Source organism: Saccoglossus kowalevskii, chromosome 1, assembly GCF_978046115.1.
Source record: "Saccoglossus kowalevskii chromosome 1, keSacKowa6.1, whole genome shotgun sequence".
In the NCBI taxonomy this organism is placed as follows: Eukaryota; Metazoa; Hemichordata; class Enteropneusta; family Harrimaniidae; genus Saccoglossus; species Saccoglossus kowalevskii.
Genome location: NC_140641.1, coordinates 21,037,565 through 21,325,922, shown reverse-complemented (window position 1 = coordinate 21,325,922; position 288,358 = coordinate 21,037,565). Strand labels below are relative to the sequence as shown.

Below are 288,358 nucleotides of genomic sequence, written 5' to 3'. Positions count from 1 at the left end.
GTGACGTCACTCAGAGCGTGTGTTTGGCCTCTTAACCGTCTGTGTCAGGTAAACAGTAGGTAACTTTGAACCATTGAAGCATCGCTCTGAATTGAGCCTTGCTGATAAGGTATGACGACAGACCTAAATATAAATATAACTTGAGTGGTCTACTGGCATTGAAATTCTGAATATTTCAATATGTGACATTTTACGACAAGAAATTTGTTTACAATAATGGACAAATTGGAGTTGAAGGATATGGTCACAGAGGGCGCTGTCTATCATAATGATAGAAACAAATCAAATTCTTTTCTGTTGTTACCATGATCAAAACACCAAAATCTGTTATCATGAAAATAAAACGTATAATTTATAATTATATTTGGAATGAGAAGGATAAGGTTGAGATGAATACTATGCTTTCAGGAATTGAAAATAGGGGGGCACATTATGTTAGAAATTGTTTCATTTGCAAAACCACATAAGGCCACACTGATTTAATTTTATGGATGACATCCTCTGGAGACCCCAAAACAAATGCGAGAGGGCGAAGAAAAAAAAAATCCTGCCAAAAAAAAAAAAATCCTACTGAAGCCACAGGACTACGGAGCTGGTATTACGAATTGAACCACAGAACACAGTGTATCAAAAAAACAACAAGAAGTCTTCATTTGTAGGAGGCACATGTTGATGTACACATCTCGTATAGCTGTGTAAACGTCACATCTCCCTGGCCGATGTCAATTGCGTACCAGTCTACAACAATCCTTACGTTTTTCCTCTGAACTTTTATGGTCACGTATTTTGGTGGCGTGGTTGCCATGTTGGAATTCCCGGCAACGCAATACGCATGTGCAGAGGATCATTTATGACAAAATTGGCACGTTTTGAGGTAGTCCAAAACGAGTTTCACGACAAGCCGGCACTTTGCGACAATATGAGTCGGAAAGTTCTGGACAGAAAACCCATCTGTGGAGACTCGTCATTTTTTGAGAACAGGCGAAAACTAATGCGCGCGCGGATGTCATCCATAAACTTTAGTCGGTGTGGATCAAGAGTTGTACCTCAGAAGATCGGGCAGGTTGGCATGTTATTGTGGAAGGACCTTTTGGCTAGCTATGATGGAAATAGCTTCTGTTTATGTAATCCATAATGCCATGGAATTTTAAAACATAGTTTCACCCCTTTTCCTCGAAATCCTGAGAGAATGCTCAATATTAATCGGACCCTCATACACTACACCAACTAAATTGGCTTTGGATTAATGAACATATAAAAATTGGTAATCACTCGATTTATTATAAATCTTGGGCAGCTAAAAATAGTAATAGAATTATTGACTTAATTTATACTCGAGGAAACTTTCATAATTGGTTTTATTGTTAAAATGAGAACCTATCATATCTGGATTTTTTCCCACATTCAATGTATCATTGCCACCATCCCTAAAAACTAGAAAACAGTTATGCGGAACAATGCACATAAACGGTTCGAGTCGGGTACCTCTATTTGTTGCCATTCCATTTATATACTAGTAGGTCTCAATACATTGTCTTAAAAACAAGTATAGAATTATTCAATGTAAAAGCATTATAGTGTACCCAACAATACATTTTAATCAAACCTATGTGAGCTTCGTGATGTGATGTCTTCGTGAGAAGCGATGGTGCATTTATTTGTACAATGTTATTGTACGCAAAGATTTTGAAAATAAACTCCAGGAAAGCTGTTAATTTAATCACCCTTAATGACTGTAATGAAAAAAAAACGTAATTAAATTACGCTGTTAACAATTTTATTGGCTTCAAAGCACTCGTCCTTGAAGATTAAAAGGATTACATAGGAATAAGATAAAAATAAAGTACAGACTTTCACCTTCAAAAGTTTGTATTTAATGACCATGAGAATGAAATTACCTTACCATACCATACCATACCATACCATACCATACCATACCATACCACGGCATACCATACCATACCATACCACACTTTTTTGTTTGATTTTATCTTTCTTTTTTATATATTTTTGTTTTGGTTGTGATGCCTATTAGCAATGTTTTGTATGTTGTATTTTGCAGAAAAGTAATAAAATATGGGGGGGGGGAAGAAAAACAAGTAAAAGAAATATTGAATAACATTTCTTGAAGGTTATTTGGAAATTTTCCGTTTATCACACATACAGATACAAAACAAAAACATCTTATTATCCATTTCCCTGGACATTTCTTTGCTTTAATGGAGCTAAAAAATCAAGTGTTCTATGATTATGCGTTTCTATTATAAATGCAATGGCAAATCCGCCGTAAGTTTTACGTATTTTGCCAACGTTCTTGAGTTGATCGTATGTTAATTGAATCAGTCGCATGTTGTTGATTGTATCATATTAGTGACTGTGAAAGTAACTGAAATTGAATGTCTTAATTACAAATAGTCACAACTGAAAGTCTTTTAATAGTAAAAACGAATACACGGCTAGGTGAATACTATGTTAAATCAAAGTATGCATGTACTCTTTGAATGACCCGAACGGGCGCTGTTCACTTTTATTTACCTTGCCGTGTATTCGTTCTTATTTTCTTGTTCTACTCCTTATTTCAGCAGCTACTATATGAGTTTGAAATAATAATCAACATCTGTCTGCAGCTAATTTTAGTTGTAGTGTAAATAGTGTAAAGAAATTCTTCCGCTTAATATCTTTGAAGTTAAATGTTCAAGAATGTTTTAATAAAACGCCACTGGAAATTGAACAACCCCAATAACCTGAAAAGTATAAACTGCATAAACTGAGAACTGAAAGTATGTTCACATTGATAAAACCTTATTTGAACGAAGTCGTTTACGACGTATTGGAACGAGGTCATGAAATAGTTATGTGTATCGTAAACATATTATTTTGGACTCAGTTTCCGAGGAAAGTGTGTCTGGCACCATACACAATGGTATGTTGCAATTGTACATGGTTAGACAGCCATCGGGAAATGTATCAATATCACTGGAAAATGTAGATAATTGGATAAATTCACTGAAACGTTAATGTAATTAACAATTGTTTTTAATGTTATTAAAAACGACAACAAAATACACACATGGTAGAACGAACTCTGTCGGAGTATTAGTAATTACGATCACGATCTTGGCGCTAATAATGTTGTATGTTAGTCATCGATTTAGGGATTTTCTTCTCTTTGCGAGTTGTCGACTTTGTTTTAGAAAACCTTCTTTTAACTTTTTTGAACCAACTGTCACTTTTGTTGGGTGTATTGTCACTCAGTAGTTGATCTCCTAACTCTGTCACTTTTATCTTCTCATTGTCCACGGTCAATTCTTCACATGCGCCCTCTGTGGCGACGTTTTTCAAAGCATCGACGTGTTTCCCATCCCCAGCATTTTGCTCCTTAGACTTCCTTCTGAATAATTTCAAGAAGGACCTGACCCTAGACTTGGAAACCGTCTTCTTCTTCTTTCTCTGTTCGATATCGGAGTGCAACACCTCGATATCCCCATTTTTGTTACCACCACGTATTTGCTGAGTAGAAAGTGTTACGTCTTTCAGACGACCATCCTCTTCGTCAATTTCACGGATAATGTTGGCAATAGATGTGGCCTCACAATATTCCAGGGACTCTTCATTATTACCATGATCTGCCATATCATCCACATTTGACGAGGTTATTGATTGTACTTGACATTGAGCGTCACTCACAATGTGTCTTGTTACATCAACTGTCTCAGAGTGCGGTATACTTCGAGGCAAAGTCGACATGTGAAGTGGACTATTGTTTATTTCATACCTGTCTTCTTTTTCAACACTCTTATTAACACAGTCTACTCCAAAATAAACCAATGTAGCCCCTGTAATTATTTCCTGAACATAGTCTTTAACAAGCAGGTCAGTATTTAGGTTGTTTTTGTCATTCTTTGTGGGATTCGCCGCGAGTTCTTCTCTGGCGAATTGTTGTTTTGCACATGATACGGACATATTGACAACAGCAAGGCTGACAATCGCTTCTCCTTCTGTCATCTCTATATTCTGGTTATTTCGTCTTTCTAATCTTACAGATGAAGTCACGAATTCAGTAAATTCCTCTGTTTCTGATGGCCGACAGCTAATGAACATATCGTTTTCGTCCTGGGGGAAACCACTCACATTTACAAGAGAATTGTCGACTGCGCCGACGCCATTGCTACCTCTCTGGACTTCTTCCAGAAATTGCAGTTGCGCGTTACTCGTGACTTTTTGCACAATAACACCACTCCAAAACAACTCGTTTTCTGTGGCTTCATCACTAAAAGAAGATGGGAGAAAAGAGATGATTAGAAAAAACAGACAGGATGAAAACAATATCGATTAAAAAATATATCAACATAACACAACGTGTCGGTAAATACGAGACATATATGTCATCGTGCATCGAATGAAATGTAGTTAATGGTGTAAAGCGAAATTATTTAGAGGGAGTATTGTATAATACAGTGATGTAATTCGTTTGCTACAATTTCGAGAAAATTTAATTTGAATAAGACGGGCTTATGGTATAAATGTACACAGTATCACGAGACCAGATTGAAAAAAGCCGTTCTGCTGTAGTTCAAGAAATCGCCTTCTAAACGATGTTTACGCGATGACCCCCCCCCCCTCCAGAAAAATACAATACACAAGTTAAAAATACATTGAACATCCATGCCGTCTGTAATTCTAGCTAGTACTTGACGAATAAGATTTACTCACAGTGTTACTATGGTGACTGGTGTCTCTGTAGCAGAGTTACGGCATGGTCTGTAATAATCTACGATAACAAAGAAAAGTGTTCAATTACTATAGGTAATAATGATGAACTAAGACAAACTGATCTATTTGTCAATTTATTTCACAATATAGTGTGAATCATTCGCGAAAATTATCTTAATATTGTGGCGGACATCTTCTCTTCGGTGTTTTTTGACTAACTATACCAGTGTAAACATGTACGTATTATTCAACAACAGGTGACGTGTGCATAACTTACCTGCCATTTTCAAATCTGTTCCTCGATTTTACGCAATGAATATAATGAATATTTACTATAACACTGAAACGTGTATGCTTGCTGTGTGCTGTGTCGGCGTGAAATGACGGTGATTGAGCATCTGCATTGTCGTCAACATGAGACGCGTTCTATTCGTTCCAACGTGGCGCGTCACTGTCGTAACCTGGTTATACAGAATCGCCAGAGAGGGCGCCCGACATCAGATTTCTCGGTGAAATTTAACCAATTTAGTATACAGAGCTCCAAAACTTGTTTTTCATCTCACTTTTTTGCTTGCTTGTAATATATACTAGTATACTAATATAACACATTCAATTACTATGCACTGCAGGAGGTGAAGTCGATCTACTCGTTTGTATCGAAATCCAAATAACCAATTGTAATCCTGGACGTGGCTGTAAGATTTGTTTAATTTTTTTTATATTTGTTAAACTTGATCAATGTTCATAACAAAGATATTCGAATTCAAAATATACTCCTTTATTTGGAATGGGCATGACAGAATAGCACGCAACACCATGATAGGGTGACATGGGGCAAGGAGGGTTGGGTATGTTAGATATTTGTATAATGCAAAATGCCTTTAAAGTAATGTGGGTCAAGTATTATCTCTGATACTTTTCACCCTTGACCATTCAAAACAGCGAGGGCACCCTTATCTTCAAGTGTGATTTTTCTGTGGAGTCACTCAACATTAATATGCCCAAAATTTATGCAGATTTATTAAAAGTGTGGAGTGGTTTGGGTCAAAGTAAGGTAAAGTGGCTAATAATTTTCAAGTGTAACAGTAGGGGCAGTGACATCTTCAGGGGCGGATCTAGGATTCTGGAATGGGGGGGGGGGGGGCGATAAGTTGGCCTAAGGCCAAGTTCGCGAGCGCCGATGCCGCGAAGCCATGTTGGTTGTTAAAAAATAGGGGGGCCGCGGCCCCCATCTAAATCGGCAATCCTTTTTTTTAGCTTTTATTGTAACTTATTGAATTGTAGTGTATTATATTATTTGGCAATTTCAACATTTATTTTTATTATTACTATAACTTGTTTATTAATTCTTTGTTGGAGATGCGAAAAAATTAGAAAAAACAAAATTGCTTGCAGGATTAAAATGTCACTCAAAAAATTAAAAATTCAATGGTCGTGATTTCAAACGTTTGACCCTTAAAAGAAAGTATACAAAACAATACATACAGTACGAGCATAGACGAAAACAACTTGCGCACTGAAATTCACGAACATAAACAAGATTGAATACGGTAGTTCTCTTTCTGGAGGATGTGGTGGCCCTGAAAAGGGCCGTTTGGTTTATGTGTGCCGGGGCACACGGGTTTACTTTTTACCGCTCTTCTTGGGCAAAAGTACCGCCTGAATATTTGGCAGTACACCACCCTGTGCGATGGTGACACCAGCCATCAGTCTGTTCAGTTCTTCGTCATTTCGTACGGCAAGTTGAACATGGCGAGGATTGATTCTCGTCTTCTTGTTGTCACGGGCGGCATTTCCAGCTAACTCGAGGATTTCAGCAGCTAAATATTCGAGTACAGCTGCCATGTAGACAGGGGCACCAGCGCCAATACGATTGGCGTAGTTACCTTTACGCAAGTAGCGATGACAACGGCCGACAGGGAACTGCAAACCAGCACGGGCGGAACGAGTCTTAGCCTTGCCGCCCTTCTTGCCTTTTCCACCTTTACCACGACCAGACATTGTAGAATTATTCTAATACAACGAATATGAAAAATCAAGCACAACAATGATAATAGCGCGGAAAATGCACTATTTATAGGTGCTGTGCGGATTCGGAAGTAGAATATTATTCACCAATCAGAACAAGTACATTACTTTACCCAATAATATGGCACTGTTTTGCATATTTGCGTAGTGGAAATTGACATGCGGTGTTTTCTTTCACGTTCGCAATTATCGAAACATCTCAGCAGAATCCGTCATTTGCAACAAAGTGTCATATTAAATTATCGGCGAAAAATGTGTTACCATTGGTTGATGTTCTCCGCGCTCAGAATCCCTCATTTGCATGTTCGCTGATATAAATACTGCCTCGTTGCCTTTCAATCGGTATTCGTTATTGAGTATTTTATTCGTAATGCCACCAAAAACTCCAGGTAAAGGCGCGAAGAAAGGCGGCAAGGCCAAGAAGGCCCGTGGTGGTCCGAAGAACAGAAGACGACGTAGAAGAGAATCCTATGGTATTTATATATACAAGGTCTTGAAACAAGTGCACCCAGATACTGGTATTTCTTCAAAAGCCATGTCTATCATGAACAGCTTCGTCAACGACGTCTTTGAACGTATTGCCTCCGAGGCTTCCCGACTGGCCCTATACAACAAGCGTAGTACAATCTCCAGTAGAGAGGTTCAGACCGCTGTTCGTCTCTTGTTGCCCGGTGAGCTTGCCAAGCATGCTGTCAGCGAAGGCACCAAGGCAGTCACTAAATATACAAGCTCTAGATAAAAAAAAATCTGTGTAGCGTAAGCCACACGCAAACCAAACGGCCCTTTTCAGGGCCACCACATCCTCCCAAAAGAGAACTGCCGTACCCGTACCATACAATGTGAGGTTTATAGTCTGTAAAACGACACTTCTATATTTCCAATGTTATGTTCACCTTTTCTCCGACATTATTTCGATCTTATGCGGGGGGGGGGGTGTATTCACATATGCCAGTCATTAATTAGCTATTTTTTAGTGGTTCCATGACTGTTCCACTGATATCTAAACAACCACTCATTGGATTTTGATGAAACTTGGTACATAGATGCTCTGAACTAATGCTAGGTTTTGATTAGTTTTTGGTAATAATCCGTGGATACTAATTACCTAATTTGCATAATGATTAGTCAATTTTCGGTTTTTCCACTGATATCTCAAGTACTAATCATCACATTTCAATGAAACTTGGTACATAGATGTCATACGACACTGCACAGACCTGATAGTTTTTATGGTAATATCAGTACATATTAATTACCTAATTTGCATAATTAATTAATTTTCAGCATTTGATATAAGTAGTTAGCATTACATTTCAATGAAACTTGGTACTTACATACTCAAGGACTATGCAGAGATTGATTGTTTTCGATAAATATTTGTGCATATTAATCACCTAATTTGCATAATTAGTTAATTTTCAGCTTTTCCACGGGTATCTCAAGTACTAATCATCGCATTTCAATGAAACTTGGTACATAGATCCTTTAGGACTATGCAGAGACCTGATTAGTTTTAGGGTAAATAATTGTGCATATTAATTACCTAATTTGCATAATTAATTTTCAGCTTTTCTACTGATATCTAAAGTACTAATCATCACATTTCAATGAATCTAGAATTATGCAGACCCAATTAGTTTCCGGTAAATATTTGTGCATATTAATCACCTAATTTGCATAATTAACCAACTTTCACACTGATATCTCAGGTACTATACATCACATATCAATGAATGTACATGGATGCTGTAGGACAATAGACAGACCTGAATAATTGTGGGTTAAAATCTGTACATATTAATTACCTAATTTGCATAATTAACCAATTTTAAGCTTTCACACTGATATCTAAAGTACCGTAAAAACTCCAAAATTTCGACCGGTTTTAAATAATTGGTGTTAGAAATGTGACGTGTTTTTAGAGTCAAAATTAAGGTGCATTTTCGGACGGTCGAATTTTTCAGAATAGAAATCAGCAAATGAAAAAATGGGGATGATAGACAGTGTGCTTCATTAGTTTTTAAAAAATGCAATGTCCGTCAATTAACGTAAACTTCCTCATGTTTCACGGTAAAAGCAAAGGTCGTGGCCGAGTTGTAACTCAAAATCTAAACAAAGTCATCAATCAGTGAGTATTATGACAAGCAAAACAAAACATCAAGACGCGGAGAAGAGGTCAGCACAAAACTAATAGGTCAAAAGACAAAGCTGTCTCGCACTACCTAGGAAAACTTGCGAATGTTCGAAGTACAGGTACCCATTGGACAAAAGATACATGGAAGTTTAGCAAACTATCTCCCCGACCCAGTGCAATGTATCCGGTTAGAATCAAAGCTCACGTGTCCCTTATTTGAGGGACCAAATTCTGCCGTAAATTCGCCCTTGGATTAAAAAATAAAATGGGATTTAAGAAAATAAAATGGGACTTTTAAGGTGTATTTTGGCGTCATTTTTCGGACATTTCAATCAATCCTGCCGGCTAAAATAGAGTCTAAGTTTTACCGTAGTCATTGACGTCTGTCTATTCAAGAGTACACGTGTATGATTTTTATCGTGACTAGCGTGAGCGGGTAAGCTTCCTTTCGAGAATGAGCTGTTATCACTGTGAACAATGTTAAATTATTCTTCAGATGACCAGTTTATTTTTTAAAAACAACTAATTTTTTTATTTAAAAAAAATCATGCCATTTTCGCATCAAAATCCAAGCCAAAATATCGTACTACAACATCAATCTCTTCCGCATTGCGTTCAATAACATTAACATATTTAAATAAGCTATGGTAATTTGAACACGTTGGCATCATCCAGCTTTTTGATTGGTTAATTAGCGATTTGACCTATTTGACCTAAGAGAACATGGCGGATATCCTACAGCATCAAACGTTTATACGAGACCGGAATCATTCGCTTACGATGAAACTAAGTTGACTTTTATTTGTATTTCATAACCATTCAACAAATTTATTTTGTGTACATTATTATAATCACTACTGAGTACAGTAATAATCAACAATTCAGAAACGCAGCATGCCGAGATTTTTGTGTTCGTTTTTATTTGAAACTTCGTTTATTTAGAATATATTTTCGTTACCAATAAAATAAAAATCTCTCAGTCAATCAGAAACCCGGATTCATGCCTTCGAGGAAGGTCCCGTTTGAACGCTCACATCGTTTTTTTTTTTCGTTTGGGGGAAAACTAAAACTGGTCGCAATTTTCGAATAAGAATGAGTCGGCAATTTTTAGTGGAGTCGAAAATTTGGAGGTAAATAAAACACCGAAACCCGGCAAATAAATAGGCGGCCGAATTTTTAGAGGGGTCGAAATTTTGGGGTTTTCATGGTACTAATTATTCCATTTCAATGAAACTTAGTACAAAGATGCTCTAGGACAATTAGTTTGGGGTAAAAATCTGTTAATATTAATTCCCTAATAAGCATAATAATTCATAATTTTTTGGTTCTAATCACATTTCAATTAAACTTGGAGACATAGATTTTCTGTTACATTGCGCAGACCTCATTAGTTTTACACTCAAATCTGGTCATATTAATTTCCTGATTTGCATAATTAGTTTTCAGCTAAGTAATTTCGAATTATATTTAATGTGTCTCCAATACTCTCAGCACATGGGAGTTCTTTCTAAGCTTTCTTTGATTATTCGAGTTTCTGAAATTGTTATCCTTTTTGCTGCTTACGCAAATCTTCGAGCCCCAATGACAGCTTTTTAGAGCTTGTGCAACTTTTTAAAAAAATTGGGTGCATACTTTTCAGATAACTTTCGAGGGATTTTACAGCCAAAACAAAGTCAGCTTGGACGTTCAGTCATTTGTGAGACATGACAAAATAAACGGTGCCAGCGATAGATTTCGAGTATGAAAGAACAAAATAAACGCAATAAAAGGCGCCGACCACGCACGTTGGAAATAAATAGAACACGTTGCGTCGTGAAATCTCACCACAGGGAGCCCAGGAACTATCCTCAGGGGCGGAGCTACGTCACAAGACGTTCCACGTTGCTACGACGCGCACCACTGTACATGCATTTCTATGGGCTCTGTGCGCGCTGCTGTGGAACGCCGGTCGAGCCGGTGAAAATTCGAGAAAACAACACAAACTCGACTTTGAAGTAATCCCGAACAACCAAATTTATATATGTTACACACGTAGGGCTAATCTTGTTCCACTGTTCAGAGGAGTCTCAACAATCATCCCAAAATACCGTTTTCTGCGAGTTTTGGGCCATTGTTTTCACCGCCTCCGGTTGCCAGGCGGTGAAAATGCCCGGATATCCCCCCCCCCCCCCCGTAATACGCAGGCAGTCTCTATGAGCGGGGGGGGGGGTATCGGCTGGTATCTAGTGTAAGAAATAGACAAGGGATGAAGGCTCCAGCCAGCTCACATTTTTTAAACTGGAAAAAACAGACGAAAAGAATGAAAAATAAAATATAAAAAAAATACCAGGTTGTAGAATATTAGTTGCTTCTTCAAATTTCGCCAAAGCCCTACCTCCATTTTACCGATATCTACAGAATAAATCAAGAATATAATTCCCTTTAACATAGTTTGTTTCAATATAAATATACATTGTCATAATTAATTTTGAATACAAAAAAAGTTTTGCGGTTGAACTAACAGTGGGGAATCAGTCTACCGAATGTCCTTTAAAGATGTAAATATCTTACAAAAACATTTGTGCCTTATTTGTTTAATTATTTTAAGGGACATAATTTCCAGCTTTATTCAAAGTAATTCAGATATTTTAGTATAAAAACAAATGCCTCATTGCAAAAAAAAAGTGCTGCATTTAGACGTGAATATATTCATAAAACATGCAAGATAACAGAAAATCTTAGCTGGCTTTTGTCCAAGTATTTTGTACAGGTGTCTGTCAAAAATTAATGATTCACTGAGACAAATATGAACTGCCTCATTGTGTGACTACTGTATTATATGAAAAGTAAAAAAAAAAAAACCCTTTATGAATAGCTATCATGTTGCAAGCTCTGCTTTGTATGCAAATCAACTTAAATAGTTAGTTGGTGTCCAGTGGAGGGAGAAGTCAACAGTACTGTTGCCTCCTGAGAACCTACATCTTCAAACACTGCAATCTTTGTTTGAAGTGAGTTTTTAAACTAGTATTATAAAAACTCTATCATTCTGTTCTAATAGCTGAAACATATTCCTGTGAGTTTTCATTTGTCGAATGAACTGTTTGTCAAATACAGAATACATATATTTTAGAACAATTTTCTTTTTAAAATGTGGATGAAATGTTTTGCTTTTTATGTATTTTTTATGTATTGTTTTTGATTTGATAACTTTGAACTAAACAGATTTTCTATTAGCTTCAGATCTTGATCAAAGTTTGGCACCCAGTTCATAGGAGTGCTTATATTGATTTTCTGACATCTTGTTTTCTGTAAAGATTTATTGGTAGGTTTGCAAATGTGTATCAGACTGTGCAATCTCTCCATGAGTTGGTTTCGAAACCCAGTAAGGGATTCTGAGATACATTACCAAGGATATTATTACAAGATAAATCATTTGCTTCATTGAACACATACAACAATGCATATTTCCACTGAGATCAGTGACCTTTGATGTGTATCACCAGTGATCAGTCAAGTAGAAACAGTCAAACTATTTTATCAGTTTTTCTCAATTTTTGCATGATATTTTCATACAGGACATCTGTTGTTCAAACTCAGGGAAGACTTTATACTGATGAACAAGGTGACCAAGTTTGATGAAGTTTGGAATAGAATTAGTAAAGTTATCATGCACACAATAACAATTATTAACGACGACGACGACAACAACAACAACGACGACGACGACGACGACGACATCGCCGGACAAAATTTATCCCTTAATATACCTTTCCCTTCCATCTTTGATGGTACGGGCAAGGTAAAAACTACACAAATTTACTCCATTTAGGAATTCCTAACGGTTTGCCCGAACGCATGGCACAGTTGGAGGCGTGGCCTGTTCAGCATTTGTCAACAACCAATCACAAGACTGGTTACGAACCACATCGAGGTCACGACTCGGTTAGCCTTGCTCAACTGGTTCGTAACCAGTCTTGTGATTGGTTGTTGACAAATGCTGAACAGGCCACGCCTCCAACGGTGTCGTGCGTTCGGACTAACCGTTTGGAATTCCTAAATGGAGTCAATTTGTGTAGTTTTCTTGATTTATTCTTCAGATATCGGTAAAATGTAGGTAAGGCTTTCGCGAAATTCGAAGGAGAACCTAATATTCTTCAACCTGGTATTTTTTTTAGATTTTATTTTTTATTTTTTTCGTCTGTTTTTTCGAGTTTAAAAAATGTGAGCTGGCTGGAGCCTTCATCCCTTGTCTATTTCTTACACTAGATACCAGCCGATACCCCCCCCCCCCCGCTCATAGAGACTGCGTATTACAGTTGATTATAGTTCCTGGGCTCCCTGTGATCTCACCTGCATCTTTCACTCACGCAAATGCACACATGCATGCTATTTCCGTATATTGAATACGTAACTACGTTGGCAACGGAAGGGACAAGTTTAAATCATCTTTGTATTAACACAACTTGAAAGCAACAGTCTCACACTGAATATATGTTTATAAATTATCAAACTAAACATTCAATGAAGCGGACTGCGACGGTTAAGACGAAAAGACAAGGCTAAGACGAAAAACATGTGACAGTACGATTATTCTCGTCTACTACATGCCCCGGGACTACACGTTCAAGTATCCAACTTCCCAATACAAATTGTTTTTAGTATCAGCAATAATTTCTAGTACTGCCTGGATAATTGCGTATTATTAGTTTACATCAGACATAACCCTGTACAGGATTTTTTAACAATGACTCAAATTTCCGAAAGAATATTCAAATAAGTTGGGATGAATATGAATTGAATGTCCATCTTATAAAAATCAGCTAAACAGTTCACCACCACGATTATGGTGAATTGGCGAGTTATCAACGAAGACGACGGAACGTCTCCGATCATGAGCTGGCTGGTTCGAATTTATCCACTTTTACAGTGATGAATATTGCGTTCGAGTTGAGTTACTTGTAATTACAAGCTTGATTTACATCTTTCTTGTGGTGTTTTTTGTCAATGTATTAAATATAAGTGCGTTGGGAAATAGCATAATTATATTGCGTCAGTGAAAGAGGCTGGTGAAACTGTGTCACAATGCGTTCTATTTATTACCAACGCGCGTGGTCGGCGCCTGATTGCGTTTATTTTGTATTTTTATTTTCAAAATGTATCACTGGCTGCGTTTTTTTTTTGTTATGTCTCGCAACTGAACGTCCAAGCTGACTTTGTTTTGGCTGTATTACACATTGACCAATCACATGGTCTATCCATCCATCCATGACTTGCATTTTGGGGATTTCCATATTAGGAGTCGTTTACAACATGTTCAATAGAATGCTTTTTTTTTCTCTTTTTGACTCCCATTAGACTGACTCACTGGTCTACCCAGTGCCTATGTGGAGATAATATTATCTCATTGACTCACTGGTCTACCCAGTGCCTATGTGGAGATAATATTACCTCATCGACTCACTGGTCTACCCAGTGCCTATGTGGAGATAATATTATCTCATTGACTCACTGGTCTACTCAGTGCCTATGTGGAGATAATATTATCTCATTGACTCACTGGACTACCCAGTGCCTATGTGGAGATAATATTATCTCATTGACTCACTGGTCTACCCAGTGTTCCTGTGGAGATAATATTATTTCATTGACTCACTGGTCTACCCAGTGCCTATGTGGAGATAATATTATCTCATTGACACACTGGTCTCCCTAGTGTCCCTGTGGAGATAATATTATCTCATCGACTCACTGGTCTACCCAGTGCCTATGTGGAGATAATATTATCTCATTGACTCACTGGTCTATCCCACAGTGCCCCTGTGGAGGTAATATTATCTCATTGACTCACTGGTCTACCCAGTGTCCCTGTGGAGGTAATATTATCTCATTGACTCACTGGTCTATCCCGCAGTTCCCCTGTGGAGGTAATATTATCTCATTGACTCACTGGTCTACCCCGGTGTCTCTGTGAAGATAATACATCGAATCGCTGGTCTACCCAGTGCCACTGGTGACTCACTAGTAAATAATCTTACCTCTCTCTCTCTATCTGACTCAATCTGTCCCGTGAATATTGATTCATTGTAAAATCCTTTTCGTGAAGGGTAAAGCCCACCGCGCCGCTTGTCTTTTCACGCCATTCTCCAAATGTCACCGTAGGTGGCGTCTTGTTTTTGACTTCAGAAGGCGTATCCCACGATAATAAGTTTGTCTGCTGTATTTTCAACACAATACTATATTATCATGCATTTCGTGCATAAATGAAATAAACATGGACAAAATAATTCCATTTTGAAAGAATAAAGTGTTTCAACCAGAAAAAGCACAACAAGATATTTTTGGAAGAAATTGAATAATTTTCTAGTGTAACAGTAGAGGCTCCATGCATGCATGGGTAGAGGCACTGAATTGAGGTACTCCCTGTTTCAGCAGCTACGTACTATATGAGTTTGAAATAATCATAAACATCTGTCTGCAACTAATTTTAAGTTGTAATGTAAATAATTGTTATTTTGTTTTATATTGTTTTAGCGCGATAGTCGCCGCGCTGCGCTTGTGCGAGATACAATGTATATGGGTCTCATATAAACCTCAGACTAGTAATACAACAGACTCGCAACGCGGCGTTTTCTTTTGAAGTAATGCGTGCCACGTTTGTTTAGGTTATCAGTTCTTATCGTACCGAGTAAACGTTGCTGAGCAACAACATTTTCATTATATTTCACAAAATAACGCGAGATCTATTCATATTACAATCAACTATCGCGATGCATCGCGAGACATAAAGACAGGAAGTGGCATAGACGACAGTAGTTGACAGTGAACTTCGAAAATGGCATTTACGGAACAATTTGGCGAATCTGAGGACGATAATTACGAGTGGGAAGCTATTTTAGGAGAACATTTTGACGAAGATAATGACAATTTTTCTGTAGAACTTTGCAACCCTTGATCGATCTCGTGTTTTTTATTTCCTGAAATTAAGAATAAGAAGAAATATACTGGGCTATTTTTATACAAAACTATGACGGAAGTCAAACAAAATCAGTGAAACTCGAAATAGCAACAATACTGACACACAATAGAAAATTGAAACAGTCACTGAACAACGCGTAGATCGCGTACTATGAAGTCGAACGCGACAAAAATAACACACCTCCAGTTTTTACCGTTACCGGATCACGCTGATACGCTGAGAGAATTAGTATGTACATGACACTAGCTATCTGATGTTTCGGCATCCCGGAACACGAAAACAAAACGGGTAACACACAAAGAAGTATGATCGTTCAAAACGCAGCGATATGCTCTCTCCGAAAAAATATTGGAAACCTTCCGCAAAATCCGCAACAGCGAGAAATATCGTTTCAAAGTTGCTCATTATATATTCAAAAACTATTTGAGGTAAACACTAACACAATCAGTTACTTGTAACTCCCCTGATTCTTGGTCGATTCTTAAAATTCTTACACAGCTGCAAAGGTCAAAATGTCAAGAACGCATCTCCCGTTTTTTAAAAAATATCCGGATCCGTTTTACAAAGAAATACAGTACGCAATTTCCGAAGAAGCGCGAAGTGTGCAGAATATCCAGTGTTCGGTAAACTTCGATGGTGTCTATGCCAATGCTACAGAGCGTGGCACGCATAGCATATACAATTAAGCCGATTAACACCTTAAACAATAGCCGTTGCGAGTCTGTTGTATTACTAGTCTGAGTATAAACAAAGATAGCGACTTTAACTGTTGCGCAGATCAACGAGTACGAACTGAGACGTTTCCAAGCTTTAATTAGGCAATTTTCATGTGATTGGAAGGTATCGAAGGAGTCACCGTCGGTAATCAGCGCAAGTCGCGCCCAGGTCAAACCTCATACTTGTGATTTCCATTTGAAGAACGCATTGGATTGTGGGAAAATCAATGTTTATCAACACAAATGTCGCACATGCGCAGCGCGACGACTACCGCGCTTTTTGAACTCAATTTCCGAGGAAAGCTGAGTGTGTCGGGACGGAGCCAGGCACCATTACGCAATGGTATGTTGAAATTGTACATGGTTAGACAGCCATCAGGAAATGTATCAATATCACTGGAAAGTGTAGATAATTGAATAAATTCACTGAAACGATATCATTTAAAGAAATTAACAATTGTGTTTAATGTTTTTGAAAACGACAACAAAATGCACACATAGTACAACGAACTTTGTCGGAGTATTGGTAATTACGATCACGATCTTGGCGCTAATAATGTTACATGCTAGTCACCAATTTAGGAATTTTCTTCTCTTTGCGAGTGGTTGACTTTGTTTTAGAAAACCTTCTTTTAACTTTCTTGAACCAACTGTCACTTTTATTGGGCGTTTTGTCACTCAGTTCTTTATCCCCTAGCTCTGTCACTTTTATCTTCTTATTGTCCACGGTTAATCCTTCACAGGCGCCCTCTGTGTCGACGTTTTCCAAAGCATCGATGTGTTTCCCATCCCCAGCATTTTGCTTCTTAGATTTTCTTCTGAATAATTTCAAGAGGGATCTGACCCTAGACTTGGAAACCGTCTTCTTCTTCTTTCTCTGTTCGATATCGGAGTGCAAAACCTCGATATCCTCCATATCGTTACCACCACGTATTTTCTGAGTAGAGTGTGGTACGTCTTTCAGACGACTATCCTCTTCGTCAATTTCCCGGGAAATGTTGGCAATAGATAAGGCCTCACAATATTCCAGGGACTCTTCATTATTACCATGATCTGCCATATTATCCACATTTGACGAGGTTATTGATTGTACTTGACATTGGGCGTCACTCACAATGTGTCTTGTTACATCAACTGACTCAGAGAGCGGTATACTTCGAGGCAAAGTCGACATGTGAAGTGGACTATTGTTTATTTCATACCTGTCTTCTTTTTCAACACTTTTATTAACACAGTCTACTCCAAAATAAACCAATGTAGCCCCTGCAATTATTTCCTGAACATAATCATTAACAAGCAGGTCAGTATTTAGGTTGTTTTTGTCATTCTTTGTGGGATTCGTCTTTCTAATCATACAGATGAAGTCACGAATTCAGTAAATTCATCTGTTTCTGATGACCGACAGCTAACGAATATATCGTTTTCGTCTTGGGGTAAACTACTCACATTTACCGGAGAATTGTCGACTGCGCCGACCCTATTGCTACCTCTCTGGACTTCTTCCAGAAATTGCAGTTGCGCGTCACTCGTGACTTTTTGCACAATAACACTACTCCAAAATAACTCGTTTTCGGTGGCTTCATCACTAAAAGAAGATGGAAGAAACGAGATGATTAAAAAAACAAACAGACAGAATGAAAACAATATCGATTGAAAAATATACAACATAACACATCGTGTCAGTAAATACGAGACATATATGCCATCGTGCATCGAATGAATGTAGTTAATGGTGTAAGGCGAAATTATTTAGAGGGAGTATTGTATAATACAGTGATGTAATTCGTTTGCTACAATTTCGAGAAAATTTAATTTGAATAAGGCGGGCTTATGGTATAAATGTACACAGTATCACGAGACCAGATTGAAAAAAAGCAATTCTGCTGTAGTTCAAGAAATCATCTTTTAAGTGGTGTTTACGCAATGACCCCCTCCCACCTCCAAATAAATTACAGAAGTTAAAAATAGATTGAACATCCATGCAGCCTGTAATTCTAGCTAGTACTTGACGAATAAGATTTACTCACAGTGTTACTATGGTGACCGGTGTCTCTGTAGCAGGGTTACAACATGGTCTGAAATTATCTACGATAACAAAGAAAAGCGTTGTTCAATTACTACAGGTAGTATTGATGAACTAAGACAAACTGCAGTAGTTTTCTATCAAATTATTTTACAATACAGCGTGAATGAATTTTTGGCGGAAATTATCATAATGTGGCGGACATCTTCTCTTCGTCGTCTTTTTGACAAAGTACACCAATTTCTGCTTGTATCGCAGCCATTATTATTCAACACCAAGACAACAGGTGACATGTACATGACTTACCTGCCATTTTTCAAATCTGTTCTTCGATTTTACGCAATATAATAGTATTTACAATAACACTGAAACGTATGCTTGCTGTGTGCTGTGTCGGCGTGGAATGACAGTGATCGAGCATCTGCATTGTCCGTCAACATTAGACGCGTTCTATTCGTTCCAATCTGGTGTGTCGCTGTCGTAACTTGGTTATACAGAATCGCCAGAGAGGGCGCCCGACATTAACTCAACCTCGGGGCGGACATCCGGGCATTTTCACCGCCTGGCAACCATCGCAGTGAAAACAAAGGCCAACAACTCACAGAAAACGGTACTTTGGGATTGTTGTTGAGACTCCCCTAAACAGTGTTACAAGATTAGCCCTGGGTGTGTAACATATGTACATTTGGTTGTTTAGGATTACTTCAAAGTTGAGTTTATGTTGTTTTCTCGAATTTTCACCGGCTCGACCGGCGTTCCACAGCAGCGCGCACAGAGCCCATAGAAATGCATGTACAGTGGTGCGCGTCTTAGCAACGTGAAACGTCTTGTGACGTAGCTCCGCCCCGAGAATACAGCGCTCTCTTTCTACCTCCATGGGGCCATGGGGTAGACCAGTGAGTCGATGAGATAATATTATCTCCACAGTGGGACTGGGCGGACCAGCGAGTTTATAATAATAATAATATGTAGATAAACCCCCTAAGTTAAAGCGGGGAGTCGCCACCTGCACAAGCGTCATAATTGTTTACAAACAAGCGTCTACCCATGAGCCTTCGCGTTTGTGGCGTGTGTTGTCATCGTCGTGTGTGCAGGTGACGACCCTTTCGCTTTAATAGTAGTTTGTTCACAGGGAGCCCTAGCCCTGAGTACAGTCCTGTAGGTTGGCCTCCTTCCGCTGATCATTCGGCCCCCACAGTCCTGAGAAGTCGCATAGACCGGGGATTCGACACCCGCCTACAAATTTATGGCGGAGAACCGTTCTGCAGTTTACATGATTGTAACCAGCTAAAACATCTATCGATCAAATCCAGCGATCACAAATACCCTTTTTGTGGCCGAAAAACGAACCTACAGCACTGGAACATTGGCAAAAACTAGTTTTACGCAACGAAACAACGTTTTGTTTATAAATACGTCAAGAACAAGATGGCGGCGTATACTTTCGGTTGACGTTGGAAAATGTCGATTTGATCGACTAGAGTGGGAAATCTTATGTAATTTCACTTCCAGTTAAGGCATTCAGAATAGTTAGACGTGACGACCTGCTTATTTTTTAACTGCAAAGCTGAATGCCTCTTAAATCGCCCAATACATTCCTTCACAATAGTGTCGAATCCCTGCTCTATGCGACTTCTCAGGACTGTGGGGGCCGAATGATCAGCGGAAGGAGGCCAACCTACAGGACTGTACTCAGGGCCAAGGGAGCCCAGGAACTATGATCAACTGTACGCACTCCCTATGAGCGGGGGGGGGGGGTATCGGCTAGTATCTAGTGTAAGAAATAGACAAGGGATGAAGGCTCCAGTCAGCTCACATTTTTTAAACTCGAAAAAATAGACGAAAAACATAAAAAAATAAAATCTAAAAAAAATACCAGGTTGAAGAATATTAGTTGCTCCTTCGTATTTCGCCAAAGCCTTACCTACATTTTACCCATATCTGCAGAAAAAATCAAGAAAACTACACAAATTGGCTCCATTTAGGAATTCCTAACGGTTAGTCCGACCGCACGACACCGTTGGAGGCGTGGCCTGTTCAGCATTTGTCAACAACCAATCACAAGACTGGTTACGAACCAGTTGAGCAAGGCTAACCGAGTCGTGACCTCGATGTGGTTCGTAACCATCTTGTGATTGGTTGTTGACAAATGCTGAACAGGCCACGCCTCCAACTGTGCCATGCGTTCGGGCAAACCGTTAGGAATTCCTAAATGGAGTAAATTTGTGTAGTTTTCTTGATTTATTCTGCAGATATCGGTAAAATGTAGGTAGGGCTTTGGCGAAATTTGAAGAAGCAACTAATATTCTTCAACCTGGTATTTTTTTTATATTTTATTTTTCATTCTTTTCGTCTGTTTTTTCGAGTTTAAAAAATGTGAGCTGGCTGGAGCCTTCATCCCTTGTCTATTTCTTACACTAGATACCAGCCGATACCCCCCCCCCCCCGCTCATAGAGGACTGCGTATTACAGTTGATTATAGTTCCTGGGCTCCCTGTGGTTTGTTACTGGGCATGCTTTTAGTCGCCATGTTTGTCACAATCTTTAGTGTGAGAGACCCCGGGTGAAAGAGCAGCATCCACATCCGTCTGATCCGTGTGTTTTTTAAACCACAAAAGTATTAATTTCATTGAAATAAGGTTAGTAAACCAACATTTATTAACTCATATTTATTGTCCGTGTTTTGAATGTTTGATAGATATCATTTGAACAGGTCACATCCACAGTATGTCTTCATAGTTTGACTTCATTAGGGTTGTTGGACCATTTGATTTTTGAGGGGAGGGGAGGTCAGCTCAGTGAAAGGCAATTCTTTTTTTTTTTTTTTTTATGTGTTTGGAAATTTTTTTTTATCAGTAGGTCTGCTTGCAAATTTTTTTTTTAGAAGTTCATCATATCCAACATTTTTTTTCATTATCTTCAACGGAGGTAGAAAAGACTTGATATTTTACTGCTATTTTACGTTTTTTGACAAAGTGGCCTCCATTTCGACTAATTTGATCAAATCTCAAGACAAAACAGTCGGCCATTTTGGTCCAAATTTTGAAAAAAAAATATGACGTGCACGTGTAATCCAATATACATGATCATCATATAAAGTTTGATTGAAATCGCCCTATTCAGCTTCGGGAAATAGTTCCAGACACGTTACAAACTGTGAATTTAAGATATTAAACAAAATGGCCGCCATTTCGACAAATTTGATCAAATCTCTAAACAAAACATGGTGTTGTATTGTCTTGAAGTATAGTACCTATGTAAAAACTTTCAAGTGAATCAGGCGATATCTTTCAGAGGAATCAGCACAAAAATTAAAAAAAAAAATGAAATGGCCGTGAGTCGGCCATTTTGGTCCGAATCTTGAAAAAAAGTGACGTGCACCAATAACCCAATATGCATGATCACCATACAAAGTTTGATTGAAATCGCCCTGTTCACGTTTACATATCAGAATTTAGCAAATTTGAGGGACAAAATGGCTGCCAGTCAGCCATATTTAATTGAATCGTAACGAAAATTGGCTTATGTAGGTCATCATAGATTGTCTGTATACCAAGTTTGAACGAGATCGGTCAAAGGCTGTCCGATAAATGGATCCAGAAGGACGGACGGAACCCAAATTAATAATCCCCGTTTTCGAACCTCATCCGAACTGGGATTAAAAAGGTTCGTCGGCAGTCCGAAAACAAAAAGAAAAAAAAGAAGAGAAAGTGAGCATCGTCTCCACATCCTGTTACAAAGCAAAAGATCACTGACATTGTAACAAAAAGGGCTAAAATGCAGGTGACTGCTACATGTACTAAAGTGGCTCATGACAGTGGAATGGTTGGTGAGAGTGAGGTGGGTGGTGAGAGTGGAATGGTTGGTGAATGTGGGTTGGGTGGTGAGAACGAGATGGTAGATGTGAGTGAGGTGGGTGGTGAGAATGAGATGGTAGGTGTGAGTGAGGTGGGTGGTGAGATTGAGATGGTAGGTGTGAGTGAGGTGGGTGGTGATTGTGGAATGGTTGGTGAAAGTGAGGTGGGTGGTGAGAATGGAATGGTTGGTGAATGTGGGTTGGGTGGTGAGAATGAGATAGTAGGTGTGAGTAAGGTTGGTGGTGATAGTGGAATGGTTGGTGAAAGTGAGGAGGGTGGTGAAAGTGGAATGGTTGGTGAATGTGGGTTGGGTGGTGAGAATGAGATAGTAGGTGTGAGTGAGGAGGGTGGTGAGAGTGGAATGGTTGGTGAATGTGGGTCGGGTGGTGAGAACAGATAGTAGGTGTGAGTGAGATGGGTGGTGAAAGTGAGGTGGGTGGTGAGAGTCAGATTGTAGGTCGGAACGAGATTGCTCTGTAAGAGTGTGATGTAAAACATTTGCTGACAACAAAAAATTTTCTCATTTGTTTTAATATTTATTTTATTACATTTTATTTATTTTTGACTCCCGTGTGCGAAGCACACAATGGGAGTCTTTGCAGTTACCCTGTCTGTATGTGTGATCTGATATCTCAAGAACCGTATGTTGGTTTTTAATGAAACTTGGTGAATAGGTGCTCTGGGCTAATACGCAGATTTGATTAGGTTTTGATTAGTCAATTTTCAGCTTTTCCACTGATATCTCAGGTACTAATCATCACATTTCAATGAAACTTGCATAGATACATAGGACGATGCACAGACAAATATGAGAAATATTAATTACCTAATTTGCTTAATTAATCAATTTTCAGCTTTTGATATTTTAAGTACTATGACTTCATTACTTTTCAATGAATCTTGGTACATAGATGTTCTAGGACAATACACAGAGCTGATTAGTTTTGGGTTAAAATCAGATCATATTAATTACTTAATTTGCATAATAAATCATATTTTTTGGTTATAATCACATTTCAATGAAACTTCGTACATAGATGGTCTGTGACAGTACTTATCTTCATTTAATGAATCTTGATACATGTATACTCTAACACAATGTGATGATCAAGTTAGTTTTAGGTTTATATACATCTATAATAATTATATAATATCTATAATAATATAAATCTATAATAATTTACTTTTCAGCTTTCAACTAATTTAGTTATGACTAATCATCACATTATAATGAAACTTTGTACATGTGCACCCTGGAACAATATACAGACCTAAATCTATACATAATAATTTCTCAATTTTTGACTCCCATGTGCGAAGCACAAAATGGGAGTCTTTGCAGTTAGTGTGTGTGTGTGTATGTGTGTATGTGTGTGTGTATGTGTGTATGTGTGTCCGACTGTTCCACTGCTATCTCAAGAACCATACATCGGTTTTTGATGAAACTTGGTGCATAGATGCTCTGGGCCAATGCGCAGATTTGATTAGGTTTTGGTAAAAATCCATGCTCGTTAATTACCTAATTTGCATGATAATTAGCTAATTTATAGCTGTTCTATGACTGTTCCACTGATATCTAAAGAACCGCTCATTGGATTTTGATGAAACTTGGTACATAGATGCTCTGAACATATGCGCAGATTTGATTAATTTTTGGTAAAAATCCGTGCATATTAATTACCTAATTTGCATGATAATTAGCTATTTTTTAGTGGTTCCATGACTGTTCCACTGATATCTAAACAACCACTCATTGGATTTTGATGAAACTTGGTACATAGATGCTCTGAACTAATGCTAGGTTTTGATTAGTTTTTGGTAATAATCCGTGGATACTAATTACCTAATTTGCATAATGATTAGTCAATTTTCGGTTTTTCCACTGATATCTCAAGTACTAATCATCACATTTCAATGAAACTTGGTACATAGATGTCATACGACACTGCACAGACCTGATAGTTTTTATGGTAATATCAGTACATATTAATTACCTAATTTGCATAATTAATTAATTTTCAGCATTTGATATAAGTAGTTAGCATTACATTTCAATGAAACTTGGTACTTACATACTCAAGGACTATGCAGAGATTGATTGTTTTCGATAAATATTTGTGCATATTAATCACCTAATTTGCATAATTAGTTAATTTTCAGCTTTTCCACGGATATCTCAAGTACTAATCATCGCATTTCAATGAAACTTGGTACATAGATCCTTTAGGACTATGCAGAGACCTGATTAGTTTTAGGGTATTAAAATAATTGTGCATATTAATTACCTAATTTGCATAATTAATTTTCAGCTTTTCTACTGATATCTAAAGTACTAATCATCACATTTCAATGAATCTAGAATTATGCAGACCCAATTAGTTTCCGGTAAATATTTGTGCATATTAATCACCTAATTTGCATAATTAACCAACTTTCACACTGATATCTCAGGTACTATACATCACATATCAATGAATGTACATGGATGCTGTAGGACAATAGACAGACCTGAATAATTGTGGGTTAAAATCTGTACATATTAATTACCTAATTTGCATAATTAACCAATTTTAAGCTTTCACACTGATATCTAAAGTACTGTAAAAACTCCAAAATTTCGACCGGTTTTAAATAATTGGTGTTAGAAATGTGACGTGTTTTTAGAGTCAAAATTAAGGTGCATTTTCGGACGGTCGAATTTTTCAGAATAGAAATCAGCAAAAAAAAATGGGGATGATAGACAGTGTGCTTCATTAGTTTTTAAAAAATGCAATGTCCGTCAATTGACGTAAACTTCCTCAGGTTTCACGGTAAAAGCAAAGGTCGTGGCCGAGTTGTAACTCAAAATCTAAACAAAGTCATCAATCAGTGAGTATTATGACAAGCAAAACAAAACATCAAGACGCGGAGAAGAGGTCAGCACAAAACTAATAGGTCAAAAGACAAAGCTGTCTCGCACTACCTAGGAAAACTTGCGAATGTTCGAAGTACAGGTACCCATTGGACAAAAGATACATGGAAGTTTAGCAAACGATCTCCCCGACCCAGTGCAATGTATCCGGTTAGAATCAAAGCTCACGTGTCCCTTATTTGAGGGACCAAATTCTGCCGTAAATTCGCCCTTGGATTAAAAAATAAAATGGGATTTAAGAAAATAAAATGGGACTTTTAAGGTGTATTTTGGCGTCATTTTTCGGACATTTCAATCAATCCTGCCGGCTAAAATAGAGTCTAAGTTTTACCGTAGTCATTGACGTCTGTCTATTCAAGAGTACCCGTGTATGATTTTTAACGTGACTAGCGTGAGCGGGTAAGCTTCCTTTCGAGAATGAGCTGTTATCACTGTGAACAATGTTAAATTATTCTTCAGATGACCAGTTTATTTTTTAAAAACAACTAATTTTTTTATTTAAAAAAAATCATGCCGTTTTCGCATCAAAATCCAAGCCAAAATATCGTACTACAACATCAATCTCTTCCGCATTGCGTTCAATAACATTAACATATTTAAATAAGCTATGGTAATTTGAACACGTTGGCATCATCCAGCTTTTTGATTGGTTAATTAGCGATTTGACCTATTTGACCTAAGAGAACATGGCGGATATCCTACAGCATCAAACGTTTATGCGAGACCGGAATCATTCGCTTACGATGAAACTAAGTTGACTTTTATTTGTATTTCATAACCATTCAACAAATTTATTTTGTGTACATTATTATAATCACTACTGAGTACAGTAATAATCAACAATTCAGAAACGCAGCATGCCGAGATTTTTGTGTTCGTTTTTATTTGAAACTTCGTTTATTTAGAATATATTTTCGTTACCAATAAAATAAAAATCTTTCAGTCAATCAGAAACCCGAATTCATGCCTTTGAGGAAGGTCCCGTTTGAACGCTCACATCGTTTTTTTTTTCGTTTGGGGGAAAACTAAAACTGGTCGCAATTTTCGAATAAGAATGAGTCGGCAATTTTTAGTGGAGTCGAAAATTTGGAGGTAAATAAAACACCGAAACCCGGCAAATAAATAGGCGGTCGAATTTTTAGAGGGGTCGAAATTTTGGAGTTTTCACGGTACTAATTATTCCATTTCAATGAAACTTAGTACAATGATGCTCTAGGACAATGTACAAACCTAATTAGTTTGGGGTAAAAATCTGTTCATATTAATTCCCTAATAAGCATAATAATTCATAATTTTTTGGTTCTAATCACATTTCAATTAAACTTGGAGACATAGATTTTCTGTTACATTGCGCAGACCTCATTAGTTTTACACTCAAATCTGGTCATATTAATTTTCTGATTTGCATAATTAGTTTTCAGCTAAGTAATTTCGAATTATATTTAATGTGTCTCCAATACTCTCAGCACATGGGAGTTCTTTCTAAGCTTTCTTTGATTATAATAATTCATTTGGTTCATTGAGGTAATCCACATACATGATTAGTTTAATGCATATTGATTATCTATGATTAGCCCATTTCTGATATTAAACAAAAATCAGATTTAAATTGAATTCATCGCAGAGGCGCTCTGGAACTAATTAGAATAAAAACCATGGATGAAAAATCAAATGTATTTTCTGTATGTATTATAAATTGTGATAATGTGAATCACATTTTTTCATGTTGTGCATCTCAAATAGCAGACAAAAATTAGTTGCCAAGCTTCTTGTTTGAAAAGCAAATCTTAAATTTTGATTAATTTTAATGTGTCTCCAATACTCTCAGCACTCAAGAGTTCTTTCTAAGCTTCCTTTGATATTTATTTTATTTTTTACTTGTTTAATAAGACATGGTTCCACACAATCATGAATGTATCTTGTCTATTATTGTGGTCACATAACATAGGGTGGAATGCTTTATTTGCACTGGCATTTTATTTTCCCTGTTTTACCTGTAGTCAAATTTCTGCAAAATAAATTCCAGTGAAAATGCAGCTTTCTCTATACGTTGCATTGAGTCTTAATACAACATAGTGAAAATTAGATCCACACAATGCCAGAAAGCTGTTTTCAGCGAAAATAAATTCCAGAGAAAATAAAGTATTTTACAGTAGTCAGCAATATTGCAAGCAACTTTTCTAACAATGTTTCTGTTTTAGTCTGTACATGTAAATGTATTTAAACTAAAACAGCTAAATTGTTAGAGATATTGCATGCACTACCGTATTTGCTCTATTAGTAGCGCATGCTCTTATGTAAATAACAGAGGTGTTTCTATGGTCAAAATACATCATATTTTAATAAATCAGTATACAATCAATGCAATTGTTGCTGTACATGTGCTTCTATTAGAGATGCTCTTCTAATAGAGCATATGGTATACAATCTAAATGCAACTAGAGTGAAATTGTTTTTGAAATTAATATTGAAATGCAGATATTAATTTTCCCTCTGCTATTAATTAATCCACAAACCAGAATTATTGACATCCATTGATATATGACCTAGTTTCTTCTTGTACTCGGTGTCCTCTTATCTTGGAAGGAAGAATTGCCATATTTTCCCCTAAGTCATATAGTGACAAATAATTTTTTTTACACTGGTGAAGCTGCCAGTTTGCCAGTTGGATTCAACTGCCATCGAATATATAAATATTTATAAAGATGGAGAGAACAGTGGCGAATCTGGGGGGGGGGGGGTCCTGGTAAACTGATGATTATCCTAATTTAAATATTGAGAATTATATAAATGAAGCAGCTGAAGAAAACAATATAAAAAAACTAACTAAACTGAAAAATTCAATTCCGAAATTATTAGTAATTTTAAAAGAATGAGTGATTCAAGTCAAAGTGAACATTAGTCAGCATTAAAGAAGTTCCGCAATCCAAAATGAAACCAAGCCAAATTATCCATTACTCAATAGAATAGAATAGATAGAAAGACAATTGTACAGAAACTTTATCTGAATAAATATTAAATATATATATTTCTACTGGTGGGGACCAGGGAGGTAGTTCTAGCAGAACTAATCTAGTCCCTGGCTCCAAGTCCCTGGCTCGTAACAAATACCGATAGTTTAAACAATTATACAATGACAACAGCCTTGAAACAGCAAAATATCAATTAAAAACTAGGGAAATCTGTAGAAAAGAACATAACAAATGAGATTCACAATCAAAGTATATAATGAAATTATTAACCCATTTCAAGCCATTGGTCTGCTGAATCGCTAAGTAAATACATAGCCAGCCCAGAGTTCTGTGTCATCACTTATGACTTAAGTACATGACTATGGTAACTCACATGTGCAGACTGAGCCATACATTAGGCCCACCTAAAGCCTTCCAGTCTCACAATATAGACTACATCTCGTCTAATTTTTGTTTCATTGACTTTATTGGGTGAATAAATCATCGCTGTCATGATAGAAATAGTATATTTCACTTTTTTTCTTCTCTCACTGTTTTGTTAGCTTCTGTCTCTGTCACACTGGCTTCTGTCTCTGTCACACTGGCTTCTGTCTCTGACACACTGGCTTCTGTCTCTGTCACATTGGCTTCTGTCTCTGACACACTGGCTTCTGTCTCTGACACACTGGCTTCTGTCTCTGACACTGACTTCTGTCTCTGTCACACTGGCTTCTGTCTCTGTCACACTGGCTTCTTTCTCTGACACTGGCTTCTGTCTCTGTCACATTGGCTTAGCTGTTTCTGTCACACTGGCTATTGTCTCTGTCACACTGGCTTCTGTCTCTGTCACACTGGCTTCTGTCTCTGACACTGGCTTTTGTCTCTGTCACACTGGCTTCTGTCTCTGACACTGGCTTTTGTCTCTGTCACACCTGCTTCTGTCTCTGTCACACTGGCTTCTGTCTCTGTCACACTGGCTTCTGTCTCTGTCACACTGGCTTCTGTCTCTGTCACACTGGCTTCTGTCTCTGTCACACTGGCTACTGTCTCTGTCACACTGGCTACTGTCTCTGTCATACTGGCTTCTGTCTCTGCCACACTGGCTTCTGGCTCCGTCACACTGGCTTCTGGCTCCGTCACACTGGCTTCTGTCTCTGTCACACTGGCTTCTGTCTCTGTCACACTGGCTTCTGTCTCTGTCACACTGGCTACTGTCTCTGTCACACTGGCTACTGTCTCTGTCATACTGGCTTCTGTCTCTGCCACACTGGCTTCTGGCTCCGTCACACTGGCTTCTGGCTCTGTCACACTGGCTTCTGTCTCTGTCACACTGGCTTCTGTCTCTGCCACACTGGCTTCTGGCTCCGTCACACTGGCTTCTGGCTCTGTCACACAGGCTTCTGTCTCTGTCACACTGGCTTCTGTCTCTGTCACACTGGCTTCTGTCTCTGTCACACTGGCTTCTGGCTCTGTCACACTGGCTTCTGTCTCTGTCACGCTGGCTACTGTCTCCGTCACACTGGCTACTGTCTCTGTCACACTGGCTTCTGGCTCTGTCACACTGGCTTCTGTCTCTGTCACACTAGCTACTGTCTCCGTCACACAGGCTACTATCTCTGTCACACTGGCTTCTGGCTCTGTCACTTTGAAGTTTGTACATAGGAAGTTTACTGCAAGGTAACACAACAACATGTTTTGTCTTGAGATTTGATCAAATTTGTCGAAAATTTCTCAAAAAAACCTGTAAAATATCAGTCTGTAACTGTTTCTTGGGATTTCAATCCAAACTTGTATGGTCATCATGCATATTGGGTTACAAGTGCACGCCATAGTTTTTTCAAAATTTGGACCAAAATCGCCGACTGGCGGCTATTTTTTTTTTTTCTTTTTTCGTTTTCGTGCTAATTCTACTGTAAGATATGGCCTGACTCAGTTCAAAGTTTGTACACAGGTACTATACTTCAAGATAACACAACAACATGTTTTGATTTGAGATTTGATCACATTTGTCAAACTGGTGGTCATTTTGTCAAAGAAACGTAAAATATCATTCTGTAACATGTCCGGAACTATTTCTTGAAGATGAACAAGGCGATATGGCCTGATTCAGTTCAAAGTTTAATAGGGCATTTTCAATCGGACTTTGTATGATGACCTTACATATTAAGTTACGATGCAAGCCATATTTCTTTTGGAGATACATGAACGACATTACCCGACTGGCTGTGTTTTTCTTTCATGCTATTTCTTCTGTAAGATATAGTCCAATTCAGTTCAAAGTTTCCATGTAGGTACTATACTGACAGTAACACAATCAGTAATCTGTGTAAGGCCAGACTTTTATTATCCCTTGTTTCGCGAACCCGCCGAATGAACAGGAGCCGAAAATGAAATAAAAATAAAATTTTATTTCAGCGTATTTCTCGTGCCCGCCAACTCGTGAGTGCAAAAAATTGCCAACAAAAAATATTTTTATCTACATTTTTTTTTCGCATGCCGCCTAACAAATCAAAGTTGCATGTTCATGGGAGTATCATGATGAAAGTAACGATAGTCTCGCACAGATAGATCTAAACTTTATGCACGTTGGTTGACAGTGAATCTTGGGTATTGACCTCTCTGCGTGCTGCTTGAGACTACTAGGCGACACGCCGTGAAACTCTGTCGTCAAACACGGAGAAATCCCTCATTAATGCTGAAAATTGTGCCACCATTATTTCAATTCTTCTCTCCGATCAATGATCTCACTTATAATTCTTTGAGAATCACACAAATTTAATGGAAAAAAAGAATTAATGTTATTTTTTATCCCGCCCTCCTCAAAAAAATTGACTTATAAAAACTCGAGAAACAAGGAATACAAAAAGTCTGGCTTATGTGTTAAAAAAACATTGATCCTTCATTTCTACTTGTCACTTGTACTAAACATTTACGTCGACTTAAGGGGGACTATGCATTATCAATGCTTGTTTTCAATGCAATTGACTCCTTAGCAGCCTCCTTCATAGTGATTTCTACTTGTACTGAACATTTACGTTGACTTAAGGGGGACTATGCATTATCAATGCTTGTTTTCAATGCAATTGCCTCCTTAGCAGCCTCCTTCATAGTGATTTCTACTTGTACTGAACATTTACGTCGACTTAAGGGGGACTATGCATTATCAATGCTTGTTTTCAATGCAATTGCCTCCTTAGCAGCCTCCTTCATAGTGATTTCTACTTGTACTGAACATTTACGTTGACTTAAGGGGGACTATGCATTATCAATGCTTGTTTTCAATGCAATTGCCTCTTTAGCAGCCTCCTTCATAGTGATTTCTACTTGTACTGAACATTTACGTCGACTTAAGGGGGGACTATGCATTATCAATGCTTGTTTTCAATGCAATTGCCTCCTTAGCAGCCTCCTTCATAGTGATTTCTAGTTTTACTGAACATTTACGTTGACTTAAGGGGGACTATGCATTATCAATGCTTGTTTTCAATGCAATTGTCTCCTTAGCAGCCTCCTTCATAGTGATTTCTAGTTTTACTACTCTATTCAACTGTTTTTGTATCTCATCAAGCCCTTGAAGACTAAAGAAAGGCTGAAAGAAATGAAATGTATATTGTATATTGCTTTGAACTATTTATAATTATGTAAATTTATTAGGTTCAATGAATTTAGTTTAGTCAAAATACAGATAAACTATGAGCAAATGTTGGTTATAAAGACATGATTCAAACAATATATATCTGCCATCTTGAGAAAGATATATTTTTAATTATATTTGTATCTTTTTAGTCTCATTGGCTTCAATTTTGGCTGCTTTGTCAGTCAGTCGATTAGTTGTTTGTTAGCTGGTGGATTGGTGTACGTATTTGTCCATCTGTGTGTGAGGTATCAACATAATGACTGTATAGTTTCAGATTAATTAATTTCTTTTAATTTTCATTAATTCCGAGCCTGTAACACTATTACACTGCTTTTAATCTGAATTGCTATGATATATGGGATTGATTATGGTAACTCACAGTTTGCTTCAATTCTTTTTCAGAGACTCTAAATATTGTGATTTGTGATACTGTATAATGCCACCTGGAATGTTAGTTCTAGTGATTTTATTATCTGAAATATAAGCAAGCAAAAACATAATTTGATATGCTTGTAGGAGGAGAAGCATTTGAAAAGACAGAAGTAAGACTATCGTTTCTCGTCACTTTCTTTTATTTTAATAATTTTCAGCTATGTGAATGATTAAATATTGCACACTTGTGTCTGACATTTTTAGTGCTGAAGAGTTCAAGTATTACAAACATATTCAAAAAGACAAGAATCATCCAGACAAATATGTCTCAATTATTATTATTATGGATGGAATGGATTCTGATAAAACAAATATGCCACATTTCACAAGTATTTCCAAAACAACATCAACAATGTGGAAATTAAAGACCCACTTGACAGGAGTATATAATTGCACATGGACACTGGCTACTTGGATATTTTGACTTATTCCAGTGGCCCCATAAGAGTAACCTAACATGCAATACTGTAAAATAATTCATTTTCGCTATTTCCGCCGAAGGAATGATTAAGTGAAAATAAAATCCAACGAATATACGTTTTTCATATATTTTACATTCAACTTGCCAAAAATCAGTGAAAATAAATTCCACACAGAACACCTTAAAAGGTTTTTCAGCGAAAATTAATTCCAGCGAAAATAAAGTATTTCGATGTTAGCACTGAAGCAGTTGGGTAGTAATTTACCAAAAACGTTATACCTGCAGTTAGACAACACTTCCAGGGAAAATAAAAATAGGTGGTTGTTGGCTCTTTGCTGTCTTCTTGTGGAATTGTACGTGTTTGATAAGGTATGTGCACCATTATATTACTAATATAATTCAGTGTAACATTTATTTCCTATTTATTGTTTCTTTGGTATAGAAGAAATGCAGATGTACCTAGTTTTTGTGAAAATTACAATTACATAACCAAATGTATATGTAGGGACAGCCCAAACTGCACCAATGTAAAATCGCATAGCAATGTGTATCATGCCAGGGACCGGAGCTGTTTATTCGCTTTGATCGTAGGTTTTCGTCAGTTATTTCTCACTGTTATCATAGCTTTATTCAATAGTTCACAATTACCCATTTACAAAAAGTAAAACATATCTCATACCTAGCTGATGTTAGTAAGATAATTTTAAGTAACAGAATATTTTTTTTTTTTCAGATATCATTTCTTATGGTAGGACACACACACGAAGACATAGACCAAGTATTCAGCAGATATTCTACTTGGTTAAATCATAATTATGTCTTCACCTTAGACTCTCTGATTGATGGATTGCCCAAATCATTTAAGAAATATCCAGTGACCACACATCTGTTCGATAAAATATACGATGTTAAAAGTTATTTGGTGACTCAATTAATGATATTCTCATTTGTTGCTCAACCATTCTGATTTGATTGATGCAAATTTCACAGAAATGAAAATTCCTATTTTGGAAAATGATCTCAAGACGTCGTCAAGAGTGATGCGATCGTTTTATAAAGGAATTGAAAGATAAAGCAAGCAAAAAAGGTAATTATTGAAGGTGTATTATTACCGGTAGATACATTTTGTTTGTAGCATTTGACATATAAAAGTAGTGTGAGATAAATCAAATTATAACAATTATGGAATTAGCCAATCACTGAACAGAATTTAAAATAGGTGACTTTCATTGCGCGCACTTGTATGACAATTGTGGAAGACATAATTTACTTGAAGTCTTCGAACATATGTAATAATAACAGAAGCCTATGGTTGTGCACTGACATTAGTGAGTTATGTTATCATACACACAACTCATGAAAATAAGTTCTATACCAGTCACAAACGTCAGGACAAGGCCACAGCATTCTATCATACACCAATTAAATACAACAATTATTACAGTATGTCAAAAATATCTGGGTAAAAAATGCAGGTTTATCTCTCCGATCAAGTTTACAGATCCTTAGTGTCAATTGAATCGCTTGCGAAACTGATGGTAGTAATGGTATTTAATTAAATAATATAATAATAGTAACTATATTACACAAGTAAATAATCAGAGGATTTAGTAAGGTAAAGAGATTAACAAATGTAATAAACACAAACAGTAAAACTGAAAAAATAAAAATTAAAGAAATATCAAAATAAGACATAATTCCAAGAAATGAGGGTCATGAAATTTGTACTGATCTGTTCTGTTCTTTCTGACTTAATATCACCTATGAATATTCACTACAGCAATTGTAACCGTGTCCAAGCAAATGTTTTGAATCATTTTGTATTTGTGCAGTGATGTTGAGCGTATTTTTAAGCAAGATTTAAAACTATGATGGATGTCACGATTTTAGGTATTCCAAATAAAAAATGAGTCAGGTGCCATGAATACTGAATAAAATTTATGGCTCATTTTACTACTGTATGTTTAAATAAGTTTAACAGGTAATACAACTGTGATGTAGACCTTATGAGAGGGCGCCATCCCATCTGAATAGAACGTTTCGACATTAATCGTTCCTAGTCCATCATCAAAGCAGCAATGTCCCGTTTGCGAACAGATGAAATAATTTCAGGCATTTCTTTACAGAATAATCCTCAACAAAACTTAGATACATTTCACCGAAAAATACAGGCTCCAAAACTATGTCTATTGCAAAAGAATTCAACCGACAACCAGTTTGACGGCACAATTAATTGCTGGAGCCTGTGTTCTACGCGTGATTTTATTGCATTCAAAACTGTTCCATTTCAAACTGCGCATGCACACACACTGTGGTTTCTCGAAATGCATACTAATTTGGTAAATTGTCACTGATAAAAGTCACAGAAAACATTTTGAGCAATTTCGAGCAAAAGTACTAGAGAAAAATATAAATGCATTCTCCATGAATTTCGTAACTTGCTATGACCAGGGTAAAAAGAAAACCTGTGCTTATTTTCAACAGTTTGCTGGAGTCTGATCGAAAACGTGTCTCAAAAAATACCTTTACATCATTTTTTACTCCCATGTGCGAAGCAAACAATGGGAGTCTTTGAAGTTAGTGTGTCTGTGTGTGTTTCTGTGTGTGTGTGTGTGCGTGTGTATGTGTGTCCGTCTGTTCCACTGATTTTTCAAGAACCATACATCGGTTTTTGATGAAACTTGATGCATAGATGCTCTGGGCCAATGCGCAGATTTTATTAGTTTTTAGTAAAAATCTGTGCATATTAATTACCCCCCCCCCCCCCGGTACCTAATTTGTCTAATAATTAGCCAATTTTTAGCTGTTCCATGATTTTTCCATTGATATCTAAACAACCAATCATTAGATTTTGATGAAACTTGGTACATAGATGCTCTGAACTAATGTGCAGATGTGATAAGTTTTTGATAAAAATCTGTGCCTATTAATTACCTCATCTGATATCTCAAGTACTAAACATCACATTTCAATGAAAGTTGGTACATAGATGTCATAGGACACTGCACAGACCTGATAGTTTTTAGGGTAATATCTAAACATAATAAATTACCTAATTTGCATAATTAATAAATTTTCAGCTTTTGATATTTTGAGTAGTAAGCATTACATTTCAATGAAACTTGGTACATAGATACTCAAAAACTATGAAGAGATTGATTGTTTTGAGATAAATATTTGTACATATTAATCACCTAGTTTGCATAATTAACCAATTTTCAACTTTCACACTGATATCTCAAGTACTAATCATCACATTCAAATGAGACATTGTACATGGATGTTGTAGGACAACAGACAGACCTAATTAATTGTGGGTTAAAATCTGTACATACTAATTACCTAACCAATTTTAGGCTATCACACTGATATCTAAAGTACAAATTATTCCACTTCAATGAAACTTAGTACAAAAGATGCTCTAGGACAATGTACAAACCTGATTAGTTTGGGGTTAAAATCTGTTGATATTAATTACCTAATTAGCATTATAATTCATAATTTTGTGGTTCTAATCACATTTCAATAAAACTTGGCACATAGATGATTTGTTACATTGCGCAGACCTCATTAGTTTTCTGATTTGCATATTTAGTTTTCAGCTTTTCCATCAATATCTCAAGTACAAGTAATTGAATCCCGTGTGCAAAGCACACAATGAAAGTCTTTGCAGTTAGTGTGTCTGTATGTGTGTGTGATGTGTGTCCGTCTGTTCCACCGCTATCTCAAAAACCATACATCGGTTTTTGATGAAACTTGATGCATAGATGCTCTGGGCCAATGCGCAGATTTGATTAGGTTTTGGTAAAAATCCATGCATATTCATAACCTAATTTGCATGATAATTAGCTGATTTTTAGCTGTTCCATGGCTGTTCCACTGATATCTAAAGAACTACTCATTGGATTTTGATGAAACTTGACACATAGATGCTCTGAACTCATACGCAGATTTGATTATTTTTGGGTAAAAATCTGTGCAATATTAATTACCTAATGTTCATAATGATTAATCAATTTTTGGCTTTTCCACTGATATTTCAAGTAGGAATCATCACATTTCAATGAAACTTGGTACATAGATGTCATAGGACACTGCACAGACCTGATAATTTTTAGGGTAATATCAGTACATATTAATTACCTAATTTGCATAATTAATTAATTTTCAGCTTTTCGATATTTCAAGTAGTAATCAGCACATTTCAATGAAACTTGGTACATAGTCACTTGAGGACTGTGCAGAGACCTGATTAGTTTTGGGGTATATACTTGTGCATATTAATCACCTTATTAGCATAATTAGTTATTTTTTTCAATGAATTTTCCACTGATATAGAAAGAACCACTAATTGGATTTTAATGAAACTTTTAAAGAGTATTCATCATTACATTTCAATGAACCTAGGACTATGCAGAGACCCAATTAGTTTTTGGTAAATATTTATGCTTATTAATCATCTAATTAAATAGTTAATTAACACTGATATCTCAATTACTGATCATCACATTTGAATAAAATTTGGTACATGAATGCTCTAGGACAATAGACAGGCCCGATTAATTTTGAATTTGGAATTTGTTCATATTAATTCTCTAATAATAATTCATAGTTTTGTTCTAATCACATTTCAATGAAACTTGGTACATAGATATTACATTATGCAGGCCTTATTAGTTTTACACTCAAATCTGTTCATATCAGTTACCTGATTTACATAATTAGTTTTCAGCTATTCTATCAATATCTCAAGTACAAGTAATTTTGAATTAATTTTTAATGTGTCTTCAATACTCTCAGCACATGGGAGTTCTTTCTAAGCTTTCTTTGATTCCAATTATTTTTTCAGCTCATAACGATAAAATTAGTCAATTTAGAACTATCATGTATGCTATCGAAAAGCATTTTGGCACAATTTTACTGAAAAGACAAGTTTTTCATTGCTCATGAATATTAATTTATGCAAATGAGACGATTATTTCAACAAATCATCAACTCAATATCCAGTTCAATTACATATCAATTTTAGGTTAATTATAGGAAATCAACATACCAATGAAGGCAGATGGTATCTGTATGAATTAATGTATGTTAATGTGTAGGTAGAGCTGACAATGACATAACTGAAGATATTGTGATTATGATGATAAGAATGATCCACTATAAGGAGTAAGTATAAATCAAGCAGTCATTTAGCTGACATATTTATGCTTGTTCAGATGCATTACGAGAAAACAATATATCAATCAATCTGTCAAGCTATTTTAAGATAATAGAATATTTTAAATGAATTACCGTAGTCTGATAGAGAAAGGAATCAATTCAATTTGACAATTGTTCATCCAATGGTCTAATGGTTTTCAAAAAAGATGCGAGAAAGTCTTTTTATTACTATTCTACCGGTATATGATTTGAAACTTTAAAAAAACATATAATTTAGGTGACTTGACAACACAACACACTGCGCAGGTTTTTATATGACATATATTCCCAGTGAGTGGTTGTATTTATTTTTACGTAGCATGTTTCATTTTAAATAACTACCCCCCGGTATTCTGAACTTTATTTTATTATCAGATAAACCTTGGAAAACCTATTACAAAACGAATGAAATCAGCAATCAAGAAATAGAGCATTGGTGTTGAGGTTTGGAGATATGGTCGCCACAAGTTTATCAACATATCAGGGATAATGCGTTCAATCTGAGAATGGTCATATGATCCGAATACACTGGTATAAAAGTAGAACATATACCGGTACATCAAAGATAAAGCCTTGGTATATTGGAAAAGGTAAAACTAAAAAACCATGGTTAGAAGATGTAGATTTGAAAGATATCATTGACTTTGGATTTAAACTAACAGCAGGATCGCAGTTAAGATAGGACACATTGAACAAAATTAAGCAAATTAATGAAAATGTGTAACCCAAAATGTTGTTATCCTTTTCTGCTTGACATATAGTGTCAACTGCTATTATTAAAAAAATGTTAAAGCTGGATTGAATTTTTTACATAATTGTTCATTTAAACAAATCATGACAACTTCATTGTTTTTACTTTCCTGCTTTCTTTTTATTGTTTTTGTATATTCAATTGTATCACTGTTGTTCAAATAATTTATCCTTGGGAATATTGGGAGTTTTGTAATGAAATTTATTTGTTTTCAATACTATTTAACAGTTTTTCAACTGGCCATTGTTGGGATGATATAATAAAGTTGGAACTGAATACAAGTTTTAATTGTATGTGTAAACTGTCTGAGGTTAAATCAATCTGATTAAAATCTGATCTAACTAAGGTAATAATTTCATTGCAATGAGATTAGCTTTAAATGTTAGGAAATCAACAGGTACATATTAAATGAGATCTTCATTGTAAATTAAATTTAACCTCAATCTGATTAAAATCTGATGTAGTGTACGGGCTTTAATTATTTTGGCTATGAACTTATTATAATTTTATTTTGTATTACTTTTGTTATTAATGCCTTTTTATTTTACTTTGATTTTTTAATTACGCCCTACATACGTCAGATGTATGTAGGGCAGAGTTAAAAAAAAAATCACAAAATTAAAATCAAAGTAAAATAATAAAATAAAAAGTCATTAATAACAAAAGTAATAAAAAATAAAATTAAAATAAGTTTATAGCCAAAATAATTAAAGCCTGTACACTACATCAGATTTTAATCAGATTGAGATTAAATTTAATTTACAATGAAGACCTCATTCAATATGTACCTGTTGATTTCCTAATATTTGGAGCTAATCCCTTAGCAATGAAATTATTACCTTAGTTAGATGTAGATGCTATTCTTTGCACATACACTCACTGCCCAACATAATTGAACATGGCGAATAAAAGCATATCCTGCAACAAACTACTATAAACTTAGGGGGTTTATTAACATACTGAGCTCCTTACCTTTATTACAGTAATGCACTACGAGTCAAATACTAGTATTTGAAATCATTGGGGGGGGGGCTGTAAGAATTTGACCAGTGTATTTTATTTTATTTTTGATTAATTTTTAATTAATTTTTTTTAATTCATTAATTTTTAACAATTATTCTTGCAACACCATGCAATTTATAGCTTGCAATTTGTTTCAACAAATCTTCTAGCCAACTCAATGATACCAAATGGTCGATCCCTTATGCCGGCATTTCATTGACTCACTGGTCTACCCAGTGTCCCTGTGGAGATAATATTATGTCACCGACTCACTGGTCTACCCAGTACCTATGTGGAGATAATATTATCTCATTGACTCACTGGTCTACCCAGTGTCCCTGTGGGGATAATAATATCTCATCGACTCACTGGTCTACCCAGTACCTATGTGGAGATAATATTATCTCATTGACTCACTGGTCTACCCAGTGTCCCTGTGGGGATAATAATATCTCATCGACTCACTGGTCTACCCAGTACCTATGTGGAGATAATATTATCTCATCGACTCACTGGTCTACCCAGTGTCCCTGTGGGGATAATATTATCTCATCGACTCACTGGTCTACTCAGTACCTATGTGGAGATAATATTATCTCATTGACTCACTGGTCTACCCAGTGTCCCTGTGGGGATAATAATATCTCATCGACTCACTGGTCTACCCAGTACCTATGTGGAGATAATATTATCTCATCGACTCACTGGTCCACCCAGTGTCCCTGTGGAGATAATATTATCTCATTGACTCACTGGTCTACCCAGTGCCTATGTGGAGATAATATTATCTCATCGACTCACTGGCCTACCCAGTGTCCCTGTGGGGATAATATTATCTCATCGACTCACTGGTCCGCCCAGTGTCCCTGTGGGGATAATATTATCTCATTGACTCACTGGTCCGCCCAGTGTTCCTGTGGGGATAATATTATCTCATCGACTCACTGGTCTACCCAGTGTTCCTGTGGGGATAATATTATCTCATCGACTCACTGGCCCGCCCAGTGTCCTTTTAGGGATAATATTATCTCATCGACTCACTGGTCTACCCAGTGTTCCTGTGGAGATAATATTATCTCATCGACTCACTGGCCCGCCCAGTGTCCTTTTGGGGATAATATTATCTCATCGACTCACTGGTCTACCCAGTGTCCTTTTAGGGATAATATTATCTCATCGACTCACTGGTCCGCCCAGTGTTCCTGTGGAGATAATATTATCTCATCGACTCACTGGTCTACCCAGTGTCCTTTTGAGGATAATATTATCTCATCGACTCACTGGTCTACCCAGTGTTCCTGTGGAGATAATATTATCTCATTGACTCACTGGTCCGCCCAGTGTTATCTCATTGACTCACTGGTCTACCCAGTGTCCCTGTGGAGTTAATATTATCTCATCGACTCACTGGTCTACCCAGTGCCTATGTGGAGATAATTATATCTCATCGACTCACTGGTCTACCCAGTACCTATGTGGAGATAATATTAACTCATGGACTCACTGGTCCGCCGAGTGTCCCTGTGGAGATAATATTATCTCATCGACTCACTGGTCTACCCCGCAGTGCCTATGTGGAGATAATATTATCTCTTCGACTCACTGATCTACCCAGTACCTATGTGGAGATAATATTATCTCTTCGACTCACTGGTCTACCCAGTGCCTATGTGGAGATAATATTATCTCATTGACTCACTGGTCTACCCAGTGCCTATGTGGAGATAATATTATCTCATCGACTCACTGGTCTACCCAGTGCCTATGTGGAGATAATATTATCTCATTGACTCACTGGTCTACCCAGTGCCTATGTGGAGATAATATTATGTCATTGACTCACTGGTCTACCCAGTGCCCCTGTGGAGATAATATTATCTCTTCGACTCACTGGTCTACCCAGTGCCTATGTGGAGATATTATCTCATTGACTCACTAGTCTACCCAGTGCCTATGTAGAGATAATATTATCTCATTGACTCACTGGTCTACCCAGTGCTTATGTGGAGATAATGTTATCTCATTGACTCACTGGTCTACCCAGTGCCTATGTGGAGATAATATTATGTCATTGACTCACTGGTCTACCCAGTGCCCCTGTGGAGATAATGTTATCTCATTGACTCACTGGTCCACCCAGTGCCTATGTGGAGATAATATTATCTCATTGACTCACTGGTCTACCCAGTGTTCCTGTGGAGATAATAGTATCTCATTGACTCACTGGTCTACCCAGTGCCTATGTGGAGATAATATTATCTCATTGACTCACTGGTCTACCCAGTACCTATGTGGAGATAATATTATCTCATTGACTCACTGGTCTACCCAGTGTCCCTGTGGGGATAATAATATCTCATCGACTCACTGGTCTACCCAGTACCTATGTGGAGATAATATTATCTCATTGACTCACTGGTCTACCCAGTGTCCCTGTGGGGATAATAATATCTCATCGACTCACTGGTCTACCCAGTACCTATGTGGAGATAATATTATCTCATCGACTCACTGGTCTACCCAGTGTCCCTGTGGGGATAATATTATCTCATCGACTCACTGGTCTACTCAGTACCTATGTGGAGATAATATTATCTCATTGACTCACTGGTCTACCCAGTGTCCCTGTGGGGATAATAATATCTCATCGACTCACTGGTCTACCCAGTACCTATGTGGAGATAATATTATCTCATCGACTCACTGGTCCACCCAGTGTCCCTGTGGAGATAATATTATCTCATTGACTCACTGGTCTACCCAGTGCCTATGTGGAGATAATATTATCTCATCGACTCACTGGCCTACCCAGTGTCCCTGTGGGGATAATATTATCTCATCGACTCACTGGTCCGCCCAGTGTCCCTGTGGGGATAATATTATCTCATTGACTCACTGGTCCGCCCAGTGTTCCTGTGGGGATAATATTATCTCATCGACTCACTGGTCTACCCAGTGTTCCTGTGGGGATAATATTATCTCATCGACTCACTGGCCCGCCCAGTGTCCTTTTAGGGATAATATTATCTCATCGACTCACTGGTCTACCCAGTGTTCCTGTGGAGATAATATTATCTCATCGACTCACTGGCCCGCCCAGTGTCCTTTTGGGGATAATATTATCTCATCGACTCACTGGTCTACCCAGTGTCCTTTTAGGGATAATATTATCTCATCGACTCACTGGTCCGCCCAGTGTTCCTGTGGAGATAATATTATCTCATCGACTCACTGGTCTACCCAGTGTCCTTTTGAGGATAATATTATCTCATCGACTCACTGGTCTACCCAGTGTTCCTGTGGAGATAATATTATCTCATCGACTCACTGGTCCGCCCAGTGTTATCTCATTGACTCACTGGTCTACCCAGTGTCCCTGTGGAGATAATGTTATCTCATCGACTCACTGGTCTACCCAGTGCCCCTGTGGAGTTAATATTATCTCATCGACTCACTGGTCTACCCAGTGCCTATGTGGAGATAATTATATCTCATCGACTCACTGGTCTACCCAGTACCTATGTGGAGATAATATTAACTCATGGACTCACTGGTCCGCCGAGTGTCCCTGTGGAGATAATATTATCTCATCGACTCACTGGTCTACCCCGCAGTGCCTATGTGGAGATAATATTATCTCTTCGACTCACTGATCTACCCAGTGCCTATGTGGAGATAATATTATCTCTTCGACTCACTGGTCTACCCAGTGCCTATGTGGAGATAATATTATCTCATTGACTCACTGGTCTACCCAGTGCCTATGTGGAGATAATATTATCTCATCGACTCACTGGTCTACCCAGTGCCTATGTGGAGATAATATTATGTCATTGACTCACTGGTCTACCCAGTGCCTATGTGGAGATAATATTATGTCATTGACTCACTGGTCTACCCAGTGCCCCTGTGGAGATAATATTATCTCTTCGACTCACTGGTCTACCCAGTGCCTATGTGGAGATATTATCTCATTGACTCACTGGTCTACCCAGTGCCTATGTAGAGATAATATTATCTCATTGACTCACTGGTCTACCCAGTGCTTATGTGGAGATAATGTTATCTCATTGACTCACTGGTCCACCCAGTGCCTATGTGGAGATAATATTATCTCATTGACTCACTGGTCTACCCAGTGTTCCTGTGGAGATAATAGTATCTCATTGACTCACTGGTCTACCCAGTGCCTATGTGGAGATAATATTATCTCATTGACTCACTGGTCTACCCAGTGTCTATGTGGAGATAATATTATCTCTTCGACTCACTGGTCTACCCAGTGCCTATGTGGAGATAATATTATCTCATTGACTCACTGGTCTTCGCAGTGTCTATGTGGAGATAATATTATCTCTTCGACTCACTGGTCTACCCAGTGCCTATGTGGAGATAATATTATCTCATTGACTCACTGGTCTACCCAGTGCCTATGTGGAGATAATATTATCTCATTGACTCACTGGTCTACCCCGGTGTCCCTGTGTAGATAATACATCGAATCGCTGGTCTACCCAGTGCCACTGGTGACTCACTAGTAAATAATCTTACCTCTTTCTCTCTCTCTGACTCAATTTGTCCCGTGAATATTGATTCATTGTAAAATCTATTTCGTGAAGGGTAAAGCCCACGGCGGCGCTTGTCTTTTCACGCCATTCTCCAAATGTCGCCGTAGGTGCGTCTTGTTTTTTGACTTCAGAAGGCGTATCCCACGATAATACGTTTTTCTGCTGTATTTTCAACACAATACTATATTATCATACATTTCGTGCATAAATGAAATAAACATGGATAAAATAATTCCATTTTGAAAAAATAAAGTGTTTCAATCAGAAAAAAGCACAACAAGATTTTTTTGGAAGAAATCGAATAATTTTCTAGTTTAACAGTAGAAGCACTGAAACTGAGGTGTTTTATATTGTTTTGAACTCAATTTCCGAGGAAAGCTGAGTGTGTGGGGACGGAGCCAGGCACCATACGCAATGGTATGTTGAAATTCTACATGGTTAGACAGCCATCGGGAAATGTATCAATGTCACAGGAAAGTGTAGATAATTGAATAAATTCACTGAAACGATATCATTCAAAGAAATTAACAATTGTGTTTAATGTTATTTGAAACGACAACAAAATACACACATGGTAGAACGAACTCTGTCTGAGTATTAGGAATTACGATCACGATCTTGGCGCTAATATTATTACATGTTAGTCACCGATTTAGGACTTTTCTTCTCTTTGCGAGTTGTCGACTTTGTTTTAGAAAACCTTCTTTTAACTTTCTTGAACCAACTGTCACTTTTATTGGGTGTTTTGTCACTCAGTTCTTGATCTCCTAACCCTGTCACTTTTATCTTCGCATTGTCCACGGTTAATCCTTCACAGGTGCCCTCTGTGTCGACGTTTTTCAAAGTATCGACGTGTTTCCCATCCCCAGCATTTTGCTTCTTAGATTTTCTTCTGAATAAATTCAAGAAGGACCTGACCCTAGACTTGGAAACCGTCTTCTTCTTCTTTCTCTGTTCGATATCGGAGTGCAACACCTCGATATCCTCCATATCGTTACCACCACGTATTTGCTGAGTAGAGTGTGGTACGTCTTTCAGACGACTATCCTCTTCGTCAATTTCCCGGATAATGTTGACAATAGATGTGGCCTCACAATATTCCAGAGACTCTTCATTATTACCATGATCTGCCATATTATCCACATTTGACGAGGTTATTGACTGTACTTGACATTGAGCGTCACTCACAATGTGTCTTGTTACATCAACTGTCTCAGAGTGCGGTATACTTCGAGGCAAAGTCGACATGTGAAGTGGACTATTGTTTATTTCATACCTGTCTTCTTTTTCAACACTCTTATTAACACAGTCTACTCCAAAATAAACCAATGTAGCCCCTGCAATTATTTCCTGAACATAGTCTTTAACAAGCAGGTCAGTATTTAGGTTGTATTTGTCATTTTTTGTGGGATTCGTCGCGAGTTCTTCTCTGGCGAATTGTTGTTTTGCTCGTGATACGGACATATTGACAACAGCAAGGCTGACAATCGCTTCTTCTTCTGTCATCTCCAATTTCTCGTTATTTCTACTCTCTAATCTCACAGATGAAGTAACGAATTCAGTAAATTCCTCTGTTTCTGATGGCCGACAGTTAATGAACATATCGTTTTCGTCCTGGGGTAAACTACTCACATTCACAGGAGAGTTGTCGACTGCGCCAACGCCATTGCTACCTCTCTGGACTTCTTCCAGAAATTGCAGTTGCGCGTCACTCGTGACTTTTTGCACAATAACACCACTCCAAAACAACTCGTTTTCTGTGGCTTCATCACTAAAAGAAGATGGGAGAAAAGAGATGATTAGAAAAAACAGACAGGATGAAAACAATATCGATTAAAAATATACATCAACATAACACAACGTGTCGGTAAATACGAGACGTGTATGTCATCGTGCATCGAATGAAATGTAGTTTATGGTATATATCGTAATTATTTAGAGGGAGTATTGTATAATACAGCGATGTATTTCGTTTGCTACAATTTCGAGAAAATGTTAGAATATCAGGAGGGTTTAATTTTAATTAGGTGGGCATATGGTATAAATGTACACGAGACCAGATTGAAAGAATCCGTTCTACTGTAGTTCAAGAAATCGTCTTCTAAATGGTGTTTACGCGATGACCCCCCCCCTCCAAAAAAATACAATACACAAGTTAAAAATAGATTGAACATCCATGCCGTCTGTAATTCTAGCTAGTACTTGACGAATAAGATTCACTCACAGTGTTACTATGGCGACTGGTGTCTCTGTAGCAGAGTTACGGCATGGTCTGTAATTATCTACGATAACAAAGAAAAGTGTTCAATTACTATAGGTAATATTGATGAACTAAGACAAACTGATCTATTTGTCAATTTATTTCACAATACAGTGTGAATCATTCGCGAAAATTATCTTAATATTGTGGCGGACATCTTCTCTTCGGTGTGTTTTGACTAACTATATCAGTGTAAACATGTACGTATTATTCAACAACAGGTGACGTGTGCATAACTTACCTGCCATTTTCAAATCTGTTCCTCGATTTTACGCAATACAATGTATATCGAATATTTACTATAACACTGAAACGTGTATGCTTGTTATGTGCTGTGTCGGCGTGGAATGACGGTGATTGAGCATCTGCATTGTCGTCAACATGAGACGCGTTCTATTCGTTCCAACGTGGCGCGTCACTGTCGTAACCTGGTTATACAGAATCGCCAGAGAGGGCGCCCGACATCAGATTTCTCGGTGAAATTTAACCAATTTAGTATACAGAGCTCCAAAACTTGTTTTTCATCTCACTTTTTTGCTTGCTTGTAATATATACTAGTATACTAATATAACGCATTCAATTACTATGCACTGCAGGACGGGAAGTCGATCTACTCGTTTGTATCGAAATCCAAATAACCATTTGTAATCCTGGACGTGGCTGTAAGATTTGTTTAATTTTTTTTATTTGTTAAACTTGATCAATGTTCATAACAAAGATATTGGAATTCTAAAATATACTCCCCTATTTGGAATGGGCATGACTATGATAGGGTGACATGGGGCAAGGAGGATTGGGTATGTTAGATATTTGTACAATGCAAAATGCCTTTAAAGTAATGTGGGTCAAGCATTATCTCCGATACTTTTCACCCTTGACCATTCAAAACAGTCACTCAACATTAATATGCCCAAATTTTATGTAGATTTATTAAAAGTGTGGAGTGGTTTGGGTCAAAGTGGCTAATAATTTTCCAGTCTAACAGTAGAGGCAGTGACATCTATTCTTTTTTTTTTTTTTTGCTTTTATTGTAACTTATTGAATTGTAGTGTGTTATATTATTCGCTATTTCAAGATGTATTATTATTATAACTTGTTTATTAATCATTAAACTCGTTATTGGAGATGCGAAAAAAATAGAGTAAACAAAATTGATTGCAGGATTAAAATGTCACTCAAAAAATTAAAAATGCAATGATCCTGACTTCAAAGGTTTGACCCCTAAAAGAAAGTATACAAAACAAAACATACAGTACGAGCATAAACGAAAACAACTTGCGCACTGAAATTCACGACCATAAAACAAGATTTAATACGGCAGTTCTCTTTCTGGAGGATGTGGTGGCCCTGAAAAGGGCCGTTTGGTTTATGTGTGCCGTGCACACGGGTTTACTTTTTACCGCTCTTCTTGGGCAAAAGTACCGCCTGAATATTTGGCAGTACACCACCCTGTGCGATGGTGACACCAGCCATCAGTCTGTTCAGTTCTTCGTCATTTCGTACGGCAAGTTGAACATGGCGAGGATTGATTCTCGTCTTCTTGTTGTCACGGGCGGCATTTCCAGCTAACTCGAGGATTTCAGCAGCTAAATATTCGAGCACAGCTGCCATGTAGACAGGGGCACCAGCGCCAATACGATTGGCGTAGTTACCTTTACGCAAGTAGCGATGACAACGACCGACAGGGAACTGCAAACCAGCACGGGCGGAACGAGTCTTAGCCTTGCCGCCCTTCTTGCCTTTTCCACCTTTACCACGACCAGACATTGCAGAATTTTTCTAATACAACAGATATGAAGAATCAAGCACAACAATGTAATGGCGCGGAAAATGCACTATTTATAGGTGTTGTGCGGATTCAGAAGCAGAATATTATTCACCAATCAGAGCAAGTACATTACTTTACCCAATAATATGGCACTGTTTTGCATATTTGCGCAGTGGAAATTGACATGCGGTGTTTTCTTTCACGTTCGCAATTATCGAAACATCTCAGCAGAATCCGTCATTTGCAACAAAGTGTCATATTAAATTATCGGCGAAAATGTGTTACCATTGGTTGATGTTCTTCGCGCTCAGAATCCCTCATTTGCATGTTCGCTGATATAAATACTGCCTCGTTGCCTTTCAATCAGTATTCGTTATTGAGTATTTTATTCGTAATGCCACCGAAAACTCCAGGTAAAGGTGCGAAGAAAGGCGGCAAGGCCAAGAAGGCCCGTGGTGGTCCGAAGAACAGAAGACGACGTAGAAGAGAATCCTATGGTATTTATATATACAAGGTCTTGAAACAAGTTCACCCAGATACTGGTATTTCTTCAAAAGCAATGTCTATCATGAACAGTTTCGTCAACGACGTCTTTGAACGTATTGCCTCCGAAGCTTCCCGACTGGCCCTATACAACAAGCGTAGTACAATCTCCAGTAGAGAGGTTCAGACCGCTGTTCGTCTCTTGTTGCCCGGTGAGCTTGCCAAGCATGCTGTCAGCGAAGGCACCAAGGCAGTCACCAAATATACAAGCTCTAGATAAAAAAAAAAAAAAAAATCTGTGTAGCGTAAGGCACACGCAAACCAAACGGCCCTTTTCAGGGCCACCACATCCTCCCAAAAGAGAACTGCCGTACCATACAGTGTGAGGTTTATAGAATCTGTAAAACGACACTTCTATATTTCCAATGTTAATAGGTTTACCTTTTCTTCGACATTATTTCAATCTTATGCGGGGGGGGGGGGCTATTCACATATGCCAGTCATTTTTATTCGAGTTTCTGGAATTGTTATCCTTTTTGCTGTTTACGCAAATCCTCAAGCCCCAATCATGAAAGCTTTTTAAAGCTTGTGGAAAATTTCCCACAATTGCCGCGTTCGCGAAGCCCGCCGCAAACACACAGGGGCGTCGATCCAATCTGAAAGGTGGGGGGACACTTTTGTGGCCGCGTAAGCGAACAGTGGGGTGTCTGAAGCGTAAAGCACACACAAACCTACGGTGGCCCATATATACAATCGGCGAAGAATGACCAAATTTCGGCGATCAATGACGCATTGCGACGATCAATAACCAATTACGACGATCAATAACGCATTGCGGCGAACAATGACGCATTGCGACGATCAATAACGCATTGCGACGATCAATAAAGCATTGCGACGATCAGTAACGCATTGCGACGATCAATAACCAATTTCAGCGATCAATAACGCATTGCGACGATCAATGACGAACTACAGCTTGTGTAAGTAATGTTAGTAAAGAGCGCCGTCTATGGTGACATTGACGCGACGAACAGTGATCACGTGGTGAGGGCGTTTATGCGCCAATTGTACTCTCCGTGCCATTTCGTCGACTTTACTTTGACGATTGATCCATGCTTGATTCTGGTCTATTTATCGCCAGGATAATCGAAGATTGTTGTAGGTAAGTGCAGTCATACCATATTCTTTATTATGATTTATCTTCTAATAGTAATTCATATGTTATCGTAAGCACTGAAACAGCGTCTTTATGATGTGACCTTAATTCGCGAATGACTATGTGTGAGGTTATTTGAACTAAAAATCGCCCCTGACAGTGGAAGAGATTATGCTTTGCTTCTACTGTTATCAGATGATGATGAGAATCTATATTTTTCATATGTAATTTGGAATTATTTTGAGTGATGACTCAAGGAAGACAGTGATATTAGGGTCTCATACTTTGTGACAGATTTGGTGTCATTCCCGGTGATTTATAAGTGTATTGACTTATTCAACGTTAAACCTGTGTATTATATCGTGGTGAGTATGCTGCATGATGCATGTCTGAAGAACAGAGAGGCGAGTGGCTGCCTATCGGTATATTTAATTTATTTTTTGATGCATTTAAACAATAATTATGAAAATTAGCATCTTCTTATCATTTTACTGTTATTTGGCAGACATGGTATTTTTATATAAAGTGAGACACCAATATCAGCGAAGAGCAGATGATAAGCTGGCATTGGAAGTTGGTGACATTGTGAAGGTTCAAGGGCTTCCATGGAAGTTTAGGGGGATGCCAGAGAATCCAAGAGGATGGTTAACTGGGGTTAACCAAACTTCTAAAGAAGAGGGTTCATTCCCTAGTAATTTTGTGGACTTTATGGGCCAAAATACTTCCCCTAGGCCCCCAACACCCCCCTTACCAGTGAAGGAAGGACAGAAACGTAAGTACAAAGTATAAGTGCAGGCATGTCATAATTTTCTTTTGCTTCAAATTAGTTACCGCATCAATTGTGTTTTAGTCCAGGAATTGGCTGTGTGGTCAGTTCTGTAAATTGTCAATTGCAACCTGAAGTGCTGCACCTAAATTTTAGAATTTCTTTTTGTAAAATAATTTTGCAGCAATTAACATATCAAGCAAAAACAGGGATGGCAATTTGTACCCCTCGCTATGTCTGTATACATGTCCTACTGATCACATTCTATATATATATGAAATACGAAAGAATTGACACTCAACCCTGGTTGGTCATGGTAGTTGATTGTCATTGTTGTTAGAATTGACAATAAACAGTACAACACTTTCGACTAAACTAATTGCACACAATCTGCCATTATGTGACATCTGACAATTAACATTATGTGAGTTGTCTGTGATCATAATTCATTTTAGCTTATCTTGTGTATCCTTATTTTTAAACATTAGTTACCTTTGATGCATTCAGGAATATTGCCAAACAGAATAGAGCAAAATCAATAGCAAAACACAAGAAAAAAAAAAGTAGTTCAAAGGTTGCGGTAAGTATTTTCCAACATTTAAGACAGTATTTGCTCTACTAACAATGACGACACCTAACTGTCAAATAGTATGGGACAAATGCTAGATCTGATTGGGAGTTGGTACCAATCTGTGCATAATTAATTAGCTTAATTTGCATATTAATTAAAAAATTTCTGTGTTTTTGATATCTCAAGAACCAATTGTCTGGAGTAAAGATGATTTCAGCTTTGACTTGCGTATGGCCAATCAACCAGGGTAATGATGTACAGCACTCTTGAAAAAGACTGTGTCTGTAGGATTTGGGCACTATATAAAATGAGCAATTAGAATTATGTGTGGTTAAATTTACTGAAAATGGTACTTTGACAGGAGAAAAAGTGTTGCTAAACATAATAATAATTTATGCTAATTACATCCAGTCCAATGTGTGTGTATTTTGGATGTGTTGAAATTGCGGGTGCGTTTCGACTGCATTTAGGTCTTGATGGTGCTATAACCATCGTTTTTGTTTTGAAAGACAATGACAAATTCATCTGCAATTTTTTGTATTAACTTAACCAATTAACAATTGCATTGTGAAACTGCACTGACAACCAGCGTTTATGCGTGAGTTTATGCCTCACATTGAACTTTTCTGTCATTGTGACACTGTAATTGTTAAAACTATTATGTCCTTTAAAAGTAGCTTTTTATTTATGTACATTGCTATTATGGGGCAGGCTAATTACTTATTTTATTCAATTTAGATACATATCTTTCTCATATTTTAGATTCAATCAAATTTCTTCACCCTGAATAGTGATAATATATTAATGCCTTCCAGGCAGAACCACACTGGATTTAAGTTGACTGTCGAAGTCAAAGCAACAGGTTTGTATTGCTTAAAACGTTGAATGTTCAACTTTGTCTTGATTTGACCCTTTGAAGTTCGATGTTAACAGCTTACCATATTACTATTGCAAATAATTTGTCTATTTTAGCTAATTTGGCTAATGTTTTATGCAATACCTGATTATTTTCAAGAAATAATCATGAACCTGTACCATGAACTACAGTTGCGTTCATGTAACTCTGAACATATTTATTGATGACATATCATTTTTTAAGATTTTAACCTTTGTTTTCAAAACATGGGAACCCTTTCTAAGTTTGTTAGTTCCTGTTATGATGAATCAGCCGTCTGTCCATCCTCTAGGTGGACAAATGCACACACAGATAGACATATGTGTGTTTATATGTCCTGACCTGTATCTCTGAAATCTCTGGACCGATTCTTCTTAAATTTTACACATATCTAATATTTGGGACTTATGTACATGCAATGATTTCATGAGTAGATCAAAGATGGTTAACTGGGGTCATTATCAGTGTAAAAATGCCCTCAATTTAGTCATTTTGACATGTCTGGAATAAGATCTTGAATAAATGTTCTCTGACCTCTTCAAACTTTGTGGAGGGATTAACCAGAATTGAAAGTTTGATCTGATCTGATCGGTTTATGCACATCATCTTTAATTACAAATCTTACCCAAGATGGTCGACTAACAGCCATTTTGATTTTGACAAACGTATATATATCTTGGACATGCCTGCAGCAATCCACTTCTATACATGTGCATATATATTAATACTGTATTGTATTAGCTAACTATATGGTACTAAGGATTGTTAAGTTGTTTGATTTTAATGTATGTTTACTTTTAGCTACTGCTGAAGAACTTAAAAAAACTATTCTGGATAAACATTTGACAAACAACAACTTGTTAGACAAAGATGCAGAATGCCTACTACTGTTCAGGGACACTACACCTGTGGAATTCATACCTGGCACAACTGAACCTTTTCGACTTGATTTGTATAGTGAAAGTTTACATGCATCATTTAGCCGCCTATATTTTTATTTGTGTTACATTGATGACTATCAAGGTGTGTATTCTTCTGTGAGGTTGATTACTTGTGTATTCTACTTATATTTAGACCAATAATTTGTACAAATTGTTGTTCCATTGCATTGGTAGTGGGGATGACAAACTACATGTGTAACTAATAATATATTATTTAAACAAAAAAGAATGACCTGGACGCCCATAATAATTGATTCTTTCAGAAAATTTCCTCTTTTTGATCATTTGGCTTGACCGTAATGAAGTGGAGGGCAAAGTTATAGTTGTGGCAAAATGTCCATCGTAGTTGTTGTACATAGATAACCTGTATAGTTTTTTGAGTTGATCTGGCTAAAATCTTTATTAGTCCCCGTTCGGACGCAGTCCGAAAACGGGGACTTATGTTTTGCCCTGTGTGCGTCCGTCCGTCCGTCCGTGCGTCCGTGATCACCTGTATCTCGAACATGCATGGACCGATTAAGTTCAAACTTCACTCATACATCACACATTATATGGGACATATGCACATGCATTTTTTTCATGATCCGATTAACGATAGCCGAATAGCGGCCATTTTAATGCCGAAAATGCATCAAAATCGCACATTTTCACCATTCCGGACCCGGATCTCAGTTATGCATGGACGGATTTTGTTCAAATTTGGTACATACATTAAACATAATAGGACCTTGATGCACGTCATTTTTTTTTTTTGGATCGGGTTCGAAATGGCCGACTGGCGGCCATTTTGTTTTAAAAAATTCAGTTCTGGATCCGTATTTGAGACATGCTTGGATTGATCGAGTTCAAACTTCACACACACAAGGTACATCATGTCACAAATATGTATGTGCATTTGTTTCATGATCTGCTTAACAATAGCGGAATGATGGCCATTTTAAGGCCGAAAGTGCATCAAATTTCGACCGTAATCTTTTGCTTAGGCCAGACTTTTATTATCCCTTGTTTCGCGAACCCACCGAATGAACAGGAGCCTAAAATGAAATAAAAATTAAATTTTATTTCTGCATAATTTCTCGCGCTCGCCGACATGTGAGTGCAAAAAATTGCTAAAAAAAATTATTTTTATCTTAATTTTTTAGGCCCGCCGCCTAACAAATCCAAGTTGCATTTTCATGGGAGTATCATGATCAAAGTACCGAAGTCTCGCGCAGATCTATACTTTATGCGCGTTGGTTGACAGTGACCTCTCTGCGTACTGCCTGCTTGAGACTACTAGGTGAACATGGCATGGCGTGGCGTGGTGACACGCCTTGAAACTCTGTCGCCAAAAAACCAAGAAATCTCTCATTAAATGCTGAAAATTGTGCCACCATTGGCGACATTGCCAACCACGTTATACATGGAATAAAATTTTATTTCATTTCTTCTCTCCGATCAATGATCTCACTTACAATTCTTTGAGAATCACACAAATCTAATGAAAAAAAAAGAGTTAATTTTATTTTTTTTCCGCCCTCCTCAAAAAAATTGATTTATAAAAACTCGAGAAACAAGGAATAAAAAAGTCTGGCCTTACGATGAAATAAGTTGAAATTTATTTGCATTTCATAACAATTCAACGAATTTTTTGCACGTTATTATAATCATTACTAGGTAATAATCAACAATTGTGAAACGCAGCATAACCGGATTGCACTACCGCGATCATTTGCTACTAAGGAATGCAGATGTGTTCGTTTTTATTTGAAACTCCTTTTAAAATATACTTTCATTACTAATAAATAATCGTATTTGGCGCACAAAGTTTGTTAATTTGATTTTTTTTGAGAAAAATGTTCTGATTGACATTGTAATGAAATTTTAGGCGGTCTATTTTTTAATCCAGCAAGAAAAAAATGTATACAATTTTAAATTAGCTTCTGCAATAGTTTTTGTTTTTGTTTTGGGTGGTCCACTTTCATGACAGCAGACAATTGCAGTAGTATATTCTGAATTGGCATAATTGAACGCACTACACGCACTGACTCCACTGGCAAATTTTGAGCATTCGTTTGCACTCTAGCCACATGCAGTTGTACTGTAACAAAATCTTCAGAAAATAGTACTGCTTGTAGTAGCCATCCACTTTGGAGAGATGCGATCAACTTTGAAAATCAAAGGTTGGGATGCTGCAAAGGGTCTGTATTGCCACTCTTACGGGCTAATTGTTCACCACTGTCCAAATATATACAACAGTGAGGTGTTTGCAAAGTTCTAATATCAGTACAGTAACGTTCTTAGTGTCAGTAATCCTGACCATTACGCCCTGCCACCATGTCTCATTTCATCGAAACAGCTGACTGTGGCGGGCAGTGCAAAAGCAGCGTTTGATATTCAAATGAGCAAACGCAACTTAAGATCTCTCTGTTGTGTTTTATTTTTGTTTTGGCCACATGAAAGGTATATGATAATAAGGTTATTCACAAAATACCATATTTTACATTTTGTATGCTATGGTATTGTCCTTGGTGCTTCACGTCTTGAACAATACAGTCATGAATATTGTTTGGCTCAATTTCAATGGAATCAATTTGTTGCTTCATTTCTGTACAGCATGTTCAATTTAAATTAGTTCATGTGCTTGTATGCTACTTATTTTTCCTTCAACTATGTTTAAGATTCTTCTTTCTTTTTTTCAGAATCATCTGAAGAAACATCATCAGAAGCATCACTTACAGATATATTAATATTTGCAACTGGAGCTGATAAAGTTCCTCCTTTGGGATTCTTCCCCAAACCTAGTGTAGATTTCATTCATGATGGGGATATAGGGAAGCAAAAGTTGCCATTGGGAAACATGTGTGCAAATCTCCTTTATATTCCAGTTGTTAATAGTTATGAACTATTTAAATCATCCATGGACTTTGGAATCCTTAACAGTCCTGGTTTTGGACAGGTCTAGGTGTTCGGCGGTACATCAGGTTACATCATCAATTTATACCCCAACTTTAATACTCAACAAACTAAATTAATTTTGCTCTTGTGCTCTTAAATGACCTACAATATTAACACAGTGTATCTCAGTTCATCAACTTACTGGCGTATTGTTTAACTCACTCACATTTTTAATTAATTTTAAACATTTCTATTTTTTTCATTTGATATTTATATCCAATTTTGATATGTAGTTTATTCTCTTTTATTTTTATGAGCAAGTACTAGGCTACAATTTAAATTTGTACGCATCATGGTGTGCGTTATTTAGGTAGTTCACAGGAAATAAAACTGTGAATTGCAGCTAGTTTCCTTATTAAGATAAGAATGGTTGATAAGATAGGAATGCATAAGAAATAGTTTTACATACACCCAAATAGTTTCTTACAACGGTTCTAGGAACTATTCTGACAGTTAGCAAGGTTGCTTAAAACTTTGCAAAACACCGTTTTTTCGTTGAGTTTAGATTGTTCCATACCCTCGTTCAGATGAAGGTAATATGATACACGTTCGAGTACATGAATAGCACAGTCTAGAAAAATATTGTGCAACAATGACATCTATCTTGCTACCCGACAGTCTGAATAATTCTTAGAACTGCTGTATAAGTACAGAATAAAACTTGATTTCTAAGATGCATTATTCTCTTGACAGTAATTAACATTATAGTCAGCGTTACCACACCGTACATTATGTTGAATCAACCTTCTATGCTCGGCACTGTAACTACCATATGATAGTAAATACATATGAACAGCATACTGTATAACACAGTGATAGCTATATTTGTAGGTTCTCTCTATAATTTTTTTCCATTTTGTGACATTCTAAATTCTTTAATTTTGATGAATATTTTGGTACTTTTTAGTAAAAACATACTTTTAACAATTTCTCAAAAACTGTTTTGCTGATTGTGTTAATGTGTGTATGTACATTCATTGGGATGACCATTATTAGATTTGTTCATTTTGTAACATCTTCAGTCTGCTTCCAAATATGGATCAGATTATTTTTATAATATGCAGTACATACAGCAAAGCTATGGCAGCTGACAGGCGGCTAGTCTTATATGTACACGTATTACTAACATATACATCTCAGCTAAGATCTATGTATGTAGAGTGTCATTTTTTTTAACCAGTACAGAAAGATTGTCTGCAGTAATTGTAGTAATAGTACAGATAGTTTAAAGTTACATTGTTGGCAAAATTAAACTCGCTATGTCATATTATCACAATTTGTGACTTCTTTATCAGCATTTTAGGGTGGCCATGCGCATTCCAAGCCAATCTATATTGCAGTAGGTACATTAATTGCTTTTGTGTAGCATGTCCACTGTCTGTGATACCACGTTACAGGACAGTCAAGCTACACAATGTATGTCCCTATCGCAACATAGATTCATCCAAAGTAGGCATGGCCACAAGTCGACACAAGCAATATTAGAAATAAGTTATGTTTGTCAAATCCAAAGTAGTAAGCCAATTCACAATCAAGTTTGCAAATTGGCTGCCCAATACTGCCAGACTATTTATATTGTGTTAATTGCACAGTGACCCGAGCAAACTTTCATTAATACATATTTCCTAGGTTAGTTATGTCAAGTAAGCACAGAATTTGAAAGCAATGCATGATGTGGTTTATTGTAGTCAATGAAAGGTGCATTGTACCAGGTTCTGATCAGTATAATTTGAGAATGATGTAACTTTAGAGTTACTCATTGAAAGGGCTTTCATCAATGAAGTATATTACCTATTTTTCTAACCAGTCTTATGTTTAAATTTGTCTGTGGTGGTAAATAGGTGTCTGTGACATCAAATCAACGCTAATATTATTTTGATCTGTGCAAATAGTGAATTGCTATAAAATACTGTAGTGTTTTCTTTTTTTAACATGGGCAAGACTCATGAAAACAGCTTGCATATTGTTAAACTGAATCCATAGTGAATGTATCACACTATTGCAACATACAGAAATGTAGTTGATTTTTCAGAATAATTAAAAAAATAATGTGTTCAATACAGAACTTGGGTGTTATGTGGTATCATAGAATTTGTACCCACAAGTAAATAGTGCAGTTTGAATCACTGAAATATACCATATTTGTCCTATTGGTTGCACAAGTGAATGAAATGACAACTGATCATGACTATTAAATGTGGCATGCATTTTTCATACTACCGGTAATATAAGCAACAGCAATGTAGTAGTCCCCCATCAATATACACTGTATCAAACCAATTTAATGCATTTTTCAGAAAATTCTCGGCCAATAACATCTACAACTGTAATCTTTCAAATAGAGCAGTTCAACACACATAATGAAATTTGTAATATTTGAATATTTATTGTACATTTTCCATAATTACCACTAAACAATATATAATATGAGATATCTACGCTGTTAGCAATGCACATTTCAAGAATTGAAGATATCATTAGAAAATGAACAATGTGTATAGTATCAAAGCAATCGGGCTTGCTGTTTTCAACAATAATTCAAAAATGTCACTTTTTACCAAAAATGACAAAAATATTCATTAAAATTAGAGAATTAAGATATCACGAAATAAACAAATCTGAAAAAGGTCTACCTGAGGTACATATATGTATAGTATCAAAGCAATCAGACTTGCGGTTTTTAACAAGAAGTTGAAAATATTACTTTTTACCAAAAATGACAACAGCGCCACCACCGCCACGGCATACAATTGTAGGCCCCCTAAGTTTGTTACGGTTTATGAATCAAAATAGAAAATTGTCGAACGAAAAAAAACCAACAGAATTCTGCATGTAAAATATATTTCACGAGTGAAATAATTTTGATTCAGAACTGAAACATAAATTTACCCTAAACACAGAAGTAAAATGAATGACACAAAATAACCTTTATTTAAACATAAATTTGTGTACTGAATGGAATATAAATTGTACACAACAAAATGGCGTCTGAATAATTAAATAGGAATTCTTTGAACAAAAATACGTTTGATGCAATCAAATACGAATTTTAGAAAACGAAATAATATTTTATGAAATGTAAAATAGAATTTACAAACATAAATTGCGTTTTGTGGAATAAAATATGGATTTAAAAAAAAAATTGTTTTTAATAATATTGCAACACTTGACTTGCCATAGCAATGGATTCTAGTATTTTGGATTTATTCATATAACGAATACTTACACAACCTGTAGTTCGTGGACGAACGAAGTTAACTCTATGGCGGACGCCATTGAAGTGTGCAAAGCATTGTGGGTCCATCCTTTAAACTAAATCGCTGAAGTTGGTCATTGGTCGTTGCAATGCGTTATTGGTCGTCGCAATGCGTTATTGATCGTCGCAATGCGTTATTGATCGCTGGAATTGGTTATTGATCGTCGCAATGCGTTACTGATCGTCGCAATGCTTTATTGATCGTCGCAATGCGTTATTGATCGCCGCAAGCGTTATTGATCGTCGCAATGCGTTATTGATCGTCGCAATGCGTTATTGATCGTCGCAATGCGTCATTGATCGCCGCAATTTGGTTATTGTTCGCCGCAATGCGTCATTGATCGTCGTAATTGGTTATTGATCGTCGCAATGCATCATTGATCGCCGAAATTTGGTCATTCTTCGCCGATTGTATATATGGGCCACCGTACAAACCAAACGGCCCTTTTCGCCACCACATCTTCCCAAAAAAGAACTGCCGTACCCGTACCATACAATGTTAGGTTTATAGAGTCTGTAAAACGACACATATATTTCCAGTGTTAGGTTCACTTTTTCTCCTACATTATTTCGATCTTATGCGGGGGGGGGGGGGTATTCACATATGCCAGCCATTTTTAGCCTTCGCAGACCATGGAAGGTACTAACGTTAGTACCTTCCATGCGCAGACGAAGTCTGCTGAAGGCATTGACGCTGCAGTTCGGCGTCTTCTACACCGATCTGACGCATATCGCGCAAGGTGTGCCGGGAGTTTGTTCGAAATTTCGAACGTTTCGAAGTCAATCGTCGATTGCCACGTATTTTACGGATATATTAAATCGTTTCAGAAACCTGTTTACTAAATAATGATAAATGAAACTTAGAAAACTTGTAAGAACAAACTGGGCCCAAATTGCGCAAATTGCAATAAGTTTACGCTACTAGAGTCTGGTTCGAATGGAGTTCTACGCGTGATTTTATTGCACTCAAGGACGTTCTTTTTTCGAACTAGTTGAAACCGGAAATAACGCAACTACTTTCGAACTTCAAACACAAATTTGATTATCGTTATTATGTGTTAGTTTCTGTTGTTTCAAAAATTGAATTATGTATGACAATAATATTTCACTCAATAAACAATATTTCACTAAAATATGTGATTAAAAGGCAACCCAAATTGTAAAAAGCAATATCAAGTTCCGCGTATAAACACTGTTGTGAAAAGGCGGCGGAGCGGAATTTTAGCCAAAATCGGCTAGTAAGGCGTCATATGACACAGGTTTGTGCTGGGACAGCGCTTCCGGTGACGACACAACGCTGCTGAAGGCTTATAGATTGGGTTCTGTCCGTCCGTTAGTTCGTCCGTCTTTTACCTCTTATAACTTTGATATGCTCTGTCCAATTTTTTTCTAAATTGGTGCTAATGTAATTCTCAATGCCATACATATGCACGCCAAGTATTTTTTTGATTCGCCAAAGTTTCATTGTGTTTTTCTGTGATTTTCAACATTTTACTAGTACAAATGCCGAAATGTGCCGGAAAAATCCGAGTTTTAACGACATCTCACAAGAGAACTGGCATACCGTATTGCGCATGCACCAGTCCAACCGCAGAGGAAATCTGCGGCGATTTCGGGACTGTATCTTTTTTTGCGCAAGGCTTATATAGATTAAATTCTATCTCACAGTTTCTTACCTTTGAGATAGAATTTAATCGATCGCACAGTGTCACACTTTGCCAGAAAAACAGTCCTGCTATTAGTTCAAGAACTGGTTATGAAACGTGTAAATCGAAAGAAGTTTATCTCGTCATTTAGGAGGCTTGGGAATAACGTTTGGCATATCAAAAAATACTGGAATAATAAAAACGTAAAAGTTTAGAACACGCTGATCGTGATTCTGTTATGTACGATTGCTATTTCCGTTGTTCATTGGCAACTGCTAGCAGATTGAAACTTGGTTTCGTGACGACATATTAGACTAGAATTATCGAGAAAACACAAGTCAAGTTCGGCCAACCGTGACTGCTTGAAAGCAATGATGAAATTGAAAAGTACAACTTGTATCAATGAATCTATCATCACTTTTAAATTACCTTTGAAGTAAATATGATACCCGTGTGCGTTATTGCACTCGGGACCTCCATGCTCCATGCGGTGTTGAAGTTTATCGGTAAATCGAACCTCTGTCAACAGAGACACATTTTCCCAATCAGCTATTTATTTCGATACTGAAGTCAGGGTGGCAATTTCAATGTTTAGCTACCATAATTTATCTCCATTATGAGCAGGAAAATAAATTATGATGGATTTAACGGCGGCCATGTTTTTAAGGGATATGTGAAATAATATTAGGGGTCAAATTCACGTAATCCTCAATTTTAATGATGTTACTTAATAGTCATAATTTTTTTTTTCAAAACTCCGGATATTATTTTATATAATATTTTAATACAACTACAATATGTTAATTAGTATGCAAATTAGCAGCCAATCTGAAACAATGCAATCCAGTTCAAAGGAAATTTGACTTACACTTAGGTTACATGATCACTATCTCTGCTGATTAGTTTTTTATGCACTTCTATCTGCTTTTTACCTTGCCCGTACCATCAAAGATGGAAGGGAAAGGTATATTAAGGGAAAAATGTTGTCCGGCGTTGTCGTTGTTGTCGACGTCGTCGTTGTCGTCGTTAATAATTGTTATTGTGTGCACAATAACTTTACTAATTCTATTCCAAACTTCATCAAACTTGGTCACCTTATTCATCAGTATAAAGTCTTCTTTGAGTTTGAACAACAGATGTCCTGTATGAAAATATCATGCAAAAATTGAGAAACTCTGATAAAATATTTTGACTGTTTCTACTTGACTGATCACTGGTGATACACATCAAAAGTCACTGATCTCAGTGGAAATATGAATTGTTGTATGTGTTCAATGAAGCAAATGATTTATCTTGTAATAATATCCTTGGTAATGTATCTCAGAATCCCATACTGCGTTTCAAAACCAACTCATGGAGAGATTGCACAGTCTGATACACATTTGCAAACCTACCAATAAAATCTTTACAGAAAACAAAATGTCAGAAAATCAATATAAGTACTCCTATGAACTGGGTGCCAAACTTTGATCAAGATCTGAAGCTAATAGAAAATCTGTTTAGTTCAAAGTTATCAAATCAAAAACAATACATAAAAAATACATAAAAAGCAAAACATTTCATTCACATTTTAAAAAGAGAATTGTTCTAAAATATATGTATTCTGTATTTGACAAATAGTTCATTCGACAAATGAAAACTCACAGGAATATGTTTCAGCTATTAGAACAGAATGATAGAGTTTTTATAATACTGGTTTAAAAACGCACTTCAAAGATTGCAGTGTTTGAAGATGTAGATTTTCAGGAGGCAACAGTACTGTTGACTTCTTCTTCCACTGGACACCAACTAACTATTTAAGTTGATTTGCATACAAAGCAGAGCTTGCAACATGATAGCTATTCATAAAGGGTGTTTTTTTTTTTACTTTTCATATAATACAGTAGTCACACAATGAGGCAGTTCATATTTGTCTCAGTGAATTATTAATAATTGACAGACACCTGTACAAAATACTTGTATAAAAGCCAGCTAAGATTTTCTATTATCTTGCATGTTTTATGAATCTATTCACGTCTAAATGCAGCACTTTTTTTTGCGATGAGGCATTTGTTTTTATACTAAAATATCTGAATTATTTTGAATAAAGCTGGAAAGTATGTCCCTTAAAATAATTAAACAAATAAGGCACCAATGTTTTTGTAAGATATTTACATCTTTATAGGGTATTCGGTAGACTGAGACCCCACTGTTGGTTCAACACCAAAACTTGTTTGTATTCAAAATTAATTATGACAATGCATATTTATATTGAAACAAACTATGTTAAAAGGAATTATATTACATAACAAAGGGCAAGGTCACCAGAGTTCAACTATGTTATATTAAATGTATTTTGTATAAAGTTTCGCAGGTCCTCTTTTTTTTTACTTTGAGAAGTTCTGTCAACCAAAGCATAAATGTATTTTCTCTGTACATAAAATTTCACACGATTTGTTAATATTAATGTATGATAATAAAAACTTGATAATATTCTTCTGGATTTTTGCACTTTATTTGTATCATTGTCGTATGAGAAGTAATCTTGTCCTTATTAGAGATATTGAAACTAATCCAGGGCCACAAACTAGTTTATCCAAACAGACACAACACTGACTCTACATATTTGCAGATCTGATTTGTATACTTCCTTGTCATTTTACCTGTTGTACTGGTTTGGTGCTATCTGGTTTCCTTGCTGAGAATAATGCTGACCTGGATGGAGAGTGCTATAAACTTGAAAATGCCATAGAAATCACGTTTGCCAATTTATGTCCATGCAACTTTAGAATGACAACTAGCGAAGGTAGTGTCATTCATGACTTGGTATTCGAGTTTCTGGAATTGTTATCCTTTTTGCTGTTTACGCAAATCCTCAAGCCCCAATCATGAAAGCTTTTTAAAGCTTGTGGAAAATTTCCCACAATTGCCGCGTTCGCGAAGCCCGCCGCAAACACACAGGGGCGTCGATCCAATCTGAAAGGTGGGGGGGGGGACACTTTTGTGGCCGCGTAAGCGGCCAATGTCCGCGGACAGGGGGTGTGTGTGTCTGTGCCCCCCACAGAAGGTAGAAATTTTTTTTAAATGCAACCAAAATGAAGTCATTGGGTGCATACTTTTCAGATAACTTTCGATGGATTTGATTCCACATTGACCAATCACATGGTCTATCCATCCATCCATGACTTCCATTTTGGGGATTTCCATATTAGGACTCGTTTACAACATGTTCAATAGAATGTTCCGGAATGCTCTGTTTTCCCATATTGACTCCCATGTGCGAAGCACAAAATGGGAGTCTTTGCAGTTAGTGTGTCTGTGTGTGTATGTATGTGTATGTATGTGTGCCCGTCTGTCCCACTGATATCTCAAGAACCATACATCAGTTTTTGATGAAACTTGGTGCATAGATGCTCTGGGCCAATGCGCAGATTTGATTAGGTTTTGGTAAAATTCCATACATATTAATTACCTAAATTGCATGATAATAAACTAATTTTTAGCTGTTCCATGACTGTTCCACTGATATCTAAACAACCACTCATTGGATTTTGATGAAACTTATTACATAGATGCTCGGAATTAATGCTAGGTTTTGATTAGTTTTTTTTACCTAATTACCTAATTTGCATAATAATTAATCAATTTTCGGTTTTTCCACTGATATCTCAAGTACTAATCATCACCTTTCAATGAAACTTGGTACATAGATGCCATAGGACACTGCACAGACCTGATAGTTTTTAGGGTTATATCAGTGCTTATTAATTACCTAATTTGTATAATTAATTAATTTTTAGCTTTTGATGTTTCAAGTAGTAAGCATTACATTTCAATGAAACTTGGTACATAGATACTCAAGGACTATGCAGAGATTGATTGTTTGGGGATAAATATTTGTGCATATTAATCACCTAATTTGCATAATTAGTTATTCGTGACGATTTTGTGAAACAAGCGTCATAGCTAGAAATACTAGTAATATTGTATGCTATTATATCTAAATATTCACAGGCCTATTGAAACTATAAACGGCATTTGCAGCAAAGCAATAGCCCTATTATATGAAGAGTACCCCTCCACCCCCTAGTTAGAGTTTATACCTATAGCTTTTTCGGCTCAGCCTAATATAATGTATTTACCTCAGAACTAACTCAATTTTGGCCCTATGTATAGTCACAGCGCACACGTAAGTATAAAATAATTATGATATTTACTATATGGGGACCACCATTTTGAATGCTATATAAAAGCGACAAGTTGTGAAACGCGTTTTTCAGATTCCTACAAATATGAGAAAAAATACAAATCTTTCACAGCCAAACGATCCGTTGGGGTTATATTAAGCCAACCGCTAACAAAATTCGACCAAATTCATAGTTTTCGTGTGGAAAAATCCCTTGCACACAAACACCTGATTACATTAAAAACATAGAACACTTTTCCGGGGTATTTGAAACCGAAATTTCATCCAACTGTAAGCCGGTTGCTGATTGGCCGCTGAGTTGAAATGACAATTTTTGATTTCAAATACCCCATGAAAGTGTTCTATGTTCTACGTATAATTAGGTATGCAAGGAATTTTTCCACACAAAAACGCCTATTTTACGTTAGCAGAAAGTACTGAATTGAAGTTATATACTCACTGTGAGTATATAATTCCCCAGGTAAACTCAGATTGAATGGGGGACTGAATTTACTTTTCGCGGGGTTAACGTAGACAGCTCGTATCCATAACTTGCTACAATTCGCCTACTCGGTCTTGCGACTCCCGCATTACACTCCTTAAAGACTGGGGAAAGACTAGCAGTAATATTGCGGGATGCGGGCTATTTTTATTCGATGAAGTGCAGGAAAGTTTTGCACACCATCGTGCGATGCTGCGAAGAAACTACCATTATCGTAAAGGAAGACTTTAATAGGCCTATTGTTAATCAATTTTCACCTGGGGATTTTCATTCTTGATCATTAAGAATACAGTAAATGTACACAGAACCAAAGGCCTTACACAAACGCAGGCTATGGTATAAGCCTATTATTGATACTTGGGTAAGTCTGGAAAGTGAGGGGGCAGTTGATATTGTGTTCCCCACCCCTCAGGAAGTTGGGGGACGTGTCCTCCCCCCCCCCCATGATCGACAACCCTGCGCACACCCCAGGAATGAACTCGCCCGAACAACTCTCAACTTAGCCTAGTTATCATCAACCCTAAGGGCCCACAAAATAAAGTGTAAAGGTATCAGGCCCCTCAAAACGTCCAGTCATGGCCGGTCAAAGCACATTCAATGTTTTTTACCATGGTAGCATACCTTGGCTTACTCGAATAGACTGCAACCACACACGTTTTGTTAAAGAATGGGGGCTTTGGGAAAACCTCTCACTTTTAAAATAAAAATGCATACGTGAAGTGGAATTGGTGAAGTTTGTACAGCCGGAACGCAACCCCGCAACCCACTGTCATAGAGGGCGCTTATTAGACATACTAGTAGGTAATTTTCTGTCATACATGATGTCGATATATATATATATATATATATATATATATATATATATATATATATATATATATATATATATGCGTTTATATGTAACATAATAGGTCAGTAAAGTGCTCATAAAACCAAACATTTTGGAAACTATTATACCAAAAACTGAAATCACAAATCATCAGTCAATGCGAATAGTCTGTAAATGTGTCTGAAGTGAAAGTAAAGCTGCAGGAATTAATTTAATTAATTAAGCATTATAAGTGAGCCATTATGCAAGCATATTGATACACATATAATCTGCAATATAATCACAATTTTGTCACTAGCAACGACATGTTTCCTGGGTGCTTCCATGAGATTGGTGCTAAGAATATGTAGCAGGCCATGAATAATACACAAGATTATTAATATTATGAACAGTAATACGATTGGAAAAACAGAGAGTAATAGAGAGCTACGAACTTGATAATAGAACGAATGTAATAAATTCAAATCAAGGATTAGGATAAATGTCATTTAAACAATGTATTCAAATTATGTGCACAACTGCAGTTATCAGGAATTAGGAACAAAAATTAATCACGTTCAAATTTTCTACTCTTTCATTCTAACAACCTTTTAGGGTGAACATTGTGAGAGACGGATTTGTTTTCTCCAAAAAAACAATTTTTCAAATACTAACCCTGGGAGGCATAGCTTTTGTTTTACTGGATTTTGGAAATGGGGCTAAGCTTGTGGTTAGGAATCCCATTTTTTGTGTGATACACTTTCCATTTTCATTCCATGGTTCAAAAGTCATTGTAATAACCGTCTGACAGATAAAATTACTAATTCATTATATTTTACTTACTAATTCATTTTATGACTCTAAACACGTAACGTTTGTCACTTTATATTAGTGTAACACCCTGTCCACTTGTTTTACATAACCTCAGAATGCTTACCCCGTTGAATTAATTTGTCATCTTTTCCATTTTATCTTTGACTTCCCCAAAATTTAAATCACTTTATTTTGATTGGGAAATACGCCCATAACGTGCTCACGTGCCAATTGTAAGTTTATTAAGCGAATGAATTTCGACCTTTGAGTCGGGTCAACTTGATGTATGAATATTTTGCTTTAAAAACCCAATAATGTGCCTCCACAGATTGAACAACTTAAGAATTCTCTTGTCTGGCATCAAGTGCTTTCAAGTTCGCTATCAAATGAAATCGTCTGCCAGAAAAGAAAACTAACTACTTATAATTTTGATAAACAAAAAAAAAAATGATTGAGTAAAATGAATTAGAAAATCTTTTGCCGTTAAATAAACATTCCAAAAATGATTCATTTATGTATATCCGCCTGGGATCTGTCATCATTGATGAGTCAGTGCGAATGATAAACAAGCCAGCACACATTTTTTTAATTTGTTTCTCAATATTTCTCAACAACGTCGTACAGAATCGCATGAGGTCCGCCCTCTTGTGGCGGATACCCACTCAACGCGAGTTTTAATTCCTCGGTAGAGGGCACACCTCGCATAACTTCGTCAGGTATGTGTGTGTTTGTTTACGGATAATTATACCTAGAGTACTGACCCCTTGCTTTCAATGAACATAACAAAAATCGACCATGCGTTTTGATTAACGTGTGTCTCTAAATTGCCTCCATAGCATATATTGGAACGAAAACGGCTGACTGGGCTCCGCTCATTCAGTCATACGCCCTCTATAATGAAGTTACTACTTGAAGTGAGCCTATAAAAGCAAAAAAAAAAACTCATGAACACATCACTGTCCTTCATATGTATTCAGTCAACACGAGTACGCATTTAGTACATGGGCGTATCTGTCTGAAATGAGTTGTAGACCAGCGGTCTTATATTGTAAATGAAGCCAATGCGTTGATATTATTATTCATATACATACACATATAAAAACTGATGAACAAAAAATACAACCACGGTGAGAGAATACATTACTAGCACATCGGTAACTGTCGTGATAGGTTAGAACATAAAACACGCCCTCTATAGTATTAAAATCACCAAGTCACCATGAGTACTTGTAGTAAGTTTTCACATTGGCTGGTCCCCGCCTCTACGCGCAAGCTCAAAGAGGCAGTCAATCACGCCCAGCCGGGTCACGTGATCTGACGCACAGTTCAGCGAAGTTTTCACAATACTAGTATAGTGACATGCGTAGACAATAGCTTCTTACCAATTTAGGCAATCGCAGAAAGAGTTGAGCTCTTGCACTTCACTTCACTCCACTTAATTTAATTCAGTCTTGGTTATGAAAAAAGTGTTTGCAGTATGGCATGATTCTCAGTGCAGGTATGTGTGTGATGAGAACGAACAATGATACTTGACAATAACATTGTACCTTTGTCTTTTTTCGTCAGGTACACCATCTCTTTGTCGGGGGCGATCTTGGCGTCGGGTTACTTTTCCGAGTTACCTTTATGATATGAGATATTAATTTATATTATTTCCAGAACACAAAGCCGTAAAACCATTCGTAACGTTGGTCTGGGTAGGACTTTCTGCGTCGCAAATAAGCAGTAAATGGCATATCGGATGTTCCTATCCATCTAAGTTGTCTTTCGAAGCTCCTTTCCAGACACGAACCAGGGCGCGTCTTGCAGAAATTCAAATAGTACCAATGGATCGTGACATGTGCTGTGAGACAGAATTTTAATTTGCACATGTATAGATATTGGTGCCTGGACGCACAAGTTCCTCCTCCACAGCGCCACTCGCGGTCACCCTCTACCACGTGACTGAGGATAGGAGGTCATTCAGGTCACGTTGCATACTTTCGTGTTATAACCGAAAAAAAAGCGGATCGGAAACGCTTTTATATACGGGGTGTGCTTGTTTTATATTGGAGTGTAGTCTTACCAATGAGTTTATTTTAACGTCGCATGTCACTGAATACTGTGACGACAATTCAGCCTATTTCCATGGCGTTGGCATACGTTAAACCCCCCATGCTTACACAACTTAGTTACTTTTGTTAAGTTTCCGATGAAAAGGTGTCTGTGTGTGCGCGTATATATATATATGTGTGTGTGTGTAAAGCCCTTTCTCGATTTCTCCATTGTAAGGGGCAGTATGAGTATAGACCGCCTCGGTTCAGATCAAATGCAAAGAATACACAGCATGTTCCGCGGTTCTATATATACACACTATTTGTCATGTTTCGACGTAGTCGCCTTTCTTTCTTAATACGAGTATGAATTACCTGAGCACTGTACGTCTCACAAAGCGACAAGAATGCAACAACGCTGTGTGAATTTCCTCCATTCTACGCGCAAGAATAGGGAGAATAAAAGCGACCACGTACCCCTAATGGTTTAAGTCCTTTTAGATCTTAAAGAATTCATCCAGATCACGCGCCTATCTCTAGCATATATGAAGATCGTGACTAGTCGAGAAGAAATGTACAACTGGGAAGAAATGTGTGTGTTTTATCATGAATAAAAATGTTGTATGTTGCCAATTTAAAGTAACATGATTGTTGACGACTAACCCGTGATTTTTTTGGTAATCATAATTTGAACAGAGTCAAATATAAGAAAGCGAAAACATTTTGGGTGTATTGTGGGAGGTGACAGGGTGGGGTACCATAAAATCAATCATTATAACGTAAAATGCTCCATGGTTGAAGAGGTCACCAAGCGTGGCGGCCCGAAATCTTCCAACAATACACATTTCCCGATAGTGCTTTTCTTGTCTGAAGAAGCATGACTCTCTTTTTTTGTAATGACTTCGGTAAAACGCCTATTAAAAACGAAGAGGGTCTCTTGTCCGAGAAGAATGCAGAGAATCCTGGAACTAAAGGAGGTTGGGCTGTCACCTGTGTTAAGAACTCCGACAACTTGTTTACTAACTCTCTTTCAACACCTAAAACAATACGTGTGTCTCGGCATTCAATTCACAAGTTATTTGGCTTCCTAAGCAGCTTAACTGAAAAACAACGATTAAGTCATTATCACCGGTGTGTTAAATTCACACCAATAATAAATCAACACTCTTGCTCTTATTCTTACTGTTATTGGTAGTATTTTGTTCGCTTTCAAAGTGTTTATGCTCCGTATCATGTATTCGCGTATGTGAAGACGAATTTTCCCAGTTTATTTATTTTATCTATTATTTATATTGACATTACTCTGACTGTCATAGAAATACTGTATAACTGCGAAGATACGATAAATCGGGTCTGTAACACGTGACGAACCCCATCGAGTCATGGAGTAACGAATTATGTTTTCATCGGCAAAAGTTTCAAAGGTTGGTGGCGTACTGTAGCTGAGAGGGGATTTATGAGGTAAGTTGAAAACAAACAAACCACGGCGACTAAATGATTGCCACGAGTGGGCGAATAAAAGGGGCTTTATGATAAACGTGAAAGGATGCTTTCTCTCCCCGTATTGTCCGACGAAGTCATTAAAAGGAGTGAGATTGGCAGATAACAAAAGGGGATGGAATTATGAAGAACGCGGGAACATACGGTAAAGGTGACTAAGTGGCAAATCTACCTAATCGATGTAGCACTGACGCAACGGGTAGCCATTAAATTCGGTCCATTTTCCCACTTTTTCCCCGAGTTCTCCCGCCGTGTTTCCAAGTCAAATTTAATACATTTCGCAGGCAATTGTAGTAGCTTTCTATTCATCCAAGGAAGGTAGTTTCCCTTTCAATCCGCCTTTCAGCCATTGTTGTATTGTTTTTTGGCTTTTATGCTCTTTCACCGTCACCTACCAGTGCTTGCTTTGTTCGTTCCTCATACTAGCTAACAAAATGGGCCTTCGGACAATGGTATCAGTACAGGATGATAATTGCATTGTATTGGAACTAAAGACGATTGCTGCGCCCGAATTGTTCGCCGCGTCGTCGCCAACAATGGGTATTCGTTAAATAGTTTTCGTCCTTTGTGCGTCTTTGTTCCAGCGGAATTGTTGAATTGTATGGCGGCGACGCAGTATGACACACACTATGAATACAGTATGGCCAAACTAGACGCCTGTAACGGTCAAAACTCGTAAAATAACCCAAAACAAGCGATCAGCGTGAAATCGAATAACAAATAACCCCGGCTTGCAATTTGTTTTGGGATTAGACAATCACATTTTTTTACACACTTTGCCACGGCGACGGAAGCCGAATCGCCGAGTGTTTTGTTCGCTGCCTGTTCTGGCGAGAGAAACGACTCGTATCCACGAAACTTATTTCATATCGGATAGAGAGCGAGGGTGAGATACAGTGCAAATTATAAGTTACCAATAACCCATGTGACTATATTTTCCCCCTTTGTCTCACCCCTTGAATGTAAGCTTTTACGGTCGTGATTCATTTCAGTATGAAAAAAAACACGATTACGAGTAATAATGTGAATTATCCATCGAGCCTGTTTATTTTTATTTTGTTTTGTTTTTGTTTTCATTCTCGAAAAAAATGGGTTAACACTCTGATTTAACGGATACAAATTATATTTCCTCCATCGCGCGGCCATCTACTGAAAAGACTATGGCCACTCGCAGTGACCGCCTGTCATCGAAAAAAGTTCGCAAAAACTTGAGACTCAAAGCGAACAATCCCGCTCGACGCTATAAGATGACATCATCGATGCGAAGAAGTCAACCATTGTAACAAAACAAACTCATTTGACCCGCTAAATCTATACGCCGCCCGCTGTGACACTGTATTTGCATCCCAATTTTTGTTACCCCTTTCATATTTATTATTAATAATTCCCAAGGCCCATGTCTCATTTCACATATGAATAAAACATGAATCGCCCACAGACACTTAATACCCCGGGTTACAAACACGGCGGGCCGATGACTCAATGACGCGTTCACAAGTGCGTTCATAACATCCTGAACTTGTGTACTTACATTTGAACTTTCGCTTTTCCCCTGTAAATCGTGCGTGCTTAATCAGTGTGTGTTATTATTATTATTATAGAGTACATATTGCACATACCCGCTGCTGACGGCGCTTGGTACGTGTGAAGGGGTGGGTGATGGGTAATAAGTTTGGTAGCACTTCTGTTTTTTGTAATTAGCGAGATGGATTGATACGCACTTGAAACATCTGCCCGTCTTTTTGGGAACTGTCAAAAGCTGAACAGAAACAAACGTGTTTTTGTTAGTGTTCAATTGTTAACTGTTACGGACCGCGAACAATATTTAACTGTATTGTTTCCGGTGGTATCGTTTGGTCGGCGCCCCGACTGCACTATGCATTCAAATCAATCTAATGACCAACAAATTAGAAAAAGTTTCTAGGTAAGTTGTTTTCAAAATCGAAGCGCTGCTCATTTTTCATTTTAAAATCATCATAAAATATGTATTTTCTTTTACCATGAACAATTCATGTTTCTTTCGTTGTTTTTTTTCATAAAAAAAATTAAAAAAAATATTTTTTCTAGGCCTAAACACGATTTGTTTTCTTTTTGTAAGTTAATGGCAATAGAGTATAACGCCAAAATACTTTCAAAAACTCTATTTGAAATCGAAATTTTGATTACGGTTTTAGGCAGCAACAATCTGTTATGTACTCAACTGCAATACAATTTAAAATACGTTCGTTTTGTTTGTTGAAATGTTTTTTGTGTTTTTTGTGTTTTTTTTTTTTGGCGAAATATTCCTTGAAACAAATAAAAGGCAAAAACCTGTACGTCTTTGATACAAATCTGTACAGAGAAAACAAAAACACTCCCGGGCACTGGGAGCGGAGCGACATACTCCTGAATTCATCGCATGTAGATGACGTTGCCATGTATTCGCATTGACAGTCTGCTGGTGCAAACTGGCTATTAGCCACACTTAGTTAGAGTAGAGTATTGAATTACGGGCAAACTTTGATGATGATTATCGTTTCCTTGTTAGTCTAATCACAACAAACGACATGATGATACAGTCGACAAATTCAATTGTATGTAAAACCCTTTGATCCGCTGACGACGGAATTGCGTCGAGGGTTGTATGTTTCTACTATATTATCCGTTACAATTGCCTATTTGTCTTCCTCAATTACTTACAGTGGTTATCAAAAAACCTATTAGATTTTTGATTTAAAAGACACTTGGCATGAAATAGCTGAACTTAATCAAATTTGCATATTAAAGCGAGATTTGCGACGTACGCGTGAATTTATCCCTACAGCGTTTTTAATGGATACCACGTCCGAAATCGACACGGGAAACAAAGCAATGCACCGTTACATTTCAAAACAGAAAAGATGGGGAACAAATAAGTGAATGAAAACACGACAGAGGTGGGATGTGGATGCAAGTGAGCGTAGATACAAATAATAATTACACGAATTCAAATTCGAGATAATGTTATTGTACGAGCGATAAATTAAATTGCTCTGATCACTCTGGGACTGGGCGCGTACGGCTATCTGGCAGATGAACTCAGGCATGAAGAGAAGCGATCATTCCCTGCATCATATTAACCGATCGGAGAGCGAGTTGACAGAGCCTATTAAGCCAACAAATTATACAACAGATTTCAGCGAGAATCACCACCCCAGAAGTTAGTTTTAGCTCCAGGCGACCACCGATCCCATGGGCTGATCACTGAACATAGTGGCGGACTATGCTATAGTTTGTTCGTTATAATTAATTGTATTAATCTCGGTTGAGAATGGTTGGTTTTGATTTTTCTTCTATTCTGCATACGGAATCAGATATTACACCCGACAATTTCATTGATGTTATGATTACTATATAAGTAGTTGCCAAAAAGACCATTTAACTTAACAGCCATGATGAAATGGTATAATTTATTTTTCAAGGAGAGAAAAAAACTCAATTTAAGATGACTGGGGTGATGGGGACGATTGGCACAAACTAGAATAAAGTAAAGTCGGAAAATAATTTCCCTCAACATCAAGGTAATCTATATGGGATTCGCAAGTTGTACGGTCTGTGCCAGCACTTGTTTGTCATACCATATAATAAACACAAATTTTGTTTGAATTTTTGAATAGAGAATCAGATTGACAGTAAACCAGATGGCTTTTATAGAATTCATGTCACGCACACGGCATCATGATTATATATATGTTGATGATGTAAGGTGCGTCCCCGAAAATATGTACACCTACGCTACATTAGACTACACTACACTGCACTACACTGCACTGCACTGCACTGCACTGCACTGCACTACACTACACTACACTGCTCTACACTACACGACACTACACTACACTGCACTACACTACACTACACTACACTACACTACACTACACTACACTACACTACACTACACTACACTACACTGCACTACACTGCACTACACTACACTACACTGCACTACACTACACTACACTGCACTGCTCTACACTACACTACACTACACTACACTACACTACACTACACTACACTACACTACACTACACTACACTGCACTGCACTGCACTGCACTGCACTGCACTGATACACGGTATGGCATGTCACCCACAAGGCACTGCGTGTCATTGTGAAAACAAGCCAAATAAACATGTAAACGCTATTATAGCATAAAAACAAATGTCTTTAAAATTATATGAAACACATTTAAGTGATTCCAGCACACTGCACACGTCACATAAAACATATAAAAAATCGTTATCCATATTTGGACATTACATTACGTCATATTGCCTAAACCCCATCACATGAAATAGTACAAATGTGTGTTCTTGCATCAGCCCGGAATCTGCACGACATTTTTTACGCATGTAGATGGTATAACATATTGGCAATAATGAACTCAAACTCTCGGTCGACACGTGAGATAACGCATACTCGGTAAACCGTGAACATCATGCAAAATCATGTAAAAAAGTGTAAAAGTTAACAAGTGTAATGCTATTTACGGAGACTGGGGTAGATGAATACATTTCTGAGAAAGTTACCAGCTTTAAACACCTTGAATCTACCTTCTCAAATGACACGAATGGCGGAACAGAAGTTGCAAAGTGAATTGCAGCTTTTGAGACTAAATCGTAAAGAAGATTGCTTAACATCTCGTGGAAGGAGAGACAACCCAAATCAGAGTGTGTGTAGACAAACGTAAGGAGAGCGAACACAATGCAGACCACCACGAGAAGTTTCTTCAATGGGCACCATATCAGAGCGAAGACCTTAATCTAAGTCAAAGTTGAAGATGTAAAACCACGAGGAAGGCCTCATCTTGATTTCCTTGAAAGAAGGTGTTTCCCGCACGGAGTTGAGGAAAAGTGTGAAATTATACACCAGCGGTCAAATGACTATGGTTAATGATGATTATGAATGCTATTTCCCTTTTTCTGTGACTTATATATTGCATAGCCTGTTTCTGTATCTCTAGGCTGTTGTTTTAACTATACCCTTATCTGAAACCATTGTTTAATTTAATAATTGCAATTGTTTATTTTAAAGCGTCACTCTATAAAAAAAAACACTCTAAGTTGTTTTCATTCATATCGAAACACTACTTGCGTCACGGTTGTCGCGCTAAACTGGTCTTTTGGGGAATAAGATAGAAACTTATATATCTAATAAATATATGATAAAGAAGAACAAAAGATTCCCGTCAAAACTAGAGAATGTTAAATTTGTGGATGACTAGCGACAAACAATGGCCACATAAATTATACATTGAATATACGATATATGATCACATAATGGGGCAACGATGATTGTTTATTGAGAAATGGTTTTTGTGACATTTATTAACGATCCACGCAGTTCGGGATATATAATTTATTTTTTTATAAGCACGCATGCATATATATATTACATATATATGCGGTATACTTCGAGATGGGTTGAACAACCAGTGAAGAATTCAAATTTTGCAATAGTGCGCGTTATAATCCCAAAAATACTATTAGTAATGCATTATGGGAGAAGGATTTACATTGAATATAATGGGAACATAGTATCGTACTCGCAACTAAATAAAATTTCATTTAAAAAAAACAACTTCATACCAAAAAGAATATATAATAATTTTAGCCCATGTTCTAAAGCAAGATCCCAAAGAAACCAACCATTTTCTATGAAATTTCGGAGTTGTTTCTCAAAACAATTTCGGTGAAGCCCTTTATTATTATTATTATTATTATTATTATTATCTGGTATGACGCAAACGACATAAAATGCTCTTCAACTCGATCTCGCTCTGAAGCTCAGGATCCCTGAAAGTCCCAGGGGGTGTAGATGACTTGGCACCTATTATCATAAAATTTCGTCTGTCCACTTTCATATAAACGATGAAAACATACAATTTGGCGTCACGTGTTTGTTAAATCTTCAACGGATGGTTCTCAACAAAATGACATTCAAGAACTGAACTGTATCATAATATTATTCTCTAGTTCAAGTCTGAAGGGACAGACACCATCCACGGCAATTCAATATGAGGTGTTTTTACACACAGTAAATATTGCGTTTCGATTTTCGAGTACAATGTCAGTTGGGTGAAAAAAATGACAGACTATGTTAGGATGAGTCAATTTATAAAGCAAGTTGATGCAGGACAATTGTACATACATAATGTTCTTACATTGTATATTTATCGTGTCAGTAGCAATCGAAACGCAATATTTATCAGTTGCAGTGTCACTGTTTTGCAAGCTAAATAGTAATATTGTTAGATCAAATGTAACAGTTCGCAATGGCAAGCTAATATCAATATTGCTACTTTGTTAGCAAAACAGTGAGCGGTATTGTAATACTGCTAGTGGGGTTGTTTTTCATACACAGTAAAACCACTGTGTATATATCTGTATACACGTGATACCAAATCGTGCTATGAACTACGAATACAAAGTTCATTAATGGTCGTTCGCTCCATCAGTAAGGCATTTAGTAAAGTTTAGATTTCATGGTATTTTAACTTGAATATAGGGGTGTTTTTTGCACATTCGACACGTCGAGTGCAGCATCAAAAATAAGAACTCCGGCGTGCAGTGTTCGGGCGCTTGCTCTCGGTCGCTCGAGTGCAATGATGGTAAAAGGTCAAGAGAAAATCAGCGAGATGTTATAGACAAAACTGCTATCCCAACGCACGGTGTTACCATGGCTACCATCACGTTTTCTCCATCTTGCATCCCACAAACCAACCACGGGATCAGCGTTGTTAATATTAGGGGAGGGGTCTGAAGAGACAAACGGGTGAGCATAAAATGCCCGCCGTGAACTAATAATAAAAGAGAGAAACAAGTTTTTTTCGGGGGGGGGGAAGGTCCCGCGATGGATTCACCTCCTATACCTCCAATTTGGTGGTACGGACTCGCCGTAGTGGCAACGACAAATGGGACAATGGACTGGGTTGGTAAAGTACGAGAGGTTGCATTCATCTCCGTGAAAGGACGTGAAAAGAAACGAACACAAGGCATAGAAATCAACATCGACATATATTATGTGTTGGTGTAATGAAATCACCATACACCTATTCAGAGGCAGTCAACTATTGTCCCAGGGAAAATTGAAAATAATTCTAATAATGCCCATGCTGACAATAGTGAACACGGCTGAATGGCAGTGAACACTCTGTTTTCTATACGATCTTTTCACCAATGAATAGCCGTAAATATAGGGCTATTGAGTGCCGACATACAACTAGCCATCGCCTTTTATTTCTTTGGTTTCCGCAACAGAATGGTTTGAAATGAAATCAACAGCGTACTTGTGTGAAGATTAAGAAAATGCTGAAAAGCAATTAACATACCAAATGCGTTCACTCAAAGGGTATGTGTAAGTCCTTTATATGAGCGGACAATACGTACACGATTATACATCGAGACTTCGGGAGAAAAAGCTGGAAATCAGGAAAGACCCACCGATGCCCGATCTCCAACCACCACGTGTGATAGTCTTCGCTCTCAGCCATGCGACTATAATGAATTAAAACTGCATTTTGTGTGTGTCCCCTCTTCAGAGTCAATAGCGATCGGGTTAAACCAACATTAGGGCAAAAAGAAGTGACTGGGAACGTTTGTGGTCTGGGTACACAAACCATTTACCGGCATCTTGGTTGTACTACTACTACTGCTCCTGTCTTCGGGCTACTGTTAATCTGTGTATGCCGGTAATCGGGGGAACTCTGATAAATTGAGGTTTGCACCTGACTTGGGGATGGAGGCACTATTTCAGACGCTCCACTAACCCAGTGGGACCCAATACTTGTAAAAACACTTCTTTGTTTATCCATAGAATTAACGGGACTTAATCAAATTGCCCGCGATTAACTTAAACCCACAATATAAAGGGCTACTTTAACTTATTTTTGTTTTTAGTCAAAGTGAAAATTAAACCCTATCACAGGTCATAAAAACAATAGTACCAAACCAATACATCATTTTCTTCCCATGTGACAGTTAAAGACGTGTGCTTCGGTGAGAGCCGGATAAAAGAGCGGTTTTATCGCTTTTAGGGTTACCATAGCTACGTATTCTCCAAGTTCTAGCGCAACTCGGGGGAAGTCGGAGCGTAGAAATTGGTGGAAGAAAGAACAACTGCTCAGCATATAAAAAGGTCACGGGTATTTGTGTGTGTGTTTTTTTGCTCAAATTGCCATATTGTACGGAACCAACGGACTGTCGCATGCCATTACGTACATACTCGGTGGGGTTATTCAATGAGCCGCACACATTCTTTCCTGTCCATTGGGTCGACTACACCAACATCACACTATTTTACAACGTATCAACTCTACGACAATGAGTGTGAGAAAAAAAATACATACACACACACACTGCTAAGGGGCGATCAATTGTATATAGTATCGGTTATTGGCGAAGACCGCGGCGCTAAACACCTTAAAGAAAACCGCGAATTGAGTGAGAAAACCATTATTGAAAAATGTGTGTTGTCCTCTCGATCTAATTTTACGACATCCGTATAATGCATTTACGACCTCGCATTGTTGTTACAAGTGATTTGTTTGCCTGTTGTTTACATACAATATTATTGAAATCAATGGCGGTCGTTGAATTTCAACATCTAAAACGTGGAATCCACCGCGTGCCCACAGGTGTGAATGCAGTGGGGAAATGATTTGAAATCGGAGAACGCCCATTAAACGATACTTACGACGAGCAAGCATACAAACGCGCGAATACAAACAACCAAGTGAACGTAGATTTCCTATTAACGAAGCCCAAGTTGAAGCAAGCTATAATATTACAATGCACAACAAGTAGAAGTCTGTGATAACGATCTACATGGTATGATCGTTTATCGGACAATTGCAAAACTGCGATAGCGGAATTAAGCGCATTATGTGGTTCTCGTGATTTAGATAGTATCGAGCGTTTGTCATATCAGCAGAATAAAAAAAAAACACTAAATGAATTGAAGATAACACGACATCATCAAAAATCGCCATTCTTACGGTGTGTTACGGTCGTCGCGAAGCTAGCAACATATCAATATATCTCCTGGACCGAGTGAATCAATAATGAATCGCAACTCACTATTTTAACAACTGAATCATATCCCCGTTTTGTCCCATCGACTTAGAGAAATGGCACTCGTGTGATGAACAAATAGTGACCAGTTGTTTATTGACTATCGTGCAATGTTTTAAAATGTAGCATAAACCCGTTTCAAGACCATGGGTTCTAGCGCTCCACCATAAATCTGCCTGCGCGGTTTTTCGCGCAATTTGAAAGTAACGCCGTAAATTGCAACAGAGTTTTAATATGTTGTGAATTTTGGAATATTCCAAAAAAAAAAAAAATGATTGAAAACTAAAAATTCAACATAAACTACTAATTTGTGGAAATATTAAACAAAGTCATTGTTGTATTCGTATATGAAATTAACCTGTTGTTGCACCAATATGGCGAGACAGGGACACGTTCACATATATCGTTTCAACTCAGAAACATACCAGTAAACACATTTATCCCTTGAAATAATTTGATACGGGGCAACTTGGAGAATTGTTTTTACAAAAAAAACATTTATCGGCAAAACGCGCCACATAATTCGAGTCAAGTACGAGTGCATCTGTTATACGTAGAAAAAAAAACACAGGAAATTATTGAAAAGACCTGTTTTCAAACGTTCCAGTTACATTTATACGGAGATTCCATAAACAGTTTGATGCGGCATTAATCAAAATACATTTTTTAGTGTATATAAATATTTGGGGAGGCTTCTCGCATTTATTCAAATAAATATTTGGTTTGTTGACTGCGGCAGTTGTTCATTCACTGGCACATCTCTTCCCAAGTCTATAATGGCAAGCAATTCAACATGGCCACACCTCTCTATTCAAAGCCACCAATTCAATGCTGTTTGCCTCTATTTATTTACTCTCCCCCTCGATCCCTTCACGCCTTTGTACTAAGTTGTATGCCCTATTGTCATGCAAATTAGCAGCGTTACACCTATTGTATGTCATTCAAACTAGTCTATTCAACACCCTTTGTGTGAATTGCTCATTTATTTATTTATGTCATATCAGCTATTCACAGGCCCATGTATTTTTTATTATGTTGTTATTTTTGCCTCTTGTGCCACAGCAAACTCTTTTATAACATTAATGCCCGAACAAGGCGGAACAATGGCCGCATAGAGTAACCGGTCCATTCACTACGCCCAGCTGCATTAGCAAGAAAGGACACAAGCACACAATCGAGAAAACACTTCAGTGGCACTGTAAAAAGACAAGTTCGCAGTTGTAGTCATAAACGTTCTCGAACCTGTCAATGACTACCGAATTGCGCACCCCACGCCGGCGTTTTTGCCGAGCTAAGAATCTAAAACGCGTACGTACGAGTCGCTCCAGCCTCGCCACTGGCACAGATTAAACGAGTTATTGGCAGTTGACGCTGCTAATAAGGAAGTCTCAAAATACACAATAATCGGGCTTTTCAAGTAACTTCGGGCAACGAGGGAAAACTGGAAGCATGACCGATCGGCACAGCGATACATACATGGGCAACCAATTCCACAGGAAGGACTGGGTAGATGGGCGCTCCCCTAAAGGAGAGGTTACTTGTAAAACAACTAAAATACTGACATTGTTTGTGAATTACACCTGTCCACGTATAAAGCTGACGCTGGTCCGCCCCTGTCAACACAATAGATCGTTTGTAAACTTAGTGATAAATAAGGGGCATCCACAAAAGACAAGACCGAGTGCCAACACTAAACATTAGATTGCTGTATGTCGTTAGTATAAGGTAACATAAAAATAAAACATTGTCAATGGTCTTTCGTCTCATTTTGCATTAGTTTTACTTCACTGTGTTCAAGAACTGAACAGTATCATAAACATTTGACATAAAACGGAAATAATAGCCTTTTTTCTTAAATAGAACTAAAATACAAACAAAAACAGTTCTCGTTTTTGAACACTAGTTCACGTCAATTACATTATATTTTTTTTAACAAAAATAAGTCTTAATTTTACAATTAATTATTGAAACACATAAATGTTAGAATTTATTTCAATATTTGTCGTTTCAACACAAGGCAGCATTATAGTCAATGTTGCGTTATTATAAACACAGCGAAAAAAAATCTTATTAAATCGATCGACTTTACCCCTCAGCCTGTCTGGTCAAATGAAACGCAACAAAAAATACACAATATGCCAACATATTGGACAAAAGGTGTCTCAGTTCCTCGGTGAAGGGCAGGGTTACACAATTCAACAATAACATTATCTTTAAGATATATAGAAGTATTTCAACGCTACCTTAATGTACAACTAACATCAGCCAACGAATTGTTGACGGGTTTTCTGCAATAAACAACATTTTTGGGGGATCTCGCAACGAGTCTGTCCCACGTCTATATATACAAACGCTAGAAGTGACGAAAATGCCCAGCCGATAGAAATATCAGAATGGCAAAATAGCAAAAAGTTGAAAAGAAATATTGTTTTAAAGTCTTTGGAGAAAGTTTTTCGTTTTAATAACACGCACATTTTACATGTGTGCCGTCGGCGGTGGAGGTGGTGGATGCGTTGGGTGACTTGGGTGTGTCGCCGCGTAGTGTTCCTCGGGTTTAACCAAAATATATGCAACAGGGCGTCGGAGTGGGTCCTGAGCTGGTTGCCAACAATTGCAAGGCACCATATACTGTTGTCCATGCATACCAGGCGCGGTATGTGTATGTGTATGCGTGTGGGGATTTGGTATCGACGCCGCTCCGAAAGCACTTCCAGGTAACGTTGGGTATAACGATGAGTAAAGTTGGTGGTGGTTCGCCGCTGATAGTGAATTGCCCGCGTCCAATTTACTGTTGGCAACAACGCTTTCTAACATAGAATACGGCGACGAGGTTGGTAAGAACGATCGGGCTTTCTCCACCGCATGAAACATGTCACTGGCGGTGGACGTGACGGCAAGATGGTTTGTCGTCGGCAAACATGGTATAGGAAACGCATACCTATCCTTTTTCATGATCGACTTCGGTTTGCGTCTTGGTCTGTATTTGTAATCGGGGTGTTCTTTCATGTGTAAAGCGCGGAGTCGCTTGGCCTCGTCAATAAATGGTCGCTTCTCGGCCTCTGACAGCAACTTCCACTCACCGCCGAGTCGTTTACTAATCTCAGAGTTATGCATTTTGGGGTTCTCCTGTGCCATCTTACGTCGCTGTCCACGGGACCACACCATGAACGCGTTCATCGGACGTTTGACGTGATCTGCTGGTTTGGCCATCTTGTAGATCTGTGTTTATGACACCTCGGGTGAAAAAATGTTCACTGTATGACGCAGAACAGTTTGTCCAAGCACACGTGTCAAGTCAGCAAGGATGACTTCCGTAGGTATACAGTCTTGTCAAGAGTCCGTACATAGAATATATACACTATTCCGGTATACAGCGAATAACCGTCGTCATCAGCGTGTTTCCGTAATGAAGCGATTCGATACAACACTAAGTTTTACTTGAACAAGCGGCAAGCAATATGACTACGTTGTCCAATCGGTGGGCGTGGGAGTGATCTCCCGCTCAAAAGGAGCTAAGGCTCTCCGTGTCGACGGTTTGGATTGGGTTAAATTTGTGAATGAAAGTTGATTTCATATGCAAATTTTGTAAGGCTGTTAGGGTCATTGTAGACACGTGACGTGATAATCATCAGTGATTGGCTTGAACAATTGATTAATATTTATCAGATAAAGATGGCGGTATTTTGACATGTTTTGATGAGTAACTTTTGGACGTGAAATATCACTCAAAGTACAATGAGTTTTTTTACCATCGTTTATTTCACAGACCAGATTGGTAAGCACATTTGTATAATCCAGCCTCTTGGCACAGTGTAACGATTGTGTTTTTAGTGGTCTGCTGCGGTATATTTTAACCGATCGAATGATGGCGCTGGGCATAATCCAAAGGGTCACATCTTACCGGTTCACGGTTATCAGGCGCGATAACGAATGCTAGTAGATTTCGCCGCATCTTTTTGTCAGTGATTCCCGTAAATATCTCTCGTCTTTGTGTGCTCATTGTTCCACTCCAAGGTGCATGTTTACTTAACAGATTGCATGAATAGACAAATATCAACGGGTTATCAGTGCACAACAAAAGAACAATGGCCAAATTAAGGTTCAACCCATCCCGTGTCATATATCGCTGCGATAACGTTGTTTGGATGCGATCATTAACCCACGTCAGTCACATGTGAACAAAATACGATATAATACACCGTTGCTAAGTTTTGAAGGTAGCTCGGTCTTTCAGACCGACAACTTTACCCTTTGTTTTGTATCAGTTAGCCTGTCGGCGTTATTATCTGATGTTGATATGGGGAACCGTACTAGGCTTCCTGCCTTTCACCGTGTGACCCGTGTCAATAGTAAAACGCGACATTGTTGGAGGTGTCAAATAGGACATACAACACGCACGAGGAACACACGCACAAACACACCGTGGTCTATTATATTACTGATGAATTTTTCACTGTTCGCTATTCTCTGTAACGTTTTTCAATTTGCAAATTCATTTTGTCCGTCAGTGCACTGGCTATTCATCAACGAGATATGGCTTTGAATAGCATTGTCGGAAAGCATATTGAAAGAATGGTCTCTTTTCTATAGAAATCCCGAATGTACCAACAAATACAGCCTATTTTCATTTATCAAGCGTATTTGCCGAGATTACTGGCAACAAAAGCTTTTACCCGCACAGTAAACAGTGATGAAAAGTCAGGCTTTTATGAAAAGACGCATAATCTATTACGGACTATTGTTTAGCAACTCTTTAATTTGCTTTCAATAGGCTCTATAGACATTTTGTATTAATAATAATTTCCCCATCTTTTGTTAGTGATGTGATAATCTGACAGCATCATTATATTGGCAGGGTTTTATCTTCCCATGTTTTCTCTTGTATTTCATTTTATTTTTTAACCCCCCCCTTTTTTTTTGCTTCATTTTAATATAATCGTCAGATTTAGCTTCTTCTTTTTTTAATATTAAATCCAGATGCACAATTGGACACAAACAATCTAATTGAAGCCAGAAAGTTTACGTCGTGATAAAACACAAAAGTATATGTATACAATGTATCGTTGTGATTCGGCTGCTATTATCAAGTTATTGTGGTTGGACGCCTTAGAACGATGTTTTCAAAAGAACCGAGATGAAAATATTACTAGGTTATAATACATTAATATAGTTTGGTCAGAGTGAAGTTTTACAAGTTTTCATTATGTTCATATATACATATATGTATTTTTTTTTTAATATGACAAGGGTTCCTGCGGATTCCATACTAATTTGTCAATTTGGAAATAAATGAAAGCCCTTCACCCTGCTAAGAAATCACAACTCGGCTGAAGGCATTGCCATTAGAAATGGAATCAAAATTAAAGATGCTTTGTGTTAGAGGACATAGCCGAGGGTGGAGCTTAGAATATTAGACCCAGTATTAGTATATTTTACATTAAATTTCAAAAGTATACTAATTATTTACAGGGATGGACTGAAAGAGAAATAATCAAGCCCCGAATATGCTTGAAGACAAATATGACAAATCTGTACAATCTTTAGAAGTTTGCGTCATTGTCCTGGATTTTCATCTCAACAGCAAGAGTTGTACTATTCTCCGACGACGAGAACCCACAAGGGTGTTTTCTCTTCTTCTCTCGTTGATAAAGCGTTTTTTTGTGAAATCTCCCCAACGCATTTAGGTGGGACAGATCACCTGAATAGAAGTAAATCCTGCATTAACAAAACAAACTGTTTAAAGGCAGATATAAATCAGTATAATCCAAAACGATACCAGAGGGAAAAAAGATTAAAACATGTGTGCCAACAACTACTAATATTCAAACATACGTTTTTCAGAAATCAATTATTTACATTAACAGGAAGCAGAAAGAAGATGAAATCATTCTTCGCCTCGCTTTTGTCGAGACTGTACGCCGAGATAAAATTGTGTCTAAACCTTCGATGTAACTTCATTGTGTGTGAAAAACTATATTGGTTTAATAAGTACTGTATATAGATATATCAACTCTTCAGTCAATCCATATAATATAGTAGAAATATTGGCATAGTGGGGAGGATAATTGAAATCATCGGTTCTAAGCTCTGAATAAAAAGGGCCCAATGTCACAATCGCTAAACATAATTATTCAGATTTATTATGATACATTTGAATATTCAGTGTTTTATCTTGTCAATCCACATTCCATCAACAATTTTGCTGAAAAAAAAAAAAAAATCATCACATTCAATATTTGAAATGCAATCATGTTTTTTTTATGTCAGTTTGAAAAAAGACGTAAATTTACTATCACATGTATTAATTATTTAAAGATTAAAAGAATAACTATAAAAAATATATATATTTTTTTATTGTTATCTGATCATGTTTTTTTTTTTATTTAGATAATAATGTCGTGGGTTTTACAAAGACAAGGTATATTTAACACGACTCCGTCACTATATACTTTGTAGTTTGACAATGAAGGAGGCTGAAGTACTTATTCCCTTGTCAAGCATGATGCTATTGAGTGCCTACATTGATTTCCAGATATGTGATAGTTTGGATGTTAATTTTTTTCAACTAAATCCACTGGGGGGAGGGGTGCCATAGATTTGCAGAATTTCTTAATGCACTACAATCATTACGCTCAATATTTAAAAAAAAAAATTAGTTTTTTCTTTTTTAAGAAGTGAATTCCAGTTTTCTACCATTGATATTATAACAAATAGAGACCCCGCCCCCACCCAAGCTGCATCTAATGAAGCCCTCTCCTGTGATCCTATCATGCAGTTTTTTCACTAGTTTGCTGCTGTTTGTTATTTGCTATGTTCATGGTATAAAAAAAAAAATATATGTACCAATTTAATATTTTTTTTTTTTTTTTTATCTCAACAGACTCATTTTTATGTACTTAGCTAGCTAGGCTTTGTTGACATTAATTTAAAATTATACCAACATTTAAATAGTTAGTTTATTTATGGTTGGGTCCTAAAATTACTCGTAAACACACTGTTAACATGGCATATTTAAGTTGATGGCTAATCTTATGTGTATGTTTAGTGAGGATAAATAGACTGTGACTGACCAGGGCCAAAACTGACCCTGTGTAACTTATTAATCTAAGAACCAAGGCCATGTGTACCTAGATAGGGCTTCATTTTCTGTCCTTTGAAACCTTAATTGTTCTAAAAAACAGTCTCTGCTTTAATTTTTGTTCTCATGAAATTATAAATTACGTACATTTCTAGCGGTGACAATATAATGACTGAAATGACTTAATTTGCAAAAGGTTGATTCATCCAGCTACATTTCCAACCAAATAATCTTCCTTCTTTTCTGTCTTGTTGGAAATATTCCATTGCATTCATCGGAGGAAAATCCAAAAAAAAAACAATTAAGAAATAAAATAATTTTAAAAGAAATAGCCACCAATATTTTTTTCATCTTGCCTGCTGAAGTCGCCAGGCTTAAATTGGACAAATTTAATTCAGTTTGTTCATAGAAAATTGGCGGGAAACATTAGTGGAGCTTTACATGATTTATGATGAAAAGAGATGATGCTGATTTTGATGACATTTTTGCGGAATTTGAAAATATAGGGCTGAAAATTATTAATTTTTATAAAACTAGTCTTTGAAATTGCAATTGCCTCGGCCAAAATAAACCTATATAAATTTTAACAGCCCCCCCAATAAATTGTAGCCCCCCCCCCCCCATGAAAATTAACAATTTTCGAAATGATGACGGTCGCAATATTTTTTATTTTGTCCCAATATTTGTCATTTCATGCACACCTTTTGTCCCAGTCAATCTTTTATGCATTTCCTTTTATCGAGTCATTTTGTTTGTAGTTCCATTTCAGTTGTCAAACAAACGCAAATGTGTTTCTCTGTCGACAAAGGCCACGCACTGTGATTTCACCAGTAACCCAGGCTGTGACTAAATACTGTTTTCATTTCTCAAATAAATGAGAGAAATACCTTGTAATGTGTCAGATGAAAGGACCATTGAAATTATTGTAGGCTATGAATGCAGAGAATGAAGGTGTAAATGAGCTGACCTTTCACTTCCAAAATTACTCGATGAATGTTACGAAAATTGAAATTGTAGCTACATTCAGCCCATCGCGCTTACTACTTTGTTCTTCCTGACTGGTCTCCATTCTGCTTTCTCAGTTTACCGTTACCCTAAACCAGCGTATTATCTTCAATTCATTCTTGCTTCTTTCTCGATCCCACCTCTTTATTTTTCATTATTTACAATATTTTTCTTACCGTGAAATTGTTCGGCGGGTGATAATCAGCTGCCTAGTTCTCCCGCTAAATTTACACAGACTCTTTTTCCATATGCCTCATTAAGTCTCAGACATTTTTTTTTTTCTTCCCCTTCCAGACGTTTACCCTCTCTTCCTTTATTGCTATATTTCCCGCGTTTTTTTCTTCTTCTTTTTTTTTGCTTCACTGTCAAATTTGTTGTTGTGTCTTCAACGATAATATTGTTCCTCGTTTTTTCGGTTGATTTGACTGCCCACAGCTCTTCATCGTTAGTCAGCATGCATTCTTAATGTAACGAAAAATACTGGTAATGTCTTCTTTGAATACAGCTAGAAGTCAATCTCAATATTTATATGTACTAGTATTGATAAGGTGGTTTTAGGGGGAAAACTCCCCCTTCCAATTACTTGTCAATTGTGCCTCCAGAAGTATGCTCATTATTTTGACATGTATATTAGCATATCCGTGCTGGCAGTTGTTCCATACTGCTCGTTGCACTGTACACAAGCTATAAGAATTGTTAGTGCATTCGTACTCGATGTTCTTTTGTTTCTTTTGTGAATTATTTTCCTTTTTTTTCTTGAAGGAAAACGCCCAGAAGCTACTAGTTAATTAAAATCTCTGGCTTTGAAAAGTTTGCAATTTTATAACCGGCGTATATCGATGGCATATATTTCAGCTTTCAAACATGTCATGTGACTTTATGTTGGAAACATACTCTGGAATGATATTGTTAGTTGTTACTGTTTCATGAAAAGAAACTGATTCTAAGTCAACAACAGTTGCTGCTTGTGTAAATTTGCATGGTGGAAAAAATGTTTATATGAATTTGTTATTTATGTATATATATTTTTATAAAATAATATATTGATTGAATAGGGAGAGGGTTATATAATATTTCAGTAAACCTACAGAAAAGCAGGTGGTACGAGCTGTTGAGAATTGTGAAGTTGCTCTTATGGGAAAAATTTTCTTGAGTTGTCTTTGTTTTTTACATTCAATAATAATTTAATAAATGTATTTGCATTTAATTCCATAATGATTTAATAGTGCACTAAATGGTCGGTTTTAATAGTATGTGGACTAAGAACGACTCAGTGATCGGGTGTGAGATGAGGAGTGTTCGGCTCACATAAGCGGGCAGTTATGGAGCAGAGGATGCTGGGATGTGGAGTCAAAATGAAATATAACAAGATTTTAAGTGAAGCTATAAAACTACTGTATTTGTTATATTACAAGTATTCTCTTATATACACCCTATCAGAAATCTTATATAACTAATGGTGATCACATTGATATGTTTTCAAGACGACAGGAAAATGCATTTTCATCTACTGTGGAATACTTTCATATATTTTCTAATATTTTCGCTGGAATTAATTTTCACTGAAAAGGCTTTTTGGGCGTTTTGCTTGGAATTTATTTTCACTGATTTTTGATGAGTTTAATGTGAAATATAGAAAAAAAACTACATTGGCTGGATTTTATTTTCACGGAATCACCCCTTCAGCGAAAATAGCGAAAATAAATTCCAAGCAAAAATAAAGTATTCTACAGTACCTTAATTTGTATGGTGTTGTGTCTTTGGGGAGTTCATCAATGAGGCGGGGGCAGGGTGATTTTTGTTATAGATAATATAACACATGTATGGATCAGTATTCCCATTTGTCATCTTATTTGTGGAACCATTTTTGACTCATGTGTGCGAAGCACAAAAGGGAGTCTTTGCAGTTACCCTGTCTCTATATCTGTATGTATGTATGTATGTCTGTCACTTTTTTTGTTCCACCGTTATCACAAGAACCATTAATCAAATTTTGGTGAAACTTGGTACATAGATGCTCTGGGATAATTCGCAGAGTTGATTAGGTTTTGGTAAAAATCTATGAATATTAATTACCTAATTTGCATGATAATTAGCTGTTCCATGACTGTTCCATTGATATATGAAGAACCACTCATTGGATTTTGATGAAACTTGGCACATGGATGCTCTGAACTAATGCGCAGATTAGATTTGTTTTGGGTAAAAATCTATGAATATTAAATACCTAATTTGCATGATAATTAACTGATTTTAAGCTGTTCCATGACTGTTCCACTGATATTTGAAGAACCACTCATTGGATTTTGATGAAACTTGGCACATGGATGCTCTGATCTAATGCGCAGATTTCATTAGTTTTGGGTAAAAATCTGTTTATATTAATTACCTAATTTGCATAATGATTAATCAATTTTCGGCTTTTCCACTGATATCTCAAGTACTAATCATAACATTTCAATAAAACTTGGTACATAGATGTCATATGAGACTGCACAGACTTGATAGTTTTTAGGGTAATATCAGTACATATTAATTACCTAATTTGCATAATTAATTAATTTTGAGCTATTGATATTTCAAGTAGTAATGAACACATTTCAATGAAACTGGTACATAGTTACTTGAGGACTGTGCAGAGACCTAATTAGTTTTTGGAGAAATATTTGTGCATATTAATCACCTTATTAGCATAATTAGTTAATTTTCAGCCCTTCACCTGATATCTCAAGTACTAATAATCACATTTCAATGAGACTTGCGACATAGATCTTCTAGGACTATGCAGAGACCTGATTAATTTTAGGATAAATTATTGTGCATATTAACTACTAATTTGCTTAATTAGTTAATTTGTCCTAAGAACCACTCATTGAATTTTAATGAAACTTTTAAAGAGTACTCATCACATTTCAATGAACCTACATGTGTAGGACTATACACCATATTAGTTTTGGTAAATATTTATGCTTCTTAATCACCTAATTAACATAATTAATTAATTAATACTGATATCTCAAGTATTGATCATCACATTTGAATAAAACTTGGTACATAAATGCTCTAGGACAATAGACAGCCTGATTAATTTTGGGTTAAAATCTGTTCATATTAATTCTCTTAATTAGCACAATAATTAATAATTTTTTGGTTCTAATCACATTTCAATGAAACTTGGTACATAGATATTACATTACGCAGATCTTATTACTTTTACATTGCGCAGACCTTATTAGTTTTACACTTAAATGTGTTCATATTAGTTACCTTATTTGCATAATTAGTTTTCTGCATTCCATCAATATCTCAAGTTCAAGTAATTTCAAATTATATTTAATGTGTCTCCAATACTCTCAGCACATGGGAGTTCTTTCTAAGCTTTCTTTGATTTTATTTTTATATTACCCAGTCGTGGTAATTAAATAAGATAAACAAAACACTCTGAAAATATCAAATCCCAGCTCTCCACACAAGCTTTATTGAAGGCGCATTGCCATCTAAATGTACTGCTTTCCACTGCCTGCTTTTCGTTTCTCACACAGAGGTCTGCAACAGATTGGGTTCAGTCTGTCCATCTATCCATATTCTCTCCCTAGGAACCTTGACATTTTGTACTCCAATCTGATCAAAGGTGGCCGCTTGATGGCCATTTTTTTTACAATAATACTGAGCTGAACTGGAAATGCAATATAACTTGAATTCCTCCCTAACCTACCACATTGTTTTGTTTTATGCCGACTTGCAACCATATTGGTAATAAAAAATATAAATATTATACTTGTATAAAACGTGGTCACATGTCTTCATTCTGTTCCATCCCATTCGATTTTAGTTTAAGCAAAGGGGGTCGTTGCCTGTGCATGTGCAGGAGACCTAAGCGCTGATAACAACACACCCTAAAAATACAAAGGTAGACACTTGTTTGTAAGCAACAACAATTTTAATTGCTCAATTTAAATTTCGCAGCATGTTAAAAATAATATCTAAATAAAATGTGATATGTTTGTTGTGATCTGAATTATGCTAAATAGCTATAATCAGTCTGTCATTGTATCAGTTTTGATGCAAGTAATTTGAATCATGAACATTAGCTATGAATCAGTCTGTCATTGTTTTTGATGCAAATGTGATCTGAATCATGCAAATCAGTTATGATCACTTTGTCAGTGTATCAGTTTTGATGCAAGTGTGATCTGAATCATGCAAATTAGCTATAATCAGTGTCAATGTATCAGTTTTGGTGCAAGTATGATCTGAATCATGCAAATTAGCTATAATCAGTGTCAATGTATCAGTTTTGGTGCAAGTATGATCTGAATCATGCAAATCAGTTATAATCAGTGTCAATGTATCAGTTTTGGTGCAAGTCTGATCTGAATCATGTAAATTAGCTATAAATCAATCGGTCAATGTATCAGTTTTGGTGCAAGTGTGATTTGAATCATGCAAATTAGCTATGATCAGTTTTTCAGTGTATCAGTTTTGATGCAAGTGTGATCTGAATCATGCAAATCAGTTATGATCACTTTGTCAATGTATCAGTTTTGATGCAAGTGTGATCTGAATCATGCAAATCAGTTATGATCACTTTGTCAATGTGTCAGTTTTGATGCAAGTGTGATCTGAATCATGCAAATTAGCTATAATCAGTGTCAATGTATCAGTTTTGGTGCAAGTGTGATCTGAATCATGTAAATTAGCTATGATCAGTTTTTCAGTGTATCAGTTTTGATGCAAGTATGATCTGAATCATGCAAATCAGTTATAATCAGTGTCAATGTATCAGTTTTGATGCAAGTGTGATCTGAATCATGTAAATTAGCTATAAATCAATCGGTCAATGTATCAGTTTTGGTGCAAGTGTGATTTGAATCATGCAAATTAGCTATGATCAGTTTTTCAGTGTATCAGTTTTGATGCAAGTGTGATCTGAATCATGTAAATTATCTATAAATCATTCTATCAAATTGCATATTTCATTTTTTTACAATGTTAATTAAGGTTGATAAAGGCATCAACACAATATTCATGTGAAAGTAAGGTTAGGTCACAAAATTATGGGTTTCTTCACAAAATTTAAAGTCATTCGATAGTCTGTGGCTAATGTATCCCAAAATACCAGGTGTTAAAAATAAGGGCTAAAAAGTTCACTAGTTTCCACAGAAACTGTATCTCTAATAATGTATAAATTTGCGAAAAACCTGAAATATGATGATCGCTAGTGTTGTTCATTTCCCGTGCTAAAAGAAATGCCGCATGGTAGAAGCGATTCGTGCTCTATGTTGCACGTTTTTGAAAAGAAAACATTTTTAACACATGATCGAACAAATTTATTCTACTAGATAATGGCGAAAGAAATGTTGGATGGCGGGAGCACACGATATCTGGACAATAAAAGGTATTAAAGGTATTGATACCAATATGGGGGTGCAACCTTTGGGTCCTTATGGTACGAGAACAAAAATGCGTTATGGAAATGATGGTCATTTCAAAAGAATTTTTATAGTGTTTCTCTTTTCCTTAATGCCGACAGAGTAGCACGCATGAAAGAAGGATTATCCCCCCCCCCCCAAAAAAAATCACTTTTGTAGTTTTCATTTTGTTATGAAACACATTCCTTTATATCAAGAATACACATACACAAAAATCAATGTGTTTTTTTTTGTTTTTTTTTAAAAGTACTAAATTTGAATCCAACCTAATCCATCCCTACCACCTCTTTGCGCACATTCACCCTATCTGTTTACTGTCGTAATTGTACACCATTTGTCCATCATATAACATGCATGTTTCGGCATTATAATGTGGATTATTGCTTACGACAATGAGATACTTTTCTCTCATTTTTTACGTCCACCCCCTACCATTCACAATCAAAGAACGGGTCATAAAAAAACAGTCGGCTGGTCATATGTCGTCCGCATGCCGCAGAGAGATTTCTTTTTACTTTTTTTGCATTTCCATTGTTCCGGACGGGGTCTCTTTGAATGACGTTTGTTAATTCGCACATTATGTTCTCATCTCCTAATTTAATAAGGATAAAAAACAGAATATGAAAAACTGGAATTTAATGGCAGTGAATGGCCTAAGTCGGAATAATAGGCTCATTTGGGGGAACAGGTGGTGGTAAAATAATGCCGTTCAGCTCATAAGGGACAATGCGTGATGCACTCCTGTAACATATGGAATCCTGTTAACAATACTAGATGGATGGCGACAGCTTTGTCATCGCTTCAGATTTGTTTATTTATTTATTCATTCATTCATTCGTTTTTTACTGATGCAACAAAAGCTCTTTGTGACCACTCTGGAAGTATGTTTTTTTTTATTGTACCTCTTTGTAGAACTATATGGTGTGCGATCTAAAATGTTTAATGTTTGCACTCATAGCATCCCGAAACATTTGTAAGTGTTTATGACAAAATTGTTTCACGTACTTATAATTATAATCACCGCTCGGATATATATTCGTGTAAAGTATTACCGGTATAGGTTGTTTGATGTTATGTCTAATGACGTAATGATGCTGTGCGTCAACGCATATGTGTAATTTGAGCTGGAACTCATCAAAAAATCTGAAACACATTGCACTTCTTGTGAACGGATGGGGAATGACAATGCATTGTGGGATTGCTCCCCATTTGTCTGTGATGGTTTCATCAGAATATTGTGATAACCTACTATTGAATCTTCACTTTTTTGATCGCCATAATTCACTTTTGTTTTTAAGGATACTTTACAATCTTTAAGGAAGAACTCGTACAAATTTCTTGTTTATTATTCATTTCTGGAAAAGATTAATGTTAATTGATTTCATCAAATATGTCTTCTGGGTGAGCTCGCCTTAGTTCGCTGTGATGTGACTTTTGGGAATCATCTAGTTGTCTTATAGTTGTCTCTACATTTCATTCAACAGTCAGTCAATCGGTTTGAATAAATAAAAAGAAAACATACAGCTAAACTAACAAATAATTAAATAAATAAAAATTATCCTAAAAGTAGAACATCGTCTCTCAGTACAAGTATTAGAATTTGAATCAAAACATCTCGGTTCTGATTTTGAGTATGAATTGTCAAACAAAAAATTCTATTAAATCAATTTCAGCAAAATTGATTGTAAATATGCTTTTGTTAACAACCCTCCAATGAATCGATAGAACACAACAATGGTTTTAGTATATTGTCCTAAACTAATCTCCCTGTTTTGTCACCCCAGTTTGTTTTTTATGAAATTTTCATCAAAATGAATCGGTGGACAATGGGTGGATTAGTGAGCACCAGGTGATCTCGGGGAAATATGTGTATTAATTCCATATCGTTTTGTCAAGCATATTTTAATGAATAGATTCTGCAGTTGGGTATCGGTCCTTCTGCTGTTCTGACGTTAAATGTGTTTATTCTGTAACCTAGCTCGATTATTAGAAATTATACAAACCAGGAAATTCAGTTTTATTTATTAATTTTTTTTTAACAGCATTAGAAAAATAATAAATATTCATCATTGATATTGTTATCTAATTTAAGTTTAAGTTAGAATAATTATATTTAAATATGGAATAATTTTTAGATGTGTTGCGTTTGTCTAACTGTCTGCGTCTGTGTATTTATATGCGCTAGTCACGGAATAATTCGTAACTATGAAAACATTGCTGGTGTTTAAATAGTGTTGCTGCTTTAACGTTGATGCCGAGTCAATGATGATCTGTTGTCCATCGTGCGCCTGTGTTGGAATGGGGGAATGGCGGTCTGACAATAAAGTTTAAATCAGTTATTCCGTGTGCCATATGTTCTCTGTAAGATGCACATCTAATATATATGTGTGTGGACTACTGAATGCCCTTTTTTTTCTTCTATATTCAGGAGCATATCAATTTTGTATGTTCTAACCTACAAAGGGAATACATTTATGTCTAACAGAAAATATCATACTTGGTTTTTTCAACTATTTTGGATATTATTTTGCATTCAAAATACCGTCAAATAACGTCATTCCTAGTGTAGATACCTCTCGATTGAGTGTAGATCCGAGATATTGAATAGGAAGAAATGGAATTGTCTGATTTTAAAGTAGGCAAAATGCCTGAGAAGGGAAGAAATGAAAAGCCAAGTGTCAGAGTGAGAATGACATCGTGTCGTCAATTTCGATACGATTGCCTTTTAACGTTGAATGTAATCAACACTGATGCGTCAGCCGATATCCACTTGTGCTGTGGATGAAAAGACGGGGCCTTTGTGTTCAATCAGTTCGCATTATCCAGTTAAGCAGGGGGAGAATTTTATCTGGCAAAAGTAATAAACTCTTCTTCCACTTCTGACATCCCCTTGTGTTGTACGCCCGGTATGAGAAGACTGTTGTATAATGGGAAAGTGCGAGCGCAGTGTTGTACACGGAGTTATAATGAGTGTGAGAATGGAACCCTTATAAGGAACTGCTATCATATGTGTACCTAGTCTGAAATTATAATAAACATCGCTGACTCTCCACGTTTCTAATATCGACTGAAGTCCAACAAGTGAGATTAGATTCATAATACTACTTTATTTAATCTATGCTTATAGGACTGCTACTAGCCTGTCTCTGTAACTATGATGGCCACGTTCGAGCTTATCTGTTGAGGTGTCGCATCATGAATCATTATCTGAAAGTTCGCTGAAAACTGTTGTGATTGTAGTTTTATTGTTGTGATATTTAAACCATGTTCTGCTGCCACCTTTTCAGACTCTGTGTCTAAATCGTCTCTGTGTTTTTAAGATTTTTAATACAAAAAAGCCGATAATTTCAGAAAATCTCATTTTCAAAATTTGTCTTTTTTTATATTTGTCCGTATTGTTCGTATATTTGCGTTGTTTGTGTGTGTGTGTGTTTGTTCGTATGTAATGTTCTATTATCTCCACTGTAACGTGCAGATACTATGCCGCCTCTCATGTTTGATTGAGAGAAGTATTTGATTAAATGTTTTATAATAAAAGCGATAAGAGTGGTGTGAAATATGACAGGGATCATCTTTTTTTTCTCACTCTACGACTGTACGCTTTTATCTATGAATGAATAGAGGGAAAGCCACGGGGAAACCAAAGCACCATAGAATAAAGAAATAAAACACGTACGTCGAACAATCATTTTTTTCGAACAAATGTCTTGGATAGCAAAAAAAAAAAAAATAAATATCCACATTGTGCATGTTCAAAATGTTGGCTGCAGGGATGCTGATAAAAACGGTTGGTTTCCATACAGATGTCAGAACAAGAAAAGAAGATTAGAAAAAAAAAATGAATACTGTCATTATAATAGTTTACGCCGCAAGTTCTGGGAATGGAAATTTTATTAACTTTACTGCTTGAGAAAATAACTATATTATGCACATATTGTAATTCCCGTGGCGATTGTTAGTAAATAAAGAAAAAAAATTTCTTATCAATGTCGTGGCCATTGAGGTATTTTCTAAGATGGGAAAGAGTGGGAAGAATGACGACATTGTGTGGTTTTCTTATCTCGGTTCTACTTCTCTCTGTAGTCCACTTTCTCTTATCTGTGTACTTTCGAAGCATACGTTTTGTAATTGCGGCTTGATAGAAACGTAAGACGATACCTGGCTGTCAGGTTTCTTGATAAAAGTTGAAATATGTCGAGTTGTGTATAGTGTTCGGTATTGTTACATTTCTTATAACAATTACAGCATATATATATATATATATATATATATATACTGTATTTGTTCTATTAGCAGCACATGTGCTTATGTAAATAAGAGGTATTTCTATATCCAAAATAAGTCGTGTTTTAATTATCAATTTATTGTAATGAATATATATTTTTTGGTTTATGTGCACTTATTTTTTAAAAATACTTCTAAGCGGGCAGTGTATGAAGGTTAATCTTGGAAACATAATGGCGGATATAATTAAATGGAGGAAGTGTGTGTGTGTGTGTGTGTGTGTGTGTGTGTGTGTGTGTGAGTGAGAGTGTGTAAGCACACATCTTAGTGTTTTTTCAAAAACTGTTTTTATGAGGCATAGTAATCTGTGTGTATACACAACACCATTGGTTTCAGAGAGGTGTTCAGGTTATCGGAGGCGTGGCACGATAGATGTGGAAGCTGGAATTTATTTTGGAAAAGTTCTACTTTTATATATAACTATTTTACATTTGGACTGTTATTGGGTGAACTGGTATGAGAAGTACCGTAAAATTTGTATTAGAAGCTGCATCCCTAATAGAAGTCGCATCACCCATTCTTTTTGAACAATTGAGAACCAAAAATTCACCATTTCTCATATGTGTAGATGTTTTAATAGAAGCCGCATCCCCTCTGTTGTGTTGTACCATTTTAATAGAAGCCGCGGTTTCTAATAGAGGTTTTACTGTACTTGTGTATGCTGACTTTGTTGTATGCTGACTGCCTTTGTTGAAGATTGTTTTTGAAACTCATTTCCAGACAAAGAAAAAATCAGACACGCTTCAGAATGTAAATAAAAAACCCACCTTACCCCACCTTACACTTGAAGACCCCACCCCATACTTAAACATCCCTGCCCCACACTTAAATTCCCCCCCCCCCACGTGAACTTACCTCCCCCCACATAAACTTCCCCACCCCACACATAAACGCTCAGCCACAACTCAAATTCCTGCTTTTAGAAATGTTTATCTGTATATTTAAACAAATAAATTATAGTATAGTTTGTATTTAGGGCCAAACAAAAAAAATAGAATGCAACTTTATAAGTGAATACATAAGGCTTAATTATAGATAAAAAACATGAGAAATTGAAATCCAAATAGAACATCAGTATATTGAGAAAATTGAAGTGGCTTTTTTTTTCCTCCCCTATGAACACAATGACATGATGTAAAGCAGAAGAGAGTCAGTATGTTTCAATTAGTATAAATCGTTGTATGTTGTACTACAATAAAAACAAATCGAAGAACATTGATTTTAATGTCTTGTAAGCTGAGAATGGAAATCAATTGGCCCCCATGTATTTGATGAATTCATGAGCGTGGAGTGTTGATTTTTTTTTTTTATATAGATTGACAGAGTGGCGCTTTCTCTTGCTCTGAACACGGAACAGAAATCTCAGCGGTGATTCACCGATCTATAGCTGCGTTATTTTACGTATTGATCTAAGTCCGCAATTCAGATGCAAGATTGAATCCTGACAAAGTTAGCTCACTCCAGTTAGTGTTTGTCGTTTTCATTTTCTGCCACTTTCCTGGTTTTTGTTGCGGATATAATACATTGGCAACCGAGTGTATTTGGTTTGCCATTCACACTCAGGTCTATGTATAATACATGAACGACAAAGAGTGTTTGGTTTTGCTATTCAGCACTTCTTTCGTAATGATCATTATTTCCAATTTTCCCTGTTGTTTGCAAGACGTGTCACAAATACGAGCCTATCGCAGCGATTCAATACGGCCTTTGTTGCCTTTCTTTCCTGCCTTGATTTGTCTTTGTGCACTATGTCTTAAGCAGAATACAGCACCCATCCGTGCTATCATACAAGAATAATGCAGGTAATTTATTTTCAAAACAGCTCTCACTCTGTGGGCACGAATTAATGTTCCTGCACAAAGGCGAGATAATTCCAAGTCATCAAAGACTATGCATTGAAGAGCAGTAGAGTGTGCAAGTCGTATTGTTTGCTTCAGCTTCCTGCATTCTAGCCAGGCGAATGGTCGGGTGACTATGTTTTGTTAAGTTAGCTTATCCGTATCTCGCTTTGTTTCCTCGCTCACTTGAGGTGTCGTATAGCCATTGAGGCCGCGCTCATTGTCTGACTTATAAGGAGTATACCAATGCACCCGCCTTGATTTTGTATTTACGAAAGTGTCATCGACAGACATTACGCTAGGCAAAAGAAATGAATCCTACTATGATGTCTGGGTGTTTGATTTCACCCCCACTTATCATGTACACGATGGCACAATTGTGCGGAACAAAGGGTGGAATCTGCAAGCGAAGTGGGCTTAATTTAATTCAAGCTCTCAGAATGAAGTCGGGAGTTTTTCGCCACACAATCAGCGGCTCGTTGCTTACACAATTACCGTACTGAAGAGCAACACACATGCACACCACGCTTTTGACAGGTCACAAGCTTTCATGACAGTCTCAAAAGAAGAGCACAAAACATCTCAAAAGAGGTGATTCAGGCAAGGAGTTGTTAGCGAACAAAAAAAAAATTGTATGGAAGGCCCACAATGAGGAATTCATTCGTTTCATTCGTCTTATCCGGGAATATTGTTCAATCTGGCATTCACAATTACTTGGATACTCATCAGATGTGACACATTGAAAGAGAAGAAAGACTTGAAGAGGAGAGCAAATTCCTTCAAAATACGACTCATCAAAAAGTCATCTGTGGTGTACATTTCCACAAAAGACACTTTTCAGCACTTGAAATTCCTTTTATTTCATCTTTCACCAAAAACGGGTCAGTTATGAATGGATCGCTCATTTGGCTTACATGTCAGACAATTTAAACTAACAAGATATTTCCATGTCAAAACAATCTTGTTGCATTTTTCTCCCCCCCCCCCCCCCCCCCACTTTTTTTTTTGTATATTTCTGATGAGGATGATTTCATGACAATTTTCAGGAAAAAGAAATATGATTCAAATATAGAGAGGCCGACAGACCATCTTGATTTGTATAGTATTTTTTTCAAAATGCAGTGAAACGTTGTCAAAATCAGCGATGGAGAAGAAAAAAATATTGTCATCAGAGGACTCCGGGGATGGAGCGAGTTCACTCATTGTGAAAGTTTAAGTATGAATTCATCCGAAAGTAAGCGCTCTAAAGAGAAATCATTAGGGACAACGTATTGGTAATGGCGTGAATAAATATCTGAACCCGCTCATCAATCGTTGATTTTCATACCGGCTAACTAGTGTTGAATTTCCAACCTTCTAATTACATTTGACGTTTCTGAATGCATGGCGCACGCTGTAAACTAACTTTGCAAATGCGATTTTCGCATCTTTCTATAACCTCTGTTCTTTTTTTATTTCCTAGAATAGTGAATAAGTTAAAGAGGCCTACATGTAGGGAAATTCTTTCTTTCTTTCTTTTCCCTTTTTTTGTGATTTTTATATTTAGTTTTCTTTGCGTTCTTCTTTTGTTGTCCGTTGGGGAAGGTTTGTTTCAAGATGGAGGTTTTGATTATATATATTTATTTTTCAAAAGATTGTCAAATAAAAATAATGTTTTGTATTGAAGTCAATTAATATAGGTATGTCGCTATCAACAAAAGGCTAAAAAAAAAAATTAATTCTGGTCCGAAGATGTTCCAAAAAAATTGTTTTTAGGGCCTAAGCACACATAAAAGTCACAAAAATTTGGTCAAAAATTATGAAATTATGTCCTTATTGGTCTAAAAATAATGAAATTATGGAAAAATACAAAACAGTATGCAAAATTTTGTTGGCAACAATTTAAGGTATTAATCGCCCCCTCAACTGTAACACTGACAACTACAAATCCACACACCACTGATTATACACCTGTATGGTATACTGAGTAGTCCTCATTGAATTGAGTGACAAGAAATAATTTGTAGAACATCATGTTTGGAGATTTGATTTCTATTATCTATGATTTTTTTTTTATTCGTGACTTTAGAAGTTGCTGTCGTATCCACATATCGGTAATACAGAGAGGGTATAAATAAAACAAGCAGCCTCTCGGCTGAGACAGCTCCGCTGTTAGCAATGCACATTTCAATTAAAGAACAGAAGATATCATTAGAAAATGAACAATATGTATAGTATCAAAACAATCAGACTTGCGGTTTTCAACAAGAAGTGGAAAATATCACTTTTTTACCAAAAATTACAAAAATATTCATCAAAATTAGAGAATTGAAGATATCATCATGAAATGAACAAATCTGAGTTAGAACCACATGTAGTACCTATATATGTAATATCAAAGCAATTGCACTTGCGGTTTTTAACAAGAAGTCGAAAATATCACTTTTTTCCAAAAATGTTAAAAATATTCACCAAAATTAGAAAATTAAAGATATCATTACAAAATGAACAAATCTGAGAGAGGTCCACATGTAGTACCTATATATGTAATACATGTATATGTAATATCAATGCAATTGGACTTGCGGTTTTTAACAAGAAGTCGAAAATATCACTTTTTTCCAAAAATGTTAAAAATATTCACCAAAATTAGAAAATTAAAGATATCATTACAAAATGAACAAATCTGAGAGAGGTCCACATGTAGTACCTATATATGTAATATCAAAACAATTGGACTTGCGGTTTTCAACAAGAAGTGGAAAATATCACTTTTTACCAAAAATGACAAAAATATTCACCAAAATTAGAGAATTAAAGATATCATTACAAAACGAACAAATCTGAGAGAGGTCCACATGTATTACCTATATATGTAATATCAAAGCAATTGGACTTGCGGTTTTCAACAAGAAGTTGAAAATATCACTTTTTACCCAAAATGACAAAAATATTCACCAAAATTAGAGAATTAAAGATATCATTACAAAATGAACAAATCTGGGAGAGGTCCACATGTAGTACCTATATATGTAATATCAAAGCAATTGGACTTGTGGTTTTTAACAAGAAGTCGAAAATATCACTTTTTTCCAAAAATGTTAAAAATATTCACCAAAATTAGAAAATTAAAGATATCATTACAAAATGAACAAATCTGAGAGAGGTCCACATGTAGTACCTATATATGTAATATCAAAGCAATTGGACTTGCGGTTTTCAACAAGAAGTCGAAAATATCACTTTTTACCAAAATTGACAAAAATATTCACCAAAATTAGAGAATTAAAGATATCATTACAAAATGAACAAATCTGAGAGAGGTCCACATGTAGTACCTATATATTTAATATCAATGCAATTGCACTTGCGGTTTTTAACAAGAAGTCGAAAATATCACTTTTTTCTAAAAATTTTAAAAATATTCACCAAAATTAGAAAATTAAAGATATCATTACAAAATGAACAAATCTGAGAGAGGTCCACATGTAGTACCTATACATGTAATATCAAAACAATTGGACTTGCGGTTTTCAACAAGAAGTCGAAAATATCACTTTTTACCAAAAATTACAAAAATATTCATCAAAATTAGAGAATTGAAGATATCATCATGAAATGAACAAATCTGAGTTAGAACCACATGTAGTACCTATATATGTAATATCAAAGCAATTGCACTTGCGGTTTTTAACAAGAAGTCGAAAATATCACTTTTTTCCAAAAATGTTAAAAATATTCACCAAAATTAGAAAATTAAAGATATCATTACAAAATGAACAAATCTGAGAGAGGTCCACATGTAGTACCTATATATGTAATACATGTATATGTAATATCAATGCAATTGGACTTGCGGTTTTTAACAAGAAGTCGAAAATATCACTTTTTTCCAAAAATGTTAAAAATATTCACCAAAATTAGAAAATTAAAGATATCATTACAAAATGAACAAATCTGAGAGAGGTCCACATGTAGTACCTATATATGTAATATCAAAACAATTGGACTTGCGGTTTTCAACAAGAAGTGGAAAATATCACTTTTTACCAAAAATGACAAAAATATTCACCAAAATTAGAGAATTAAAGATATCATTACAAAACGAACAAATCTGAGAGAGGTCCACATGTATTACCTATATATGTAATATCAAAGCAATTGGACTTGCGGTTTTCAACAAGAAGTTGAAAATATCACTTTTTACCCAAAATGACAAAAATATTCACCAAAATTAGAGAATTAAAGATATCATTACAAAATGAACAAATCTGGGAGAGGTCCACATGTAGTACCTATATATGTAATATCAAAGCAATTGGACTTGTGGTTTTTAACAAGAAGTCGAAAATATCACTTTTTTCCAAAAATGTTAAAAATATTCACCAAAATTAGAAAATTAAAGATATCATTACAAAATGAACAAATCTGAGAGAGGTCCACATGTAGTACCTATATATGTAATATCAAAGCAATTGGACTTGCGGTTTTCAACAAGAAGTCGAAAATATCACTTTTTACCAAAAATTACAAAAATATTCATCAAAATTAGAGAATTGAAGATATCATCATGAAATGAACAAATCTGAGTTAGAACCACATGTAGTACCTATATATGTAATATCAAAGCAATTGCACTTGCGGTTTTTAACAAGAAGTCGAAAATATCACTTTTTTCCAAAAATGTTAAAAATATTCACCAAAATTAGAAAATTAAAGATATCATTACAAAATGAACAAATCTGAGAGAGGTCCACATGTAGTACCTATATATGTAATACATGTATATGTAATATCAATGCAATTGGACTTGCGGTTTTTAACAAGAAGTCGAAAATATCACTTTTTTCCAAAAATGTTAAAAATATTCACCAAAATTAGAAAATTAAAGATATCATTACAAAATGAACAAATCTGAGAGAGGTCCACATGTAGTACCTATATATGTAATATCAAAACAATTGGACTTGCGGTTTTCAACAAGAAGTGGAAAATATCACTTTTTACCAAAAATGACAAAAATATTCACTAAAATTAGAGAATTAAAGATATCATTACAAAACGAACAAATCTGAGAGAGGTCCACATGTATTACCTATATATGTAATATCAAAGCAATTGGACTTGCGGTTTTCAACAAGAAGTTGAAAATATCACTTTTTACCCAAAATGACAAAAATATTCACCAAAATTAGAGAATTAAAGATATCATTACAAAATGAACAAATCTGGGAGAGGTCCACATGTAGTACCTATATATGTAATATCAAAGCAATTGGACTTGCGGTTTTTAACAAGAAGTCGAAAATATCACTTTTTTCCAAAAATGTTAAAAATATTCACCAAAATTAGAAAATTAAAGATATCATTACAAAATGAACAAATCTGAGAGAGGTCCACATGTAGTACCTATATATGTAATATCAAAGCAATTGGACTTGCGGTTTTCAACAAGAAGTCGAAAATATCACTTTTTACCAAAATTGACAAAAATATTCATCAAAATTAGAGAATTAAAGATATCATTACAAAATGAACAAATCTGAGAGAGGTCCACATGTAGTACCTATATATTTAATATCAATGCAATTGCACTTGCGGTTTTTAACAAGAAGTCGAAAATATCACTTTTTTCTAAAAATTTTAAAAATATTCACCAAAATTAGAAAATTAAAGATATCATTACAAAATGAACAAATCTGAGAGAGGTCCACATGTAGTACCTATACATGTAATATCAAAACAATTGGACTTGCGGTTTTCAACAAGAAGTCGAAAATATCACTTTTTACCAAAAATTACAAAAATATTCATCAAAATTAGAGAATTGAAGATATCATCATGAAATGAACAAATCTGAGTTAGAACCACATGTAGTACCTATATATGTAATATCAAAGCAATTGCACTTGCGGTTTTTAACAAGAAGTCGAAAATATCACTTTTTTCCAAAAATGTTAAAAATATTCACCAAAATTAGAAAATTAAAGATATCATTACAAAATGAACAAATCTGAGAGAGGTCCACATGTAGTACCTATATATGTAATACATGTATATGTAATATCAATGCAATTGGACTTGCGGTTTTTAACAAGAAGTCGAAAATATCACTTTTTTCCAAAAATGTTAAAAATATTCACCAAAATTAGAAAATTAAAGATATCATTACAAAATGAACAAATCTGAGAGAGGTCCACATGTAGTACCTATATATGTAATATCAAAACAATTGGACTTGCGGTTTTCAACAAGAAGTGGAAAATATCACTTTTTACCAAAAATGACAAAAATATTCACCAAAATTAGAGAATTAAAGATATCATTACAAAACGAACAAATCTGAGAGAGGTCCACATGTATTACCTATATATGTAATATCAAAGCAATTGGACTTGCGGTTTTCAACAAGAAGTTGAAAATATCACTTTTTACCCAAAATGACAAAAATATTCACCAAAATTAGAGAATTAAAGATATCATTACAAAATGAACAAATCTGAGAGAGGTCCACATGTAGTACCTATACATGTAATATCAAAACAATTGGACTTGCGGTTTTCAACAAGAAGTGGAAAATATCACTTTTTACCAAAAATGACAAAAATATTCACCAAAATTAGAGAATTAAAGATATCATTACAAAACGAACAAATCTGAGAGAGGTCCACATGTATTACCTTATATATGTAATATCAAAGCAATTGGACTTGCGGTTTTCAACAAGAAATTGAAAATATCACTTTTTACCCAAAATGACAAAAATATTCACCAAAATTAGAGAATTAAAGATATCATTACAAAATGAACAAATCTGGGAGAGGTCCACATGTAGTACCTATATATGTAATATCAAAGCAATTGGACTTGTGGTTTTTAACAAGAAGTCGAAAATATCACTTTTTTCCAAAAATGTTAAAAATATTCACCAAAATTAGAAAATTAAAGATATCATTACAAAATGAACAAATCTGAGAGAGGTCCACATGTAGTACCTATATATGTAATATCAAAGCAATTGGACTTGCGGTTTTCAACAAGAAGTCGAAAATATCACTTTTTACCAAAATTGACAAAAATATTCACCAAAATTAGAGAATTAAAGATATCATTACAAAATGAACAAATCTGAGAGAGGTCCACATGTAGTACCTATATATTTAATATCAATGCAATTGCACTTGCGGTTTTTAACAAGAAGTCGAAAATATCACTTTTTTCTAAAAATGTTAAAAATATTCACCAAAATTAGAAAATTAAAGATATCATTACAAAATGAACAAATCTGAGAGAGGTCCACATGTAGTACCTATACATGTAATATCAAAACAATTGGACTTGCGGTTTTCAACAAGAAGTCGAAAATATCACTTTTTACCAAAAATGACAAAAATATTCACCAAAATTAGAGAATTAAAGATATCATTACAAAACGAACAAATCTGAGAGAGGTCCACATGTATTAGCTATATATGTAATATCAAAGCAATTGGACAAGAAGTTGAAAATATCACTTTTTATCAAAATGACAAAAATATTCACCAAAATTAGAGAATTGAAGATATCATCATGAAATGAACAAATCTAAGAGAGGTCTACCCAAGGTACATATACACCAAGTATCAAAGCATTCAGGCTTGTAGTTTTCAAGAAGAAGTCGAAAAAGTAAAACATTGACACGGACGACGGACGACGACGGGCAATCACTCATATGATAAGCTCCGCTCGACAAAGTCGACAGCGGAGCTAAAAAGTTGGTCAGTAATAGATTCTCACCAAAGGGCCTTGAACTTGGAACAATTAGAGGCAAATGATAAAAAAGCCACCAAAAAGGGGCAGATTTTGGTAACTATTATAGTATAATTATAGTAAACATTTATGCTGGTTGAAGAAGTTTAAAATATTGGTTTTAACTACTGTAAAACACTTTTCGCTTTTTTATGATTCAGTGAAAATAAAATCCAGTGAATATACTTTTTTTCCCTAGATTTTAAATGTAATTTGTCAAAAATCAGCGAAAATAAATTCCATACAAAACACCCAAAAAGTTTTTTTTGTGAAAATTAATTCCAGTTAAAGTATTTTACGATACTGGTAAAACACTTTTTAACTTTGCAATGGTAATCTCTGTGACAGAATACTGTGAATTTTGTAGTTGTGACAATGTTTCTTGGGTCTTACAACTGTCAGTGACTTTTGCAAAAAATTTTTTTTAGTCCCCGATCGGACACAGTCCGAAAACGGGGACTTATGTTTTGACCTCCGTGTGTCCGTGTGTGCGTCTGTGCGTGCGTCCGGACCTGTATCTTAGACATGCATGTACCAATCACAATCAAACTTCACACATACATCATACATGATATTATACATATGCACATCAATTTGTTTCACGATCTGATTCAAGATGGCCGAATGGTGGCCATTTTTGTGCTAAAAATCATCAAAATCAAGCATTTCTCGGCTGTTTACAGATGGATTTTGTTCAAACTTGGTATATACATTAGACATTATAGGACCTTGATGCACTTCATTTTGTTGCACGATCTGATTCAAGATGGCCGAATGGCGGCCATTTTTGTGCTAAAAAATCCTAAAAATCAAGCATTTCTCGGCTGTTTACAGATAGATTTTGTTCAAACTTGGTATATACATTCGACGTTATGGGACCTTGATGCAAATAATTTTGTTTTTCAGATAACAGTCAGTCGGCCATTTTGTTTTAATGAATGTGGCTCTTGTGTCATATCTCTGACTTGCTTTCACTGATTATATTCAAATTTTAAATATTCATTATACATGATGTCATAGGTAAACAGATATATTGGTTTGACGATCCTATTCAAAATGGCCAAATGGTGGCCATTTTTGTGCTAAAAAATCATCAAATATCAAGCAATTCTGGCATTTATGAATGGATTTCGTTCAAACTTGGTACATATTAGACATTACAGGTTCCTGATGCACATCATTTATTTTTCAGATCGGATTCAAAATGGCTATCTGGTGGCCATTTTGTTTTAATGAATGGGCTTCTAGACCCATATCTCCGACTTGTTTTGACTGATTATATTCAAATATTAAATATTCATTATACATCATGTCATAGATAAACAGATATATTGGTTTGACGATCCTATTCAAAATGCCTGAATGGTGGTCATTTTTGTGCTAACAAATCATCATATATCAAGCATTTATGGATGGATTTCGTTCAAACTTGGTACATACATTAGACGGGTTCCTGATGCACGTCATTTTATTTTTCAGATTGGATTCAAAATGGCTGACTGGCAGCCATTTTGTTTTAATGATTGGGGTTCTAGAGCCATATCCCATAAATGTTTGGACTAATTATATTCAAATTTTATATATTCGTTATACATCATGTTATATTTAAACATGTATTCAAAATGGCTGATTTTGAATGCTGTTCCAGAGCAATATCTCTCAATATGGACAAGTACTTGTTTGACAATCAGATACAAATGTGAATCATTTTAATGTTAAAAAATTATATTCCAGCTATATTACTATAAACAAAACTATACATCTTAAATTTGATAACTAACGGGGACTGTGCCATGCATGGCTTGTCATTAGTGCCTTTAATTCCTGGAATCGCAAAAAAAAAATTTAACAGTGAAAATTAAACTGTTTTGGAACGTCTCAAGAAAAATCTTGGGGTAGAAAAAAAAATGTTTTTTTTTTTTAAATTATTAACCACATGCAGTTGTGACCAATATGCGATTCAAAATGGCCTGCTTATTAGGGAAATAGCAAAGTATTTGTTTCCATGGAAATAAAAAGTACTGCCTCTTTTTATGATATTTTCCCTTCTTTCACGAATAAACCGCTATGTTAATTGACAGTCAGTTGGTTAAAGGTACATTACCTACCACTAAGTTAACTGTCATTTAGTTAAAGGCCCAAGTAGAGTTTATAAATACTTCTAAACAGTAGGGATTATTTCCTTGTGAGTCTTTCTGTAGTTAAACGGATGCAGCCGAGCTCCAGTAAAATCATGTTTTCAGTAATTTATAGATCGATAATGTTATAACCAAAGTGGATGTATGTAACTATGAATATCAAAGCAGTGATTGTATGTTTCATTTATGACAAAAAATTGCGTATGAGTTGAGATTTTGACGACGAAAAAGTAAAAAAAATGAACCGGTAGACAGACGCCCTACTAAGCTTGAATAATTAACTGCTGTCAATCAATATCACGTGACATAAATACGCTGAAACAGTACGGTCAGCCTAATCGTCATTTACACAGTTCCTAATGTGTTGCTCATTATCACGTAGGGGATTCAACGAAGACAGTGAAAACATGTTCGTCAATTTAAAATGTAACTTAATTCAGAGGGTATAAGCCACAAATAAATAAAAAATTGTTTTAAATGAAATTTAATAATAGTGCTGTGTTTAATAGTTTTGTTCATTTAATAGTATTGTTCAGTGCATGTGATATTGAGCGTATTCTGAAAAAAGTTCAGCATTTGATGCTAATTTTTTGTTATGTTTTCTCTGAAATCAACATTTTTAGCATGACTTCAAAATCTAGCCTTCACTGTCATGCTAAATGTAGGTAAACAAATAACAAAAAATATTTATTTTAAATAAAACAAGGTGCGACTTTTCCTGTTTCTTGTTCTGGTTTTGTGTCACAGTGTATATATACGCATAGTATATGGTCTGTCACAGAAACATGAAGCATATACGGTAGTTAATAGACACCCAACAACCATAGATCGGAAAGAATCTATCTCATAGCCATACGCAGAAAACAATCCATCGAAAAATAAAACTATGCAACTTATCAACTGGGCTTGGGTTCTCACTATAAATTTATCCAATCACAGACGTGAATTCACATAGCAGGCGATGAACACAGCACCAGAAGCGTGTGTGCATATACTTGTCGTAGTACGTAAACATGATTTAATTCTATCACATTGTAACACAGAATGTCTATGCAGCGTAGGTCAACGGACTACGGAAGCAAGCCTGACTGGGCCGCTCGATTGCTATATGACGCATTGATGCTTTCAGGGATTAGTGTTATCAGCTGGTAAATAAACGACAAGGGGTTCTGTAAACAAACGATGCCCGGGGCGACTGAATTGGACCTTTAAAGGTACACTACCTACCGCTATGTTGACAGTCAGTTGGTTAAAGGCCCAAGTAGATTATATATATACTTTTAAACATCAGGAATTATTTCCTTCCAAGTCTTGCTGTAGTAAACAGCTCCAAGCCTAACTACAGTAAAATCCAGTTTTTCAAAATTTAGCAACATATTATTATTATTTATTATTATCAATAAATTATTTTTAATTGTTGTAGTTGAAACCTTAGACTGTACTATTTATAGTCAATTTAATTGACTTAAAATAATGTGAAAAATTTTATTTCTTCTTTCTTTTCAGATTATAGATAGCTGTCACCCCCACATACAGTAAATAGAAGCACCATGTCCGCAGACAAAAGGAGTGGCTTTTCAAAAACAAAGATGGGGTGAGCTACCGGTATGTTTTCTTTTGGAAAATAATTTTTACATGATCCCCCTGAAAGATGCACATGGTACTTTCTGGCAATACAAATTCACTATCTGTAAAAATCTCTCAATTATTTCCCCCCATAATTACACACAGTTGCCATTCAAATTCAAACACAGTTTTATTTGGCAAAAATTGATGTATAATGTTGGAAATTACTGGTTATAAGAAAATAACACACCCCTAGAAAGGCCCAGGATGTGTGACCTTTAGGGGTCATGCATATTATGCCTAGTAACCAGAAAATTGTATCCATCCTGCAGACTATGTTAAGATCATATACCGGTACCCTTTCCAAATTAATGTGGTTTCGTTATTTTCAGACTGCTGGAACAGCATTTTTTCCCAGTTTACTTCTGTCCATTAATTACAGTTCATAATTGGATTTTTTCCCTGAAAAAATATATTTTCAAAATCAATTTTCCAAACTTGTTTTATATTGCTTTCCCTATGTAAAAAAAAAAACCCGAAAAGAAAAAAAAAATGTGTGCATTTTTGTGTTTTAAATTTACCCATTCCTTGTATGGTTTTTACTTAGTTACATTCAGCTAGCGTTGACGATAGAAATATGCCAATCTCAACATGCCCGCAAGCTAGATTTATTTTTGTTTTCACTATTACCTTTGTTCTGATTGTGTCGTTATTAGGTAATAATGTGTCAGGCAAAAACTCTAACAGTGGCAAGTGGTTTGCCTTTAAACGACTGCGGTAAATGTAATAGTTTTGTAGTGAAAAACGATAACTTCATCTACAAACATATCTCCCCTCGGTTAGACTTAATCACTATGCCAATATGCCTGCTTTATTAGATTTTCCCTGAATATTGGCGATAAAAAGGAAAACGTTATGATGGCATCAAATGGAATGGGTAAAGCGCAATAACGATGGAAATGACTTGGGATAATTTTGTTAGCACTATGATAGAATTAAAGACGAATCGCAACACCCAGTGGATGTCAAGCTCCCGGGGAGATCTCGGTTCATTGTGTTCAAGTTGTTTCAAAGAGCACCGAGTTTTTTTTTTTTTTTGCTTTTAGCCATCATTGCTTCATCACTTTAAATCTTGCAAATGAGGATGAAAGGGTTTCTATGAATAATTAGTGTAATCATGAACAAAATATTGACATCATCATTGTTGCTTGTAAATTAGGGCTATGACATCATTGTTGCATGCAAATTAGGGCTATGAAATCATTGTTGCATGCAAATTAGGGCTATGAAATCATTGTTGCATGCAAATCAGGGCTATGACATCATTGTTGCATGCAAATCAGGGCTATGACATCATTGTTGCATGCAAATTAGGGCTATGCAATGATTGTTGCATGCAAATTAGGGCTATGAAATCATCGTTGCATGTAAATTAGGGCTATGACATCATTGTTGCATGCAATTTAGGGCTATGAAATCATTGTTGCATGCAAATTAGGGCTATGAAATTATTGTTGCATGTAAATTAGGGCTATGACATCATTGTTGCATGTAAATTAGAAGTATGATGCAATTATTGCTTGTAAATTAGAGTTATGACATAATTTGGTTCTATGACATCGATATTTCTTTAAATGGTTGCTATAATTCTTACAAATTAGTTCATCTTCACTGCATGTTTGTTGAATACCAGTAGTTTGCTTATAACCAATAAAATCATCCTCTGAGTGCAAACCAGTTTTCATTCACATTTGGTCGTACCCAAAAAACATATGACCAGGACGTATTTGTATGATGATTTAGTTTTGAATTTGTGTAAATAAAAAAAATTAGTTTTCTTTTTTAAACTATCAACAAAAAAATAATGAATATCATAATGGGGAAGTTGTTTACACTATTAATCTATTGTCTTATTTTCTATTGTATTTTAAATCCAGGGTAGTAAAAGTGAGGTTAGCCTCGACTAATTTACCTCTTTAAGTATCTTTAAGTTTAATATTGTTCGTGTTGTATGTTGATATTTACAGATGATTCAGATGTTGACAAGGCTTTTACAGCATTGTAACGATAAGATTAACCAGCTGTATGCATAGTTTTATCACAATGCACACTTTGACTGAATGTACAGAGACATATAGATAGAGTTACTGTTAACCATTTCAAGTTCACAATGAAAAGACTTCCCACAAGACAAACTGTTCAATTTTGTGGAATTCTCTTGACAGGGAGTCACAGCAACTTTCATGAAATTTTCATTGTAACTGCCTGAAGCATGTGAATAAAAAAAATGTGTAAATATGAGAATTAAAAAAAATCGAGTGAAGTAAAGAATAACGTGTACACTTTTTTTTTCTGGAGAGAGACAAAAGTTTGCTAATTATGCCATTCAATGAAAATCTTAAAATTTTGTAGTAGATAACATTTTACTGGGGTCTTAAAGACCACTAAAGAATCACGATAACTTTCGAAAGAGTTTTGTCCTCTCGAATAATATTTAATCATCAAATCTTTGAAAATTTCGTGCAGCGACAATTAAATGGTTACACTGTAAATCATAAAGGCTTTGCAGGTAAAATGATTTTCTGTCTTTTTTTTTTTCCTCGAGGAGTGATTCATTTAATCAGTGTTCATTAACACTAGAGATGCAGCAAGGATAAATTGGCAAGGTGGAAATGATGAAGATCTCCTTTTTCGGAAACTAGCGAGGCATAAATCTAAAACTTTACAAAGACTTTTATGCGCTGTATGGTTTGATGACAGGTTTGTTATATTAGCGGAGTAGTGTGAATTGTAACATCCCACTGGGACCCCTGATCAAGTCTGATAAACGAGCTCGTTGATAGCGAGTGAATATTTACAGATTGTATCCATTGGACGGGAAAAATTAATTGGTCACGGCTTTTTCACTCCTTGTGAACATGTGTGAAAGGATAGATGATATTTCTCCTGAACATGAAAGCCAATTAAAAGTTTCATCTTTGTGATGACTGCTGATGCGTTACCGTAGGAGCAATGGAAACGGAGGTGATACAGTAGTGACTATTATCAGTGACATTGTGTAAGTCTTCTAAAGACTTCGAACTGAGTGAATGTTGGTTGTTGCGAGTCAGTTGTCTAATTTTTTTTAATGAATTACAAATCACATTCAATTATAATTCCAATGTCAAAAAAAAAAAATTACCGGTAGTTTTACCTTAGCGTATTTCTCTTTGAGATAGGAGAGGGGGGTTCAGAATAGGATGTTCGCAGGTTTAACTCTGAGAAGCAACATTGTCTCAGTTCTAACTTTTAGAATAGAAGTTGAATTCCTGGGATTTCATTGCGCCATCAAAGAATCATACTTTATTTCATTTTTCTGAGCCAATTTCAAAGCCACAGACTGATTGAAATTGTACATATACAATTTTTTGACTGGCACCAAGTCATTCCAGTAGGGCACCTAGGCAATTGCCTCTGAGAATCTTAAACCCTGTCTGATAATCTTAAATGGCGTTTTCACCTTTAGTTTGTTCTGTGATTAAAATTTACAATTTTATTCCAGTTACTATTTTAAGGTAAACAAGATGTCCTTTAATGAAAAATTATTGATGATTTAAAAAAAAAACAACGTAAATATGATTACACCATAAAATTGATGACATATGCAAACAAATCGAGTGCTGCAAAGTGAATGATAATAAAAAAAATATGAAATTCTATTTGGTTTATCTGGGTTCACTTTGAGTCGCTTAGTGAAAGAAAATCAATTTTTCTGGCCAATCTGAAACCAAGTATATCTTTTTTTTCTTACTTTTAAATCTGGATGAATCAGTTTCCCCCTGTTTATTTCATAAACCGATGAAATTTGAAAGTGTGAAAATGAAGGACAGCCATGTGTAATTGAAATTGACAATTTATAGTAGCAATATCAATACCTCACAGTATAGATCCTCTTAATCACACAAGGAGACATCAGGGACTGTTTCTCATTACTCATTTTTTTTCATCTCTTGGAATCAGACACTAACTGTTTATTGTACTTCATAAATTTGTGTTAATTAATGATTTTTTTCCCCTCGGACAAAATATTGTCACAATATAAATTTTCTGAGAAATTATCCAAACTGTTATTAATAATTTTCCTTTTCTTTCATTTTTTAAATAATATTTCTCATTTCTAGCAAGCTAAAAAAAAAAATACCATCGTTTTTATTTTGGCCATTTTTTTTTGAAAAATATTCAGTTGGTTATCTGTGTGCCAGTGGAGTAAGGGTAGTTTTGGTTTTGGAGGATGGGGGGTTACAATACTATGAATAATATTGAGAATGTGATTGGAGTGTGGGTTGTGGTAGGGTTAATATCCAGATGTCATTACTGGTTTACACTGGTTGTGATTCACACACAGCATGTTTTCTTCAATTACCGGTATGTCAAGTAGCAATTATTTTAATGGTAACCATTATCCGAAATTTAATATTAATAAAACATGTACAAAACATTAAAATGGATAAACCTGTATTTTCAATCCTTTGGTTCAAAGTTTTATCTGATCCAAAAAATGTCAAAACACAAAAATGAGTTGCTAAAATATAAAATTACCACCTTGAAATGAACGAATTTCTGAGAGATATTGATAAAAGATGAACCAAATAATTCATTTCCATACAATTTTAGGATTGCATTAACGCTCAGTAACATACATGATAAAAAGTATTTACGAAAAAGAATGAACAACGAGCAACAACAACCTCAGACAGTATTAAATATGAATCTTTGTGCCCCGTCTTCTTCTATGCCCGTGCAATATGAAACTGACAAATTAAAAAAACGACAGAACAAAAAACGTGTGACCAAAGCTATGAAAGACTACGGGAATCTATTATCCAAACCATAAACTGGTAGATATCAAATTTAAGTTTTAAATTACTTCTAATATATTTCAATGAATAGTGTGTATATAGTAACAAAATAAGTTCTGTATGGCACTATAAGCCGAGGTCACAACTATTAATTGATAAAGACAAACTTGGTGAGTTTATCGTTTTCGTCTAGGGACTGATAGAAATTGTTTAAAATTGAATGTGTCTTATCATGTGCAGTCTGTGGTGGTACTGTAATTTAGACGTGACGCCAATCTGGTCTCTTGACGATTATTAAGCAAAGCACTCTTTGGGGACACGATTGTGTTAATATGCAACTTTATAAAATACTCAGAGACAGTAATCAGATAGTTTACAGTTGTTATACAGAGACAAGGCGCGCAATGGCGAATAACAATAGCGCTACTCAATGATCAACAGCACAATCAGCTCGCAAGAAGGAGCGGTAAAAAAAAAAGTTTTTTTTTTCATTTTGCAAATTTGATTTTTGTAGACTAAATTCCTGGGCTTATTATTATGTAAATTGGGGATGATTAAGTGCTTCAACAAGATTTACTACCCCTTGCTAGCTAATCAAGATATTTGCATAAAATGATGTCCAAATGTTCTGTGTTAATTGGGCGCAATTGTTAACACGGACAGGGAGAAGCTGATGGCGGCTAAATTTAATGCATATAAACGATGCAAATCAATTGATATTAACTGAAGAGTGATTTTATTTGTCAATTTTTCTCATCGGCTAAGTTGGTTAGATAAAGACCTGTCAATGCATACTGCAATTAAACCGAAATAAGAAGAAAAAAAGCTTGTCTCTGTTGCGATAAGGGGGATATTGCGAAAAAAGGCCGCCGCTCAATGGTCTCAAATTGGCTCACCGTTTATGATTCGTATTAACATCGTGACACCTAGAATTTACAATTGCAATTGATTGAAAGTTTATCTAATTTTACCCAAACATCCAAATTTGTCATAACCATATCATGATGAAATATATGACTATTTTTTATTGCACTGTCCGCCACAAATTGAGAAATATTCTTCATTTTGCGGTGTCGAAAATTAATGGTCATAAGTTCTGGCAAATTCTCTTCCTCTCCAATTTTAAATTCATTTGTGGATGAAAAGATTTCGCTCTTTTCTGTAGTCGGAAATGACATTTTTGATCATTGAATTCATGATGAAATGAAACTTTTTTTCCTCGTGAATGCAACTCACGACAAAACTCCCAAATAAGAAATTAATGAAGTCTTTCCATCTTTTGATTCCTCGCACAGTATCCCGGGAAGTTGGAAAATGAGCTCATTTCAAATGGGCGAAAAAAATTATCTATTTCTTATGATAAAAAAATAATATTGACATTCTTGTTTGATGGATATTTGTTGCCACATAGACATGGGATGTAAAAAAGGATTTCTTTATGTGCCTTTGTCATCGTCTAATAAGAGTTTTTTTTTTTTAGCTGAAAATATCATTCCTTTGGTTTTCCTTTAAATTACATTGGTGTGTTATTTACCTGATAACGCAGAATATTGATAGCTTGTATTGCACTGAAAAACGTTTTAGTGAAAATAACCGATTTTTTTTCCCCGTCTTTTATTGCGTTTTAGTGTCTGTAGTATTGATGGTGAGCGATTGACAGGCACTGTATTGAAGTTCATAATGTATCTTTAGTGTTGGACCACAGTTGCAAGTGTCCAACTCAACTATGATCACGAAGTATATGAATACAGTGTATCAATATCGAACGAACATCTGTAGTTCTCCAATATTGGCTGTTATGATTTACGACAACCGCCCACTAATAGCACCCCACCGATTTTCGTCATAGTAGCTTCATCTCAATTTGCCTCGATTGATGTGGAATAGTAAGCAAAGTAGGTTGCTGGATATTCTCTTCCAAATGCAGCGTGATGCGATCACAGAAGTGGGATGTGCCTGATTTCTCAGAACAGCCTCCAAACTGAGAGCGCTTGCTGGAAATTTGCCTAATTACTTTCCTCCAACTGGGTGGGGGTATCTTTACTAAATTTCTCCAGCTGAGACTGATCAATAGACCCGCTGTTTTTCACGATTTCTAGGCAGTTCAGCTCACGTCGATAATTTCAGTTCTCAGTACATTTGTGTGGAACCAATATTAAATGATGTGATCCTATTGTAGAGAAACAACCCCTGTCAAGCCACCCAATAAAAAAGAGTATTTTCAAAACATAATAGATGCTACTCAACTGTCCTCTCATTGCAGACTGCTTTCCACTCTGCTGCTGTTTAAACGTTTGTCACCTATTTCACAATGTCGCCGTCTATTAAAGCTATTCAGAACATCTTCTAGTTCTGTTATTCTGCAGACAACTGTCTATTCTACTTTCTAAACTGGCCTGTAAATTTGTTTCCATACACCCTGGCGGTGTTTTTGGAAGGAAGACAGCAATTTTGCTGACAAAATTGAACTGCCTTGCTGTACTTTTAAAATAAGTTGTTATTATTAAACTATTGACAGTTGGCTTCGGATAAGAAAGCCCCCAAACCCTCCACTCCCTATTAGTGAAAAAAAAAAACGTTACATACCATATTTTATGGTCAAATTATTTCTTGATAACTTAAAATTTGACTCTGTGACATGGGAGGGAAAAGTCATATATTATTCTTGAAACATTACAAAAAAAAACGAAATTTAATGATTTTGTCATCTCCATCCCATAGTGCATTGCATACATCTCATTCTAATTTTGCTCAAACTGCCAAGCCTCGTGATTTAAAAAAAAAAGTAACCATTTTCAAAATTATTAAATTTTAGAATTTTACAGACGATAGTTTCTGTTTTCCCCAAAACATCTTTGGATTAATGTTCGTAACTTTGTGGATGTCAACTCGTTGATATCTTTGAGGATGTCATCTCGTCAATATCTTTGTGGATGTCATCTCGTCGATATCTCCTTGTCATGTAATAGACTGACTATGATAAATTTTAACCCACCATGTCTTTCAATCTTCAAATCAACCAATCTGCATATTGAATTCTTGTGTGTGTGTGGGGGGGGGGGGGGGGGGTGAGTGGTAACTGGGTCTGATGTTGCTTAAGAATTCTATAAGTTACAAATTCACTCATTTTTTAAATGAAACATCCTGTTTTATGGTTGAGGGTGAATGTAAACTGTAAAGATAAAATTAAGTCCTGATGAATAATTAAATATTTTACAGTATTTAAGGAGTTTCATGCCAAATTGAACAAATGTCATGTTCATCTTTGGGGTTTCTATAGTGAGATTTTTCACTCATATCTCAAAATTTTCCTTGATGACTGGGTTGAACCACAGTCCGGTTGATCAAGTCATTTATTGAGAAAAATCTAACGTTGTGAAATCATTAAAAAAAATTTAACATATAATTTGTTGAGTTTCCAGAGGGAGGTTATCTCCCATAATGCATTTCATATATGTGCAGTAACATGCTCAGTAGTGTAAAATTTGAATTTGCTCCAGACTGTCTTAATGTATTAATTACATCAGATTAAGCTCCGGCGTTACATGTAACTGTTACTATTGCCTCGGAACTTGGCTTGACAAGTTTTCTCATGAATCTGACCTCTTTTAGCATTGTTTTTATGATTTCCTTCAGAATTAGCCATATTTTATTAAAAATTTTGTTTTTCAGTGGACTAAAAAACGATGTTTACCTGTCTTATTAAACTACAATCTATATGACAAGTGTCAACGAGATTAACCTTGCTCTTGGTCAGTCATTCATTCGAAGGTTTGAAAATTTAAATGGCATTACCATAGCGATTGGTCTCTATCGTTGCTGTCAAATTGCATCGCTCTGGAGGAGAGAATTCAGCAACAGGTGAGTAAATCGGGAGGTTTGTAACACTTGACTTTGATGTCATCTGTTTTCAGTGTCAGTGCTTGCGGTTTCATATTCAGTTTGATACTGTATTCTCAATGCTTGAGTCAACACCAGCAGGGCTTGAAACGTACAGTGGCATCAGAGCTTTGGATGTCTTCCCCGAATACCTTTTAACAAAGTCTTCACTCTTCATATTCTCCTGAGACAATTTTGAATTTTTGGTTCTGGACTATAAACTGATTTCATGCTTGTAACTTTTAGGTGATTTCACTGATTTACAGGATTCGTGGAGACAACATTATGAAAAAGTCACCGTGACTCCAGTAAAAATTTTACTGCTACAAAAAAAAAAATGATTGCAAATTCACAGACATTTGTCTTACACAAAATTGACCCATTTGAGCTCCAAAGTCAACTTTTGTCACCATTCACAAAATAGTTGTATATACCGTATGTGCATATTAATTAGGTAATTTGCATATCATTATCCATTTGAGTGCAAAAGTCAACTTTTGTCACCATTCACAATATAGTTCTATATACAGTATGTGCATATTAATTAGGCACTTTGCATATCATTAACCCTTTGAGCTCCAAAGTCAACTTTTGTCACCTGTCACAAAATAGTTCTATATACCGTCTGTGCATATTAATTAGGTACTTTGCATATCATTAACCATTTGAGCACCAAAGTCAACTTTTGTCACCATTCACAAATAGTTCTATACCGTCTGTGCATATTAATCAGGTACTTTGCATATCATTAACCCATTTGAGCGCCAAAGTAAATTTTCATCACCATTCACAAAATAAAATATGCTGAATTTGTCACAGATTTTTTCATTAATTTTGATCAAGCCATGTAGCCAATGGAAAACCATGTCAGTTTGGTTCAAAATTACCCCAAAAATAAGAACAATTTGTTTCTGAAATTTTGATTTAGACCAGTAGCTATGTCTATATCTATGTCTATTCCAAAATAGTAACAAATATTATGGGATATTACATTCGTTGCAAAAATGACGGCGCTTAAAAGGTTGAATCAGTTTTTAGTTTTTCAGTGGTACACAAGTTATTCAGAATTTATTTATTCGAACGTTGAATGTTGGAGTAGCACAAATTTACTTACGAAATTACGAATGAATTTTTCATTTAATATTTTCAACAGTTTTTTACTAGTTTAATACTTTATATGGTCTGCACGTATTATTGTCATCATCGACACCTCACTTGTCGGGCTTTGCATGGGATCTAAAAATTGCTTAATTTGTGTCCAAAAGTAGCTGAAAACTTTGAAATGCAATATTGGGAGATATACATAGCGGTGTACATAGATTCCATGGCCAGAGTTCTCAATTGATGGTCACCTTGTGCTCAGTGTTTTGAGGCTTCATCCGATGACTTGAAAAACCGACTAATTATCGCACCTTTGTCCACTTGCGCTTTCTAGATTAAAAAGATAATTTGTGAAGATTACTTTTTTTTTTCTACCAAATGGCGGGAGAGGGGGGGGTGGGTGGGGGGTTCAACAGAAAGTTTATAATAAAATCAGATCATCCCGTCTCATTACCTTAGTAGTGTGCTAGTCTGACTATAATTATTTGTTCGGTGCCGACACTTCCCAGGAGGATTAATTGCTGGAGAATTGAGTTACGTCCAAACTGTGACATATATCTATCCTTTCAGTCTTCTATGGCTCCACAGACTCATTATTTTGCTCAAAAATATTCGACAGTTTTCTTGTTTTTTTCACGGCATATTAATAGCTAATAATTTGTACACACAAGTTCAACTACTTGATAAAACTTTGTATATTTGAAATGAAGTTTTTTGGGTTTTTTATGTGAAAACTCGTATGAATATTTTTCATATTTTTCTAGTTGTGATCAGACTTTTTCATTCACAGACTTTATTTGCCATCTATTTATTTCTCGTAACTTATATTTCTTTCAATTTTTTTTATTTTTTATTATTTATTATGCCTGCATGGGGCTTTTAGTTTTGTTTTGTTTAGTTTTGTTTTGTTTGATTTTTTAGACCAATTACTTCTTTTGCTTGAAGTATGTTGGAATGAAAGCGATAATTGTTCTTGTGAATCCAAGCATAAACTGCTAAATACTGTAATAAAGAATTGAGGACTAACACATCATTGGCATGGCTGAATTGTTTTTACATGCATCAAAACACCGACATTGTATTCCAGTTTATACTAAACAAAGGCCGACCAATCTCCCTTCCAGCAGTCATTCGTCTCCTTTCTTTCGTTTTCAATACAAATTGTTCAGATTTATCACTGTATGTGAGTGAAGTAGGGACCCCTAGACCTTGCTCTTTGTCTTGGTCAAATAACTTCTATAATAGCTTGGTTTTTCTTTTCTTTATTTTGTTGTTGCCACGGTTTTGTTTGCTGTTTGCAACTGACAATACCGTCAATAGCGCACATTCAATGGTTCCGTAATCCTTGACTGCACTCTTTCACGGTCTCAACTCGTGTCTCTGAGCGTTTTGCCACGTCGTAAAAACTGCCTGAAAAGCTGGGATCAGCTTGGCTGAAAACAATTGCTCAACCTCCCTGTAAGCGGCGTTCTATTGCTACTATGCAGTTATCAATTGCTGTCAACAGAATCGGTAACAAGGGCTGCTTCGTGTCCTTTTACGATGTTGGCCTATTAAAACCCTTCCCCCCAGCTATGTTCATATTGTGTAAATCGCTATAAAGAGTACTTTTGGATCATTTGGAATGTTGCGGCCTTTTGTTCCGTCGGCTAGCAAAATTAATCCTTGTCATCCAAATGCCTCCACTTGAGCTATGTGACAGCGGTGACCTATGTCCAGCCAACGTCTGTGCCCGTACCATTTCTCATCACGCATTGTTGTCCACCATTAGTTTCAAGCACGGCAAAAAATAACTGGCGTTGTATTCCACGTCTTTCATCCACAGTTAGCCTAAAGAGAGGGAGAAATAAAATTCCTTTGAGTTTCATTTCCATGGCAACTTATTATCTGCATAAATTCTGAAAGATTTAGTTCCAAAATCTCCCAATAACATATTAAAAGTATTTGAGATTTTATTTGAGAGTGGGTAGACTAGAGAGACAAAAAAAAGAACTCAAAATCTTTTCCATTAAAATTGGGCTTTGATTTACCACTAAAAAGAAGTAGGAAACTGGAATTGTGAATGAGAATTAAATTTTTAAGAGACCTAATCCTATAATCCATAGAGTGTTAGCCGTGGATACATTGAATGTTCCCGCTATGTTACATTACTGCTATTACAGATGTCTGTAACGGACACGATTCCCACATTAGGATCAACCACAAATTATCTGTGGAAAGCGTGAGGAAGACATCTTTTAATTTTACGGTAATTCGCAAATTGCTGTAAAGATGATGGTATTGGCAAACAAACCATAAGAATGTGCTTATCCTCATCCACTCTTTTTACTTTAATGGCAATTTGTCAGATTTACGAGGGGAAAAAGTTACATTTTTTTTGTGGAGAATAGGGACAAGTGGATAATCTTTTGAAACTGTCTTGTACATTTCTTTCTTTTTTTTCTTTTTCTTTTTTTTTTGAGTGATGCAATTGAATTATGGAGATTTGTGAATCATTTTCAGGAAAGCTGTACAAAAAAAAAAAATGGATTCTTTTTATATTGAAGTAGAGAAGATTTTAGTTGAGTAAATTGGTGGGAAGAGCTAATACACAAGCATTCAAATATATTTCTCCGTGCCATATGATTCCCAATATATTGTAAACCATTTAATTTTCACTGCTAGGAAATGTCATGATTTTATGGCATTCATGAATACAAAACTTGGAAAAGTCATTGACACTTGGTGCTGTAATGACCACAGTGCTCCGAAATTTTGCGGTTTTACTGCTCAGAAATTTTGCGGTTTTCATTCACTCTGAAAATTTGAGCCGTTCACAGTATGTTTTCATGGTACCAGGTTGTATGCAAAATTTCATTTTACAAACAAAAATAATTAAAAAGTTAAACAATATTATGAGTGGTTACAAGAAGCTATTGTCTTGTTGTCGAAAATTACCACTTTGATTTATTTAGGCTGTCGCACTTGTTTACATGCACTTGTTGTTGTTTACTGATGTTTTTTATAAATATACATGTATGTTTCATGTTAACGAAACAACAAATGGGCAACATCTAATAATTCAGACTATGAACTCTCCTCGGCTTTGACCTAATGGGTCAATTGTGTTATTAACCAATCAGAATGCTGTGTTGTACCAATGCAATTCTTCGGAGATTCCCGAAGTCTTTCCGGTAACGCAATGCAGAAGTGAATTGTCCCTGTTGAAGTATGATTTTTTGGAATTGATTTCGGCGAATAAAAAACAAGGTTTTTTTTTAAAAACTGGTAATATGGCATGAAATGTTTAGCGCCTTTTACTTTTATTAACAGGTCATTGTCAAAGCATAGTTTATGCACGGTTATCGTGGTCTACGCATTCACAACATATTCTCGGCGGTCGATATCCACGCTGTATCATATAAAAACTATTACCAGTATTCATTAAGCAATTTTTAAATTAGTTGCATTTTGAAGGGGTGGGCGCTTTGCCAAATGTGACCTTGAATATAAAAATTGTGCAAAAGTGGGGGGTGGGTGCTTGACCGGCCATGGGCGCTAATGCGGTCCAGTATGGTATTTGCATAAAATGAAAATGAGGCTCTGCTCATTTGCATAATATGAAAGTGAGGCTCTTCGCTCATTAGCATATAATAAATATGCCCTGCTTGATGATGATTCACATAAAATGATAATGAGGCTCTCTGGTTGCATGAAATAAAGTTCAGACGAGACTGTCTTCTCATTTGCATATAATGAAAATCATGCTGTCAGTCATTCGTTTAAAATAAAAAATGATGCTGTTTTCTCATCTCATTCTCATAAAATGAAAATGAGGCTCTGCTCATTTGCATAATATGAAAGTGAGGCTCTTTGCTCATTAGCATATAATAAATATGCCCTGCTTGATGATGATTCACATAAAATGATAATGAGGCTCTCTGGTTGCATGAAATAAAGTTCAGACGAGACTGTCTTCTCATTTGCATATAATGAAAATCATGCTGTCAGTCATTCGTTTAAAATAAAAAATGATGCTGTTTTCTCATCTCATTCTTATAAAATGAAAATTAAGCTGTCTGCTTAAAATGTCAAAGCTACCAAATGGTCAGCCGTGTCGTAATACAGTAACTAAGGTTGCAGACACTGTGATTTGATGCGCAAATAATTTGTTAAATCAGAAAAGATTGTTGAAAATTCACTGTAAAAATAAACGTGTCATACATGTTTCATGGTAAAAAAAAAATTCTATAAATTATGTCAACATTTGGTTAAAAGTACTAGTACTAGAAAAATGAATTCAATGATGAGTATTCCAAACAAAAAGTCATTCAAAAAATTCATCAGTGTTTCATAAGCATTTTTAATATTGATAAAATTAGGGGAATTTCTTGGTTATATTTTTCAAGATATCAATACATTTGTGAAATTTTAAATGTATCCAACAGTATTCATTTCAAACCATTATTTATTTGTTTGTTATTTATGTATATTTTAAATGTTTGTAGTTAAATTAAATGTTCATTGAATTCTGACAACCATAAATCAAGAGAAATCCATTGTGTAGTGAAAATGTGCAATTCATACGAGAATAAAAAAATAAATGTTAATTAAAAATTAAAACATGTTTTAACTCAATTCTGCCTGTTGTTCGGAAAAAAAAAAAAAAAAGCGATGTGCATTTTAAACTGAATATAAGCTTTATTATGTGATTTTTTCACCAATGGGCTAAAAGACGAACGAATAGCCGTAATTGAAAAGCACATTCATACAATTTGATTTCGTCATTCTTAATTTAGGAGGCAGTTGTAAAACTAACAAAAAACACATTTTGGAAAAAAAAACCTCTTTTATTTTTTTGATTATTCTCTTTGACAGAGAATGAATAACGATCCTGTCAGAACATGTATCATTTCCTGTGGCATTGTCCCGACAGATTGTCAGAAACAATGCCGCTCCATTGCTCATACTATAAATCGCAATTTGCGGCTATTCACGGTGCGCTTATCTTTATTCGTTTTATAATGAGGTTAAGTGGGGGGGAAAAGAAAAAAAAGGAACAAAGGCAGGTTACTAAATCAACATTGTTGAAAGAGACGCACGAAAGTAAATGTTAAATTAACATTAGTGAAAAGTGCACCAGATTACGAGTGATTTGACTGTTTGTTTGTTTGTTGGCACATTGCATTACATGCCGTAACGTGACATTTCCGCTTTGCCGAGGTGATTATTTATTGTTTTGTAAGTTGTGGTATATTTTCGGTTGTCAGAAATTCACTACTGTCTGCCTACTACCCACAACCAGCGTGATTCAACCATGTGTACATTTCCTGATCATTCTTCATCTTTTTTGAGTGGTCATTTCGCACTTTTTCCTGAAAAACAGGAATAAAAAAATTTCCTTTCAACTAGACCGATAATGGATAAAGAAGAGAATTTTTTTTTGGCTCAGAATTCAAATGTGAATGTGGAACATATGCTAATTACCGTAGATGGGTTTCTGGTTGACGGTGTTCGTTTCAGATGGGTTTCTATTTTACATAGTGTTAAGTTTATATTTGATGTTTTCTTTTTTATGCAGGGTTTAGTTTACATAGGTTCAGGTGTCCCGTTTTACACAACGTTTGGGTTTTATGGGTTTCCGATTTACACAGGGTTCTGTTCAGATGGATTTGCTTTGAGATTCAGATTGGTTCTTGGTTGACACAGGTTTTCAAGTCAGATAAATTTTGAAATTTGCACAGGTTTCTGGTTTACACAGGGGTTAGTGCTGTTTTATTTCCGGGTTACACAGATTCATGCATTTGAGTTGGGTGTGTTGCTTACATATGGTTTGTTTTAGACCCCAGTCTACCATACAATTCAGAAATATAAATATTCAATTTTTAAAAAGAATTCTGTTGTGTTATATGTTGTTGAATAGAATTTTTATTTTACCATATACACATTTATAAATAAACGATGAGTTAGATTTTTGATAAGCAAAAAATACTTTTGCCGAGTGGATGTCTTGATTGATCAATTGTTGAAAATGATAGAAATTATTACTGGGTTACAGCATGTGTTCCCTAAATATGAGTGGAATATCTAGTTTGCTTCTTTCAGAGACACTAAATTTATTTTGACCATTTTTTTTTTTAGCATTGCCATCTGAATGTCTCTTGATAAAAATAGATTTAGTGATATCATCCGCTAAAATATGAAATGAGGAGGATGGTAACATAATTTTGTAAAGGATAATATTATTATCGACTACAATCTGCAATCTGCAATCTATATATTGTATAAAATTGAAAGATAATCCGGGAAAGAATCGGGGATCGAGAATAATCAAAAAACGTATCTTGAATTGTCTTGCGTTATCAACGGACAACAACGTTTTCCTGTTCATTGACTACGCTCAGAAGGTAGATATGAGCTCATCAAATTATCGCCCATTTTCCTTTGTGCTCTGCGAGGGAGATTTCAATATAAATATAATGAATTTCAGGATGATACAGAACCGCGTCTTCAATATATTATGGCAGAGTTTCGCCAATTATCTCGCTAAAAATCGTGTCCATTGATGGCCTTTGATGACGCAGTGCTTTTTATCGTAAGTAAAACACTCGGCGAGTGGTGGCTTTGTTTGCATCATGTTTATATTAGTTCAGAGTTATTAGTGGCTTACCAATAGAGTACTGTGCTTTGTAGCGGGCACAATGAATTGAGAGAATGCATGACTGTACATGAGGGGATCTAGTCGGTTGAATAAGAGAGGGGAGGGAAGGGTGGCTGCCGTGTAGATGATGAAAGTGGTGGGAGGCTCATGGTAGGGAAATATTGTCTTGTACATTGAGCTGTGGGTCGGGGAAGAGATTTTCAATGGGCAGGGGTTTAAAATAGTATTGTATATCCGTATGTGTATTCTGACAAAAACAAAGACAAACACTATTTTGAAAAAGATGGAATATATTTCATTTACTGTAAAAGAAATTTCTCAAATTTTTTCTATTATCCACTTAATTTATAATTTCAAGAGCATTTTTTATCTGAGTGAGTTTATTTCTGCAGAGAGTCATAGTAGTATTCCATCTCCGACAAATATATCAGTTGATTGTAATCTTAAATGGCGCCATTGCTTGGACAAATATTGGTAACAACCTGTTTTTTATATGATTTGCAAATGGAGTTAAAATTTGGAAACCTGACAATTTGAAATATTGACAATTCATTCTAAAGGATTCTATCAGTATAAAAACTGAGCAAATTCAGTTCCTGGATTTTATATTTTCAATAATTTTTTCTCAAATTGCTTTTGTGTCAGGCATGTGAATATATCATAAGATAATGAAAATGAGGGTGGAATTATCACGTTGACACTTTAAACATAAAAGTAAGAGAGAGAGAAACAGACAGACAGAAAATGCATTTTTTTCAGCAATGAGAAACGATGAAGAAAAGACTTATTAAAGTGTTACCACGGCAATAACCGATGGAAGATTGGTTATCAGTGTGAAACTAGAGATGATTTGAAGATATGAATGATATTCAAAAAAACTCCTTTATTTCGTCTTGTGAAGCACATTGTCATTCACACATTTCGTACACACATATCTATTAAAATGAACGACAAATACAGTAGCAGGACTCTGTGAGACGCCATCGATAGCTATCACTGGCAGTGTCAATACACGCGTAACAGCGCTACTCCAATTAAACCGATGGCTAACGAAAAAAAATAAATATCTGACGAACAAAAGTTGTGAAGAAGAGCGACTTAATACCATATTTAGCCGCTTTGCAAAGCTTTTTCCACCTCGTCCTAATGCATGCTTCAATTAGCGGGAATCATTCGGCGACGCTAAATGCGTCTACCTGTCACATTGACAATGGCATCAGTACGAGTGTCCCTCCTAGTCGTAGTAATATAGCATTTAATAGAGTGTTGGATAATAGGACACACAGTGGGAAGTCGTAGACAAACAGCTCTCCTGTGCAGCGTTATTGAGAAACTGACAATAATGGTTGGATGGCCCCCATAGTTCGGTATAAATACAAGATAGTATGAATATGAGCTGCCAGGGTGTTGGAAAATAATACTAAATGATGCGAAGCATTGACGATAAAATGACCTCGAAAGATAATAAATGGGTACAAAGATTACCTGCCTCCTACCAGGTGCTCGGTTCTTTCCTATTGTTCAATCGCACAGCGGAGCGAAAATTGGAATGGAAAAGAAAAAAGTTGTCTTTTTGTCCCGCTGTGTTTATGATTGTGTGGCATGCTTTTGTTAGCGTTGTAGTCATGAATGTTGCCAATGCTTTGAAAACATTGTTACCAAAATGAATGGCTGACCATAGGGCTTTAATAAGGAATGTGGGAAAGCCGGCTGATTACTGTGGTTTTCAGTGTGCACACAAAAAAGACACACACACAAGTGCTGTTTCTGTGCGAGTGAGTCGCAGACTTTGCGGGGGTGTTTACATAGATATATATAACGAGCGTTTTTCACTTGAAAAGTTGTCGTCACAATGGTGACACAGATAGGGCTTATTTAAGGTTGTTTCTTTGTCCAAAAGTCTTTTTTCACCTCATCATTGAAATTTATAGTGAATGTCAACATTTAGTTTGCAACTCTAATTTGAATAGCCATTTTTTTGTTGTTGTTGTTGAATGATGTCTATAATGACAAAATATATTCATCTGCCAGAATGTTCCGAATCACCTAGTTAAAAACTTTCTCGACACATAGATTCATTTCTCAATATTTACATGAAGGAGTGCGCCAAATTTAATTCTACAAAAGCATCATTTGCGGCACCACAACGTGTTCAATATGGGATTTATTCGGTGTATGCAACACATGAAAAATAATTTTTTTTTTTCCCTTGAAATTTGAACACAAGCTATGTGCCAACTGGGACACTTAAGGAAGCTCCAATTGTCAGAAATTTGATAAAATTGTAACGTAATGAGCAATTCCTTTAAAGTACTATACATTAAAGTAATGAGAACATTTCTTGACTTGTTTGTAACCTGGTGAAAACATTTCCTAACAGTAACACGTACTATAAAGAGAAACTTTCTTGAACGTAACTGGTAATAACATTTTTAACTAACTTGTAACATGAAGAAAACATTTCTTGACTATAACTTGTTATACGATAAGAGCATTTATTGACTAACTTGTTACCTAATGAGAACATTTCTAGTACAGTAACATGTTACTTGATAATAACATTTTTTGACTAGCCTGTAACATAAATAAAAACATTTCTTGACTAACTTATAACAATATTTTGGCAGAAATCATCGTAATTTGTAAGTGGCCTGGTTGTATCATGTTTTGGCCTAAAATGTCATTGACAATCAGCAGCAAATATGAAAACAAGATGAATATTTTATACCTGCATTTAGTAGGGTTTTTTTTCGAGTTGGGTTGATTTAACCAATTTAAGCAGTGTTTAGTAATTTTGAGAAATTTCAAATACTTATTCTAGCTGTACAATTGAATGACTTGTAATGAACTACATGAATGTGATGCTTTTGTTAGGTGAGTACAATAGTTAGGCTTGTTTTATGTTTAAGCTGTGCATAGTAATGATCTAATTTGCATACTAGCTAGGTAAACTGAGTGATAAATACCGCTATGTAATGAACTAAGTGAGTTAGGTTATTTAATAGATTTTATATATGCATAGTAATGAGATAATTTGCATGCTTACTAAACTTAATATGTAATGAACTGAGTTAACCAGCTTTAATATGCATATTATAGGTTATTTAATAGATTTTATCTATGTATAGTAATGAGATAATTTGCATACTAGCTAGCTAATCTTATTAATATGTAATGAACTGAGTGAACCTGCTTTATTATGCATATTATAGGTTTTTTCATAGATTCTATCTATGTATAGTGATGAGATAATTTGCATACTAGCTAGCTAAACTTATTAATATGTAATGAACTGAGCGAACCTGCTTTAATATGCATAATATACAAGAGTTGGGTTCTTTGATAGATTTTATCGATGCATAGTAATGAGATAATTTGCATATTGGCTGCCTAATTGTATGATAAATATGTAATGGCAGAGTGAATCTGCTTTTAGTTCATTCAATCTATTTTATCTGTGCATAGTAATGATCTAATTTGCATACTGGATGGCCAACTTTGTGGAACAGACTGGTTCAACGTTAGGTTTGTTTTGATTTAAGCTGTGAATACTAATTAGTTATTTTTGATACTAGCTTGTCAGTTGTATGAATAATATGTATTTTGACAATATCTTAAATTCTCATTTTTGGTAAAAAAAAAATTAATTTAAATTTTGACTTTTTCATGAAAACTACCAGCTCAATTACTTTGGTACTTGGTATGTATGTACCTTGGGTGAACCTCTATGAGATTTGTAACAAGTTGATAACAATGGTAATTGCTATGGCAACAACCAAATAAACTACCATGGTTGTGTTATAGCAAGAATTTTGTGGGAGCACTAATAACTATGGCAAATAATTAATCTCAATTTACATTACATTATTAACTTTGTTTTGTGGAAGAAACTCTACGAAGACAGTGGAGTTATTTTATTCACTAGTTCACTTATTTGATACCAATACTAATTTGAATGTCTTTGATATTTTTTATATTGTTTGATATCATTTTAATGCTGACTACTATCACCGCTAGCTTACCACGTTCCGAAGAACATTAATCAGCGCCATTTTGTTTTATTTAAATTTATTAGTTATATAAATACAATTTAAAAAAAAAAAAGAAAAAAAATATCCGGAAATGTGTAATTAACCAAAGAATTAGTTTGGGCCAGCTGTTGCATCTTTAAAACAGACTATAAAATAACACTCAATAAGCAGTGTTAAATAAGAAATGACATTCACTAACTATATCAGTCAGACTCATTAGATTCGTCTTTTAAAAAAACCACAAGTTTTTCTACTAATATTTTGAGTGTTTATATACTTTGTTATTATGCCAGCAACACTTCATTTCCCATTGGCTACTGGTGTTACTGGTAATCAAAACTTATAGTAAAAAACTCCTATATGTTTATTTGCTGTTAGGTGATATAAATTGTCGTTCAAAGAGTCAAAGGGATAATCTATAACATCAATATTTGTATACAAATTCAGGAAGCTCAAATTGAGGCAAAATAGAAAAACGATTAAATACAAAAAAAAACCAACAAACAGTAGATTAGTCACTCTCACTGACTTAAATGTTATAGATTGTGGATGGCCTCTGTATATTCTCTCTTCTGACTGTCACTTTTAGTTTTATTTATGTTGCCATGGATATGGTATCTATTTAAAATTTCCGTTTATAACTCTACATCACATATCATCCTTACTTGGCAGGAAGAATCGTGTAGGGCTAGGAACTGATAACTGCATCTTGTTTTCACCACACATGATCCCAAACCTGAGTGAAAACAATACTATATTCCAGCTTGCTGACAAAAACATTTTGAAGAGCAAAAAAAAAAAAAAAATGAAATTTACTCTATAAAAGCAAGAAAATGTTGGCAGCTGTCATGAAAAGGAAGCTCCTTTTGAATTTCTAGAATATGATGAGGGATAATTTGCCACTTGACCATAGCAAGATAAATCTTATTATTTTTAAATGAATTCAAAGCAGAAAGGAAAGAAAAGGACCTTTCATGGGAAAACATGTTCTAGTCTGTCAGTGTCTGCTCAAGCAGCGAACGATATTACGCCGGGTTATGAGAGACTTCATTCAGTGCACAAAAGTTGTCAGTGACACATGTTAGCCAAGTGACAAACACACAACAAAGTGACCATTTTGGTTGATTGAAGTACCTGCCAATCACAATTTCTCCTTTTCATATTTCTCTATTATTCCGACGAGTAGAAATAAGAGTAGCATATTGTGGTAAGCAGAAAGGTGGGATTGTGAGCGGATTCCTAATCTGCTGTGTCCATTGTGCAAGGAGTAGCGCGTTAATTCATCTCGGTGTATTCATGCACCGAAGCTGACGCCTGTACGCTGACCTGTCGTATATGTTCTAATGAGCTCAAATACTAGGTAGATGACTGCGTGAACTTCGTATTCACGATTCCGCATCCTATTGTCGGGCCCATGAATTGAACCATCTTGTCTTTTATACATGTTCTGCTTGTCTGTCAATGCCGTATATATGTAGTCTTTTCTCCCTGTGAGCATTGTCGCCATTCACGCTTTGATCAACACGAAAGCCCTCTATGCTTTGATTTCATGACCGACAGATTCAGCAAGCATTTCGACCAGATGCACCCAATCAGTTTCAATCGCCGGGCACACAAAAGAACGAGCTGTGCTAATAGACGTAAATAAGCACTAACTATCTATTAAAGTTTCCAACTTGCAGACACCGACAATAGAATGCAATTGATGCAAATATGGTCAGACGTTCTGAAAAATATCACGATGAATACCACTGAAAGTGATAGCTTTAGCGTGAAATATGTTACATACGTCCGCCAAAATGAGATGGTCACATGACCCTTGTTGTTGCTTTCCTGGTATAATTGGAAATGTCTCATCCCATTGAGCTGTGGGTGTGGAGAATGTCTGTTACATTAACAAAAATATGACTAGTGTTAACGAAAATCCGGGTGGACTCGTGCGTCATTATCAGTCATGTCAATTTCCCAAATAGATGATGTCTTCTACAAGTAGCCTGGTAAATTGATTTTGAAAAGATTAGCTTCACTACGTTGTATTGAAAATTTTCAAGACTGTACCTTCATTAGTTAATGACTCATTCATTGTAGCTGCCAATCAACACAGAGAGATCACATTTAAGACTTAGAGTTATGACTTGAGTGGGGAGAAGGGAGGGGGGGGGGCGATATCATCCCCCCATTACATTGACTAATCATTTCACTGCCACTGTCCTCTCTCATCCTTGCAAGCTCACATCCATGACTTTACTTGGTATTTAGGACTCTTTTGGCACTGACAGTGATTTTCCACTTTAATGTGGTGTCAATTGCCAAATCTGTTGATTCAACCATAATTTCATTACTCTGAGACTTTAATGACAAATATTCCATTTCCCGCTTGTAAAAAAAAATATTTATTCTTTATTTATGGTTATTTCATCTATTTATTCATTCATTCATTCATTCATTCATTCATTCATTCATTCATTCATTCATTCATTCATTCATTCATTCATTCATTCATTCATTCATTCATTCATTCATTCATTCATTCATTCATTCATTCATTCATTCATTCATTCATTCATTCATTCATTCATTCATTCATTCATTCATTCATTCATTCATTTTATAATCATCTGAGTCAACCCCTCTATCCCCTTTCCATCCATCCATCCAAGCATACTCGAGAGATCCTCAATATTATGGCACTAGTATTTCCAAAATGTTTAGCTTATTATTTTTTATTTTTGACGAGCTTCCCCATCCCCAAGATAAGATGGGATATAGACCCATAATAACCATGCCTGCAAGGATAACACATTATTGAGGCTGAATGGGCCATCCCCTTGCTGGGGGACATGCTATTGTAAAAAAGTACACAAAGGAGTTAGCCACAGTGGTTATAGTAGACGCAACAAAACACGAGGAAATCTCTAAGAAAAATTGATGAAAGGGAAAAGGAGCGCGAAAAGAACTAAATGACAAGGAAGGCTTGCGATGAATAGCCCGAAAGTCTTTTATTCGTTCTTATGCGTATTCTTCATTCCTCACGGGTAGAAAATAATTGGGGAGCACAACAATAGCTCGCTGGTATGGGAGGTGAATTGTAACAGAGGAGAGGATTCAGCGACAACTTAGGAGTTTACAATATTATTAGGGAAGTCTTTACCGCAGTCGGGTGTGGTGGTTAATAGGATGGTAGGTGTGTGGTAATAACTAGGGTAAATAATACTTAGGGTTTTTCACGCAGCCAGTGATGAGGAGGACGTGTGTTTACTTTGCGCTGCCATGTGAGATTCAGTCGCCATGATGCTGCAATGTTTTGTTTTTTTTTGTGGCAAAACAAATGTTATAATCATTTTATTTTTGCGTTACCCATTTTTAGAGGAGTAATTATAAATATTGATAACAAAGTGTCATTCTTATTTCAAAAACCCTGCTAAACAGTGATGTTTCCCCCCCCCCCGAGGGCCATGTTGTGATGTATTTTGGCATTTTTTGATGTGGCTTTCTTATTATGAATAGTTATCCAGCAATTATATTTCTGTCAGCCTGGAGTACCTGGGGCATTTCATTTTTTTTTGAGCTTTTAATAGTTGGTTAAATAACGGGAAGCAGTGACAGATATATTCAATGCTTTATATATATATATATAGTTCCATGAAAAAAGAAGACTGCCTTTTAATAATTAAAAATAATAATCATAATAACACAAATACTAGTATGGTAATAGTTTCTCTATCCAATTCCATTTGTTACCTTTTTAACCCTAGAAAAAGAAAATATTTTTTGTTCAATTTGTTTTCAAATATTTTTTTTTTTTAATTTTAAATAATAGTTTAATATAGGTGCTTTTAGATTTTGAATTTTTTAACTGATGTACATACTATTATGTAACTACTGTTTTTTAAAAAAATAAAAATAAATAAAGATTACAATTACATAATGCACTCGCATAACAATAGAGAACAGCTGCTGAATTTAACGAGATAATGAAAGTTGTTATTTGTTCACTCATCATTGCAGATGTAACAGCTTATTGGCACTATACTTGACCTTTGGGTCATACATCCTGGTACTCTCTGATGGTACATATTCACTGTCAATAATATTAATTTTTGAAGTTTGAATTTATTGAAGTTCAACAGTTAAACATGACAAATATTGAATAATAATAATGGAAATTTCTGCTGTTATAGGGGACCCCCCCCCCTCCCGAAAGTATCAGGATGAGTGACATTTAGGGGCCTTAAGTAAACCTTTTTATTGTTTTGTTTTTTAATTGTAGTTTTCACAGTTTTTTCTAACAGGAAATAAACACGATAATAGTGCAATGACGCAATGCAAAAAGATGTAATCATTTTTAACAAATCATATTTACGTTATCGTTGGTATTGAGAAAACCCCCGAAAATTTGTACTGATCCCATCCTCATGTTATTAATAGATGATACCATTGTACGAAAATGGCGTAAAAATTGTCTAAACCTGTCAGGTTACAAATCATATACTTATGATAGATGATACCATTGTACGAAAATGCCGTAAAAGTGACCAAACCTGTCAGGTTACAAATCATATATTAACGACAGATGATACCCTTGTACGAAATGCCGTAAAAGTGACCAAACCAGTCAAGTGGATGAAAACAATCGTGTAAAAGAGTATTTGGATTTATCAAAACTTAATATTCCCATTTTTTTTTTTACTGTCAATTGCTTCAGATACCTAGCACATTTATCAATACGACAACAGTGGTGTGGCAGTATAACATACAAAACAAATACATTTATTAAAACTTTGTTTTATATTGGGTTGTATTTCGGTTAACTGCCTTTGACTGTTGGCGCATCTGTGCAGTTATATCTAATTAGGCATCGTAAGCTAAGTCACTGATATCATATAACGTTGATAATACTATTATTAAACTTCAAATGATACACGTTCAATATTAATGCCCAAAGATTACCATTGAAAGGCATCAGTTAATGAACGTTACATTCGCAGCTAATTAAGTGTATTGTGCGGCTCGTTTTCTTCCGCTGATGGACAATTGAACCGGGTAGACAATAACGACTGATTGCGAGTCAGTTTCACACACGACTGTTTTGTAAATAATTAGTTAGGCTAAGAGTTATAAGATCATTGTGCTTCAATTATCGTTTAATTTAGATACATGCGCTCATTTCTGTATTTGCTTAATTGCTCTTGCTTTGATAAACTCTTCATGCTATTGAGTCTCTGATGATATGTATCCGTGTGCCTTCATCCCTTTATCAATACAACAATAATATCTAATTATTGCTTGTCACTTTAGCCAAAAAGAGAAAAAACATTGAATTGAAACATTATTCCTCTGAACGCATTTTTACACGTCTGCTTTTGACTTGGCGATTGCTGTCATTGAGCCATATTTTCATTTACCGTGTAATCCGGACAATATCCCCTCCAGATTACTGCATACATTTATTTGTTCCAAGATCGGCGACAATGTTGTTTCAAAGAAAAGCCGTGACTGGAGGCCAGTATTTGTGTCTCTTATGCATAAATAGGAGAGAGAGAATTTGTAAAGCGAAAATTTGAAATTTGAGCTTTTAAGATATCGATGTTATATCCCGTGAAAGCGATTATGCTTTAAAACTTAGGGTTTCCGCGGGGACATTAACAATTGATTGTCAGACTTTATTCCAAACAATTTATCTCTGAATGTATTATTGATAGAAGATAAATACTGTGTAAGTCATGCGGATGAACCCACGGATTGTTTTGATTTTTTCTTCTTCTTTTGCAGATGTACAATGAAACTGGAATAGTTTAATAATTAATTTTAAATACAGAATTGCCGATGCAAGTAGCAATAAGATACCAGTATTGCTGAAGTTTGCTCTGTCAAATCTCTGTGTTCAGTCAATATTCATGGTACATTGTGTTTTTCCAGTATTTTATTTCTTTCTAACTTTAAACAAAATTACCGCGATAATTTATAATTTCACGCATGCAATTGACGGTGAAATATTCGTAAAAATTGTTTTTAATCGCGAATCATGTATTCTCTGATCTTTTTGACCCAAAAATATTTCAAACTTTGATTCATCAGCTCCACAACGGTTTTGAAATAAACCGCAGCTAACTAGATTGAAAGTAGAGAGAAAATAAAAATTCCCAAACTCGTTTCCATATGAATAATAGTGGCTGTAATTAAAAAACTTGTTTGAGTAACCCAGGTTTTTTCATCAAAATTTTTAACAGCCATACAGTCACAAAGAACAACTTGTCAGGGTACCGCTATTCCAAAGGTGTGTATGCCACCACTATTTTGGATATTGACCGATATTTGCACAATTATGCTACATTCAATCCAAAATTACAGAAGAAATACTTACAAATTTGCAAAAAATGTCGACAAAATTTTGAGACATTTGTTGTTAAGATGGTTTTTGTTGTATTACAGTCTGAAATTGTGTGGTTTTTATTTTTTTACAATTAATATTTTTTTTTTAAAACCTGTTTCTCTTTAATTTCTTGATACTAGTAAACTAGATAGTGTATATCTATTTTGTTTTTTGAAGAAGGATTTTGATTGGTTAAGCTGTCAGTATCAGTGTTACTGTGATAGGAAGAGTTGATTACATCAGCCAATGGAGAGGCTTCTTTCATGCGATGCTGACAGGCATTGTGTTCTGTTTATTTGTTCCAGCTATACAGCGGGTAATTCATAATGACATAATAGCCGTTGGCGAAGTTGAGACTCAGAACGTCTGCTATAGAAATGTCAACAAATTGCTGATGGTGTCGATGCAGAATGAAGATGATATTGAGGAAAATTGAAAACATTATCGTTATATTAAAGAAAAACGGTTGAAATTGTAGACGATAATTTCCCCAACGGCATTTTATAACAATACCTATTGATTTGGTAAGATGGCGGGGAAAAGAAAAAAATGAGTAATCGGGGACAATTTGATAATTAGGTACTCAAATCAGCCTATTCATAGTCATCATTGATTGTTGATGACTTGAAAGAAAAAGTATGATTTTTTTGCAGGGTAATTTATCCCTGCTCTTCCGACTATTTGTACTTCTCATTTTTGAAAAATCAAATTTGGCAAGTTTTCAGTTTATGTCATTTTAATTGGGGGGGGGGGGGGTGGTGAGTCAGGTGGATGTGAGTAGGCATCAAATAAATAAAAAAAAAAAAAAATGATGCTACTGTAAACAGTTTTTTGAGAATGTTGTTGTAGTCATGGTAACATTTAATCTGAGTAATTATTCTGCTGTAACAAGTGTTTTCACTATTCCTTGAAGGCGCACTCGTATGATACTCTCCCATAAAGTGAAAAGGCATGCATTGTGCCTTATAACATACTCATTGTGCCGTATAACGTATAATGACACCTTTTATACCAAATATTTCCCTGAAGTTACATACAAATAGATTTTCAAATTGTTTCCCTATGATTCTAATAACAGTTTTCAAACTTGCACAGACATAATTTGTCTCAAGTTTTCAAAGTTGAATTGATATTTCTGGGGACTATATATTCTGGAAACACCTCAGAGCTTTGGGGTTCACGTGCAATGATGGTTTTATCAGGCAGGATACAGTAAGTCTTGTGTCTGACCTCTCAACATTATATGCGGCATTACTGGCTTGGAACCACTGTTGGTCATGTGTTAATTTGTCCTCAGCATTTGTTGTCAGATTTATTGAAATAGTAGATAATTTCTGCCTAGCAACCTTTTCTCTTTTTCCCAGATGTACCCTCATTTTTTTTTTTTTCTAACTTTAATTTGAGTTTGATATATAAACTTGACCTCTTTCATTGGGTATTAATTGATATCTATATTTTTCTAGAGATTAAAATCCAATTTTTGTTGTTATTGTGTTTTTTTAGAAGAGTGGGGTGTGTAAGTTTGTTTGAATTTTTTTTCAATCTCCTGATACAATTAATTAATTAATGATTATCAGAAAGTTGAGAAAATGAGAATAAGATTATCGCAGTGGATTACAATTTAAAACAGAAGTAACACAGAGGGATTTATGCGAGCTTTCCCAAACACCATATAATGTATACGTCCATTATTCAAATCCGCGAGTATGTAATTCACTGTCACATGTAACTTGCACTGTCTGACAGTAGTTTCACATTTCAGATAATCTTAATCGGCTTATCGTCATCGTCTTCCTCGTTTTTGTCTCACTTGAGTGCTTATCCGACAAGCACCTACGAAAATGAAAACCTCACTCCTGGCCTGGCTGTTTAATTCACTGCCAATGCAGCTACATGGTAGTCCCCGGCTATATGCTGAAATAGTTAAATTGGTGCTTTTTATTTGATTCATCATACAATGTTATGTTTTTTTTGTTTTTTTCGGGCATATATACCATAGTTGATACTTTTTTGTTTGTTTTCTGTTGTGTTGACGTATATCTTATAAGTAATCCGAATAGCTATTACCAGAGGGAGTGAAACCAATATACTAGACAGCTGAGTCTGACCTGCTTTAATAGAGAAAGAAGTATCCTTCTTGTGGCGCACTTATCGCAACCCTTCACGGCAGATGGGCACCCTTAATGGTCATTTTTACCACTGGAATTATACCGAAAATATATCACAAAGCAGGCAACCCTTTGTTTATTCTCCGCTGCATTTGACAAGAACGTGAGAAGTAGAACTATTTGAAATTTGCTTTCTATACATTGAGTCGTGTGTGTCTGTCTGTCTGTCTGTCGGTCTGCCCCCTCCCCTCTGGTTGGATTACCCATGATGCTTTGTGTTGAATGATATGGCTCGATTTGCGGTGTTTTTGATCCAGTATCAGAGTTCACACTATTATCTATCATACTTTGCACTTGTATGCACTGTTCAGAAGTGATTATATGTTTATTTTTTGAAAAGCCAGGATCTTAATTAATACAAAAATTAAATTAACTATTACAATTTTCTCTGAATTACATCAATAATTGGCACTATTGTAGGTTTGATTTGTCAAATTTGCATAATTAACATTTTTTAATCAAAAAAAGATTGGTGTTTATTATCTACCTAGTTTTATTGTAGGTGTGACGTATTATTTGGTATTTTGTGATCAAATAATGAAATTACTGCGCCTTCAAAAAATGAAACCAAATTTGCTCTTAAATGCAACACACAACTCCATATACATGTATTTTCTCTATTAAAAGCATATCTCCAATAGAAGCGAGTATAATCCAATAGTTGCATGTATGTATTGCATACTAAATCATTGAAAATATGACTTATTTTTGCCCACACACAAACATGTCATTTACGTAAACATATACGCTACTACTACTACATTATTCTTTTGTTTTGGCATTGAACTAGGCTTTAATTTTAATTAAAATCATGGAATGTTGTTTCTGAAGAAAAAATAAATAAATACCTGACGCTAAGTACACATACTCCCTCCAATCTGCATTGACCGAAAAGATTTCATAAGGTAGTAAATACCCGTCTGTATTGCATGTCACAAACGCGCGACTTTAGAGAGAACATTAACCAGTCATGAATTTTTCACGTTATGACGGAAATCACAGTCTTATCGCAAATATTCTTTAGGGCGATGGACAACCCGATTTGTCTTGTGAATTTCTTTCAGGTCTTTTCATTATAAATTAACACATAACTAAAATATTATATTATTTTAAATAAATAATTTAAAATAAGTCAATGTGCATAGACAGATTTTTTCTCTCAATATTGAGTTACCGTAAAGTATTTCTAGTATCTTCCGACAGTTTGACATATGGAACACTATATGTGGCACTAATTATTTATTCGTTAACTTATTTATAACATTATAACTATTATTTATCAGTAACGATATTTAATATAGAGAGGTGTATTACACTACAGTCAGCTGCTTGTAGAGATTTATCGTTCTGTATGATCTTTTAAAAATCCTAAACAGAAATTATTTATTTATGTCAATATTAAATGTTTGGCATTGAACAACTATAAAACAAATTCATGTTCAAAATCAAATTATTTGATTTTTAAAGCAGTTGTTAGATTCAGATCTTTCACGTAGTATGCAAGATCTTGCAGTAAATGGAAAAGAAATAAATATGTAAGTGTCCTCTGCTCTGTATATGGGCGATGCAAATATTGTATTAATTGTCATAAAAGGGATCATAAAATGGAAATCGACATGTTACAGAGTTGGACACAAAGCGGACTGGGATGATTTGCAGTGAGCGCAAATTAAAATGCAATGTCCAGTCTCAAATATTATTAAAACATGTAGAATCTGTGATGGCCGTAGTGCTATGCATGCACAAGTTTTGTGTTGGTTTTCTGACAATCCAACGCACACTCACAGTGGCAGGCATGAATGGGGGTCTGGATCTCTTCACCATAATCGCTAAATACTGACTTTGACTCCTAATCGTGGTCTTTGATGCATTCCATTCCATCCAGAAATGACCCAGTTAAATTTTGATAGTTGCACTGTGCAACAATCAAAGTCGCAATCATTGTGACTACCCCCCCCCCCCCTTTAATAGTGTAATTTTTTTGGGGTGGGAGGAGGGAATTACTTACCTTGTCAACATGAAGTGGTTAATTTTCCATGCATTTGGCAGGGTAATTGAGACATATATTTTGGTATTGTTCAAAGTAAGAAAGATCATTCGGCATTGCTGGTTTAATATACTATTAAATGTTTCTATTAATTATCGAGGTGTTTTGTCATTCCTATACGTGTGTTTGGCACATAAAATCGATCTTGTACAAAAAAATGCTTGATTTTTCGATAAAAATACATCCTTGAAATTGCTGTTAGGTGAAATTAACAATGGTAACAACAAAACATAATCTGGTTATGACTCGTTACCTTGATAACCTTTTCATTAATTATAATATGATTGGCGAGCAACGTTGGTATTTTACGAAATGTGGCGTCAACCTTGACTTTATCATGACTTGATCTATTTGATTTTATAAAGGTAATTTATTTGTTTATGTTCATTTTTATCTGATATGCGAGACAAAGACGGATAATCTAAGCTTTGGAATTATGTTAATTTCATTAGGTGACTACCGGGGTACAGTTATCACCAGCAGGATATAATCGATTTTAAAGGCAGACAAAAATAAATTAAAAAGGTTCCAAAAACATGTACTGTACAAGTAAGGCAGGGCGGGGCAAATATTTTTTTTTTTATGTTTTCCTTTATTTGTCAATACTTAGTGCTAGCTTGCAGATTACTGTGGAATACTTTGTTTTCGCTTGGAATTAATTTTCGCTATTTTTGCTGAAGGAATGATTCAGTAAAAATAAAATCCAGTGAATATATCTTTTTTTTCTATATTTTACATTCAACTTGTCAAAAATCAGTTAAAATAAATTCCATACAAAACACCCAAAATGTCTTTTCAGCGAAAATTAATTCCAGCTAAAATAAAGTATTTTACAGTACTTTGCAAAACTTGAGTTTTATGATGTTTACAGTAAATATTCCTATTTGTCTGAAATTCTGGTCTTTAAATTCAGATTCATTCATCTCCTTGAAAACTTGTGTTATAATTTTTTCACATTTGGCCAAAAACAAGTTTAGGGTATGCAATAAATATTAGGCATGGTAGGGATATCGCAGCCACACAATTTTTTTTATCTAGCCTAGCAATTGTTAAAATATACCAAGTGAAGAATGTCAAAAATATATCACATGACAAATGTTAAAGATGTGTCAATGACGAATGCTGAAGATGAGTCAATGACAAATGTTAAGGATATAGCAATGACAAGCTCTAATAAAGATGTTTCAATGACATATCAAAGATATATCAGTGACAAGTGTTGAAGATGTGCCAATGGAAAATGCTGAAGATGTGTCAATGACAAATGTTAAAGATGTGTTAATGACACATGTTAAAGATGTGTCAATGACAAATGTTAAAGATGTGTCAATGACAAATGTTAAAGATGTGTCAAAAATATATCAAATTACAAACATTAAAGGTGTACAAATGTCAAATGTCATAATAAAAAATAAACCTAAGTAAATCTAATCTCTATTCTGACTAATTCATATTGTAATGATCTTATTTTCTCTCTTTTTTTTCCAGGGATGCATTATTTGTTAACTGATTGGTTTCAATTTGGCTGCCATGGGATAATATCATAGACTAACTATGCGGAACTATTATTTTGCATTATCAAAAATGTGTTAATTTCAATCACTTTATGGAACTTTAATCCATTCATAGTTTCTTAGGACTTTCACTACCAATTGTTTTTGTTGCCTCCAATGTGTGTATGATGATGTCAGTGATGATGATGTCAGTGATGATGATGATGTCAGTGATGATGATGTCAGTGATGATGATGTCAGTGATGATGTTCAGGATGTAAGTCAGTGTATAATTATTCATTGTTATATCCCAACAACTATTGGGTCAATTAAGCTGGAACAGCTGGGCTTGTATATATGTATGACCCATAAAGGTCACACATCCTGGCACATTCTGACCCTTAAAGGTCACACATTCTGGCACTTTCTGACCCTTAAAGGTCACACATTCTGGCACTTTCTGACCCCTAAAGGTCACACATCCTGGCACATTCTGACCCTTAAAGGTCACACATTCTGGCACTTTCTGACCCTTAAAGGTCACACATTCTGGCACATTCTGACCATTAAAGGTCACACATTCTGGCACTTTCTGACCCCTAAAGGTCACACATCCTGGCACTTTCTGACCCTTAAAGGTCACACATCCCAGCACTTTTTTAGGTGGTATTCTTCCCTTCTATCAACAATATCATTTGTTTTACTATATACTATACTCATTGCCAGGTTAACCTGGTTGGGGGGAAACATTTTGGGGGGGAAATAATTGAGAAATTCTTCTTGATGTAGGTAGTGATTTTGTCCACTCACCACAAGCTTCCAGGATGTGTGACCCCTAGAGGTCAATTTGAAATGCCAGTATCTATCAAATTCATGATTTTAATTTCAGTTATTCTAAAAATTTGGTAATTAGCTGAAGTCTAACAAAATAAATTCTCATTTTCTTTTTTTCCACATTTTTGCACAAAAAATTGGTTGAGGCCTCTGTGGAAATGAGAAAGATTCATTTGGTCCGTTGCATAAATTACTAGTACAATGGAAATATCAACAGCTTTGCAGCATTGCTAGCTTCCTGCATGCACACTATGCAAAGATAGTATCAGGATGGTAAGTTTGTGGGGATTCTATAGCATGTACACGGCTATTAAAGATTGAAGTAGGTGAACGAACTGAAAAAACTGCAATACTTTTCATATGTTCATATGCAATTAAACTTAAGATTGGTGGTTATTGCTGAAAAGGGAACAAGTTCTTTTGGAATATGCGAGTTTTTTATTTCTTTTATACAAAGGAATATTATTAAATTCTTATTAAAAGTTGCATAACTTTTTTTTAATTGACTCTTGCTGTTCATAGTTTTGCATTGTTTTGTTTTGTTTTGTGACTGTTACAAGTAATACAAGACTATTGGGTGTGGTGTATATTATGCAGATTGTTATTCTTTTAAAATAAAATCAAATAACGAAATGAATGAATTATTATTGGTGGTTATTGCTGAAAAGGGAACAAATTCTTTTGGAATATGCGAGTTTTTTATTTCTTTTATACAAAAGGAATATTATTAAATTCTTATTAAAAGTTGCATAACTTTTTTTTAATTCACTCTTGCTGTTCATAGTTTTGCATTGTTTTGTTTTGTTTTGTGACTGTTACAAGTAATACAAGACTATTGGGTGTGGTGTATATTATGCAGATTGTTATTCTTTTAAAATAAAATCAAATAACGAAATGAATGAATTATTCTGCAATACTGTGTTTCTTTTGACTTAAAGTGTGCGATAAAGGGATGGGCTCTCTCTCCGCTGAGAAAAAAGAATTACACCATACTTTTGGCATTCACAACAAAAAGTTGTGCACATAAGTTAGATGCTTCATGGGAAAATCAGCATGCAGATGTTGCCATGCTTTACAAACACAAACTAAAAAAAAAGAATGTTACAATTACGATATGTTCTTGTATATTTCGGTCAAAACTGTAAATTTCCCAGAAAAAGAATGACATATTGGACATATTTATGAGTGGAAATAATAAAAATAACAAATATTTCCTCCCGTTGAAGTGACGAATTTAATTACTGGGAAATCATTAATTTTCAAATCACTTGAATTGTCTCCTGCATATTGATGAGAACACTTGATCAGTTTTGTCGATTGATGCGCGACAGATTTGGATCGTATCTCTCCCATCCAGTCATTGTCATCAACAACGAAAACCGCAGACACAAAAGATGAGTATTTAAAAAAAAAAGACTCGTATAATAATATCAGCAAGCTTCCTTATCTTGATAACTCATCATTTTATTTTTCACTTTTTCCGTCCTGCTGCCTCCTTTGCTTTTTACAACGGTTTTCCTGTCATTCATCAGTGTTTTCATATTGTGTGTTGCATTTTTAATTGTCTTATCATACCGGCTTTGTGGGCATTCTCTCTTACTTGTCTATTTTTTTTATTATCTCTTTATCTTCACTTTCGGAGCTTTAATTCTGTGCTTTCATCAGCGCCAATCGTTATCCAAGCACAATGTTATCGTTTGGCAACATTCTTAAGCAGCTGTTTGCAACAATGCGTCTTATCGTTGGTAATGTTTCCTCATCAATACACGAGCCTTAAACAGGTGAATAAATGTGTCTGTGTTGTCAAACTATTCATTGCCACCCACAATGCTATCTCGGCAAGCTTTTGTCCAGGGCTTTTCTCTTTGCCTCAGTGTTCACATGCTTCCTTCTTTTGTGCCTTTCTCGTCGATTACAGCAAAGTGTTGTCATGACGATAAGAACCAAGAAAGTGGTCATCGTGGAAGTGTGTGTTTTTTCTCTCTCTCTCTCTCTCTCCTTCTGGGTAGTGTCATTAACTACTAGTTTAGTCATAGTTTTCCTCTATCTCTCAGTTCGATGAAAAGCGTCCCCACACCTGTCCCAGGTGCTCGTATTCACCTATACACGCTCTGTTATTTTACACTTTCACAGTTAGCAATTAGAAACAACTCCTGTATTTGATTTCTGAATAGGTGAGTGTACTGCCGTTTCAGTAATATTATTCGCATAATAGTTACGAGATGCACACTGTGCCGTTTATTATGGCCGCCTTTGTCATTATTTTTTTCTTCTTATTCTCGCTCTCCTTTTCAATTACGCAGTATTGCGACATTCCAATTTTGATTCCCCAATTTTCTCTGTGAATGTTGGTGTTTCTGTCATTTTTAAGTGAGAAAGAGCAAGGTTGTAGCTGTCACTGGTGATTATTAATCTCAGATAAGTTGACTGTTATGGCAACCTGCTCCACTGGTGGTGGGTGATGGTAAGGCAAATAAGATTTAATGTGACGATGGTACGGCGTGTGATAAGATGACATGGGGTGAAGGTAAGGTAAATGAGATAAAATGTGAGAATGGTAAGGCATGTCATGGGATGATGGTAAGGTAAATGGATACAAAAATGTGATAGTGGTAAGGCATGTGATAAGGGAACATGGGGTGATGGTAAGTAAATGAATAAAAAAATTGATAGTGGTAAGGCATGTGATAAGTAACATAGAATGGTGGTAAGGCAAATGAAATAAAATGTGATGATGGTAAGGCATTTGATAAGTTGACATGGGGTGATGGTTAGGTAAATGGATAAAATGTTATGGTGGTAAGGTAAATAGATGAACAAATGTGATAGGGTAAGGCATGGGATGCTGGTAAGGCAAATAAGATAAAATGTAATGATGGTAAGGCATGTGATAAGATGACATGAAGTGATGGTGGTAAGACAAATGAGATAAAAGTGATGAGCCAAATAGAGTCAAATCATAATCTCGAACGTGTCCGCAATCAGTTCTCGGATATGACTTGGTATGATCTCCATACACAGTGCCCGTTATTATTATTTTTTTTTTTCAGTTCCGATTCAAGCTAGATGACCAGCTGTCGGTCATTCTTTGTGTTTCCACCCTACCAGTAAAAGTTCTCAACTTGTTTTCCCCTCCCAAATATTGTTCCATTCTCTGTCACCATCGCACTCACTGTTTAAAATACTATGTTACCATGGGTCAGCTGAACAGTGGATGCAATGTCGGTGAAAAATTCACTTTTATCATGCCGCGGTCATTCCTGACTATTTGTGCATATCGACAAGTCTCGTTGCTTCATCGCTCTCAAAGAAAACTCTGCGGCCATTTTCGTAAACGGTCTATTGACCCCTATCCTCCTAGAAGCGTGTAACATTACGTGGTCCTTGACAGAATCACGTCCCTCACAAAAAAAAAATAATTCTCTAACGACTCAGCTCTTCCTGAATTAATAAACATGAATGTTTCCAGTCTGCAATATGAACAACTAAATTACTTGTCCTTTAAAGTAATAATAAACTTGTCAAAACTATTAGCATACCGCGACATTTACCATTGTTAAATGTGTATGATATTAAATGTGAGTGTGGTTACGTTGACTACATTTATGTTGCCCGCTGGAAGGTTGTGTGAATGTGATCGAAACAACAGAAAATAGGGCGTGTGAGGGGGGTCCTGAGAGAATAGATATGCAGATCTCTGGGTTGTTGAGGGCGTTTTCTGTATATAGGTAAACGTAATGGTTTAGAACTTGAAGCTAAGTGGTCGACTATCAAACCGCGGGGCGGGGTGTCGTCTACACTGAAGCACACTCGAGATGAGACGTATTCAAACCTGTTTAAAGATTCGGATGGTGGTATATTGCTATGTTTTTTGTTTTTTTTTGTATTGTACAAAAGCAACATCCTACTATTCAAAAAAAAGAAGCCCTAGTATGGGAGACGGCAAGGGGGGCTAATTAAGAGGACGTGTACAACGTATTTCCATGCATCTCACCATCCTTTCTTTTCAACTCTCGGGATATCTACAATTTTCAAAATAATACATCCAATTTAGGTATAACTACTTGACGCAAAAAAAAATCATAGAAAGAAAATCAGAACCCCCGATGTTAAGACCGCAAAAAAGGTATACCGTACCGCGACCACATTCCGCCGTGATCCATGTACATATACAAATCTTTCATTTACGAGTGTATCATCTTTGTATGGTTACTGTATTCAAATAGTATTAAGACTGTGAATAAAGCTGCTTGTCGTGCGCCTCTGTGTTTATTAGTTTCATTCAGGGACACTCTGTCAGCTGTATAGGGTATCGTATCCCATCAAAGCGTCCTCTTACAATTCCGACCTTTTCGGCTATTTCAATACCAGACATGGATCTGTGTATATGCCTATTATTACGAGTATGAATTTTCAATCAGTGCCGGGGATAGCGAAAGAGAGAGAGTGAAAAAAAAAACTAATACCGTGGCAAATATTTTGTGGCAATTGAAATGAATTGTACGTGTTTTCGTTTTGTGTTAATAGCTAATCTGTATGTGGTTCATCATTATACTGCACTATGCGGAGGGATGATCGCGTCGATGCGAGTTCGGGAGGAGGGCGGCGTCATCGCGATTTGTTTCGTTAAGTCCCGTCCTTAATATTGAAAGTAATGTGTTTTCACGCTTCTCATTGCCAGAGGCCTTGTTTCGCCGTTGGATGACGTGACCGATGAAAAGGAAAAAAACCGGCAATATGACGTAATCCGCTTAGGACTTTATTAAGGGTTTATGAAACCTACAATTGGTATCACACAATTTGCAATAGGGACCAGCCATTGTGATTTTTTTTTTCAGAAAGGGGGAGGGGGTCCGCAAATCCCGAATTTCAAAACATAGCTTACTGCAATTAAACGCAATTAATTTGTGGTTGCGTGAGAAGTGTGTGATGACGTTTTGGAAGTAGGTCATTCGATGTCAGCCTGTCTTCTTTTTCTTCAAAACCTTTTTTGCTTATGCAAATTTCCCGATATATGTTTAAGTTCGTTCATGGTTAGTTACTGTACATGGCACTAAAAACGTAGGCGTATTTTTTTGTTTGTTTAATTAGTTACCGTGATATATCCATCAAATTTTAAAAGACTTGTTTTCTGTTGTTGAACCAAACATCGTCCAAATTTCAGTACGTGTTCCGTCTGCAAAATAGTATTGTTCGGTGGGACCAGACGGAAATTGTGTTTCCATTTCTCGCTGCCTTATATAATGCTTATAATATTAATGAGCTAAAAAGCTGTCGAGTAACCAAGTGTTGTGTATGGCATTCGTGGCCGAGGATGTTTCGTGGCTTACGTGTATACCTCGTGAAATTATGCGCAATGTTAACAATATGGGACAGTCCTGGTGTTTCTCACAACACAGTTACTTAGTGATGTAATGTGATCACATCGACAATAGTTTTGTTCTGTGATCATTCCCCTACCACGAATTGAATGTCTTGATTCCCTGCCCTGATTTCTCGGGAATGCCATTGGGAGTTGACATGAACACTTAAATTACAAGAATTCAAAGTTACATTTTTTTTAAACTGTGTCGTTTACAAAACTCACTTTTTGAAACTATCGCTGGGTTACTACTTCGTGTGTATGGTGATCACGTGCACCACACGTGACAGCCTGTTACGTCAACAACTAACGTGTTTAGCTATGCAACCCATACGGTAAACCACAGTGTGATTTTCCGTCAAGTTATAAAAGTATAATTGTCGATACTGACTGAAAGTGTGAAGGTTTTATTTGAAGATGTTGTTGATTTCCAGTAAAGTAATAGTTATACTTAGTGTAAACAATGTATTTTTACACACGTCGTATAAGTCGCTATAGTGTCCATATCGAAAGAGATGCGTCGTCAAACCACAGTCCTCAGGCTTTTAGCGTCGCATTCGTCGCACCGCGCCGTGTTCGATTCTGGTTCCTTGCGGCGTATACATGTAAAATGTAATATACACGATTTCAGAACACGTGCTGCGTGGCGGCTGCGAGGCAGGGGCGTCCAAAATTCAACCATGGACAGACAATACACAACAGCGACCACCGTCACGGTGACTCGTGACGCTAGCGCGGATGTGAGACTCAGTGAAAACAAATCCACGGGGTTCGAGCGATTTAAAAAAAGAAATAAGTAAATGAGACTGTAATCGAGAAAGCTCGAGCTTAATACACGGACCAGAGTTGAATTCACTAAAATATTAATGATTTCAGTAATGTCTACCGGTTACTAGACTACATCGAATACGGAATCAGATTTGTTCGATTCTTGTGTATTCGTAATTTATGGACCAATGATTTGGTTACGCGGGAAAGTAACAAATTCCCGTCATATGTGTCTTGTAAGGAAGTGTCTCTCCTCGATGTAAGAACGTACTGTCGATTGAATTTATATTATGAGAATGTCTGTATTTCCACAGGCTTTAAATTAGTAGTACGTTGTAATAGACAAAAACTCTTCGTGGGTGATTTAGTATTACATCGAATTTAGCAACATTAAATATCGAGCAAAAATACTAAAATCACTCGGATAATCTATATTTTAACCAAAATTCGTTCAATATACTGGCAATTACTAAGTTTTGAGATTCTTGCGAAAGCATATCAATCTAATAAATGTTCTACAGCACAACGATCGCAGTTGCCAAACCAGCGTAACGACGCTAACTCTGGTTTGAATGACTAAGTATTACGCAGGACAGAAGTTCGTCCACCGACATAGCCGCCTATATAATATTCATCTAGACCTTGACTTAGTCTAACAGGGCGTAAGTTTAAAGTAATTTGTCGATAATCCGGATTTCAATCTCTAATCTGAATTTAAGGATTATTAAAATTAATAGAGGCGGTGATTGGGAATTATCATTGTGCTCAATTATTGCAGCGGGGTTATTGTTGCTACTTTCTGAAGGAAATTTCTGTTTTGAGTTCTCTGCGCTGCTATTATAGAATGATTCAGTTTCAGACCGCTCGGCAGAAAATCAAATTATCAAAAACTGATTCATACTTTCGAATAATTTGTTTTCTTTTAACGAGAATCACAATGAAAACTGTCATAATCCACTGCAACCAAATCAGCTGTGTATAGGTTTATACACCCTGCCGAAATGTTATAAGAAAAGTAACGACTACTTCACTTTCTCAAAAAGACGCACCGAATAAGAATGAAAGAGTGTGTAGTATTTCTCTACGATGGCTGAACGATCTCCAAAAATGTGCTTAATTTTTCCTATTGATACGCCGAGTCCATTTATCCATAATACAAATCATCGTATGTGTATACATATTCTAACGGTTGATTGCATCTTCTGAAGTATCGGTTTTTCACTTTAAAAGTGTCTTTTTTCATAACATTCTTTAGAAAAATGCATAGAAGATGTAAAACCCACACCAGCCACTTTCAGCGAAAAAACACACAGCACGCGTGTATAATTATTAGTATATTTTCCATCAAGCACCAATAGTTCAACAAACACGGAACAAAGAGACGCCAATTATTAAAGAGCTATCTGTGATATGCAGTATTGATGGGACTTTCTTTTGATTTTCTCCGTTTATTATCCGCAAATCATAACTTCAATATTTCTCATGTTTGTCCAAGCGATCATAATTGAAATAGAAAAGAAAAAAAGGCATACAGTGTTGCGAGTTTCTTATAACGGAGGACTGGGTCCAGTGTATGAAAGAGAGAGAGAGAGAGTGAAAAAAAAAAACGTCTTTATTTTCCAGTGTGAGTGTGCGTGCTTACGATGCGAGGAAAAAAAGAGGATGGGGGTCATTTTAATGAATACAAATCAGTGTACGACACACCTGTTTGTATGCGATCTATTCGAGTCTACGCTTACGACAGCCGCGGTCGTGGTTGAGAATGTGTACGGAGGAAGGGGTATCCCATAATGCATTGTGCCGCAATATATACCCTCCACGTTTTCTGATTTTTCTTGCTAAAATATAACATCCGATTCAGCTGTTGCGTCATTTTTTTTTTGTTCAGCGTGAACTGAATGCGGGCGAGACTTCCCAATGAGATTGTTATCATTACCATAAAGACAACTTTCCAGTGATGACGAGGGAGGAACAAAAATCTCCACTCGACAATTGGCTAATACACCTGGATTTCACGTTATGTGTTATTTCTCCGGGTCGACATGTTTTGGGGCAAATCTTAGTTGTAACCCGAGAAGTGGTTCCGTTCTATTTTCATCTTTAACAGCTGAAAAGGAAATCAATCCTAACTGCGCATTGTAACGGAAACGGCGACGACAATCCAACCCTGGAGGCGGCAATTGTACGAAACGAAGAATATACATCATGAACACCTCAATTACGTTAAACGATAAATTGATGAAATAATAACGTGATTGATTGGTTTGTTGATTGATTGATTCATTGATTGATTGATACTTAGGTAGATACCATTGCAATGGGTAGATACGTACAGGTTGGTTGGTTTGATTGACTGATCGACTAAATGAATGAATGAATGAATGAATGAATGATCAATCCAGTGATCGATCGACAACTCAATGTATTGATGGATCGATGTGTTTGTTGAATACATTGTATTCAAATGAACTGAAATGAAATATGATGTGCTTAAATGTCAGAATTTTCTCAGAAGACGTAATGATACTGTATTTTCCTCTTATTTCATCTTTTTAAAACTGTCTTTGTTGGAATCAAGTTCGGGTTTAGTAATTCGATCATGGAAAAGTTTTTTTTTTTTTTTGTGAATATCGGGTCCAACTAAACGACACCCCGAATTACACCTAGTAATGTGACGTCAGGCGTCATCACTCTCACTTCCTGTGCAAATTCCCATGACATTGATGTCTCTATTGCGCTTTCTAGTCCCATTTACACACGGATTCATTGATTTGTTCACTTCCATTTTCTGCCATTATTTACACTCGCATTGTGAAGAGGATTTACTTTGTAAGTTGACTTTTGTGCTCACTTCTGCTTCTCTATTCTTTAAACTAAACATTTATATTTTGCTCGTCATTCTCTGATTTATGACTGAAAAAGCATCTTTTCTGAGTGGCATTTTTGCCTTAATTCTTTTTTTCTTTGTGACCAGCAATATTTCTTTTCACATTGTTGCGGCCATTGTGGTTCTTGTATTGCACTCCCACTTACTGGAAACACGTGAATACCAGTTTGGTATTCACTGACAAAACATTGCAAATGTATTTGAGAGAATTTTAACTACTTGAGAGGACGCGGAGAAATGATATTTATTTTTCACGTTGCCATTAAAATTGTTAGCGTCTGAATGGGTCTGAGGAGGCAATGTTTTCCAAACCAGTGCTTTGGAAGAAAAGCACAACGAAGAAAGTATGAACACAAATACAGTTGCAATTCACGGTGAAAATATAATTAAAAATTGTTACATTTGATGGTTTTCGTGTCACTGCACGGCGTCAATCGCTAACGAAAAGTGGAAATAGCTGTTTAGCGAAACGAAAACGGAGTTTTTGGCACGTCAGTGCTGGATGGGGCTCGTGCCGCGATATGTGGTTAATTCAATGCAGGACGAGGACCATAAAAACCTTCCCGGCGTACAAATTTAAGTTAAGCTTGAGTGATGAACAGTCACGGGATGTTTCCAAGAAACTGATGAATAAACGAAAGTGCGTTTAATAGGACGCACAAATAGTGCCAGATTTTAAGCTACTTCGAAGTTCAGTGCCGGGGCCTTCTGAGAATATGATACGCTCTGGGAGAAAACCCTCATCGTCCAGACCCCCCCCCCCCCCTCAATCGGACACAGTATTAGTATTTACATGTCACACCATAAACGATAATATAAGCTATTAATCACATTGACTAGCTTATATAAACTCTGGGTTGAACTTTCCTGTTTTTATTGGCAGTTGGTGAATGTACAGTGGGAGGGGTGGGGTGGGGTTGTGGGAGTCTCGTGTGTATATTCGAACATTGTCACGTAATTCGTTGTATCATAAATTGCAATGTACGTTTCAATGTGTATCAGAATAAGTTATCTTCGATGAATCCGCGGAATGTGAATGGTTTTAGCAACGAATAGGCTTAAACGCGTCGTGATGGCAAGGTCACACATGCGCGCGTTCGAATTGTCTGTGAACAAACAATATATTTCTACGTGTGTTTCGTGCGTCACATGAGACCCAAATCGAACACAACGCGATGTGGCGCTTTAGCCTGTCGCTTTAACCCCGTCATTAACTAATCGAACGCGCATGGCACAGTATCACCGTTTTTACCATCACATGAGCGATGGAGTTCGTCTCCGGGATTCTGTAAAGAAGTCCGATGCTCTGTCTAAAAGTGGATCGAGAATTGTAATCACAATCAACAAAACGGGCCAATTACAAATGCGGAGGGGGTGATATCAGACCCTAGCCGTGGCTGATTAATGACCACCGATACTGTGATAAGCTATGGTTCATTACTGGCTAACGAAACTAGCACGATTCGATGGAAATGAGATGTCCGTGGACCTACGCTTGGACACAAAAATTACGCCTTTCAACATTTAATTATGAGTCCAATGACCACATGACTTCGTCAAACAACAGCACAACTCCCTCAAAAACAAAAAACAAAAACAAAAAAACATTCTCCCGTTCATCCAGTATCCGAAACATAATATTTTTGTTACAACGCATCTTTTCACTGTTTTCTATTAGATCCTGGTCATTGAGAGCGTTTCATTTATCTCAATAAAACCATATGTACACAAACATACATATATTATGCACATACAGCGTATACCGCCAGCAGCAAATCTACCTACCTCACACCCGGTACGAAGCAATAAACCAGTGCTAATACAGGATTTTATGTGCGCGTATTAATTCAAACTCCAATATAATAAAGCCCGTGGCGTTATCTGTTTTTTTCCTACCCCCCTGCGGTATACAGGATATTTAAAAAGACCTAGAAAACTTCCCGAGCCGTATTTCTCTCCAACACCAAATGTCGGCTTTTTCTACTTCTGTTGCGAACCACCGGAAATTTTCAGTTTTTCCTTTTGAAAGCTTGATGAATTGGGGCTATTATTCACAGGCCTTGCTTCCTTTGAAACTTGTAACATTTGTCAAAAGGGCAGAGATGAAAGAATGGATGGAACACTGGAAGATGTGCGTCACACAGGCCATCCCTGTAGCTTCATGAAAGCATCACAATGAAACGGACTCGATTCCATTCCGGTATAAGCAGCTGTCTTTCAAACAAATTGGATTTTCCTTCTTTGTATGAAGCCCGTACAAAGTGAACCATAAACTACAGTTTCCTTCTCATTTGCTTCTGAAACTATTAAATGTATTTTTGTTTTCTGTTATTATTGTTTCCCCCTCCTGTGCTTGCGCTGTCCATCATCGACGGGGTGGGGCAGACGTGGACACCGTGTGCTGCCGCAGTCGATGCGTACCGTACGGTGATCAAATACTAGTATCATCGGTATATTGTAACCTTGCTGACTGTGTATGTATGTATGTCATAACGAACTTTTATTTCATCGCGCTTTGCAATGCAGCAAACCTGAAATACAATTGATATAATTTCAACACATTTAAGGGATAGATAAAAAAAAATGTATTTCCAAAGATCGCATGAAGAAAATAAACATTTTAACACAAATCGCTACTCCGCGCAACGAATGCGTGGAGGCGCTCCCCGTCACGATAATATATGTGTATATAGACACAGTGAGGGCAAATTAACGTTCGAAGGGGGGTATTAAAATGTAAGTAGCGAGTGGTCTCTGATGCAACCGTGCCATCATAACACCTTTTAATACAGCTTCAAATATTGCCACTGCAAGTCTTCCGTACACTGTCGCACACATTCGCTGACTCCCTGCGCAACACGAGCGGCAATTGAATCGAATCCGGGGCTCAAATGAAATTTAATGTTCATGAAATATATTTAGAGAGGAACAAAAAAAACAAACAGCTCAATATGTTTCGGATGAATATAATGAAACACAAATCCATAAAAGTAAAGAAAGCGAATTGTATAAAAACAAAGAAGCCTGCCTGGCAGATGTATGGAGTAATTTTATTAAGTCTGTACGCTACAATGGGCGCCATTCAACGCGTCTATAATGTTCATATTTCATAATTAAAGGTAAAATCAGTAAAGGAAACAATCTAATATGGCTGTGTACACTGAAACTAGTTTTTGTCTTTTTTCTTCTTGCTGAATGCAGAACCTTTTCACGCATTTGTCACCGATTTCTTTGCACAAAGCTGTATTGCTGTAATTCAATCGACGACATTAACACACGGAACACGTTAATTCAATAGTTTACATCGTAAGAAAATGCGTATGTTGTTTTTTTCTGGGACAAAGCGAACGATTTGTAATATTGGTTGTTAAATTAAAACTGTCCCACAATCCCTGTCGCGGTAGAAACATGCGGGCGCGTGGCACGATAATCAAAAAGATGGCGAATAGACTGCAATTATAGATCATGAGATACGCGTTTTACTCGTTTGTTTCAATCATTAACAGTATCTTTTGTTTTCAAATTTACAAAGAGTGATGAATTTATTTGTTAATTACTTAATAATGGGTATCGTATTTTAATCGTAAAAGGCAACAAAACAAAATACAACGGAATATTTTTAGGCGGCTCTTAATGTTAGAGTGTACAAAACACTTAAACGTTTCGAATAGACCTCTTAACAAGGTGTTATATACATTGCCCCTTGGGGGCAGTGCCTAACCTGTTTCAGGCGACAGCTTTCGTCGTCGTATCGGTAACAAAAACAATTCTCCACTTCCAGTCGCCTTTTGCTTTCTGAAATGGTCGAACATCAACTGTCACCGTAATCACACACACATATCAGCTGCCATAATATCAAAAATCACCGCGTCATGAATAATTTCCAAAGATTAAACCGTATTTTTTTTGTGTGTGTGCGCGGGGAAAAGAAAAATAAACACGTGAAACGATCGTTGTATAAATAGCCGAGGGCTACGCGCACCATCGTCACTGTTATTTATTACCGATGTTGTCACGTCTTATTAATTGATTGAGATCGCCGGGAGATGTCGAAATCAGCTGATTATACAAGTTAATTTCAATATTCGTTTAAGTGATTGCCTGCATTGAGTTGTTGTAGCCAGATGTATGGTGTCATTGGCAATTTAACTCGACGCTTGTCATCGCCGTGTGCCATCTCTAACGCTGCTCCGTTCTAATGACGGAGCAGCTTGAATTTCCTGTACGTTCTGTGCGGTATTGATGGCACTGGTTCAGATCACCGGCATACATATCTTTTACAGCGTTAGAGACGTCTGTACTTCAGGATGTCCACCCCTTCCATGCAACGGGGAAGGCGCTCTACCCTCCCCCTAAAAAACATTTTACAGCTCAGTAAGGTATAGCTCCGAATCTTAGCATATCGTGATAGTGGCGGGAAACATTAAAATCTGTTTTTCGTCTTTTTTCACCTGCTCATTCTTAGTTCGTGCGAAAACTTGTAGAATGACTGTATAAAACTGAGGAAATGATACATTCATCAAGAGATGATTAAAATTAACGGCCATATATGAAATATGTTTATTATTGATTTTTACTAGCGCCTTTTCCCTTATTAGATGCATTATCTACTGTGGCATCATTAACAAGGTGGCGTTCTTGCTACGGCTGCGTGTGTATCTTTCAGCTCGGACGCCGTATGTGATGTTATTGTTAACTTGCTTATTTGTGTTGTCTGGTGTCTGTGAATACACAACACGGGCATAAATCGAATTCAGTGACAAACAAATGTCATATATATATGCTTTGTGGAGATAAAACTATGGTATATCGTAATAACAATATACGCATGCATATTTGTGTGGTCCGACCATGTGTATATCTTTCTTTCGTGTCATTGATACAATAGAAATGTATGGAGAGCTAAATATTAGTATGTATTTTCAATTCTCGTAGTTTTGCTAAAAAAGACTTTTAGGAGTTTTGATGTGTCATTTATTCAAATCATATAACGGTAAACGGAACGTAAATTCGTTTAATTTTAATACATTCTTCATATTTAAACTGTTTTTTTGTTGAGTATACGGTGTCGTTGATAAAGTCGGAGAAAACACCGCAAGTAAAGAAACACGCAACGCGATGTGTAATAGGCGTCCATCTAGGTTCTCGTGTTCTACATTATTAGAGATGTATTCATCTACATGGCGCGGTCCTCAAAGTATGCGGAATGATACGCCCGTGAGCTTCTCCAGGAAAGTGCGGAATGATACACCCGCTCTCCGGTTCGAAGGTGAAAATATACGCACCCGTTAACACCGTGACATATTTTTATTCAACACAGACACTGTTTTGATTGATGGAAGAAGATGGCAAAACGATTTTCTATATAGCCGAAAAAAAACCTTGTCGAAATAATAGGAACAATGCCGGTCTTTTGAAACCTTTCCATGTCAGACGAATTCCCATTTAATTACGATGTCTGTAAGGAGGAGAACATGCACGCGTATTCTTTAAAAAAAAAAAAAAACTTCCATACTTCTAGTTTTAGCGTTTTTCCCTTTCTTTGTTGTCTATTACTTTCTAATGCAATTGCTCTCGCCTTTACTATGAGATGATGTGGGATACAGGAAACCTTGTTACCGTGACTGCTTTCTTCACCCGGAGATACAATCCAGATGATGACGTGGTACAGGCGGGATGTACTGGCCTTAATCTCCGTGACATTAATCGTCATTGACTAGCACAATTACTAGCATTATATCGAGTGAAAGTCGGTAGTTCTAATCAGCTTGTGGGGGGAACGCTTTTGTCCAACGGTGTTACAAGAATAAGCGGAGCAGACGATTCCTTTGTACCGTGCAAGTCTTGCTAATTGAACTAAATATGGACCGCATAAAAGAAGGCCTATTAAGATTGTCACTATGTGTTGTCCACCAATAACCGGATCTTTATAGTATTTGGTCTTTTCTATATGAAAAATCAGGCTATATGTCGGCTATAATGTTTACGTTGAATAGCGCTGATTGATAATAGCGTGTACGTACACAGTGCCCCGACATAACGAGTTCTATCATATTCTACCGATTGACGCCCACGAGATTGCCCAATTTTTGTTTGTGTCCGTGTCTCGCCTTTTGTATGTAATTACTTTATTTGTTTGTTCTCGCTGCCGTCAATCATAAATCTGCCGTTCGCTTATTTAATGTCGCTGCTTTCCTGACCTGAATGCAAGTTGTAACATCGTCGGTACATATTGCTTCTCGTTGTTAGATTACTCGGGTTATACACGCTACCGTTCAAGCGAGGCTTCCCCGGCCGTGTTCAGTGATTGTGTTTGACATCAAATACGTATTATGCTTCGTTAGCGGTATTGGTTGGTAGGGTTATCTTCGCAAATATATATATATTTTTTTCATTTGAAATATTAATTATATTGACATAAATATTACGTTTCTCTCCACGCACGCACGACTCTTCCACTTACAGCAAAGCTAATATTTCTTTCGCCATGTTTAGCTGTCCAAGTTTGATCCTACAGTGTTGGTACGCGTTGTTTTGCGCAGCACTATTAACGCACTGTGTAAAATCATCGAATGTAGGTATTTACCAAAGGAAACATACACGCGCAAGTAACAATTACAATATACATATCGAATACTACCTTGAAACGGGACACAAGGAAGACAAGAAGACTAGTACTACTAGCCGGCTGGCTCCTCACACTCGCGCGGACGTTCTATCATCACAGCGCCAGCTACGATATCGGTCACAGGCTTTTCCCCCAAAAAATGCGCCCTCATCAGCGGCGATGAAAAAGCAAGCAGTGTGTGACGTTAGGGATTTTTTTATGCTAATTTTTTGATCAATTGTTCGCATTTCGAATAAGCGCGAAATTCAATGTTATTGTAATTAAAGCCCTATTGAAGAGCCCCCTATCGACAACCATGATAATTTACAATTATGCGAATTACCGAGACCAAATGAAAACACAGTATAAGATACACGAGTTTTGACCTACTATGAACGAAAGTTCATAATAATAATTTATTGCCTACACGTTCGACCACGTTAGAAAAAAGTGCCGTCGGGTGGCGAATCATAGTGTAACTCATCGTAATTAGTATTTTTCAGTCATATTTCAACACCGACATTTTTATTCAATATTTCTGGACACACAATTCGGTCAAAGTTGAAGGAAAAAGCGTGTTGAAGTTTACTGCAGGCAGTATGAAAAAAATGTAGACTGCAAAACACTTTCAATTTTTCACCGTTGAAACATCGAAACTGTATTTTTTTCGCATTTGTACTGGAATTCCAATCTACGTAAGCGAGCCTTGAAACACGTGTCACAGTGCTCAAATTTGACTTTTGTTTTTATATTTTATTTGCCGCTAGATGGCGCCACATCACAAAAAAGATACATGCTCGAAGTTACATATACACTGTATGCGAATTGTTTGGAATGGTGTCTTTTTCCGGGGAGGGGTGACTGTGGAGGGGTGTACAACTTCAGCATTCATTACTGAAATTATAAATATGCATCTGCACCTTAAAAATCGGTATAAAGCGTTGTTTTCCGGTAGCATTTAAAAAAAAACGATTCATAGTTTGGGGAGTTGTGTACATTTTTCGCATTTTGACTGACTCTTAAAAAGAGGAATCTGAAGATACTGGCGAAACATCCTTATAATTTTTCCAAGGTAGTCACCCCGAAACTTCATATAAAGTTTGCGTGAACTCGTATAGAAATAACTGTATACATGTATTTGTATACATAATGCGTATTCGAGTTAGAACACACATTTTTTGCAAAAGTTGTGAGTTTCGTGTCACTCTAGTATTTAGTCGTATGACTCTAACTGATTCTGATTACATTCACCTACAAACTTGCCTGGCTGATCTGCGATCATTTACTTTCTAATTTTAAAAGTGTTTTTTTTTATTTAAATACCTATTTCATTTATTACGAAACCGGCTAATCATGATGACAAAACTAGATATATAACAGGCTTTTGAATGAATTTAATTAATTGATCAAGACAAAGAATATAAAAATGGCTAAAACATTTGTTAACTCTAATTATTACCGTAGAAATAATTTTCTTATACAGTGAATTCATTCAATATTATCATTAATTTACTATCAGTATGTAATACTTTAGTAATTCTAATCTATGGAATTGTTTTAATACAACCATATGAATATAATATTACATTTAATTTTCTCGTGCCTGAGGATTCAAAGTTCATATTCTGTACATGTTATATATACCGGTATAGGGCTCATGCCACTAATTGAATTTCCATAGACGACAATGTTAACATATGGCGAAATTGCTTTATGAAACTCGAAAATGATGAAGGTGAAAACATGGCTCAAAAATGGGAAATCAACATGCCATTAATCAACCACATGAAAAAACTAACATGTTGGCCAGCTCAAACTCTTACAAATCTCAGGTAAACAAGACACACCTACTGTATTTGGATTGCACCTAGAGAAATCACTGGAAAAACACCAAGATTAGAACATCCAAATACACACAGAATAAACCCACAGGTACACAGCCGCTAAGTAGTAAACAAAAGACCACATGTTGGTCTCACCTTTAACCCAGGTGATTACGCACCTGAGAAAACAAATATTTAAAATATTTAAAACATTTCATTGGTTCTTGCAAGGCATTTAAATTGAGCAGCCATTGGTTGATTCGTGGCATGAGACCTTTACATAAACCGTCGTGTCCACCATTATTATGAACCGCGCCCTCTTGTGGTGGTACGCTTATGTACATGTTGAAGGCAACGTCATTCAAATTGTCCAATAGTACATATATAGTGAAATATCTCGATATTTGCGTAACCTACTTACGTCATAAAACACTCCGTCACTAGAGGGTGCGATTTATAGAAAATACTAGTGTATTTTAAAGTTTATATTGTTTCACATGGATTCTAAGTCATTTTTTGTATATTTCATATATACATGAACGAGCACCACTAAATTCAAAGTTATTTAGGACTACGATTACCAAATATTATCTTCTATATATATATATCAGTTACTAAGCGTCGTTTTGAATGACACAGTTTACTGAAATTTAACACTACTTTACCATGCAGTCAATCTGATTAAAATAAGATCAAGTTGAGTTGATGTATTGATAGGTTCAATAACGAGCTAGTGCATGCAAATGTAAATTGTACGGTAGTTCTCTTTTGGAAGGATGTGGTGGCCCTGAAAAGGGCCGTTTGGTTTGTGTGTGCCGTGCACTACACAGATTTTATCTAGAGCTTGTATATTTGGTGACTGCCTTGGTGCCTTCGCTGACAGCATGCTTGGCAAGCTCACCGGGCAACAAGAGACGAACAGCGGTCTGAACCTCTCTACTGGAGATTGTACTACGCTTGTTATATAGGGCCAGTCGGGAAGCTTCGGAGGCAATACGTTCAAATACGTCGTTGACGAAGCTGTTCATGATGGACATTGCTTTTGAAGAAATACCAGTATCTGGGTGAACTTGTTTCAAGACCTTGTATATATAAATACCATAGGATTCTCTTCTGCGTCGTCTTCTGTTCTTCGGACCTCCACGGGCCTTCTTGGCCTTGCCGCCTTTCTTCGCACCTTTACCTGGAGTTTTTGGTGGCATTACGAATAAAATACTCAATAACGAATACCGAGTGAAGAGCAATGATGCAGTATTTATATCAGCAAACATGCAAATGAGGAATTCTGGGCGCAAAGAACATCAACCAATAGTAAAACATTTTTCGGCGATTATTTATGACACTTTGTTGCAATTGACGGATTCTGCTGAGATGTTTCGATAATTGCGAACGTGAAAGAAAGCATCGCATATAAATTTCCACTGCGCAAATATGCAAAACAGTGCCGTGTTATTGGGCAAAGTAATTTACTTTTTCTGATTGGTGAATAGTATTCTGCTTGCGAATCCGCACAGCACCTATAAATAGTGCATTTTCCGCGTCATTATCATTGTTGTGCTTGATTCTTAATATTCGTTGTATTAGAATAATTCTACAATGTCTGGTCGTGGTAAAGGTGGAAAAGGCAAGAAGGGCGGCAAGGCTAAGACTCGTTCCGCCCGTGCTGGTTTGCAGTTCCCTGTCGGCCGTTGTCATCGCTACTTGCGTAAAGGTAACTACGCCAATCGTATTGGCGCTGGTGCCCCTGTCTACATGGCAGCTGTGCTCGAATATTTAGCTGCTGAAATCCTCGAGTTGGCTGGAAATGCCGCCCGTGACAATAAGAAGACGAGAATCAATCCTCGCCATGTTCAACTTGCAGTACGAAATGACGAAGAACTGAACAGACTGATGGCTGGTGTTACCATTGCACAGGGTGGTGTACTGCCAAATATTCAGGCGGTACTTTTGCCCAAGAAGAGCGGTAAAAAGTAAACTCCGTGTGCCCGGCACACATAAACCAAACGGCCCTTTTCAGGGCCACCACATCCTCCAGAAAGAGAACTACCGTATTATATATTGTTTATGTTCGTGTAGCTGTGGGCCATAGCTCTTCTTGTGTCGGTTTTTGGTTGTCGTGATGGTATTTCAGTTACGATTTTTATCGAGAAGAGCTATGGTAAATTCACAAAATAGCCTTGTTTGTACAGTAGTTTGCACTTTCCTTCCGAAGATTGGGACAACAATATTTTTTTAGTAAAAATTGATTGAAATTTTGTCCGTTGGCTCCAAAATTTGGGTTCATTGCCAGGAATATTGAACAATATAAGAAAAAAGATTAGTGCCCCCGACCGCGTCTTACTCCATTCTGGGTCAACAAGGGTCACGCGCCATTCTGCGTCCCTGTTGCCTGAAACTGATGATAGAGAATGACGTAACTCCGGTGGCAACCATTTTCCTCCAGGTCGAACGAGGACAATATTACTTCGCTGGAGAAGGTATTCTCGATAACTTGTTGGATACTTCCCAATCTGATTACAGCCGATCTGAGAATTATTTGGACAGCAAGATAGCATAATGACTTGCCCAATCTAGACTTGTCGGCGCCACTTGATTGACGGGCGCGTTGTTTGGGATTACTATTTTATAGGGTTTGTCGGCATGGTGAATTGTGTTATCTGAGTATTATCTAGCGTGCGCATGCAGCAACCATTCCTTATTGTTTATATTTATATTGTAATTATTTTCAGTAATTTTAAAAATCACAAGTTAGGTGTTAATTAAATTTGTCGAAAAATTGCCAACCCCTCCCCCACCTCGGTATAAAATCTTAATTTGATACACAAAGCACCAGTAATGTAAAAAAAAAAAAAAACTTTTAGCGTGGCTCAAAACTTGCGAAACTGCAGCGCGTCCAATGCTACGTAACTGTACTTTGAGCCTTCCCGCCAACGACAAGTTCATTACTGTAATACCTGGAGTAACTCAACACTCGGGAGTTGTTTTGTAAATTGCGCTATGTCAGGTGGACTCAGATGGTTATACAAATTTAAAATAACACTTTGAATGCATATACAACATATAATCTGTTATTGTATTGTAACCAAAGCGTGTCTTTTTGAAAACAGCGTTTTACCCTCATCTAGCAAGATAATGGAATGATCCCAATTGTGGGCATACCAATATAACGGCGCCATCAAGTCAAGATTGAAAAAGACCAAAGTGTTTTGCAAAGTTCCAAGTTATATTGCTAACTAAATGTCCGAATAATTCTCAGAACGGCTGCAAAATTAGATCCTAGTTGGCTTAATTTTTTTTTATATAATTACTCTAATTATTATTTATTTTTTTATTTTTTGACGTTACAATTATTTTGCTGGTTTTGTTCATGGCTTTCATGCGTTCATAAAAAGGCCCAATTAGATCTAATTTTAATCACATTGCGCCCAAATTATACCTCGATCTGCGACTGAACCAGATACAACGAGTTAAATGCGGGCGCCCTCTCCGGCGTCTTTCCATAACCAAGTTACGACAGCGACGCGCCAGATTGGAACGGATGGAACGCGTCTAATGTTGACGACAATGCAGATATTCGATCACTGTCATTCCACGCTGACACACCACACAGCAAGCATACACGTTTCAGTGTTATAGTAAATATTCATTATATTATTCGGTAAAGTCAAGGAATAGATTGGAAAATGGCAGGTAAGTCATGTACATGTCACCTGTTGTCTTGACTTTGAATAGCACGTGCTGCGATATAAGTTGACATAGAATAAGATGGTGGGAAAACAACGAGATGCGAAGATGTCTTCGTCGTTTCATGTCTGCTATTTAAACTGTGCTGTGTTATCATGGATAACTATGTTGGGGGGGAGGGTAGTAAAAATGATACTTTGTCAAGTATGATTCATTGTTTTCTGTGATTAATTGTTGTTTTTGTTCATTTCAGATAACTTCATCACACCTCGTGGTATCCCTTCTACTGAGACATCAGTAACTATGGTGACCCTGTGAGTAAATTTGTCATTTATTTGCGTTATGGTATTTCCAAGCCACTGCGTCTATTGATGATGTTACACTCGAAACGTAATAGGTCAATTAATTTACTGCATTAGTGATTATTGTGGATTTTATGCATACATCATCCAACAAACGCTCTTTGTATCGATTTCAGGATGACCAGTTACACCCGTCTTGTATTTACCGATGAGTTGTGTTACGGATCGTACTACGATTACACTTTGTCACTGTTTCTGTGTGTTGACGAATTTTACGGTTCCTGTTTGTCATTCTGATTGTATTTTAATTGGTTCTTCATTCTCGTCTTCTTTTAGTGATGAAGCAACGGAAAATGAGTTGTTTTGGAGCGGTGTTATCGTGCAAAAAGTCACGAGTGACGCGCAACTGAAATTTCTAGAAGAAGTCAAGAAAGCCACGCAGAGAGCAAGCAACGATGTCGGCGTAGTCAGTAGTCCGGTCAGTGAATCTGAGAGTGGCTTGTCCCAGAATGATGTATTCGTAAGTTGTTGTTGTTCATTGGAAACTGACAAACTTTTGACTTCATCTGTGAGATTAGGGAGTCTAAATAATCAGAAAATAGAGATGACCGAAGACGAGGCGATAGTCAGTCTTGCTGTTGTCAATATGTCCGTATCACGTGCAAAACAACAATTCGCCAGAGAAGAACTCGTGACGAATCTCACAAAGAATGACAAAAACAACCTAAATACTGACCTGCTTGTTAAAGACTATGTTCAGGAAATAATTGCAGGGGCTACATTGGCTTATTTTAGAGTAGACTGTGTTAATAAGAGTGTTGAAAAAGAAGACAGGTATGAAATAAACAATAGTCCACTTCACATGTCGACTTTGCCTCGAAGTATACCGCTCTCTGAGTCAGTTGATGTAACAAGACACACTGTGAGTGACGCTCAATGTCAGGTGCGGTCAACAATCTCGTCAAATGTGGATAATATGGCAGATCATGGTAATAATGAAGAGTCTCTGGAATATTGTGAGGCCACATCTATTGTCAACATTATCCGGGAAATTGACGAAAAGGATAGTCGTCTGAAAAACGTAACACTTTCTACTCAGCAAATACGTGGCGGTAACGATATGGAGTACATCGAGGTGTTGCACTCCGATATCGAACAGAGAAGGAATAAGAAGGTTTCTAAGTCTAGGGTCAGGTCATTCTTGAAATTATTCAGAAGAAAATCTAAGAAGCAAAGTGCTGGGGATGGGAAACACATCGATACTTTGAAAAACGCCGCCACAGAGGGCGCATGTGAAGGATTAACCGTGGACAATGAGAAGATAAAAGTGACAGAGTTAGGGGATCAAGAACTGAGTGACGAAACACCCAACAAAAGTGACAGTTGGTTCAAGAAAGTTAAAAGAAGGTTTTCTAAAACAAAGTCAACAACTCGCAAAGAGAAGAAAAGTCCTAAATCGGTCACTAACATGTAATAATATCGGAAAACATCGTGATCGTAATTCAAATACTCCGACAGAGTTCGTTGTACCATGTGTGTATTTTGTTGTCGTTTTCAATAATATATTAAATACAGTTCTCAATTTGTTAAAACTATATCGGCTCATTCAATTATATACACTACATGGCCGTTCACATTCACGTTCACACTCCCGTGGGCCACATTATAATCTCACAACCCCACTGTTCCAATTACTGTCACTGTTACGTAGAGACACAAACATATAAAAAATAAATTATTGTTAAGCGATTTCAATTAAAGTTAAACAAGCCTCCTCATATTCTTTGGTAAAGTTACTCACAAATCATGTGACAATGTGTATTGGTTTATTATGTACAATCATGAAGCTATAGATCCTTGACAACATGTAACAACATTGTTTTATGTGTTTGAGACAATTTTCTTATCATTTGTCCGTAAATCACAATGTTAAATAAAAAATGTCTCTTTTCGAAGTCTAGATTTGTGAAATAATACAATAATAATATAACAAACAATATCCTATTAGTCACGGTATATAATTGTTTCAACCCGTATCACGAGGCACCAATTTGAGATGTGCATAATTAATCGATCACACGAGTAGTTACAAGTAACAGTCTTATACATATGATCGGCATCAGTCATTCCAACCAAATCACTCATGGATGCACCAATACAAAGGTCATGGTTCGAATCCAGTTTGACCAACATTTTCAATTGGTGGGAAAGAGCTTACATTCATCTCCAAAATAAATGTCTTACACTAACAATACGCCTATTTCTTAGGGGAAAATATTACATACCGGGGAATAAAAAACGAATTCGTCACAGGTCATTGAAAATAATAGCACAAATTGAAGGAAAACATTTTTTCAGCCATCGCCCTCTAAGTTTCTAATGGTCCACCTCTTAGGTGTTTTTTTTATGTCGCAGTTAATTTTTACATTTTTACTCAATTTAAACTTTAAATAGAAATAAGTCGCCTAGTCGCCTAGACTTTGCCAGTATAATTTACCACGGACGACTGACTTCAAAAACGTGCCATCCAGATAGGACAGCGCCCTCTCGTGCCAATCCCCCGACCTTATTTGAGCGTGGCATATGGAAGCCAATCATATACGCCAAACACTCTGTCGTCATTGTGTCAACGCAACCAATCAGCTTATCGTACGTCATTTTTGAATAGGAAGTATCGCAGGAAGCTTGGATTCATTTGAAATTTCAGCGCTTTATTTTCAGTGTTTAATCCATGTATTGTTTTTGACTGGCTGCGATTCCGTACTATCCTGTACATTATTTTACTTGTAGGTGAGTAAGCTAGTTTGATATAGATAGCGATGTTAGATATTGCCGCGAGAATGATGTGAGGTGTGTATTCACTATTGTTTATCCGTTGATTCTTAGCCCATTATAGATCCAAGGTAATTTCCTTGGTACTTTGTACCTTAGCTGCAGTTCTGTAGCTCTTGGTTTCGTTGGTTGGTCGATGAGGTTATTTTCTCCATTGAATCGCACTCGCTCGTTCTGTAGCTATGACTCGAACCTATATAGGTTCCCGGGAAAGCGTCCCCATCAAAATATAACTATGTACCATGCTGTCGAATCATGCAAAAAATCTAGATAAGTTTTGATCGCGTTGGAGAAGTTATGTCCGCTATATAGTTTCAATGCTTCAACTACAGTCCTTATTTTGATTTTTTTGAAGGTTAATTTGATTATTTATATTTAGCTAGTCGAGGGGCCCACTGTAATTTTTGCAGCAACTGCATTGTTTTGGTTGACCTCGAAGTCTTAGGTTTTTTCCTACACATACCGGGGGGGGGGGGGTAATTTAATAAGCTGTAATTTTAGGGCACTACTAAACAATTCCCAGGACCCCTGGGCAGGTGCCCAGACGGCGCCGATAGGTACACATTTTGAAAATGAAAGAAAAATCCGCCTGAAAAACTGCAAAATTACCTCAAGTGAAAAAAACATAGACATAATATTCTTAAAAATTATGGAAAATAGCATTGCTCTGTCTCTATATCTTAAAAATACCATATACAAAGCACTGCCTGTGTAAACCCCTGGGTAGGGAGAACCTTTACCTTCACTTTATTTACTGTATTTTTATTACTTTCTGATTTTTTGTAGTTATTAGAACTTTTAAATAATAAACTATAGATCGATATAAAATAATGAACTTTTTCTGTTCCGGGCGGAGGGGTCACCCATGGAACTATATATAAACTATAGTTTATAGTTCCATGGGTCACCGAAAATAAATTCCACAGGGTGATGATGGGCTTCCGAAGGGTTGGGTTATTGCAGTTTGTATCAGCAACTTTTTTTCTGTTACGGGCCTCCCTTAGGGGTCACTGTATTAGATTCATTTAGTTATGTTAAATCCAAGGGGTAAATTTTGGACTTTTAATTCCGTGGGGAATAATCATTCAGGGAGATATTAACAAAAAAATGTTTTCCGGGTTGCTGAAACACCATTGTGTATTTCCAGGGAGGAGTTATCGAAAACTAATCCGAATGTTACATTTTTTAATATATTACCATCCATGTATGGGGTGTGGATAAAAACTGGAATGACTGGGTCACCCATAGTGATTTTAAGCATTGGTGAGAAAGTTTGATACTATACTGGAATACTTATGACTTTTTTTTTGTTCTGATAATTTATAGATTAACTTTGGGAACAGAATGGCAGAGGTGAGTAATTGTTCACTATTAATTACAGTATTCCAGGGTACACACTCCATGACTACTACCGTCCTTAGCTGTTGTACAAATGTCACTATTTTAATCTTTCAAACCTGTTCGATCAATAATCCATTTACCAATTAAAAACCCTTTTGAGAATAGCATCGCCAAGGCTTTCTATCATTTTCGGTGCAAAGTTACACAAGCAATATTCAATACTGCCCCTCAATTACCCATAATACTATGGAACAGTTTGGCTGAACGTGACTACTCTCAAAGGCCCTAGTATAAGTAAATGATCATAGTTACTGCTCAAATTATGACGTGGTTTAGAGAAAATATGGTTGGCAAGTTAACTTTTATTTTTCGTGTGTCAACTTTTTCACTTTGGCGTGTCGATGTTTTGAATTGACAAGTTGTTTGACAGCTAGCCGAAATATTGTGCGTCGCGCACCTTTGGCGGCGTCTTTTTATGACGTTTTGAACACTTAGTCAATTTTAGCAGTAGGTATGATTGTAAACAAATGCAATCTATGTACCCAGAATCTTTTAGGGACATCATGAAAAGTTCAGTGTACAATAAAAAAAATTCAATTTGTTCATCAATAATAGCAACTTTCACTAAAAAAGTCCATTATGTTGATGATTGGCATAAATTTTACATGTTTTTTTATCATGAACCAATCATGATTAATTTGTTGGTTATCAGTGTAATCAGTATGGGTATCAAATGTTAAAACAAACAACATTTTAATCTATAAACAGTGTTCTCCACAATCCAAATTAGCTGGTGGGCGGCCCTAATTAGCATAAATTTGCATATTAATTTGCATATCATTTACATACAGCATTCTAGCATTTATGTCATGAACCTGCAATACACACTAAGTTATTTACTATTCTCTTTTTAATTTAATTGAAACATGTTACAATTTTTTGAAATACAAACAGATTGGTCAATATCAATATTTACGAAATGCAAAAAGTTTGAAATCGGTGATTTATACGTTCGCAAATTATTCTGCGTTCATGAAATGCAATTCGAGTAACGAAGAGCAAGTACAAAACATAATTGAGTTATAATGTAGAAAATATACTAGGTGATTTGTCCCCAAAGCCAAAACGGACGATTTGTCAAAACAAAACCCATAACATTTTTATTTGTGGCTTCAGTACTCACCCGTGCCGACGGACGGTAAGATGCATTTACGTATGTACGGTCACGATACGTTGCGTTTTCACACGTTGTTTTGGAATTCAAGAAAAAATGCTAGCCATCGGCAAAATAAAAGAATCTGCTATGTTCTCGAAAGATTAGACATAAAAAATGGATAAATTGAAAAAAGTATGTGGAAAAGATAACTAAAATATTAATCAATTACAAATACTCGCGGTAAACTAATCCGGCAGCCATATTTAATGTTTATTACCGCTTTCCGAATTCAGTACACGAACACCCAAAATGCGCTGTTCCCCTATGCAACTTAGATACTAAATCGTTACAGCGCCAACAGCGGTGGGTGGCCGACGGTCGTTGAATGGGGTAGGCCAAAAGGTCAGCAGTTTGCCTTCTCCATGCTGTTTTCACGATGAAAATCGAGCGAACGTTGTAAATACGGCTAGAATTTTAATTTTTGTTCGAGTTTACATGCAATCTGCTAATATATTTGTTTATTTTCTGTGCATATACATTTCGTTCGTATTTACTTCTTTCTTTCGTGATCGGAAGACGATTATTAAAAATACAGCTGTAAATTGAAACCACTGTAGTTGCGTATTGTGAGCAATAAGTGGCAACAATGTCAGGCGACAATGAATTCAGGCGATTGACACATTGCCATGAATACACTTGATAACTGCTTGCAGACTTCCAGTGGTCATTGTTTATGTCTGGACTCTTGAAACAATAGCATTCATATTTCTGTTTCCTTATTTGTCTGTTCTATCGGCTCTCTGAGGAGCTCTCTATCTGTCATAGACTGCAATGTTTCAGACATGAAGCTGTAGTCAAGCAGCCAGAACTTGGGCCTTTTGTGTACATCATATTTTCAGCCAGTCATGTGACTAAACTCCTTCAAACATTGAATTTTTATATCTCTCTTGTACTATTATATCCACCCTGCCGTGTAAGTCGCATGGTTCTAGTCTGTTTTAATTAAAATACACCGTGATTCTTGCGTTTTGCAATGATTTATTTTTTTCTCATCAGGGACCAAGAACTCCAATGGCGGTGAACAATGGTACTGCAGTAGTGCCAGTGGTGCCCAAATCGACAAGTCGTCTACCGATCCCTTCATTTGACAAAAAAAGAATGAGGGCTCCAAGTGATGATTTGAACGAGGTATGTACTACATTGTGAATGAATTATTAATTTTTTTTAGTGTGTATATGTAGCATTTACAAAGGTTGCCTACTAGTAAAAACATGAGAAACTGTGCATTGTCGATACTTATTTCTGTATGTAGTCATGTGTATTACTGAAAGAATTGTTTTTTTAGATTTGTAATCAATCAATTACTTGTGCTTTACTTTACTAGTCACAAATGCAGGATGCCAAGCGTCCAAGAACAAATCACGGTGAACCTGAACCAAAATCCATTGGTGGAGGTAGGCCTATTAAAAGGTCAACCAGTGGGTCTGGTCTTAGAGGCAAGAGACCAGGACCTACAACCTCTCTGCGGAAGCGAGCTGCAACACCCCCAGCTTCTACCAGTATTAGAAAGAGGCAGCCCACTCCCCCACCACCAGGTAAAGTGTCTTACCCATAGTCTTGAACAATTTTTGTCAATGGATTTTTTTTTACTATTTCAGCTGTAACACAATAATTCACTTGCTTTTATAACGGCTCTGAGAATTATCTAGTCGTTAAATTTTCAATCATGAAACATCATTCATGTCCTCTTAAAGTTTCAAAATGATGTACATGGGTTAAAAATGTGGCGTTCAAATCGACCACTATGATTGGTTGCCTAGTCGTTTTTCTGGAGTATTAATAGTTAGACGATTACAAATTAAAACAATATCTAGACAATTTTTTCAGACTTTCACTAGAGCATACTTTTTATAGGAATTGGTGTTTTTGTATACATCTCGGTAATTTTTAAATCAAATGTGGTGGCCAAAAGTAGAATTTAAAGTGTTCGTGAGATGGCTGCTATTTTCTCGTCTGAAATCATTCCTTGCGACATCAATATTAATATTTTTTATGTTTCTAAGCATAAAATACCCCTTGGTAAGGAGGGGGGGGGGGGCTTGCTGGGCAGTTGGCATTGTCGATACGTGTATATGAGGCCCATTTCTTGTACAGTTTTCTTATCTTTCACTAAATTGCCACCTATGTACTTGTTCGTTGAGGAAGAATGGACCTTAGTGAACACATAATATCAAGTTTGACGCATAGGGTTGAGTTAGAGTTGCGTCCTTTCTGGCCTAGCTGGTCACGGTGATAGTCACCATCACTGGCTCACGTTTGTACACTGTCACTGAACAACATTTGAGTTGGTAACAAGTTAGAAAGCACTACAACAGGATTGGTCTGGACTACACAATTACTTATATGGTAGTCAGTGGAAATGTTAACTTGTATTTCCTCAGAACTCTCTATGTCGCCTATGTCGATCATCGCCGGGGTTATCAAAATTGTATTGAACGCCTGAATTGTCTCGTTATTTAGCAGGTTGCTGCACATCTATCGTCTGAGTAGAAAAAAACATTCAAAATTAAAATAAAACGAGAACATATTTTGACATTCTAAACATTTAACTATAGAGTTTTACTATAACATTTAAAATAAAGAAATAATTTTTTAAAAAACCATCAAATCAGTTACTAAATAAACGACAGCTACGTGGAAATGAATTGATATTCTGTTGAAATGGGTGAACGCTTTGGGTCACGACGAGGACAAGTGTGTGAATGGTGGCAATTTGGTTGGATAACAAAAATAATGGAGAGCAACACATATACAAATTCCGAATGTCATAATTATGACACATTAAAAATTTACTTGGTTGAAACACATTGACAGCCAAAGCCCAGATTCTTGTTCCATAAATTATTACGCAAATCAAGCTGCAAGTAAAGGTAACGGCTGAGAATTCGACATTGAACACCAATCACTAAACAAATTCGGCCTGCGAAAATGAAAACAATTAGTAGTGTGCAAGTGCTGCGTAATTTCCTGTTTGTCCAATGCTTCGCTTTCGTGTCACTATCAACATTATTGCTACGTCTTACGTAACAACTAAATGGTTTCTATAAAGCTATATTCAGGATCACAATAAAAGTCAAATCATTTGAAACACTTACCCGACGTCATTCACCCTTCTGAAATCCGCCTCGGTGAACATGGGCTGCCCATTTCAGTGGGACACAGTGCTAAATTAGGAAACATGTTGGTGGGCATTTCACAGGTACTTTAATGCTTCCGGAAAGGTACAGTCATTGTTTCCATGGTGACAATTTTGGATACCCTTTATTTTCATTTTTGCTTGTAATCTATCAATCGTATTATAGCACATTTGTAGAGCTTTTAAAATTTCTTGTCTAGTTAGCTATGTCAGTTCTTTTAATCTTTTAAACTTTGTCAAATGGATGAGTCTTAAATCTTACATTAATGTCCTCCATGCAGCTAAAACAAAAGCGCCTCCTGCAGCTGCAAGATCACTTACAAGAACTGCTGCTGCTACCTCTAAGTCTGCGGTGGGACGCCCGCAAGCCAGCAAAGCTGCAAATGCTCCATCAGCTTCTGGTATGTTAATTTCTAGTGTCAGTTCAATATGGTGTACGGTTACCATATTTATTCCAACATGGAAAGTTACAATGTAGTCGAAAAATGTGGAAAACCTGTCCCGGGTTGAACCAACTGGATTAAACTTTTACCTTGTTGTGCCTTAAATGAGTGGTTCTATTATTAGAATGCTTTCAAGTCAGTGATAACATAATTGCGGAAGTAACCCATATGTGGTAAAGTCAATGTAACAGTTAATGAAACTGACAATATTAGGGTAAACCTTTTCGCCACCAGACTTTCTCGCCCAAATTTTTCTGTACTTTTTTCTTATGTTCTTCAATATTTCTGGAAATGAACCCTAATTGTAAAGCCAATAAAAAAAATTTGAGTAAATTTTCAGTTTTTACTCTAAAAATTGTCAATTTTTATGCAGACTATAAACAAGACTATTTTGTGAAATTTTGTGACTGGTGGTGAAAAGGTTAAAAAAACAGGATTTTAAACATCTGAAAAAAACGACGAGATTTTATGTTCAAACAACAAGATTTTAAATAAAATGGTAAAATAATTTGCTTCTCTATGCATCATAGGTGCTATTAGTAAAACCAGCAAAAGAGCAGCGTGGGATTACAAGGGACGTCTTCAGGATATGACGTCAGTCGTGGACTCAATGAAGAACAGTAATGCTGAAATGCAGCAAGTGATGCTTGAAACTCAAGAAAGAGTCTTGCACTTAGAGCAAGAGAGGCAACAGCTGGAGGGCACTGTACAGGTTAAAGAACGCCTGACCACTGAAACTGAAGAAAAGGTTCGTTCATTGGAGCAAAATCTTCGGTAAGTGGCTTCAAATTTACGAAAATAAAACAGTTAGTTTTACTACAAAATAATGTGATATCATGTCACTCCAATTGCTGCATTCCCTAACAATTGCCGTCAATTTCACCAGAAATTTTGTGTTCAGTAATTTTTGGCCCCAAGGAAGCCATAGAAAACTCCATTTTAACTTGGAATCATCAAAAACTCGCACCCTGGTAAGGGAGAACCCTATCTCCCTTACTTCGTGGCGTCCCTGAATTGCAGTGCTCCCTGACTGCAACCGAGGGTCAATGTACAGCTTTATTATAACGTCTTCATATTTTACTCTATAGTGATAGCGAGGATAAGATTTATCTTCTTGAGCGCAAAAACTCTCGGTTAGAGATGGTTCACGATGATTTACATGCTAAGCTGAGAGTGGCTAAAGAAGAAAATACTGGCTTGAGATGTTCCATTTCAAAAATGAGCTCTGAGAAAGTTGGACTAGAATCTGAGCTGAGCAGTTTGAAGGTGAATATTACATTATAGTGGGGGAGTCGTCACCTGCGCATGCGTCAGTTGGCTATAGCATGTCATTGTTTACAAACAAGCGTCTACCCATGAGCCTTTGCATTTTTAGTGCGTGTTATCGTCGCTTGGAACTCTATTCCCGTGCGTGCGCAGGTGACGATCCTTTGGCTTACAATGTAGATAACTTAAAGTATGCTCTCAATTTCAAATTTCAATTACCATGTTACATGTAGTATGCCATGCTGGTCGATTACTGCATGGCTATAATTCCATGGCTTGATTTTCATAGCTTCTCTTTTATCACACACTTGGCCCAACCATCAGTTCTTTGTCATTATTGGGTAAATGTGCAATTTGACCATTGTAAAACTGCGACCTAGTTTAAACTGGTCTAATTATAAACAGCTCTCTGTGATTTTTTTTTTCTTTACCAGTCAGAACACAATCTGCACCAAAAGTTCTTATTGGTCGCTCGTTCAACCAGACCTTTCAGTCATTCTGAAACGTGGAAATTGTTCTAATTCTTTTATCGTTGACTGTTACAGCGTAACAAAGAACTATTAGAGACTAAATTGAGGGAGAAAGAAGAAGAGTCCCTAACACGTTTGGAAACTATAAAATCTTTGGAAACCAAGATTGAAGAGCGCGATGCACAGATCATGGATGATGAAGCACAAAGGAAAATACTTCATAACACTATTCTAGAATTGAAAGTAGGTAACACTTGTATTAATGACTGGTTGTACACTGTTGAATTATATAACATATATTATCATAGAGCCTAGATCTATAAGCCATAATTGTAATTGCTGTTGTGTGAATTCTGTTGCAGGGTAATATCAGAGTCTTCTGTCGTGTCAGACCTCTCCTTGATGAAGAAATAAGTGGCCAGGCCTTGGCAGCCCCAATGTCTTTCCCAGACAGAGAACAAAAAGCAATCGAACTAGAAAAACCAGCTGAAGAGGTATATCTTTTTTTATTTGTTATAGTAAACCCAAGTGCGTGTATCGGTATTTAGTTGTAGGCACCAGATAGCAAATATTAATGTTAATGATGGCACCAATAACTGAACAACTGTTTATTACTGTGGTCGCAAAATATGTACACCTAGATCTTTTGTATTGGCACATGATACAGCCAGTAAATTGTTGTCAGTTTTGGAGACGACATTACTTGCAACACAGCTGTATAGTCGGCAAATCAGCTGACTATGGCTGGTTAGGTGTACGACACGAATTGACGACCACAGTAACATTTTGCGTGCCTTAGTTTTGGATTTGTGTGTAGTTAGTTTTGGGGTTTGAAATCCACTTGTACCTGTTTCTATTCCTAAGTAATTTGCTAATTAGTTACTTTTACTGATGTCTGAACCAGTGCACAGTTGCCAATAAAACGTGTAAGTGCTCTGTGAATCTATAGAACTGAAGAAATTCAACTCTGTGCATATATCGCATAATAATGCATAATATTTATTTCAAATCAAGTCATGACGTGACATTTAACCCCCCTCCAGTGTCTATATACTGCTTCTATTTTGCATACTGTAAGTATCTAGTGATGAAGCACGTTGAATGATTGACACTAAGGCTGTTAAAAGCGAGGATATTGATCTGCAGTCATCCATCAATGTCATCCATCAATGTCATCCATCAATGTCATCCATCACTGACACATCCAAATGTGTTACTTGTCAATCTGGATGACAATGCTGTCCACACGTGTCATTTTGAACATTGCAGAATGATCCGCCACGAGTTGACTCGACTTAAGAATGTATTCTGTTGACATTTTGTCGTCCATGTCAGCTTTTTTCTTTTTCGACTTCTTAAAAATTACCTATGGCAGACCTCTTAGATTTGTTCATTTCGTGATGATATTTTCAATTATCTAATTTTGACGTACAATTTTGTCATTTTCGGTAAAAAGTGATATTTTCGTCCAATTGCTTTGATAATATACATATGAGGTAGTACAGGTAGACCTTACTCAGATTTGTTCATTTCGTCATATTTCCAATTATCTAATTTTGATGAGTATTTTGTTGCAGTTTTTATAAAAGGCGATATTTTCCGATACATATAGGTACCTTGGGTAGACCTCTCTCAGATTTACTCATTTTCTGATTATGTCTTCAGTTCTTTAATTGAAATGTGCATTGCTAACAGCGGAGCTATTGCATGTTAATAGTTAGAACTGAACTAACTGGTATATATTTATCTTTTCCCTGATAGAGTGCTGTTGGAGGCCAGAAAAAAAAAGCTTCAAAATACGAGTTTGCCTTTGACAGAGTTTTCAGTCCTGAAACGTCACAGAATGACGTATTTGATGAGATATCGCAGCTTGTGCAGGTAAGAAGTCAGTTGCAGGTTTTATTAATTTTTTTTTACATGAAGAACTTCATCGGAAGTTAATCAGGTAATAAACAATAGTGGTTGAGTAGGAAGTAACAAAGGTACTGTAGAATACTTTATTTTCGCTTGGAATTTATTTTCGTTATTTTCGCTGAAGGGATGATTCCGTGAAAATAAAATCCAGCGAATATACTTTTTTTTCCTATATTTCACATTAAACTCATCAAAGATCAGTGAAAATAAATTCCAAGCAAAACGCCCAAAAAGCCTTTTCAGCGAAAATTTATTCCAGCGAAAATAAAGTACTCCACAATATACTGCAAGTTTTGGGTGGTTTATGCAGTCCCATTAGGGTCGCAATGTACCGGTGTTACATAAATTCTTTTGTCTAGGGCAATAGGCCAATGACCTGTTGAATTCACACATGATTCGCATACCTATTGTAGTGGACTCATTCAACCCACCTGTAACCTGCTTGGCTCATTCAGTAGTGATCATGCATCGGAACTGCTTGTCGATTTGGAAATTGTTCAAATCCATATATATAGCGAGTGGAAAGTTGTACTATCCACATGGATCATGCAAGAACATAATCTTTCTAAAAAAAAAAAAACTGTTCACTTAAGGTAGAAGCCTACTCATGAAGTAAAATACCCAGAATTTATTCATTTTACAATGAACTGTACTCCAAGGCAATATAAAGATATTGACCGAAAAAAATATTGGGGTCACCAGCCTTTTTTTCAAGAAAATAATGGTTGTATTTCAATGGAAAATCGCCATTTTGACACTATTATAACACTTTTACCATAGGTTCCTATGGCAGAGATATTATGCAATATCTCAAAATCTAGCCTGGTGGCGTAGACTGAAAAAATCATATATTGTTAATACTGGAGTACTTTTTGTTCTGAACTATTTAAAAAATGTGGGTTTTAAAAAGTGTGAAAAAATGCAATTTTTCTTTAACATTGTGTTTTATTGAATTGTCCTAAAAATAGCAATTTTAAAAAAATATTAGGACAGGTTTCTCAAAAAGCTTAACTGTAACACACAAAATAATGCTATTTCATTATACCATGGAACATTAGCTTCATGATTGTACATAATAAACTAATGAACATTGTCATGAAATTTATGACCAATTTTGTGAAAAATTATGACTAGGCTTCTACCTTAATAGTAAATGCAACGAAATATTTTCTTAGTATAGTAAAGAGTCCCTGTCTAGTAAACTCTGTAAACGAAAATTGTCTGCATCACATTTAAAACGATGGACTTGAGGCAAATAGTGGTATAACTGTAGATTGCAGCTGGCCATCTGAAGTGCCGTTAGATATTTTCACTCCACTTTAAATATTATAGATTTGCTTGTTATAATCTTCTATGCCATTTATACATTTTCTTCTCAGAGTGCCCTCGATGGCTACAATGTGTGCATTTTTGCTTATGGACAGACTGGCTCAGGTAAAACTTTCACTATGGAAGGTCCGGAAAACTGTACTACTGAAACGCGTGGTATGATTCCTCGGGCAGCGTCGCAGATATTTGACAGTTGTGAAAGTTTGAAAGACATGGGATGGAAGGTACAGTATACCTTAAGAATCTGCTTTTGGAAGTTGTTTCCTGGTTGTTTGAAAGTCTGAAGATACAATTTTAGTAGTATCATTACATCATGAATTATGAACGCAAGTTTTATGCCTTTTGATCAACATTCAATTCAGAATTGTTGCTTAGGGTAAGGTTATACTGCTATCAGTATAGTTTGATACCCCAATTTATTTCATTCAATTGACGCCTTTTTTTTTTTAAGCAATAATACTAAGTGTTTGTAGAACTTTGCTGGCAATGCAGCTCTTATTTACTCATTATTCTTTTCATACCAGCCTTGTAACAAATTAAAGGGCGGCAGTCGTCGTGCCGCGTCCTGTTCGATATGGGACTCATAGCGTCGTATACAAAACATGTACAATACATTGTTTATTTACATGAAATTCGAACACGCGCTGCGCGACGACCACCACCGCACTTTAAACTGTGCCTTTTTCTAGTCACCCTGTATTGAGGTTGTACATTTGACTTTATGTTTTTGTTCTATAATAGTATGAAATGGAAGCCTGTTTCCTTGAAATCTACAATGAAACAATCCGTGATTTGCTGGGACCTGCCAATAGCAAAGAGAAACACGAGATAAAGTTATCCGGAAGTAAAAGCTCTGAAGTAGAAGTGACTAATCTGACCGTTGTCTCACTTAGCAATGAAAGACAGGTATATAATGCAGCATTATTAGTGGAATGTTCTGTTCATGAAAAAAGAAATTATTAAAAAAACTCTATTATTCAGTCACCTACCGGTAACTATATTACACATTCATTTTTGATTCTTCAACTCAAAATTGGCATTGCATGTTAATTTTCGTTTGATCTATCCAAGATGGTAAACTCAATCTATTTTGGTTGACTAAAAATGTAAATCATGACTTTTGGCACTATTCTCTTTAAATTTAGAACGACATAAGTTGATTTTCTCACAATTCTAACTCGTAATTTTGTTTAGTACAATTATGCTAATACGTAATTTATCATGCACATATCGTCCGACCATTGTCTTTAATTTGCACAGCTAAGCTGGTTAGTAGTGTTAACGTTATCAATATTTTGCACAATTTTTCTTTGTATCAACACATTTTGACTCCAAATTGTTTTACTAGTTTCTTATTCATGCATGGTTTGTTTGTGTTTATGTATATATAGGCGCATGTTAGTTAAAATTGTCTCATTCATTGAAGTCGGAATGTCAGTTTTGCAACAAAATTGATTTTTCTGAATTTTCTATTTAAACCTAGTATGAAAACATACAAAATGGGTACTTTGAGCGCACAACTTCTGACTTTTTTTTAAGTGTAATACAGGTATACCGAGAATTGACACTGTCCGAAGAAAAAGTGAAATATAACTATTGGAACTTTAACTCTCGTGCAACTATATTTAATATGCACGTATCATTACAGATTAACGACCTGCTACAGACAGCAGCACAAAACCGAGCAGTAGCAGCCACTAAATGTAACGAGAGGTCGTCTCGCAGCCACTCTGTATTTATCATCAGGTTGAAGGGGTTTAACGAACTTACTGGAAACAGCTGTGAGGGTGAGTTACACTGCAGGCTTGTTTTTTGTTCTTTCACCTTTAAAGCGAGGGAGTCGTCACCTGCACATGCGTCAGATGGCCGTAGCGTGTCATTGTTTACAAATAAGCGTCTACCCATGAGCCTTGTGACTAGGGACTCAATTCCCGTGTGTGCCCAGGTGATGACCCTCCTGCTTTAACTCTATAAAGTTGTATACCATATTTGTTCTATTAGTACAGTCAGCTGGGGCGTACAAGTGATAATCAAATAAATGCGATTTAATTACAGATATTTATTTTATATGGAGGCAGTCTTAAATGCGGCTTGAAACTGAAAAAAGAAAAGTTGAGATATGTTTTTTTCAGTTTCCTACAATTCAAAGGAATAATGCTAAATGTTCACTTTAGGCCAACTGCTAACAAAGTTGACCGAATTAATTGTTTTTGTGTGGAAAAATCTCTTACATACAAAAACCTAATTTGTAAGATTTTTGAAACCAAGATCGTCATCCCACTCAGGAGCCAATCAGCGACGGCGTTCCTGTTAGATGATGTATTTGGTTTCAAATACCCGTGGAAAGTGTAATTAGGTGTTTTTTGCATGGAATTTCTTTAGACCAAATTATATTAGCAGTTATGTTATGTTATCTTATGTTGTCCAAACAGATGTTTTCCCAAACGGATGCCTGTGAAAGTTTGCTATCATTCCTCTGGTTTATAGGAAACTCAAAAACCAGTTTCTCAACTTGTCCCTTTCTTTAGTTTCAAGCCATATTTAAGATGACTGCCCCCATATAGTAAATATCAGTAGATTAATAGGTGATTTTCCGTACAATTGCGAGATCTCGAACGTCTGCCGCAAAAATCGAACGATTTGATTTTGAACTAGAATTTCTTTATTTCGTAGCTTACATTGACCGGCCAATCTTCGACAGAGGAATATTGCTTCCGAATACCCTTACTTAATCGAAATTGCCTATCATCAAATGTGGACAGCACATTATTAAGCATGGAAATGTCCCCGAAATACTTTCTCGTTTGTCGAATCCCACGCGATGTTTGACGCGACTACGACACTATGACCTTCGTTTGTCCTGTTTTTACGTTCAATTTCACGCATAACGCGCGATTCTCGCAGTGAACGGAAAATGGTCTATTGCATTTATTTGATTATCACCTGTATGCCAGCTGACTGTGTATTACCGGTAGTAGTGCAGAATTTGCATAAAAATAAGAAGATATTTTAGTGAATCAGTACACAACAAACTGTTTATGTGCTTTTATCTGAGATGCTCTTCTGCAGTAATGAAATTGTGTACAAAATATTGTTTAGAAGCTTCATCAGCCAAGGTCTTTTTGTAGGATTATTTGACTGTCAATGGATGATTTCAGAAACAAAACTTTTCTATTCATAATTAAATTTATCATGTAGAATTTTTATTGTTTTCACTAATTGAATTCATCAAGTTAAAATTTATTGAATATTAGTATTAAAGCAAAGCGTAAATGCAACTACCCTTAACCCAAAGCACCTTTGTTGTTGTAGGTACCTTGAATCTGGTTGATTTGGCCGGCAGTGAACGGCTTTCGCAGAGCGGCTCGAAAGGGGAAAGATTGAAGGAGACTCAGAATATCAACAGGAGTCTTGCCGAACTTGGTAATGTCATCATGGCATTGGCCAATAAGGAACCTCACATCCCGTACCGGAATAGCAAGCTTACACATCTTTTGCAGAACTCGCTCGGAGGGAATTCCAAAACGTAAGTTGCAATGTTACATTAATTTCACTTGGAATTTGTTTTCGCTATTTTCGCTGAAAGGATGATTCAGTGAAAATAAAATATGGCGAATTTTTTCCAATACTTCCCATTCAACTCATTAAAAATCAGTGAAATTAAATTCTATATATAAAACACCCAAAAAAACTTTTCAGCGAAAATTAATTTCAGCTAAAATAAATCATTTTACAGTATTTGGTAATTTTATTAATAAGTGTACAAGTTACTAATTGGTAAATGCGATACTTGCCAAAGTACTGTCAAACTTGCAGGGTTGTGACCACCCATGAAAATTTGGCCGTTATATGGGTAGGTGGGGGACATTGTTTCAGAAATGAAAATTTGGCCGTTATTTGGGTAGGTGGGGGACATTGTTTCAGAAATGAAAATTTGGCCGTTATTTGGGTAGGTGGGGGACATTGTTTCAGAAATGAAAATTTGGCCGTTATTTGGGTAGGTGGGGGACATTGTTTCAGAAATGAAAATTTGGCTGTTATTTGGGTAGGTGGGGGACATTGTTTCAGAAATGAAAATTTCCAAATTTAGAGAGCAAGGGTTTTTCTTAATTAGACTGAAAACCCGTAGAGGGGTGCAAAATGTTCATCATTTCATTCTTTAGTTGTTGACAAACCAGCGCCACTGAGGGCGATGATGTTAAGACTGCTGGCGTTTTAGTCTAACTATACACTGATGAATTGATGTGAAATATGCTTACATTGAACTACTCTAATTATATGCAGATGATGTTTATATAAAGTGGTTTAGTTTGGGTGTATTCAGATGTTGTTAGCTTTGAAGCGATTTGGTGTAAACAGTGTATACATATCAAAGAGTTAATCTTGTGATGAAGGCGAACATTGTTTACAGGTCGTCATCACTACTACATCTATTGATGTTTTTAATGAGGAAGAGTTGTGGTGTATGAAAATGGATGATAAATGTTTAATTATCTGAGCCTTAAATCACAAATGTGTTTCAGAATCTCTTCTAAAATTACTTGACAACACACAAGCTTTGTACCCTTAGAGTAAGAGTTTTACCGTGACATTTCTTCCATTACTTGAAGGGCATGAGTTGGAAAGGTGTACTGTATCTAAACATGTGAACATTCTTTCTTCTATAGGTTGATGTTTGTGAATATTTCTCCAAGAGAAGAGAGCCTTTCTGAAACGTTATCATCATTGCGATTTGCCACAAAGGTATGTTTGTCTTGTGTAATAATATAACATGTTCTATTTCATATATTTTTACTACGGTATTTTCCAGTCTTGAAATCCAATACGGCTACAGCATGGAATCAGCATTTATAAACGGGTGTTAAAATAATTTTGCAATTGCTTTGTTTGAGGGGGTAAATTTCCCTGGGAGTTGTGACGAATCACACTAACTCAGTTGAGGTTGAACACATCTTTATCTCTTGCTCGTGTTTAATGCGTTAAAGAAAAATAAAACAATGAATGGTTATGTTAGTCCTCTTTTTCAATAAGAGCTTGTAATCATGACTACCGGTAACTCTATTACCTACCAAAGTCTACAACTCTCAAGACTTATTTCACAAAATCATAATAGAAAATCACTCGGGCAGGCTTCTGCACCCATTACATTATCTACTGGGCTTTGTATCCTAGCTGTACAGATGTATGTTTGAAATTATAATTGTTAGATATATTCTGAAATCTGTGGGAGTTTTTTTTTTTCTCATTTTATACAGTATTCTTTTTTTGTCAATTTCAGGTGAATCAATGTAACATCGGCACAGCGCAAAAGAAGACCAAGTAGTTCTTTTTAGATACTACATTTTTGTATTTATTAGCCTAAAAACTGCCATGAATTATTCAGTTGGCATTCATGTAAAATGAACTCTTATTTGAAAAGCAGCCATCATGAACTTTTTGCTAGTCCGATTTTTTTTTATTTCTTTTCTTTGCTGTCACCTTTTTGCTGTATATTGATATATATGCGAGGCAGTATTTTAAACATCGAAAAAAAAATTGTCTCTGATTAGTCAGCTGATTTTTTAGGTCAAAATCTTTAAGGTCATTCAAATCTAGATCAAACTGTTGTCACATTTCGGGCTGTCCTGGGTTTTCTAGGATTCTGTCATGTCGAGTTTGAAATATACGTCACACAACTGAAGCAACACCTGATCTGTTGAAAAAAAATAGCACTTTTTCTTGACTTGTTGTCCTCGCTCAGGCAGTTCATTGCATAGTATAAGACTCCCATCTTACGACCTGAGTTGGGTACTAATTGTGTATTTATTTTATGTTCTCTTGTCTTTATAGTTGTAGTCAGTGTTTTTTTAATGTAGATTGTGTTAAAATTCCAAGCATCGTGAAAAACAGTGGGTCATGTGTGGATCGCGTCCAGTCAAGATGGGGGAACCCAAGAGTGTGTACTGACTGATCAAATTAAATTAATCTGGCATATTGCTGGTTAACATGTGCGATAACCTGTGTCAGGCATGTTTTCAGATGTAGGGTTTAGACTGATTTTACTGTGCTAGAATGTGTGAGCCAAAATTTTTCTTACCAATATTTTTAGATATCAAAACCCTCAAATTACCATTTTTTAAAAAAAAAACCTAAATATTTTCACTTACTGCCAACGAAGATGTCTTTGCATGTTTTTACATTTCTTTTAGAAAAGTAATTTGAAATGAGATTATTTGTTTGTGAGATGAACATTTTATTAAATATTTTCAAGTATGACATTGTCAGACTTGAAGTTTGAAAAAAAAAATCCTTGTGTTCAATATTGATTTGTCTTAAATTGCAAGAGGGCGCTTAAAGCTGTATCACTAGACGTATATTGTTTGTAGATTTTGACGTATATGCTGTATATCAAATATAACAATTACAGATATCTGGATCAGAAATTGTTGGCAAATTGCCAAACATTTATGTAAATTCTGTGATGATTTTAATGTTCAGTAGCTTGGGGAAGCAATAAGTCACACATGAATCTGACGTCTGTCTAATGCTGCCTGCGCATTCGATAAAAAGCTAATTCTCAAAATTTCCCCCTTTTTCCACTCTAAATTTATACATCCCCTGCTTCTTGGGCTAGTTGTCCTGTGTTGAGTGTGTCCCAAAGATCTATTTGAAACAGCGTTGCATGTCAGGATTTTGGGTATCACAAATAAAAATAAATCAACACACATAACCTGCGAACACCACACTGTTGATTTCAATTCCTGGCTCCTTTTTACTGTACGTGTACCAGTATACGTTTCAAGTATGTTAATGATTTTATCTCGTCTAAAATTACCATCAGTCAGTCGTTTTTTGTTCAAATAAAAAAAAAATAATGTGCATATACATGTGCTATAACATCATGAAGCAGTGCAGTGCAGTGTTTGAAATAAAGGTTAGTCAATGCATTTTCCAGGAATGTCTCCACGCGTGGAAACTCGTACACTGAGACCGACTCTTATTAGTACCGGTAAGCCCCATTTCCGACATCAGGGACTACTAATGCTCAAAGTTGAATACATGTACTAGACGATACATTATTTTAGAGCCGAGTTGGCTTAGTAAAAGTGTCATAATTAATCATATAGTATACTAGTATGCGTTTTCTCTGAATAGACATGTTTTGCACGTTAATCAGCATAACATGATAGCCTGACACCGTGTAGAGACTCTGTATAAAGGGACTCTATGAGTTCTATGATTTCCAATGGAGTCCTGCATGAAATATATACATTAACAAGATTAAAATTAATAAAATAATTACCTACAATAAAATACAAACATACTTCCTTTTAAAATCATTTTCTTACAGCTATTTTAAAAATACAAATATCTAGTAATTTTATTTCAACAGGCAAACTATTTCATAATGAGATGCCTCTATAGAAAAATGTATTTTTTTTTTCTAATCGGACAAAAGGTAACATCAAATTATTATCTGCCACAGCTCTAGTAAAGCGAATGGATTGTTTACGAATATATGATTCTCGGAATTTTGATGACAAATACAATGGTACAATATTATGCATGCATTTGAACATTATTATCGCTGAGTGCATTTACCATTGCTGGTTTATGGGGTGCCAGTTTAGTATCGACAGTGTTTCAGATGTCGATGTAAACTTTCCCCTACCAAGGACTAACTTGGCAGCTCTGTTATGTAAACGTTGGATTTGAGTTTGCATCTTACTACCACAGGTCATCCATACGACATCACGGTATGTGATGAGGGGAAATACTAGTGCCTCAACCATTAACTCGTATGATAGAAATTTACAAATTTTCCAAATGACTCCAAGTCGTCTTAAAACAGAAATCATATTTCCATGATCATTCAAATTCAAATACTGTTTAAAATAACGTCAAATATTTAAAATTATTAACTACATCAATTTTAAAATTAATATTTTGAATATTCAGTTGAGCATGTGATCTAAGACGTTGGTGTGTTCCAAAAATCATTGATTTAGTTTTTTCAATGTTTATAATTAATCTATTTACAACCATCCATTAACTCAATAATAATAAAAAGTCATTCAATAAAGACTTTAACACTGTGGCGTGAGTGTCGCCCTCTGCCAACAGCTCCAACTACCATTTGGAGTCGTCGGCGGAGGGCGTCACTCACACCGCCGCGATTATCCCATGTCCATATTTTGTTTGCATATGACCTTGCATTTTAAATGTATTTTAAGGTCCATGAACATCGTTAGGAAATAAATAAGAAATATATTCACGAAATAGAAGAAGAAAATCTGAGATAGTCGTTCTACTAGAAAAATTTTAATGGCTGTAACCAGAACAATAATGGGCAAAACCTATCAAATTTCGAAAAGCACTTTTTTGTGTAGACTGTTTTTGATTTAGGGTTAAATTACTCTAAAAATAAACAGATGATATAAATGGGTATCGTGAATAAATTAAAATACGTTAATTACATATCCACTGTAATGCTCGCTGTCAAAAACCATACCATTGTAAAGAATACGTCAAGAAGTTTAAATGAGTATTTGTTTTTTTCTATATATTGTTTCCACCATTTCTAAAATGTAAACTCTTTCTTTGTTAGTGTCTCTGCGAGGCTCCGTCTGATTTTACCAGACGACGTTTTATAAAATACAAATTCCTTTACCAAATGCACAGTCCCTTTGTGGGGGGGGGGACTGTGCCGAATGCGAGTTTTATTTCATGTGAAAGGGACACAGACCGATCCAGATAACTCGTATAAAATAATAAATACTTGCAAAGAGAGATGTATGTATATAACTATTCTAATTCTCGTCCCCTTGCAAAATAAATAAAAGCTGCTACGTTTGTCAAATAGTCTTACGTTCTGTGTTTTAGTTCGTATGGCTGGTCGCCCACTAACTAGTCGCCGTAGTAGCGACACCAACAGCAAGTTGCTAGTGTTACAATACGATGAAACATGTCCAAATCGACCTCCATTGGGGCCAATGTTTTTGATCGGTTTTCAAAGGGAGTCTGTTCATTCAGGGGTCGATTTGGACAGGTTTCACTGTATTGTAACACTCGCTATCAAGTTGCTGTTTGGTCTCGCTACTACAGCGACGGCGAGTAGTTAGTGGTCGACCAACCATACGAACTGCGACACAGCAGAACGTTAGAGACCTATGGAAAGCCGTACGGGACCCTGCTGCGTCAATATAAATTGCATGGTAAAACATATATCATCACCCGTTAAATCGCGACTACTACAACTCGCTTTGCGACAACTACTAATTAATTAGCGACGATAGTGAATAAGTTTTGCGCTGATTGCTACTACTACAATTAGTAAATGTAGACATCGGAAATCGCACTTTTGTTGAAGAAGCAGCATAATTTTGAAGCTATATGTTTTACCATGCAATTTATATTGACGCAGCAAGGTCCCGTACGGCTTTCCATAGAGACCAAACAGCAAGTTGATAGTGAGTGTTACAATACGGTTCATTTGCTTGATAAGTTATACGACATTTTATATTTATTTTCGGGACCAGTTATGTTAACGTTTTATTCAATGAACAGACGAATGCATGGTTTCTTGGGGGCCGGAGTCGATCGACTTTATGGAGTTCTAGACATATATTTTACTATAAATAACAGCTTCAGTTTTACCCCGGAATATGTAGATCGAAATTCACACGCTGGTCGTTGAGTATTGTATACTCAGACTAGTATTGTATAAAATTGTATTACTAGTCTGAGGTTATGATAAATGACAATGTGGTACAAATCTTACACAGATTGTAAATTTGTCACACAAGTTAAATTCATTGCAATTTCATTTTATTTATTTTTTCACGACCACATTTCAAGAAGAGTAATAAATATTAAAAATCTGGATGTTTGTTGTTGTTTTTGAGTGATATTGTATTTAATTTATTTTTCTAATAATATTTTTTGTTTTTGTTTGTGCATTTGTATTGTATTTTAAATAAATGATAAATAAATAAATAAAATTATTGATATTATTATTTTATTTATAATCCTGATATTGACAGAAATTTATACTATAATTACTTACTGTCATGTCGCTAGCTTGCCGACTGAGGGCGTACGCATGTAAATGAACTCCAACTTGAAAGTGTTTGTGTTTTAAGTTGTACATATTATTTGCACAAGAACTGCACAACTTGAAGGCGACCTGATTGCGATAAAGATCGATAGCACAAGATCAATAGCATTATTAGCGGTGAAATGTTAAAAAAAAGATACTAAATAATATTGACCTACTAGTAGTTAAAATGATACGGAAGCGTATTAGTGCCATACTCTTAACAAAATAATAAAAAAATCTCGTTATAACGAGTTTATTTTTCTCGTTATAACGAGTTTTTTCTCGTTATAACGAGTTCATTTCTCGTTATAATGAGATTTTTCTCGTTGTAACGAGTTTATTTTTCTCGTTATAATGAGATTTTTCTCGTTATAACGAGTTTATTTTTCTCGTTATAACGAGTTTATTTTTCTCGTTATAACGAGTTTTTTCTCGTTATAACGAGTTTATTTCTCGTTATAACGAGTTTTTTCTCGTTATAACGAGTTTATTTTTCTCGTTATAACGAGTTTATTTTTCTCGTTATAACGAGTTTATTTTATAGTTGTCCCAGCTGGTGTCATATGCTGTGCAATGGCGGATAGAGATGAACTCATTACATTTTACTTCCGCCTTGGTTTCAACTACAACGAAATATTGGTCAACCTAGCTCACAGGCACAATGTAATTTTAAGTATCCGGTCTCTCAAAAGATGGTTGCGGAAGCTAGGACTCTTCAGGAGAAAAAAATTCACCAATATCGACGACGTGGTCAGTTTTATTCAGAGACAAATTCAGGGATCTAACCAATTGCCAGGCTACCGATGGATACATTTAAAGTGTATACAAAATGGACTTGTTGTGACCCAGGAAACAGTGAGACTCCTGCTGAAGTTGTTGGATCCTGTCGGTGTTCTTCTTAGAAGCCGTCGTAGGCTGCGACGAAGACGATATTATAGTAAAGGTCCGGATTTTTTGTGGCATCTAGATGGGTATGATAAACTCAAGCCATATGGAATATGTATCAGTGGGTGCATTGATGGATTTTCCAGATCATTCATATGGCTTGAAGCATATATAACGAACAATGACCCTAAAGTCATTGCAAGCTACTATGTAGAAGCTGTAAAGGCTAGACAAGGGTGCCCACGAATAATACGCGCAGACAGGGGCACTGAAAATGGCTATATTGAACAAATGCAAATATTTCTGCGGAGAAATCACACTGATTCATTCGCTGGATCTAAAAGCTTCTTATATGGGCGGAGTACTTCAAATCAAAGAATAGAGTGTTGGTGGAGTACGATGAGGAAGCAGAATTCCCAGTTTTGGATAAATCTGTTTGCAAATATTAGAGATGATGGTTTGTTTTCTGGAAGTTTTCTTGATGTAAATCTCATCCAGTTCTGCTTTATGAATTTGATACAGGTAATGCTCATTGAAACGTTTCCCATGCACACTGTCGTATCGTCACCCATATGGTCCTGATATGTATGTAATGTCTCGTGATTTATCACTACCATTGTTGTGTGAAATGGTATTTCATTGATTCTTTCGCAACGCTTCGTCTATCCTAGGCAGCTTTTCAGGTTTCGACGATTTGACATTTCAATCGTTCTGAAATGACTAAATCTTACAGATGTATTAGACTCGTTTGCACTAAATTGCATGACAAACCTATAGACACTGATTTGTAATTCAGGTATATTATCTATTACATTTAACGTAACCCGTATTGTAGTTTAATCATGATCCATTCCGTAAAACTACACGAATTACCTCACCACAGAGCAATCCATTACTAATCCCACCTCGTCACATCTCGTTCTGATGGGTGTGTGGAATTTATACACTCCCTCAATCGCTAATAGGTATCCGCCTAGTTTAGATTCTAAATTAAATTTGGATGTAGACATTACATCCCATGAAGAAGTACTTATATGCGTTTATTTTCGTTTATTCAGTTATCACATAATAGTGTGTGGTGCGTCTTTGTAAATTCCAGTCGCATCGAATCGTGACAAAATGTGCCGAAGTGGCCATTGCCTGTCGACGTCCAATAAAATAAAATACTTTTATACTTTCACATTGACACTTCTTTTCATTTCTTTTAAGGCGGAATTGGACAAAGTTGCCAGAATTTGGAACAGCCACAGGATTCGATCTTCTAGAAATCAAACAGCACCAAGCGGCCGCCCATTAATGATGTATTCAGTTCCAGAGTTGTATGAAACTAGTCATCAGATACGTGATGTCGATGTAGAGGAAATTTGCGTATGTGAAGGGGAATGCACTCCCAAATCGGAATATCCATGTGACGAGACTATATTTGAGCTTAGCTGCATAATTATGGAAGAAAACGGTTGGTTTAAACCCTCAGATCCGTTTGCCGCAGCACAACTTTACACATCGCTGAGAGGTGCATTCAATGCCGTTTTGTGAAACTTTGATACAGTAGCGCAGACTACTAAGATCATAGGCTCCTGTGTTCGAAGTAAACATTGGGACCCTGAAATATATGCGACTGCTATGATTTGAATAAAATATGAATGGATGCTTTGAGGCTAATTATCATTTGGTGCAAAGGCAATGTAACCAGGGTTAATGATCTGAATCCTGTACCACAAAGTGGACTTCAGCATGTATCTATGCTAATTAAATAATTTGCATACCAATTAGCAGTTTTCCAGAATGTGCTGTATCGACAAATATCATTATTGGATTTTGATGAATTTCACATTTCTATAACCTACAAACACTTTAACTGTATTACTTAACTACTTGTATGAACTCCTTTTGTCGTCACAAAGCACATTTTAAGCACATTTCATATAGATGCATGTAATATCAGGATTGAAGATTTGAGCATCATTTTCAAAAACCTGTTTTTTTCCGCAAGATAAAGCTTTTGCCGTGTGTTTCTATATCAGGTTTCCTGAGCACTGCAAATTATTTCCTAATAGTGCCCCTACATATCGGAGCACTTCAATTTGTAAGCTTTATTTGCCTTTTTCTTTGTATCAAATACAATCAGACCAGAGGCAAAGTTAGTTGTGTCTTTACTGGCCAATATACATTTGCACTAGTGAAAACAGTGCAACCAGTTTTTTAAAATTCGTTTAAATGTATTTGAATGCATTTCAGTTCGTAGATATTAATACAATAAAGATAAAACCATACTTTAAGGACTGCCATGTAATTTCTGACCATTGGTGAATATGCTAGATAACGAAGTACTCAATTGAGATTCAATGTTGGATTTCTGTAGTGAAGGGATCATCATGGGCAATAAACAACTCTCAATTAACGTAGTGCCATTCACAAACATTACTTATTAATGCATGGTATAATCTTCAACAACACAAGTAATTATCTCACACTGACTTTTGCTTGCATTATTCAGTGCACGAATCTATGTCGTTTTCATTCATTGGATTCACTAAATATACATGACACGAACAGAGGTGAACTAAAAACAAGATTCCAAACTTTGATTTAATGATAACACTCATAATAACAACATGAACAGAAGAATGTTTATAAAACGTGATATAAAGATATATTTGTCTAACCATAAACACTTGATGTTGATACTACACAGACATATAACGTACTTTGAAAAAATCCTAACAATGGTATAATATAATATCAACAATGTCGAATAAGAAAGCGATCAGAAATCCACCGGCTTTTTGGAGGGAGGATTGTTGCTATTAATATGTGCATAGACGTATATTAGCATACATTTTCTACGTCATTGCCATGGTAGTCACAATTACACCAAGCACAACAGGTTTCATCGGTGCATAAACCAGGAAGTTATATGGTAAAAACTTGGTAAAGACGCTAATTATGGAATAATATATGCAAATATGCAAATAAGCACCAACAATATATGTTGTCACCACCGCACCCATGATAGCACCAAGTGAAGATCGACAGAGAAATGAAAGATATGACTTAGTCAACAAGCATTAAAATATGCAAACATATGCAAATATGCAAAATATCACACACACTACATGCTGACAGCACTGGACCCATAAGTTCAATAACTACACTAAGTTTGAAGTCACAAATATTACTCTATACGGACTTGGATCCATAATATCCCCTGCAGCACCTACATGCTGTGGGATAATAATGTAACTACTGTAAAATACTTTATTTTAGCTGGAATTAATTTTCGCTGAAAAGACATTTTGGATGTTTTTTATGGAATTTATTTTCACTGATTTTTGACAAGTTGAATGTAAAATATAGGAAAAAAGGTATATTCGCCGGATTTTATTTTCACTGAATCATTCCTTCAGCGAAAATTAATTCCAAGCGAAAATAAAGTATTCTACAGTAATTGAAAACACATGATAGTATAGTAGGTTGGCTAACTCGCTCTGAAGTTGAATCAAGGCTTGCTTTTATGCATAGCCAATTGCAGTTACACTACAACTGTATAGACCAAAACAATATACTGTCATCTATATCAATATATCATCAAAGAAAACTTTGAATGTGTAGTAGCAAAGTGGTCAAAGGTCACCTAAGGTCAATTTGTGGAAAAAATGTTATGCCAAATAGTCCCCAATCCTCCAAACTCTTTACTATGCACGCAAGTGTTGCAGATGAGTAGATATGTAAAAGGTCAAAGGTCATCAAATTACCATCACAACATTTTTTGCCAAATAGTTGTCCCCAAACCTGCAAGTAATTGTTTGAAGATTAGATTTGAAGATATGTAAAAACAGGTCAAAGGTCATCCAAGGTCACCCCAAATTTAGGAAAAAACATCTGGTCCTACTATAGCCGCCCACCATGTAAACATAATGTTTGTTAGTGTTGTGGATGCCAAGATATATAAAAGTAGGCCAAATTGTGGAGGTTTCTTCAAAAGAGGCAGCCACAAAATTTACCCGAACAAGCCATACAGTTAAAATAAAAAACTTCAAAAAAATACCTAGTAAGTACTGAATTGCACAAAACTTTTTTTCAACTCTTCAAATGAATGTATAGCTTCTTCAGGCTAAGTTGGTAAACATTGACCAAAGCATTTTAAAGATAGCATTAGACAAAGGCAAGTGTGACGCACAGATAGGGTAACTGCAAAAGCTCTCGTGTTTTGTGCTTCGCACACACAGGAGCCAAATACCTACTAGTATACACTGATTATGTTCCTTAAAAGCGCATTATTTTGCTAAAATAACTCAGAACATTAGAAAATATGTTTTTTTTAAACATAACCAAATGTGGCAGACGTTACGCAAATTAAGCAGATGCACTTTTGATTTGAATTTGAAACAAAATAATTTGTTGACAAATTCAGATTCAATTCATGCCAACTGACATACACATAATCTATGTATTCTATCACTAGTGTTATCTTACAATACTACATAAACACTGTCAACAGTACACTTCCAATAATAAAAGAAAGGTAAATGTGGTTATTTACTAACTGCATGTAATAAATGATGAACTAAGGACATAAAGACTGTTTACAGATCTTTGATATCATTCCTGGTTCTCAAGATATCATATATTTAGTAGGCTTAATTTAGAGTATGCTATAAGGAGGTCGGACATCATCTCATATAATGCCAAAATTGAAATAAATGTTAATAACCATAGCTAATAATAAATCAAATTGATGGAAATTGTGTGTTGAGTAATAACTACAGCATTTCTGCCTATACAATTGTTGCAATGCCAACATTAATCACACAGAGACCCAATAAGCAACATTTTATTTCTGTGATTATGGTCATTATGACACATACTTTTTGGCATATAAAAGTTAAAGATAAAACAACTGACCTTTACATGTGAAAACCTACTTAACATAATGACCACTATTTTGACCCATAATTCTTAGTGTTGCCATGGCAACAATACTATAAGCAGAAATACAATTGGAATTGCTCATACGATATCACACATACAATTTCAGACAATTTCATATATTATTTCTTAAGATCGGAAAGACGTCTTTAGGCATCACATATGTCAGAGAGTATTTCTCTTCGAACTAAAAATGGCCAATCACCATACTCTAAATTAAGACTACTAAAATACGCAATATCTTGAGAACCAAGGGCAAAGATCCATAAATGGTTTTAATTTCCGTATTTTATACTGTATTAATGCATCCTGAGAACACTATGTTATATAAGATGGACAACAATCTAAACAAAGTCCATCACCCAAACATTTGCATCCAACACTGACTTAAATTCCGATCTGAACTGCAAAAAGTTGTCATATACTCTTGGTAGTTCAAGAACACATCCACACGTGTGTCCAACTGGTCTGCGTGCAAGCCGTTAAACTAGTAAATTGCACAGATATTTCATCCTTAATTAGTAAATCTGCACCTGTACAAAATCGCAGGAACTTCTTCAGCATGGATTCATCAAGTCCACGTAGAAATCTTTGCAGATGGTTGGCAACTTCATTTTCTGTACAAGATAAGTTGTCTGGAAATTTCAAAATCTTCAAACCCTTTCGTGCTGTAGGTTTCAGTTTACCATATATTTCTGACAACTCAGCATATGATAATGGCATACATTTGAACATTTGTTGCCAGCAATCAATAACATACATAGGTTCCTGTATCATTTCTTTGTGTGCTATCTCATCTACAATAGTAGCTATATTATGGCATGTAGGTAATGATTTGCACTGATGGCTATCAAGTATATCAGTCAATTCATCTTCATCTACACTGGTGAAATCATTAACTGCTTGCTGAATCACTTGGGCCTCTGACTCTGGTAAGAATAAAGCGTATGCTTCAGCTATGCTGCTATGAACACAACCATAAAAGCAATGCCCAAGAAATGGTGGTGCCAGATTAACTGGGAAATATCACTCTTGTTTCCATCCAAATTCTATTATTCTAGCAACTGACATCCACTGTTCCTTGCCATAGTCATGTCTAATGCATGGAACCTTATATGTAGAACCCATAGTGCATTGTTCGTAAAAAGAATCCCAGAATTCAGACGGACAGTCTCTTGTAACACCACCCGTGTCCTCGCCAGCTTCAGTAACACCATTTGGTAACACCATTTCAATAGTAATTATGTCAGTTCCAACTCGCAGTGAATCATCATTAAATGCATTTATCATTTCTTTCAAAACATTTCCACGGTGCACACGAATAGTTCTTATAGTTACTGCTGGGATAGTGGCATTATGGTCAGTGGTTGAAGGACTCAAAGGGCCAAATTCAATTTCACTATCATCTTCATCAGGAACTCTATCATATACATGTAAATCTAATCCTGTTGCATTAATACCATCACTGGTTTACGGCTCTTGCTCATCATTCATCACATGACCACTGATTGACAGGCCAAGATCACCTCTCACCACATCATCACCACTTGGTAGTACTGTATCTGCCATAGCATTTACATCATCACTTACGAGTACACTGACATCATGCGAACAAACAGCTATACTATTGGATTGCATACAAGAGATGCACTGCTTCACTTCAACTGCATTGACGTCATTTGAACCAAGAGATTCCCCAACGTTGCAAACTTGTGCTTTATTTTGTGTACGTGGTTTACGGGTACTGGCTAAATAAAAACGCAGTGAAGTCAGTTTTGTCTCAATGAACATCTGTCCTACAGTGATGTTCTCATCCACGATATTTTCCGTGAAATCACAGATGTCAAACACAAAATCACTTTCTGGTCCCTTCGTTGATTGTCCATGTGGGAAAAACAGACTTAGTCCTTCTTTGAGCAAGTCAGTTTTGTTGGCTTTTTTATGAACTTTTAGTTTCCTTGTACCACCACCCTGCTTGGTCCGTACATGCTTACTGTAGCTCACATCTTTCATAATCCAACCAATTTCAACTTGCCTGTAATTTTTCTTGGCATTTAGGTTGCCAACCAATTTACTAGCGGTTGTTTGACGGGTTGGACAAGATAAACTTTCGTTATCATCAGAAGAATCACTTTTTTCAGATGATGTAGCTGATTTCAGTTTCATTTTTTTTCTCAGCTTCTGAAAGAGAAGTTGTTTGCGTTTGGCTTCAGGAGCGCTTTGTCTGCAAAACTGGAATATAGCCAGTCTATCACCATACTGTTTAATATACATGGCTAGTTGTTCATCATCCATGAATCTGATAACACTACTATCAATCTGAAATAAAATAAATATGATACAAAAATCAAATCAACCGAGCCATACAGAAAAACAAGTGATTCTCTCACTTGAATAATAATTATTTATTTAGTGCAATAAACAAATGAACAATCAAAGAAAGCTTAGAAAGAACTCTCATGTACTGAGAGTATTGGAGACAAAAGACAATGTAACAGATCATCTATGTACCAAGTTTCATTGAAATGTGATTAGAATAAAAAAATTATAAATTGTTATGCTAATTATGGAAATAGTAGATTTTAACCCCAAACTAATCAGGCTTGCACATTGACCTCGAGCATTTATGTACCAATTGAATAATTAGTACTGAGAAAGCTTAAAATTGATTTAATTATGCAAATTAGCTAATTAATATGCACAGATTTTCACCTAAAACTAATCAAGTCTGCGCATTAGCTCAGAGCATCTATGTACTAAGTTTCATTAAAATCCAATGACTGGCTCTTTAGATATCAGTGAAACAGTCATGAAACAGTTAAAAATTTGCTAATTTTAATGCAAATTAGGTAATTAATATGCATAGATTATTACCAAAACCTAATCGAATCTGCGCATTGCAAAGACTCCTTTCTGTGCTTCGCACACGGAAGTCAAAAATATGATAAAACAAGTCTTACTAAATTACATAATCCCTATCCCCCTCATGACAATTTCTGTGCAATACCTACAACACCACCAGTATAGTACTTCTGTGCAATGTTTCAACTGAATCCACCAAAAAAATACTGGTAGCGAGGAATCAGCACGCACATGGAAAAATGTAAAATCTCAAAATGTAACCTAATAAACATGATCATTATCCAATGTTTGAATCACCCAGTTCATCTTCGAGAAACAGTTCCGAACATGTTTAACCATAATAAATAAGCAAATTTGATGACTAAAACTTTGAGCAAATGACAACGAAAATCTTTCTGCATCTGTACATCATCATACACTATATTTAGGTCAAGTTTGAATGAGATCGGTCAAAGCATGTTCAAGAAATGGCTCTGAGTGCACAAACGGACACAAAGATGGAACTCGTCTATCCGAAATTCATTTCAATTGTGTAAGAAACTTTGTGTGTAACTTACTAATAACACTAAATCTCCCAGATTGTGCACCAATTTTGAGTGTAATTAGTGTATTAAAAACAGTGTCTGCTAGGATACATTTTTTTAGGACCATAGCATAATTTTGAAATTAATATCTGAAAACATGCTAATTATTACTGGTGCCCGAGAGGCAGTGCAAGTAGGGCATTCAGTGCCGTCTGTGTGTATCTATGTATGTGTGCATGTATGTATGTATGTATGTGTGTTTGTTCACACCAAAAACAAGACCACCTATGGTGCTTACACTTGGCATGTACATTCACCCAGCCGAAAATAGAGCGTGATATATTTTGGGAGTCAACAGGTCAAAGATCAAGGTCACAAGAACCATAAAAAAAAACAGTTCGGGCTATAACATCTCAGCCTCAGGTGCTTAAACTTGGCATGTACATTTACCCTGACGGAAACGGGACATGTTATATTGGGAGGGGGGGGGGGGCAAAAGGTCAAAGTTCATGGTCATAAAGCCCCAAAATACAGTTTAGGCTATAATGCCACATGTCACAGGATAAAAAAAACACAATATTTTGGGATGTTACTTTACAGCCACAAGGGCTACGGTGCTTATACAATTGCTTGTCAACCTGATGAAAACTGGTCGTGGCATAATATGTGGTTCAGGCTATATCGTCACAGGACCTAAACACAAAAGGTCAAGGTCAATCATATTTCTCTGAACTTGCAGTATTAAAGTCTGGTGGTCGTTACGCTGTGTCATGTTTGATATGGGTATCATAGCAACATATACAACACATGTAAAATACATTATTTGTTTACTCGAAATTGGATAACGCACGATAACCTCCGGCCTTTAAATCAGTTCATTCAGATGTGTATTTATCATATTTATACGTTCTGTAATGAAATATATATCTGTCCTCAATTATGTATATCCACCCTGAAATAAGCTAGACCTGACATGTAGGGGTCAACGGGTCAAAGTCATGTTGTTCAGTACAGATAGTTGGTAATAAATTTGCTTCTGTATAATTATTACACTCTATTGGGCATTCCACTGTGTTGAATTTTTGGTGTTGAAGTTGCTTGATCATAAGTTGTAGTCACTATGTGTTTTTATTATAATATTATACATTATGCTGATCGTGAAAAATTATTATTTGATGGGAATATGTATTCGTAACTATCTGGCCATTTGAACATTGTCTAATGTCTGCTATAAACTTCCACTTCTACTACTGTCTACTGGGAGTGTCTGCTAGCTTCAGCTCATCCACGACACAAGCCAAACACTGGTCCTACCATCTGGGTTAAAAGACCCTAACCCCGCGATTGACACGATTTCTCTCGTATTTCTTCCGCCTGCTATTTAAGTTCCGTCTGATTCCCGCCAAGTGTCGCGTGCTGTCCGGCCCCCATACAGCAAAACTGCCTCGGGGTCAAATTTGCTTGCTAATTAACGGAGCATAAACATAACACACATCTGTTAAATAATCAATTCACTTTCCCCAGACTTACCTTTTCTCTGGCTAGCGCTGTTATTATTGTTTCATCTATTCCGCGTTCTCGTAAAAACTGGTTGAACTTATCATCATCTGCCACTGTAGAGCAGAAAACTTACATAAAACATAAAAGCATGCCAATGAACCGGAAGTACATTCATATTTAAAATAAACGCTGAGGGCGCAATAAACTCGTTATAACGAGAAAAAACTTGTTATAATGAGAAAAAACTCGTTATAACGAGAAAAATAAACTCGTTATAACGAGAAAAAACTCGTTATAACGAGAAATAAACTTGTTATAACGAGAAAAAATCTCGTTATAACGAGAAAAATAAACTCATTATAACGAGAAAAAACTCGTTATAACGAGAAATAAACTCGTTATAACGAGAAAAAGCTCGTTATAACGAGAAAAATAAACTCGTTATAACGAGATTTTTTTATTATTTTGCTAAGAGTATGGCACTAATACGCTTCCGTAAAATGATGAGTACGTGGTTCAAAACATTTTATTTTTCCAGTCACGCCCTCTACGCTCACCTGCAGATGTATTTGCATATGACCTAGTTCCGTAAACTGAGTGTTGTTGTTTTATGGTGATGATGTTCTATCGTGCAAAAACTGATCAAAATTCATGCGTTCATTGCGCTACACAGGTAAGAAATGCGTATTTATAAGTGTAAAGACGAGCAATATTAGCATGGAACCGGAAACACTGTACAATGACAGAGTCATTAAAACTGTCGACCAGTTCGACATTTCTATGTGCGCCATTGTCATTCATTGTTTATGATTGTTGGTCAGATTTCTGTGGTTTTTTTTAATCTCAATCGAGAAGCCATAGAACGTCACTATTTGCTGATTGACAGCGATCAGGAGCATGCTGCCAATTCTTTTCTTGGAAATTCGACTTGAAATGAAGTCACGTGACCAGGAAAATAATGTAATGTACTATTGTTGCAAAATTACACTTCACAAATTTAGATGGAATTATACTACGTCGACGTATATTCGTCTTTTGCTTCCGTTTATTTCTTGCGTTCATACGGCGTTAATTCACAGATGGGGTCGCCAGGAGATCATCACACCTGTACACCACACATGAGCGTGCCCCTCTCCCATGTGGCAGGTGTGACATGGGGCACGTATGTACGGCATGCATCTAGAAGCAGTACCTACACACGAATTGGTGACATCAAAAAATACATGACCTTCAATCGGGGTCGTTTTCTCGGTATATACGAATTGGTATACACAAATTACAATAAAGATACTTAAGACATGACACATAAGGTAAAACAAATCATGTGACAATATAATGATAATAACGGTAATAAATCCTAGCTTAACAGTTGAACAGAACGCTCATATAGTCAGTCGGGTCACGCCGAGGGTCACGTACTGTCCCAAAATGGCCTTGTTGTTGAAACTGGGTCATGGCGTGACGGGTGAGGAAGACATCATTAAACACTCTCAAAATCACAATAAAACGGGGAAGTGGTTGCATATTACGGCGTAGCCAACATGGGAAATAAAAAAACGCCCAATACAAACGACATGGGTTCGAATCACACTAGATACACACTCACCAGAACCGAAGCAATCAGAAACCAGCAATCGTTTTGGCTTTTCCGTTCAACTCATCGGAACACTGGAGTAGTTAGAAAAATGAATACCACTTAACGACCAACGTCGTGGCGTGGTACACAAGCGTGCCATCAAAATAAAACAAAATTAGCTTGAAAAGACAGTGGGTTCGAGTCCCGCTCAGAGCTACCGTAAAAACGTAAATCAAATGAACTGAAATCTCTCAAACCGTAAACAAGTAAGCAAAGAACGTCGCGAAAAAATAATAAACCTCACAAAACTCCACCATACAAAACTGAAAGAATAAATAATAAAATAACTTACGTCTTAAACTGGACGACGCGCAATTTGTTCAATAGTTTCCAGATTGTGACAAGAGATAAACAAGACCCATGTCAAGGTAAGTTTTGTTAAAGTGTCGATGGCCGCGTTCCCTATATTATGAAAACAATTCAGGCAACAGACGAATATCTTCTGTGATGTTGTGGAATTTGTACTGTGTCTGCGGAATTGTTGATTGAGGGTTCGAAGCCAGCAGTTAACATTTTGTTAGAAAGTTTCACAATTAAATCAAATATCTAATGATACCAGTATATTTATTTCATTATTTTAACAACTTTCAATAGTAGAAGTTGGTCAAACACGAGTTCTTACACCTAAATAAGTATCAAATATTTGTCGACACATTTATTTTCTCAATTTAACAACCTTGTAGAGGTGGAAATTTATTAAACAACAGGTATTTACTCACAAATATAATGGTCAATATTTGTCCAATTTAAGAACTTGTAATTGTTGGAATTAATCAAATGAGAGTTGTCTACACCAAAATAAGTTTCAAATATTTGTCCACACATTTATTCTCCCACTTTAACAATTTGTAATTGGTGGAAGTAAATTAAATGCGACTTTTCTAAACCAAAATAAGTCTAAAATATTTGTCCACACATTTAGTCTCTCAATTTAACAACTTGTAATGGTGTAAAATAATTAAACGAGAACTGTCTACACCAAAATAAGTCTAAAATATTTGTCCACACATTTAGTCTCTCAATTGAACAACTTGTAATTGTGGGAATTAATCAAACGCGAGTTGTTTACACCAAAATAAGTCTCAAATATTAGTCCATACATTTAGTCTCTCAATTTAACAACTTGTAATGGTGTAAAATAATTAACCGAGAACTGTCTACACCAAAATAAGTCTAAAATATTTGTCCACACATTTAGTCTCTCAATTGAACAACTTGTAATTGTGGGAATTAATCAAACACGAGTTGTTTACACCAAAATAAGTCTCAAATATTAGTCCATACATTTATTCTCTCAATTTAACAACTTGTAATGGTGTAAAATAATTAAACGAGAGCTGTCTACATCAAAATAAGTCTAAAATATTTGTCTGCACATTTATTCTCCCAATTTAACAACTTGTAATGGTGTAAAATAATTAAACGAGAGCTGTCTACACCAAAATAAGTCTAAAATATTTGTCCGCACATTTATTCTCTCAATTTAACAACTTGTAATGGTGTAAAATAATTAAACGAGAGCTGTCTACACCAAAATAAGTCTAAAATATTTGTCCGCACATTTATTCTCTCAATTTAACAACTTGTAATGGTGTAAAATAATTAAACGAGAGCTGTCTACACCAAAATAAGTCTAAAATATTTGTCTGCACATTTATTCTCTCAATTTAACAACTTGTAATGGTGTAAAATAATTAAACGAGAGCTGTCTACACCAAAATAAGTCTAAAATATTTGTCCGCACTTTTATTCTCTCAATTTTTATAACAACTTGTAATTGTGGGAATTAATTAAACGAGAGTTGTCTACACCAAAATTAATCTCAAATATTTGTCCACACATTTATTGTCACAATTTAACCACTTGTTAATAGTGGAAATTACTTAAACGCGACTTGTTTAATCAGTTGGCATCAATGCAACTTACCCGCAGACAGTGCACAACAGAGTATCATTATTGAGCAATTATAAACAGGAACGTGTCTTGGCATTAGGGTTAGGGTCGGGTCGGGTCAGGTATGGGCAACTGAATTATTAACAGTAACGTGTCTTGGCATTAGGGTTAGGGTCGGGTCATATATGGGCAACGCAAATGGCAAACACCCAATTGGCAAGATGTACACTAACGGGTTATGGCATGCATATAGTTTACACAAGTAAAAACACAAAATTGGCAATTTTTTGGACAATTGTAACTCAATAATAGAAATATGTTGTATTTCTATATATATATATACACACTATATAGTCTTATCAAATGCAAACACATCCAGTCAATCAATTGTGGTCTTGTGGTTATTGTTGTCTACACAGTGATCAGGAGGACCTGGGTTCAATTCCCATGCCTTGCCCATATTTTTCTTGCAAACACTATTTGGCAATAAAGCTAAATATGACAACAAATTATTCAATTTGCATGACTACCCATATAGCTCAGTTGATTTGCACTATGTCAGCAATGTGAGCGATCGCTGGTTCGAATCCAGTATGTTTAGTTAGATTTTTGAATGCTAGTGAAGACAGTGCTCCTATGAATAGGACTTAAATCCTATCTCTTGTGTGAAGACACTTGTGGTACAGTGGACAAGACAGTGCGCTGGGAACTCAAAGATCGCAAGTTTGAATCACGGATTGGACACTCCTACAAAAGACATGAAAGACGTTAAAAACATAAACAGCAAATTCAAAAACTCAAGTCAGAAAAAACAGAACACAAGAATACTACCCCACATGGAAGCCAGTCGAAGTCGTCTAAGAACGAACACAGTTGACAGCTGTAGGTCACGTGCAACAACAGACACGAGAAGCATGGCTGCTCTCCAAATGGGTCCCTTCTTTTGTATTGACCCCCTAAGGTTTACTAATCCCCCTTTCTAACTCTTCCCCCTAAAATAATATATCGGCCCTTTTAAAATGTACTGACCCACAAATTAATGAATATTCATGAGCACAGAAACTGCTATGTCATGAATAAATTAGCATAATTTAAAAAAAAATTGCATAAAGTGTAGGTACACCTTCTGGAGCCCTGCCCGTATGTACAAGCACGCACATATCATTTCTTATAATGGAAACTTCGATAAAATGGGCTTTGTACTTTGAAATCAATGTGCATGTTTATTACTTGATTATGGTACTATACAATACAATACAAAACATTTTATTATCACCGTAAAGAAATTACAATCTTTTTTGGCCTCTGAGTAATAAAGTTAAATTAATAAACATGAATCATATATATCATTCCTAATTGTGACTTTTATTGTGACGTATCCCTAGCTGATATTTATATATACATCATAACTCCCAGTGAATAGAATAGAATATTTGATTTGAAATAATGTTAAAATTTACATAATTTATTCAAAAAAAAAACAAACAAAAAAACAAGTAAAAGAACAAACACTGTCACAGACAATAATAATAACTAAAAAAAAGAAAACAATTAGCATGAATTTTTAAGATTTTATAAATAATTTACTATCATCTCACAAAGCATTTCAACACCAATGCTGCGAGTCAAAACAATGATTGCACATAATCTTACCCCTATTCATTCTTCTATGTTGTAAGGGAATTTAGTCTGGTTTGGAATTATAGTCGTTCAAAATCATTATTATTACCTCATAATCATATGACGGCCAATCAGATTCCCACATTACAGGTAGACATATTCATATTCAATCGATTTATGCAAATAAGGGGACAAGATATATGGCAATATTTATTAAATAATTAGTTTACCATGCTTGCTTTCACTATTTGACTCTTCTATCAGAGAGAAAACTAGGATTGTGTAGCGATTTCACATGATGTATTAGTCACGTTTGTTACAAGTTTTGCCAGTGCGTTCGACTGAGCGCTTTGAGATATTCAATCTTAGCTTGTGCAATTTGTCTGATTTGGTATTCCGTGTGTTTTGGATGGGGAAAATTGATTAAAAATAGTGGGTCACAGTACTCAGTTTGGGAAAATCAATCAGTAAAATAGAGTGAAAATATCATGTTTTGCAGGAATATGTCTGAAACATATCATGTGTCATATGATGATGAAAGAAATATAAAGTCACATACAAGGTATTTTTTGATATTAAAAAATTAACAATATTTTTAGTGGTTTTTTTTTAGTGGGAATGTTTTCATTGTGGTCTATGAGGGGTGATCAATAAGTTCTTGGCCTCACCAGGAAATAAGGGGCAGAACTCCTATTTTTGGGTATAACTTTATACTATAATGTCATTAACTATAAAGTCACTACCTATAAAAACACAAATTTAGGTATTCATTCATTAGCATGATGTTGTGTTCATTTAAAATCAGCAGGTGAGAAGTAAATCAGAAATTAGGACCAGGCAGAAGCTTGTGCTGTGATCAAGTATCACTATAAAAAGGGGATGACTCCCAAAGAAATTCACGAAGACATGGTCAGGACACTTGGTGAGGACTCCCTTTTTTATTCCACTGTTAAGAAGTGGGTTGCTAACTTTCAGGTTGAGGCCATCCATCGCATGGTAATGAATGACAGACGTGTCACTATCCGACATATCAGGCATTCACTAGGCATTAGTTATGGCGCAGTTCACAACGTTTTGTCTAACATCTTTGGGATGAGCAAGCTGTCTGCAAGGTTGGTTCCCCGAATGTTGACTCAATATCAGAAGTTGAACAAGTTTTGAGGATGCTTTTGGCCTGTTTCCAGTCAAATCAGACCCAAGATGAGACATGGGTTCACCACTTTGATCCAGAATCAAAAGAGCAGAGCAAACAATGGACACACAAGGGTTCACAGCCGCCAAAGAAGTTCAAGCGAGTAGAATCAGTCGGCAAGGTGATGGCCTCTCTGTTCGGGGACAGCTAAGGAGTCATCATGATTGACTACTTACAAAAGGGTCAAACAATCAATGCAGAGTACTACGCTTCAGAACTGTGACAGTTTAGCAATCAAAGAGCAAAAGAGAGGAAAGCGTCGAGCTGGTGTGTTGTTGCTCCAGGACAATGCACCTGTTCACACAGCACAGGTGGCAGTGGCAGCAGCAACCAAATGTGACTTTGAAATCTTACCTCGCCCTTCCTACTCACCTGACCTGGCACCTCGGACCCTAAACTAAAGTCACACTTGCGTGGTCACTGTTTTGAGACTGATGATGACGTCATCCAATCTGTTGAGGCCTATCTAAAGGATCAAGATGAAACCTTCTTCCAGCAGGAACATCGATGGACAAATTGCAATGAACTTAGAGGGGACTATGTTGAAAAATAACTTGTAAGAAAAATCTACCCTCTGTAACGTTTTATGAGGAAGGCCGAGAACTTATTGATCTCCCCTCATATACATATTATTTTAACTTTTTTTTCTCAAAAAACAGATTGAGAGAAAAAAAAGGTCACATACTGTTGACTAATATTGAAATGATTACCGTAATTTTAGAAAGATTTTGACACGAAATATTGTCAATAATATGTAAAAAAACTCATAAGTGGTATATTCTACATTAAGATGGTACAAGAATGATAATTATTTTTCTGAAAGCATTAATTTTTACTGATATTCAATTTTGATATTTGATCATATTTAATAGATTGTAATTTTACTATCATGAGTGTGCAACACAACATGATATTTAAAAAAAAAGAATTTTACACATATATACACAAAAAAAGCAAAAATTTACCCTTTTTGATTGCATCATCATTAATGTGTCAAAGTATGCATTGTTTTTATTGGAAATGCTGACAAATCAATAATTGACTTGACCTTGTGGACCAGCTTCCGCTGCTATCTAGAGTCTAGATATAACATTAAGTGCCTGTCTCTTTCATTTCAGTAGGCGTTAATGGAAACTGCTCGTCAAATGCAAAGCTTATACCGTGAAAAACTTACTCAGAAACAGCGAGGAAATATGTGGTTTTCCGGTGTTCGTTAAAGTAAGCTCCTTATCATCTTCCAAAGACAATATTTATTTTGTTACCCCCGGTACTTGTTCTCTCATTTACACAACTATATATTTACTGATTAATTAACATGCTCATTGACAAAACAGCTTTTGACACTCTGGCTCCGTGTGTTAAACACCATGAATTGTCACACCAAAATTACGTTGCAACCTTTTGCCTACTTTTAGCTATTTTTCTATAATTGTTTGGACAATATTATGAACATAATTTGATAAAAAAAAATCGAAAAAATTTAATGTTTAACTTTGTCAAGGGAGATAAAATGTGACTTTGCTTCTTTAATGACAGAGGTTTTAAGCTTTGTTACATGTGTGGAAAGATATATCCTCTGTGTATAAAATTTACAATTAATTTTTAGCTCCGCTGTCGACTTTGTCGAGCGGAGCTTATCATATGAGTGATTGTCCGTGTCAATGTTTTACTTTTTCGACTTCTTCTTGAAAACTACAAGCCTGAATGCTTTGATACTTGGTGTATATGTACCTTGGGTAGACTTCTCTTAGATTTGTTTATTTCATGTTGATATCTTCAATTTTCTAATTTTGGTGAATATTTTTGTCATTTTTGGTAAAAAGTGATATTTTCGACTTCTTGTTAAAAACCGCAAGTGCAATTGCTTTGATATTAGACATATAGGTACTACATGTGGACCTCTCTCAGATTTGTTCATTTTGTAATGATATCTTTAATTCTCTAATTTTGGTGAATATTTTTGTCTTTTTTGGTAAAAAGTGATATTTTCGACTTCTTGTTAAAAACCACAAGTCTAATTGCTTTGATACTACATATATAGGTACTACATGTGGACCTCTCTCAGATTTGTTCATTTCGTGATGATATCTTCAATTCTCTAATTTTGGTGAATATTTTTGTCATTTTTGGTAAAAAATGATATTTTCGACTTCTTGTTAAAAACCGCAAGTCCAATTGCTTTGATACTACATATATAGGTACTACATGTGGACCTCTCTCAGATTTGTTCATTTCGTGATGATATCTTTAATTCTCTAATTTTGGTGAATATTTTTGTCATTTTTGGTAAAAAATGATATTTTCGACTTCTTGTTAAAAACCGCAAGTTCGATTGCTTTGATATTACATATATAGGTACTACATGTGGACCTCTCTCAGATTTGTTCATTTTGTGATGATATCTTCAATTCTCTAATTTTGGTGAATATTTTTGTAATTTTTGGTAAAAAGTGATATTTTCGACTTCTTGTTAAAAACCAATAGTTCAATTGCTTTGATATTACATATATAGATACTACATGTAGACCTTTCTCAGATTTGTTCATTTTGTGATGATATCTTCAGTTCTCTAATTTTGGTGAATATTTTTGTCATTTTTGGTAAAAAGTGATATTTTCGACTTCTTGTTGAAAACTGTAAGTCCGATTGCTTTGATATTACATATATAGGTACTACATGTGGACCTCTCTCAGATTTGTTCATTTTGTGATGATATCTTCAATTCTCTAATTAATTTATTTTGGTGAATATTTTTGTTATTTTTGGTAAAAAGTGATATTTTCGACTTCTTGTTAAAAACTGTAAGTACGATTGCTTTGACACAATTCATATTGTTCATTTTCTAATGATGTCTTCAGTTCTTTAATTGAAATGTGCATTGCTAACAGCGAAGCTATCTCAGCCGATAGGCTGCTTGTTTTTGTAATTTTGATAATTTGAGGGAGTTTGTGAAGACTGGATATCAATTATGAAATTCATGTTTATATAGGATATCATAGTTGATTGTTTTACAGTTGCGATGGTGTCAGACTTTGTTCCAACATCTTCAATATTGATTGCTATCTGCTGGCTTTACTGTACTACAGATCAGACAATGATGTTCATTGTATTCACAGTGTTTATTACAAGAATCTGTACACATATATAATTGTTACATCAAATTGAAAACTTGAAAACAGGGGGAACTTATAATTTCATTTTTGTACATCTGTATGTGTGTCTGCACCACTATCTCGGACATGTCTAGACCAATCACGTTCAACTTCGCATCATGCATCTTGGGATGTATATGCATTTTTTCATGTTCCGTTTCAAGTTATCAGAATCTTGGACTTTGGTAACAATAAAATCAACATTTCTGTTGTTGGAAGCATTTCTTGGTGGGGTTAAACCTATTTATGGGACCAGTGGCTATTTGTTTTAATGAGTTTATTTCTGGGGCCTTGTCTCAGTCGTGTCTTGCCCAATAAATAAACTTGAACATACATCATATTTCCTGGAATACATACATGCATTTGTTTCATGATGTAATTAAAGATGGCCGAATAGCAGCCATTTTAAGGCTAAAAAGTCCTCAAACTCATGCATTTTCTTCATTCAAGAACTGGACCTCAGTTGTGCATGAACAAATTTTGTTCAAAACTTAGTACATGAATTGGATGCATGTCATCTTGTTAGTCCCCGTTCAGGCGAAGCACGAGTAGATGTGCTTTTGGCAATAATGACCACACCCTCCTAAAAATATGCAAATTAAAACAATGCAGTTATTTGAACTTTGATTTGACCCAGGTCTTGGTAATATACTAAGACCTGAATTAACAAAGAAGTCATGTACATCAAGGTTCACTCAGATTTATGAATGCAATTTCTTTAGCAAGTATACATGTGTGTATAGTTTTGTTGTTTGCAGATGTTCCTTGTACTACTTTGAAATCAAATAACGGGGACTGTGACATTCATGTCTTGTTATCTTTCAAATTAATTTCAAAATGGCTGCCTGGTGGCCGTTTGATTTTAACAACAGCTGTACCAGAGATATACTGCTATTATGCCTTGACCATTCATATTAAAAACTTGACAAATACGTCATATATGTCACACATATGCAAATGCATATGTTTTGTGATGGCCAAGTGGAATGTCAGTAATTTTAAATCAAAATCAATTTTCACTATTTCTTTTTTTTCAAGATTATGGCCTATTGTTTTAAAATGAACAAAGGAATGAGAAAAAATGCAAAAACAAGTTAAAAAATGTTGCACCAAATTGTTAAAGAGAAAAAAAATATGCTGGGTTAAAAGTTCAATCACCATTGTCTGTGGTGTTTTCACTTTGTCTTTTGTTTACCTTTAAAATCGACATCATAAACATGCAATTTTTGTCTTTTTTTTTTAAGGTGGCTGATTGGACAGTTGGAATATGACTCTCTCGGGGATTGGTGGGCTGCAACGGATACTAGGCACTGTCTGGTTCATGCATATGACGTTGGCGTTATTGTCGTCAGATGAATGTCCTAATCTTTGCACCTGTTGGGGTCGAACTGTAAGCTGTGATAGCGGCTTGAACTACCTACCCAAATCGATCTCATCAACGACTGACATGATGTTTGTCCGAAATAATGATATTCCAGACATTTTTAAAGGTGTGTTTAGCGGACACGGATACAGCACTTTGCAGCGGTTGTATCTTAACCACAACGGCATCCGAAATATCCTGGCTGAATCATTTGTAGGTCTGACTGAGCTGAAATACCTGTACGTGGTGAACAATAAACTGGGTAAGTTATTTGCCAACAGTTTTCAGGGACTGGAACAAGTACTTACCTTGGAGTTGCAACATAGCCAAATTGCGGAAATCGAGCCCAATGCCTTCAAAGGTATGCAAGCCCTAGACACATTGGATCTGAATAATAACAATATCGTCGAGCTCACAAATGGAATATTCACAGATACCATTTTACTGCAGGTTATCAATCTAGATAGTAATAAACTCAAGAAGATTAGTCCCGGCGTTTTTAGCGACGTCGCCAATGTCAAGAACCTGATGTTACAAAATAACCAACTAGAGGTTCTGCCTTGGAATACGTTTAGTGGCCTGATGAAATTGGAAGAGTTGGACTTGAGTAATAACCAGCTGACAAGCCTGGATCATTCCTTGTTCAGAGACCTTTTGAGCCTGAACCGACTAGATTTATGTTGCAACCGGATTGAATATCTGGAGCTGGATATGTTCGTTAGTCTTGCTAATCTTCGTTTGCTTTCCCTTCATGACAATGAGCTGAAGATTCTTCAGCCTACTATTTTTGAGAATTCGCCAAATTTACGAAAGTTGACTTTCCATGACAACAATCTGCAGACCCTCCATCCTATGGTGTTCCACGAAGTTGGTGTGCTGGAAGAGTTGGATTTCCACGGTAATCCATGGCGATGCGACTGCACAATGCTGCCGTTGAAAGTCTGGTTCCAAAAAGCTGGAAAGTCGGTCCACATTGAGCAGCACAACATGGTCTACTGTCGTGACACTCCATCCCACAGGCTCAAAAACATCACTAAACTTGAGGACATTGCAAATACGTGGCTCTGCCAGGACCCAGCTGAAATCCACGTAGAGGGTGATGGAACAGTCATTTTAGTAAAATCATGCCTATTCTGCGACATCTCTATTCATTATATCTTGGTTGTACTTGTTTTACTCGTATTGGTCGTCATTGGGCTACGTATGAAAAAATGTCGGCGGAAGAACAAAAAAAAGAAATCCCAAATCCCATTTTCCCTTCGTGAGGTCAAAGGTCATCAAGTCATTCATAGTCGTGTTACATGTACAGAGAAGAACGTAAAAAACCTTTTATTATGATGTATATCAGTTTGAAAAATATTTATCACATAAAAAAAAGAAAATAGAATTGTGTATTTGGGAAAAAAATTGTGAAATTTATTTTAAAAGTATTTTAAAAATGACTGTATAAGGAATAATGTTATTAAACATGGTGTACAATGTAAGTTAAAAAATGTGTCACTCCATCAATTTGGAGAAAATAAATAAAACAGAAACTTTTTTTCTAGGGCTGGATTATAATTCATGTGGTCAAAATACAATAAAGAATATTTTGTTTACAAAAGTTGCATTGTTCTTAAAGAATAATTTTTTTGACTTCTTTATTATATTAATAAATGTTATTGACTTAGTACTACTAAGTATTTATACTTGCAGTATAAATGTTTCTGAACTCTGAGTACTTGTAAATTATTATTGTAAATCTACGTAATCACAAAATCTTTTAGTGCTAGGGAGACCTTTTCAGGGTTCAGAGGTTTGCTATTTACATGTTGATTGACTTTGATTTTGCAACTGTAAACTATTCACTGAGAATCAAAATAACTTTTGCAAATCTTAAATAATAAAATGGTCGCCGTTATATCATTGGGAGACAAAGAATCACAAGACATGTCTGAGAAAAACATTTTTTTCTGTCATGATGTTCATTGTTTTGTTTCAAATACCATGGTTAAGTAGATCAGGGAGGGGATAAGTGGGTATGATTGAGTGAAATTGAAACACCAGTAGACAGACAAAAACAAGTAGTACGGCTCTCCCACTCTCAACGAGATCTCTGTCGCCATTTGTGCATTTTTAAGTGTATAAGATGAAGAAAACTTACTATTATAATAAACCTACGACCAAAGCCACTACAAAATAATGTATTCAATTTTCAAAAACTATTATGATATGATTGACACACTGTTCAACAAAATTTACATTTAAGTAGTACATTTACCGTCTTATTGATTATCCCAGTCTATCATAATATAGCGCATGTACTTTTATGATTTAGTGATGCTATTGTAGACATCAATGATTTTATTTGATTCAAACTAACTGCCATTATCAACTTTTGTCATTTCATTAAGTGCATCAAGTAGTGCAAATAGAGAAAACTTTATTTTCCTGATCTGGTAGGAATTGTTTTAGCCAATTGCTGCAGAAACTGAAACAAATTTGTATTTTTTGATTTAATGCTACTCTAATTTCATAAAATGCATGCAAATTAACAATTGATTTTTGTTTTTAAAATTATTTTTGTTTTTTATTATTTTGGGACTGATAGATTGTTTGTAAGTGATCACAGTGTATATATAAATAGAATTCCTCATGATCAGTCCTTGAAATGAACATTACTTTCTGGTTTGTGTTTTGTTTATTTATTTAGATGGTCATTTTATCATTTTAATCTTATTTGACTTTACACAGAATCAGACTAGACTGAATAAAGCTCAATCCATCTAATGCTATGTATTCCCATCCCGTTAAATCTTTCTGAATTTATTTACTCTACAATAATGGTCATTTGTGATTGTAACAGTAGTAGACTTTACAATTTTTTTTTTTTTAAATATATGGTATTGTACTTGACATTGGTGGCAAACATAAATTTTATAATTAATGTGTGCATTTTAATTTGCTATTTGGCATACCAATTAAATATTAACTCTCAAATTAGGAAATACTGATTACTTTTGGTGATGACAATTTAATGGTTTACGGAAGTACGATGCACCATGGGATGCACATCAGGAACAGATGTTTTCTGATATTTGTCAAATGCACTGCCTACCTGTATAGGTAATTTACAGCTATTCTCTGAGTAGGTTTATAATTATAGTTAATTTAAGCCACATTTCATAAAAGTGGTTGTCAGGTAATGTACATTCGTGTCTGCATCATGACTGTGATTAAAATGGGTATTAAGGTCTGGGCTGCAAATTGTAATTTTTGTGTGTGTGTGGGGGGGGGGGTGACAAAATCAGGTCATTGACCTACAAGTGGGTTTGTAGGTTCATAGTTGAGTGTATCAAAGTATAAACCACCATTCCAAAAAGTAGCGCTGAAGCACTGCTGCAACGACAATAGATTACATTTTTTCGATGCATTTTTATACACGCGTTGTGCACATTGCATGCATGCACTCCAAACGCTGGTGATACAGCGATTCTGTAGTAAACACAATCTGATTAAAATAAGATTCGAGTTTGGGCCTTTTTTTGTCATTCATATTTTTTTCATATATTTATTTTTCAATTTATTTGCTGGTATTTTTTTTAAGTTTTGATAATCAAGGTGGGCTTTCACAATTATCAAAAAATACCAGCAAATAAATTGAAAAAAAAATAATAAAATATATGAAAATATGAAAAAAAAAAGGGGGAAAAAAAGCCCAAACTAGGATATTATTTTAATCAGATTGTAGCAAACAGTATTTGTTGATGAATGCTCACAGATCCAAACAATATCAATGCTGCAAACAACGTACACTTTTTATGTCACAGAGATGTTTCACCACTAGAGGGCGCAACATCTGTGTGAACACATCATCTGTGTTGCTTTACACTGTAGTAGCTTTAGAATTATGATCATTTTAGTTTTCATGGAGATTAATTAAACCGGGGATATAATTTTCCCATGACCTGCTCCATAGGCTGTCAGTCCCTCTGGGCTATTGTTATTTTTAAAACTAAAATGATTGCAGCATTTCATTTCAAGCAAATGCATTACATTAAATCATTAATTAAACCTCTTTTGAAATAACACTTTTGAATCATATGCTAATTACTAAATATCACATCCAAGCCTGTTTGAAGCAGCACATTTGCTCACAAACTGTTATTGTTGCAGCACAAACATTCTCCCCAAATTATTGTTGCATTGTGGGAGTATCATGTTGCCGCTCTGTGTAAATATATTCTTAGTGGTACTCCATAATATTAAGGAACATGTAGTCTTTTACATAGAGATCAAAGTTATAAACAGCTTTCCCCAAGTTCAATTAATCGACTTTTAGTTCACTTTATTGCATATATAGGACTATGAATATTGCGTTAATTTTATGCCAAAATTATACACACAGTATGCAAACCAGAAAACAAACCACCAATAAACAAGGATCATCTGACAAAGGTCGCTGAACTTGTTTACATTTTGTGCACATAGGCTTGCGCAGTGACTGATTGGTGAGAACAAGTCGTTAACACCTGAAGATGAAATTACCCCCAGTATGTGTACCAACAACTTGTGGGCAAGATCACAGATTAGTGCTGATTAGTGAGAGATATTTGTTACTGGGCATTTGCGTGCTGATTGGCAAAATTGTAAATGACAAACATCAAAGTGCAATGACCTATTGAAAACAAGTGATTATATTGCATCAATTATCTTTTTATTAATATTAAGTCAGTAACAGGTAAATGTACAAACAAAAAGAAAACATGTTCATTTTATACACTATATTACAATAGTAGCTGGCACAAAACACAATGCAATGATATATTCATTTCAATAGACAGGGACATTTCAGATAACTTGCATTTAAAATAACAGGAATTTAAGTCTAATGAAATCATTCCTAGTTTAACTTGTATACAAGTAGATTGGTCAATTTCAACCGGAATGTTGGGGGATTGATTTATGTTTTTAAGATCTTGCACTACGTGCACTGGCCCGACTGCTAGCACCACTACCAGGTCTGGATCCCTGTCGGCTACCAGGTGGTGTGTTTTTTGGAGTTCCTTTCGGAGTCCCTTTTGGTGTACCTTTTGGTGTACCCAACGGAGTACCAAATGGAGATTTTTTACCTATAAAAAAAACATAATCATGCATTATAAACAACAGTTAATTTGAAATATTTTATAATTTATGCATCTATTTAAACAGTAATAAATCTACCACAGGGTCACATTAGATTAAGAGAAGAGTCTAGACACGATAATCGGCTTTGCATTACACATTATCTTGCCCCTTCTCTCTCTTCTCTCAACTCTTCACTTAATCCAATATGACTGTGGGGAATTCACTATTGTTGTTATAAATCACCACAATCAGAATTTTAAAAATGTAGGTAAATTTGGGGGCTTTTTGTTGGAATTTACTTGTGAGTGAAGGTTTACATTATCGTGTGATAAACACATCTAATTTTGATAGTGATGATTTATAATATCTAATATTGTGGCTTTGTTTATTGTAATCAAATTCAACCAGTCACTGAGTTACCACATTGCCCGTTGACACCGTTTTTCTCAATTCATTTTAGCTATCCACGGAGGTAATGTCATTGTGGACAAAAAAAACTGTTTCGTGCACTCTGAAGAATAGCCAATCCTGTATGAGTAGCATTCATGTTTTTGTGACAGCTATCATGATATACCGGGTATATATATATATAAACTGTACAGCTTTAACACATTGCTGGCCGGCTTCATGAATAGCCATAATGATGGGGAAAAAGAAAAGCGTCAGTAAATAACCATCCATTTTATTATGAATCTAGATTCATCTCCCAAGTCCAATCCACCTTGAAACATGCACATGTATAGTTCATATCAACCGAATACACACACACACTTGGAAATTTACGTAACTGAACTAATTTTATACTACTGACCTTTAGGAGAGGCCATGCCACTACCACTGACACCGAAATCACCACCAATGTCGACCTTGGCAGCTGTAGTACTAGTAGCTCTACTCGATGCTAAACTACGCCCAGATGATGGCGTCCTAAAGGAAAACCAGTAATTTAAAACAAAAATTATTCATTCATAATATCAACTGAAATCCTGCAATACCATAATGGCAACTGGTGCGTTGTTCAGTTGTAGTACCCTTACTGTCAAGCAAACAAAGTAACTGAATACAATTACATATTGGTATTACTATCAAATTGATGAGTGAGAATGATAAGCTTACCTAGCTGATGACTGACTGTCCCAGCTACGGGCACTACCAGAAGAATACAGCCGTGAACTTGCACTTCTTCCAGTGGTACTCGGTGGCGGGGGAGGAGGTAAACCAGCCTGTGATAGGTAAAAATTTGTTATTCTAGCCATACACATACCATTATGACTATAACATTTTTTAATGTGAAAAAAAATGTCCGGTCTTTCAATATACTACGAGTATGTCAAACCAATAGTTAATATAATATAATATTAATAATGTTTTACCTGTGAAAAAAGCATTTGCACAGTTGATCCGATGTCTGGATAGTTGTGTGCCACTTCACCGATTTGGCGAATCACGCCCTTGTTGAAGTCACGCAATTCTCGCAGCTCAAAATCACGCTGTAAACAAAACAAAGTACACATGAGTAGAATGAACAGGATACTTAAAATATACAACTAGAGTGACGTGACCGGTTACTTATGGGGGTTGGGATATAAGACACCAATTTTCTTTGATCACATATTTGAGTGCCTCGCCGAATCAGTGTAGAATTATGTACGGTATTTATAATAAAATTCTGAGGGTGTTTTATCTCAATTACCACTAAAACAGCAAAACAAAACACCTTTCAATGTCATATAATGGAACCGTTTTAAAGGCAGACATCATGACGTATCATTTTCGATATGGGTCCCATGCATCATATGCAATATGAATAAAAATACATTGTTTTTCTACTTGAAATGTGCATGATGATTAGCACCCTTTAACACTGAAGCATAAAGTCACATGCATGCATTCTTTACCTCTTCGTGGGTCGCTCCTTTACTCTTCTTAGATGTTCTTATCTCCCTGGCATATCTGGCCGTCTGTTTAGCAACGCGTTCCAACTTCTGCTTCTGGTCTTCAAGATCCTTGTTTAGCTGAGCAATTTTCTCCTGCAATCATAAAACAAGCTGAGATAAAAACTAGGAAGGATGTGCAAGAAACTTGTGGACTCAAAATGTGGAATTCACATATAGTACGGCTTGCATTAAAGGCCCTGTCAGCAGTTCACATTAAAGATCTGGTCGTGTGGTGTATACTGTTATTAATCAATGATGCTTGCAATAGGTTTAACACAATCGTGTTCCTATATTTGGGACAGAAAAGATCAAGTTCTTATTCATTGATCTAAAAACAAAATGGGACTTACTTGACTCAAGCCAAAATCAGGCCCTCGGTCAACACCATTTTCATTATTATTTTCATTTAACTGAAACATGTTTTACAACCTTTTGAAAAGTGAATAATTTGCAGTCTCGAGAATCAATGTAATGTTTTACGCAATCTTTTGATGATGATAATTTCCAGAGAATTCTGAAAATACAAAACTGACCATGGCCAAAATGTACAGAAAAACCTGCATCTCAAATGTGATGTAATAATCGTGCATTGTGCAAAAATTGGCAAGCTTTGCAGGGCAGTCTATTCAAAGGGCAGTGGTTGTCATGCAGCAAGCGTTTGAATTTAGTTAGAGTAAACAAACAAATGTATTTACATTTATAAACTGCTATGAAACCAACACGAACATAACAGTGCATCAACCTCACGGAGACTCACATATATGTTAATCTATTGAACCCTAAACTCAGCTTTTGTTATCTTCCACAAAATAAAAACCTTCATGATTTATTTCAATTTTCCAAAATTCTAATTTACCAATGTGAAACTGTGTGAAATGTTATGGTTTAATACATAAAAATGTTTTATCAAAATGTTGACGGAGAAAATTATAAAAGATAAAAAGACTATCACACACACTGACCTGTTTTTCTTCAATCATTTCCACATAGGCATTCTCATCTCGGTTCAAATTATCCAGCGTATTACTCATCATCTGCAAATCTTCCTGCAACTCACGGATTTGTCGTCTTTTGTATTTGTACTTATCCATCACAGCTCTGATTTGCTCCTCTAGTCTCTGCTTCTCTTCGTACTCCTCGCCTAGAAAGGATGAGACAAGAAAGAAAAGAAATAAATCATCACTGACACAGGTAAATTGGCATCTACCCACAGGAAGGATGTCTGTCGTCAGGTACTAATGCGCTAAAAAAAGCCACGTCTATTTTACATGGTAGGAGGACTAAACTAGCAGTCTGTCGGCTGAGATAGCTCCGCTGTTATCAAGGCACATTGCTATTAAAGAACAGAAGATATCATTCGAAAATGAACAATATGTATAGTATTAAAGCAATCAGACTTTTTATAACTTTTTGTCAAAAATATTCATTAAAATTAGATAATTGAAGAACAAAATCATCACGAAATGAACAAATCTGAGAGAGGACCACATGTAGTACCTAGAAATGTAGTATCAAAGCAATTGGACCTGCGTTTTTTAACAAGAAGTCGAAAATATCACTTTTTACCAAAAATGACAAAAATATTCATGAAAATTAGAAAATTAAAGATATCATCACGAAATGAACAAATCTGAGAGAGGTCCACATGTAGTACCTAGAAATGTAGTATCAAAGCAATTGAACCTGCGGTTTTTAACAAGAAGTCGAAAATGTCACTTTTTACCAAAAATGACACAAATATTCATGAAAATTAGAGAATTAAAGATATCATCACGAAATGAACAAATCTGAGAGAGGTCCACATGCAGTACCTATATATGTAGTATCAAAGCAATTGAACCTGCGGTTTTTAACAAGAAGTCGAAAATGTCACTTTTTACCAAAAATGACACAAATATTCATGAAAATTAGAAAATTAAAGATATCATCACGAAATGAACAAATCTGAGAGAGGTCCACATGTAGTACCTAGAAATGTAGTATCAAAGCAATTGAACCTGCGGTTTTTAACAAGAAGTCGAAAATATCACTTTTTACCAAAAATGACAAAAATATTCATGAAAATTAGAGAATTAAGATATCATCACGAAATGAACAAGGTACCTACCAAGTATCAAAGCATTCGGGCTAGCGGTTTTCAAGAAGAAGTCGAAAATAGCATTTTTGATCAAAAATGACAAAAATATTCGGTATTAATAAGACAATTGAACATATCCACAGGAAATGAACAAATCTGAGAGAGAACCACCCAAGGTACCTTCCTAGAAAATTTCACAGCTATACAGTTTGTGGTTTTAAAGAAGAAGTTGAAAATGCGATGACGACGGCGACGGACAATCAGTAATACTATCAGCTCCACTCGACAGCGGAGCTAAAAAGCTCATTACTCAAATATACGAATCACAGTTTTAGAGAAAATTGTGTTACAAAATACCCAAAATGAGCATTTTGGGACAATTTCCATAGGGATCCATGTAAAGGCGTCATTTCATGGAAAAAAAATAATATTTTCTAAAATCTCTATTTCGTCACCATATGTCACCGAGTGATATTTTCAGATATGATGAAATCTTTTCCCAAAAGAAACCAATGTTAAATTACTCAAACATTGTTTTCATGGTTTTTTAGCCAGTAGATCTGTGACCATATCTATGTCAGTTTTGTGAAAAACATCAAATATTGTAAAAATCATGGAACTTGGCAAATATCTGTTCTAATACCTGCAAACGATCTAATTACTTACTAGTTTCAGTGACTTTATTAAAACTTTTACGATATTGTTCATTACGTCCATTCATGAGTCGTAACGTATTCTCCAGAGCACGAATTTCTTTTTCTGCCTTGCGTATCCTAGCATCCAAATCATCACCTTCTCTCTGTAACTCTTCCTTCTCTTGAGCGGCCTGCAAGTAACGACAGTTGGTTTTACAAAATAATAATGCTTTATCAAATCCCTGATTGTGACATGTGCTTTTGATTTTTCTAGCAATATAAAAGTAAAGTATTGTTTATTGTAACGTATTGATGATTATTTTGTCTGCTGAGCTTTGGTCTGGCAATCAAATTATGAGTGACTCTCCAGTGATAGCGCCCTCACTATAACTGCTAATATTCTTTTGTTTTTATGAGACTCACTTTGATGACATAATAAGCCTGAGACTTGTCTTCCTCCCCTTCTGGTGGTGCCATGGAAACCATCAGAATCTCATACCTGCATGAAAAAAACACACATAAAACTCAACTATTAATCAACTGGAGACTGATTTAAAATCCATCCCGTGCCAAATCAAGTCAGGTAAACTAAAATTATAGACCTATAAACACTAGGTATTCTCGTGACAAAACTTAGGAAACATCCCATTATTTTACTTGTAATGGTCAGTTTACAAAATCAAATAAATCACAACGTGTAAACCATAAAATCTGATGTCTGATCAGAATTTTAAAAATCAGGCAAACTTGAACTTTGGCTTCAGATTAATCTAATCTGATCAGATTAAGTTCACCGTGTAAAATGAAGAACCTAATGTCTGATCAGATTTTTTGAATATCAGACATGTTCAATTTGATGAAGTTTATCCGACCATGTAAACACCTATTTTGCCATCATCGGATGCAGTTTCGTCTGATAAATCTGATTATGTAAACTGGCCCCATGAAAACTCACACATACCTTTTTCTCAGCTTATCGATTTTTGTAATTCTTTCATGTAACTCTGCACTGACGGTTGATTTCTCCTCGTCTGCAGCTTTTAGCTGTGCTCTCAGCATGTCGTAATGAATATTAATCTCTTGACGCCTTTCTTTCATTGCCTGGGTTAGAAGATACAAAATCAACCAGAATTAAGAACACAAATCTAGATCAGTACTGGTCCATCCATCATGGAAGTATTTTTGTCTAAACCAAGATGTAACAATTATTTAGATAACCCATACAAAAAAAATTATGTTGAATGTATTTTTTTTAAACAAAGACAAAACCCAATGCAGTGCATTCCACAATTTATACACTCACCGTGTTAAGTTGTAGTCGTCTTTTCTCCAGTGACAACACAGTGTCTGCTTTGCTATTCAGGTTGTCACGTAATCGCTTGATCTCAAGCTTTAAAATATTCTCGTCAACCATCAAGTCCTGTGGGGAGAGTGAAATAAAAACAATTACATTTACCGCAACGTGCAACCACTAATGTAAATCTGTTAATCACGTATGGAAATCGCACAGTTTCTACATGAAATGAACAACATAGGGCAAATAACTATTGTTATAAAATGGCCGGATTTCCCTTACCTCTTTGTTTCTGATAATCTTCTTCAATTCTCGTTGCGAGCTATCATTATGCAGATTCAACTCCTCAATTTTGCTTGTCAAGTCAGCCTTCTCGTTACCACTCTTATCCAGGTCGCGTTTCACACGGCGTATATCATCCTGTACAAAACAACAACATAGGAGAGCATCGTTATAACACATCAGTCACTCCGTGCATATTTTCTTAATCAAAGCAGAATGATCAGTAGTACAGATTATTGCAATGTTTTGTATTTACCTGAAGTCTTTTCAACTGCAAACTCAGCAATGAATGCACATCATTTCGGTCATTCAACACACTAGTCAATTCTTGGATCTTCAAGTTCAGCTGGTCCATTTCCTCTGTGCTACGCTCACCTTGCATGCGAGATATTTTACGCTCAAGTTGTTGAATTTGGAAGTCCTACAATGTGAGCAGCAACAAATTATTATTATTCAATGAAAGTAAGAAACAAATTGGCATGATTTCTACTCAGAACAAAGTTAAACGAGAGAGAAAACATAATGCATGCTCTGATTGGCTAGCAGCTTAACATACTAATGCACATAAGTTATACACCAGCCAATGAAATTCATTTTTATAAATTAAATGCAAAATACTAACCTGGTTGTAAATAATTTCTAGCTGTTTCAGTGAATCATGATCTAACTTGCCAATTCTGCTACTAAGATTACGACTTGCAGCTCGTGACCCACGAATTTCGGCATTCGCGTTCTTCTCCATCGCTTTAGCTTGAAACAACTCCTGGGTTTTGCGGAACTGAATCTCACGCAGTCTTTTGAGCTCAGAGTCAATCAGTCTCTGACTGTTCTCCTCGTCTGACAGAAGTTTGTCCATCATCATGGCTCTCTCCTCAGCGGTCAGTTTGGCCTCGGTGGTGTATCGTAGTTTCTCATGCAATTGCTCTCGAAGATCTTTAGCATTACCAAGGCTATAAGCAAGCAGTAATATTCAAACAATTAGTTAATGTTTAAATATACTTAAAATGTATATAACACCAAAAACTAAATAAAAAGAATATACAGGGGCATTTACCTTACCCTAGTAGATAGCATGAATGTAGTTGTATAAGTTTTGTATGAATAAAAACATAGCATAAGTATTACAACCTTGCTCATTGGGAATCTAGATACTAACTAACAAATAAAAATTCAGTCTGATAAAAAGTAGACTGGTTGTTACGTGTTTATCTAGCTCTGTGTAGATATATATCAATACCTTTAATAAAAATATACTATATTAATCTCGAAGTCCCTTATAGAATAACATAACATGAATTGCTTAAAAGTTTCCAAATAGTACAGCAATATATTCAAGTAAAAATACAGGCCAGAATATTGACACAAAGAATGCTTCTCAAATTTTGGTGAGAAAAATAATTGAATATAAAGAAAACAATCTATCCAGTTACTATACTATCTAAGTAACATCAGAGGTACATTACTTGGGGTTTGCAACGCGCATAGTACTGTATGGTGACATCATGTGAAGATCCCATTCAAGTCTCATCTCGTAAATAGCGAGACTGGTGCTACGACCTTCTGACATGAGATAGGCGGTTTGTAATAAAATAATAAAACATGTATTACCACATTCATAGTGAAAAAATGTAATACATCGAAAATGTAAAGAAAATATAGTTATCGTAATCCGTCATATCGTGAGCAGCTATTTTGATCCACCTGGACATTCCAGTATCCTAGTTACCTCGGGCATGCGCATTCGAATTTTTCTGAGTTGGAACACTTATGCGAGAGCGAGATTGAAACGGGATCTTGGTATCATGTCACCGTAGTTACAAACCCCAAGTAATGTACCTCTGGTAACATACTGAATTGAAAGTTCACAAAAAATGATTAGCAGGGCCACTTACCGGTAACTAACTAGTAATTTTTAACACTCGCCAGAATAACTACAACTAAAATATCTCAAAAATTTTGAGACGTAAATTTAGTACTTACTGGTTCACTTTGTCTTCAACTTCTTTTTTTAAATCACCAACCTGTTTCCTCATACTCTCCAGATCATTTGCAGTTCTTTCTACGGTGAACTTCAGAGTATCAAGCTACGAATGGAAACAAAGAAACAATTAAGTTCACATGTCTATGACAGCTACCGTAAATACAATGTTCGTATATTTCTAATACATGGATATAAATAACTTTTTAAGTGCGTTAATATTTAAAATGAGGTACTGTCGAATACTTTATTTTTCGCTTGGAATTGTTTTCGCTGTTTTCGCTGAAGGGATGCTTCAGTGAAAATAAAATCCAGTGAATATACTTTTTTTGACATCAAAAAATCAGTGAAAATAAATTCTGTACAAAACACTCAAAAGGCCTTTTCAGCGAAAATTAATTCGAGCTAAAATAAAATATTTTACAGTAATTTATAATCCGATCATTCGATGTAAAGCATGCATGTAATTTACTGAAATACACAATCTATATGTGAGGTTTTTTGGGACTACTTTATTTTGTGTGTCAAACGTACATACTTTTGTAACATTGTTATACGTCACCTAATCACCCAATTGTATTGATAAAAGAAAAGTAGTGCTAGTGGTAAAATAAATTCTAAGTCATTCATGAAAGCTCACTGCTTTTTGTGTGTGTTCTGAATCAGCATGTCACAATATATTTTGGCACCATGGACGCATGATGCATAACTACTGACACAAGCAAATACACGTAATCAAGATGTCATTAGCATATCACTGTATTTGCTCAAATTAACAGCACCTTTCTAATAAAAAGCTTATTGTATGCTGCCGGATCATTGAAATATAGCTTATTTTGACCATAGACACCTCAGTTATTTATATAAGTGTATGTGCTATAGAAAAAAACAAGCTATATCATTTATTTAAATCTGTAACAATATGAACAATACTTTCTTCCGTTTGAACTCTTTGATTGGATGACAGTCAGCTTTCACAAATTTTACACATGTCAATCAGCCAACTGAAAAAGTTTTTTCATACAAAAAACACAATGGGAAATATATACATGATTCTCACCTCATCAGAGAACTGTATTCGTTGAGATTCCTGTTGTTGATAATCAATTCTCAGTTTAGCAGCTATGCGGTCTGTACTACCAATCTTCTTTTCCATCTCTTGGTTATTCTCCATTTCATTCTCAAGGAACTGTTGTTTCTCTTTCACTACTTCATGTCTTGATCGAACCTCGGCTTTGACCTTTGCAAGCTCCTATAGTTGCAAAGAAAATGAAATGAACAGAAAATTTTTTTAACACAAAGATATGAAAACCCATTGTCTGAATTCAACTACAGTTACAATGAATGCCGTAAAAAATTTAAGTAACTAGGTCAGGTTTTTAGAATATACATGTACTACGACTGTGAGATCTTGAATGGTTGAGGTCTCAGGGTAAAAATAATGGAGCATTTGTATTATTTGTTGCCAGAAAAGCATAATGGTAATTTACATATATTACATAGCAAGCCAAAGAAGTAACATTTTATGTATGGAACTGTAATCATGACTAAATAATTTACAAATACAAGTAAATTGTAGAACCTCGAAAAGTGAGTTATTTTGGTGTTTATATGGTCAAGGTGATCGCTTGCGAGTCATGGTTTTTTTTTCCAGCATTGTTATTGAACCTTAAATTTGTGTTGAACCATCAAACCAAGAAGTAGACTGACAAAAAATGGCAATTGACCAAATTGACATGATAGATAAGCATACATAATTTGGGGGCCAGTCAGTCAAAAAATATACATCACCTGAGAACATACAAAAACTTACCGCAGCTAACTGATCCATCTCCTTGTCTCTTCTCTGCATTTGTTCAATTGTTTGCTCCCATTGATGGATAAGTTGCTGACGATCGTTGTGGGCCTTACGGAACTCTTCAGCAGTTTTGTCTAGCTCAAGCTGCGAGATGAAAAGGAAGAAAAAAATTAAGAATTACTGATTTGAAAGCAATGTTTATATAATTCAGCAAAGTTGATGCCATATTATAGTGTCAGTAGACTCCTGTTAATACCTACAAATAATCTTTGCAATCAACCGCAAACTTTTACCTGAGCTGTTAATGTCTCTGTTGTTTCATGATTCAACAATTTCCGCTTCCGTCGCTGCTCGTCAGTCAGTCTCTCCATTCGCAAGGATAATTCCTGTAACACGCAAAGTATAGTATTATTTTCATACAAGAGTTAAATCACAACAAGTAAATTGATAGAAAAAAACCAAAACAAATCACAATTACCAGTGCTAATGTTAGAATTTGACTTTGGAAACATAAAATTGCACTCATTACGGTAATTGTGTATTTATGATGAAAGGAGATAATTTTTCGTGTGAAGTAGGAATTATTAAATTGTTTTTGTTTTTTTTTTATAAATAAGGTTAACTTATTTAATATGTTATAATTTCAGTCTTTGATGATTGATGCAAACACTCTCTTTGATCATCAAGTACTAGGTTAGATATATGAGCAAGGGAACAAATACACACTTGACCAACAAGATAAAGTTCTAAATTAATTGATTTCTAACCTTAACTTTAGCATCATCCATACGTGTATATTTTGCAATCGTCATGGCATCTTCATCTTTCCTTGCAGACTCTTCCAGCCATGCTTCTAACGCCTGCTGATCCCAACTCATCTGTGACTTAAGCTCCTCCAGTTTCTGGGTTTGCTTGAAGATGTTATTCTAGAAAATAAGTAAGTGAGAATAAATTTTTGTTTTAAATTGAAAAAATGTAATAATTATGAATCAATCCTTGTTACAAATAAACGTAGCTTCTTTCTTATTATATCTACATTACTACATACATAGCCAAAGAAGCAACCTGATTTTTGTTTCACTTTTCAATTTTATAAGGCTACTTGAAATGCAACAACACAAGAAAATGCAATAAAGTATATAGAATGCAAATATGATCTCCTTACCTCATACATATTCCTTTTCTCCTTCAAATCTGCTAGCTCATTCTCCAGTCGTATAGTCTCCTGACGAAGCCTACCTTCCTCTCGTTGAGCTATCAGCAACAAATGTCGCTCTGTCTCCACCTCATTTTTCCTGGCTTTAAGCAATGCCTGGGTATGTTGTAACTCTTGCATGACATTCTTCATGTGTTCGGACATGGCATGGACGCGGTCATCATTGTCGGCCACTTCGTTTTGGTAGCGGATGATGTCCCGTTGTTTCTGCTGGACCTATGTTGTGATAAACAAGATTTAAAATGAAGCAATGTATACAGAACTGGATAAAGCATACAAGTCGTGTATAGACCAAAAGGTAAAGTACAATCAAAGGATATCATTTTAAGAAACGTTTTGATGAGTTTGGTAAGCACTGCATTACCAAACGAGATGAAATAATTGTGTTATCATGTCCTATGTCAATGGGTATCAATTTTACCTCACATTTTGAATTAAAAATTAAATTAATTAAAAGTTAAGTGGTTTATCAAATCACCTATGACACTCTTCTAAATTTGATGTTACGAGTGAATATCTTCTGTTAGGGCAAAATATGGTGGCAGTAAAAATTTACTGTGGACAGGAAACTACTATCACAAAATTTTCTAAATGGCAAGAATTAAATGATTAACAGTGTGTTGCCGTCTTACAGCATATTCAGATGTGCTCCTCTTCAGCTGTGCGGCTTGATGGATGCAAAAAATATTTTAATTTTTGTTTGGCCATAAAAATCTTATCAAATACTGTAAAATGATTAATTTTCACTGGGTTTAAATTTCACTGATTTACCATTTCAGGCATATTCAGTAGGTTATTCATGGTTTTATCATTTAGATAATGTGTTCTATGCTAAATTTTACATATTCACTGAATTTTAATTTACCGCATTACCGTACAGTCAGCGAAATAAGCAAAATTAAAACCCAGTGAATAATTAACCCTTTTACAGTATACATGTAGCTAGTCATGGTGGTGGTGGAGGTGAAGCATGTTGACGTGAAAGCCCTCAAAAACATTGCAAATAGAACACCTACCACACCCACCCACAGCAGAACTAATGCGCTAGTCAATATAAACCCCTACTCCCAACACAACGGGGAATATTATGATGCACTTAGGAGAATGTAACCAGTCCCATACAGACACTTTGAAACACTTAAAATGTATATGTCATATTTTGAACTGCATATAGATCTGAAACTGGATACCGTGATAGATTTTAGATTTCATTTATAACTTACCTCATCTTCAAGTAATTTGTTTTCCTTATTGGCGACAGGCATGCTGAGGCCTTCATCCCATTCAAGTTCACTCAAAACACTTCTCACGCTCATGTTTTCTGGATCTCGAATATTAACTTCCGCAGAAAAGGGTTACAATTAAATCTGATTAGCGACACGAGTATATGCCAAAAATTGTGAAAAAAGTACGTTTCTAGATAATTATGGATCTCTTGAGATGTCCTTGTGGGTCCTGGATTGGTCTAAATCGTCGAATATTGGCACAAATTAGGAATATGACGACCCAGCTGAGCTAAGAATCCATTTGTTTGCTGTGGTTACCGAGATCCGAATTGCCCGGATGAATTATTTGACATGCGCAGCTTTTCGCCTCTGTCGGGACAAGTTTTAACTTGTTGACAGGCATCAAAGACATTTTGATTATTTTTCATGTTACTTAGCCATGAAAGTAAATATAAAGTATAATTTCAAACATTGAATCAGAAATTTGTCTAAATTTGTTGATTTCATTTCTACTTATGAAAAGAAATATAAATGTATTGTGTGAGGTCGAACATGGCGGACTTGAGTAGTGTTATCACAAACAAACATACGGTAGAGCTCCACGAACTTTTAGGATTCACCCAACTCGTGGAGACGTCGCGATTGCGTACCGGGTTGCGTTCGTATAAATATAATTGAATAACCGGTTATTTTACCCAAACATTCCATAATTGAAATTTTCGAAATCGGTGTCTCGGGAGGTTAAAATTAAATAGTGCTACTTTTTAATATGATTTCATTTCAAAGCAACTACTTGGCTGAGCATTGCTTTTCTTTGAATGGTAATTTCTACTGGACAAAATCGACAGCAATTCCAGGGTTACGATCGCAAGTGTAGCAATTTCTTTCGTTTCTTCTTTCTCCGCAGTTTTGAGAAGCAGTATTGCAATATTGCAAGCAAAACAGTGCTGTATGTTGCAATGTTGTCGTTCCATTCTTTCTTGTGGCGACCAGAAACTGAGTTTGATCACGGTCTCTACACAGTCTTAAGGGTCGGCAAGGGGTATTTTCGTAAGCTGTAATCACAGGGAGCCCAGGAACTATAATCAACTGTAATACGCAGTCTCTATAAGCGGGGGGGGGGGGGTATCGGCTGGTATCTAGACTATTTCTTACACTAGATACCAGCCGATACCCCCCCCCCCGCTCATAGAGACTGCGTATTACAGTTGATTATAGTTCCTGGGCTCCCTGTGCTGTAATCAATTGTTTGTATTTTCGTAATAATGTAATTCAAATAAATAAAAAAAAAAACGTAAATTCGTAGACATGGACAAGGTGTAAAATGTAATCAGCTATTTTATTCGTCCGTAATTTGTACAAAGATGTTATTTTTTGTAAGCGTATAAAGCATTTTCCGGATTAAATGTCGTAATTCGTACGCTATTTCGTAATTCCAATTTTATTATTAAATTCAAACTATCAAAGATATTATAAAAATGTAAAATGTAATTAGGAATTTGCTTCATCTGTACAGTGTAAAAACCTATTTTTTACTGTAAATGAAACTTTCATTTTATTTACTGTAAAATCGTAAAATGCCGTTTTTAATTTCTGTAACCTGTACCAGCTATCCCCCTTCCCCCAGTCTTGTCGCCCCACAGTCTCAAAATAGCCACACATTCAGTAACTGCAGATGAGAGTAGTCATTCACATTTTGCCAGTTTCGGACGGTGGTTCGGGGATTATGACGACATATCGCTATTATATTCAGTTGCCACAACTTTGTTGCCATTGTGACATCCTTGGATACCATCATGGCACGTTCTCATACCCCTTCCCTTAATGGTGAATACTATATAGTTATGTCCCAACAAAACAGTGTCTCGTACTGCAATACATTACCGTTCCATTTTTTCTATTGGAAGAAGTTTGATGTAGTAGAGGTTATTGCTATTGCAATTGCAGAGCACATTTCTGAAGTAAAATATTCTTCGAACCCCACCAAGTTATATATTTTTAGAAAGCTTATTTTTCAAATAATATGAAATAAATATTCCAACAAAAAAATGGAACGTGATCACTGTGCAAATAGAGAGGTGTTATTTTCGAAGAAACCGAAATAGAAATACATCGTCAACTTGAACGTTGTTTTGAAATATGATGCCCGTGTCACAAGGGGAAGAATTGTGTCGTATTTTCTAAAGTCAAAGTGGTAGACAAACTATCTTTGCTAGATTTCATTAGCAGCTATCGGAGAATACCTATGCCAAAAATATCCGTCGTGGAGCAGCTCCATGTATCTCAGATTTACTCAAAATGTATTACTCTCTTAAAACATCGCTACAATTGTTTTTTCTAGTTGAATGCATGTTTTATATATTCTTATAAGAGGATGTGGAAAAAAGTAATTTGATATTTTCAAAGAAAAACACACCTCTAACTAGAAACCTACTCCTAATTTCTGAGAAAGTTTGTCATAAATCACATTACAATATTCATTGGTTTATTAAAATCGCGAAGCTATTGTCCCATGGCTCCATGAAATAACATTCTTTTGTTTGTTAGAGTGACATTTTGTAAAACTTGTCCTTATATTTAAAAAAAAATACAGCCACCATCTTCTCGAAAATTAAGCTGGTGACCCGAAACTTTTTTAAGTCAATATCTTTATATTTCTCAGAAGTGCAATTTATTGGAAAATGAATAAATTCTGGGTATTTGAAATCATAACTAGGCTTCTATCTTAAAACATTCTCCCTGCACCAATCAGAGAGAGAGTTAGTTCATCCGCAAGGAACTCGATCTCTGGACCATGGTTGTTGTGATCTTGTGCGGGGGACATCTGCACTTGAAGGGTGATCTCACGAGATCCCGAGATCCCACACACGTTCCTATAGCTACCATTGATGGCAATGTACAACAACAATAAGGCGAATCCCCCGGGATATTACAGTAGACCCCAGACTAGTATTACTAATATTACTAGTCTGAGAGTAGACTGATGTGATTCAGCACTCGGTAAACAGAGACATTGTTTGAGTAATTTTGATCACCGATGACCAACTGTTGTTTTAGCATATTTGTTAATACGGTTGCACAGTCTTCCTTTTCTGAGAATAGGTCATTCACCTGTAAAAAAACAGTTGTCTTAAAAATACCCATGATGCTCTGCTTTATCATGATTTTAAATTTGTTATTTTCTCTATTATGTATGGTATATTATTACACTGTATATTTTTTGAATGTAAAATACCGGTGAACATATGCCCTCTCTACTGCATGTGTACAGGTTGGCTCAGTAACTTGGGGGGAGGGGTTGTAATATGGAGCTGCATGTGTGGCCAGCCACCGTCCTGAATTGAGGGACGGTGGGCCAGCTTACTGGGCAGAATCCCTTTACTGTAATTATATATATATATATATACTAGCTCATATAAACATAACCAAAGTTACAGAAAAATAAGAATAAATACCAAGAAAATGTACATAATAAATATGTTAAAAAACATGGCTCAGCCAAGTACTCATTACACTTGGGCTATAAATAGCTGTAATTATTGCATTCTTACTTTTTATAATTCTTAAAAAGAACTTCGCCATTTCTTTTCTACGAAGAGCTTCAAAAGTAGTGACACGATTATGTACAAGGGTTTGAGTCATACTAATATCCCTCTTGCCAAGCTTCAGTAAAATTCTAAATGCATTATTATATGCAACACGAACTCGATTAATCTGCCCTTTAGTATGTATAGACCACAAATGAGAGCAGTACATAGTCGTACAGTAACTCTGAAACAATTTAATTTTTATTTTTGAAGAGCAGGAAGCAAATAAAGCTTTAAAATAAAGCGCTTGTAACATGTTCAACCAGGTCAATGGAATATCCTCAATATAAAACCCATCACAAAAAAAAAAACACTTCACATTGGCTAAAAACTGTAATCCAGCATTCCTTTTTCTATCCATCTTGAGTGCTTCTGATTATCGAGAGTTGTAAACCGACAAGATACAAATTCACGTAAGTTACTCAACTTTCTGTTCTGAGTAATTGTATTTGTGCAGCTGACTGCTACTGGAAAGTATTTTTATAATCAAAGGCCATTCAGGTCTCTAGTATTGCTCCAAGGTCATCAGCATGCGTACAAACACGCTGTAGAAAGACTAAGGAGTCATACACAAAGGCTGCGGTGACACAGTTGTTGAGTACGACGGCTGCGCAGTCGGTTGCTGCCGACCATCAGTTCTCATCTCATCGGTGTATGACGTTGACCGCGGCGCGGGTTGTTGATTTACAATAAACTTCAGGTGAGTGTTCGAACTGTAAATCTGTCAAACCACAGTCTCTCAACACCGGACTGTGGTCAAACTAATGACGAGACTATTGGATTACCGCATACATGTATGTATGACAAGGGCTCGTAAACTTGTTTGATGGGGTGAACGCCGTCCGTCCCGAAGACCGGGCCCGAAGAGCCTCGGCGACGAAGACCAATGTATATTTTTACCTCCACCCCAAACTACTATAGTAGTCTGAACCTCCATGGACCAAGCAAGTTTACGGACCCCTGTGATATTGTGTGGATCTGTGGATCTAATCTTGGAACTTAAAACCTAAAATAGAATTAAAATGGTGTATTAATTGTATAGTGTTATTTACCTAGACCGTGGAACTAGAAACCATTTTATAGTTCCATGCCTAGACTGTTATGCTGGTAAGGTTCAAGTTGTTTATTAGGGGCCCAAGCCCAAAGGGCGAGGCCCCTATTATTATCGTTCAGTTTTTAGGGGCCCAAGCCTGTAAGGCGTGGCCCCTATTCTTATTGTCCGGTTTTTTCTTTCTTCTTTCTTTCTTCCGTAACTTTTTTCGTCAAGCCGTTTGAGAAAACCGCTGAACGGAATGGTCTGATAATGCTCTATACTGATAGTCCCTAATGTGAACTGGTGCAACATGCTTTCAGAATTTCGATTGGTCAATTAGTTTGGCAGCCATATTGGATTGAAATAAAACCGGAAGTGGCTGTTTGACCACTTTCTGAGGGTCTAGGCGTCTAGATTTTGTTATGGTATATAGTACAACTCATGTGTAATAAATATCAGCAATAAAAACTTTAGCGGTCATGTGACTTTTCCCGCCATTTTGTTTTTCCTAAAAACGGCAAAAAACACTTGAAAATCTTCTTCTTCAGAACCACCAAGCAGAATGCTCTCATATGTAGTATTTAGCTTCTATATATGAATCCCATTTATGTTTGAAAAAATGTTTACGATTGGTCACGTGGTTTGGCCACCATTTTGGATTTCTTCTAAACAGGAAGTAGTTTTTTACTCTGGCAACACTTGATGGAATATTTTCAATTTTGCTTCATGGCATCTGTGTATCAAGCCCTTTCAGAAACCTAAAAAAAATTTCAGATCAGTCACATGGTTTGGCCGCCATTTTGGATTTTAAGCAAAATTGACCAAAAGTTTGGGTATTTGTTTCTCAGAGACGATTCAACCAATCTACTAGATGTTTTTATATTTACCATGCCTGGCCTTAGCTGCATACGAGAAAAATAATATTATTTTGATCAGTCACGTGGTTTGGCCGCCATCTTGGATTTTGTGAAAATAGAAATTATGCAACTACATGTTTTGTATTAGTCTGATTTCTTTCAAATTTTGTATGTGCATTTGTGTCATCAGATGCATCATTTTGCCCCAATAGCACGCTGTTAGGCCACGTGGCTGGGCACCCATGGGGTGGGGGCTTCTAACCTCATTAATATGCATAACTGTTATAACTCAAGCACTGTTGTAGTTAGGATGATGAATCCTGTGTTATTATGACAACCTTGAACAAGAGATTCGATTAAAATAACAAATGACCATATATGGTCATGTGAGCTCATTAATATGCATAACTGTCATATCTCAAACACTGTTGCAGTTAGGAAGTGGAATCCTGTGTTATTATGACAACATTGAACAAAAGATTTGATTAAAATAACAGATGACCATATATAGTCACGTGAGCTCATTAATATGCATAACCATTATATCTTAAACACTGTCGCAGTTAGGAAGATAAATCCTGTGTCATTATGACAACAGTGAACAAGAGATTTGATTAAAATAACAGATAACCATATATGGTCATGTGAACTCATTAATATGCATAGCAGTCATATCTAAAACACTGTCGCAGTTAGGAAGATGAATCCTGTGTTATTATGACAACAGTGAACAAGAGATTTGATTAAAATAACAGATGACCATATATTGTCATGTGAACTCATTAATATGCATAACCATTATATCTTAAACACTGTTGCAGTTAGGAAGATGAATCCTGTGTTATTATGACAACAGTGAACAAGAGATTTGATTAAAATAACAGATAACCATATATGGTCATGTGAACTCATTAATATGCATAACCATTATATCTTAAACACTGTTGTAGTTAGGAAGATGAATCCTGTGTTATTATGACAACAGTGAACAAGAGATTTGATTAAAAATAACAGATGACCATATATGGTCATGTGAACTCATTAATATGCAAAGCAGTCATATCTAAAACACTGTCGCAGAGCAGGACATGTAACAAGTGTCATTATGAAGACATTGAATGAAAGATGTAACTGACATTAGAAATGGCTATATATGATTATGTAATCTCATTATTATGAACATGGCTCATTATATATCCTGAAAACCATATTTCGATAACCAAACCAGGTAAATACATGGTACCAACTTCATTTTGACCTCATGTTACTGATAATTCAAGCTACCTGATTGTCTAACATGTGACCACATTAATTATGAAACAGAATCTTGTCAGCTTGGGCCCCGGTGACGCCGCTTGCGGCTTTAATTCTTTCTTTCTTCTTTCCGCCGTAACTTTTTTCGTCAAGCCGTTTGAGAAAACCGCTGAACGGAATGGTCTGATAATGCTCTATACTGATAGTCCCTAATGTGAACTGGTGCAACATGCTTTCAGAATTTAGATTGGTCAATTAGTTTGGCAGCCATATTGGATTGAAATAAAACCGGAAGTGGCTGTTTGACCACTTTCTGAGGGTCTAGGCGTCTAGATTTTTTTATGGTATATAGTACAACTCATGTGTAATAGATATAAGCAATAAAAACTTTAGCGGTCACGTGACTTTTCCCGCCATTTTGTTTTTCCTAAAAACGGCAAAAAACACTTGAAAATCTTCTTCTTCAGAACCACCTAGCAGAATGCTCTCATATGTTGTATTTAGCTTCTATATATGAATCCCATTTACGTTTGAAAAAATTATTACGATTGGTCACGTGGTTTGGCCACCATTTTGGATTTCTTCTAAACAGGAAGTAGTTTTTTACTCTGGCAACACTTGAGGGATTATTTTCAATTTTGCTTCATGGCATCTCTATATCAAACTCTTTCAGAAACCTAAAAAAGATTTCAGATCAGTCACATGGTTTGGCCGCCATCTTGGATTTTAAGCAAAATTGTCCAAAAGTTTGGGCATTTGTTTCTCAGAGGTGATTCAACCAATCTAATAGATGTTTTATATTTACCATGCCTGGCCTTAGCTCCATATGAGAAAAATAATATTATTTTGATCAGTCACATGGTTTGGCCACCATCTTGGATTTTATGCAAAATTGACCAAAAGTTTGGGCATTTGTTTCTCAGAGGTGATTCAACCAACCTATTAGATGTTTTTATATTTACCATGCCTGGCCTTAGCTCCATATGAGAAAAATAATATAATTTTGATCCGTCACATGGTTTGGCCGCCATCTTGGATTTTATGAAAACAAATCTTGTGCAATTACATGTGTTGTATTGGTCGGATTTGGCTAAAATTGTATATGTGCATTCTACTCTTGAGATGCATTCTTTTAACTGAATGGCACGTGGCTGGGTTTTGTCGCTGGTCGCCTGAGGGGTGGGGGCTTCTAACCTCATTAATATGCATAACTGATATATCTCAAGCACTGTTGGAGTTAGGAAGATGAAACCTGTGTTATTATGACAACATTAAAGAATTGATTTCATTAAAATAACAGATTACCATATATGGTCATGTGAACTCATTAATATGCATAACCATTATATCTCAAACACTGTTGTAGTAAGGAAGATGATTCCTGTGTTATCATGACAACAGTGAACAAGAGATTTGATTAAAATAACAGATGACCATATATGGTCATGTGAACTCATTAATATGCATAACCATTATATCTTAAACACTGTTGCAGTTAGGAAGATGAATTCTGTGTTATTATAACAGTGAACAAGAGATTTGATTAAAATAACAAATAACCATATATGGTCATGTGAACTCATTAATATGCATAGCAGTCATATCTAAAACACTGTCGCAGTTAGGAAGATGAATCCTGTGTTATTATGACAACAGTGAGCAAGAGATTTGATTAAAATAACAGATGACCATACATGGTCATGTGAACTCATTAATATGCATAACCATTATATATTAAACACTGTTGCAGTTAGGAAGATGAATCCTGTGTTATTATGACAAAAGTGAACAAGAGATTTGATTAAAATAACAGATAACCATATATGGTCATGTGAACTCATTAATATGCATAACCATTATATCTTAAACACTGTCGCAGTTAGGAAGATAAATCCTGTGTCATTATGACAACATTGAACAAGAGATTTGATTAAAATAACAGATAACCATATATGGTCATGTGAACTCATTAATATGCATAGCAGTCATATCTAAAACACTGTCGCAGTTAGGAAGATGAATCCTGTGTTATTATGACAACAGTGAACAAGAGATTTGATTAAAATAACAGATGACCATATATTGTCATGTGAACTCATTAATATGCATAACCATTATATCTTAAACACTGTTGCAGTTAGGAAGATGAATCCTGTGTTATTATGACAACAGTGAACAAGAGATTTGATTAAAATAACAGATAACCATATATGGTCATGTGAACTCATTAATATGCATAACCATTATATCTTAAACACTGTTGTAGTTAGGAAGATGAATCCTGTGTTATTATGACAACAGTGAACAAGAGATTTGATTAAAAATAACAGATGACCATATATGGTCATGTGAACTCATTAATATGCAAAGCAGTCATATCTAAAACACTGTCGCAGAGCAGGACATGTAACAAGTGTCATTATGAAGACATTGAATGAAAGATGTAACTGACATTAGAAATGGCTATATATGATTATGTAATCTCATTATTATGAACATGGCTCATTATATATCCTGAAAACCATATTTCGATAACCAAACCAGGTAAATACATGGTACCAACTTCATTTTGACCTCATGTTACTGATAATTCAAGCTACCTGATTGTCTAACATGTGACCACATTAATTATGAAACAGAATCTTGTCAGCTTGGGCCCCGGTGACGCCGCTTGCGGCTTTAATTTCTTTCTTTCTTTCTTTCTTTCTTCCGTAACTTTTTTCGTCAAGTCGTTTGAGAAAACCGCTGAACGGAATGGTCTGATAATGCTCTATACTGATAGTCCCTAATGTGAACTGGTGCAACATGCTTTCAGAATTTCGATTGGTCAATTAGTTTGGCAGCCATATTGGATTGAAATAAAATCGGAAGTGGCTGTTTGACCACTTTCTGAGGGTCTAGGCGTCTAGATTTTTTTATGGTATATAGTACAACTCATGTGTAATAAATATCAGCAATAAAAACTTTAGCGGTCATGTGACTTTTCCCGCCATTTTGTTTTTCGTAAAAACGGCAAAAAACACTTAAAAATCTTCTTCTTCAGAACCACCAAGTAGAATGCTCTCATATGTAGTATTTAGCTTCTATATATGAATCCCATTTAGGTTTGATAAAATTTTTACGATTGGTCACGTGGTTTGGCCACCATTTTGGATTTCTTCTAAACAGGAAGTAGTTTTTTACTATGGCAACACTTGAGGGATTATTTTCAATTTTGCTTCATGGCATCTGTATATCTATCTCTTTCAGAAACCTAAAAAAGATTTCAGATCAGTCACGTGGTTTGGCCGCCATCTTGGATTTTAAGCAAAATTGCCCAAAAGTTTGGGCATTTGTTTCTCAGAGGTGATTCAACCAATCTACCAGATGTTTTTATATTTACCATGCCTGGCCTTAGCTCCATATGAGAAAAATAATATTATTTTGATCAGTCACATGGTTTGGCCGCCATCTTGGATTTTATGAAAACAGATCTTGTGCAATTACATGTGTTGTATTGGTCCGATTTGGCTAAAATTGTATATGTGCATTCTACTCTTGAGATGCATTTTTTCAACCGAATGGCACGTGGCTGGGTTTTGTCGATGGGCGCCTAAGGGGTGGGGGCTTCTAACCTCATTAATATGCATTACTGATATATCTCAAGCACTGTTGGAGTTAGGAAGATGAAACCTGTGTTATTATGACAACATTAAACAATTGATTTCATTAAAATAACAGATTACCATATATGGTCATGTGAACTCATTAATATGCATAACCATTATATCTCAAACACTGTTGTAGTTAGGAAGATGATTCCTGTGTTATCATGACAACAGTGAACAAGAGATTTGATTAAAATAACAGATGACCATATATGGTCATGTCAACTCATTAATATGCATAACCATTATATCTTAAGCACTGTTGCAGTTAGGAAGATGAATCCTGTGTTATTATGACAACAGTGAACAAGAGATTTGATTAAAAATAACAGATGACCATATATGGTCATGTGAACTCATTAATATGCAAAGCAGTCATATCTAAAACACTGTCGCAGAGCAGGACGTGTAACAAGTGTCATTACGAAGACATTGAATGAAAGATGTAACTGACATTAGAAATGGCTATATATGATTATGTAATCTCATTATTAAGAACATGGCTCATTATATATCCTGAAAACCATATTTCGATAACCAAACCAGGTAAATACATGGTACCAACTTCATTTTGACCTCATGTTACTGATAATTCAAGCTACCTGATTGTCTAACATGTGACCACATTAATTATGAAACAGAATCTTGTCAGCTTGGGCCCCGGTGACGCCGCTTGCGGCTTTAATTTTATTTATAATTTATGGGTTACCACTATGGTGCGGAGAATAAACAAACAAGTCATTCATTCGTGAACATCAGTGCGAACCCCACCCCCACCTCCAATGCTCATCAAAGTACATATTTTATACGCGTACATACGGCAAGATGATAAGTTCATCTCACAAATATGTAAAAGCCGAGAGAGTAAAAGACATAAAACGGCAAATTACTCCAAAAAACAGAGCAAAATGTGAAATTCTTTCTTCGTCTCTCTACCTAAAACATAAACAAAATACCAATTTTAATAGTGACAGAAAACTAAAATTCCGCCTTCAAATACACTTAAACTATAATTTTTCATTGAAATACTTACCCGGTATAATCAGAATTGTGAATGAATATAGGTACTTTACATTGTATATGTTATGAATTGTAGAAGTTTATGATGAATGGTCGATGGAAGGTGATTTTAAACTGGCTTTAGTTACTCATCATTTTGGATTGTGTTTGCAGTTAACTAGAGAATACCCATGATGCTCTGCTTCTGCTTTTAATTTTTGTTATTTTTTCTATTTTGAATGCTACAATGTAAATATTTTTTAATGTAACATACTCGTGAACATATTCCCCCACTTCTGCATGTGTACAGAACAGTGTTGCGTTGGTTCAATAAGTTATTTTAGGGGGCTGTGTGCAACATGGAGCGCCATGTGTGTGGTTAGCTGACCTGGCAGTGAATGACTTGTTTATTTGTTTAGCATCAGTATCGCTGATTTAAATTCATTTGTATTTAAATCTGACATATCCATGTATTTTTAAAATCTTTTAACGGACAGCCCGCCATGGATTTAAATCTTCAACATTGATAGGTCAATTTGTTGTGGTCTGAAAATTTGGTAGCACATTTGTATATACCTTTCAGAAGGAATACTTAATTAAATATTTATTTATTTTGTAGAAATATATTTAAAATTTTACAAGGCGTATCGTCACAACATTACAAAATGTATTTATTTTTAGATAGCATGGGAAAAAATGTCGCATTAAATTTTGTGTAATTGTATCCTAACTATTATCATCAGCGCAGGCACTTTGATTGGCCGAAAAAGATATTTACGTGAAGATATTTGTGTGTTAAGACTGCATCGCATACATCTTTATCACCAAGATCAACCTAAAAATGTATATAAAAAAAATAAGATTTCACATTTTGAGCTCGGTTACTCAAGGACGCACTTTAATAAATGTTTAAACTAATATTGTCAAAGGAAGTGTTTGACCAAACAAAATGATATATTTATGTAAATATTCGAATACTATTAGATAAAGGTCACTCGCAGGCTATTGGCCGATAATCTTGTACATGTATCAAACACTGAAGACTGTGAATATTACTGACTGTGAATATCTGAGAATCTCTGAAAAACAGCAGAGAGGTATGGTGAACAATTACTTTGCACTAGAAGAAATTAATCAACGTACTGTAAGAATTAGGAGTCACCTGTTCGAAGATTGAAAAAAAATTATTCTGTGTTCAATATTAGAAATTTTAGATTCATTGCAATCAAACAACTGGATTGCATCATGTGTCGTGGCGACAAAAAAGCATGCAGTCTGTTTTATGCCATGCTTGTCCTAAAAATAGTATCGATGGTAGCTGATATATTTGAATGGAAAAAAAAAGTGCTGAGATCAGAAACTAACATTGGAGATAACAAATAATAAGTAAACAATCTGATCAGCGTGAGACATGAGCATGGCTGGTTGAAAACATGATATTTTGCTTTTTTTTTCTTAAAACAAAAACACTGGTTGGTTTGAGTTGAATGAAGAAAGATGATACACTTTTTGAACACCACTTTTCATGTACTTGTCTATAATTTGTTGTTAAATGTGGGCAAAGTTCACATAATTTTCTATGTCCACAATTAATCATTATCAGCATTTTCAGTTAAAAAAGTTAGACAGATTTATTTTGCGACAAGTGACAGATGTTAACATTGGCACTCAGAAACTCAAAATGAACTTGGTTTGTAAATTCCGGTGTAGGTAATTGATATTACTAATGCATTTGGCCTTGTTTGTTATGTGTGCCATGTGTGCTCTGAGACGGATCAGTGAGGCAAACATGTCAGCTATAAACATGTATTCATGTACATTGACAGACAATTGAGTAATGGCACGTATGCATGCTGTGTTCAAATGTCCTGATCTGACCTTTAGGTGTGTTAGTTTTATGTGCAAGCGTAGCAAAATTGCCATGCACATTTGATAGCAGACTGTAACATTCACTAAACATCATTTATTCATGAGCATTGTTTTCATTTTGTGGAAAAAAAAACCACCTCTTTTGGTTAAGGTAAGTTTATGTGGTCTAGCTTTGTTCATACGTGTGTGTTGTAACAGTCAGACAGGGATCATATCATGAACTTTAAATTTGAATTACAATTACATTATATATGTGTTGCAGAAATTCTATGATGTATGTGCGCAATTTTAACTAATGTGCACGATGACCAGATACCCACCCTTTTTTATTGTTTAATTTGACATTTTGGGGAGAATACTTATTGTGTGTTTTATGAGAGAAAACAAAGCACACATGTATTGTGAAATTGTTTGATGTCTGGAGTTTTTTAAGGCGGCCTAGAATTGTTTTTTATTGGTTCTATCTATTCAAGATGGCCGACTATTAGCGACAAGAATTAGACCATATTCGTGTATATCAGTTTAATTCTGGTACATTACCAGGTAAAACAGTATTATTATTATTATGTAATTAAGAAAACACTTTCATAGCAATGAAATAGATCAAGCAAATAATATTCGCATCAAAAAACAAAAATACATGAATAAATTTGGATGCTGAATAAAAATAACAGAATTTATATAATTATAAGTCAGATCAAATTTATTGACATATGTGCAATTCAATCATTGTATTTTGTATTTTTCTCAGTACATTTGCAACTAGATAACTGGTAAAATGACCCAATGTTTTGCACATTTTATGTCTATACCATTGCGACAATTAATGCTCTTTAATGTAATGAAAATAGTTATGTTACGAGACTTTAAAACCACCAGAGGGTTCAGTATTGCAAAGGTAGTTAATATAAATATATTGATAAAATAGTAAAAAAATTTTTGATCACAATAGTTTATTATAGCATTCAATATACAATTCGTGGAACCTCTGTGGACTATATTATGAAGCTATTCAGAGAGTGAAGGAATCTGACACTGTCACTTATTGTGTGATGGCTAAGCAAAGAGGGGATGTGCACAAGTAAATGTACAAGACATAGTCAATCTGAAGAAAAAAGAGACGGTGTGTGTGTAGTGTGCATCATGAATGATTGTATTTCAGTTACCTGCAACGTTAGGTAAAATTCCAGATGAAAATTACCGAGATTTCTTATCCTGAACAAGCAATGGTCAGTTTGTTTAAACTATTCACACAAATGTCTATGAATTGACTATTGTGTATAGTCACACACATACAATCTCATTCATATATTTGTGGATTGACCTCAAGCACTGCCTGGCTATCGCCTGATAACAGGGCTGCATGTGGTACTGATTGACCAATGAGAATGCAGCATTTCAAAAACTGACATCGCACTTTAATAGAAAATATTTAGAACATTTAGAATATTTTAGGATAACAAATATTGTCATTTTTGAATTACAAAGGGGAATTACAGAAGTTTTGATGCTATAATATATTTTTTATTTGTATTTTTTTATCAGTAATTATTCATCATGGGGTTTGGAAGTTCAAAGCCACTGCCACTGCCAGAGAACATGAACGCAGTGATAGTAGGTGGTGGATATGGTGGGACACAGATGGCGAATAACCTGAAAGGTCGATGCAATGTGATACTGATTGATCCAAAGGATGCATTCCATCATAACATGGCGGCATTGAGAGCGGCCGTAGAACCAGGTACTGACTGTTCCTACTTTGAACAATGGTTTGATCCAATATCACTATCACCCACTAACAAATAGGTTTATTCAATTCTCTGTCAAATGATTTCATTTAGTGACAAATGATTCATCAACAAGTGACAAATGATTTCATTTAGTGACAACTAATTTCATCTAAGTGACAAATGATTTCATTTAGTGACATGATTTCACTTGGTAACAAACGATTTCATCTAGTGGCAAATCATTTCTTCCAAATGACAAATAATTTTCACCCAATGACATGATTTCATTAAATGGCAAATGATATCATTTAGTGACTAAATTGTTCATCTAGTGACAAACGATTTTATCAAGTTAAAATCATTTAGTGATGACTAATTTGATTGACTAAGAACTGAGTTTGATTCGTTGGAAAATATTTTGGATCAATGAAAATGTTTTTATTCAATGACGGGATTTTATCTGAAAGCAAATGGGGAAATAAATGACTGAAAATTATGTCCATCAAGAAATTGTTTTATCGATTAATAAAATATTTTATAAGTTGAAAAATGGTCTGATTCAGCAATTTCTAAATGAATGTCACAATGTTTTTGACTTCCCGCTTCATAAATACAATCTCTTTTTTCAGGTTTTGCACCAAAGACACTGATTCCATATCAAAAAACTTATGGGGATGTTTTTAAGCGTGGTTTAGTGACCTCAATAAACACTGATGAAAATAGTGTAGTTCTGGACACTGGAGAGAAAGTTCCTTTCACTCATCTGTTCATAGCAACGGGATCAAGAGGACCATTTCCAGGGAAACTGGTTTCCCCTCCAAAAGTCAGTCTGGAAAAAGGAGTAGAGATGTATTCAAATATTGCTGACCAGGTATGAACATTGTTCTAAATTTAAATGTTCTGTTTTGTTTTTTGACGTACCAATACTTCCTTTTCTTTTTGTGTCTTTTGCCAAAATTTTAAAAATGTCTAATGAAATGTTAATTCATTTGGGAAGGTCATAGATTTGACCTGATGCAAATTAAATATTGTATTAGGGAAATTAAAATTCCTTCGATTTCGTTATTTTATTAGAAAATTGAATGTACTTTATCTGCCTTTGTTTTGTAGTTATAGCAATTTGCAATTTGCGGACTGAAAAATAATGGTATATTCACTACGTTCAATTACCCACCATAGACTCCGGTCAGTCAAAATGACTATTTTGAACTGTAGGCATTAATCAGCGATTCTGCTAATGACGGAGAGATAGAATCTAGATCAGGGGAAGCCCCATGACCCCAAGATTCTTTTCCCTTACGTCACAAACCACGTGACGAGGCCATATGGCGGCGCCATTACGGCGGCGCCATTACGGCTGGCTAATCACTCTGATTTTTTCTTCGTCTCGAATGGAGATGATCTAGCGAGCTCTGCCTGGATCGCTTGCTTTTTCCTGTCCGGGTTTCTAGCTTGGGTTGTTGCCGCTGGGCGGCATCCGACATTGTAGCTGGTAGGATAAGTTTTCCTTGCCATTTTTACCCTCGTGTCGTTTTTCCCTTTGTGTGTAGCATTTTTCACAACAAAGAAATAAAACCCGGGCGTCGTAGCTTAATCACTTGTTGATTGCGTTACGTCACCTTTTACTACTGTAATTCGCTTCCCTCATGCATGTCGTCTTTGTCTTGAAATGAATAGATGTAATGACAGCACCAGGACTCGCTGCCGTTTTTTGGTCTCATCGTTTTCGAGTCGACTGTGCAGTGGTTATATTCAGAATTTACCAGCAATAGAACCTGCATCAGATATGCTTTTTGCCGTGGCGGCAGGCGGGGTTCAGGGTTTTTGCCTTGAAGGCGCGTGTTTTTCACTGGAGTTCTGAGGCCTGAGATATTTTTTCAGAACCATCAAAATCGCTGAGACTGACCGCGTCGCTTGTATTTTCACAGCAAGGTCGCGCAACCAGTAAAAATCGATTAATGTGAGTTGCGTGTTTGGCATGAGTGGAAAGTCCTCACGCTCGGCTACCGGTGCTTCGCGTACCGGGACGTCGAGTAGGAGGCCCGACAGTGAAGGTGGTTTACCTGATTTTACCGGCTACAGCGAGGTTGTGCCCCTGGAGGTTTTTCCTTCTATGGGGCCCGTTGCAGGTCCCTTTGTGGATACTTCCTCGCACGGTGCCGGGTTTGCCTCCGAGTTGAGGGCTTTGGTCCAAGGACTGTCATAGATCAGACACAGTCGGACCGAGCTGTCTCCACTGCGCCCCTCGGAGGGCAAGCAGGAAGAAACAGGAAAGCATCATTTGCATTCAAACACGTCTCTTCCAGGGAACCCCTTGTTCCCAGCCGCGGCTCTCCCACTAATTTGGGGTAGGCCGAGGCTCAGGCTAGTTGCACCGGGTCTCCTCTGGGGCCTCGGGCACTGAATGCCAACGGGGTGCTGGCAGCCAAGCCTCCGATCTCGGGGCAGGGCTTTCAGGGCAGGGCACACGCTGCACCCCCTACTTTCAGCCAGCCAGGGTTCGTCGTGCGGTAATGGTACAACGGTAACGAATTTATCCTTGTGTCCGGTCTCCGCTGTGGGTTTTGACTCCCTTCTTACCGACCCACGGGCGTCCCCAGAGGGAACCGACCCTGTCATGAGATGCACAGTAGAAAACGCTCTCTCTCACATATTTAAAGTGGAAAGGAACGTAACTATGATGTAACGACTCGGTGAGCCACGCCTTTTGGGGTGATATGGAGTATCATCAATCCTAGTGATATGATGTAAATACCCCCACCCTTGATCCTAAGGCGACCACTTACGGTTGCTTCAACGCTTATGGGATCACGGGCGTCGGGATCCAAAGCAACCCTGTCGGCACGTCTCTCCCTGTTCGTTCGAGTGCGGAGTGGGACGCAGGGTGTGCAAACGGTGTTGATGGGCGGACGTTGGCCAGCCGCAGAGGAGGTAACGCCTAAGGCCCCCAGGTGGGGTAAAATCTTATGCAACACTTTCCGCTGGACCAAATGCTACCCGGTCTGTGTGGTTTTAGGATCAGACCTCAAAGTGTGGGATGAGACCAAAATATGCCCAACCGGATCCCAAGGCTCCTTCCCCAGACCCCAGTACCACGAATTTCCGTTTGGCAAACCGGGTAAAGGGGGACAGCCGCGTTCCATGGGCGTTCTCGCCAGCTCAATCTGAGACGATCCATCACGCCCTGAGGGCAGAGTTGCTTGAGCGCATTATTGTGCACGCACAGGACTCTGAGACCTTGGAGGCAGAATGCACCAGCCTCCTGGACCAGGTGACACATTTACTGGTGGGCCACTGCACATCTACGTGCGACATCACCTAGTGTCACCTGCCTCTCTTGGCCGGGCCACTACTGTGCAACGAGACGCGGCCTTAGACGCGCGTGTTTTCGCCGGCAAGCTGAGTAAGGGGGTACGTCCCCACCTCAGTGACACAGACTGGACATCTTCCACCCTCTGAGCCCCTCCGATCAGCACCACTCAAATTTTTGACGTGGAAAATAGGCAGGCAAGATAGGCCGGCCTCCCCAACATTTATAACCAGGTGGTTTACTGCAACTGTATTAGTGGTCTATAATACTTTAACTTCCTCGACACAGAGCTTGCAGAGACACCAAGTACGAGCCCATGAGGTCTGTGTGATTGCTAACTCACTAGTGCTAGCGTCTGGTGCTCCCCCTCGAGCACACACGGAGGGCAGGCTTCTGGAGAACGTCTTTATCAACTACCACCTAAGAGACACCGAATCCATTGAGGAGGGTCTCTTTAGGTAGGGTCATGTCGTAGCGGGTCAGACTTGGTTTGCTGACCCAGCCCGAACGACCACAAGGGTCCCTGCGCATAGGCAATAAGTCAGTCTCGGCATTTTTTGCGGACAGATTTCTCTACCATCAGCACTCCCTGGAAGCTCCCAGGTCCCGCTTTTCGGCCTATGCCCTCATGCAGAACTGTTTCGGTCTTTACTTCGAAAGCCTACCACCCCCAGAATTGGGTTGGGGTCTACCTTTCTCGGGCACACTAAACCCTGTCACCGTAGCAGCATTTTGGCTTCTTGCTCCGGGGACAGCACAGGCAAGGTAAGACACCACCTTTTTTGGGTCTTAACTAAGGTGTTGAGTGATTATTGTAGAGTGTTTCATCCCCGACTGGGAAGAGACTTTCATCATTTTTCTGTTTGCTCTGAAAACCCGCCACCTATCGGCGTCTGACCTACAGTTCAAAATATTCATTTTGACTGACCGGAGTCTATGGTGGGTAATTGAACTTAGTGAATTTAGGCGAAGGGTTCTCCGAACCCACCTATTCACATAGTTCATACCCACCATAGACTCTGGGTCCCCCCAACCACCCCACTCTTTCTGTAGCGTTGGTCTAAGTCCTCGAGGTGGAGAGAAAGGAACCAGAGTGATTGTACAGCCGTCTATGGCGCTGCCATATGGCCTCGGTCACGTGGTTCGTGACGTAAGGGAAAAGAATCTTGGGGCCATGGGGCTTCCCCTGACCTAGATTCTATCTCTCAGTCATTGGCAGAATCACTGATTAATGCCTACAGTTCAAAATAGTCATTTTGACTGACCGGAGTCTATGGTGGGTATGAACTATGTGAATAGGCGGGTTTGGAGAACCCTCTGCCTAATTCCAATATATTTGCACTAAACAAAAAAAGACAAAAACACTGGTACGGCATATGAACTACCATATTCCCATTTTGAGAATGTCCGAATCACTGTTCAATAACTACAACACATTTGGGGATTTATGGGAATAATTTGCATGCAAATGCTTTGAATAATAAAACTAAAATTAAACCATTTTTAAAAATTCTTATTTAAGATCAAGAATGCCAAGGACATCGTGGTGGTAGGGGGTGGTGCAGTAGGTGTGGAGTTAGCCGGTGAAATTGCCACTGATTACAAGGACAAGAAAGTGACCTTGGTCCACCCCCATCAAAGGCTAGCCGATCCAAAAACCAATGACCAATTTCAAGATCAAATCAAAAGTCAACTGAAGGACCTTGGTGTGAATGTGCTCCTTGGTAAATATATTTATACCAATCTTGGCCTTGTTAACTATTTGTTTGAGTCGTATGTTTATTCTATAAATCTACACATATCTCTTTGTTTTCACCATACCTCATATGAACAGTGGTCTCTCAGAGGATAATTATAGATAACCGAGAGGCAAACGGCTGCCAAGATATACTTGAGAGCAAGCAATCTACTAGACTTGTCATCTTGTTCACCTTTCAAATCACCATGGTTACATAAATCAGAGGTTGAGTAGACACGACTCAATGTGAGAGCATGGTACACTATTTGCTTAGCAAAAACAATTCTTGTGTCTCTGTCGGTCTCGATTACATCTTGTGGCAAACGTAGGAAATACCGTAACATGTTAAAATTTAGTGGTGATCTGGCTGTTTTTATCTTCGGTTGACACATTGGTGTTTGCTTTTTTAGACTATGAAATGAGGCACACGTTACTACGTTTTCAGAAATTATTGTTTGCACTTTTTTGTTCATATAAAATGGCTACCGTATTTCCCATGATTCAATGCCCGAATCAAAGTAAAAACCTCACAAGATGTCAAGAATTAAAGACAACTAAATCAAGTAAATCATACTGCTTTTATCATATTCAGGAGAAAGAGTGAGTAATCTGAGTGAGTTACCGGCATGTCAGACTATGTCCACTTTGAATACAGTGAAAACAGACACTGGTAAAGAGATTGGTGCCGATTTGGTTGTGCCTTGTACTGGGCTCAGGACAAATACATCTGCTTATGAAAACGGTTTAGGTAAGTTTTCCAATCAAGTCTTAATTTATTCATAACTGATACACACGATATTCCAACTACGGCAGGATTATTTACGCTCAACTAGATAAAACTGTTATGGTGCTAGAAAGTTATTTACTCCAGCTGCTTTATAGTAATAGTGTATAGTATCACTGTTCCTATAGATAGTTATTACAATCATCCAAGTTTTTGTAGTTAATTTCTACTTAAAGGGGTTTCGTTAAGAGCCGGTCATGTGGCCTGCTACAAGCCCAAATTGGTAGTCTACTTTCTGCCTCCCGACCGCCTATGCCGGTCACGCTGTAGCACACTTCCGAAAGCCTTTTTAATTTTTGTTGGCCTGTTGTTACAGGATGATGGCCTGCTATTTAATGCATTTGTGAAACCCCTGACTTATAATCACTGTTGCCTGTGAGCATTTCGAAGTACTTACTCTTACCTCACGAAAATACATAACTTTCATGCGACTTTCAGCGGACAAGATGGATAAAGATGGCTGCTTGAAAGTGAATGAATATTTCCAGGTTGAGGGAACAAAGAACATTTATGCATTTGGTGATTGTGCCAATGTAGCAGAGACTAAATTAGCATACAATGCCGGGGTACATGCTGATAAAATTGCCAAGAATCTTGAGAATGAAGCTGCGGGCAAGCAACTTGCAGCATATAAACCAGGTATGTTCTTATGTCACCAAGGTCTGTTGGATGCTGCAAAACCCTGTGGTCTGACCAGTGCATTTTTTTTAGTCCCCGTTCGGACGTAGTCCGAAAACGGGGACTTATGTTTTGCCCTGTGTGCGTCTGTGTGTCCGTCCGTCCGTGATCACCTGTATCTCGAACATGCATGGACCGATTAAGTTCAAACTTCACTCATACATCACACATTATATGGGACATATGCACATGCATTTTTTTCATGATCCGATTAACGATAGCCGAATAGCGGCCATTTTAAGGCCGAAAATGCATCAAAATCGCACATTTTCACCATTTCGGACCCGGATCTCAGTTATGCATGGACGGATTTTGTTCAAATTTGGTACATACATAAAACATAATAGGACCTTGATGCACGTCATTTTTTTTTTTGGATCGGGTTTGAAATGGCCGACTGGCGGCCATTTTGTTTTAAAGAATTCAGTTCTGGATCCGTATCTGAGACATGCTTGGATTGATCGAGTTCAAACTTCACACACACAAGGTACATCATGTCACAAATATGTATGTGCATTTTTTTCATGATCTCATTAACGATAGCCAAATGGCGGCCGCTTTAAGGCCGAAAATGCATTGAAATCGCACATTTTCACCATTCCGGACACGGATCTCAGTTATGCATGGACGGATTTCGTTCAAATTTGGTACATACATTAAACATAATAGGACCTTGATGCACGTCATTTTTTTTTTCAGATCAAGTTCGAAATGGCCGACTGGCGGCCATTTTGTTTTAAAGAATTCAGTTCTGGATCCGTATCCAAGGCATGTCTGGATTGATCGAGTTCAAACTTCATACACACAAGGTACATCATGTCACAAATATGTATGTGCATTTGTTTCATGATCTCATTAACGATAGCCAAATGGGGGCCGCTTTAAGGCCGAAAATGCATTGAAATTGCACATTTTTACCATTCCGGACCCGGATCTCAGTTATGCATGGACAGATTTCGTTCAAATTTGGTACATACATTAAACATAATAGGACCTTGATGTACGTCATTTTTTTTTTGGGATCAAGTTCGAAATGGCTGAATGGCGGCCATTTTGTTAAAGAATTCAGTTCTGGATCCGTATCCGAGACATGTCTGGATTGATCAAGTTCAAACTTCACACACACATGGTACATCATGTCACAAATAGATATGTGCATTTGTTTCATGATCCGCTTAACAATAGCTGAATGATGGTCATTTTAAGGCCGAAAATGCATCAAAATCACGTATTTTCACAATTCCGGAACCGGATCTCAGTCATGCATGGATAGATTTTGTTCAGATTTAGTACAATGTCTTGTACATATGCAGGTACATTTCGGTCATGATCTGCTTTGAATGTATATGTCACTCAAATATGAACGGAACGGGGACGTGTCATTGACAATGACTTGTTTATTACTAAAATAGAAATATTGGGTGGGTAGTATTATATGTTATATATGTTCAGAAAAAGTTTCTTTTTTTCAAAAATTTGATTGAGTGGGACACTCAACCTCTCCTGATTTTGTATTAGCTAACATAAATTTGAGATGATGTTAGTTTCATTATATACATTAGGTTTATGCATTTATAATTAGTGTATATTACAGCACATGGTGTGTTAAATTCAGTTTTAAGTAAATTTGTGTCTGACATGCATGTCCATATTGGTTGCTACCGTAGGTATGTTACACATTATATTTATATGGACATCTTGGTCTTTGATTCCTTATCCCACCAATGTTAATTGTGTTCTAGATGTTGTAGTGTATTGAAGTGTATTGAACATTTTCAGTAATTTTCTTGGAATTGTGACCTAAAGCTGACAGAGTGGACTGATGCGTTCAGGTTTGGGGTTAAGCCAACATGTACATGTACATGAGTTTTAGTTGTGCATATGAAAAAATAAATACAGATAGAAATTGAGTGTTGCACATGACATACTATGAAAACTTCTTTCATCCTCTTTCTATTCATAGCCAATTTCTTCATGGCGATGTCCTGTGGCCGAAATGGTGGCATGATGCAGATGGGCGGATGGGTAGTCGGTAGTTTTGTTGCCAGGCGACTAAAATCTGGACAGGTGTTTGTTCCCATGGTGTGGAAGAAGATGGGACAACCGATACCTGAAAGCAAACCTTAAGGTGCCATTTGGAGAATAAAATGAAAACTGAAATACAAGTAGTATAATATAATTATGAATATAGAGCCATTTTTTTTAAATTCTATTTTACATACTCATTAGGTCTTTAGAATTATCTTATCAACAGAAAATCTGTTTCTTCGTGATTTGTATTTAATATTTAAGAGCTTTATAATTAACCAACTCAGCAATTAAGGTGGCTATTATTATTTTGGAAACATCAATATACAATGTATTCTGTGTTGGTACTGTGAACTGTGCTAAATATTGTAGCAGTGAAAATATTGTTGTATCAAATGCCATCAAATCATGAAATTGCTATAAAATTAAGTGGTTTACACTATATACGTGTATATATGTATACTGTTTTTATACTGACAAAAAATTCAGATTGCAATTTCTCATGAAATGTGCATGTTTTGCAATTTCGAACTGCACATACAAACATCAATTTTTTCACTTATTCAAATTCTGAGAGTCTAAGTTATATAGCACTGTTCATTAATATTCAAATATGCTAACAAGTGTAATATGAATGACATAATCATTTGATGTAGTTGCACAGTAAAAAAGTTTGAAAAAATTGCTATTTTTCATCAAAATTAATAGTTTTTTGATAATTGGTATTTGTCATTGATCATGTGAATAATGAATATTAATGTGATTATTAGTAATGAAATGGTTGACAACAAGACTCGGGAGACAGGGTGGAAGCATTCTTGGATTTTGAAAGTTAGTAATGACAATGAAATATTTTCTTAAAATATTTGCCATTGATCACATGAATAATAAATATTAATGTAATCAACATCAATGGAATGGTTGACAACAAGACTCAGGAGACAGGGTGGAAGCATTTTCGGATTTTGAAAGCTATTAACAACAAAGGCGGTTTTCATCATGCCACATCATGGTCAATATGGGACCCATAACAATGTATACAAAGTGTGTAAAATGCATTGTTTGGTTACACGCATTTAAGTTTCTTCAAAAGTGGTTCATTGTTAAACTGATTGATTTCTTGTACCAGATAATAATACAACATTTTCTGTAAATTTCACAAAAGCTACTATTTCAATATTTTAAGAAAATCAGAAAATTTTGCAGTATTTTCATTGGTTACCTCTTCCGAAGCTGAACTATGACCTTCAAAACATTGAAAAACATCTAGTTCCCCAAAAGAACACAACTCTTGTTTCTTATATTATAAACTGTCATTATTTTCTCTGTGTGTGCACTTTATATTTTCATTTCTATGTTTGCATCAATAATTATTAGCTTGTGGGTCTGCTGTTTATAGCTCACCCGTACGGGTATTCACTATTGGGTTCATGTCTGTGTTTATTAGAAATGTATATTTAAATTATGTAATCAAATTATAGTGACCTCCATTAAAAACAATATTATGGTTTCCTAAATCCTATATTTTTGGTGTTTTTTTTAACTATAACAAGTTTAATAAATCAGTTTATGAATTAACATAACAAAGTCCAGGAAAAAAACATTTTTTTTTTTCATTTCCATCTGCTGCCTGGGATATTATTTTCTTTATTAAAATAAAAATAAAAACTTTCAAATGTCGGGTTCTAGATTATCACCAATGGAAACGGCATATTTCATACTGAAAATTCCTCATTTAAATAAAAATTTCAGTGTTTTTCTTAATTGTGTTAGTTGCATCTACAATCCCTCCATCATTTTGAAAACAATGGGCTTTACCCTCATCTAGTATGAAAATGGAATGATCTGTGTTGTGCTGTGTGTGTGTGTGTCAATCTTACGGGACCGCCAAGTCTAAAGTGTTTTGCCAAGTTGCTTACTGATTGTCAAAACATTTCTCAGAATGGCTGTAATCATTATATTGATCTAGTTCCAGTCTCCAAACTGTTGAAGATCTAGATCACTACAGCGATTTCTGAACATTCCAGATCCATACAGTAATTGCTGGAGCATTTCAGATCTAGATCCATACAACAATTGCTGGAGCATTCCAGATCTATACAGTGATTGCTAGATAATTCCAGATCTAGATCCACACAACAATTGCTAGAGCAATCCACATCTAGATCCATACAACAATAGCTAGAGAATTCCAGATCTAGATATATTCAACAATTGCAGGAGCATTCCAGAACTAGATCCATACAGCGATTGCTGCATCAATCAAGATCCAGATCCATACACCGATTGCTGAATCTTTCTATGCAGTTTATGCATATTTGCTGGATTAATATAATGGTATATAATAAACTTGTAATGTTGTATGTAAAACACCACAAACAAGTCATTGAAAATGACACAGTTCCCGTTAAATTTTTGAAAGTTCTCTTTGTGCTCGTCATATTAAAGCGGAGGGGTTGTCGTGAGCGTGTCCTTGAAACTTAGTTCCAAGTGGCGTATACAACAGATTGTTTATTTACATCAAAACACGTGTTCCGTGTAGTAGTAATATGGCCAAAAATAAAAACAGCCATTATTCGGCCATCTTTGATCTGATTATGAAACAAATTGTCATGGACATACATTCTAACATGTATAAAGTACATGTATGTGCCAAATTTGAAAGAAAACTGACAGAGCACATCCAAGATACCGCATAAAAAAAACAAGATGCCTGCCAGTCGACCATCTTTTATCCAATTGCGAAATAAATCGTCATGGACATGTATCCTAACATGTATAATCTATGTACCAAGTTTGAATGACAACTGACAAAGCATGTCCAAAATACAACATTTAAAAAAAAAAGATGGCTGCCAATCGGCCATTTTGAATCGAATCACTAAACCACTGTGTGTGCATATGTCCCAAATAAGGTACTAGGCACATGCAAAGAATGAACGGAATCGGTCCACAGGATTCTGAAATATGACTGGACAGACTGACGCACGGACGGACACATGGACGGATGGACAGACTCAGGAACTCACGGACGGTCAGGGACATGTATCCTAACATGTATGATCTATGTACCAAGTTTGAATGAAAACTGACAAAGCATGTCCAAAATACAACATTTTTAAAAAACAAGATGGCTGCCAGTCAGCCATTTTGAATCGAATCGCTAAACCACTGCATGTGCACATGTCCCACATAAAGTGCTAGCCACATGCAAAGAATGAATGGAATCGGTCCAAGGGATTCTGAGATATGACTCCGGACGGACGCACGGACGGACGGAGGGAGGCCGAATTATAAGTCCCCGTTTTCGGATTCGTCCGAACTAATAAAAGTAACTCACAAAGAGAAAAATAAATGCACACACATCCTCCCCAACTATTGTATTTAAAAATTAATATTATATTAATATGTACCACATCTAGGTCTTAAAATTACTGAATAAATGATAAACTCACAGTTTTTATGATAACATATCTCACTATTGAATACAAATTGTAGTGTTTTATTCTAAATCCAAAAAAACAAAACATTTCTTTTTCAAGTCAGCCATATTGAATCAAATCATGGAAAAACTTATGGCTATAAGTCAGCCATTTCAAATCAAATAATGAAAACAAGAATAATGATTACAAGTCAGTCAAATTAGAATAAAGCATAAAAGTAAAAAATATGTAAATGTAAATCAGTGTGTTCCAAAATTGACAAAATTAAATTGGCAAAAATGACATTTGTATAAATGTATATCATATTTGGTATAAAGCATACATTTTGAAGATTTCACTTTCAGCATCCACAAGGAATATTATTTGAAATGTAGTTTGTCTCTTGGAGTTCATTCTAAACAAACAGCAATGCTTAAATATAATACATCAAAAGCAAACACTGGACTGCATTTTGTTAGGGTAGGTATTTTAAAAAAGAAATGGGGATACAAAATTCCTATTGCTTATTTTTTATTTTACCAAATAATGTAGCCATGTTTCTTCCGCACAGGTGTTTCTGTTGTTCATTTCTTGGGCGGTTTGAGACCAAGGTCTTTGTAATATTTGTTAACCATCATATCTTTGCTTTTCAGTTTCCTGGCTGCAAAACTTCCGAAATTGAAGGAGTTTATTTGAAAGACTCCACCATTACGACCCAATGACAGAATCATAATTGGGCCTTCTGCGATAATAAAATTAAAAAAAATTATATATTAATAATTATTTACAAGCCATTGTTTAATTAAATTAAATAATGAAAAATTAAATACCTAAATAAAATGGTTGTACTTAAAAAGACTAATCAACGATTGACAAAGAGCATGCACCCCATGATGCATTTCACTGAATAAAACAATAGAGGTATTACAAACAAACAAGACCTTAAAGATTATACTGTGACTTCCCCGAAATGGAAGAACAGTAAATTTAAAAGTTGATATAAATTTCACATTTTACTTTTTGAAGAAAAGCTATTTATAATAAATAAATAATAAAAACGGCACAATCAAACTATTTTGGAAATCACTTATACCATGAAACCTTTTATAAAAAATAAATATAGTACAGTGATTGTATTTTGACAAATATTCCACTCTTTCAGATCATAATAGAAAATAGTCAATTTTTGACATGGTGACATTACTCACTTGGCTTGTATGGATGTTTTTTGTTGCCTTTTGATTCTTGTATGAAGTTCTGAACTATTAAGTCTGCATGAAAACCTGCCCTGAAAGCCATCTTTGTCTCATTGGTATTGCAACAATCACCAATAGCGAAGATTTGGTTTTGACCTTCCACCTCGAAGAAGTCATTGACCTTCAGCTGACCTATCTCGTCCATTGAACCACCTATAGAATGTGTTCGAAAACATGTTAGTGTCATGGAGAACATATTTTGAAAAAGTTTTGCTTTAAAATATTCACAGTTTGGTCATTCTAAGGAAAGACGTCTCGTCACTGTGACTCCCTGTCCTTATATGGACCTTAAATGCTACAAAACTGTTTACACAAACTTTTTTTTTAGCATTTTACGAAATTTGCAAACCTTTGATATCCAGCTCTCGTACAATTATTACAATTAAAATAACCCATGCCGAGATATATAGAAACATAAGCAGTGTAATATATATTGTCTTTGCCACGTAAATATTGTTCTGCTTTCCATCGTCAACACTAGCCCAGATACTATGGTTACGTGGATCAGAGACGTGATTCATGAACGCCACACTTTCTTTAACTTACAATCAAGTTTTTGATTTTTTTACTGTTTTTTTTTTACTTTACTTGCATGTTTTACCATTTTCCTTCTTTCTTGACTACTTTTCACGGAACTTATTCTTTCCAACCATATCTTTATCGATTCCCCAGCCAACTGTTTAAATCTTACAGCCAAAGTTTTCGTCTTTTGAGTCAAATTTTACTATTTTTTAGCAACATTTTGCGTCTTTCAAACTAAAGTGTTCAACTTCCCTGGCAATGTTTAATACCTCCATGTAACTTTTACCACCTTTTACCCAACGTTTTCGAATTAACACCAACAAATTTCCGGAAGTGTTCCTCTCGTACTTCTTTTCGGGCGTTTTTACAATTTTCCAACCACATCTTACTACTTTCCAACCATTTGTTGGACATTTCAGCCAAATCATAATACTTGTATTCAGCATTTTGACTTTTAAGCAAAATTTGTGAACTTTCTTGGCAACTTGCAGTATTTCCCGGACAAACTTAATCACTTTCTACACAACAGCCAACATTTTCAACTCTCCTGGCATGTTTTGTTATTTTCTTACAATCACTTAAAGATCTAGGTTTTTCGATGCTTTTTGAAATTTCTTTTTAATTTGTTCTTCAATTTCTGACGAAAAAAAACACACACTGATGTTGACATTGTATTGTGCTGTACGGATCTCGGTTGTGTCTTATTACCATGTGTATAATTTGCATGCCTAAACTATTACCGGGGGTACATGGACAAATGAATAATTTGCATTAATTTCATGGCTCATGAAGCATATAACTTTAGACTACTTATTATTCAAATACAAACAGCCATAACATTAAATGTTGAATCCCAAATCACACAAGCAATTCAAGTTATGTAACAAATGCCAAGAAACATAACTTAGAATAGGACTATAGTTATGTCTCATTTTTATATCGATGACAGACACTGCTAATGTGAATGCTCGTTTAATGACTAATCCGGGAAACCGCCGTTCCCATCTAATAATATTGTGCTCTTAATATTTTGTTTGTTGTGTGTTTTTTCTGCTATTTCTACTACACATAAAGGGGAAAAAATACCACCCTTTTAACTTTACCAAGAGATTCTGCATATGCGGATGTGTTCACTTTGGTTCCAGTGCATTTAATAATCAAGTTTGCCTCAATTTCGTTGCCTTTATTCGTCGTAACTTTGAACTTCTCTTCCATGAAATGATCAGGAAGATCATCCATGTTCTCAACTTTTTCTCCTGCACAATGTAAAAAGCGGAATACCAAGAATCATATCATGTTGGTTTGTATAAAGAATGTTCATGTGTTAACGGAAGCGGGGAAAAAAGAATACAAAAAAAATTACCCAATATCAGTTTGACTCCTAAGGCATCCAATTGACGCCTCGTCTCCTTGTGGAATTTATTACTGAAAGCGTCTGAAACAAGTACTTGTTTGGAATGAATCACGGTCACTTGTTTCTTCGGATGATCCTCGGCGATTTCCGTTGCCATTTCGACGCCCACTGCTCCACCACCAATGATTACAATGTTGTTGGACTTTTCTATCTGGCGATATGTAAACGAAAAATGCATAGTCTTCCAAGTATATGAAGCGTTATTACTAGAAAAAGTGAAAAACGTTTGGTGCAATATACTTTATTGTAAATTCTTCAAATTGGGATATATGGTAGTTGTGTTGTTGTTGCTGTCGTCATTGTTAATGATGTTGCTGAATGGCAACTACATCGCTGTAGTCATCTCAAAATGTTTGAACGTCGCCACTTAGACCATAGATTCGTGTTAGATGGTTATAGATAAAAAAATGTGTTAGAACAGTCAATTAATTTGTGATGGCGTTCACTTTCTATTTAAAACAAACAAACTCCCTGGTCAATATTACGTAATACTTAGTGACTTAACAAACAAAATATATAACACAATGAGTTTGTTTGGTAAAGAACAATTATAAAAAGAAATACCTCTTGAACCAGTTTTGCATATATCTCCTTTCCCTCAGACATATCTACATCCAAAGGTAGTTTTCCTGGAAATGGTACGCTGGTCCCGGTCGATATAACCAAATGAGTGTAAATGATTTCTTCTCCATTTTCCATTTTTACTATTTTGTTTTCGGGGTCAATCCCAGTAACCGTGCCTTTTTTGAAACTGTCTTTCTCCACAATATCCGTGTACGGTATAAAGATATGCTCCGCAAAACCTTGCAAAAGAAATGTTAATATTATAAATGGGAGGGGGTCGTCATGCAATGCGCGTTCAAATCGTATTTTACATAAGTTTTATATACGTTAATTGTGAGCTTAGCGGATTCATTGCTACATTGCTACAACACGAATGACCAAATGGGGTATAACTTCACTGCCAATATACAAGCACAAAATACATTACCCTGGGTATCATTGTAGTTATATTAGATTTGATTCGATATTATATGATGTGATTTATATAATATGACTTTGCTGAAAAGGGTATTTCAGAGTTTAATAATATTATTGTTACCGCGGAGATTATGTAACGAAGTACATAATTTAATGAGTTTAATCGGATCGGATTTTGTACAATATGACAAAAAGGTATGTCACCGCCAAATAATAAATGACACCATATGAGTGTATGATGAAACATCACGTGTGTGTATGTAACCTTTGTTCATACGTTATATAAAGTTAGACTGACATCAAATAAGATGTATCGTTTGAGTTACGACAATGACGTCACGTAGCATTGTCATGCTGTTAATTATTCACGGAGACGTATAGATTGGGATTACATTCAGTGAATTACACATACCATTTGTATTGTAGAAACTTGATTACAACACAATACAATGTAACTGTTTATTTTCGATACATATTATTCTGTCTGCATTGTACATTGTTCGATTGGCAAACCTGCTAAATACATGGACGAAACAAAACGAAAGGAATGATACACGACACATGATCGGTTAGGCGCTGTATTCTTCGTTCCTTTAGACCCTCTTTCGTTCACATTCTTTGTCTTGATTGGTTGAACAAAAGCGACAAAAGATATGCATATTCATTTTGCTGATTGACTGCTGAGATGTGCATAGGAATGTGGCGCCTCGCTCTAATTATATTATACGTATGGGTATGCTACGCTTCGGACTATGTTTACACTTTTAAACCTCATTGTTGTAATTAAAAGTTGTAAAGCACAACAAGGCCGGATGTCATAAACATCGCCGAGTACTCAGTCATAATACTGCCATAATTGTTCTAAATAATAACGAACTGCACAACGACACGTGTTTGATTTATTTGTCTTGCTGTTATGACAACAAGGTAATACACATGTAGCAATTGAATTGGAACATTTTGATGGGATTGAGAGCGTTTTTCGTTTTTTTTCCTCCCGAATTTCAGTAATGCAATTAAAATAAATCTCTTGAACAAACAAATGCGTACAGGTCATTTTTGTATATTGCATGTTCTATAAAATTATATTGCAGTATTTTAATGTTAATTATGTTATAGATAAATTAAGTAATTAAAACATCAGTCGCTTTAGGCATTGCGAACTGCTCGTAACTCGTAACGTATTTTTCACTGAGAAAGTCTGATGGACAGCTTACCTGATTCCACGGAAGCTCTCAGCGACGCTACAGCATAATGCATACCGTCCCGTCCATCAATCAATGTAAATTTGCATTTTCCTTTAAGGTTGTGAGCGAGCCGGGCACCGGCAAATCCGCCCCCAACGATAACCACATGCCATTCTTCTGGCAACAATGATGATGAGTTACCCATGATGCAATGTTAACTGAAATAAATAAATAAATAAATAAATAAATAAATAAATAAATAAATAAATAAATAAATAAATAAATAAATAAATAAAGTCATATTACATTCTATAGTAACTACACTCATGTTACTACACTACAGGTCACTCGACCGTGATGCTTATAGCATAAATAGTTAGAGAGGTCCTATTTTAAAAGGAAAGAAGTACATTGACATACCTATAATTAACAAACAATGGTCATTGAAGGCGGTTGCGTTCGGTTTGTGTGTAAATAAACAGCACATTTTTGAAACACATGTGAACACTGCTATGGGACACATTCCACCACTTTTACAAATCTTGTACTGAAATTGAATTCCTCCGTAGTAAACCACGTTTGTCTAGTTAATAAAATGCAAATTGAAGGATCTGCCCACGCTGGTCGCTAAAGTTGGCGACCGGCGCTATTCAATTTGTTTATGATACACGCAGGATGTCGGCCACTGGACCACCATTATATTGTCATTGTTGGTGTTAACACACAACAACACAATACAAACAATTATCACACAACAAAACTTGAAAGAAGACATCGCTGTTCAAAATCAACGTACACGTGTTTCATTTGAAATTGGATATTTTAAGCAGAATTATCATAAGAGTCAATATTACCCCAAATCAGGTCCATTGAACCACCCTGGTAGTGGTATTAGTGAAATATTTGACCCAACTAGGTACTCAATTTGAATATTCAACTCAAGCCTAACGCCCAACTGATGTTGATAAATATTCACTGGGTTTCGATTGAGCGCATTCATTCATTTTGTAAGCCGTGTACGGTATGCAAATTTACAACGTTATTTGACCTCTTAGCTTCATCAGCTGATCGACGTAAATGCAGCACAAACACTTTTCAAGTTGTTAGAAAATATCTAGAGAATCTCCGCCTCATTTCTCGGTGTATGATGCGGGAGTGTACAGAACAGATGTGTCGCCACTCCTATGCCCATCAACAGTTCTTACTACATACTCGCAACCTCGTACCGGGTGTGATTAAGAAACAGTTCCGGTCTTGGTCGGGTTACAAAAGTTCAGTGGCCTAGGTAGTCTGTGACGAAGACCAGGCTAAGAAATTTGGTTAGCAACGATGAATCAAAAGATGCAAATTCACGTGCATACCCGAGTATTGACTTGCAGTGATTTGCATCAAGTTTCTCCTTTTCTTCACCCATTGAAAGTATACATACGTACTCGTAAAATAAATATAATTCGATCTGACCTGGTTTCAAGTCACGAACACTCAGTGGGCGATCTTTAAACTACAACATTTTGTCTGTCCACCATGTTTAAAGAGTGGCAAGTTAATTACACCTACCTATAATGCAGTCTTGTAATATTATGCCTCAAAGATAATCAAGTCAAACAATTCGGGCAACAACTATGCCGACTATGCTGTGTCATTCGTTGTCATTTAGATCTAGACCAGATGTAGTTAATTATTCATTATATCATTAATTAATATATACAGGTTCCTGGGCCATACAGTTATGTGTTGTTTATATTAATTGGCTACGGAAGCCGTTCTCTAACGCCCATTACTCACGGGTATCTGAGGGCTTCCTTTACTTATTGGCCAATTTACTGCTATACATCTGTAAACGAATTGTGATTGGTCAAGTTGTTTTCAACATTTATAAATATTTTATATAGAATACATTCATGCTTTCATAAAATTCAATGAGCAGTTCAAAGCTACGACTATATAATGCATGCAAGAATATTTATTATAGATGACAGAGTTCAAGTGCTCAAGAGCACTCAGTCGTTGGTATGTACGGACACATGATCCAATGACTCAGCACTTTATACTAACCACCCAACATGTGTGACCTAAAGTTTCAGTCCAAAGGTCGTCGGTATGTATAAACGCATGTTCCAATGACTCAGCACTTTATATAAGTTATGTGGTCGATGATTTTCACATATATACACGTAAAATTATGTTTTACTAAGTCTAAGGCATGTTCATAAGTAATTACAATAAACCCACGTTTTAAATACATTATTAATATAATATATGCAAATTTTAAATTAGGAAATTAGGAATGAATGATTTAAATAATGTAATAACTCAGTTCTACTGTGTCATTCGTTGTCATTTAGGCCAGATGTATTTAATTATTCATTATATCATTAAATAATATACACAGGTTCGTGGGCCCTACAAATATGTGTTGCTTATGTTAAGACAATTTGTTTATTTAAAAAAAAAGGTTTGTTTCAATTTCTCATGAAGTCACATAGAATTTCACTTAATTTATTTTCGCTGAAATGTTTTCAGGCACCTAATTTTTACTGTGCTGTGTCAAGTCTCAAAATTGAGTATAGGGGAAATGTCATTTTCGCTGCAGTTTATTTTAGCGGACAAATGTTCTCAGTTAAAGTGATGTATTCCACAGTACTAGAAGTGGCGTTACAGGGCCAAGAGGTATATTTGGGTATCAAAATGAGAAATGTTAGTTTACATTAGCCGTTACATATACAAATACGATTAATTAATGAAAAAAACTAAGATATTTAAATGCAACGTTTTATTTGCAAATAGAAAAATAAAAATATTTTATAGTAATGATTAACACCGACAGTTTGCAAAAAGTGTTTGTAACTGACAAAATATTAAATAAATATTTAAAATACGACTTTAAACTGAAAATTCAAGTCAGTTACTGCATACAGTATAGTATTAAATGCGTTTTTTGAAAGAGGAAATGATAATTTTTTTATAAAAATTGGAAGACAATACCACTTAAAGGGATTAACAAGTCTATGAGGTTAAACTTATAAAGGTATTACAGCACAATGTAATGGTAATGGCAAGTGATAAGACCTCACTAAATAAAGCCAGAGAAGAATTTCATATTAATCCTGAGTGAAAGGAAGATAGTTAAAAAATGAAAAAAAAAATTGTCATATATAGTAATGTTAAAGAAATGATAATATTTTGATTTTGATACCGTATTTCCTCTATTAGCAGCGCTTGTGCTTACGTAATTTGACAAAAGTGTTTGTATAAACTACAATATTACCTTGTTCAAAATACAATATTATCTTACAACAGATATAAATAATATTTAGGGTTTATACGTGCTTCTACTGGAGGTACAAATTCCTGATCATCACAGCCAAATATTTGTAAATTGTAAAGATGTGAGAATTACGATCCGGGACTACAATAGGCTCCTACTAACACAGTGATTAAATGTCAATCGTTTGCTAGAACATTCGCAAATAGGACATTACTACAACATTAAAAATATGCAGTTTTATGGTGTAGCTTTACAGACGCTTGTGATTATGAAAGTGAAATGGAACTATACCAGCTTGACGGACGATCTGTCTACGTTGACAGAATCTTTCGACAAAATGAACGAACGTGCGTTTACAGTTTAACTAATACACCGAGTGTTATGGTCTACAATTATAGAATCTTGAAATGAAATTACCTCGTGTTTACAAGTTAGAGAATATACCAGTTATTAAATATAACCATTGTATGTAAACAATCTTGCCATCGCACGATATCCCAGTACGACGGTTATATTCTCTTCTCATCATCCACGGGAAATGTGAATAATTCGTTCAGCAACCAGGAAATAACATTTTCAATTTCCCAGCAGAAGTTTAAATATAAAATAAAGATTGGACAGATTATAATTCATTAAATTAGGAGAGCATTTCATTATTCCCCTAACAATATAATACTGCAGTAATGCTGGGCTTTCCAGGAGAAAGCTACATATTGTACGTTTAGTACAAAACCTCTCTATGACACAGTTCACCTCCTCAGCTAAAAATGAAATCGGTGAATACTTTATCCCTTTTTGAGAAAATAAATCACTGCCTTCACCATTGCATTCAAACGAATCACGTGGTGCGCTGTTATATTCTCCTTCAGCACCCACCGAAAAAAGTAGGCCTACATTACACTTCCTTGAGTCAAACCCGAGATTCAACCATTAGGAGCGATTCAGAGAAAAAAACATTGCATAGCATACAAATTCAACATTTGCAAACCAGTATACTAAAACAGAAATGCTCAGTGATGCAAAAGAAGGCTAGATATTACTTTTCAGTATAAACATCTTTTTTGACACAATCCCTCACATATTCCACTCCCAATTATTCCTGTGTAAAATGGTATAGCGTCAATCCACGTACATATTCCGAGTGAAATCACGTGATGGGCTGTTACAATTGGCTGTTACAATTGGCTGTTACACGCTCTTCTACCGGTCTCCCAGTAGGAGTGCAACCCGCATGACTCTGCCATTATAAAATAAGGGGTGTTTTGATAAAAAACAAATAACTCTAGAGTACATACAATACACTGAATTCCAGAACAAATCTCGCATGAGTGACAGCAGCAGAATACCACATCAATATTAGACAAAACATATTTCGGCCTTAACCCTCTCTATTGCAATTCTAGAAATTACTCGCATATGTACAAACATTTTATACTTCGGTATCACCCACCCCTTTTTGTCCGTTGGCTCCTAAATTAGGGCTCATTTCCAGAAATATGAAAGAATATAAGAAAACAAATGCAGACGATTTGGGCGAGGAAATATAGTGGTGAAAAGGTTAATTCAGTGAGTGACAGCGACATTGGTAAATGATCTTAAATTATTTGCACATCCACTTAAAAAAAAATTTCAACCAGAATACAATAATCTTCAAACATAATAAACTGTAATATTTTTAATAAAAATTATAGATTTAATAAATTATCATTTATCAATACTTTATAAAATAACAATATGGCACAATACAATTGGCAGTTATAATAAAATTGTTCATTATAATACAATGTTTCACTGCTGATTAATATGTAGTATGAAATGGTGACTTATTATTTGCATATGTATTTCCTGTGTCTGTTCATGTTGAGCCTTGCAGTCATCTTGTATGGATAAAACAATTCCATTTGACTGGCAGCATCTAGCTCATTCATCTACAGAAATAACGATTAAGAACATGATATGTTAAGTATTGAACACACTTGTAGAGTCTATGTATGTTAAAATCATATTCCATGAAATACTTTATGTTAACTGGTAATATATGGTATATCAATTGTACATTCTCATGATCATAGGACATGCATGTATGTTAATTGGTAAATCATACATACTCCATATATGGTAATAAATTATATCAATTGTACATTCTCATGATCATAGCACATGCATGTATGTTAATTGGTAAATCATACACACTCCATATATGGTATATCAATTGTACATTCTCATGATCATAGCACATGCATGTATGTTAATTGGTAAATCATACACACTCCATATATGGTATATCAATTGTACATTCTCATGATCATAGGACATGCATGTATGTTAATTGGTAAATCATACACACTCCATATATGGTATATCAATTGTACATTCTCATGATCATAGCACATGCATGTATGTTAATTGGTAAATCATACACACTCCATATATGGTATATCAATTGTACATTCTCATGATCATAGCACATGCATGTATGTTAATTGGTAAATCATACACACTCCATATATGGTATATCAATTGTACATTCTCATGATCATAGCACATGCATGTATGTTAATTGGTAAATCATACACACTCCATATATGGTATATCAATTGTACATTCTCATGATCATAGGACATGCATGTATGTTAATTGGTAAATCATACACACTCCATATATGGTATATCAATTGTACATTCTCATGATCATAGCACATGCATGTATGTTAATTGGTAAATCATACACACTCCATATATGCTATATCAATTGTACATTCTCATGATCATAGGACATGCATGTATGTTAATTGGTAAATCATACACACTCCATATATGGTATATCAATTGTACATTCACATGATCATAGAACATGCATGTATGTTAATTGGTAAATCATACACACTCCATATATGGTATATCAATTGTACATTCTCATGATCATAGGACATGCATGTATGTTAATTGGTAAATCATACACACTCCATATATGGTAATATAAATTGTACATTCTCATGATCATAGCACATTCATGTGTTAACTGGTAAATCATACACACTCCATATATGGTAATATCAATTGTACATTCTCATTTGATCATAGAATATACATGTATGTTATCTCATTAGAAATTGGTCTAATTGGATAAGATGACTACAACATGTGATGCCTACAACCCTAGACCAATGACAAATCATTTGTATTTTGTCAAATAAATGTGCAAATTGCAATGACTAATGACAAAGTATTCAAATAAATTATACTATATATCGGAAAGTCGACATGTTGAGAAATGAAAAACATGTCATTTGTCTTTGATGTTTTGTTGTTACCTGACTATCATTTAGTTCCCATCCTGACGAAGCACCCATATTTTCATTTAGTTGTTGTAAAGTCTTTGCTCCAATAACTACAGATGGCACAGTATCTTTCTGGAGTAACCATCTCAGGGAAACTTGTGCCATAGTCTTTCCTACAACAGCAAGAAAGTAAAAATATGACTATGGGAGATGTAACAAGACAAATTAAGATTTCACTGAACTAAGACAAATAGTATTCAGTATTTCAGTGGACTTATGGTTAATTTGACACTATTGTACTTTTATTCATATCACACCATTGTTCATATTAAATTATTGCCCACGTTACTGTATTACCCCTGTCTATATATCACCACTATCAGAGTTAGAGGTTTTATGACGTAATAGGATAATGTAAACCTGTATTCGCAAGTAAATTCATTTCAACAACAAATAAATAACTATTTATGATTTAATTCTGATGGTGTGGTGATTATTATTCATATAAATATATTACTCATTACAGTAATCATTATGTTACACTATTTCCAATGTTATTGTATTGTACATTTTACACTATTGTTTATAGTACACTATTACTCATATTGCAATATGTGACATTATTACACATTTCACACTCTTAATCTTGATACACTCATATTACACTTTATTTTGAAAATTACAGTATTACTCATGTTACAATAGTACTATATCTAACTATTAAGCATATTATACATACTCATGTTTCACTATTTCTCACATTGCAGTATTGACCATGTTACACTATTACTTCTACCTTTCATAAATGTAAAGTTACGTTACACATATATATATATATTGCACATTTCATGGTTCTCAAACGATGTTTCGGTGACATAATTACTGCTGCAGTGCTGTCTCTGTGAGGATTTGCAAGACGTTATAATATTAATGTTTCCTGCATTACAGTTCACTTATGAAATATCAGATTTATACTTTGAGTATTCGATTTCGTTATATCACAGTATACACTACAAACATACTGATTCACATGCTTATCATATCATACTACCACACATGTCACACTCATGTTACTCATTACATTATTGCTCATAATACACTTACTCATATTACTGATATATATTACACATAACTCATATCCAAGTATCGCACATATTACACTATTACTCATATTACACTTCTACATATTACTGATATCTATTACACTATTACTCATATTACACTTCCACATATTACTGATATCTATTACACTATTACTCATATTACACTTCTACATATTACTGATATCTATTACACTATTACTCATATTACACTTCTACATATTACTGATATCTATTACACTATTACTCATATTACACTTCTACATATTACTGATATCTATTACACTATTACTCATATTACACTTCTACATATTACTGATATCTATTACACTATTTCTCATATTACACTTCTACATATTACTGATATCTATTACACTATTTCTCATATTACACTTCTACATATTACTGATATCTATTACACTATTACTCATATTACACTTCTACATATTACTGATATCTATTACACTATTACTCATATTACACTTCTACATATTACTGATATCTATTACACTATTTCTCATATTACACTTCTACATATTACTGATATCTATTACACTATTACTTATATTACACTTCTACATATTACTGATATCTATTACACTATTACTCATATTACACTTCTACATATTACTGATATCTATTACACTATTACTCATATTACACTTCTACATATTACTGATATATATTACACTATTACTCATATTACACTTCTACATATTACTGATATCTATTACACTATTACTCATATTACACTTCTACATATTACTTATATCTATTACATTATTTCTCATATTACACTTCTACATATTACTGATATCTATTACACTATTACTCATATTACACTATTACTCGGTGCATTATTGCTCATATTATATAATTACTTATATTATACTATTACTTACATTACACTATTACTCATGTTGCACTATTACGTATTAATATATTGCATTACTGGCGTATCTTACCCTGTTCTTTAGCTATTCTATCAACTTTATCTAAGATGTCATTGACCTGTGGATCATCGGCAAAACAAGAGTAACTTGGGTGGCTTTCATACTCCCGTCTACGATCAGCTTCAACAAATGACATCCTACTGCCTCGTGGGGGTGGAACGCCATGACGTGCCTTCCCTGTCAACCAACCACTAAAATAATGTGTAAGAAAAAAACGTAATTTGATGAATTATTTGGAGCTGCAGAGAATAAATATTTTACAGAACTTGACTATATTACACACTTCAACACGTTATCACAAATCAATTTTATAGTATTTTAATATTTGGTTTTCCATAGAATGCTGTGAAACTGCCACAAAAGCTTCATCCTTAATTAGTTAAGTATTATGTACAGAGAATATTATCAAGTCATGAAATATGCTGATTAGCTAATTAATATACATAGAAATGTATTATAAAGTGTTGTATTTATGTTGATGGAGATTTGATGTCACATTCCAATGATTAATAAAACTCGAGTATAGCATGTTACAATAAAATTACTGTAATGTTTACAGTTCTTAGACAAAAAGTCTATTCTTACCCCTTGAGTGGACTCCATGGTAGGATGCCAATACCTTCATTCTTACAGACATCTACCAATTCATATTCCAATCCACGCACCAGTAAACTGTACTGAGCCTTAAAGAAGTGAATAAACAGGATATATAAAAGTAAAAGCATTTCTAACTTCAAATCGACAGTGCAAGGTGTGGAGTTGACAAAAACAATCATGTCATTTATTTTCGCTCTGGTCTCACCTGTAAACTAACGACTTTCTGAAGACCCATGTATTTGCAAACATCAGCTGTTTTCTGTAACTGCCATCCGGTAAAGTTGCTGACGCCGACATATCGTACTTTGCCACTTCTCACCAAATCATCCATCGTACGCAGCGATTCTTCAATAGGTGTAGCAGCATCCCAAATATGCATCTGAACAGTACCAAAATGGAGAAACGAATACATCTTTGCTATATTAAAATCGAACGACTGAGTTTTGATAGTATGTAAATGAGTGAGAGAAAATTGTTCATAGCATAAAGCTCATTTTGTTCTGTGGTGGTCTATCGATGGAAAAATAAGATATTTACTATATTCTAATTGAAGAATTACTGCGCACATTTAGAATAAAATTGCATTGATTGTCCTCCATCCACGATCTACATCGAAGAAAAATGTGTCATTGCGGGAGAAAACTTGTATGATCAATTCAGTAAAAGAATAAAATGTTTGTGTCACAAATGAATGAACATGAGAGTAAAATGAAAATATTTTGATAAATAATTAATAAAAATTATGTAAAGGTCAAATAATGCTAGGGCCTCGTGGTACGATGGTGCAATTCTAGAATAGAGCAGAAAACAATGATAAAATGATATAACATAATGATAAAAGGTAAAAAGATTGAATAAAATGCTCACATGATGAGCATGGAGATATGTGGCACTGATCCCATCCCATATAAAACACCTTATGTACAACGTTGTCACAAAAGGTCACGAGTATTTATAATCAGACATTCGCATGCTGGTTGACACAAATGCATGCTCCCCAGACCGATCATAACAACCTCGTGGCAATTCAAATCATTACAACAACACCTACCTGATATAAATCTATATAATCTGTCTGTAACCTCTTTAAACTTTCTTCCACAGTCCATAGTATATGTTTCCTACTTAGACCTATGCCATTAGGGTCATCAAAGTTCATCGCCATTCTTGCTTTAGTTGCGATAACTAAACTCTCTCTGTTCTGTCTTCTACGAATAATGATGAAATAAGATAAAAGTTAATATTAAGAGGCGTTGAACTGTTGAAACAGTAAATACTTGCATGTTTTAACTTAGCGATCAAGCAAAAATCACAAAATTACTGTTGCCCCATCGTAGTTTGATGGCCCAGTCGACTACGACTAACTTCCGAATTCCAATTTTTTCAAATTATATGTAATATATGGAAGAATGGAATATTTTCTAATAATCATTTCAATATCTATACAAACTTCTTTAGCCAGGATCCTACAATTTTTTCGGAAAGTCCCAACTGGTAATTGTTAGCTGTATCGATATAATTTCCACCCTTTTCAACAAAACGATCCATCAATTGATGCGATAGTTCTTCATTGGCTTGACCGGGACGACCACGCTGTAATAAAAACATAAAAGTGCATATAGACGATTGAATTACTCCTGCTACACCAGTACCAAATATTGTATTGCTTAGACGCAACAAAGAAATGACGACATACGACAGTGTAATTTTACTGAATAAATTAGTGCTAAATTAGTACTTCAATAGTTCAGCAGTTGTTTTATCATATTTGCTGGGTACTGTTAGAACATGACAAACTTGGCCATGGCTCTCAATGAAAACACGAATAGCACTTTATAGTATTAATGTTAACACAAAAATTAAACTGCAGAATCCGTGTTTTTGTGTTTTATTAAAAGCGCACATAACCAAAAATTGCATTTATTGTATGCTTACGTGAGCACAACTAACAGAGCGAAAAAAATACATAAACTAGAGTCACATTTTACTAAATGCATATGCAAATGAGTGATACAACCTACATATTGTGTTTAGTTGAATATAATTAATCTGTCTACATTAATTAGCAATAGAAAATTAAAATTACTTTCAGCATAGTTAATATATTTTACATTTTTTTTCAAATGCATTCAAACCTGGTACAAGTACTGGTGTAGTTTTATGATTTTTAGAAAATAAATCCACGCATTTTAGCATGTTCACTCAAAAGAATGTGTATATGTATGCATATTTATTAGCTAATTTGCATACTAATCAATCATTTCCGTTATGTTTTGTTTGTGTAGATAAATAATTATAGTTCATAATAGTCTGTAGTTTAATTAGCTAATATGCATACCAATTACAATTGTTATTTGTTTTTTTATCTATTGTACAAAGTTTTTCACAAAAAAGTGGTTCATAATATCAATAATATCGATTAGGTTTTAAGTGTGTTATGCTAGTTTTGAATAAGCAGCACAATTCATTTAATTCATTCAATGCTGCTCAATTTGTAACTGTGATTGATTATCGCTTCTTTGGAAATGTACGTTATGGGACAAATCGTCTTATTTTCAATCAGTTAATATTTTTGTTCTGTCAATGTCAATGCAAGTTAACATCAATGATATCTTTTTTTTTCATTTTGTGTCATTCACATTATAGTTTTAAAATGAGGTACTATATCTGTGCGTATTTCAATAGTGTTTACAATTTCTGTAATATTTTAATGACAAAAAATAATTTGGACTGTGTTTCAATGGGAACATGATGTTTTCCATATTTACATAATAATAACAAGATATTTGGTATGTCCTATTGATGAATAAATAAAGTATTTATGTAGATTACAGTAAATTGGGACATTTAACATAACACATGTTGAAATGTTTAGAATAAGTCAATGAAACACATTATGAATAATTAGATGTATGACTACCTTGCTGCCTATCATAAAAAGGGCAATAATTTTGTTTCATTTGTTTATTTATTAAAAACCCTGTGCATTTCAATGAACTTAAAAAATTGCCGATTACATAATTGAAATTGACCGAGCGAAGATGGTAACCTTAGTTTTGAGAGCGGTTGTATCATGTTATGGTCAACAAATAAACAACAACTCAAAACATAGTTGAACTCTGGTGACCTTGCCCTTTGTTATATAATATAATTCCCTTTAACATAGTTTTTTTCAATATAAATATACATTGTCATAATTAATTTTGAATACAAAAAAGTTTTGGGGTTGAACTAACAGTGGGGAATCAGTCTACCGAATGTCCTTTAAAGATGTAAATATCTTACAAAAACATTGGTGCCTTATTTGTTTAATTATTTTAAGGGACATAATTTCCAGCTTTATTCAAAGTAATTCAGATATTTTAGTATAAAAACCAATGCCTCATTGCAAAAAAAAGTGCTGCATTTAGACGTGAATAGATTCATAAAACATGCAAGATAACAGAAAATCTTAGCTGGCTTTTGTCCAAGTATTTTGTACAGGTGTCTGTCAAAAATTAATGATTCACTGAGACAAATATAAACTGCCTCATTGTGTGACTACTGTATTATATGAAAAGTAAAAAAAAAAAAACACCCTTTATGAATAGCTATCATGTTGCAAGCTCTGCTTTAAATAGTTAGTTGGTGTCCAGTGGAGGGAGAAGTCAACAGTACTGTTGCCTCCTGAGAACCTACATCTTCAAACACTGCAATCTTTGTTTGAAGTGAGTTTTTAAACTAGTATTATAAAAACTCTATCATTCTGTTCTAATAGCTGAAACATATTCCTGTGAGTTTTCATTTGTCGAATGAACTGTTTGTCAAATACAGAATACATATATTTTAGAACAATTTTCTTTTTAAAATGTGGATGAAATGTTTTGCTTTTTATGTATTTTTTATGTATTGTTTTTGATTTGATAACTTTGAACTAAACAGATTTTCTATTAGCTTCAGATCTTGATCAAAGTTTGGCACCCAGTTCATAGGAGTGCTTATATTGATTTTCTGACATCTTGTTTTCTGTAAAGATTTATTGGTAGGTTTGCAAATGTTTATCAGACTGTGCAATCTCTCCATGAGTTGGTTTTGAAACCCAGTAAGGGATTCTGAGATACATTACCAAGGATATTATTACAAGATAAATCATTTGCTTCATTGAACACATACAACAATGCATATTTCCACTGAGATCAGTGACCTTTGATGTGTATCACCAGTGATCAGTCAAGTAGAAACAGTCGAAATATTTTATCAGTTTTTCTCAATTTTTGCATGATATTTTCATACAGGACATCTGTTGTTCAAACTCAGGGAAGACTTTATACTGATGAACAAGGTGACCAAGTTTGATGAAGTTTGGAATAGAATTAGTAAAGTTATCATGCACACAATAACAATTATTAACGACGACGACAACGACAACGACGACGACAACGCCGGACAAAATCTTTCCCTTAATATACCTTTCCCTTCCATCTTTGATGGTACGGGCAAGGTAAAAACTTAGTGTTGAATGTAATATACCATTTAATTGCGTCATACATACATTTGCGAGTTTTTAGTGTATTTTATGTCAATATCTCCACAAGACCCTATAACGCAATAAAAGGTCAAAGGGGACACACACGGCATAATATGTTTATCAAAAAAATTTGTAAAATTCGGATAATTTTTAGACCCATGCCTATTTGACAATCAATCATTGTGGAACCCATTTCAAATCTCTTAAATTTGTGGATCACATTTAAGACTAGCTGGCTGAAAAAAAAACACATCCCAAAGTACAGGGGTACCAATGAAAGTGTAGCGTTTTAATGAAAATCACAGCTTTGACACCGTGCAGCATAGCTTGGTCAGGAAAAGCTTAGCTGCAGGAATGAAATCCGCTAGTTTTGACATCGAGAACTCAAGCTCTGAACATATTTTGATGTTGAGGGCGTACACAACATGGCTGCCTCCAAAAGCAGTGTTAGCGACGGTAAGTGTTTTACTCGTTTTCTAAACAAAATCACCAAGTTATGCTGTGTAATATGCCGCAATCAGTGAAGTTCAGGTTCAATTTCATTTCTAGAAAGTTTCAGCCACCATTTTACGAAACTTGCAGAGAAATCTCAATTCCAATTTTCGAAGCGAACAGGCTAGCAGAACGTCCTATTCTTATACATGTACTTGGATTTTATGACAGTGTAAAGACGTGGTGGCTAGTGTTGACAATGTCTGTTTTTGAGAGTTTGTAAAAGCTCACGAAGATTTAAAAGTTAGCATCATATGAGATGAATATTTAGCTTCTCTTCCTTTCATTTATGCGCTAGCCACCACGTCTTTACACTCATAAAATCCAAGTACATGTATAAGAATAGGACGTCCTGCTAGCCCGTTCGCTTCGAAAATTGGAATTGAGATTTCTCTGCAAGTTTCATAAAATGATGGCTGAAACTTTCTAGAAATGAAATTGAACCTGAACTTCACCGATTGCGGCATATTACACAGCATAACTTGGTGATTTTGTTTAGAAAGCGAGTAAAATACTTACCGTCGCTAACACTGCTTTTGGAGGCAGCCATGTTGTGTACGCCCTCAACATCAAAATATGTTCAAAGCTTGAGTTCTCGATGTCAAAACTAGCGGATTTCATTCCTGCAGCTAAGCTTTTCCTGACCAAGCTATGCTGCACGGTGTCAAAGCTGTGATTTTCATTAAAACGCTACACTTTCATTGGTACCCCTGAAGTAGGGACCCGGTCCCCTTTACTTCCCTTCTCCATGAGTGTTTAGTTTTAGTCAGAGTGCATAATATCTTAGCGAATAAATGTCATCAGGTTATGCATTGATAAGCATGTCAAGCAGAGATTGATTAATTGGTGTGGCACACTGAACAGTGCATGGTGTTACAGCCACGAGTTCGTACTGTGAAAATATTTGTTTTAACCACAGATTGAATATGTATTTCATTATATATTTTATAGGGCTTTATTAAATGACATCCCTGACCCCTTACCCCAACCAGGCAATATGTATAGGCAGACGTGTGAGGTATTATTGGTGAAACAATCGCATGTTACTATGGAATGAATTAGTAGCGCTTGTTTGGCGCAAGGTTGGTGAGCAGATCTCGCCCCCTCCCACATGCAAAATTTCGTGCAGACGCCGGGGTGGGGATTTTGTTTAAATGTTACAACACAAATTTCAAAGTTCAACCTGGGCAGGTCTATATTTTCGAATTACATGTATTGCTCTGCTAGTGTATATGTTTTTGAAAGTGAGGTTGAAAATTACCGATATCAGTAATTTTAATACTAATCTAGTTCTAACAACAACATAAAGTACGCATGGTCCATGGGTGGTATTGCATTATTTACGGGCAAATCGTTAGCGATGTGGATCATATGAACAAAGGGTCGTCACTTACCTCGCTTTCGCCGAATGTAAGAGTACCCAGGCATATGTTGGATACTTTCAATCCAGAGTTACCCAGGTAATTATAACGCATACTGCATTCAGTCATCGTCAACGGGAGATTCGAACAATTGTAACCTATCGTTGTAATAGCAGCATGCGATTCTCAAGGTCATACAGGTCAATCCTGGCGTACGTTGGTGTAAGTATAATCTATTCTATTCCGTCTGGTCTGAGATTGATAAGCACAGAGGCAGGCTGGCATATTAAATCAATTACACTCGAATCTATTAATTAAAATAAGATGTGTGTTTGTTATATGGTCTGTGCTTTGATTCTCGAGTCTTATGTATCTCCGAACCACGGAACTACATATATCAGTCGTCCGTCGCCGACCATCACGTCAGTCTGATTCCGCTCACAGATTGAACGGCATGTGCAGAAACAATGCGGCGATCCTCATGAGTGAATGAACTGATGTTTTCATTGTATTTGCATTTATTGTCGCTATTTTCTACAGCAATCAGATGAATGCTGTTGAGTTCATATTACATTGCTACTGTAGCATTGGAAGACGCTCTGAACCGGAAGTATACTTTCGAAGCGTTGTTATGTATCAATCATTCTAATATGGATTAGTTTAAAATATGGCGATTGGCGTGTACAATATTTGAACAGAACATTTTCTGTATTCATCCAAAAACACGTTGCTACCATATTTATAGAAATACAAGTAAAATGTGATTTTAAATTTTGCCAATTTGAGATTTCATTGAAATGCTCATTAAAATTGATAGTAAGGGGACCACTACAATTGACACAAGTTTCTTGTTTATTTCGCGGTAATCCGACTTATTATAAGCCTATCGTCATTTACACACTCACATTATATTTTATAAAAGAAAAGAAAAAAGTATGAGCGTCAGTTTCGGGAACTACAAAGTTAAATCAAAAACATAGTTTACCTTTGTTGCCATGTAATATATAACGACACTGGAATGTATTTTTGTTTCAAAAAGATTCCTCATGCACATCTCACTGCAAATATACGACTTCATTCAGCTAAATAGTTCGCCAATATATCAAATGTTCAGCCCTCCAATAATCTAATGATAATGCTATGATTACATTCTTTCACAAAATTTGAGCCATTCACAAATCATATGTTTTCATGGTTCGAAGTCATATTATGTCTTTTTTCATCCACAAATCAATTGCTGATCTTTGGTGCATAATATTACGGTTCCTCTTACCTACTATTACCAAAGTCGAGGGCTAAGAATATTGTGCTGCTGCCTCACTATAGGCTCTACACGTGTATACAACATCATCTTCAGCATCTAGAATTTATTTAAAGTCAATGTATAATTGTAATGGCAGACATCTTGTCCGATTATAACAGAATCCTTAAACCTGTCAATGTTTAAGCGTATAACGATAGCCATGCTCATTCGGTAAATTCATATGTAAGTATTATTCGGTGATGGCCGAATAATAGTCTGGGCTTGGCTTTCCATTAGTTGCACAACAAAGACTCACACTGTGACCAACTCTACGTATTTTGTCTCAAAAAATAATTGTATCAGACGCTTTCTGTAATACCACAAGAAGACGAGGCGTAAAATTGAATTCCGTAAGAGTACAACTGATATTGGGTAAATTAAAGTGTGTTTGTTGTATACTTTATCTCTGCTTACGTTAAAACATGAACATATTATTTATACAAACCAACATAATATAATTCCTTGTATTCCTGGTATTCAGTTTTTTGATTGTGCAATAGTGAAAGTTGAGAACATGGATGATCTTCTTGATCATGTCATGAAAGAGATGTTTAAAGTAACGACTAATAAAGGCAAGGAAATTGAAGCAGACTCGATTATTGATTGCACTGGAACCAAAGTGAACACATTAGCACATGCAGAATCACTTGGTAAAGTTAAACGTTGGTGTTTTATTTCTCCCTTATGTGTAGTTGAAATAACATATTATATCATGTCGATATCAAAACAAACAACAAACAATTCTATGTTATGTTTCTTGGCATTTGTTGCATAACTTGAATTGCCACATTATGAATTGGCATTCGAGTTCAATGTTATGGTTGTGTATATTTGAATAAGAAGACTAAAGTTATGTTCTTCATGAGCCAGGATATAACTATGTAAATTATTCATTTGTCCATGTAATAATTTAGGTATGCAAATTATACACATGGTAATAAAACACAATCGAGATCCGTACAGCACAAAACAATGTCAAAAACAGTTTGTGCTTTTTCGTCAAAAATTGAACAACAAATTGAAAAGAAACTGAGAACTTTAAAAAACCTCGAAAACCTGGATCTCAAAGTGATTGAGTGAAAATACAAAAACTTGGTTACCCCGACAGTAGACTCATTTAAACACTATAAAAGCAAACCCTTTTTGGCGACACAGCATAGATTTTGATCTGAGAGTTTGATTTATCGATCTGACAATTAAAGACGTTCCCGTATGGACGCTATGCGAATTTAAGTAGTTCGTTGTTATACACACTGAATGCACCCTCGTCGTGTATACTCTTCACTGCACTGCACAGTTTTATTGGAAATATTATTTATTCAACACCGCAAATTATTTTCAACGTCATGCCACATTGAATATATTATAATAACGATTATAATTATCAATTATAATAGCAGTAGTGTATGACCCGTATTAACCTCAAATTATAACAAGAAAAGAGGTTGTACATTTATAAAGCTCTAATTGTACATCAAAGCAAACAACTTAAAAATAATTAGAACAATGTTGATACCAGTAAAGTTCTTGAAGATAATAACAAGTAATGTTCCAGCTCTAAAAAACGATATGGATATGACAGTGCCACATGACCCTCAATACCTAATAACATCATCCTGCATCCCATGCCAATAAAACTGAGTTGCTATCCTATCTGTAGTATTCTTAGCACCCAGATGACCTGCCTTAACTGACTCATGAGCAAGTGCTAGTACTTGATCAAGGTAACACAATAGTTCAAATAATACATCAGTCCCTTGTTCATCACAAACTTTTCCCGATTGCTCCGACCCATGATCAACTCCTCACCTGTACTCACTAACTTCCTAGCACGCTCTAATATAGATTCAGACTGCTGTGCCTTTTACACTGCATCCACAGTAACATGTTTATCAATTTCGTAAACCCAGAAACTATAAGCCTACGTAATGGCTTTTTCTCAGCTAACCTCTCAGCCCTAGTCTGTACCACCTGCACATGTCAACACTATCATCCTGACTGGAATCAATGCAGGGTTCACAACCACTTCGTCAAACTGAAGGCACTCTTAACTCAACACCTGTGAACACAACCTTCATTAATATAGGGCACACTAGCCTGACTACTAGTAGATGTACAACCATCGTTACCTAAAGGAACACTGGTCTCAATACCCGAAGGACAACAACCTTCATCACCAGAGGGCATGCTAGTGCCATCACTTAAAGGAGTACTATGTTCGCCTCCCAAGGGCGAACTACCGTCACCATGCCCTACCTCCAAATCAGGATCCCTGGGCTTCCTAGACCAATTAATATTACCCATAATAAGATCATACCCTGGGGTCCTCCAACACAGCGCCTCGACCTTATCAACATAGCAGGGTGTACCTATATATAGTCTAGGTACTGGGGCTTTTGTATACCACCCATCATCACTCGCCCAGTCACTATCACAAATGACTTCTACCTGCCAATGAAGCCTTGAACAACAGGCATACCACTCACTTTCCAATTAGTTGGTGCAACACTGGCAGCACTAATAATTGGCAGCTCATGACCAAATTTCAACTTCACTCTACCTAGTCCCTGTAAACGTGGATGCCTACTTACATGTATGACTTCATGCACTACACAAGTAGCACTGACTTCCTGTAAATCATTATTTCTATTCCGATCACATGCCAAAATAGCAGCTGACTTAACCTGAGGCATGGAACTTTTATAATATTAACAGTACTGACTTGTCCCCCAGTCCCACTACTTCCGATCGCATATGCACTCCTCCAGGACGTGTGTCTACAGGGAAAAGAAGCCTGTAGTTTCATATACTTTTTCTGTTCATGTTTTTTTTGTGGATTTTTATATTCAACTAATATGAATTTAAGATGTAAAATAAAACCATTAATATTGTTTTTACTTTTAGGCATAGCCATGCGCACAAATCATGAGAAGAGTCCATCCAGGAAGATACTGCCAGGCAAACTGTCATCAATTTGGAAGACCTGAAATCGTATAGTTTCAGTTCACACACAGATCTAAAGTTAATGAAGTGACTGAAACTATGGGCTAAGCAAGCAAATTATGATTGTGAATTGTATTATGTGTATGTTCGTGTGTGAGTTTATACACTCATGTCTGAGATACAGTCAAACAAGTGTGGATACAAATAAATAGGCAATAGTAAAAATAAATTGTATCACTTTAAAAGCATGTAATCACCAACAAAAAATTAATCAAATTATGTTATCCTTAGCTGAAGCTAACGACCCCAAAAACTTTGTGATAAAAATAATAGGGTAAGTTGGTCTGTAAAATCGCACCCAAGATCGGAAACACGAGTCTTGGAATCGTACCGTGCCAAGTCTGGGTCTTCATAACACTAGAGTATGCACAACGTTTGCGAGTTTGATGAGCATACCTTTCTTATAGTTGGACGTACATACGCCATACTTTGTGGTACTGTAAATGTGTGGAAATGTTATATGTCTTAGAAACCTCTTACTACACAATAAAAACCGATAAACTTTAGCGCATTGTCACAGCATCAATGGTAATAACGCCAGTTTGGCTGAGGCAAAAATCGTATCTCGCGAGATTTCATACACATTTTTTTTTTTATATCAGTTATTGCCATTTTGTTTTATGTGTAACCGTATTATTCATAATGTATGTAAATATCTAATTTAGTAATGAGGAACATTTTCTCCCTCATTTTTTCACGGAATAATCATTATTGTTTATCCTTTATTGTTATCTTTCAGGTTATTTATGATTCTCTCTTATTCCTTTATTTCCTGTATTATCCTTACCCACTGTGATAGTGTACATTTTCTAATTTAACACTGGCACACACATATTTTGCGTGTCAAAAGAAAACTACAATTCCTCAGCAGTGAACAGTTCAGTTTTTTTTCATCACATTTCCCATTTTCACCACAAATCCACAAACTAATCCCGTTTATAGTCTGCTCTTTCTATCAAAAGATTTTTATTAAAAACAGAAAATGGACTCAAATTTATCTCTTGCTTCTATTATAAAGGGGTCTTCAGGAATAATGAAGAATGTGAGAAAAAAATACAGACAAATTTGGGCGAAAAAATCTGGTGGTGAAAAAGTTAAGGCAGTGAGTGACATCGACACTGATAAATGGCCTTAAATGATTTGTACATTCACTTAAGGTAGCGAGAAGGTTTTGTGACGTTTTTAAATAAAACATTCTCTGTCTGTTGTCTCGTTCAGAACAGTAATTTAGGTTATATATATCAAAAGACTAAGTATAGAGGTGCAAGTTCGCACAAACTGGACAGACATTGTTTACATAATTATCACGTGACATCAAAAATGGCGAACCTTGTAAAAATGACTAAGTACGCGATTGCGAGAGCACACTGCAGAATTTCCTGGTGAAATTTAAGTTATGCATTGTCCGTAATCAAGTCCATTGAAATGCGTCTCCGATAATCACAAGACCTATTATTCCGATTTCTATGCAGGTTTGTTTTTTTGTCCCCAAATTATTTCATACTTGGCACCTTTAACAGACTATTATTCTGTGACAAAGCATTTTCTTTAAAAACCCAGACATATTTCGCACCATCATTATCTTTTGATCGATAACTGCGAGTTTGAATGTCCTAGTCCGAACGCACTTGATTTGGCGGCGGTCCCAATGAGTCGTTCTCGATCAAAACTTCAACTCGAGAAAAACGCGAAAAACAGTTTTGGTTAATAAAACACTGTAGATTTGCTGCATTATTATAAATATACACTAAAAATGGCCAAACATATTAACCACTGATATCATAGAACTCATAAAGAGTGTCAGATAATGAATAATTTCAAGCTCGAGCGCGAAAAATGAAGAAAACTGCTGGCATTTGAGTCCGTACTCCAGGAACGTTCGGGTTTTCCATTGTTATGCAAACGAACAACGAGGGATAATCTTCTGACAAACATTACTGTCCCACTGTACACGCTGACAGTTTACAAACAAGCTAATCCTTCAAGTGTCTCAGATAAGACATCTAATAAAACGGTTTTCATGGTGAAACAAAATGGCCGATGTTTGAAAAAAAATTGCTGTGTCAGAGTGCCACACTGAGTGGCAGATTTTTCTTTGCCTCGTCTGTCAACGCTTTCTTTCTTTTCTTCGCCATTGCGTTAGAAAAAAAAATGTATTAGTAAAATAGAATATTGACTTGGAAAATAAAACGATTTAAAAGAAAGTTGTGCAAAGTTACAGTACTCCTTTCGCACAACCTCCCGCCCGCTTGCGCTTTCCAATCACCTTTTTCTCTCGCTTTTGCGACCGCTTGTTGAATTCGACCGGACAATTTCCGCTTTGTTTTCGACCGCGCAAACCCCGAAATATCACCGCCCACCTGCTCGCTCCCGCGCATTTAAAATTCGGACTAACAGAATGATTTCCGAGGTTCACATTGTCTTATAATTGTCTTTCTGGTTTTTATAGATGTTGAACAGCTGACAAAAGTTCAAATACTTTTTGTTTTAACTATATAATTATATGCACGCAACCTGACCCTTTGACCTCGATTTGGCTTGGACTGAATATTTTCGGCTGATCTGCACTGGCTCGGAAGATGAATTCTGATTGGCTAAAAAAACAAAAAAACTTGTGGCGTTGAATGCACGTTCATTGTCAGTATTGTTATGCAAATTCAAACTAGCTAATCATTTACAACCTTCCGAGCCAGTGCAGATTAGCCCAATATTTTATTTTAAACAATATTCTGACGTGAAATACAAAATGTATTTCAACACAAGTACGACAGGGTTGTCTGGGGTTTCTTTCCTGATTGTTGAGTCTTCGCAATGTTTTTTGTATAATTATTGTTGTTTTCCCCCGATGCTGAAGGACCGTAAAGCTAAATGGCAGTTACATGCATGGGCCGAGTGAAAGAAAATATTTCTAAGCCTAAAATAAAACCTAATATTACACCTCTTTGTGTATTTGTTAATTTTACATATGTTTGTCATGACAGTATGTTTGTAAATATCTAGAAAAATCTCGTCTTTCGTTGATAATTTCGATTGTTTGTTTGGAATGTCGATCCCCGTTGGTTTCTCCATACTGAGTTTAGGAAGGGCGTCGATCAACACCGTGACAATCAGCCGAGAGAAGACAAACATTGACCGTAATTCGTAATTTGTGGGCTGAAACCCCAAATAATTAATCAAGTATTATTATTTTAATATATATTTTATTTTACATCGCAAAACTAAACCATGCCCAAAACAGAGCTAGAGTTGTTCGCGGTGAAACAACGGTGAAAGAGTGCCGGCGAGGCAGTTTGACTGTAAAGCTTATGTGACTTCCCCGATCCTGTACCTCAAGCTTTTACATTCTTACTCCTGCTACACTATAACTCGTATCACGCTATTATTAAAATTATGAGTAACACTCATGTTACAATAGTATTATTCAGCATGTTACACATACTCATGTCTCCCTTTTGCTCATATTACACTATTTATTGTATTACAGTATTGACCATGTTACACTAATACGATATTTCGATGACATCGTAACTGCAGCAGTGTTGTCTCATGAGAATGTTCACGACGTTACAATATTTGTGTCAGATTCGCTTCCAGCTTTACAGAAATATCAGATACATATGTGGTTTTCTTGATATTATTTAAGTAATCACAAGAACAAATTATCTACCAGTATAATAATGATTCACATGCTTATCGTATCATACTACTATCCACGTTACACTATTACTCATATTACTTGCGTTGAACTACTACTCGTATTACACTATTACTCAAGTTACTGTATTACTCATATAAATCTATTACCTGTGTTACGCTACTGGCATCTTATCTTGTTCTTTAGCTACCCTATCTACTTTATCTATGGTGACATTGACCTTTGGACCATCAGCAAAACATGAGTAACGTGGGAGGCTTTCAGACTCCTGTCTACGACAAGCTTCAACAAATTACATTCTACTGCATCGTGGGGGTGGAACACCACGACGTGCCTTCCCTGTCAACCAACCACTCAAATAATGTGTAAGCAAAAAATAAAGGAATTATAATATACAGGCATGCAATTTTCAAACTATTGTACGGTGTTATGCGATGATTTCATTCCCATGTCAATCAATTTTGTTCTGTTTTGACATCTGTGTATACATAATGGAAACTTTGGATGTGAAAACTGAAATAAGCGACGTCTCTATCAAAAACAACAAATATATACATGCTCTACGAATACACTTGGACATTAGCTAAAGCATTCCTGTACAAATAATTTGCTGTAGTGCGTCTATTTATGTGAATTTTGAAATTTCCTGATTATTTCGTAATTCGCGTGTCTTCATTACATGTCACAAGCCTTGTATGTTTTGCTATTGTGAGCTATACCATGCGATACTCAATTAACAGATGAAATATGGTATGGAGGTATGTTACTAATAAGGGAAATACAGTACATTTCATTACTAAATTAATTTTTAATTTTCCAAATCGCGCACCAGTAAACTGCACTGAGCCTTACATATGTGAATACACAGGATATACAAATGCATTTCGTTTAATACCATTTCATAAATATTTAAAATTAGAATAATTTTACTCTAGAATTATATACTATACTAGAGTATAATCTAGTACTTTTGTCCAACGCCTTTGGTGGAACCGTCAACAATTCATAAACAATGTTACTCTTGTGATGCATTGTTGATTCCCAATTACCCACACCTTTTTCTATACACTGTCGTTGTTATTATACTAAGATAATATACTATTCATTTTCAATCTTGGAGGTTGTTTGATTCATATTTTGTTACAAATTATTGTAAGCCGTCATTGTACTATACGCCTTCACGTATTGACTCTTGTCACTTGTACGGACCACTATTTTGCAGAGAACCAAGATGATAGTAGTCACAATAGTTCAGCTCGATTTTCTTAAACAGTGATGCAAATGATTGTTTTTGAAACTGAAATACATTTTTACATCATCTATGATATATTATTGTAAAATACATATTTAAACCGACAGTGCAGTTGACTATAGCAATCATGTCATGTATATTTACTCTGATCTCACCTGTAAACTAACGACTTTCTGAAGACCCATGTATTTGCAAATATCAGCCGTTTTCTGTAACTGCCACCGGTAAAGTTGCTGACGCCGACGTATCATACTTTGCCACTTCCCATCAAATCATCCATCGTACGCAGCGATTCTTCAATAGGTGTAGCAGCATCCCAAATATGCATCTGAACAGAACCCAAATATAGAATCGAATACGTCTTTGCAATATTAAAATAGTGTCACCTAGCGACTGAGTGTCGATAGCACGTAAAAAAGTGAAGGAAAGATACTGATACAATTGAAATCGAGGCTAGTAACAAACTATGACATTACAATGAAATTACACATGACATTACACATTCATGTAACCTGGGGTATGCATTATCAGGGTTTGTTTTCATTCTTAAAATTTCTCGAACAGATTGACTATATAGTGGTTGCGTAGTCAAGATATCGTAATTATTTATATTTATTTAGATATTTGAAATAACGCTGTGCATAATATTAAGAAGACAACAATTAGCTGCTTTTTGCTCGATTATTCTGTTTCAATTCTGTAACAATATTTGTTTTAGCTGGCAAGAAATGTAGAACCTACATATTGTGTTTAGTTGAATGAAATTGCTCCTCAACTCTTTTCAGCATGTTTTGTATTTTAACATTTTATTTTCAAATGCATTGAAACTTGGTGCATATGTACTGTTGTTTATTAGAATATCAATCTATGCATTTTGATTAGCTAATTGGTTTGTTTTAGCATGTTACTTGTACGTCATTGCAACAGTTGACTCAAAAGAATTGAAACTGTTGGTATAGACACATTTCTTAAAAGAGTTTGTAATACTAGTATTGTATGCATATTTATTAGCTAATTATCATACAAATTAATCGTAATAGTTATGTTTTGTTACGATCTAACAATTTGCGCAGATGTATGGGAACTATGTACATAGATCTTGATTATGTTGAAAATAGTGACAGTTTATAAAAATCTGCATATAAATATGTTCATGTATTAAACCATTACAAAAAAAAAGATTCATAATACCAAAATTTGTCATTGGTAGTTCTTGTGATAATTTTGAGTAGGCGGCGCACTTAATTTAAAAACAATTCGTTTCATGACTCGTTTAATTTGTAACTTTGCAGGCTTAGTTTTTATTTTTGGAAATGTATGATAAATTACTGACGATATCATGCGACATTTCTTCTCGTTCCCTGTTATTATCTTTGTTCTGCGTACAAAATAATTGTTAATACAAGCTGATCTCAGTGATATACATTTGATTTTTTGTAATTTGCATTATTTAGTTTTTAATTATGTGCTATATACATTAAAAACAAAAATTTCACATATTGTAATGTGTTGCTTGCTCAAAAATAGTTGCAAACGACAAAACATAAAAGTTGATATTATGTATCACTATTTATGTTGTATTAAAGTTTTTACATATCTGCATAAAATTTGCTATCACATTATATGCACCGGCACACAATTAGAATCCATCTCAAAGGCAGCATTAATAACATACAGATTAATGAAGACTCGACATTACATACCTTATGTACAGTAGACTGACGATTGGACACTTCAGATCGCATGGCTCTACTGTGTGCATAAAATGACTTTAAGCTTGACCCTTACCAAAATTGCAACATGTCCCAGATTGGTCAGATTGGTCGTTTATGTTTCTACGAGGAGACATGTCTAAAATATGTCGGGGACATTGTGCACTCCTACTGAGATATGTTTGTAACATGACTGAAATATTTTCGATTCAAATCATTATTTCTAGTTCGGAATAGTTTGTTCAATGCAGGCATGTTTCAGGCTAGTCTTGAAAATGTCCCAGATATCCTCACTAAATTTTAAAACCTTGCAATACAATATCTCATGGGATTTTGTGAGATCATCGACCATGTTGGATATGTAGGAGTTCAAAAACGGTAAATCTTTGCCACTAAGCTGTCATTCATTAACCAAATTGTCAGCAACCAATACCTGAAGTCATCTAAAACTTAACTAAGAAGCTGCAGCTATTTGTTGGACAGTTTGAGTCAAGTAATTGTCATTGACATTAAAATGGTTGAGTTCTGTCGATTGACATGTTCTTGATTGACATGTTCTAATTTAAATCAGATTTACTTGATAAATGCAATCTACAAAGTATGAACATGAC

At 35.8% G+C, this 288,358-nt stretch overlaps 11 protein-coding genes, 4 long non-coding RNA genes and 4 pseudogenes across 18 annotated transcripts; 9 read left to right on the top strand and 10 right to left on the bottom strand.

Moving 5' to 3' along the window:
- Positions 1-6,336: 6,336 nt before the first annotated feature.
- LOC102806966 (histone H2A-like) lies at positions 6,337-6,714 on the bottom strand. Its single transcript, XM_085505529.1, has one exon. It carries the CDS (start codon positions 6,712-6,714, stop codon positions 6,337-6,339), a length of 378 nt encoding a protein of 125 aa, XP_085361655.1.
- A 397-nt stretch (positions 6,715-7,111) lies between these two features.
- On the top strand, positions 7,112-7,480 carry LOC146750442 (histone H2B, gonadal pseudogene; annotated as a pseudogene).
- A 40,430-nt stretch (positions 7,481-47,910) lies between these two features.
- Positions 47,911-48,328, bottom strand: LOC146750441 (histone H2A-like). The gene has a single exon (XM_085505422.1). The coding sequence runs from the start codon at positions 48,326-48,328 to the stop codon at positions 47,951-47,953; it is 378 nt and encodes a 125-aa protein (XP_085361548.1). The 3' UTR covers positions 47,911-47,950.
- A 275-nt stretch (positions 48,329-48,603) lies between these two features.
- Positions 48,604-49,101, top strand: LOC146750440 (histone H2B, gonadal pseudogene; annotated as a pseudogene).
- Positions 49,102-81,652: 32,551 nt separating this feature from the next.
- On the bottom strand, positions 81,653-83,331 carry sox14/21 (Sox14/21-like protein). Its single transcript, NM_001164989.1, is given in 1 exon segment — positions 81,653-83,331. A coding segment is annotated over 1 exon segment (735 nt). The 5' UTR covers positions 83,104-83,331; the 3' UTR covers positions 81,653-82,368.
- Positions 83,332-83,560: 229 nt separating this feature from the next.
- On the top strand, positions 83,561-113,234 carry LOC146750439 (uncharacterized). The gene is made up of 3 exons (XR_014930878.1): positions 83,561-83,668; positions 110,942-111,040; positions 113,029-113,234. It is a non-coding gene; the product is annotated as an uncharacterized LOC146750439 (long non-coding RNA).
- An 8,618-nt stretch (positions 113,235-121,852) lies between these two features.
- Positions 121,853-160,147, bottom strand: LOC144360320 (uncharacterized). The gene is made up of 2 exons (XR_013422200.1): positions 160,063-160,147; positions 121,853-122,649 (listed from the first exon to the last, which is right to left on the bottom strand). It is a non-coding gene; the product is annotated as an uncharacterized LOC144360320 (long non-coding RNA).
- On the bottom strand, positions 129,935-130,153 carry LOC146750438 (uncharacterized). Its single transcript, XR_014930876.1, has 2 exons — positions 130,067-130,153; positions 129,935-130,033 (listed from the first exon to the last, which is right to left on the bottom strand). It is a non-coding gene; the product is annotated as an uncharacterized LOC146750438 (long non-coding RNA).
- A 2,538-nt stretch (positions 160,148-162,685) lies between the features above and the next one.
- On the bottom strand, positions 162,686-163,054 carry LOC100373883 (histone H2B, gonadal pseudogene; annotated as a pseudogene).
- A 394-nt stretch (positions 163,055-163,448) lies between these two features.
- On the top strand, positions 163,449-163,826 carry LOC100374038 (histone H2A-like). The gene has a single exon (XM_002739245.3). It carries the CDS (start codon positions 163,449-163,451, stop codon positions 163,824-163,826), a length of 378 nt encoding a protein of 125 aa, XP_002739291.1.
- Positions 163,827-168,495: 4,669 nt separating this feature from the next.
- Positions 168,496-172,326, top strand: LOC146750437 (uncharacterized). Its single transcript, XR_014930858.1, has 3 exons — positions 168,496-168,628; positions 169,997-170,023; positions 172,224-172,326. It is a non-coding gene; the product is annotated as an uncharacterized LOC146750437 (long non-coding RNA).
- Positions 172,326-185,750, top strand: LOC146750436 (carboxy-terminal kinesin 2-like). The gene is made up of 14 exons (XM_085496838.1): positions 172,326-172,355; positions 172,552-172,762; positions 174,645-174,764; positions 175,337-175,580; positions 175,895-176,072; positions 176,618-176,785; positions 176,905-177,036; positions 178,304-178,420; positions 179,836-180,009; positions 180,527-180,691; positions 181,434-181,572; positions 183,098-183,311; positions 184,453-184,528; positions 185,064-185,750. Exons 1-14 carry the CDS (start codon positions 172,326-172,328, stop codon positions 185,106-185,108), a joined length of 2,013 nt encoding a protein of 670 aa, XP_085352964.1. The 3' UTR covers positions 185,109-185,750.
- Positions 185,751-190,436: 4,686 nt separating this feature from the next.
- LOC144345211 (uncharacterized) lies at positions 190,437-192,284 on the top strand. Its single transcript, XM_078006770.2, has 2 exons — positions 190,437-191,270; positions 191,958-192,284. The coding sequence occupies exons 1-2, from the start codon at positions 190,437-190,439 to the stop codon at positions 192,282-192,284; spliced, it is 1,161 nt and encodes a 386-aa protein (XP_077862896.2).
- Positions 192,285-196,021: 3,737 nt separating this feature from the next.
- LOC146750435 (uncharacterized) lies at positions 196,022-205,755 on the bottom strand (annotated as a pseudogene).
- Positions 201,139-214,665, top strand: LOC102802239 (uncharacterized). 3 transcript variants are annotated; one of them, XM_085499801.1, is made up of 3 exons: positions 201,139-201,236; positions 208,026-208,122; positions 211,301-214,665. In XM_085499801.1, exon 3 carries the CDS (start codon positions 211,324-211,326, stop codon positions 212,755-212,757), a length of 1,434 nt encoding a protein of 477 aa, XP_085355927.1. In that variant the 5' UTR covers positions 201,139-201,236; positions 208,026-208,122; positions 211,301-211,323; the 3' UTR covers positions 212,758-214,665. The 3 variants fall into 3 exon arrangements, with proteins under 3 accessions (XP_085355927.1, XP_085355926.1, XP_085355928.1); XM_085499800.1 differs by having other exon boundaries at positions 208,023-208,122; XM_085499802.1 differs by lacking the exon at positions 201,139-201,236 and adding an exon at positions 206,550-206,634 and having other exon boundaries at positions 208,023-208,122.
- A 1,428-nt stretch (positions 214,666-216,093) lies between these two features.
- On the bottom strand, positions 216,094-229,303 carry LOC100374491 (coiled-coil domain-containing protein 39-like). The gene is made up of 20 exons (XM_085499799.1): positions 228,966-229,303; positions 227,692-227,958; positions 227,294-227,452; positions 226,820-226,912; positions 226,542-226,670; positions 225,789-225,980; positions 224,731-224,834; positions 223,373-223,700; positions 223,007-223,171; positions 222,751-222,888; positions 222,478-222,594; positions 222,136-222,275; positions 221,598-221,673; positions 221,206-221,365; positions 219,425-219,603; positions 218,424-218,555; positions 217,899-218,015; positions 217,642-217,748; positions 217,337-217,452; positions 216,094-216,530 (listed from the first exon to the last, which is right to left on the bottom strand). Exons 1-20 carry the CDS (start codon positions 229,056-229,058, stop codon positions 216,370-216,372), a joined length of 2,973 nt encoding a protein of 990 aa, XP_085355925.1. The 5' UTR covers positions 229,059-229,303; the 3' UTR covers positions 216,094-216,369.
- A 3,865-nt stretch (positions 229,304-233,168) lies between these two features.
- LOC100368239 (ferroptosis suppressor protein 1-like) lies at positions 233,169-252,608 on the top strand. The gene is made up of 7 exons (XM_085505029.1): positions 233,169-233,255; positions 243,760-243,955; positions 244,574-244,815; positions 248,777-248,978; positions 249,585-249,740; positions 250,215-250,415; positions 252,418-252,608. Exons 2-7 carry the CDS (start codon positions 243,772-243,774, stop codon positions 252,579-252,581), a joined length of 1,149 nt encoding a protein of 382 aa, XP_085361155.1. The 5' UTR covers positions 233,169-233,255; positions 243,760-243,771; the 3' UTR covers positions 252,582-252,608.
- Positions 252,609-255,939: 3,331 nt separating this feature from the next.
- LOC100368539 (ferroptosis suppressor protein 1-like) lies at positions 255,940-262,930 on the bottom strand. 2 transcript variants are annotated; one of them, XM_085504913.1, is made up of 7 exons: positions 262,822-262,930; positions 261,295-261,482; positions 259,661-259,899; positions 259,046-259,247; positions 258,786-258,938; positions 257,113-257,313; positions 255,940-256,646 (listed from the first exon to the last, which is right to left on the bottom strand). In XM_085504913.1, the coding sequence occupies exons 2-7, from the start codon at positions 261,467-261,469 to the stop codon at positions 256,489-256,491; spliced, it is 1,128 nt and encodes a 375-aa protein (XP_085361039.1). In that variant the 5' UTR covers positions 261,470-261,482; positions 262,822-262,930; the 3' UTR covers positions 255,940-256,488. The 2 variants fall into 2 exon arrangements, with proteins under 2 accessions (XP_085361039.1, XP_085361086.1); XM_085504960.1 differs by lacking the exon at positions 262,822-262,930 and adding an exon at positions 262,313-262,459.
- A 3,274-nt stretch (positions 262,931-266,204) lies between these two features.
- LOC100368387 (uncharacterized) lies at positions 266,205-277,044 on the bottom strand. The gene is made up of 8 exons (XM_085504852.1): positions 276,856-277,044; positions 271,913-272,055; positions 271,514-271,670; positions 270,668-270,841; positions 270,451-270,548; positions 269,878-270,056; positions 267,846-267,985; positions 266,205-266,460 (listed from the first exon to the last, which is right to left on the bottom strand). Exons 1-8 carry the CDS (start codon positions 276,949-276,951, stop codon positions 266,359-266,361), a joined length of 1,089 nt encoding a protein of 362 aa, XP_085360978.1. The 5' UTR covers positions 276,952-277,044; the 3' UTR covers positions 266,205-266,358.
- Between the last annotated feature and the right edge of the window lie 11,314 nt (positions 277,045-288,358).

Bases quoted from the DNA above. Each gene is read 5' to 3' on its own strand.
- LOC100368387 (XM_085504852.1), bottom strand. From the start codon at position 276,951: ATGACTGAATGCAGTATGCGTTATAATTACCTGGGTAACTCTGGATTG. The intron at 272,056-276,855 runs GTAAGTGACGAC...TTTTTATTACAG, and splicing joins TTACATTCGGCGAAAGCGAG to CGTGGTCGTCCCGGTCAAGC. The intron at 270,842-271,513 runs GTAGGTGTTGTT...GGTACTGTTCAG, and splicing joins ATTATATAGATTTATATCAG to ATGCATATTTGGGATGCTGC.
- LOC146750436 (XM_085496838.1), top strand. From the start codon at position 172,326: ATGAGGGCTCCAAGTGATGATTTGAACGAG. The intron at 175,581-175,894 runs GTAAGTGGCTTC...TTTACTCTATAG, and splicing joins TCATTGGAGCAAAATCTTCG to TGATAGCGAGGATAAGATTT. The intron at 181,573-183,097 runs GTGAGTTACACT...TTGTTGTTGTAG, and splicing joins TACTGGAAACAGCTGTGAGG to GTACCTTGAATCTGGTTGAT.
- LOC100374038 (XM_002739245.3), top strand. From the start codon at position 163,449: ATGTCTGGTCGTGGTAAAGGTGGAAAAGGCAAGAAGGGCGGCAAGGCT.
- LOC102806966 (XM_085505529.1), bottom strand. From the start codon at position 6,714: ATGTCTGGTCGTGGTAAAGGTGGAAAAGGCAAGAAGGGCGGCAAGGCT.
- LOC146750441 (XM_085505422.1), bottom strand. From the start codon at position 48,328: ATGTCTGGTCGTGGTAAAGGTGGAAAAGGCAAGAAGGGCGGCAAGGCT.
- LOC144345211 (XM_078006770.2), top strand. From the start codon at position 190,437: ATGGCGGATAGAGATGAACTCATTACATTTTACTTCCGCCTTGGTTTC. The intron at 191,271-191,957 runs GTAATGCTCATT...ATTTCTTTTAAG, and splicing joins GCTTTATGAATTTGATACAG to GCGGAATTGGACAAAGTTGC.
- LOC100374491 (XM_085499799.1), bottom strand. From the start codon at position 229,058: ATGAGCGTGAGAAGTGTTTTGAGTGAACTTGAATGGGATGAAGGCCTC. The intron at 222,595-222,750 runs GTAAGGGAAATC...CTCTCCCCACAG, and splicing joins AGATTATCAGAAACAAAGAG to GACTTGATGGTTGACGAGAA. The intron at 217,749-217,898 runs GTAAAACATTAT...TACCTATCACAG, and splicing joins TGCAAATGCTTTTTTCACAG to GCTGGTTTACCTCCTCCCCC.
- LOC102802239 (XM_085499801.1), top strand. From the start codon at position 211,324: ATGACTCTCTCGGGGATTGGTGGGCTGCAACGGATACTAGGCACTGTC.
- LOC100368239 (XM_085505029.1), top strand. From the start codon at position 243,772: ATGGGGTTTGGAAGTTCAAAGCCACTGCCACTGCCAGAGAACATGAAC. The intron at 249,741-250,214 runs GTAAGTTTTCCA...TGCGACTTTCAG, and splicing joins TGCTTATGAAAACGGTTTAG to CGGACAAGATGGATAAAGAT. The intron at 250,416-252,417 runs GTATGTTCTTAT...TTCTATTCATAG, and splicing joins ACTTGCAGCATATAAACCAG to CCAATTTCTTCATGGCGATG.
- LOC100368539 (XM_085504913.1), bottom strand. From the start codon at position 261,469: ATGGGTAACTCATCATCATTGTTGCCAGAAGAATGGCATGTGGTTATC. The intron at 259,248-259,660 runs GTATTTCTTTTT...ACATATCGCCAG, and splicing joins ATGCAAAACTGGTTCAAGAG to ATAGAAAAGTCCAACAACAT. The intron at 256,647-257,112 runs GTGAGTAATGTC...TTATTATCGCAG, and splicing joins AAAACATCCATACAAGCCAA to AAGGCCCAATTATGATTCTG.